The sequence below is a fragment of the Mugil cephalus genome, chromosome 12 (genome assembly GCF_022458985.1).
Source record: "Mugil cephalus isolate CIBA_MC_2020 chromosome 12, CIBA_Mcephalus_1.1, whole genome shotgun sequence".
Lineage (NCBI taxonomy): Eukaryota > Metazoa > Chordata > Actinopteri > Mugiliformes > Mugilidae > Mugil > Mugil cephalus.
In genome coordinates this window covers 2,745,370-2,994,530 of record NC_061781.1, presented here as the reverse complement: position 1 = coordinate 2,994,530, position 249,161 = coordinate 2,745,370, and the positions used below count along the sequence as shown (strand labels likewise).

General features: G+C 39.9%; 8 protein-coding genes across 18 annotated transcripts; 7 read left to right on the top strand and 1 right to left on the bottom strand.

The window, feature by feature from the left end:
• The first annotated feature begins 81,380 nt into the window (after positions 1–81,380).
• esd (esterase D/formylglutathione hydrolase) lies at positions 81,381–88,516 on the top strand. The gene is made up of 9 exons (XM_047600090.1): positions 81,381–81,516; positions 83,125–83,199; positions 83,283–83,371; positions 84,010–84,108; positions 84,221–84,345; positions 84,424–84,543; positions 86,883–86,981; positions 87,452–87,619; positions 88,192–88,516. The coding sequence occupies exons 2-9, from the start codon at positions 83,132–83,134 to the stop codon at positions 88,270–88,272; spliced, it is 849 nt and encodes a 282-aa protein (XP_047456046.1). The 5' UTR covers positions 81,381–81,516; positions 83,125–83,131; the 3' UTR covers positions 88,273–88,516.
• Positions 88,517–89,798: 1,282 nt separating this feature from the next.
• Positions 89,799–171,033, bottom strand: lrch1 (leucine-rich repeats and calponin homology (CH) domain containing 1). 5 transcript variants are annotated; one of them, XM_047600088.1, is made up of 19 exons: positions 170,129–171,027; positions 138,618–138,762; positions 133,293–133,419; positions 131,989–132,094; positions 125,615–125,751; positions 125,168–125,298; positions 120,744–120,831; positions 119,600–119,705; positions 117,833–117,948; positions 115,903–115,973; positions 115,699–115,785; positions 115,470–115,547; positions 114,659–114,695; positions 111,644–111,716; positions 110,530–110,652; positions 101,284–101,393; positions 100,997–101,134; positions 100,834–100,911; positions 89,799–94,479 (listed from the first exon to the last, which is right to left on the bottom strand). In XM_047600088.1, exons 1-19 carry the CDS (start codon positions 170,352–170,354, stop codon positions 94,366–94,368), a joined length of 2,091 nt encoding a protein of 696 aa, XP_047456044.1. In that variant the 5' UTR covers positions 170,355–171,027; the 3' UTR covers positions 89,799–94,365. The 5 variants fall into 5 exon arrangements, with proteins under 5 accessions (XP_047456044.1, XP_047456045.1, XP_047456042.1 ...); XM_047600086.1 differs by lacking the exon at positions 89,799–94,479 and adding an exon at positions 95,039–97,832 and having other exon boundaries at positions 117,833–117,945; positions 170,129–171,033; XM_047600085.1 differs by lacking the exon at positions 89,799–94,479 and adding an exon at positions 95,039–97,832 and having other exon boundaries at positions 170,129–171,032.
• Positions 171,034–174,901: 3,868 nt separating this feature from the next.
• On the top strand, positions 174,902–190,055 carry rubcnl (rubicon like autophagy enhancer). 7 transcript variants are annotated; one of them, XM_047600073.1, is made up of 18 exons: positions 174,902–175,077; positions 175,475–175,557; positions 177,669–177,780; positions 178,055–178,364; positions 179,149–179,360; positions 181,132–181,229; positions 181,908–182,295; positions 183,239–183,278; positions 183,383–183,488; positions 183,885–184,021; positions 184,124–184,188; positions 185,022–185,061; positions 185,367–185,444; positions 185,724–185,844; positions 187,147–187,208; positions 188,047–188,200; positions 188,391–188,481; positions 189,777–190,055. In XM_047600073.1, the coding sequence occupies exons 3-18, from the start codon at positions 177,687–177,689 to the stop codon at positions 189,887–189,889; spliced, it is 2,109 nt and encodes a 702-aa protein (XP_047456029.1). In that variant the 5' UTR covers positions 174,902–175,077; positions 175,475–175,557; positions 177,669–177,686; the 3' UTR covers positions 189,890–190,055. The 7 variants fall into 7 exon arrangements, with proteins under 7 accessions (XP_047456029.1, XP_047456028.1, XP_047456027.1 ...); XM_047600072.1 differs by having other exon boundaries at positions 178,001–178,364; XM_047600071.1 differs by having other exon boundaries at positions 177,998–178,364.
• A 12,930-nt stretch (positions 190,056–202,985) lies between these two features.
• On the top strand, positions 202,986–204,197 carry LOC125017917 (trace amine-associated receptor 13c-like). The gene is made up of 2 exons (XM_047601470.1): positions 202,986–203,158; positions 203,384–204,197. The coding sequence occupies exons 1-2, from the start codon at positions 202,986–202,988 to the stop codon at positions 204,195–204,197; spliced, it is 987 nt and encodes a 328-aa protein (XP_047457426.1).
• Positions 204,198–210,162: 5,965 nt separating this feature from the next.
• On the top strand, positions 210,163–211,384 carry LOC125017934 (trace amine-associated receptor 13c-like). The gene is made up of 2 exons (XM_047601507.1): positions 210,163–210,335; positions 210,568–211,384. The coding sequence occupies exons 1-2, from the start codon at positions 210,163–210,165 to the stop codon at positions 211,382–211,384; spliced, it is 990 nt and encodes a 329-aa protein (XP_047457463.1).
• Positions 211,385–216,369: 4,985 nt separating this feature from the next.
• LOC125018176 (trace amine-associated receptor 13c-like) lies at positions 216,370–217,581 on the top strand. Its single transcript, XM_047601925.1, has 3 exons — positions 216,370–216,542; positions 216,765–217,023; positions 217,249–217,581. Exons 1-3 carry the CDS (start codon positions 216,370–216,372, stop codon positions 217,579–217,581), a joined length of 765 nt encoding a protein of 254 aa, XP_047457881.1.
• A 21,247-nt stretch (positions 217,582–238,828) lies between these two features.
• Positions 238,829–240,040, top strand: LOC125017819 (trace amine-associated receptor 13c-like). Its single transcript, XM_047601329.1, has 2 exons — positions 238,829–239,001; positions 239,204–240,040. The coding sequence occupies exons 1-2, from the start codon at positions 238,829–238,831 to the stop codon at positions 240,018–240,020; spliced, it is 990 nt and encodes a 329-aa protein (XP_047457285.1). The 3' UTR covers positions 240,021–240,040.
• A 3,503-nt stretch (positions 240,041–243,543) lies between these two features.
• Positions 243,544–244,805, top strand: LOC125017886 (trace amine-associated receptor 13c-like). The gene is made up of 2 exons (XM_047601415.1): positions 243,544–243,716; positions 243,995–244,805. Exons 1-2 carry the CDS (start codon positions 243,544–243,546, stop codon positions 244,803–244,805), a joined length of 984 nt encoding a protein of 327 aa, XP_047457371.1.
• Positions 244,806–249,161: the final 4,356 nt, after the last annotated feature.

Genomic DNA, 249,161 nt, shown 5'->3' with positions numbered 1-249,161 from the left:
CTTCAGCTTGGTAACGCCAGAGACAAGCCCCCCATGATTAATGCCCAGAAAAATGGGGCAGAGTAGAGTCAGAAAGAGCGGGTCTGTCCAAATGAAGCACAATTCACATTTATTATGGGTGCGATGAAGGTTCAGTCTTAAAGGTGAGCTGAGGGAGGAATCCGACGCCTAGCGTTAGGATATGACCAGTTCTCTGCATTGTTCCCATGCCAACACGGACTTGTCGTGTCATTGATCCCGAGAGACCATTCAAGTCCACATGGAGGTCAGAGGTCAGACTCCACAATGGCTCTGGCGGTGTGTAGGCTGTTACTCCACAAGACGTTCCTGCTCCGATGGCTGCAAGAACAAATTGACGTGATATTGTTCCTTATTTTCTTGTGTGCATGTCCCGTGTTTGGGTCCTGAACTCCTTGCTACATAACAAGACTTTATTTCTAAAAAGACAGCCAGTATCACAGACACACAATGGTTGGTTGACCTTATTCCCAAAGGATGGTCTGGGGCTACTCCTTCCTGATCGTCGTACAGATTGTGGAAGACGCCAACCTATGTAGCAATGTGTGATGTGTTACACATCTTGGGCGAGTCACAACATGAGGTTGTCTAATTTGAAACACTGAGCATTTTTATGCAGCAATAAATCTCTTGTTGAACCGTCACCTCACTCACATGGTAGCTTATAGCCTGGTGTAGCCGCATGCAGTTTTCATACAAGTGTGAATTTTGAAACGACGTATGTTTCAACTATTAAAGAGAAAAAAATTACCTCTGCACATCACATAATCCTACAACCAGCCAGAGACATTTTGTTTCAAATAAATGCAGTTCCACAGCACTCAGATAATAAGGTTGTCTGCGTGGCCAATCAATGGTTGTTTTGATTTACATGAACTCCCACACACCACCACAAACCTATACCTGTTCATACCTGATTAGCATATACCTGAGTGACTGCTCCGAACTCAGAGGCTTGGACACACAGACTCAGAGTTCAGACAAAAAGTCGGCAAAGGTACCAAAGAACAGAAATCAGGTCTTACACTAGGAAACTCCCAGGGAAAAATGCTGGACCACTACATGAAAGACTACTACATGAGACAATCTGGCACTGAGAGGAAGGGAAACACAGCTTGGTGAAGATGGACAATGAGACACAGGTGGAACACATTAGGGCAACTCAATCACACAGGCAGGAAACTTGATAGGAAGATGAGGATGAGGCCTGACTTCAAAATAAAACAGGAAGCGACAAGGACACAAGGAAGACCCTGGACAGAACAGAAAGTAACGAGTCCTGACATCACATCAGCACTCAGCAAATACTTGTTTGTGGAGCTGAGTTCCGACTCAGTGAGTAAAAAAAGAAAGTGCTAATAGCAAAGAGTCCAACAGTGTGGGCACCAGTAAGAAAATACAGCACAGCAGCTTTAACGCTCTGCCTGCCTATGTTTAAGGGATTGATTCAGCCTGTGGCTGGGAACGAGGCTAAAGCCTATTGCCGCTGCTGTGGTATTTAATTGGTGTTGAACATTACAGTTCTCATAAAACTCATGCCAAAGGAAATAAACACACATGAAACCTAAAGCCTCAGCCGGAATTAAGCTAGAAGGATTTCTGTCTGAACACAGTATTGCCATGCGAGCAGCTGATCATTAGGTGGAAGTAATAAAAGATATTTTCTTTAGACTCTAAAACAGCACAGAGTTTCCATCTTGGACCATTGACTGTCTTTTCAGGCAACGTGGACTTTGTAGGTGGCTGTGTTTACGTCTGACAATGAATAAAGCAGTTGTTTCATTCAAATGGACAAGGCTTATTCCTTAAGTTATTGAAGTTCCATGCACATTGTTTTAAAATCGCTGTGCTACTGTGGAATCTTTTTAAGTTGTTTTGGTACATACAATAGTTTGGGTCAAAATACGCTAATTTTAAAGCAACAGTACATTTTTTTAATTTCCCATCTGACAACTACGTTTGTACTATGACTATGTTGGTTTTAGTTTTCTGTCCATCACCATATAAAGCCCTATCCACACCATTTGATTGGAGCATAATCAGTTCCCAATGGAGTGACTTCAGACTAACCATCTGCTACAGAAATGATGTTGGAGCTGGGGAAATTGTGCACAGAATTTAATCACATTATTTGTATTCTTAGCCACTAATTTGGTATCCCACAGCATGACCTTGTAAAGAAAAATATGAGCAGAAAGCAGGATTGGGAAGTGGCAGTGATCATCTCTTTTTTTCTCTCGTTCTAACCAAAACCACCATCTGTTTTCATAAATAACCTAAAGTGTTTTTGTTACCTAACCAAGCTACTGAAAGCAAGAGGCTAAATGGGTGAACATACAGGAAGATGTTAGCCATTATGTGGAACTGAATGTTCCAAGGGGGTCGATATCAAGTTGAACTGATCTCAACTTTGAGGCGTGGTTAAGACAGAGGTTGATACTACACTACACTATACATTGTTTGGGCTGGTGATCGGGTCAAGAAGCATTATTGTATTGTGTGTCAGCGTTTCTTATCCGTACAGCCTAAGGTTGTTTTAGTTTGGTACAAGAGCCGTGAAGCTGTAACAGACTTATTCTAGGTGTTTTTTCAGGAGGAACTCGTTTTGAAATTCCACTAATAAATCAGAATTAATGTCTCATGTAACCACCTCAACCAGAACACACTGTCCTGATCACTTGGAATTCATATAGTTGGAGCAAACCTCTGATAATTTGTTCAGTAGGGGAAATTCTGGCTCCTAATAGTCATGTAAACTCTTGATGCGCTGGTTTCTCTCTGGTTGGAATAAATTCATTCTCTCTGAACATGTTTGATCCACGTGGGGTAAACATCAGGTGAGGAGTTTCCAGGAGGAACAAAAACATGGAGGTAGAAAAACAACCAGTTGTTGAAACAGGTGTTTGAAACAATGAATCAAGCTGGAATCCATCTGGGGATTATCTTTTGAGGGCAAAACCACTTTGCACATGTCAAAAACGTTCAGTCGTGATTAATATTTTGGAGCATGAGAAATAAACTACCATTGTAGTGTCTCGACTGTGTCCAAGCTACTCCACTCAGCAGTAATCACTGTTATTAGCAGCCCGCCATCATTTGTCCTCATCAGTCGTTATTTGAATACCAGCTATGAGCTCACACTTCATGCTTCTTGTGGCTAACAACAATGAAAGGAACCCGGGCTGATGGGTAATTCATTTTCTGCGTCGTTTCTCCGTGCTGCTGACATTTGCCGCTCGTTTCCCCTTCAGCTAAATTAAAAACAGGTTTACTCTGCAAAGTGGCCGCTGGAATAAGAGGCAGCTGTCAAACTGCAGCAGCAGCTCTTCAAATGAAGCAGAAGCAGCTAAATCACAATGAAGATTTAAAACATTTCCTCTCTGTCTGTTTGCCTCACTTTCTTTCACTCCTTTTTCTGACTCCCAGAATGGATGTGATGCATGTGTTCTCTGATGTAACAGACGTCTCTTGTCCATTGGTGATAATTACGTCTGGAAATGTATTTTAGTTTAACTTTAGACTTTTTAATGTTAGAAAATGTGTCAGGCTAATCTATGTTCCAGTCTGACTATAATGAATTGATGTTGATAATCACTATATTGTGTTCTTCCTGCCCTGCACTATTACTGCTCTTTGTGTGAGAGGACAGATCCATAATGAAAAACAGATAGATAGATACGTTTCATGTCCCACTAGGAAATGACCATATTTCCCTGCTAGTAAGTGTCCAGTGTGACTCAGATCAAGTCTCCTTTTTGCAGTCAGCCTTCACCCCTGCATTTCTCCCTTCCTTCCTTATGCTCCCTCTCAGTCTGAATTGTAATTACTGTCCTACCCCGCTCTCTCACTGGATCTCAGAGTGTCTCTCGCACTCTCCATCATTTACTGTGCTTCCTTTCTCTTTCTAGCTGATTGTCTGTCAGCCTCCCTCAAGCTCTGTCTCCCTGCGTTTTCTCATTTGTTTCCTTCCTGCCTCTGTTTTTGCAGCGACGGCAGGAATTATAGCATCAGAGAGGCCGCTCAAAACAAATTTATTGATGAATCAATCAGCCAAGGCCTTGGCCCTGGGTCTGTTTACGTCATCTGACAGTGTTTGTGCGTGTGTGGCGTTCGGGCTGAACAATGAAGTGAGTTTTCATCTGGTTCTGTTCTCAAAGCTCTGACCTCCAGACTGTTGGTGCTGCCTTCTGCAGACCTTCACCTCACTTTTTTTCCTCTTTATGTCTTTTTGAAATGCAATGTTCAACAGGCCCTGCCCACTGTAGCTAATGTTTAGGTCAAGCTTTCCATCTTTCAGCTCATGCAAAGTTTACACTAACATGTTGCAGTCTGTGATATGTATTTTTGTAAACTTTGGAGATTGCAAAAATGTGTTAAGTAAATTGGTAAAACTCCAATAAAATTAATTTAACCAGCGTACTTGATTGTGCATGTTCATTTTTGTTTTTGAAATGTCAAAACTAATTTAAATGAACCCTTAAATCACTGTCTATTGCCTTTGACAGTCCTGTAAAAAATGAGTCCACGATGCTATATGGTCATCAGATGATAATTGATCTGTTTAGAAATTGTTGCCTTACTGTTGCAACATTTATTTAACTGAAAACTACAGAAAATGGGTTGAATTTTATGATGAAGTAGTATCAGAAAATGCAATATGCACTGTTAATCAAAACTGTATCTATAAAATAGGAGATTCAGTGTGGAATATTTCAAGGGGTCTTAAAGGATCTAGAAGTAGCTGATAGATGAAGAGCTGCAGGCAACACACTACACGGGCAAACAGCTCCGTTCACTGAGCCCTGCTCTTCACAGACTACCCCTGTGTTCAACATAAAATCAGATCACACAATGATGGGGGGCAAAAAACAAAGTTATTGTCTGACTTTTGCTGCTCCCAGAACTCTGGGACCGTAGCATTAAATTCCATTTCTGCTGAGTGTATGCTTTATTCAGATGTCTGCATGAATTCATCTCATTCCTTCTACTACACTCTTTTCTTCACTTCTTGTCTCTACCTGGCCGACCTAAAATAAACAAGCCTCCTCTCATGTTGCTATAGTTTATATTTTTATTGCTGCTAAACTGTATTTTGTTGTTTTTCACCGGAATATGACAATAAAACTTCCGTTCTTCTTATTCTTATACGACATGCCAACGGTTACTCAGCGACTGTGTTGGGGTTTCAAGCTCTGGGTTCTGTAAAGTGTCTTCAGTCGTTGTCATCCAGTTATCTGGGTCTCAGTTGTTGGGGCAGCAGCTTCAGCAGGGAGGTCCAGACGACACTCTCCCCAGCCACTTCTACCAGGCACTCCAAGGCCAGATGAGAGATATAATTCCACTATCGTGTCCTGGGCCAATCTCAGGGCCTCCTTCCAGTGGTACATGCCCGTAACAGGAGGCATCTGGGAGGCATCCTTACCAGATGCCTGCCTGAACCACCTCAACTGACTATTCTCAACGTGGAGGAGTAGTAGTAGTTCTACTCTGAGATCCTCCTGTGTGACCGAACTCCTTAGCCTACAGAATGCCCCTGGGAACATGGTCGTAAGCATTTTCCAAATCCACAAAGCACATGTGGACTGCTTGTGCAAACTCCCATTTCCCTAGCGAGGGTAAAGAATTGGTCCATGGTTCCACACCTGGGGACGAAAACCGCATTGTTCCTCCTCGATCTGAGATTCAACTATCAATTGAACTCTCTTTTCCAGGTTCCTGGTGTGCACTTCCCTAGGGAGGCTGAGGAGCCCCATATAGTTGGAACACACCCACTGGTCCCCTTGGCGGCTATGGCTCAGTAGGTAGAGCGGGTTGTCCATAAACTGAAGGGTTAGTGGTTCGATTCCTGAGTGTGCCATATGCCGAAGTGTCCTTGAGCAAGACACTGAATCCCCAGTTACTCCCAGTAAAAGCGCTTTGAGTACATTTGAGTAGGTAGAAAAGCGCAATAAAAAGCTCCTCAAACTATACCTTCCACCAGACAATAACCCCTTTTATCTGACACTTTATATTGACACTATATAAACAAATACAATTTAATTTCCACCGCCAATCAACTACAGGTGTCACCTGATGAACTAGATCTGAAGCCTGTAAACATCCCACTGCACTGTCTGTATCTGTGGAGGTTCTCATAGTACATCCAAAAAATATTAAAGAAGGGCAACTTGAGTTGGACATTCTTTTTTTGTTTCATCCAAGTCTTCAGTTCCAAGGGCGCATTTCCACCGGACGCGTCTGTAGCGTGTACACGGCTCTGTGGTTGACCACGGCAATTCAAGTAAATGTGAGTGTTTACACCAGGTGCGCTTGGCGCGTTTCAGGAGCGTCCCAGAAGGGTGGTGCCGCTCCACTAAAAATATGCGCCTGTTCTATTTTTCCCACTTGCTGCTTGAAAATACGTCATCTGAGTGGATCGAATCATTCAGACATCATTGGAAAACATAGTGGAGTCGGGTGATTTTCAAAAGAAAATACTATATGCAGTCTTTTACTTTGAAACAACAACATGACGTACTGGCTTGAACACAGTTCAACTTGGGTTACAAATAATAAAGCAAAATTCACTTAAATCTCCTGCAGGCAGTTCCTTTTTTCTCCATCTAAATTTCTTAAACCATCCTATTGCTTTATTGCCCTTCACACTTGCCAGCCAATTAGGTTCCTGTAGAGGGATCATCTTCATGCTCATGTAGTGTTCATACAGGCAAATAAGAGTTTTATTTGATTATTGTACTTTTTAAATACCCGCGGCTCAACATCGATTATCGCACAAAGTTTGAATCTTTGTGTGATCACATCCAGCCACAGCTCTGAATGATCGTTGTGCAATATCCGACCCCACTTTAAACATCTTTCATCTCAAAGTGCACTGAGATTTAAGTTGCAATGTACTATGCCCTCAATTTAATACTTAATTTTTAGTATTTATTTATTCATTTTTGTGTGTGTTCAAAAAACATGTATGGACATCCGTTCAACAATTGTAAAATGTAAAACAAAAAATTGTTACTAAACAGCTGAATGCTGAATTGTTTAATAAAATTAATTCAGTCAATCAATTTTGATTGTGTGCTTATCATCTGCTGGTGGTGATAGTAAGAATCCTCCAAGAATAAAAAGATGCAGCAGATAGCGCTGACGGACAGAAACACACATGCACAGGACAGGCTCACCTCCATTTGTAGCATTAAGAAGAAGCAGCAAACTGGAGATAAGAAGGGGCAGCAGAGATCCATGTTTACAGTCAGCAGAAGGGAGAGATGGGACAAAGAGAGATGAGGAGGAGGTGGCAGTGGTTCATCTGACGTCCCTCAAAAAACAACAAAATCCCCCCGAAGAGAGGTTACACAGAGTGAACACAAACACATGGACAGGGAAAATAGTTTGTACAATACAAGGAAGTGGGGACACATTACAGTCTATGATCTGTATCATCATTTTGACAACTGTTTTTGATTTAGTCTTCATCTATGTTCATGTTCATTAGTCTTTGTCACATTTCAGCCTTTTTTATCTTTCATTGTGCAAATGTGGGACACCATGTAGACTTTATACCCTGCCCAAATGCATATGCGTAACGTGTGGCTGGCTGCATAGAAACAAAAAGTTAGTTTCTGTCAACTTTTAATTGTTACATTTAGTCAAACAAATGGTCATATATTTGTATAAAGTGTTCATATAGTGAACCCCTCAAGTTCCGCCGCCAGGGGGAGTTTCGCCGTTTCCATTCCTGAGACGGAGAAGAGCCTACCGTGAACAACGATTAAAGTCTCCTGTCTCCTCTTTTCCTGCTCCAAAACAGGTTAGTAATGGTTGTTAACTGGAAGCAACTTATGTCCAAGGATGTTTTAAAGCCTCTCTGGTTCGTTCGGCGTAATCAAAGTACAAAAAGGTGTATAATGGAAACTTTGAGAGTGTTAAAAGAATCGCAGTAGCATTGTTCAGTAGCTCCCATTGACAACAATGAGGCAAGATGGCGGCCGTGTTTTAATCGGTAATTTGGTGACTGACATTCACATGGGTTATGTGTAGATGTTCAGAAGGAGAAATGGTTACACTTTCTTAAGGTTCAAGAACAAAATTGTGTTATTTTATGTTGACCAAAGGAAAGTGCAGTAAAACAGAAGCAAAAGAAGGCTAAAAAAACTGCTATGTGTTAAAGCTGGTGAAAGCAGCAGTAAAAACTGATGAGTTTTGGTACACATTAGTGGTTTACAGCAATATTTGTAAAGCTGAGTATAAATGCTAAACTGTTTATTTTGATAGATATGGAAGTTCATTATTGTCTATATGGTTTATGAAAGGATTGTGGAACATTAAGTGTGGAAGATATTGTGTCAGAAAAAGACATAAATTGATAAGAAATTATGTTTTAATAAAGACAAGAGAATATCCTGCTGTTAACAACAAGCAACATCTCGTGTCTCTACTTTTCCTGTTCTAAAACAGAGTCACATTTAAATCTGTTATAGGTAACCTCCTTTCTGAGGGCCATAACATCCGCACCTTGATAGTATCGGTAGTCTACCATCAACTACTTGAGATCAGATAGAGAAATGCCTCTTAAGCTTGTTACATACCTGCAATAAGCAAGACATTTGTCCTTTTAAAAAAGTTGACCAGGTCATTTGTACTTCACGAAAAACTCAAGTGCCAAACTCTGGGGAAGTTCTCATAGGCCCCTCCCACTGCAGCTTTTGGGAGATGCAGGAGATGGACAACAAGAAGCACTTTTACTATTTTCTAGATGTCAGCTTTTGCTTTGACAACAGTGCCTGCTGTTCAATTAGCATGCACCCACACACAGTAAGTCGATCTCTACCCAGATTAGTGGTCACACTGGGGATATTAGTATCTGTGAGATCACAGAGTGACGCTAGCAAGCTTTCCACATTAACCCCCCTCACTTCCAATTTCTCACCAATCACAGAATATTTGCCAAACATGAGAAAAACGTTCTGCCCAGTTGATGTGGTGAGATGAGGCAGTGAGAACTCCCATACAAGGGCTGCAAGAACAAATTTCTCACTTCCTGTGGAATATGTAGCAGCCTTTATTACACGTACGCACATCCATTTTAAATGTTGGCTTCCAGGTTAGAGATTTTGTTTTGCTGAAGTCTAAATATGCACATAAACTTCATATTTTATTTAAATTTTGTAATGACAACAATATTTTTATAATATTTTTAGCTTTTTTTTTTTTTTTTTTTTTTAAATATTTCCATGCATCATTTGATGGTGGCAGCACATCAGTATCAATAAAATGGAGTCTGCTCTGTTTATTGGGATTTTTCTGAGTTTGCTGATTTGTTAAGACTGTTACAATATAAACACTATTAAAGGAACTCAAAAACAGAGCTTCCCATCAAAAGTCACTCCAGTCACACACACACACACACTGACAACATTCATTGCTTGTGTTGTTAATCAGCAGCACCTCTCACTTCATGAAAATACATGAAAGTCATTAAGACTCCGGGTGTGAGAATTTTTCCATTACGAGCTGTTTATTTCTCCACCATCACACCAGCAGCCCGCAGTGGAAAATTGCTTTAGCCATAAAACCTGCTGATTTTATGATGCAATCTGAATCTAAATAATTTTTTTGCAGCGTAAAATGCATCATCAATTAGTGCCGTGTGAAGAGGCTTTTAGACTGTGTCCTTCTCACAGGAAGGCAGGCATGGAAAAAGGTAATTTATGTGTACGTGTTACTCAAAGGCGCTGAAAGCCCTTTCTTTTCTTTTTTCTGTTTTCTTATGATGTGAAATTTAGAGAAAACAAGAAAATTGTTAATGTAGTAATTTATTTAAGACATTTGGGTAACAAGAACATTAACAATTACTAAGAATTTTTTAAAATAGTGTCATCATTAGAAATAAGAAATCAAAAATAAAAAAGCCAGTTATGTCAGCTGAACTATCATGAAGAAAAGATTAACAATTATGCATTTTTAAAAACACAATGGCACTATCAGGTAGTGACGGTGTCACCAAAAATAAATAAAAAATTAATCGAGTGTAGCCCGTCAGGCACTAAAATGAAAGTTAGAATAAAACGGTGTGTTTTCTCTATCATATGAGGAATTACATTTTCCCTGTATATGGAGAGGTATGATATGGGTGGTCTGTCTGATTGTATAATTGTTGATTCATTGATCTATGTGATAACCGGAAAGGTTATATAAGGAGGATGTGTCGTGGCGGAAGGGGGGAGAAGCAGGAGACCGAGAAAAGAACAAAGGATTAAGTGTGGACCTATAGCAGGACGCAAAACAAGTAGGTTGTCTAGTTAGCTGAAACAATTATGAATAACTTTCAAGAAAAGACATTGGCGAGCGTGCTACTGGGATCATACTCTACTGTGGAATCTTCCGGCGGGTCTCTCCCCCCCATACCCGACCGACCCTCGGCAGATGGGAGACCCTTTTCCCGGAGGGATTTATCGCTCTGGACGGATCCGGGTGAGATTGAGGCTTTTGCTTTCTTTTTTGGTGTGGTATACCAGTTGGCGATCGATCGCACATTTTTGTTTTTTCTCCTTTTGTTTGGAACAAATTTATTGCTTATTTTTCATCGGGACACCGGCACGATTGGATTAAACAAGACCTTATTTCTGTTAATTAAATGAGGGACCCCATATATTCATGACGGATTTTGGTGTGTTGTTTTTTTTCTATGGGTTTACGGACAAAGTGTGGGTTAGACTTTCTGTATAGTATTCATTTCACCTAAAGGGAAAAGATTCCTGAAAAGATCCCCCTTGTGTGTAAGTAGCTTCAACCATGTGAGGCTGTTAATGCTGTGGGATCAGACAAGCGTGCACACACTGAAATCAAAAAGAAATGGTCCGATAAGATGTTGGGAGGTGAAGTGGAGGATTTCGGCACACTGCCGAAACGTGACCGCAATGGGCAGGGGGTCAGGAGGAGACGAACTGACCCCCTTTGACCAGAGTGGCCGCCATAATGGGTGACAAAGCTCTGCTTCACTTAATTTTTTATATTGTTTTTTTTTTCTGAAAAGACAGTTTTTGACCGCAGGCTGGTGGCGTTTTTGAATTCTTTATTTGATACATTTGTTTGTTTGCAAATAAATGGATTGATTCGTATCCAAAGAGAAAATATTCATCCACGACTAATATTGTTGTTGTGCACAACTTAATGGACCAAGTTGCAGCCTTTCCAGGGGCCTCATGTGCAAAGACTTGCGTGGATTTCTCCCTGATGGCGTGAGCTAAAATCTAAAAAAAAAAAGAAACTGGCGTCCGCCCAAAAAAAATCAGGTATATCAAAGTGTGTGTTCGCATGGATCCAAGCACCTTTCCTTTGTACGTCCCAATCAACGTGGAATTGAATGCACATGTAGGAGTACCAAAACTTAGAACTTAATGGACCAAGTTGCAGCGAAGAAACTCAGCCGAGGCCAAGAGTGCATAAATCAAGGTGTGTCTCCAATGATCCAGGAGAGGGCACTGGCACCGAACACCCCAGTGTCTCCACCGGTCCCACCAGCTCCACCCTCTCCACCGGCAGCATGCGTCCTGGCAACTCCATGCCAGCTGCTGACATCCGCCTGACTGGCCATGTTCTCACCCAAACAGTGCTGGAGTCCCAAAACAAGATCGTGAGTGCTATCCATGGCATCAATGATCGTCTGGATCAGATAATTACCGCCCTTGGCGATATTAGCAAGGCAATAAATGCACTTGTGAATAAGTAACTAAATTGTGTCCTTGCCTCTTTACATGGTTGAAATGACATGCTGCCGGGCCTGTATCGCTTCCTGGGCCAGGGCGAGATTGACGTGTCCGGCATCCGGTTCCTCTGGTGGGGGGATGTGCTCTGGCAGTGGTATGGCATGAAGGTGTGTTACATTGTGCAGGACACCACAGGCCATTACAATGCGGCACTCCCCCCGACCTGTCCAAGCAGCGCCAGCGTCCCTTCAGCAGGCCGATTGCTCTCTCCACCACTGCCTGAGTTCGGGAATGGAGGTCATTGCACCTCCTCTCTTGGTCGGTGCTGGGGTTGGTGAGAGGGGTCAACAGCCACATTCTTAGGGGTTAGTCACTGTCCCAAATGAAGACAGAAAACATGAAATTTAGTTTCCTTTGTTCATACACCATTTGAATGAATCACACCAACTTTTTTTCCAATTGTTGTAGGTGCTTTAGTGGGAAACGAGCACAAAGGACAAAACAACTTTATTACAAGGACTGACAAGATTGATCACACTTTCACTAATGACTGCAGAAGTGCGCTGCGGCTGATACAATGTGACATTTCCTACTTTACGCACACATTTATTGACACACTACTGAACACAGGAAGGCAATAAAGGGCTTGTTAGAAAGCCCTGCAACTCTAATTTCACCAGGGAAAAACAAATAACCTTATTTGATGCACACATGCCCAAATGGGCATTCTTCTGGTTTTTATTTGGGGCAATTAAACAGATAAATGATTTACTCACCAAGAAGCCACCCACTGCGCACTGTGCCAACCTCCAGCCTGTTCCCAACCATGCTGTTGGTCAGCATGAACGAGTCATGCGTTGAACCAGGGCATCTTGCGGCGATGTTAGTGAGCTGCATTTGCACATCACATATTATTTGAACATTTACGGAATGAAAATGTTGACAAAAACAAATTCATCCTGTGAATATATGTGTGTGCAGTCAATGGCTCCGATTACATTAGGGAAACCGGCTCTTGCTGCAAATTGCGCTTTAATGTTGGCTTGTTCAACAGCATTGTATGGGAATTTATTGTACCCTGATGATATTCTGATGATCCCGTCCCACACAGCTGGCATGGCTTAGGTCAGGGTTGACTGACGCACTCCAAACCAGTCAGCCAGTTCCCCCTGGAAAGCCACTGTTGCCAGGAACCCCAGAGTGGTCAGCACCTGTGTGGTCATCACTTTGTGCATGCTTTTATATCCACCTATGGTTGCAAACACGTGTGTGTTAATTGCGCATTAATGTGTTTCTGATGTGCACATCCCTCTGAGAACTACTTGAATTCACATTATTGACAGTTCCTCAGCATCGCCTCTTATTGTCGCCAAAGGAACAATAGCTGTGGAAACCGCCATAAAGCAGTGATGTTGACGAAGGGCACCGCACAATTTCTACGGTCATTTTACTTTTGATACATCTGAACGTGGATGTGGGCGTACGCCACGTTTCTGGCCGCACGCAACTTTAATACATGAGGCCCCAGGCCCCTTTTTAGTATTCATACTCGAATGTGCAGCGTGAAGGGACTATTCAGTGCTCGAAGCACTGCCTCTGGCGGTCATTCGGGACTCACAGAACTGTAGGTACATTCGTAACTGTATCAATTTAAAGTCGCCTCTGTGGTTTTATATAAGAGCAAAAAGAAGTGAATGAATACAGTACAAAAACAAAAACGTGCAGATAAACACAGTATGTATAAAAAAGAGAGAATGTGGAATGTTAATATAATTCAATCCCTGCAAGCATCCACACATCTACATGCTCAATTACACATAGCCTTTTCTTATTTAGTAGTTTCCCTTGTTAATTCTTGTTTATTTATTTAGTTTAGTCACTGCTACAAGGACAGAATATTTTTAAAAGTTCCCATTACAAATCAACAGAATCACATATTGTGCTTTTGCCTTGGGACTGTGTTGGCAGAGCAGCACTTCACAGCAGCTACTCGTGAACCCAGCTTTGTAGCACCGAATTTGGAGGAAAAAGACAAAGAGGCGTTCTGCTGCTTCTCAGGACACTCACTGCAACTCAAAGCAGCTGCGTGCAGGAGGACTTTTATTAGCCACGCCCATCAGACAGGTGGCTCGTCAATCACAATTAAATCAAATGTTTTCCAATGATGATTAAAATATATAAACATTCAATAATTGAGAGCACTATTCAACAGATTGTCATGGTTTAGGTCTGTCTTTCATTTTGTCATGTTTTGAAGTTCCCTGTTTTATTTTGTCAAGTTATCTAGTTTCCTGTCTGTCCTGTCTACTTGTGGTTTGTCATGTGTGTCTGGGTCATGTCTTGTGTTTCCTGTTTTATTTTGTCAAGTTATCTAGTTTCCTGTCTGTCCTGTCTACTTGTGGTTTGTCATGTGTGTCTGGGTCATGTCTTGTGTTTCCTGTTTTATTTTGTTAAGTTTCTGGGTTTCCTGTTTTGTGCCTCCTTGTCTCGTAATTGTTCATTGGTTTCACCTGTGTTGATTGTCATCATGTGTTCTGAGCCTTCTTGTGTATATATAGCCCTGCTTTCCCTTTGTTCCTTGTCATGTTGTTAATGTCTCTATGCCATGTTCCATGTTTTCTCATCCTTGGTTTTCTTTGCCATGTTCCATTTCCATGCCATGTCATGATTCTTTTTTGATTTTTTGATTTACCTGCCTCGCGCAGCGCCTTTTGTTAATTATTAAATACCCTTTTGTTTGGAGTTCCTGCCTCATCTATTGTCCTGCGTTTGGGTCCTCACCTCTACAACCTCCCCCAACCCTTGACAGAAGGACGCCACCAGTAATGAACCCAGCAGACTTTTTTTTTTGATAAGGAACAAGGAAAAAGGCGAGTGATTTTATATCATCAAGATCTCCTGTTTGAGTTCAAGCCCTGGCTCGTGCCAGATTTCCAGCCCTGTTTTGAGGGCACTCGCCTGGCCAGCAAGGCCCCGACTGGGAGGCATGGCTCTCTTGGCCGCCAGGGGGGCAGACCTGCAGTCAGGCAGCTCCGGACAGGCCGGTCTGCAAGTCACCCAAACGCCTCTCCTACTCCTTTCCCCGCTGTGAAGGAGATCGCTGCTCCTGAACCTGCCCTCACAGTCCAAAAAACACCAAAATGTTCTTTTGGTTTATGTGAACACTGATAAATCACTATAAACTGATACCTGCTCATGCCCAATCAGTTCATAACCTGTCTGGCTCATCCCCGCTGCCAATCACTGATACACCACGGTTCTGCACGCAGTGCGTTATTCCAATGTTTTTATTTAATCGTGTATTCCTTAGATTATTATATATAACAGTTTTTTGTTTTTTTTAAAACATACTGTCCTACGTGTCCACACCTGCGTTTCTGAGCCCGTCGCCGCACCGGCAGTCCACGCCTGCGTTCCTGAGCGGCCAGCCACGTCTTCCCGGCCTCCCATCTCAATGTGTCTTCATATGTGGCCTAGACAATGTCCAAATGTGGTCCTATTTGTTGTAAATGGATCCTCAATGCATCATGGTACTTTAAGCCAGTCGCTGCTAATGACAGTCTGAACATGCTCTTTATTCTCTTTGTTCTTGAATTCTTATGGCTTCCATTTTCTTTTGTTGGCTTTAATACTGCAGGGCACTTTGTTTCTCACTTTCAGTAAGTTTTATTAAATTCATATTTTATTTATCACCCAGCCTCATTCCCTACATGACCTGCATTTGGATCATCCTTTTTAAACTAAAATCATTACACTTCTGTCTCCTGATCATCCAATATAATTTTCAGAAATCATAAGATGAAGGTGATAAGATAATACTTTAAGTTATCCCAGTGGGATAAATTTGATTACACATTTTATTAAATATTACATCAAACTTGGCAAAGGACTAAGCGATATTGAGTTGTAGGGTATAATCCTTTCTCACAGTCTAGCTTAATATCACTTTGATAAGAGCTTCTCTGCATAAACAGCTTTTTTATTGTAGGTTACACTGGCAAAATATACTTTATTGTCAAAAATATTCGCTCACCCATCCAAATAACTGAATTCAGGTGTTACGATCACTTCCATGGCCACAGGTGAATGAAATGAAGCGCTTAGTCATGCAGACTGCTTCTACAAACATTTGTGAAAGAATGGGTGGCTCTCAGGAGCTCAATGAATTCCAGCATGATATTGTGTTAGGACACCACCTGTGCAGCAAGTCAAGTCATGAAATTTCCTCGCTACTAAATATTCCACAGTCAACTGTCAGTTTTATAATAGAGTGGAAGTGATTGGGTATGACAGCAAATGACAAGCTGCGTAAAATGACAGAGCAGAGTCAGCAGATGCTGAGGAGCATAGTGTGCAGAGGTCACCAACTTTCTGGAGAATCAATCACTACAGACCTCCAAACTTCATGTGACCTTCAGAGTAGCTCAAGAACAGTGCTCAGAGAGCTTCATGAAATTAGTTTCCATGGCTGAGCTGCAGCATCCAAGCCATACATCACCAAGTGCAATGCAAAGCTTGGATGCAGTGGTGTAAAGCACCACCACTGGTCTCTAGAGGAGAGGAGACGTTCTCTGGAGTGATGAATCACCTTTCTCCATCTGGCAGTCTGATGAACCAATCTGGGTTTGTTGTTGACAGGAGAACGGTACTTGTCTGACTGCATTGGGACAAGTGTGAAGTTTGGTGGAGGGGGATTATGTTGTGGGGTTGTGTTTCAGGAGCTGGGTTTGGCTCCTTAGTTCTAATGAACCAAACTCTGAATGTTTCAGCATACCAGTACAGTTTGAGGATGGCCCCTTCTGTTCCAATATGACAAAGCAAGGTCCATAAAGACATGGATGAGTGAGTTTGGTGTGGTAGAACTTGACTGGCCCGATAGAACACCTTTGGGATGAATTAGATGAAGACTCTGAGCCAGGCCTTCTCATCCAACATCAGTATCTGACCTCACAAATGCTCTTCTGGAAGAATGGTCAAAAATTCCAATGAACACACTCCTAAACCTTGTGGAAAGCCTTCCCAGAAAAGTTGAAGATGTCATTTAAATTCAGATGTTTGTAAAGGCAGGTGCGTAACATATGTATGTGAATTTTCACATTATTGCATTTACTCATTGGAAAATAATGTTACTCCAATGTTACTGTCATAAGCCAGCGTTATCAGGCTTAATCAAACTTTCAAATAAAACTGATTTTAGTCATGTGTTTACATGCGCTTAGATTGTTTAGTTAAATTCGGATTAAGGCAATAGTTTGCTCTTTTCACATGCATGTAAACATACTGACTGTCTACCGCTATCAGAATCGACAGGCTAAACAACCCAATGCAACCAAATGATGTCATGGGGTACAGTATGGCAAGATGGCGGCACCCATAATAAAAACAGCTGCAGTATTTTCTCCTTATATGCAAACCTTTGTCAATAGTGTTATATTTGGTTGATAAGAGTGGAACCTTATCTATCAAATGCTGTTAACTTGACTGAGTGCTTCATTTCCCTTTTAAGTTAACTGAATAAATAAAAATAAAAATAAAAATGCACGCCTGGCACGTGCATTTGCGAAGTGCTTACACTGTAGGGTGAAGATGTGATGTGGAGTAACATTTGGTCAAACTCTATTGAGTACAAGAGCTTGATAATGAGATCAGAGAGGCCTTTTTTGTAAGATAAGTTTAGGTTTGTATGACTGAGAGCAGATTAGCTGCGCACTAGGGGTTCAACGACTTCCAATTTTTTAAAGTTAATTCATTTCATTAATTAATATGAGGTAAATGTCGAGTTAATGTCGACCAGTCGCAGATGACTTTTCTAATGAAAACGTAGTAAAAAGCAATGCTTTTCTATTTTTGTGATTTGAATAGATATTATAATAGGTTTAGTGATATTTCTCTGAATTATTCTCTGTGCACTGCAGCTAAAGGTTTTCGCCAAACCACAGGGCGTTGGGCAAAGTTGTTAACTCTCTGTTGTCCAGAGGATTTGTACCGTTCCTTTGCTCACGTTAATGGATCTTTTCAGATGAGTGACCATTACAGTAGTACTTTAGTTGTATTTCAGGACTGACATGTCACGGTAGTATAGGCTTCATCTTTAGTGAAGTATTTCCACACATTTGATGAACCACTGCTAGTTTGCTGCAATGACTGACTAGATCCTCACCTGTCTTTTCTGAGGCTGTTTTCTGATGCTGTTGTTGTTGCATAATCATTGACTAGGCGACATCGTGCTCAAAGTGTGTACAGCTCTGAAGTTGACTAATCAGTTGACTATTTTGTTCAACCCCTTATACACACCACCCCCAGTCATATCGTGTTTTGGATTATTAGGTTACTGTCACGTCTCCAGTGGCATGGAGACATAGGATCTCACAACTGGGAGCACCAGAGTCTTCTTTTTCCTTATAATGTAAAATTGGAACATAGAAAAATGGCCAACATTTGCACTTTATTCAGCTTATCATTGCCCGCTCAATGTGATGGAGGGCAAAAAAGTATTTTTTTTTATTTATTTCCACATTATTCACCACTTCTTACACAGTTTCTGTGTCCTCCGTAGATGAAGAAGGGTCTTAAACACCTTATTTAATGAGTTATTTAATGATGCATGCAGTTTTGGAGCTCATCAGTTTAACGGTTTAATAACTGGTGTGTGTGTGTGTGTGTGTGTGTGAGAGAGAGTTTGAGGTAGAAAGAGCCAGATGGGAAAAATGCTCATGTAAATGATCTGGATCCATAAACGGCTTCAGATTACAAATACAAATACACCCAAAGATTAAATATATGAATGATGTTGTTTGCAGCTAATTAAACTGCGGAAATATGGCACCACTGCAATTTATGAGTCATCTGTGTCCTGTATAAAAACATATTTACAAGAACATTTGGCTCTGTGGGATTCAGTATAATCCTGTTGCAAACACATGTAAAAATATTTTATCTTAGAAATGCAGCCAATTGTCCCCCATGGCATTCTTTCGCGTATGTGTCAATTAATCAATATTAACAAAGGGGGGCAAATGTTGAATCAAAAAATCTACATTAATCAGATGAACAGTTTTATTTAATAATTGAATCTTTCATGATACCACACTGTGCTCCAGCACTGTCTTCACTATGTTTTTCTTAAAAAGTTAAATATAACTCCTTTATTTAGTATGAAGGCCAGTCCTGTGAGGGGAAAAACAGGTCATTAACCTTTCCTGTTCTGTCCTGGGTGATTCACCTGTGGTACATTTACCACCTAAATTTTAAAATAATTTTCCGTAGCACCTTAAATTCAAACAGCCTGAAAGCATAGATTAATAGCTGAAAGGCGGCTCAAGCAGGTTCAAGTTAATGACACCAAATGTTGCCTTTGTTGGCTTTGAGTGGACTCAGACACTATAAACAGGTCTTTAATAAGAACTTCGCATAACACAATAAAAGACGAGGGGTCACCTTAGTGGGTTGATGTGCAAATGTGCACTGCCACCAACAGCAAACTATTTAGACAGACAACCTTTGAGGGAACAGAAAATAATTAGTAGGCTACATACATTTATCTTAACCTCTGGCCATTGGGAGAATATTGGGATTCCTCATCTATGTAGGCTCTAAAAGACACTTGCACATTATGGTGCAGAGCCATCCTGAGTGGAGTATTTAGGTTTTAAAGTAGTGATGCATATAGCTGCAGTTAGAAAACGTCATGTAATCAAACTGTTTGTCCATGTTTCCCAGTCTCTGCTTCACTCAGCGTGCCAGCCACTCCCACCTTATTAGCCAGCTCAGCTCACCTGTGCATATGGCTTCACCTCATCCTCTGTAATCAGGCCAGCATATATTTACCAGTTCCACACTCACTTCTCAGCCAAATTATTCCTTGCCATGTGGGACTTTCCAGGACACTACCCGTTTCGGTACAGGGCTTCTTTACACACTCAGACATTCAGTTCCAGCATAAACTAAACTTCTATGCTAATTTAAAGTGGGCAAACATTTCATTGGATGAAAGTAGTGATGTAGAAGCTGAGGACAAACAGATTTTGACCGGAGGGAAATAAATCATGAAGGGACAAATCTTCCTTGTTGGACTTTCACCTAAACTTAACTAAAGCATGTATCACCTCCTTATGTAAGCCTACCAGCATTTTCAGTGATTCTAAATATTCAACCCAGTCTTCTGTAGACATGAGGAGGACAATGGCTACATCCCAAGGAACTCCTGAGCTTGTGGATACATAGGACACATGAAGTCATTCAGTTGTAAGTCATGAGAACACTGCTACTAGGCAACTGTGTCTGCCCAGAAGTTACAGAGGCAAGCTAACAATAAGATAACTTAATGTAGGAAATGTCACAGAACTCTACATGACATAGCATCCACTTCCACCATTTCTGAAAACACCAGCAAATGCGTCACAACTCATAAACTCAGATCTTACATAAGATTCCTACTTTTGAGACTGTGCACCCTATAAGATGGGACTGTTCATGTTGTATTTTTTTGTTGTTGTTTGTGAGGATGTTAAATGACGACGCCATTTCACATTAGCATGTGTGTCTGCTCCCTCTGTTTGCTTCCAGCTCACAAAAATGGCCCAGCAGTAAACAAGAAAACATCATAACTTCTTTCATTCTGTAATAAATGAACCTAAAAGTGAAAAGCAGATATCTGTGTTGCTTTTTATGTGTTTCCTATCAGGTCTCGGTAACAGACATCGCTTAAGCTCGGTAGTGTACTGCAGACATAATGGAAAAGGAAATTCACACAAACACTAGCTCATCTCCTCACGCATGCAGACACAAGTGTGTAAACACACTCCATCACAGTGGGAAGATGAGTCAACCACCTTGCAGCGGGAACTGTTAATACTGAGCTGACACCACCTAAGTCACTACCCGTATGATGGTATTATCTACTCAGCTGTCGACAGATTCCTGAATGCCCTGACAAACAAACCTGAGCACCAACAAAAATTCTGAAAGTTATCTGTATGTTTTGTCTGTAAAATTGCATGCATTGTTTTGGAGTTTTGTTCTTTTGGGACGGAGTGGGGATGTGGCAACAAATCAATTTCAACAAAGACGGGCTCATCAGTAAACACATCTTCAACATGACAAGACACTTCCACCATCATGTTTCCAATCAGAAATCAATCTCTTATTTTTAGCCGTGTAGAGAATTTAACCGAACCAAGTTAAACTACTCCTGATATCCTTCATTGTGTCTTTCTGCTGGAGAGAGAAACTGGTTTTTAGTTTGCTTTTTTCTTTTTGTTTCGCATTTAAGGTCGAACCATTTTTTTTTTTTTTTTATCTCCTCTATTGTGCGTCTCTCTCCCGACACTGCACCCACTGCATGTGCAACTGCCTCCCAGGCCTCCTTTTTGGTTGTGTTAGTGCAGTAAGGCTGCTAAATATAATTTTCCTCCTCCTAGTGATCTCCTGCAGCAGAACTTCTAGTTCTGAACTACTAAAGTTGTTGCTGTTTCCTCTGTGTGATGTCTACACGCACCTCTGCAGTCCCTTTTATGGGCATTAATGGGCGGTTACCCATGCTAATCCTGTGTTAATTAGACTGACCTGGCACGCGCGCTGAATTTAAGAGGAGATGGCGTTCATCAGTCTAAGAACACACCTGCGAACAATTCAGCGGCTTAAGAACACGTTGATGAATCTGATGTAGGGTCTTCTTAGAAATCTTTTAAGAAAGAATCTAAGAAGATTCTTGAGAAGATATTGGTGAATGAGGCCCATTCTTGTTCCCCATCATTTGTCCTTTTCTCCTTTAAAAAACGCCATGTTCATAATTATACCTGTGCCTCGGTGCTTCTTATAGGGTGCTGCCATTAGTCCAACGTCGTATTGATAGGGTGTCTGCGTGAGTGCTGTTAAACTGCAACGAATGCTAAATGAAACAAAATAATAAAATCAATGGGCAAACAAATCAGAGTGTCAGAGATAAGAATGGAAGTCAGTCCAGCCAGTAAAACAAAGGTTGTACTGCACGTAGATAATTAATGTCTTCTAGAGATGGAGACAATGATTCTTTGGGTTATAAAACAAAAGGGTTATGAACTAGTGTGAACTTGATGAAATATAATAAATATGTATGTAAGTTGGCTTAAACATTCATACACTTAAACATTCATATTTCAACCTGTGAGAAAAATATGTGAACTGTTTCTTCATTTCATCATGATAACATTTAATCGTTTTTGTTGTTGTTGTTGTTTGTTTAATCTCCGAGCTGTAAATGTCCCCAGATTTAATTTGAGGACGCATTGTGAACACGTAATTATGCATGGGGGGAAAAAAATACTGTGATATACCTTGATACCATTAGAATTTTGAAAAATACTGTGATATAAATTTTTTGTCATACCGCCCAGCCCTACGATTCCCCCTATGTTCATTTACATGTAGCATATTTCAATTCATTTTGGACACGTAGTGTCAAGGATGGTCTAACTTTATCTCATGCATACAAAACATAAATTGAAATAATTTGTATACCTACTATATGCAGATTTCCTTCTCTCCTACGATTACATCTGAATGAGGAAATATAATGTGAAAATGTACCTACTCTATAAAACTCTTTTTAGATTAAATGTAATAACTCAGAACTCTATGGCTGGACTGCAGAGAATGTCTACATCATTTTAATTTTTAATAATATCCGAATCTCAAATGTATTTCATTGAGGTGGAAAATGTGCCAACATATTTTGTCCCCGAGTCAGTTGCTGCGTTTCCATTGCCCCTAGAAATGTGCAAAACTGAAACATCACAATGAAAAACTGATCATCAAAAACCTCTCACCTTTCAAAGAAAACGCGTACAATGCGCAGTTACTTTATTGAAGGTTCAGAAATAATGCATTTATTTAGTGAAAAACTGTAATGAAAATGCAGCTACTAAAACAAAGATGTAGTCGAACGAGGGGAGTATGAGTTGAACAATTTTGGTCCTTCTGACTGGTTTTCAAAACAACTTTAAAAATAAAAAAAGGTCACTGACCAGATCCTCACACAAGAGCTGCAGAGCTATGGTGCAGAAATCCTTTTTTACAGTGTTGTCTTATGTAAGAAATATCCATGAAAACACTGTACAGATTTTTTTTTTGAAGGAGTCAGCAGCCCTCACTTCCCTGCAGGTTTAATAATAGCTCACAGTTGACATACATCTGTCCCACTCAGTTTTGTACTCTCTTCCACTGAACCAACCCTGATTAAAAATGTGCATCATACTGTATATCTTGTTGTTCAGCTCGACTGCACCTTTGAGAAGTGACCAGCGTCCAGCTGTGTCCAGCTCTTGATGCATAAGATCAAAAACTACTTCTGTAATTGGTTGTGTGTCAACGCCAGGTTCAGGTTTATTTGTCACGTGCAGGATTATGAGTGCAATAAAAAAAATGTTGTGGACAAGAGAACTGCTCATCTCAGACATAAGAAGCACAAACTAGTAAACAACAGTATAATACTAAACTTTAAAGCATGTAAATTACTGAATTGACAGCATATTTACAAAGCTGATGAATATAATTGTAGTGCACCAGCAGACAGGATGCCTGGGTAATAGTTTTTTGTGAGGTAAGGAGTCTGATGACCTAGTGATAGAAACTGTGAAACATTGTGATGATGTGACTCATCCATCAGGTCTTTTATATTTTTCCCTTCCTAAATTTGCTTGTCATGATGTGTTTGAGATTAGCATATTTATGTGAAGCTAAAAAGGCTAATGCCATGTTCAGATTACACAAAAGCAGCCACATCATAGCCTGACTCCACAGGGAGCAATATTAGCCCTCAGACCTAAGGTTGTACTAAAAACCCTACGTATTTATCCCTTATTTATTAATTTTGCCCTCCTTGGTTTACTTTCATGTCTTCTTTTCTCACCTCAGGTGTGTGGAGTGAGCTGCTGATTGCTACGCTGGGGCTGGGCTGCCTTCCCACCTGTTTCACATCTCTCACCATGTTGAACCATACTTAAGGACTCTCCACTCTACCATTCACTGCCAGTTCTTCCAGTTGCCAGTCCTCCAGCTAGCCCTCTGGAATCATAGTATTTTTTTGTATTAGAATTTTTGCTCAAGATCTTTTGTTAAAACTTCTGAGCCTGAACATCTGAGTCCTGCGCTTGGGTTCCTTCTCTCCCATTTCTTCACACAACAGATTTTTTTATTTATCTATTCTGTTTTACTGACTTATTAACATACTTTAGTATCTATATTTAATTTACTTATGGGAAATAATCCAGGACCTGAGAACATAATTTCGTTCCATCTCAAGCTTCTGTGTGGTTGCAAATAATAAATAAAAATCTGTGAATCCTTGAATCCTTTGTGAAGATGTACATGTATGCTAACATCAGAATGCTAACATGTTTACATTAGAAATACTCCTGAGCTGAAACAATATCCAAAGGATTCTCGCAGCGTTTCCTGCACCTACACCTCACTCAAAGCTGCTAATTATGCATTACTTTAATCCGTGATATAGTTTAATCAGGTGAGTTTTATAAATAACAGTACAGTGGTCATAAATGAAGAACTTAACCATAGAACAATGTTTCTTGTACTAGGCTGTAAACATTTTACGTTTTAACTTTCAGCCTATCTTCTTAATCTGTGGAGATTGACTCATATCTGGACCCAGTCTCAATTGGTCATTAGAGAAACTGTGGCTTTGTTTTTAGCTTAGCTTTAGCACATGCCGACATTTGACTGGTTGGTCAGGGGACAGTTTGACACAAAAACCGAGAGCATCACTTACAACCTTACATTGCTGAAAATATTTAACATACCTTACATGGCTTCTATGGCTGTTTTTTTTCCGTGACCACTCTCTCATTATTTACAAAAATGTAGAAATGTTGCAGTCCCTTTGGAAATGGCTGCAGAGATAAGGCTGTCGGTTGATTCATGAAAGAACTCATGGTGAACTCGGTAAGATTATTATCTGGTACTTTTTTGTTCTGCAGGAGTTGACTCTTCATCAGTGGGAATAAGCTGCTGCGTACTGACAATAAATCTCACCACTATCAGTCTTCTGAAATATGACCCAGCGGTTATCAGCGCGAGTTAGAGAGAAACAGAAGAGGGAAAAGCTGGACCAGATACAATCTTCCCTCTGTTTCATCTAGGAAGAGCAGATCAGACTTGGGGAGAAGAGACATCAAAGCAAAGAGGGACCGACATATTTTATCCCTTATGTATTATGCATTACAGCACCAGAAGGTCCCAACACTACACCCTGCTGAAGAACTGGATTAATTGGCTGTGAAAAATCCAGAATAAGTTCATTTCATTAATAATGCCCAATGTTTAGGCACTTGAGCCTTTCCATTTCCTTCCTTTCCACCACATCTGATTTCAGGTTAAGATTCTACACAGGCCATATGATATACTTATACACTGAAGACCACAACATTATGACCACTGACAGGAGAAGTAAATATCATTAACCATCTTGTGACAATTCAGTTTTCTGTTGGAAAACAGACCTGATATTCATTCATTACTCAGACATGTACCACCCACCTAGACCAGACCAGACACTGATAGGACTTTGATTCTGAGCAAACCCAAAGCCACATCCCAATTATAAATGGCTGTGCACATGTATGCAGTTTTTGTTCTCCTCTTTAAACCATCATATGATTTTGGTGTCATACCTTGGTTATGATTTTTAAAAAAACGGTTCAGACATGATTAGTTTTTGAGGGCCAAAACCTACAGGTGTTTTATTGGTTTAGCTTTTAATGCTGCATTGTTGTTGAGCTGAATTGAATAACACTGACTGCCTGTGACAATTCGGAGTTCTGCTAGGAAACATTTGGACCTGGTATTCATTCATTCATGTGGATGTTACTTAGACATGTAGCACCCACCTAGACCAGACCAGACACCCCCACCCCATAACAGTGACACTCCTTGATGGCAGCAGCCATCCCCAGCAGGACACAGACACACACAAAAACACTTTAAGAACAACTAAAAAACATGAAGAACAGCACAAGGTGTTGACCTGGCCTCTAAATTCACTAGATCCCAAACTGATCAAGTATCAGTGGGATGATCCAAAGAGGCCCCTCCCCTTGTAGTTTAATTTGTAATATTTATACTTTATTTTTTAAGGAATGAATGAATGAAACAAGAGGGTGTCAGACATTCTGTGTTAAGTCAAAAAAATTAAAAAAAATGGTTAGAGCCAGCCAACGGTTAAAAAAAGAAAAAAAATCTCGACAGGCAGAGATGCAACGTGAGTCGCATTAATCTGCACCAAGTCCGAACAAACCCACGTTTACCAGAACTCCACTGGTTGATAAGTAAGTACAAACCGGAGTAAAAACAAGCCTGAAGCTGAAAAAGCTCTAAACGTTAACAGAAAAGACCGCAAACCTGAGAGACAGAGAGCTGTTGTGTGTCAGAGTGAGTAGAGCAGGACACAGCAACACGTGTGTATGTGTGTAGGGGAGGGGAGCGCCGCGGCGCGGCGCCTATCACAGAACACAGACACAGTCAGATAACCAATGAGGATTTTTATTCAGTCTGAGCACAGATCCGAGTACTCGTATTACTCGTATAATACTCGGCAAAAGTGCTCGATCCGTACCAGATTCTCGTTTCACCCGAGTATCAGGCTCTAATAACACTGTGATTGTTGAAACCAACGATTTCCTTTCCGATATGATACTAAAATTCAGGCTGGTATCGGCATTCCACTACCGATGCTTTGTGCAAATACACCTGAATGTGTTAGGTAAATATAACAAAACGTAATGTATTTTAAATCATAGCTTCATAAAGAATACAAGCCATCAGAGTTATTTATTTTAAACTCAGAAGTATACTGAGATAGTGGCCTAATTTATTGTATGGAAAAATTCTCTGCAGAAAAAACAGACACAATCATACAAAATATATGAAAATGCTTTTTCAAACACTAAAAAAGAAATGAATAAATAATAGTACTATTAAAAGAAATTAACTATTAAGAACTTCTATAAAATGAAAACTTGCATCTTAATTCTGACACTGTGCTCTACTATTCTGTCCTCATCATAAATGCTTCGTATTCCGTGTTGTGGATTAACCTGTTTGAATGAATGAAAGAGTGAAAGCAGTATTTCAAACATGTACTACAAAAAACAAAACTGAGAAAACAACATTTTAACCATATTTGCCTAACGTGTATCACGAAGCAGTATAACGGGCTTAGCGAAGTAACTACAGGGTTAACCCTGGGTTTCCGGTATCACGAAGCTGGATTCATTCTTATCGAGGTACGTTACCATGGTAACTTACTCTGAACAGCTAACCTGCATCGAGTCGAGGTAACTTTCAGGATTTATCTGAATCCGATAAAAGGCTCCACCTTTTCCAGCCAGTCAGCTGTTCCGAAAAGAATCACATGCCCTTTCATTGAAGACACGATTGAGATTGGAGCCCAAATCGCAAGGAGAGTGTTAGGGCGTGAATGCATCTTCTAGGAGATAACCACATATTTTAGCCATTTGTCCCCGCTAAGCCTAAACACAGCTCAAAATCATTCAACTTTATTGTAGCCCATATAACATTATGGAATTAAGAAATCCAACTCCCCAGATGAAATGATATTTTTGTGCATGGTTTGTCCCACGTTCTTTTTACTCCAGAGGTGTTACATCTGGGGCAATGAGACGAACTAACTGAGCCATTGATGTGTAATTTATGCATTTATGCAATCTGCAATCCTTTGCCATGCCATTTGGCGTCTCTTCAATGCCGCCATGGTGTATGCCTTCTTAAGATTTCGAGTGAGTTTTACTTTTTATCTTCATATTTGAGGAGAATCAGTCTTTGCTCCTTTTTGCTGGTGAATCAGCACTCGTGATTGTGATTTGTCCGCTGCCTTGGAATTCACCCTTTATACGTGCGCATTCACCGATTCACAACAAGAAAAACCTGGATTGAGTTAGCGAGTTGATAACCAGCATCGTGATACTGCTTATACAGATCGTCGTTGCTCTGGATAGGTTCAGCTGGATAAGTTGGAGTAAAACAGGATAAGTGGAACTCGCTTCGTGATACATTCCTCAGGTGAAGGCCATGCGTTTGTACTGCTGCTTAAACTTGCTCATGCTTGGACATTGCTTTAGTTCCCCATCACTCTGTTCCATATTTCACTCCAGGTATAGAAATGCAAAATGTTTTTTAAAATTTGTAAGGGCACAAAGATGTTTTAAAATGAGTTTTCCCCTCAAATCATATCCCCCCTGTCGATTTTAGAGCATAAAGATCTGGTATTGGAGATTCAATCCGCGCATCACTGCCAGCACATCACAGGACACCCTCAGAAGACCCATGTCCATTCCCTGAGGAGACATAACAGTTTTAAGGAGACAATGAAACCCACACAACATTAGGAAGGTGGTCATAATGTTATGCCTGACTGGTGACTATTTTATGTTAACCCCTAACAACACTCTTTGTGCAGTTGTGTCACCTTGTGACATTTCAGACACCTATTAGATACCAAAGAGGCCTTTCTCCTCTGTACTCTCAGCACAGCAGATACTTTAAGTTGTGAGTTGGAGCCTTGTAAGATTGAACTTGTTAAAGCTTATCCCCCAGTTCCTGTTAGAATTCAGATCTGGGATAACTGAGACCCAACAAGTCTTTTCTGTGTTCTTCAGGCTAGTCCTAAACCATGTGTATAGTGTAGCAGGCACGATTATCACACTGAAAGGTGCCGCTGGCGTTTAGGTGGGAGCCACATATCTCTAGTGAGCACTGTAAGGATTCAGCTCTGCTCTGTAACAACCTGTGTGTCTGCGGGCTGTTCAGGGATCTCGGTGCTTTCACATGTGGCTGGTTGACTCATACCTGATGGCTGCATGAGTCAAGAGAGGACGAGGGGAAAAATGCAGAAAGAAATAAAGGGTTGAGCTTTTGTTCCACTGAAAATAATAATCTTGGCCTTGGTCTTGCAGCCACAGTGCACTATTCATAATTTTAGCCAGATTTTATGGCCAAAATTCAGCTAAATCGAGGCTGACTTCTACAGCATGCTTTCAGCAGTGATCACAGTCACACTTTATGACTGCCTGTCTGAAATACAGGCCTAGAAATTCTACCGGGAGTTTGGTTCATGAAAATTAATTGGTATTCGCGCAAACTGTGTTTGTTCAGCACACTGAGGTTTTACACAACTTGGCATGTGACATTTCTAGTTGTTATTTCTTGTAGGAAGTTGGAAATATACGATGATCTGCTGAGGCAGATTTCTCACTACTGACGGCAAACAGGTTTCAAATTTGCAGTATGGCAAAGGATGTTATTCATGGAGATATGTCAATGTAACAGAGGAAATTAGAAATGAGATGGAGTTTAGAAGATATTATTTTCAATTACTAAAAGAAATTGATGATAATTTTGAACCAAATCACAAGCGAAGGTCATCCTGCCATAATTAAACACTCAACCTTCAGGCTTGTTAATTGACTGTTAATTATCTGCTTATGTGCACAGCCAACGACTGCAGATCACAAATGTAACTAAAGACTCCTGAATAGAGTTTTGACCTTTTAAAGGTGCTATAGTTGTTGTTCTACGGGTGAGCCCCTACATATATGAGTTAGAAGCTAAATGTGATTCTACTGTAACTGATCTACAGGCAGCTTTGGCATGGCAACATATACAGCAGCCAGAGAGAAGAAGACTGTAAGATAGTAAACATGTTAAACCACACATAGAGACATGTAGATGACTCATGTCAGGTGTTAGCTTAGCTGCTTAGCTTAATTGCAGCTAAGCTGAGCTATTCCAGCTTGAGCTCAGGGGCAGGACCACATGGAAATACAATTTCCCATGTCGACCCTCAGTGTGTCTCGGTTTGAAATGAAGCAATCCCTCTTTATTCTTTAGTTGGTTTTCCATCCTTCATTATCTGGGCAGGAGGTCAAAGAGCAGATGCCTTAATGAAGCTGTGGCCTAAAAGAATTAAAGCTTTAACAAAGTCAGATCTGTCTTATATCAGAGGTCCATAAATGCAACATAAATGCACACAATGAAACAAAGTAGACTCTCTTTGAGAATAAAACTCATTCTTATTCCACTTTTAAAATTTGCTGATTCTGTTGACTTTGTACTGAATACTTTTCATCCACATAGTTGAAGAGTCTCTGAGAATTGTTAATGGTAACACATGTGGCGTAGGGAGCTGAAAGTCCCTGCAGGGCTCTAGACAGACATGTCTTCTGCTCTTCTCCATCTCAACGTTGTTTTCCAGTCATCTCAGTCTCCTCCCTCCTCTCTCTGTATATCCCTCTTTAAGCTTTAAGCTTGCACCTTTCCTGTTTAATCTCAACATTTCGACTTATTCCTCTCTCCCACTTCTCTCCACACACTCACTGTCTTTACTTTCTAAGCCCATTTGCCAGTTTGTTTCCCTCAGCTGTACGTTGTGATAGATCAAGCAGAATTATCTCTTGCAGACTTGCAGCACTGTCTTCCAGATTCTTCTTCTATCTGTCCCCCCTCCTTGCATTTTCTGCTGTCATCCCTATTTTCCCTCTCTTTGTGCTGCACACTTTACAAAAGCACACATTGACGACTTTTTTGGGAAGAATTATGTAGCAGTCAGTAATGAGCCATGTAAGACAGACGACTTTTTAATGAACAAATGTAACCACAGTCCTCAACAATCTGCTGTAGAGGAGAGTTTAGTAAAGAAATTAGTAGATTTTCAGAAGTTGCTCTCAGAGTGGCCGTCAATGTGTCTCTGAATATGCACTGGCTAGGTGGGTGCTACATGTCTAAGTAACATCTACATGAATACCAGGTCCAACATTTCTCAGCAGAACATTGAATTGTCACAAGATGGTCAATGTTATTCAGTTCTCCTGTCAGTGGTCATAATGTTGTGGCTGATTGGTGTAGTCCAGTCAGTGTAAAGCTATATTCTGTGGAGAACTGCTAGATTTCAATATGGCTGCACGTCGTTTTAATCGTGCTCAAGGACTAATTATTTTAATTGCGGACATGACAGCACTGAGTTCCCAGTACAGTCTTTTTCTAGATCATTCATTCATTGCATCCATTCAGTTCATGATCAAGACATTCCTCTTCAACACAAGTGACTGAGTGCTGAATGAATGCTCTGGCTGTGGTTTCCATGGTGAGCGATCAACTGATAATTTTTGTGATTCGAATGAGAGACAACTGAATTTAATTTAAACTGTGTGAATTATGTGATTGCACCTATTGTGTAATCACATAGATTTTTTTGGGGGGGAAGCTTGTAAATTTACATAAACATATAAAATGATGGTAATAACTGCAAAATTGAAGTCTTAAAGCCAGAACAACGTTTTGAGGCAGAAAGTTGCTCTTTCTGCTGCCTGTTTGGGCGGGGCTTAATGTGTTGATGGACGGAATAATAAAAGTGACATACTTGTGACTAGTTGAATATGCTTACGGAAGCTGACCCTGGTCCAATTTTGTGAGGAGGTTAGGACATATGGATTTGGTACCCCTTAAAAAACTAAGAGTAAAAAACATGATTTACTGAAACAGAAACCAGTAGTGTGTAGCAAACACCAACTGTTCATTGCGAAATAATTATGACCATTGTTGCAGCACTTACCCTCCCTGAGAGATGTGTCAGGACCCAGCAACAATGTTATTAGGATCAGTTGAGTTCCATCAGTGTTAAGTGGGATTTGTGATCTTATCCAGTGATGTTGTGGGGATTGATGTAAGGAGTAAGTGGTTTGCAGAAGTGGGTGCTTGCGGAAGGATGTGTTGCAGATTTTCTAAATGTGTTTTTTTTTTTGAAGCTCTATGCCACAAATGTAATTAGGTTTACGTCCATTGTGCTGCTGCAGTCTGTGAAACTCATAAATCAAATCAGTCTAAATGTCAGGGACCGGAGTGGATTTGATTTGATTTTTATCTTATTTTGATTTACAGTAGTAATTTGATGCTTTCCACTGGGTCTAAAACCTTGGTGCACCTTCAACCAGCCTGTACTCTCTCCAGTTTGTAGCAGAGCCATTGTGTTAGCACAAAGAAAGACTTCCACAGTGAATGTAGGTCAGTGGAATGAGGAGGAGTGCCCAAACTTCCAGCAGCCGCTTAGTCCCCGAGGATTTTCATGGTAGAATCTGTGAATGTGTGCGAGGCAGCTCACCTGAATAAGACTGTAATGGAAGGTTTACATAGATCAGGCATAACATTATGACCACCTTCCTGATATTGTGTAGGTCTCCCTTGTGCCTCAAACAGTTGTAACTCATCAGAGTTAGTAGGGGCCTTTGAGTCCTATGGGTTGAGGGGAGGGGCCAGTTTGGGATCTCGTGGATTTGGAGGCCAGGTTAACACCTTTTGCTGTTTTTTGATCCTAAAGTGTGTTTGTATCTGTGTCAGGCTGCATCGTGCTGGGGATGTGTGCTGCCATCAAGGAGTGTCATTGCTATGGGGTGGGGGTGTCTGGTCTGATCTAGGTGAGTGGTACATGTATAAGTAACATCCACACATATTAATATCTGGTCCAAAAGTTTCCCAACAGAACACTGAGTTGTCACAGCTGGTCAATGTTATCCACTTCTCCTGGCAGTGGTCATAGTGTTGTGGCTGATTTCTGTATATTAGTGTATATGCTATGAAGATGTTCTCTTCCATTGCTTCAGCATAATCAACTCTCTGCTTCTGCAGAGAACCTCAACAAATTAAATGACATAAAGACTGTTTTTTTCCCCTCCCTCTCCATAACAAGGATTTAGGTTACCATAAGATCACAGGGCAACGTCAGATGGCGTAAATAATTAGCGGCTGCTCTGCTACTGCCGTAAACCGTCCATCTTCTCTCATTGTGCAGTCCCATTGCTGCCTTCTCTGTGTGATGCTTCTCTTTAATAATCTGGTCGATTTCACCCTGGTGGGCTCTGGCCCAGTTTTCCGTTCTCACCTTCACCTTCAAACCTGCAGGCAGCGCGGCAGTGTACGTAAGAGGTTTGATTTCACGCCTCTGGACATGGAAAATATTCTGCTTCAGATAATGACTTTCATTTCTCATTTAGTCTTTTCATAAAGGTCCAGTTACCTGGCAGGAAAATTGTGGATGAATGTTTTTCCTTTTCCAAAGGTTTAATTATGTGACACTTAAAATGCAATCTCCATGCTGACCGCCACCTGTTCTCCATGAAGCAGCCCTCAGTATTTTTATACATGAAGGCATACATTATACTGTCACCCTGCAAGCCTGGACTAGCTTTTACCAAACTGCCTACTGCCTACTATTGTAAAATCTTCTCTCTAGTTGCAATAAATCCAACCTCTTGCAGAGCGAGTACGTGGTGGTCATCATCTTCTTTTCAATAAATTCATGAAGTAATACTGGGAGATTTTGCATATTAGTAGGAAAAAGAAAAAAAATCTGGACTTATGAATGTTAACGAACTAATAAAGGAGGGTCACATTAATAAGGCACATCCATTAATCAGTGTCCCGGTGGGTTTGACAAGCAGGAAAAAGATATTTGAGTTTTGCTGTAAACCTGACAGAAATGTCTACACTGCCTGCTATTCCTGAATGATGAACATGATTAAATGGTGTTTCTACACTGTTAAAAAAAAAAAAAGAAAAAAAAATCAAATCCATGCATTTCAACATAAAATCCCGGGATCTGTGGTTGCCAGCACTTTAGCGTTAAAAAAATGTGGTCTCAGCATGACACACCGTAAATTTTAAAGTTAGATAAACACTAAATACTGTAAATTACTATGAAAAATCAACTTAACCATAAACGTATGTATTACTTTATGTGATTTATGTTAAATGTAACAGGGATCATACAGTTGTTTATGGTAATTTCAAGTAAAAAAGCTACAGCTATAATATAAATGTCTTTATATTAAATTAATGATGTACTGTAAAGCTAATTACAGCATATCTCAGTAAATGTGCACCTTTGGTTTTCCAAATGGCTAAAAAGAAAGGGATGCAGCATGGATCAAATTTGGGGTCTTTCATTGTGGCCATATTGCAACAATTTCTTTCTCAATTTTCCAAAAAAGCAGGAAAAACTCAGTTTTGTAGTTGCAAAAATGGTCTTTAACATTAAAACTACAAAACTTTGATACAACAAGTTGTCAGGATATTACATTTTCACCTCTTTTCTATGAATATGTGACACTGTCATGATTTGAAGTTGTGTTCGTTGCCATGTGGTAACTGATACGGAACATGCAATACAGAAGGAAAATATGTGAATCGAATCTAATCTAATAAGTAAAACTGCTAGAGGCTACTCTGCTTTTCTTATCTTCTATTGGATGAACTTCTTCAAGCTAAAGAAACATTGTCCATGTACCACCTCCACTGCAGTGCCTGCAGAGATCCTTATAATAATGAATAAATAATGCTTCATGCACATTTCATCATGTAAATATTCCACACTGACATTCGCATGCAGCTAAGATATCATCTAGCATTTTTTTAAATGAATGGGGGAAAAAAATCGGAGTTAAGTCAGAAACCATAGTCGTCCTTTATTCCTTCCTGTGGCGATGCAGTGTGCAGAGAGTATGTTTGTATGCAGTGTTTGTGTCAATGTGTTCTCGTCCTGAATATTGACTGCTGTGCCTCTCTCCCCTGGCTCCCCCTCCCCAAAATACCATCTGTCACTCAAACTCTGTATTAGCCGCTGCCCTTCAGGTGGCTCAGTGGGAGCCTCTGACTGTGTGTCCATGTTTGTGGAAACATGTGACGGTGAAGGGAGAGTAATTACCCTCTCCTCCTGTCACAGAGGACTCAGACAACATTGCTTGTGATCGTACAGGACAGGAGCAGAGAGACAGCACAGACGTGGACGAGGTCGACCGGTTGACAAGCCGACTTAAAACACACTCCATGGGCACCATGCCAGTCGTCTGGCATTTCACGGAAATGTCAGAGGGGTCATTTTCTGTTCGTTGGGATCATCACTTGGGGGTGGGCTTGACTTATGTTTTTGTTTAAGTTAGCTAGTCAGTCAGATAAAACATCCTCAGCATGTGTAAAAAATATATATTATAGAGCTGTCACATTTGTTCTGATGAAAGAAATAAGGGATGGCAGCACATTTGTAAATGCACCTGGAAAATGATACAATACAGATGCTGCTGTGCGAACTGTGAAGAGATGGCCCAGCATTCCCCACAAACTGAAGTACCAGCTGCATGTGGTAAATGATCTTGTGTTTCTATAGTGCTTTTCTTATTATTGATACCTATTCGTTCACACATGCAACTTGGGATTCAGTGTCCTGCTCAAGGCGACTGTGGTACATGTAGCCTGGATCTAACTACTAATTGTCTGGTTTGTAGACAACTGAGCCACAGCTGCATCAGTCACATTCACACATGCACCTGTGTGATAGGAAATGTCTCTGTATACCTGTGGTTACAGTATAAGCTGTAGATGTGACAAATACTACAGGATGAAATGAACTGCCATCATCCTTAAAGAGTGAGACAAAAACTGAGATTCCTACCACACAGAAAAATAAGAAGTTCAGATCAATCAAAAACATGCTTGACGTAAAATCAGCAGAGATGATAATCACTTTAGTTTTCATTTCTATTACAGTACAGGTGTCACACTGTCGAAAACATGGTGGAAGCAGTAGTTTCATGAATGGATTTCCACATTCGTCCATACAGACCTCTGATGTTTTTGTTTGTTTTGCTTCTCCTAGCCTCAGTAATACACTGCTGTTTTTTGTGACTGCTTATTTCCTCGCATTTCTGCAAAGGGGATGGAGGGAGCAACGCCATGAATCACAGAGCTATGACAGCAGCATCAATGGGAGGATGAAATAAACCAGAATGATTCTTCAACTGCAACATCTGAAGCTGTTTGCCGCATGTTTCACTTACTCCATCGGTCCGCTTAGGATCTGTTTACATGTTAAACATGAACCAGGCAATTTATCCTTAAGTGCGCCACAGATGTAGTAAATGCACCGATCTGCCACAACATTAAAACTACTGACAGGAGAAGTGAATGATATTGACCATCTTGTGACAATTCTGTGTTCTGCTGGGGAAATTTTGTACCTGGCATTAGTGGGGATGTTACTTAGACATGTAGCACATGTAGACCAGACCAGACATCCCCACCCCCTAGTAATGACACTCCTTGATGGCAGCAGGATGCCTCCTGACACACACACACACACACACACACACACACACTTTAGGAACAACTCAAAAAATGTGAAGAACAGCACAAGGTGTTGACCTGGCCTCCAGATTCACTAGATCTGTGGGATGAACCTCAAAGGCCCCTCCTCTCAACCCATAGGACCCAAAGGCCCCCACTAACAACATTCTGTTACCAGACACCACACGACACCCTCAGAAGGTCCATGTCCATTCTGTGATAATTCACAACTGTTTTAGATGCACAAGAGTCCTACACAATATATGAAAGGTGGTTATAATGTTATGCCTGATCTGTGTACATCTGCATGTATGCAATCTGAACTCATTGTTCATCTGCAGCTCAGCTGCTGCTGGACCAACCCATCTGTGTTCCAGTAATAGCGTAGGCATCTCTCGCACATATGAGTTGTTTACTGCAGCCTACATGGAAAACTGTACAATGTACAATGTGAGGAGCCTGAAAGCATCCAGATGAAGAAATGGGAAGAGCAGGAGGTCAATAAGAGAAAACAAGAGAGAAGAGGGGAGGAAGGGTAGCACATCAAAGTGAACAGATGGTTGATGGTAAAATATCAAGCAGATAAATACAGATACCAAACAGTTGCTTAAAGTCTGCATTAAAAACATTTTGTCCATGGGAAATGCAAAATTAATCACAAAACTAAAACTGAATCATTTTCATTTGATCTCTTCTATTGGACTCTGACCCTGAAAGCCTTCACAAGGACCTGTATCACTTTTTGATACCTCACTCTGCTGTGATTAACGTGCAGTGTATTTAGTCATCAGATGATTTATTGAGATTTAACATATTAAATAGCCAATGAAAAAATTGCTGGAATGAATAAATGTTAACGAGCTAATAAAGTAAAGTTAAATTAATAAAGCACAGAAGCTATTTTAATCACTAAAACTGACATCCGTAAATCAGTGTCTCATCTAAGTTCTGACTAGATGGAAAAAGTGTTTGAGTTTAGCTCAAAACTGTCAGGCTCAGAGCGGGCTCAAAGCAGGACTCAGATGCAGAGGAGTAGCAGATAAGGTGACTTTATTTCACAGAATCAACAGGGTGAGGATACTTGAACAGAGTGTAAATAAAAGTGCTATGAAACAAACTCCTGACGTGGCTATGAAATCTTATCAAAGTATGGTCACTCCAGGGAGGAAGCAAAACCTGGTAAGGAAAACCAGGAAAACAAAGAATCACTCCAAAATAACAGGAGGATAAGCAAAGAAAGACCAAACACAAAATCACTCCAGAAGGAGGAAACAAAAACAGCTATCTCTAAACAGAAAACGTAATCACTAGGACTAAGCCAGGAAGTACAAAGAAAAATCACTCTTTCGAGGAAAACTCAAGGCAGCAAGGCAAGGCAGACTGTGGCATGGATCGCAGGCACGGGTAGAAACGGCAAAAATGACGAACACACTGGCACAAGACAAGGGAGATGCAGACAACTTAAACACATGGAGGGAAGGGAGCACCAGGCGGACACAATCAGGAATCAGGGAAGACAATCAGACTGGAGCCACATGAGGAAGGGCAAGTGACCTGAAACGAGAGGAGAGTTACTTTCCAAAATAAGGCAGGAAATGACGAGACAAACACACCAAAATAAGACATGACCTCACTGCGGTGTGACAAAAACGTGACAGAAACTTTATAATCTTAATTCTGTTTTTCAGTGTCTCCTGCTTTTGTCGAGAACGAGATTAAATGCTGTTTTCTAATTATTAGTTTTGAGAAATTCTCTAAGTAAAACCTTTTTCTCATCTGTTATTTCTGTTCTTCTCATGTTATTTGGAGTTTTATTTTTAAAAATTAATGAAAACATTAGTATGTTTAATTATAACATTACACATATTTATTACTTTTATAGTAAAATGACAGTCATGATCATTTTGTATCATTTAAAGTTCCTTAATACATTACTTAAAAGTTCTAAATGATCTTGTAAAACAATGATAATGTCTAATGGTCAATTTATCATTCAGAAATTCAATATTTTCATACATATTCTTATGCATTAAAAATAAAGCATCTTTAACTACATATATGTGTTTTGTGGCATGGTGTAGTTACAACTTTAGTAAATGTAGGAGTGACAAATGAACAATTCACTAATGCTTTGTAATGTGCAGTCTTCACAAAGTGTAACTGAATGGAAATGCGATCTTTTGACAAAGTCCTCCTTTGTATTTGCCACTATTCTTCAGTGAAGCAGCAGGCACACCAGAGGCAGCACTTTAGTTTTGCTAGAGTTTGATTTAAGTCTCCTGTTTGTCACCTGAATAGACTGAGTCACGTATGAGTCATGCACGGATCCCTGCTGAGCTCCTCACACCAAGACAAACCACAGGTCCAAACTGTCGCTGAGGTTTTTTTTTCTTTTTTTTTTCTCACAGATGCTTTCCTTTCTCCGCTGCCCTGAGTGGCACAGACTCGATCTCTGCTTCTTGCACAATACACGGGAACATACCAGCAACTTCCATTACTGTTGGTTTAAACAGATCTAAATGCAGCTGCACATCGGGTTCAAATGCCAGATGATTTTTCTTTCTTTCCAGCTATCTGGGTTAAGAGGTGCACGTTACGTAGTGAGCCAGCCTCACAGATCAGAACCTTCACAGCTACATCTGTCAGCGAGTGGATTCAGGTGATCTGGACCAATAAACTGAATAGTTTATATGCGGGATGCATGAGTAGCACCGTCTTTACTTGGTGTCCACTGCCTCCCATATCACTTTTTTTCTCCATTGGTGAGAGCAAACAGAGATTCAAAGATTTTTATTGACAATTCTCTATATTTTCAGGACACACAGAAGAATCTGAATCCCATTCTATCACCTTAAAATAAACAGGACAGCTATATAGCGATCAGCCATTACATTATTTTTTAGGTGGTAGCGCTGGTGCTAGCAAGTTAAACATTTTAGTAGCACAAAGAAAAAATTAGTAGCACACGCAGGTTATCTTGTTTATTGGAAAAATTTGATACTGATAAGAAATTTAGAAACATCGTTGAACTTATTTAAACATCATGTTTAAATAAGCAGGGTTCTCAAGTACTAAACATAGCTAGGGCGCAAAGGATGAAGGGTGTTTGAAGATAAAGTATTAGAATGTTAAACTAATAAATGACAAATCGTTTTATTTACGACATTCAGGACAAAAAAAAAGACAACTAGAAAAAAGACATTTGGCCAAAAGGGGCATATACATGCATACATATGACATAAACATACCCAACTGCTGTTTGTATATATAATTTTAAACATTGCTAAATGTAGTAGGGACAGTGAATCACCAAGTAGTAGCTGATGGGAAGAGTCAACGTGTAACATGCAGCCTCATGATTGGCCCAGCAGCAATAGGGACGGGGCTTATTATGTACAGGAGGCTGAGATTGACAGGTCTGGAGTGTGGAGCTCTGTATGAAATGGTGTCTCCTGTATCGCTGAATGAGTGAAGTGCTGACTGAAAGATAACGTCTTCTGCCTCCATTTATCCCTTTTCCAAAATATGTTGGATTCATGTTAATCACGATTTAAAGAAATTTAAATTTGTGGGGGAAAAATTAGAACAAATACATATGTAAGATGTCTAATCAACCCATGAGTTTGCGACCCCCCTGCAGTACCTCTGCGGACCCCCTGTTGAAGACCTGTGTTCTAGATGATTCCAGTTTTGTGGTCAAAAATTGTTTGTTTACATTGGTACTCTGGAAGTTTTATTTTACCTAAATGTCTCCCATCGCGGCGCTGGTTCTGGCGCTGGAGAAGGGAGCGTTGTTTGCGATGGTTGGAGTCTATTGCACCATTTTTTATTGCATTAACACAGTAAAAACACAACAACAAAATACAAGTGCAGTGTCGCACAATGTAAACAGACTTTCCAGTTGCCAGTCATCCTTTGAGCCATATTAGTTTTCCCTACTTTTGGATATAATAGCGCAACTCCTTCGCACGTGTACTAGTGGATACATATTTCTAGTCACACAGGATGATTTTTAATAGCAAATGTAACAAAAATTGTCGCACTGTACAGGCCTGCCAATACAGTTTCTCTTGTGTCTCCAGAACTGTCAGAGAATGGACATGGACCTCGTGAGGGGGTCCTGTGGTGTCTTCAACAGAATGTTGTTAGTGGGGGCCTTCTGGTCCTAGACTTGGGACAATGGTCCTCTGTGGATCTTCCCACAGATACTTGACATGCCGTCCAAAGTCACTAGATCCCAAACTGACCAACACCCTGTCCTGTTCTTCATGTTTTTTGAGTTGGTCCTCATGTTTGTCAGGCTGCATCCTGCTGCTGCCATCAAGGAGTGTCATTACTATGGGGTGGGGGTGTCTGGTATGGTCCCGTCTAAGTGGGTGTTACATGTCTAAGTAACAACCGCAGGTCATAATGTCTGGTCCGAAATATTCACCACAGAATATTGGTTTTTCACAAGATGGTTAATGTTCATTTCTCCTGTCAGTGGTCATAATGTTATGCCTGATTGATGTAAAATAAACACTCTAAAATATATAAAATCAACCTATGTACAACAGCTTGTCGAGATGTCCATGGACAGTATACAAATGAGACTGAGCTCATTGTTATGAAGGATTCTGAATGTTGGAGCACCTGCATCAGTATTCACCGCAGACTTGATGGCATTTGTAAGACTCAGCTGTAATTACATTCTTGGCATTTCAAAACTCATTCTTGCGGCTTCAGACAACAGAAGAAAATAAATAAGGGAAACAAAAGCAATCTGAAAACTTAAACCTCATCAATAACATCAATTATCTCGTAACAATGGCAGGTATCAGGTGCTCTGATGGTAAGTGAACAGTGTCATGATCAATGTGTTGGATGTGGGTGATGTGCTGGTGTAAACCTGAGCCAAATAAAGGCTCATCCATAGTGCCAGTTCACAACTTGGGACTAGTATGATCGGCTGTCGACCAAGATGTCGACAGCCGATCTACTACACTGACTCAGATCAGATATTAGAAAGGTGGCCATAATATGTTTGCTCATCAGTGTCAGTGATCAGATGTGCTGGCCTGCAATGCTCACTGTCTCTCAAACCAAAACCAACCCAGAGTCCCATCCTCAAAGTCAATCCACCATCCAAAACTCATCGGTGCATTTGTGTCCAGGCAGAACGTGCAGAAAATGAATCACCACTTATTTCCTGCAGCTTTAATTGTTTCGGTGGTCCCCTCAAACAGCTCTCTGACAATGTCAGCTCATTGAGAAAGCTGCAGGCAGATTCCCCTGATAGACTGAGAGAACTGAAGAAGCAGTAGCTGTTTGTTCTCTGCACGGACTAGTGTGTCAGAACGAGTAGTTTAAAGTGCTTTCGCCAGTCTGTAAAGCTCTAGTAGCCTAGGATCAAAATACATCTGTGACATACCTTTTACGACTTGAACGCTCTGGGGGTCTGCATTCATCAGGTAGAAGACGTCCTTCCACAAGATCCTTTTATACTACCATAAAATCCTGGATAAAACCTTCCTGTCCTGCATCACCTTTGACGTTTTCACGAATCACGCTGTCATTTTCTAATCCTTGCAAAGAGGGAATAATTGCTCACACCACACTATTCAGTTATGGAAATTACATTCTGCATTTCTAAACTGAGGAGGAACCTTTACAAATAAAAGGACAAAAACTGTCACCAGGACAACGTCACCTTTAATTGAGCTTTTGCTTCAAATGACAGCTGGCTCCTGCTATCCACATCTTAAGACTCATTCAGATGGGATTACTATTTGAAATATTCTCCTGTGGCCCAGGGCTTTCAACACAGACATGGTCAATTATAGACAAAGCAGGACAGACCTAAAAGAAATAAATGCATAGAAACATTTATAAATTACAAAAATCATGGAAAAAATAAAAACCCAATAGAATGTAATGTGATGCAACAGTGATCTATATTCTTGGACTGAATACATAGAGACAGCTTGTGTGCTACATACTGTGAGCTGCAGATATGTATAGTTTGTATAAAAAGATGCAGCAACTCAGCACCATCAATAGTATTTAATTGGGTTAAAAATGCAGTATTTCTCTGGACTGCACCTCAAGGTTTAATAACTTTATTATATTCTTGATGTACACCAGCCTTCTCTCTGTTACCACTGGATATTTTGTGAAGTTTTAAATTGACTGTTTTCGGATGTCTTTTCAGATGAGTGTACATTGCAGTAGTACTTCAGTTGTATTTCAGGACTGGCATGTCAGGGTACTACTACTACTAGCCTTCATTTTTAGCGAAGTATTTCCAAACACTTGATGAACCGCTGCTAATTTGCTACAACTCCTCACCTGTCTTCTAGGAGACGTCCGTGTTGTTATTGTCACGTGACTAGTCAACATGATGCTTAAAGCTTCATGTCACAGCCATGACTGTAGTCTGTACAAGACCGTACTGTACATCCTTGGATAGATTTAAAAATTATCTAAAAATGCTAATTGGTTCCAAAACAAGCCTATATTTCTATATATTACACACAGACTGGCAAAATATATTAGACTTGCTTCATTTTCACTCAAAAGTTAAATTGCAGACAGCTAAATATCCCTGAACGAAGTTTTCTTTCATATGCTAGCAAACTGTCAAAAACAGTCAAAAGTGAAATAAATCCTGTCTAAATGAGGCTTTTAACAAGCATAAAAACAATTCCTCTGACTGTGACCAATAAGAATATGTGTGAAATTGAAACACATATTGCCCTAAAAACTACAACTCATAATTAAGAAATTGAAAGTGGTCCAGCTGGTGTAGGATTTATTTACTTGTGGCACAAGACGAAATGTAAAACTGCAAACAGCCAAGAACATCAAACAAGAAGCAGACAAAGACGAGAACCGGCAGTTCTCTCAGGTGTTGGTGAAGGCGTGAAAGATCGCAGGCTTCGCCTGCAGAGTGTGATAAGAACGAGGGATACACCTCTCTCCCTTCCAGACTCCTTCAAGTTCTTTCAGGAGGTCCTGCAAGCCTCAGGGATGTCTTCTTCCCTGCCTGTCACATTTCTAGGACACCACACAAACACTTGCACACTGTTTTAAATGATTATATAACGTGAGGAACACTGTCACAGCTTCACTGCTCCTCTAGTAAATAAAAAAGTCTGTTTTCCGGACAAAACTGCAGAAGGATTCTGATTTATGGCACATGTAAAAGAATTTTTGACATCACTGCAGCAGGATTTTTGCAAGCAGCTTTCTTTTCATTACACTGAGCTCAGTTTAGATGGAGACAGTGTTGCCAGCTAGTTAAAAGTGGTGATTATAGGGCCTCTTTAGCAGATTATCCTGCTTTTGCATGTCTGCCGTATGAAAATACAGAAACATGACAAACATGCAGCAATATAACCCAAAGCCCACAGTTTGTTCTGGTAGGTAGCCAACAATTGATTATGTAGCAGCAGCACATCATTAAGTTCACATCAAGACAAATTTGGAGCCCGGCCACTAGAAACTAACTTAATTATAACGGGGATGTTCTTGCACAGCTCCCAAGACAATTACATTCAGCACTCAAGCGCCACAAATATATATATATTTATTTTCCTGGTATTCTAAATATACAACAAATTATCTGTACCACTTTAAATATACAGCACTCCAAAGACTTATTATATATTATTATATTACTAACTTCCAAACTCACCCCTTGTGAGTAATTTTTTGCCTCCTTCAAGCTCAGGTCCTCTACCAGAGCCCTGGGACCTTGAGGATCATGCTCAGCGTCTTTGTTCTTCCTCATGGTAAATTCTTTTGAACAGAGTTTTCAGATCTGGGTTTGGGCTGTGTGACCCAGTTCTGATGCTCACATGCTCATTGTTGGAGCTTTCAGCAGGGGACAGGAACCTAGGTGGGCTCCACATACAAAACAAACTGTGATGCTGCAGTAGCTCATCTGTTGGACCAGATCACACGGACCAACCTTCACTCCCCATGTGCATCAATGATCCATTTGTCAGCAACCTAGATATTGGTTTGAAGCATATCTGACACTAATGCATGTCTTTTCTGTTAATTAGACGGTAATCTTGACCAAACAACCAGTCCAAATACTCGCTACCTCATCCTGTCATGTGAAAAAACCCAACTACAGTATGATTTACAGGAACTCCAACATGTGTGCACAGCATCTCAGACATTCATTTACAGGATTTTAAATACGTAAACACTTTGTTTTAAGGAGATGTTTTATAAATTCTTGGCGGTGCAGCACATCACACTCAGTTTTAATCATCAGCACAAATTCTAAGACATATATTAACATACTGGACCTCAAGTGATTCCTCTAAATCAACCAGCAACCCAAATGATAATAAAGGACAACCAAGACCTTTACATCAAACATGAGTGCAGACGTTGTATCAGGTATTACAATGTGAAAATGGTTTAATGTGAACGAATGCTTCTAGTTCTTCTTCTGACTAAAGACTATCCCAGGAAGAAATCTCCATCTTTTCCATGCCGCAGTATTGTTAATATTCAGACTGTAACATACGGGCCTGAGAGAATCTGACAGCTGAATGGAGCTCTGTGTGACTGCTCTGGATATAGAATTCAAGGCTGTCATGGTGAAATTTATTCCAGCTCCTTATAAGAACCTAATGTTTTCAGACTGCAGTCTCTGTGTTTTCAGCCGTAAACTCCACCACAGACATTTTTCACTGTGGACATTTCCAAGCCAGCCTAACACTCAGCACAAACACCCCCATTCCACCCCTTACACATACACAGGCACACACAGGCACACACATGCACACACACACTGGATCAGATTGGTATGTCTCCAGGTTTCACAGCACGTCAGGTAACAAGTTGTAAACACAACACTGCCTGCATGTATCGATCAAGCATAACATTATGACCACCTTCCAGGTATTGTGTAGGTCTCCTTTGTGCCTCCAGTTGTGAGTCATCAGAGAATGGACATGGGTCTTCTGAGGATGTGTGTCTGGCAACAGGATGTTGTTAGTTGAGGGGAGGGGCCTCTGCGGATCGTCTCACAGATACTTGATCGGTTCGGGATTTAGTGAATTTGGAGGCATCCTGCTGGGGATGGCTGCTGCCATCAAGGAGTGTCGTTTCTATGGGGTGGGGGTGTCTGGTCTGGTCTGGTCTGGGTTGGTGCTACATGTCTAAGTAACCTCTACATGAATGAATACCAGGTCCAAAAGTTTCCCAGCATAACAATGAATTGTCACAAGATGACCAGTGTCATAATGTTGTGGCTGACAATAATATTACAGAATTACAGCCGTAATACACCAATTACACCTCGAACCACTAACCCTCTGTCCGTGGATAGCCACAGCCGCTATTCTTTTACAAAACATTTTATAAACAACATGAAATTTCTTGTTGTGTCAGCACATTGGAGCATCTACATTTTAGTTCTGGGTCTCTTATGTTTACAATTCTGACTAAAATAGTGCGACCCCTAGTGGAAAAACTAGGAATAGGTGCCAATTTTATTTAACAAACAAAAAAAATAAATAAACTTGTCTGACACACTTGGTCTACAGAGGGTTTATGAGGACCTCAATGCCATGTTTCCACTTCAGTCACTACTAAGCAGACTCTGATAAATGGTAGCTTCAGACACATTGTCGTATTTGTCTTTATATGGTTCAAACTACATCAGGCAGCCCTTCTTCTTAAATGTTGTTGTGTTCAGTAGCTTATGTCTTTTATATTCCCTCCTCTGTGATTTGAAGGTCTGTTTTCCTGCTGACATCTAAGTCCCACTATGTGAAAGACTGACGTGGTTGCGATGAGATGTGCTGGAGCTCAGTGTGTTGTTTGAAGGGCCAGGTATCGTGGAGCTTTGAACGTATAACTCCACATAAGTAGTGCGGAACTCCAGATTTGAAGAAGGAGTGATGAGAACCACACAGCTTTAAATCCCAGCATAATGGAATAGCTTTTTTTATTTTTTTTTATTATTTTTTTTTTTTACTCTCTCCTGCTGCTCTAACAGATGGAACACGCTCAGAGCTGTCAGTCAAACAGATGGAGAAGGTTTAAATGTCCATGTGCATGTGAGTGAGAGCAAATAAGACCATCTGACAGTCTGTATGCATTGACAAAAAAAAAATAGCCTCCATGTAAATCCTTATGCCGTGTGTGGTAGAGAGTGTCTGCAGGTACACTCGCCCGGGTCTGTTCTGTCGTGATGGGCTGTTAGGTTGCTGTGGCGACGGCTGCTGTCGCTCTGCTCCCAGCTGACATTGATTGGCTATGATTGGCCTGTCCGATGAAGCAGGAAGCAGCTGTAATTGGGCGCAATGCAAGAGCTGAGAGAGGCGTGCTGGACTGTGTACTCAGTAACACAAAAGGTCAGCTTCTCACTGGATGTGTGAGGACCAAACTGACTGAGCATACAAGTGTATTTTGAAAGTGAGGATGGTATGTGTGCTTTATTTAGGGTTATACAACAAGTAGTTCTGACCAAGCAATCTGATTGGTCAATAAGACATTTAGAACGTGCTCAAATCAGCATTACAGCACGGCTGACTCATCATAGATATATAAACACTAGATGCCGCATTCTAGCTGCTCAGACCCCCATCTTGGGGAGGGGGAAGCCGTGTCTACTTACAGTATTAGTGAACGGAAGCAGAGGTCTATCAACGATAAAAATCTCCACTCACTGAGTTTTCAACACGATTTTCAGTCCGTTTGGATTCTGACCAAAGCTGGGTTCTGTTTATGTAGCTACAGTTCAGACACAAATCTTACGTTAGCAGTTAACGTTAATGTTATATATGAAACTAATAGATGTTTTAGGAACAACGTTTCCACTTAGTACAATTACATACAGGCTGATTTCTAAATGTTACTTTTATCATATTACTGATGTCTTACTAACAAAAACAAATTTTGTTTTCTTACCCTTGCATAAGCTAGTAACAAGATACAGTAGTTTGATTGTAAGCTTTAGAGATGCATTCAATACGTTCATAACAGTTAAGTAATATAAAACATCTTCTCACTTGTGAAATGGTATTCCCTATTACTTGGTTTTGGTGTTTCTTTCAGGGGAACATCCATAAACAACACAAAAGTGTGTCATTTAGGTCAATCAGATGCACTGACTACAGTCTGACCGCTGGTCAGAACCCCTGCCCAAGATGGTGGCCGCCTTGACGTGTCTGACCTATGTGACTCATCACTAAACATATTGCTCTGCCAAGTCTGTAAAGTGCTCCGTTTTAGCCGAGAGGGTATTCCCTTCGGTGTGAGAGACACGTAAGTTACCTAGACCTATTGTGACCATGATGAACATGATTTTTTTTTTTTTAATATAATAGAAAAGAATCAGCATCTTTGTAATAACTTAGGCAATAAAAGTAAGCATTTTTTGCTCATTTATGTATTATTGATTTAGTTTAGTAAAGTCCGAGACCACATTAAAACATGAATGTCAGCTCAGAGTCCACTCATCTGGGACTAGAAAATAATTTCTGTTGCTAGGTCGTTACTAAGGTTCGGATTATTTGCTGTAGTGGTGAACTAGGTTCCATTACACATAGGAGTCTACTGATGTGACTGATTGTTCCAGTTATTAGTCAGACCCCATTTATTTCCATGGAAACGGGAAGCACACTTGCAAAAAAATAAATTTTGAGAGCAAAATGTCCATCAACATGAATATATATTTAATTATAAGCTTTATTTTTTTGGTAATTGTTGTATAATCGCAATATTACCCGAGTGTGTGACCGCATCACTGTTGTGCTCAAATGACATTCACCTTCGCGGGTAATATTGCTTAATTAGGGTTAAAGACATTTATGAATAGAAGAATCATTGTTGGAACTGGAATCTGTCTGACAGATAGGATTCAAACCTCGAATCTAATGTGGTTCCTTTAATCATCATCACACTTTCAAATCTCTGTTGTGAGATGCTGTGATCATAGAACACTATAATATAACAGTGTTAGCACTAAAGCTTAGGTTCTTGGCTGTTGTGGTGTTCATTTTATGTTGAAACAGCATCAGAAATATGGTAACTGAACTGCATGATCATTTTCGAGGATGTAATTTGTGGTTAGACTGACTCTAATATGGCTGCCACTGTAGAACAATGCAGTTCAATAGTGCAAAAAACTTCAGCCTGCGAAATTAAAACAGCCTTGAATCAACAGCTTTTTCATTTATTTTAAACTAATGCTGAATACCATAACACTCATAAAGATGTATTAGAGTTGTATTATTGTTGTATTAGAGTGCATTCATATTCACTAACGTACCTAATTAAGTGGCAAGTCAGTGTATTATAAACAACACTGAATGCAAAATACGATTATATGTGAGCAATGTCTTAATGAAAAATCTCATTAGATTGCTGATTTGACGAATGCAAGCACACAAAGGAGAGACCAAAACACACAACTCACAAACAATAGTGTTTCCACTATAAGAAGGCAGAGAGCACAAAAAAGGCAAGGCAGAGACAAAATCCCAAAACATCCAATCCAAAGTTAAAAAACTACTGGAAGTCGTTCTGAATATGAACGCTTGACAAAAAACGAACTGGCACAGGGAGCAGGGAGGACACCGACTAAATACTTGGAGGAAAGACAATGAAACACAGGTGCAACACATTAGGGCAGGCAATCACACAGGAGGGAAACTTGACAGGGACTAATCTGTAATGAGGAGACTTAGACAAAATAAAACGAACGGGAAGTGCTGAACAGAAATTGAGAAACACAAATAAGACATGACGTGGATAGATGACGCGTTGTTTTTATCCAGCTGTGGTCGCAGACAAAGACTTTTAGAGTCACCATCAGCTCCTTTCTTTCTCTGTTACCACTGCAGCCGAAATCCAATGTTTTCCAGGAAAGTTTCTAAGATCTTTTGGCTTCTCAATTGGAAATTTGTCCTGGAAAACTCTACTTGTGTTTAAAGCTGCAGGGATCGAGATTCCTTTTCAGGCCATACATCTCTTTGTAATTATTTTGGTCATTTAGGTCCAAAGTAACAGTCAAAGAAAATGCTGCTCTGAAATGAACCTGTAACCGACCGATCTGACTAAACCTAATAACCATGTAAACTCTTGATGTGCTGGTTTCTCTCTGGTTGGAATAAATCCATTCTCTCTAAACATGTTTGCTCCATGTGGGGTAAACATCAGGTGAGGAGTTTCCAGGAGGAACAGAAACATGGAGGTAGAAAAACAACCAGTTGTTGAAACAAATGTTTGAAAAGAGGAACCAAGCTGGAATCCATGAGGACAGGACGTTGGAGACGTGGAGACAGACTTCTGTCATTGAATCAATTTTGTATCGTCGTAAGATGTCATCACCTTATTTGTGTTAATAAACAACCCAAACCATACATAAGTGATTTGCCTACCTAGTGCGTCCTCACTTTATATGAAGCAGTATATAACATATTGTATACTGTCTATTTAAAAAGGTTGTGGTGTAAAAAATGTCATTTGATGCCCCATTTTTACAGTATTTGTCACAATGTGTTGGTTTCACCCTAACTACATTAGAGTTATACCAGCTGGCCAGGACCTAATAAACTAGTCAGGTCGAGCCCACATGGATGGGTCGACTCAGCTACTGAATTACAGCCCTGTCTGTTACTCACCAGTTCAACAGTTAATGTAATCCCTCTTCCTATCACAGACTGTAATCCCTCTTTAAACAAAAGAAGAATGGACCAGACTCACTAAAACATGTCTTTTCCCTTGGAAAGATTCCTTGGTAGTATTATTGATTGCAGAAAGTGATCTTGCAAAAATCAAAAATGTTGGACAGAGCAGGTTGTGGCTCAAGTCAATCTCCTACTAACAGGTAGAGACGTCTTGGAGCCAAAGAGCAAAATATTACCTGTCTGTCACCAACAGCCGTTGGAGATCAGTAATAAGAGCGGTACATCAGCCGGTGAGCCAGCTGTATTTATCTTGGTGAACATCCTGTCCAAATACCTTAAATACAGAAGCAATATTTCTTGGAAAAGCAGTAGAGCATCTTGTCAAAAGTTTCCACCGGATGCCATGGTCTACACAGGTGGCTTATTTTCATGTTACCAAATGTCAATAGCATTTTAGCACGGCTTATTAAGAAAGCAAAAACAAACAATAACAGATTTGAACTTATTCTGTATTATAATGATCCATATTTCATTACAGCATTACATTCCAGCTCCCTATGAAGACTCATAGAATCTGTCCATTTGTTATTTTCTGATGCATTTTGGAACTATTTAAACTATAGTTTAATTAACAACAATATTAAAAAAAACATCAGTTTGCGACGTGGCACAGGTTTCAGTGTCTATAAAGGCACAAAGGTGGCACGCAGAGTCTGTGCTTTGATGATAACATACATTTTAACGGTCTGATTTCTGCACTAGAGTGAGAGTTTCATCAACAGAGCACAAATCCTTTGGGTTTGAAGCCGGTGATTTGTGTCTGAGAAGTCAGTCATTTTAAATCTGCTGCTCAAACAGTGTGTTCCTTCAGTCTGGGATGTCTCAGACTGGTGCTGGAAGAAAAACCTGCGAACGGATGTCAGAGGCAGACTGATGGAAACTTCAGTGAGATCATCCTAGAATTTAACAGGCTTTCCTTTCCAGTCCCACCTTGAAAAGTGAAGCATGGAGCTGACGGGAAGTTCAGTGATTCCCTGGTATTTGCCGTGCTGACAACCAGAACCAACTCTGCCCCTGCAGAAGTCCTATATGTATAGACTGAATGCATACAAGCAGAGAAAAGTCAATGTTTAATGTATTTAACCTGGAGCCTTTTCACTTTTATCTCTGCTCTCACATCTCTTGGAGGTGTTATAGTAAATATTTGCCTTATTGGAGATAGTTGAAGGGTGGCCACACAGGAAAACATAAACAGCAATGTGGCAACAAAAGACAGACACAAACTATACCATGAGTGATATTGGTCAAGTGTTTAAGATATTCTGATATTTTAGAAAATTTATTTGTGAGAAGACATCAGTTATGGCTATGCCTTACCCCTATGCTACAGCTGAACATTTACATTGGCCTGAATGTTGAGTGTAGGCCTTTATCAGGCCTCTGTCAGGTCTGGATGACCAGCAATTCAATACAATTCAAACACATTTTCAGGCCTAGATTTTGGCCTTATTTAGTGGAGTATCTTGTAGTATCTGATTTTGAGAATTGGTAAAACAAATTTGGGAACCTCATGTCAAACAACCAGTAATTAATGGTGCATGTATCAAATGAAATCAAACTTTATTTGTATTGCACCTTTCATACAAATAAAGTGCAATAAAGTGCATACAAAACAAACAAATAGAACACACACACACACACACACACACACACACACACACACACACACACGCACGCACACACGCACACACACACACAGGAGCACAGGGATAGAAAGAGCACTAATAAAATGAGTAACACAGCAGCACAGATGGCCTGAGTGAGAAAAGTGAGGAAACGGCATCACAGAGGAGCAGCATTATGAGATATGAGATTCTCCAGCAGCATCCTTAGTGTATGGAAGAACTTTATCTGACTGAAGGAAGTCTACAATTACTTTTCCTCCTCCATGCACCATAGTAGTGGATGAAGTTGTACCAGACATGCAACTATGTTCTATTTCTAACACTCCCAGTGCACAGCATGCTGTCACACAGCTAAATGCAAGTCTGACATTTGAGACACAGTGGAAGGTCTCAGGAGTGGTTCTTCAGACTATCTACTTGACCTCATTCATCGGCACAGGCCACCTAAAGAGTCCCCATGAATGGCATCAGCTGGAGGTCCTCCAAAGAGAAGGAACTGCTGCTTCAATTTTTCCAGATTTACTTTTAAACATAATTCTGGCTTTTACATGAAGAAAAGCCCTAATTGACCTTTTCTGTAATTCCACAGCTCATTTGCTCACATGTCTTTGAGTCACATATAAGTACTCTCTATGCTTCTGAACACATAATACTACTATTATTCATGTTCCATGTGTGCGGTGTCCTCAGCTCTGGTCATGTAGTCGGACCGACATTGAGCTATATGTCACAGCAAATCCCCCCGGTTTCCTTGAGTGACAGCTGCTCTATAAAAACACCGAAGGTGTATGGAGCCACAAAATGTATTAAAATAGCAACTATTTCCAGTTATGTAACAGCATGGCAGCAGTGAACATGAATTTCATTATGCAGCGTTTCAACCACTCGGGGCAAAGGCTTTTTTCAGGCGACGTGAAGGGGAGCTCAGGCCACTGGAAATAGGATGACTGGAGGTGGAGAGGGTGCCTAGTTTGAAATTTCTGGAGGCCAACATCTGGAAGGACCTTAAATGGACTAAGGCTTAACAGAGACTTTCTCAGAACCTTAAGGAAGGTACATCTTTTTTGTAACTTTAACTTTTAATAGAAAGTATTTTCACTGTCGACTATAACTCACACACAGAGAAAAGAGTGGATTTACATCACGTTCACACATGAATCAAGCTCCATCCTGAATAGTGCTTCACTACAAACCAGGCTCCATGTTGTAGCACTAGCTCACTAGCCTACTAGCCAACAACTGTAAACCACACACATATCAGACACGGCCCTGCTACACCCAATACACACTCAACACCCACACACATATATATAAAAATAATGTGCACATCATGCTACACACAATTACCAACCGTCACCACAGGGGCTTAAATACATAGTCAGTGAATCTATATATTCAATTCAGTTCAGCCCAGCTCATACGGAGAGACCCATCTGCCAAAGGCCAGCTGGGTAGAAACAGAGAGAAAGCTCAGCAGTTAGTAACAGAAAATACATTCTAAGAGATAGAAAATAAATTTATATAATTATAAGATATTAGAGGACAGAAGCCAGAGAAGAAAGAGTAGAGGACATGTCCCCTGAAGCCTAGGCCAATAGCAGGATAACCAAGGGATGGTTAAGTCCAACCCTAACTACAAGCTTTGTCAAAAAGGAAAGTCTTAAGCCTGAATCCAGACTTTGAGCTGGTTCCACATGAGAGGAGCCTGGTAGCTGAAGGCTCTACCTCCTATTCTACTTTTAGAAACTCTAGGAACCACAAGTGGTCCTGCACTTTGAGATCGTAGTGATCAATCAATATGGTACTATGAGGTCTTTTAGATATGATGGGGCTAGGCCTTCTATGTAAAACTGGGGTAACATGATCTATCTTGCTAATTCCTGTCAGTGCTCCTGCTGCAGTGTTTTGAATCAATTGGAGGCTTTTTAAAGAGCTAGTTCACAAATGCATGAATTAGTTTTTCCACATCACTCTGAGAAAGGATGTTCCTAATTTTGACGATATTACGATGGTAAAAGAAAACACTTCTGGTCACCTGCTTTGTATGAGAATTAAAGAACATATCCTGGTCAAATATAACACCAACAGTAGTACTGGAGGCCACAGTAATGCCATTCAATGAAACCAGGTGATTAGATAATGAATCTCTGACATGTTTAGAGTCAAATACAATGACTTCTATTTTGTCTGAGTTTAAAAGTAGAAAATTACATGTCATCAAAGCCTTTATGTCTTTAAGGCATGCTTGGAGTTTTAACCAGCTGATTAGTTTTATCTGGTTTCATGGATAGATATAGCTGGGTATCATCTGCGTGGCAATGGAAGTTTTTGCTTTCTAATAATATTGCCTAAGGGAAGCATGTATAATGTGAATAATACTGGTCCTAACACAGAACCCCAAGGAACTCCTTAGCTTACTTTGATATATATAGGGGAATTGTTTACATGGACAAACTGAAATCTGTCTGACAGATATGATTCCAACCAGTCTAATGCAATTCCTGTAATCTTGATCACACTTTCAAGCCCCTGTAGTACAATACTGTGTTCAGTAGTGTCAAATGCAGCACTAAGATCTAGCAGGACAAGTATAGAGACAAGTCCATTTCTGAAGCCATGAGGAGATCATAGGTAACTTTAATCAGAGCCGTTTCTGTACTATGATGAACTCTCAAACCTGACTGAAATTCTTCTAACAAACCATTCCTGTTTAAATGTTCAACCAACTGATTAGCAACAACCCTTTCTAAAACTTTAGAAATAAATGGAAGGTTGAAAATAGCCTATAGTTGGCTAAAACATCTGGATCAAGAGTGAGTTTTTTAAGTAAAGGTTTAATTACAGCAGTTTTAAAAGACTGGGGCACATATCCTGTTAATAAAGATAAGTTTATCTGATTTAATATGGAAGTATTAATTAATGGAAAAACATCCTGGAGCAATTTAGTTGGGATGGGGTCTAGAAGACAAGTTGATGGTTTAGATGCTGTCATAACTGAAGTGAGCTTAGGAAGATCAATTAGAACAAAAGAATCCAAATACTGTCTGGGTCCTACAGAGGTTTCTAATGCCACTGTACTTACATCTTTGACAGCTGGAAGGGTGCTATGAATTTTATCTCTAATGCCAACAATTTTATCAGTGAAGAAGCTCATGAAGTCATTACTGTTGAGGGCTGAAGGAATAGATGGTTCAACAGAGCTGTGACACTTTGTCAGCCTGGCTACAGTGCTGAAAAGAAATCTGAGGTTGTTCTTGTTTTCTTCTATTAATGAAGAATAATATGCTTTTCTAACCTTAAGGAGAGGTTTTTTGTTTTATAAGTTGTTAAACTTAGAAGGCTATGCAAGCTTCTTCAGAATTAGTGGAATGCCAGTCATCATTAAGTCATCAGCCATTAAATGTGCTGCCGTGATATGTCTTGATGAAGCTGTTCAGGCTGCCAAAGTGCATGTCACTTTACTCTCATTAAAAAGTAGCGGTTGGCTAATTAGCATATGTTCAGTGTTAGCACACAACACCCTTACTGGTCCACAGCCGGAGGTAATGAGAGGTGGTTTCAGGAGTAACACACAAGAAAATGCCAGCTAACAAGCCTAGCCAACAACAGTAGGCAGTAAGCAGTGTGCAGTGTGCGGCACATCATTGGGGTTTTCAAGTGGGCACCCCTTCACCAATGTTTCGTTAAGTTAGCCCCCCGACACCTCAAGAAGGCTTAACAGTGAACTCCAGCATCCCGGAATCACCTCCCCTCGTGCTTCCAAGATGTTTCATAGCATTATACAGTTGCCCTCTGCATTAAGATGCACACCATCCTTATACAAGTGATTCAAGTGGATGTTTTTGTGCCGAATGGACATTATGTGGTTTTCTGTACCAAAACCAGACATTGCTCCATTTACCCATTTCAAGTCCATACCCAGATTGGGCTCCCTGACCCCTCCACTCCCAGCCGGGGAGAATGTCAGAGACTCTCCGTAATCAACACTGCTCAGGGCATCATTGGTATGCCACTGCCACCACTAGAGGACATTTACCAATCCAGATGCAGGGCCTACCACATTCTTAAAGACATCACACATCCTTTCAATCACTTGTTCACTCTGCTATTCTATGGAAGATGATATAGGTTTTAAGTCACGTACTTCCAGAATCAAGAACAGTTTCTATCCAGCAGCCATCATTGCACTGAACTCTGTATCCCCTCTAACCATCCCCAATGCAAAATCATCTTCAAGAGACACTACTGACACACACTTCTGTTGACAGGACATCTGGTAATTGGAGTCTTGTTTTCTGTACTAGTGAAAGTAGTTTGTTAGTTAGTTTAACATTTGAACTCAACTAAAACTGTCTCTAAAACTTTCTCAAACATTCAGATAATTATACAGTTAACAGGAAAGTAAGAAATTTAATTCCTTAACATACTTCAATGCATGTTATTGTTGTGGTGAATATTGAACATGAGAGAATCTGTTGGTCTGCTTCAAATAGTTCAAATGTAATGTACAACTAGTATTTCACACTATAACTGGTACTCTTGTTACAGTCCTGAACCCCTCTGCCTTCCCAGAGCACTTTATTCTCTGTCTCGCCTGTCACAATGTTCCCATTATTTTTCTATAAAAGTAGTTTTAATGGTGTAGAAGTGGCAGAAACCATTAATCACGGGAGCTCAGGTATAGACTAAAATGACTCCTACTGCAGCTGGATGCGTAGGCTATAAGATAAGGAGAGTATGCTGGAATATAACAAGTCCCTTTGGAGACTGGAGTCCACTTTACCTCCGCTATCCAGTTCATTAGGACCCCTGTTAGTATCTTTTAGATGGTCTGAGGCGAATCAGAAGGAAGCGCTCAGAGGAAATGAGAGACAAATTAGGGTAAAGGAGGCAGAGGAGGAAATGGACCTCTTTATTAACAGTTGGTGTCTCCTGTCTAGATTCTTCCATATTTCCCAGAAATTGGTCACACACACACACAACGTGGCTATGGGTCACACGTGTTTTCTCACCCGTGGCTCATAAACCTCAGGAACAATCCATCACAGTGAGCGACAACAAGGAATTTTCACTGAGCCGTCATTCGGAAACAAAATGTAGACGGGAAGCTTTTTATTTCATGAGTGGAAACCACGTCCTGTTGTATATTCATTTTCCAAGCGTCCCCCTGTCTTATAATGTCCCACTAAGCACTTCAACAGCTTACTGAGAATATCTGACACTTTTAAAGTCATGAATCCACACTCAGAGTAGGCAACTGTCAGTTTCTAAATCTACACATTACATCCATTCATCAAAGAAATGACCTGGTGCACATGAGAGGTTTTGGGTTTAGTTTTTTTGTTTTTTGTTTTTTTCAGCATATTTGAAATGGGCTTACATGAGAAGCTGTCTGTTTGTTGACCAGAAAAAACTGATATCCATCTTTTCATTTGGTGTTTTTCTGAATTCTGCAGCTCTGACTCATGGGCTGATTATGTAATCATAAAGACTTACTTATTTAAAGTCTCCACACCCAAATGGAAAGCAGTGGCTTTCTTTGTGGTCCTTTTGTGCATTTGTATTTTCTGTGTTTTGCCTCTTTGTGGTCTTTGTGATTTTCAGTTTCTTTATTGTTGTTTCTTCTTTAATATCCGCTGTGTGTCTCTTTGTGGTCATTTTACTAGAATCACTCCTCCCACTCATCCAGTTACAAAGAAATCCGGTCCATACCTTACTCTGCAACAAGGTTCAGCCCAGATTATTGTTATTTTTGGATCCATATTCCTGTGAGATTCCATGAAGTGTCCTCTGATCCGGATCAATAATCTACACAGATCAGGCATAACATTATGACCACTGACAGAAACAGTGAATAACACTACCATCTTGTAACAATTCAGTGTTCCACTGGGAAACATTTGGACCTAACATTCATTCATGTGGATGTTACTCAGACACCCACCTAGACCAGACCAGACAGCCCCACCCCATAGTAATGACCTACACAACATTAGAAAGGTATTAGAATGTTATGCCTGATTAGTGTAAATCGTATCCTTAAGATTTCTTCAGTGCTCCTTTGATTGGGACACATCTTTCTTGTGTCAAATGCAACTGTAGATGAGCTTTTGCAGGAGTTAAACTAATTGACTGTTTCTATATATATCTATATATAGATATATATTATATAAATAAATAAATAATTGGAGATAAAGTTCCACTTTCCAGTGCTGGGAGGTGAAAAGCTTACTTCAATGCAGTAGAACCAGTGGAATATATAGCCTACTTGATCAAAAGAGTCATAAGTCATTTCAATTTAAAAATCTTTGCAACATATTCTTGGCACCCTTAAAAGTAAAGATCTGAAATGCCATGGGTACGAGAAAGTGTTAAAACCTATAATAAATGAATAAATAATTTTGGTACAGAGTGGGATATATCCGTCAAATTTGGGAAGAGCAGTAAAAGGTACCGTTCTCTTGATGTCATGACTGTGTGTCTGTTCCATGTTTTGAGTGTCCTGTTGTATTTTATTAAGTCTCTTGGTTTCCTGTCCGTTGTGCCATTGGTTTCTCCTGGTGAGATTGCCCTCATTAGTTTCACCTGTGTCTCGTCTTCCCTCTGCCCCATGTGTATATATAGCCCTGCCTTTCCCTTTGTTCCCTGTCATGTCATTTTTTGTCCCTATGTCTTCGTTGCAGTGTTCATGTCTCCACGTTTTGCTCCCCAGCCATGCTTTTTTTTTTTTTTTTTTGCTCCATGACATGATTTTTGATTATCCTGCCTGGTCTGCAGCGCCTTGTATACATCTTGTCTTTGTTAAATACCTTTTGTGTGAACACCGGCCTCACCTTTGTCCTGCCCCTGGATCCGCTATCAAAACCTCTCAACGTGACAACTGAACGTTTGTATGTAGAATTTAAACCGTAGAAAGATCAGGGTTCCAGACTAAAGAAGTAAGAAGTGAAGTCTTTGAAAACAAAAGACAATCATGCAGATCATTTACGAATCAATGAGCTAAACAAACTGCCCAGTCATTATGGTGAGAAATCACACTGTAGTTTGTCAAGGCACCTCTCATGTTTTGATGTCACACTGAGTTTCCACCAGATATTATACATGTTTTTTTTGTTTTGTTTTTTTGAAGGAAATGTTCTTTTGACCTTTCACTTTGCCTCAGTTTGTTTATGAGAAATTTCACATTATGTACACTGAATGAAACAATATCATCTTTCAACTTTAAGTGGACTGACAAAACAAATCAACCTCATCCTGTGACCGTCAGTTTTGTATCCAAAAAGCTGTTGGGAGGGGGGGTTCTCACCAAATAGTTGCAGCTTTGGGATAAGCATTATGTAATGTTTTAAAGTAAGTTGCTAGGTTTCCAGTTAGTGAATGCTATTTCTCTGCTCTCCTTCTCTCTTCTTGAGTTCGACAGTAAATTCTCCTAATTGGAAATAAGTCAGTGGTACCCCTAGAGGGGACTTTTCTGCACATTTGATCCTTACTAGCTCTCTTCACAGACCACTATGGCTTGTTCAAAATGTGAAAGACTGAAGGTGATTTTAGGGGAGAACACTGAAAAACAGACTCTTGCAAAGGGCATCCTAGAGTCACTAGATGACCTTCTCAGCACAGGAAGGTAGTTTACCTTTTGTTTAAAGGGTAACGTCAGATTGCAATACATGGACCAAGATTTTGCCAACGTCTTCAGTTAATCATTCAACTTCAGGATTTCAGGAGAGTCGGGGTGATCGACCAGCAAAAATGTCCATCTCTTCTGCTTCTGTAGCATCAGACATGACACAATTATCCTCTCAACCCAAGTCTGTGTCATCTCCAACACAATAGCGCCCAGTTTTCATATGACACGGAGCTACAGCTAGAGAAGGGGAACACTGAGTACCTTGTAAGTATGGAACTGAAGTGGTCAAAGCTTTAGTGCTTCAGGATTTATTACAGTGAGCTTTCATGAATTGGTCATAATTTGATGAGGTTGAGATTGTATAAAACTGAACTCGGTGACAGATTTTACATGCAATTTCCACATTATACTTTTTGGGGGTATTGACATTTTGTATTCAGGATGGGACCAGTTGCATTTTTTCCCTGCATTATACAGTATCTACCGTCATTTGGGTCTTGTTTTAGATTAATACAGTTCCGGAAGTTCAAGTCAGATGACCAAAGTCATCTGTGTCAAAGGAGGAGCAACAAGTCAAAAGACTGCAGACATCATAGACGCTTTGGACCAGATAAATCTGTAGCATCAAACAAGACCCTTCATAGCTCAAATACATAATATGGGCAGGCCAGTACTGATGATGGCTGAATATTTTAGCGACTTCAAAACTACACTACGCTTATCATGGACAGTAAACATTAGTGTTCGGAAGGAATGTGTGTTGAAAGCCGTCATCATCTTCATGAGAGAAGATGCAGATGACCTGACCAAGGAATAACTTGTGAGTTTCAACAATTGTATGTCAGCACCAAGCAGCAACCTCCAGGTCTGAGCGATGAATTGCAAAGAAATTGCAGTACATCGAGTGGCCACTTGAGGCTGGCTGCAAAAGGGAGCAAATCCCCATAGAACCAAAGAGTACTTTCTCACCATAGCTTCGTTGTATATGAAAGTGAACACAAGAAAGATAAAATAAAAAGATTAAAGTAAAATAAAAATAAAAAGGTGTATGCACTCTTTGCTTATAACTTGTTCTTGTTTCACTTCACTCACCCTAAACTCAAGCAAATCCATGATCACTTGCTGTGATTAATACACTGGGTAACTTGAAGCTGCTGCTCCGACCTGCACACACTTGTTATTTCGGCAGCTTAATGAAGCCTGAACCATGCGTTCACCCCCTGGTGGTCCTGTACCCCTCTATGGTCCCCTGGGGTCTGTTGCACAAAAGTAGGATTCAGGCATCCAGGATAAATAACTAAGCCTAGGCTCAACAAATCCAAAGCAAGAACATCCAGGCTTAATCTGTTGCACATACACCAAGCCAGGATCAGCAGACACAGATTCATTAAGCCAGGTGAAACTGATCTTGGCTCAGTGTGCGCACAAGGCTCCTCAAATATACCCCGTGGTCAATCACAGATTCACCGATTCACCATGGCAACACGAGCAGCATACTCCTCCCCGATGTAGCGGGACATACTTATTAAGAGGTAAAAGATCAAATTAAAACATAACTGCCATAAAACAAAGAGAGAAAACGTGGCAAAGTATTGCAGACCGCCTGAATGCAATTACAATTCACGACTGGCCTGAAACAGTCTTAGTCGCAAGCCAAGATCAAATACAAGAACATCCTGCAGAAAAATAAGATCCCCCTCATGTGGCCATGAGGGAGATTTTGTGAATAAGAAACCTTTCACAGCATTAATGTTCAGGGGACATTTTGATATTTTCAGTCAATGAACACCGTCCATTGCTTGTGATGTGCATTAATTGGTTTAATAGTCTACATCTTATAAAAATGATCTGCAATGCTGACTACCTAATCTGCAATGTTGTGGCATAGTGGCCTGGCTCAGTCCATGACTCCCAAATCTTTCCACCCTCTGCCATCTATCGGTGCCTGTCACAATGTGAGCCACTTGGCCAAGAAGGGGAGGGACTGCAGGTGTCAGGATTTGAAATGTTGTAGGACCCAGGTGCAGACCAGCAGGTGATGAGGCAGGGATTCCAACAAAAAGTGTTTAATGATATGAAAAGCTAACAGAAAGCGCTGCAGGCAGCAGGTAATCCAAAACACAGAGTGAAAAACTACAAGAAGACATGAACACTGACAGATGACAGGATGAAACAATACCAAATATGATGATTAAAACAAGAAGACTAAAACAACACAACAGGGAATAAATGATGAGTCAGGCCTATAAATACACAAGAGGGTGGTGGGGTGAGGAGAGACAGGTGAAACTAATCAAGGTGGAGCACACAAGGAGAAATAAATGAAGCAGTCAAGAGGGGGGAAACACAGGGAGCAAGAGACTGGAAACCAAGGAAGACCTGAACAAAATAAAACAGGAAACTGAAAACATTATCAATGGAAATGTCAGAACACAGACCCAGGGCCCAATTCCAATCCAAGCCCTTACGGACTCACTGTCAAATCGCAGGTATTTAAAGAGAACAATAGTCAAACCAAACTCTTATTTACTTGTATGAGCACTACATGACCATAAAATGATCCCTCTGCAGGACCCTGATTGGCTGGCAAGTGTGAAGGGCAATAAAGCAATAGAATGGTTTAAGTAATTGAGATGGAGAAAAAATGACCTGCCTGTAGGAGCCATTTAGTTCGTTTTAGTTTAAGATTTAAAGTGAATTTTGCTTTATTATTTGAAAGCTAAGTAAAACCGTATTGAAGCCAGTATGTCATATTGATGTTTCCAAGGCTACACATAGTATTTTATTTTGAAAGTAACCCAGATCCACCATGTTTCCACGTTTTCCTGCCTGAACGATTCAATCTACTTGTATTGACGCGATTTCCAGGCGTCAAGTGAAAAATAGAACAGTCACGTATTTTTTAGCAGTGCGACACTACGCTTCTGGGACACGTCTTAAACGCGCCCCAGCGCACCTAATGGAAACACTCACATTGACGTGAATTGCCACAATCTACTGCGTAGAGTCTAGAGTCCGTGTGAGGACGGTTCCATTGTCAGATCATCTAATCAGCCAGTCAGTGAATGACTTAATGCCCCTGTAGATACCAGATCTGCTCAGGGAGTATCTGGCGCTTCCAGATGACGTCACATAGTCATTAGGGGTGGTGACGTCATGTTTTGGTTGGACAAAAAAGGAATATCACTTACAGCACATTACATGCTAATGCTCACTTTTTTCTTCTTTTTTTTTTGTTTGTTTCGTTTATTTTTTCGCGGCCTCTTCAACACGGCTTCAACTTCACACTGAATACATGAATTATTTTGAAATTACCTCTTGTCCATCCTGCAAAGCAAGTGCTTGGATAAAGACTGACTGATCAGGGAGTCTATTCCTCACAGGCCTTGCTGCAAGTAGATTATAAATCAAAACTCCCAGATTATCCAGTGTCGACAGCTAGTCGTTGTCAAGGTAAGGTCACGTGAAAGGGGGTCAGTGCTGTTCCGTTTCTATTTCTAGGACCTGGCGGCCTTTCAGATTCTCACACTCAGTCACTTACAGCTGACGTCACTTAAGTCAGTGAGGGTTCAGGACTTGAGTCTTTAGGGGGCAGATTGAAATTGGGCCCATGACAGCAGGAGCCACCTGAAGACACTGGCATCGTCATTGAGGGCATGGAAGTGATGCGTGAACTGAATTTGGTTGCCTCAGCTTGTGTCCTCTTTGATTTATGCACTCAACATAGCTAATCCAAAACCCTTTCACCTCACTTTTGAAGTACTACAAAAAAATCTTCATGCAGCTTGATCAGCACAAGTTGGCCCCCAACGTCCCTAATCTGTGTAGCAAACTTCAAAGCTTGCAGTAAGAACACCACAATTTAAAATGCTTTTACACAGATTTTGTTTGGCACAGGCTTGGAAGAAGTTTTTTTTACATATTCACGTCTGTTTACAGGGGAAGGTTGCATCAGTTTTGAAGTGTTAGGTTGTACAACAAACTGTTGTGACAGTGCGTAAGAGTGTGATTTAAAACTCTAAAAGGAACGTTCATATTTTTTCATTCACATTGGTCAGCTTCTCTGTTCAGATACATAATATTCATTGCTATTAAAGAAGTTTCTGCATACTCTTGGCGCCTTTTCATAGTTGTGATAGCAACAATATGTGTTGTTTGTTAGTTTTTTTGTGATATTTTGCACTTTTCTGACAAGATAACTTTGTGGTCCTACTACTCACTTGTCCATTTAGTTACATTAACATTAACATACAGTAACATTTATAGAATAAAGTATTCAAAAGTTCCCACTTATGTGTACATACAGACACATTTTAAGGTTACTATAAAAGGCAATTTACACTATAAGGTTAGCAATTATCAAGATTTTAATTTGGGTTATATAAATTATTGTGTTGAAAAAAATGAAAAGTTTAAGCTGACTTGCCTTAATTTTAAATTGGGTTAATGAAAAATGGCAATTTGATAACAATTAAATTATTAAGTACATGTGACTTAATTAAGTTTGTTTGACTATTTTCTTTTGTCAGTGAAGTGTCAGAGAGTAGGAAGGAGTTTATTTTAAGCTGTCGTTCATAGGAAAATATTAAAAATAAAGAAAACCATGTCTAGTATTACAGCTGGCCACTCTATGCCTGAGTACTCTTGGTATTCTCGTCACATTTAACTCTACAGGAGAGCCACTTAGCAATCAGCATTAGAACAAAATGTGAATCAGGCTGGTTGTGAATAACACAATGGTATTCATCCACCTGCCCATATTTTACAAAAGGTATTTAGAAAGTCATTGAAGGTACAGACCTCCCCTGGGGTTTTAGTTCACATATTCTCACTGTATGTGTCCTTGGACAATGGGTCCAAACACAAAACATCCCAATCTCATTCTGTTTCCTGACCCTCAATACCAGGAAGACCAAAGAAATCATCATTGATGTCAGGAGGTTCAGGACAACGCCACACACAAGTGTAAGCATCAACGGTGAGGTGGTGGTGGAGTGGGTCACAGAGTACACATCTCAGAGGACTTGGTCTGGACAGTGAACACCACCCACATTATTAAAAGGGCCCAGATGTGACTCTGTTTTTCTGAGAACGCTGAGGAAGAACAAACTCCCTCCACCTCTACTGAAAAACTCTTGCCACTGCTCCATACAGAGTGTGCTATCCTACAGATGTAAAACCAGCTGCAGAGTCATCAATTTAGAAAGCATAACGAGTCATGAAGCAAACTGTTAATCACTGCTGGGAAACTTCTCACAGAAGAAAGGGGTCAGAGATCCATCCAGACTAACTGATCTGTTAACTGAATTCATCTCATCTTCTACTACTGCTTACCCTCACTAGGGTCGTGGGTATGGAAGTTTTTGGGAGGCACAGCACCATGAAGTTAACACAATACGTCTATATTTACTAGTTAACATTTAAGTCCCGTCCAGGGCCTCATTTATCAACCGTGCATGTATGTGTGCGTAAAGAGAGCATGAGCACATTCCACTGCAAAGTATGGAATTTGTACTGGTGCAGAGAAAAAATGTGTACATTTAAGCTCTGACTGTACATACACACAAAATCTAGTGGTAGAACAGTGGAACTACACATAGAACTCATTAAGGGAATCGCAGTGTTGATCAATCTCAAACTTCACACATTACAACATATTGCCGGTCTCCTATCATAAAAAATGTAAATCAGTAATTTAGCAGACATTTGAATAAATTGCGTGACAAGCTATAAAAGACAGTTGTGATGGGACAACCTGAAAAGAAAAGTTGAAGTACAGGTACCATTATCTTGTGATTTTAAATTCCTCTTGGAGAGAGTCACAAACCACACCAAGAACATCCCAGTACACATCCAGCTCCTGTCCAGCCTGAGATGTTCGGCCACCGGAACTTTTCTGCGAGTTTGGAGACTTATGCGGCATTTCACAGCTGACACTAAGCAGAATCATGCAGCAGTGATAGATGAAATCATATCTTTGGCCTCAGTTTACATCCAGTTCGCACTAGCCACTTCATTAAATTTCCAGTGTAGATACTGTTTAATACTTTCCGTCAATGTTCAACTGATCGAGTAATATCTATTACACAATTTCACGAACACAAACCGTACTCTCTGAAGCTCCATCAGTCGTGTTGGTGGCCATGGCTGATCTGTCCTATGTGCCGGTGTCACCTCATGACCAGTGGAGCGTAACCTGAATAGCTAGACTTTGGATGAATAGAGACGGGGATCGATTGCTTCTCCCTGCTCACTCGGAAGTTATGTCCAGCTTTTTCAGAGGTTGAAAGTTGGAGGTTGAAGCTGAGAGGTTGAACTTTTGAGGTTGATTTTTTTATGTTAAATTTTATTAGGTTGATTTTTATATTTTACAGATTTATATTTAAACTCTGATGGCACAGGAAAACTTCTATACGTGGGGGGTGTTGGAGTTGGAGTTGTTAAGTTGGTATCTCCTCATATAACTCCATTAGAATACAGCTAACACATGTGCTCTCTGTGTTCATTCCATATTTATATGAATATTTGTTTCATATATAATGATTATATAATCATGTTAAAGTTAAAAGGCGGACATGACAGGAAATAGCATCAATTAATAATATCTAGGAAATGAAGAGCACCTTGTGAACACATGTACATCTTGAAAAAATCCAAAAGCTGCACAGTGAGAGAGAAAAACAGATAAGAAAACAAAAAAGGAAAAGAAAACTGAACAGGGTGAATGGAGTCAGGACAACAAGGTCTTGATCATTTCACCCAGTATCACTTTCTTACAAGTGAGAAGGAGAATGTTGTACATATTTATTCTCAAACCCTTTCACACTGTCTGGTCTTAACTCCAGACATAAGACCTCAAACCTTAGTTTCTCCCCAATATTTTGAAATGACTGGGCAGTCCCAGAAGTCCCAGTTTCGTTTCTTTTTCTCTCTCATTCTTGTCTTCAGTGTTATGACTGTTTCACATCTCTTTGCAGCCATAGTGATGACTGTTTCTCATCATTTTGTGTTTCCTTGTTGCTGTTTGTGGTTGTTTTCTATCTCTTTATCGCTCTGTAGTTGTTTTGCATTTGTCTCATTTTATTTACTTTTTCAATTCATTAGTCCTTTTGCATGTCTTTGTTGCCATTTTATGTCTCTTTATAATCATTTAGATTTTTTCCTTATATTTGTAGTCATTTTGTACCATTTTGTTGCCCTTTTGAAACCCAATTTTGCATCTCTTTTTAAATTTTACATTTCTTTTTAGTCATGTCGTTCCCCTTTATAAATATTATAAGTCTCTGCAGTTAATTCGATTGTCATTATCGTTGTTTCACTTGTCTTTGTTGCCATATTGTGTCTTTATAATCTTTTGATCTTGTACTGTGTCGCTGTTTTGCATTGCTTTTTTGCCATTTTGAATCCCTTTGCAGTTATTTTCTGTCTCTTTCTGGTTGTTTTATATCTATTTGTACTCATTTCAAGTAAATTTGTGGCTGTTTGGTTAATATCCAAGTGACACAGTAAACATGTAAACAGAGGCCATGTACAAGGGCCCCACAGACAATCATCCAGTCACAACAAAAAAAGTTGTTTCCTAATCTCATTGAGTTGCAGGAGCAGTTTTGACTGTAAATATGTCTTTGTTTGGATTATTTAGAATTGTTTGGAAAGCAATGCAATTAAAAAGCTTTTGCAAAGTTGCTAAAGATTGCTCCACTGAGAGAACTGACCTCCTTTAACGGGGTCTAACAATCCCATACAAGCATTTAAAAAATCCTTGCACTATCTAGTGCTGCAAGCAATATGCCAAATATCACACAAGGATCATGTCAAAATATTTTGACTGACCAACACTCAAAAATCCAAATATATCTATAATCAATTCAATTATATAAAACAGAAAAAACTGTGAAATGATTAGGCAGTTTAACATCCTTTTGAATGGTTTTCAAGTCGCACTCATTTGCGTCTACATGTGGTGTGCGCTGTGTGAGGTGGCTAAGTCCTGGCAGAATTATTTGTAAACTCATATTCATGTCTGACCTCACAGCAGACTCGTTAGTGTGAGCTCCGCCATACACCACAGCTCATTCAAGTCGGTGTGTTTGTGCATGTACAAGAGTGTGTGTTGTTTCATTGCACTCTTGCAGAAGTGAAGTCAATAAAGATAGGTAAACCTGAATAAGAGACACCATAATTCTATCCTTTGTCTCTCCTTTTGGAATGAGCAGACCCTACAGGCTCCAGTCTATGCAGCCTCACCTTCAGAGAGACAAATCTGTCAATTTTCGTGCTTGACCCTCAATCACCTACTTCTCAACAGACAACACAGCTGGACTCTGCTTTGGCCCATGTCCTTCTCAGCCATCTATGTTTATCTTACTTAGTATTAGTGTTATAGCTTGGCTGTAACATCAACACATTTCCCTACCAAAAGCTTCACAACAGTACAACTGTGTACAGTGGCTGATTGACAACCTGAGCTATTAGTTTGCCAGAGAGTGAAAAAAATCTCAACTAGCAAACTCCTACTGAACAATAATAGTAAACATTAGGACTGTTATTAATGACTGTAATGTATTGGTGCTGAGTGATAAAGTAAATAGATCTTTACGTTTGGTAACTTACAGGAGATGGTACAGTCAAAATGGAGTCAAAATAGAGGGAAGCTTGAACAGTCTTTGATTTTCCGGTTTTAGCCCCCAAAAATAGACCAAGACAACATTTTCGTGGTTGAAAGTGCCAGTGTTTGCCTCAAGATTCCCTGTTTTGCCTCCAGCTGACGTCACATTAATGTAGGCCCTTGAAGACACCTGTGGCTGTTGTGACTCATCAGAGAATGGACATGGGTCTTCTGAGGGTGTCCTGTGGTATTGGGTAACAGAATGTTGTTAGTGGGGGCTTTTGGGTCCTATGGGTTGAGGGGAGGGGCCTCTGTGGATCATCTTACAGATACTTGATCAGTTTGGGATCTAATGAATTTAGAGGCCAGATCAACACATCGTGCTAGTAAGGATGGCCTAATAGCGGTTGGATTCGAACAGGAATCCAGAGAATCAGATGGAGTGCAGACCAGCCGAGTGTTTATTTCACCAGTACAAAGGTAATACAAAAAATGACTAAAAGACAAATAGGAAAAACATATCTGTTGCACTTTGGTGGGCTGAGGTAAGTGTCACCACCAGACAGTCAATCATTATCCTCCTCTATGTGCCCAGGCTCTCTTTTATAGGCTGCCACCAATCACACGTTAAGCCCTACCACTGCACAGGTAAGCTTCCCTTCCCAGATCCACCACACAGTACCTTAACAAATCACATGATCAACTAATTTATAGATTGAAAATACCAGTTCTTTTATTCATCTCCTTTAAAACAGTATACAACCCGCCGTCCCCCATATCACTACTTTAGCATTAACCAACATTTGCTAGCCCCCTTTCCACCTATTCTAATGGCCTCTCCCAGGCCATTTAAAAAGATGTTCAGGCCTGCGGTATACTCTTTCACATTCAACACCTGAGGAGACAACAAAGGAAAAGGTAAGAAACATTATCACACAACATTTCATAATACAAACCACACTGCAACATTCCAATCAATGTCTGTTTTTCCTAGGACCGGAGCTAATCAGTGGCAGCTGAGAAAACAGAGAAACATCCAAACACGGAATAAAATAGTTCCAATCTTCACCTGTCTATGAGTCATTTATTTTGTCACATGTACTTGAATCGATAAAACTCATGTGTCCATGTGAGAAACTGTCAGTGATGAAAAAGGGCCTTCATCACAGTGCTGTTCTTCACGTTTTTTGAGTTGTTCCTAAACATTTTTCTGTATGTGTCTGTTTCAGGCTGCTGCCATCTCTTCTGCCTCGGCTTCTTCCTGTTGTCCAACCAATTATGAAACGTGACATCAACATCCCCTACATCGTGACGTGTTCTGGAAGCACTGGATACTCACCCGAGTAGATCTAGTAGTCCGAGGAGATGTGGTACCCCGATAGACCCCCATGTTAAAAAGTCATTCAAGACTATTCTATCCATGATATTCATGACAACTGTACGAGGGGTGAATTTTTTCTAACTCATTTGTTTATTTTTTATTAAGGTTTAAAATTCAGCATAATTAAGGGCGTTCCTGCTTTGAGTGACTGTTCAGAACATCACCATGGGTTTGTCCATAGTATAAACAGCTTGTATAGCAATATAGCAGACACACCTTTTTTTATTTATCATGGTAGCGCTCCAACATTGTGCTCCAGTCTGCACTCAAGCACGGAGCTGTCGCAACTGGAGGTGAGACCCACCACTACCGACAGTCTGAAAGTCCGTGACATTAGCACCAACCACAAGGCAGGTCGATCTCGGTCAGAAAATCCTGTGGTAACGCACTATTTCCAGTGTGAAAGCAGTATAATATTTTTATGGGCTAAAACTACTGTGTATTAAATAAATAATTCATTTGTCTTTAAAAACTCAACATCCTAAACAATTAATTACACCACAACAGGCTACTCATGTTCCTGCACTGACATCTACTAGCAAAAGCACAACCAGATGGTAAATTTAATCAACATAACATTGTGTCCCATACCGTATCAGTTTCAGGAGGTGAGACTGCAAAGCAAAAGTAGTCTTTGCGTTTCAGAGCCCCATGCAGCTCCTTTTGTTTTTCTTTCAACCTCCTCTCCTTACAAGGCATCTGCAGAATGAAATATGATTGATAAACTAGATGACAACTTGTCTGTAGTACCTGAACTAAGATTAACACATCAAAATCACACAATGAGATGAACTAATTTATATAGACTAGTATCTGCTCTGATATGTGTGGGGATATCACTGTTTTTGACAATGTAGGCTGGTTTAAGAAAAAAAATGTTTGACTAATTAAACTAGGGATGACATTTTAAATATAGAGTTCACTTAAACTGATACTAATTTTATATTTTGCTGGCTAAAATCCATTTTGCTGCTGACCTCATCTGCAGCAGTTCATTAGGGTACTCTCTGCTTCCCCAAACATCTATATACCCCACTCAACAAACCAAACTGTCCCTTTACAATGAACATACTTAATGGTAATGTTTTATATTAACACTTCCCTTACTATATGAAGTCTATGTTTTCTATGCAAATAGTAGGATTCTATGCTAGTACTAGTCATTTTTTATGTCATTTATACATTAGTTTGTTTGATGCAAATATTTCTTCTTGACACATGCAGGTCATTTTTCTCATCATGTGGAGCTTTTTGTAATTGTCCCTGCATGCATCCACAGTTGTTTATAAATGTTAAGAATGTCTTTTTTCTAAGGAAGTACCGCTGAAAATCCGTGACTCAGCCAGTATGTCGGGTCACTGCTGCCTATAGTCTGACTGAGCTGTACATAGAAAAGTCAAGGAATTCAAAAGGCTGCTGATCGTCTCCTGACAGCTCCAACACCAGTGTCACTCACATTAATCTTCTTTGTCAGACAGTTGAAGCTGTAATCACTTCAAATGACTTTCTGAAGATGGCTCTCAGCCTCTGAAACCAGAAGACGCCACACTGATCAATTATCAGTGCTTCAGCATTGATTAGTGACATTAGAGAGATGTCAGATTCTCTTTGGTCCTCTAAGGATTAGCCATCTTTTCTCCATGTGATTTATTCTCAGTCTCCTACTGATAGAAGTAACGAAATACATTAGTTATGATTCTTAACAGTCAGGGTTCAAAGGCAAACATGAATCTACAATAATAACCAGATTCTAGATTTGACTACCATAACAATCCCTACTCATGTGTTCAAATGGAGGTGAAGACTGGTGTTAGCTCATCTGCGCAGTCTTTGAGCACCTGACCATGGACTCCGTCTGGTCCTGCTGTTTTCCTAGCATTGATGTTGCGCGTGCTGAGTCTGACGTCATGAGGGCTCAAGACTGGGGTGGAGTCTTTAGAGAGGAGGGGGGGCCATGGAGGGTCTTTGAGGGATGAAACAGTGCAAATGTAAACAGCAGTGAACTCTCTGGTAGGTGAAACGGTCTGCACTTAAGCAACAAAAACTCCACGTCCGGGCAACAATGTTTCTCGACTACCGTGGTGTTGTGACTAGTGAGATGAGCGTTTTTGACTAGTAGTAAGCTGCAACTGTCTGCTCTCGTATTGATACATTTTTTAAATAATGACTGAAAAAATAATGGAGGTGAGGGCTTTTCTGTCCTTGTTGGGAGAGGAGAGTATACAGTGGGAGTTGGACTCAGAACGACAAGGTTTTCCAGCGGATCGTGGCTGAGATGGCCAAACTTGGCTTTATCAGGACGGTAAAACAAATGACGGAGAAGCTTAAAAAATTGAAGGCCGGTTATTGGGCAGCCAAGGGGCACAACAATACGAGTGGTGCTGACCAAAAGGTCCAGAAATGGTATGAGGAGAAGCCTTTACACCTTTGGCACAGTCCTCCGCTAAGCTTTTAAAAGGAGTGTTTGTATTTAATGACAGCTACAGAGATGATAAAGGAGAGAAGCATGGCTTCCCTTGGCCATGTACCTACATTTATCTTCATTGGTGTGCGTGGTTGTAGATGTGGATGTAAACAGAGCCATGGGAAAGTGTCATGTGGCAATAAAGGCCTTCACTGGAGTGTCCAGTCAGAAGAGTGTAATTTTTGACTTTTAATATCTTAGAATCCACTGTCAAACAATGAGGTCACCAAAAATCAGCTTCTCAACATAGTCTCGTCTAAAAACAACATCATGACACATTTTTTTCAGTGTACACTGAGCAGAGATACACTCTTGACATAATGTTTTCTTCTGTTTAACTGATGTGGTACTGTGTTTTTTGTTAATGAGCTTTGAAAATGCCTATTTCTTTAGTTCTATTCACTATCCCGTGTTTTTGAAAGAGTGTGTCTTTGTCATTGGCCGTGTGATTTGAACATAACAGTCTTTGTGTTTATCCTGGCTTAACCTGAACTTGATATTTAAACTGTCTCCCAGCTACTCATTTCTGTCATGGTTAACTCCCGACCCTGCAACAATCATTCCGCAAACGGTGTGGTTTCCTTTCTTCACGAAGCAACAACAGAGTCAATCTAAGCACAGACAAAGAGGACACTGTATTTTTTTAAGAGAAAATGTGAAACAGATTTTTTCAAGTAAACAACAGTGTTGTGGTTTCGTCTTCTGTTTTCTGATGTGTAGACTTCACTGTAAACACGCCTTCTCTTCACCAGATAAAAAGAAATAATGATAAATCTAAGAAGCTGTCCAGATGACTCTGATGATCAGCCAATGAGTGCATTAAATGTTTTTGATTTACCTAATAAGTGTTTTTTTCCTCATTCACATTGAGGCTCATAGGATTGAAAGCGGTAGCTGTGACGGAATATTTGTCATTTTGGGCCATGAAAATAATCTAAATATCCTCCTCACTTCCGCCTCTATAATCTTTGACAAAAATGATGAAAAGGACATAAACCCAAATGATGACGCAGAGTTTCTGTTCGCTCTCTGTCATTATGTGATCGCCAAACTGCATGCAGTTGAGGGTTGAATTGCCTTCCACTGAAATACGAGCAGCTTTATTGTGATGAGACCAGTTAGAAATAAACAGCCATATTTGTCAAAGTCTCCCTCCAGTCAACCACAGCTTCTCCTGGAAGACAAAGCAACACTGTGGTATGACTGACAGAGGACACAGGGTGAAAAAACAGGAACTTTTTTGTGTTGAAACTTATTTTACCCAGCATCCATCTCACCGTGTCTCTTTGAAGGAATATGTGAGTTCAGTATGTGTCATTTTTGTGAGTGGACTTAACAACCTGTGCATCTGTGTCCATCTCATCCGTGCTTGCTTGCTGTGATCAGGCCATTTTTTGTCGCTCTTTGTCCATCCCTCAAAGGCTGCACCTGAGTATACCTCTAGTCTTCAGTTGCTTTTTCCGGCTACAGATCCATTACATTCCCATAAACACTTTTGAGATGTAGGGAGTGATATCAGAAAATTAGATCAGATACCTTCAGTTCCTTCACTCATCCTGGTTTTCCAGGAAATAGGGAAATCCAAATTAGATGGTGGTCCCTGTTTTACGAGTGTTTAGAACCATTGTGTGCAGTCGGCTATACATGTACATAAAGGAACAGGTACTTAATAATAACTTGATGTCTCAAATAACACTGATCCAGTTTGGGATCTAGTGAATTTTGTAATTTTGTATTAAAAACACAGTTTGGGATGTTTCTTGAGTAGTTTCTAAACCGTTTTTGTGAATGTGCCCTTGCCAGACTGCATCCTGCTGGTGTGGGGGTGTCTGGTCTGGTCTAGGTGGGTGCTACATGTCTAAGTAACATCCACATAAATGAATGTCAGGTCCTAAAGTTTCCAGCAGAACATTGAATTGTCTCATGATGGTCAATGTTATTCAATTCCTCTATCAGGGGTATTAATGTTGTGGCTGATCTGTGTATTTACTGTTATTTGTGCTGTGTATTTATTTATTGTTATTGTTATATTAAAAATAGCGATTATGTGGTTTTGGTTGTAACACATTGGGATGACCTGTCTTCTTCAATCGAGTTGTGCACCTCGAACAAACAGAGTTTGTTCAGATTTATAATCCATTTTAAGGTAATAAAATTATGTTTAGGTTAGTGCAACATTGCACAGATTATTAGCTGTGTAATGTTGTCCAAAAAAATAGCTGTGACAGGGCAGCAGGATCAAATCAAATCCCCCCTCCACGCCCATATATGTACATACATACACACACACACACCCATATACACACTAATAGTTGTTGAGACATGACAGGGCACTGAGGCGGGTGTCTTGACAAAGTTTCGACAAAGTAGTTTGTTGAGTTCTGACAGAGTGGTTGGGGTTACCCATCAGAAACTCACATGACCAAGGCCTGTCAAAGACCAGGAACTTACCAGTAGGTGGAGGAATCTTTTTAAACCTGTTTTCCTTCACTGATGAGTTGCACTCTAACAACACATAACTGGATAACGACTCCAGTTTCAAATTATCATGAAACTTCTGTATAGCAGATTATATCTCAGTCCATCTCACTTCTTCAGTAAAGGATATTCAAATTTGAATTGCGTTGTTATCCTCAAAGGAGTTTCCTTTGTCCTTCAGGTGTAGCTGGCCCCATGAATCCTGACCTGAAACTCTCCTGTGTTGGGGAGTTTGTGTATAGGTTGTTGTGTAGATTCCTCACTGTGCTGAACTGAGCAAACAACACCGATTTGTTCATGTTGGAGTGTTTTGTCTTTGGCCTGACTGAGTTTCTGCCTCAGTGTGTTGCCGTTATGGAAGTGTGCAGGAATGCGGAGTTCCTGCAGGTAAACAGGACAGAAAATATTGGAATGACACTTCCATTACTGTTGCAGTTTAGTTTTATTAAAGGGCAATAAGTTTGTGGCCCAGTCACCACAACCACTACAAGGTGCTGCGTCTCGAATATAAAGTAGTGGTCATTCTGTTGCTAAGCGCCACTTGATAGAATCTGTAAAAAACATTTTTTTGGGGTCATTTTGTGAAGACAGTCTCAGTTGTCCACATCAGGGTGTTTTAGTGTGAAGAACTCTGCAGCCTTCCTCCAGGCCATGCATTCTGAACATTTCCTGCTCCTTCAGATCCTCGCTGCTTTGAGGAGAATCTCAGTACCTTTGGGGGAAAGATGACTGACACTCAGGATTCCCTCCGTTCCACCTCACAGCAGTTGGTCTGTGATAAAGCTTGAAAGCACCGAAAATTTACAGTGACATTTGAGAGCATGGGGCCGACATGAATTGGGATAGAGAGTCTTACATCAGGGCTGAGTAAGTAGTATTTTCACATATAATGAAATGTCAGTTAAAAAGACAGCTGCACAAAGCTTGGTTACACATTCAGTTTATTCCTTCTACAGACCATCTCTGCTACTTGAACTGATATGCACAGAGAGTTCAGTCAAGGTTGGCCCACATGGAGCCGAACCACACAACTGTTTGTTAATTGCTTGTAAAACCCTCAGGACTATTAATAGATGGGACAGGTGAGCATCTATTACCACTGCAAATGTAAACCCCCCACCCCCACCCCTGCCCCCTGTTGGTAAAGTGATAGCGTGTTATTCGGTTAACATGGTGGAACATGTAATTAGCAGGCCGAGCCGAGCGATCAGACAGGAGACTCAATCCATTTACCCTGCGCTCCAATGTGATTAGCTCTACATGCTGCATCAAAGGCTCTGTGTCCTTGATAACGTGCTGACAGAACACATCCTGTTAGAGTAGCCTACAGCCCCCTCCCCGACTAATTTAATTACAGCTTTATCTTATAATACATGTTTTCACTAATGTCTGCTTCATTTTCTCCTCCCTCTGATGACGAGCCTTAAAGGATGCTGTGACTCAGGTCCATATGGTGGAAGGATTTATCAGCAGCAACAGGTGGAAAACATTCAGAACATTCAAATCATTCAATCACGCCCTTTCCCACATCCAGATGTTCAGCCTGGCAGTTCCACCTGTATGATCACCTGATAGTGGAACATGTAAAGGTCCCTATGTCTCCTGAACACCCAGAATGAATGCTGATGTGGCTGTAGTTTCTTTGTTTGTGTGTTTGTAGCCTCAGATTGTCTCTTTGTAGTGTTTTTGAGTTTGTTTGTATCATTCCATGTGACTTTGTCGACTTTCAGTATCCCATTGTAATATTTTAGTGTCTCTTTGTAGTCTGTAGTTCTGTGCCATGCTGTAGTCTTTTTGTGCCTCTTTCTACTTGCTTTGTCTTTCTGATGTCATCTGTTGTCTCTTTGTCATCTTTGTCGTCACTTTGTGTCTCTGTTGTGATTATATTCCACATTGTAGTAATATAGCAGTCTCTCTTTTCCATTTTGTGCTTGTTTTGTGTGTCTTTGTAGTCTCTTGCTGCCTTTTTCTAGTAACTTTGTGTGTCTTTGTAGTCTTTTTGTGTCTCTGTTATCATTACTTCACTGAATGCAATCATTCAGTGTCCCTTTGTGCTTGTTTTGTGTCTATTTGTATTCTCCTAGTGTCTGTTTTCACACTGAAAATAGTTTGTTTTGGCGGGATTTTGTGACCAGGATCGACCCGCCCTGGTTGGTGCTAATGGGCTTTCAGACTGCCAGCAGTCGTGGGTCTGACTTCGCACTGTGAGAGCTGTGTTTTTTTCCCCTCCCTCTCATACGTCATCACATTGATATCCTCGTCATTACACATTTACACTGTGAGGTAAACAATGGACAGCATGGACGTCAGCGAGTCGAATGTTAGCGTTGTTGTTTCGTGCATTGCAAGTTTGTATATAAGTATACAAACTCAGTGCAGACTGGAATTTGTCTGAGCCCTGCCATGATCGATAAACAAGTTGTTCCATATTGCTATACAAGCTGTATTAAAAACATTCACGCATGCGCAGGTCACATCAGGATTGCCTGATCAGTGGGATATCTTCAGCATGATGTAGGGTTAATTCACATATGTGCTTCCATTAAAGATTGATTTGATTGATTGAACAAAAAAATGGAAAAAAATCTCTGGCCTTCAGAGATCAGTGTCAGGGAGATCAACAGGAAGACTGATCTTATGGGAGTTGACAAAAACTTTGCTCTGTTTTGAGATGTGATTGAGCAGCTCTCGCAGCCCTGGAGCTTCCACAACGACAATGACAGGCAGCAGAGTGACAAAATCAGAACGCACAGACAGGTACATCAGCGTCATCGGGCAATGTAGCGGGACGACGGGATGCGTTTCACACTGCAGCCCAGCCAAGCCAAGGTCGCTTGTAAGGTTATTAGACACAGGACGCGATACCACGGCAACTTTTTCACACTGACAAAAAGACGACCACGACCACGACCACGACGACCCAGGACAACATGGGATTTTCATGCAGTGTGAAAGTGTCTCTTTGTAGATATTCTGTTCCACATTGTTGTCACTTTTTCACTCCTTTCTGCCTGTTTTGTGTCTGTTTGTAGTCTTTTTGTGCCTTTTTGTACTTGTGCCTCTTGTGTGATTATGTATTCAGGGTCTCTTTGTTGCCCCTTTGTGCCTCTTTGTTGTCACTTTGTATCTCTTCGCAGTGTTTTTGTGTCTCTTTGTTGCCATTCTTTACCATGTTGTAGTCATCAAGTTTCGCTTGCAGTTTCCTTTGCCCCTTTATACTTGTTTTGTGTCTCTTTGTAGACTTTCTGTGCTATAGTGTTATCACTTTTTGCCCGTTTGTGCTTGTTTTGTGTCTAAATAAACCAGCATGTAGTAGCAAAGGTCAAGTTCAATCTACATAATTCCAAATAAATATACAATAACCTCGCACCTGAAGCTGGTAAACTGCACTTTCATGTAATGATCCTCTCTCACATCACTTAATGTCTAACCACCTGGTCACACAGTCACAACACAACCCTGAAGCATTTACAGTCTCAACTTTGTGTCTCTTTGTGGTCTTTTGCCATCATTATGTGCAAAGTTGTAGTCATTCAGTATCTCTTTGTTGTCACTTTATATCACATTGTAGTCTTTTTGTGTCTTGTTATGGTCATTCTTTGCCACATAATATTCAATAGGTGTCTCTGTTGTAATTTTTGCCCCTTTATGCTTGTTTTGTGTCTCTTTGTAGGCTTTCAGTTTGTCACTCTTTGCCCCTTTGCAAACTTTTTTGTGCCACTTTGTTGTCACTTTACATCTCTTTGTAATCTTTGTAGTCTCCTTCTTGTCACTTTGTAATCTCTTTGCACCTATTTGTTGTTATTTTCTATCTCTTTGTAGTCTTTTTGTGTCTCTTTGTTGTCACTTTTGCCACTTTGTGCTTGTTTCGTTCAAATCTTTGTAGATTTTTGTGTCCGTTTTAAGTCTCCCAGTGTCTCATTGTGGTGTTTTTATGCATCTTTGTAGTCTTTAAGTTCCTCCTTGTCATATTTTTATGTGTCTTTGTAGTCATTCTGTGCCATGCTGTAGTTGTAGTTTGTCACTGTTTGATCTTTTGTGCTTGTTTTGTGTCTATTTGTAGTCTCCTAGTGTCTCTTTGGAGTGTTGTACTCATGGTTGGGTCATTTTCATTTATTTGGGGTTGTTCTCATCTCTACCTCCTCACAGTCTGCTCACTGGAATAATCAAGTCACTTATAATCAATGGATGAAATGGTACATTCTTTTTTAAGACAATTATATCTTGATTAATTCAATTTGCATTTAAATGAACTAATTAAAATGGGTCATATGTCAGATTCTGTTATTTTTCCTTATAGAAAGTCATGGCAGTTCATGTATTTGCTGCCTGCCTTCAGTTGTATCTATAAATATGATATAAATATATATTTAAACCTATGTTTGGGCTTGTTTTGTAGTTATTGTGTATTTTGTTTTGCTTTTCTTTTTTAAGGATATCAGTGTTAGTGATTAATAAACTACATATGACCAAATACCTGCAGTTGCTTTGCTACCTTCTCTCTATCCTCATCTCATGATGTTAGACATATTAATGAAAGCATATCTAAGGGTGTAGGGTCAATTCTTGTTAAATTTGGAGGCTCTGAATCATTTATTCAGTTTGTAAAAGCATAATCTGGACCAGTTCGAGGTCTAGATCAGAAACCATCTTATTATAACACGTCAAATTGAGGCTAGATTAACTGTGTCTACTTGGACTCCAAAAGAAGATTACATAGATTCCAGTGTCATTCATCTTTTGAAACTCTTGTATGAACATGGTTGCTTTGCTACTTACAGTATATCTCTGTCCTCTGTGTTTGCCACCTAACGTTTAACCCTGAAGATGGGCCAAACATTCGAGGAGGAGGAATCGATTTATTCCAACCAGAGAGAAACCATTAAACTAAACACTGCATTAGAAAGCAGCTCCTTCCTGCTTTGTTCATAATTGCTCCTTCTTTCTGTGGTCATTTTGTGTAGTTTTTTGTGTAGTGTCTTTGTGGAGTTTTGGAGTCTTCTTCTTGGAGTCATTAAAGCTGGGGCTCTGTGTGTTATAATATACAAACACACACATACTGTAAGTGATGAATGGGAGAAGCCAGCCAGTGGTCAGGCAGCACATGTCAGGATGTTGTGGTTTTAATCAGACTGAAGCTGAACACAATAAGCTGGTAACAGCCAAGAGTGGGCCTTCTGTGATAACAATGATTGTCTGCATCAGAGAAACCGACAAATATGTCCAATCTGAAGAACCAGTGTGTGTTCATTAAGCTTTTTATGTGAGATACAACAATCTGCAACAGTGCAACATGTTGGACAGGGAAGATGAAAACTGCTTTTACTTTACTCATTACACTGCATAATATTATGACCAACTTCCTAATATTGTGTAGGTCTACCTCATGCCTCCAAAACAGTTGTGACTCATCAGAGGATGGACATGGGTCTTCTTAGGGTGACTTGTGGTGTCTGGTAAGAGAATGTTGTTAGTGGAGGCCTTTGGGTCCTATTGGTTGAGGGGAGGGGCCTCTCTCATCCCACAGATACTTGATCAGTTTGGGATCTGGGGAATTTGGAGGCTTCATGTTTTTTGAGTTTTTCCTAAAGTATCTTTGTATCTGTATCAGGCTGCATCCTGCTGGGGATGACTGCTGCCATCAAGGAGTGTCATTACTATGAGGTGGGGGGTTCTGGTCTGGTCTAGGTGGGTGGTGCTAGTAACATCTACATGAATGCCACGTCCAACAAATTCCCAGGAGAACAGTGAATTGTCAAAAGACAGTCAGTGTCATTTACTTCTCGATCCTCTCAGTGGTTTTAATGTTGTGGCTGACCTTTGTATTTACTGCTGTTTGTACACTGTATTTATTTTTTTTGAACATATAAAAACATATAAACATAGACATAAAAAGGACAGATTAGATGGATTTACGGAACAGCCATAAATAAATACCCTTTGCTCATGGGCACAACAGTCAAAGGCAGTTTAGAACAGGGTCTTTGTGCTTTGAAGGGCTGCTGCTGCCACCTGATGGACTGTGATCATGACGAGGTGCAGTGAAACAGAGATGTGTGACAAATTCTGTTTTAGATGTTTTAGAGTTCTCCAGTGCACATGGTTGCGTCGCTGCAGGCGTAATCATGTTAGGAGCAGGGAGTGTATTTGAGGATGCTGAATGTATTTAATCTGCTTTTTGAGGAGGAGGTGGGTGGATGTGGGGGCGGCGGGTGATTTGAAAATGGTCTAATTTAGGAGGCAGCTGCAGAGACAGACAGGACACACGTACTGGTGTGCTCTGTGGGTATTAATAAAGAACTTACAGTCCAAATTCTGCTCTGGTGACATGTTGAGGGTTGAAGATTGCAGAGGAAACTGATGATATAGAGAGAAAAACAGAGAATATAGAGACTGATGAGATGCAGCAGGGATGCAGGACACAATTACACACACTTAGAAAAACAAAGACAGGCTTTAATGGAGTGAAATGAGTCTTTCTGCAGAGTGGAACCAGGTCACAAGGGGATAGTAATTTAATTTTCAGTACTATTGCTTGCTTTATAAAGTGGGTTTCTTTTTCTTTTTCTTTTGAAAAGTCGTTGCCAATGGTTACAGCTGACCTTTTTTGAGGACAAAATTCAGTCAAAAGCATCCAACATAAACAGTCTGAGAGAACATAAGTCTCCAAAAGCAACACTTTTACTCTGTAAAGTTTAGGTCCACCAATCGCACAGTTGTTGAAAATGTTCACTGCCAAAAACAGGTCCTACATGTTTGTCCATCTAGTTTTAGAACATTTGTTTTAATTTAAGTTTAAAATATTTATTTATTTATTTAAGTCATGAATTTAATATGACTAGTTTGAAAATATATTACAATTTATTTCATACAACAAAATATGTACAAAGTGAGGCAACAAAGTAAAGGTATTGATGACTTTATCTGCACAATGTACAGTAGATATCTATAAATAGTAAATAGTTCTAAAATATATGTTTAGGTCGATGTAAATATAAATTAAAAATATGCTACCACTTTCCAAATATTTCAGTTTCTTTTTTCCTAAATCTTATTTTTGTTCTTTATTCTTAAAATATTAACATATAATTAATATTATGTGGCTGACATCCAGTTTCTTCATTTTTGTCTGTGATTTTTATTATATTTATCTATGTACCTTAAAAAAAATTGAACTTACACAAAGGAAGAAGTACTTTAATAATTAATTTTATCTACTATCACTCACCATCAATAAATCTTGATTTTCATGATTTCATTGTTTTCTTTAACAAATGATTAGTTTATTTCACTGTATGAATTCCTGCCAGCCCTGGAATTTGAATTTCCAATCCCCTTCTCAAACCACAGCCCTCCGAGGTTGTAGGTAGCTAAGGTAGATAACTCAAAAAACGGTCCTTTTCTGTACTCACGCTCATACGTAAGCCAATTTGTTCTACAAGCCAGTGCACTTTATTAACATATACTTATCCGTGGGTCTTTACTTATTTAAGGTTGTTTTTACACGTACATGTGACATATGTGACAGAAAGTTTACTTTTCCTGACAAACAGCAGCGCCATCTAGCGTGTGAGTGCGTACGTTACGTCTCGTGCGTGAACCCTTGAGGGGGGGCGGCTTCCCCGACGTCACCACGTTGGACCGAACGTCGTTGGACTCTGGACGCTCTCTGTGCTTCACCGGCGGGGAAGTTAGCGATCGGTCACATTAGCAAGGAAATATTGTGATTTAATAAGGTACGTCCTGGTATTCATATTGCTAGAATGTGCATTTTCTTTAATATAGATTAAAAAATGTCTCAGCTTTAAGCAGACATCCGCAAACAGCAGTAAACACCAAGTAATGTTCACACGAGCTAACTTTTCTTGCTAGCCCCTGCACACCAAACTCAATTCTAATTCTGACGTGATTTTGAATTCAACGTGTTTGTGTTCTAACAATGAACTTGGTTACGTCTAAAAGACATAGTTTGATGTTGCAAGCTGCTCTTCAGCAGTTCGGCTGACAGAAGGTGCCTCTATCAGGTATTCATTTGGATTAATAGACGTTTTAGTGTATTATCCGTATATAGTGGTATTTTAACCGGACACTGATACGGACTCTGGAAACAGCTTAATGACTGACATGTGTTTGTAGTTTCTGCTTTTGTATGCGGCCACAATTTTGTCTTGTTTGAGTCATTCTTTGTGAGACGCGAAAGTACTTTTGTACTTTAAATAGCGTGTTTGTAAAATTAGTTTTGAATAGGGCTTAGTTAAAATGAATGCATCACTAGTACTCATAAAGTCATGGAAAAAAGTTTATTCAGTTTTAAAAACCGTATCTGGACCTGACTGAGGTCTAGAGCAAAAACCAACTCACTAAAACATGTCATATCAGAACAAGATTAACTGGGAGAATATAAATAAGTTTCAAGTTTCAGTGGACTAGCGAAATCCAAACTAGAAAGTCCAAACGAATGAAACAATGGCAACCTTTTTGTTTACATAGTGCTAAATAAAATGAAAATATGTGTTTACATGCCCCTAAACACCAATCCCTGTAGAACTACATTGAACAATGTGGTTCGACTGTCTAATTGAAGAAGTAATTTTTCCCCCATCTTTACTGACAACTTTGAATTCATTCAGTAGCAAATGTCTGTGATGTCTCCAACGTTTTCAACATCACTGATTCCAGCTTCGTTTTTATTTGAGCAGTTGCTTGTTTTTCTGCCTCCATGTTTCTGTCCCACCTGGGAACTCGTCACCTGATGTTTACCCCACGTGAAGGAAACACACTGAGCCAAGTTTCATTTACTTGGAGAAAGAAAAACAGAAATAGAAAAAGCTCAAATTTGAATCTTGAACTTTAAAAGAAAGTTTGTGTAGGTAAAGTTTATTTCATTTTAAATTTCATTTTTCTTTTATTCGTATTTTGATATTTGAGTTATTTTTTAACATCTAATTCTTTTTACAGCGTTAAATCTTAATTTTTCTTGTTCAGATTGTTATTTCTTTTCCCTCCCAGATAGATAAATTTCAATTTCATTTTATTTTTAATTTTTTTAAGTTGGTGACATTTTGGCCTAGATTCGGATGAATTTGTTCCAGCCACACAAAAACAACCAGATCAAGTGTTTTCATGGATATTAGGAACTGACATTTTACAACTGAATGAATTATTAAAGATTTACAACACCCCTCTCAATATGAGTGTAATAGTCATAGATACGAGACTCCACAGTTCAGCTCTTTGCTTTTGCTACTGCTGTTAACTGATAGGAGTTAACTGCTGTCATTTATCTAACCATTTTACCAGGGTCATGTGTCTGTTGTGTTCACCATGCCGTTGTTTGTCTGCAGATCAGAAATGGCCCTGACACAGGTTTCCTCCAACAAGTGTGCTGGTGGCTTCCAGAAGGTTTTCGAACATGAAAGGTGAGACTCCCGTTTCAGCTCCAGCTCATAGGTCGGAGTGTATGAAAAAAGAGCACTCACGTGTCTGTGTTTCCTCCGTGCAGCACTGAGCTGAAGTGTAAGATGAAGCTGGCCGTCTATCTGCCTCCCAAGGCCGAGACCGAAAAATGTCCCGTCATGTACTGGCTCTCTGGTGAGTCTCCAGCTCATGTCAGGCCTTCAGGATGAACAAGTGAATGAGAGAGAAAAGAGAGAGAAGGGGGTCAACTGATGCATCGACTCAATTCTTATTTTATTTTATTTTTAATAAATCCCAGATCCCACGTCTTAGTCGGTGTCTCTTTGCTTTACTTCCTTTCTCACTGTAGCCCTCAGTACGGCATGTACACCGCAGGCATAACATTATGATAAGTGAAGTAAATCACACTATAGCACCTGTCAGTTGGAGGGATATAATAGACGGCAAACTTCCAGTCAGCTGGATGACATGTGATGTGATGCCACAAATCAAACATAGATCGGGAATGGAACACCATGACTTCATGGTGTTAACTTGGCCTCCAGATTCAGAAGATCTCAACCCAAATGAGCATCTGATGTTTTGGATGAACTACTCTGACCCATGGGACTTTAGGGATCTGCTTCTAAAGTCTTGGTGCCACAGCATACCTTGAAAGGACTAGAGGAGCCAGTGCCTCAGTTTAGGTAGCAAAAAAAAGAGGACCTGTAAGTGGTCATAATGTTATGGTTGATTTGTGTATTCGTCATTTGAGTTCATCTTCCTGAATCAGTGATGTTGCTTTCAGTTGTTGATCTGGTGTCTCTCTGCAGGTCTGACGTGTACGGAGCAGAACTTCATCACCAAAGCCGGCAGCCAGCTCGGTGCTGCAGAGCACGGCCTCATCATCGTGGCTCCAGACACCAGCCCACGTACGTACACACACATACTGAATATTAACATAAGCAGAATTTAAGAATTAAAATTGTAGTAATAGTTGTCAGCATGGTTATTTTGTTAGCCCTTGTGCTGCTTCTGTCTCAGGTGGCTGTAACATCGAGGGTGAGGACGAGAGCTGGGACTTCGGCACAGGAGCTGGTTTCTATGTGGACGCCACCCAGGACCCCTGGAATACCAACTACCGCATGTACTCGTACATCACGGAGGAGGTAGGATGGATCCATGCCACCAAAAACTAAGTTTTTTGTTTTCATTAATTTCTAACTGGTTTCCTTTCTGTGTGTCAGCTCCCGAAACTCATCAACGCTAACTTCCCCACCGACCCAGACAGGATGTCCATCAGCGGTCACTCCATGGGCGGCCACGGGGCGCTCATCTGTGCCCTGAAGAACCCTGGGAAATACAAGGTACTGCAGTAGACAGAGCTGGGCTAGCTGTTTACCTGCCAGATGCTAAGCTGAGTCACTGCTTGATGTTTAGGACAACATCAGTGTAAATCTCAAGTCAATCCCAGACTTTTGAGAAGTTAATGTTTCAGTCATTTGCAACACATCACCTCAGAGTAGTGACTAGAATGAGATGTTAATGGTTCCTGCGTTTGACTTGTAAAAAGCAGAAACTTACTCAGAAATTACTTTCAATTTATCTACACATACCAACTTTTTCTTCATTATTATAGTTATTTGTATTAAGATATGGAGCCTTTTTTGTCGTACACATGATTCAGCCAGATCGCAGTGCTTAAAAACAAGTACGTAACAAAGTGCCTCGTCCCCTCTGCATAAAGATTTTTTTCACTGGTAAAAAGATCAAAACAATAATGTGTTGGTTAAAGGTAGGACTTAATTATTTTCTAAATGTAATAAATAGTGGCTAACAGCAATGAATTTGTTGAACAGTATAATTTGGTAAAGGTTCTTCACTCATAGATACTGTGGTTAAATATTTAATGAAATAATATTGTTGCAGCCCTGTAAATATATATATATATATATATATATATATATATATATATATATATACAGTGGGGGAAATAAGTATTTGATCCCCTGCTGAATTTGTAAGTTTGCCCACTTCCATAGAAATGATCAGACTCTGGTTTTTATGGTTGTTTACTGGTTATGGGTATAGACAGAATATCAATCGAAAATGCATAAAAAACACACAATCTAAAAGTTATAAATTGTTATGTATTTTATTAAGGGAAATAAGTATTTGATCCCCAACAATTCACTTAGAATTCAGGCTCCTACAGATTGGCTGGTGTGCATGTGGCACACAGCTGTGCTCAGTCAACTAATTACCAATACTCCTGATCTTAACTCGTCATGTATATAAAGCACACCTGCTCTAAGAATCAGTTTCTTACATTCCAACTTCTACAGCACCATGGGCAAGACCAAAGAGCTGTCAAAAGATGTCAGGGACAAGATTGTAGACCTGCACAAGGCTGGTATAGGTTACAAAACCATCAGCAAAAGGCTTGGTGAGAAGGTGACAACTATTGGTGCCATTATTCGCAAGTGGAAGACCCATAAAAGGACCATCAACTGTCCTCGGTCTGGAGCTCCCCGCAAAATCTCGCCTCATGGAGTGAGGATGATGATGAGAAAGGTGAGGGAGCAGCCTAAAACAACACGGCAGGAGCTTGTTAATGATCTGGAAGCAGTTGGGACCTCCGTCACCAAGAAAACAGTTGGCAACACACTGCGCCGTTATGGATTGAACTCTTGCAGTGCCCGCAAGGTCCCCCTGCTCAAGAAGGCACATGTACAGGCCCGCCTTAAGTTTGCCAGTGAACATCTAAATGACTCAGAGAAGGCTTGGGAGAAAGTGCTGTGGTCTGACGAAACCAAAGTTGAGCTATTTGGCATTAACTCGACCCGCCGTGTTTGGAGGATGAAAAAACGTGAGTATGACCCAAAGAACACCATACCCACGGTTAAGCATGGAGGTGGAAACATCATGTTTTGGGGCTGTTTTTCAGCAAAGGGTACAGGGCAACTTCACCGCATTATGGGGCCAATGAATGCAGCCATGTACTGTAACATCTTGGACAAAAACCTTCTTTCCTCAGCAAGAACACTGAAGATGCCTCGTGGGTGGGTTTTCCAACATGACAATGACCCAAAACATACTGCCAGGACAACAAAGGAGAAGCATATTAAGGTCATGGAGTGGCCTAGTCAGTCTCCAGACCTTAACCCGATCGAAAACCTGTGGAGGGAGCTGAAGCTCCGAGTTTCCAAGAGGCAGCCAAGAAACTTGAAGGATTTAGAGACTGTCTGTAAAGATGAATGGGCCAAAATCCCTCCTGCGCTGTGTGCAAACCTGGTGACCAACTACAAGAAACGTCTCATCGCTGTGCTTGCCAACAAAGGTTTCTCTACAAAGTACTGACTTGTGTTGTGCTTGGGGATCAAATACTTATTTCCCTTAATAAAATACATAACAATTTATAACTTTTAGATTGTGTGTTTTTTATGCATTTTCGACTGATGTTCTGTCTATACCCATAACCAGTAAACAACCATAAAAACCAGAGTCTGATCATTTCTATGGAAGTGGGCAAACTTACAAATTCAGCAGGGGATCAAATACTTATTTCCCCCACTGTGTGTGTGTGTGTGTGTGTGTGTGTGTGTGTGTGTGTGTATATATATATGGTCTTTGTAGTAGATTCATGTCCAGTAGAAACAGAATGAATGTGTGACTGATGCTGATTGGCCTCATCTGTCTCCTTCAGGCCGTCTCAGCGTTTGCCCCCATCTGTAACCCCGTTCAGTGTCCCTGGGGTCAGAAGGCCTTCTCAGGATACCTGGGCTCTGACAGGTCAACGTGGGAGGTAAGACCACCACAGAATGCTATATAAAGAAAATCAAAACACAGGATGAAACAAGGACAGCTGGACTTGTAGAGTCTCTGGAAGACGTTTGATCCAAGTAGCTCCTTCCCTCTGGATGTGATGGGGCATTAGAGTGTTATTGAATGGAGAAAGAAAACAGAATGGAATCAGATTCCTCCACTTACAGGGAAATACCTGCTCATGTGATTTCCAGGTGGGCAGCACTAAAGACTTGGATGAAACGTCTTCTAGAAACTCTACATCTAGGTCCAGTTGGCCTAGGTTCAGCTTGTTCTTTGGGTCCATCCAATCAAAAAGCTTGAAGAGAATCAGAATCTTTATTTTCTCTATCATTTATTTATTTTCCACTGTGGGACATATGTGCTGTTTAGTGTGTGTTGTAGCTCTAGTTGTCAGGTAGTGGCTGGAGCAGGTGAGAGTCAGTAAAACCCTCCTCTGGTCTCCTCCAGGCCTATGATGCCACCATGTTGGCCGCTTCGTACTCGGGCCCCCAGCTGGACATCCTCATCGATCAGGGCCGAGACGACCAGTTCCTGTCAGCCAGCCAGCTGCTCCCCGACAACCTGATCGCCGTCTGCTCCGAGAAGAAGATCCCCGTCATCTTCAGGCTGCAGCCGGTCAGTCGCCCTCGGCCTTATCACAGCACACGTACAGAAAACTAAACCATGACACCTTTTCAGGAGATGATGGTATCCAGCATGTAACATAGTAATAGTGCAGCTTTCCAGTGGATTTCCAACTTGTCAGCAGTTTGTTTCTGCACATACAGAACTAGAAAATGAAACCACATAGATGTAAATGAGTGTTACATCCTTAACACAATAATTAATGACACAATGGGATAGTCCTACAACCAATCAGATGACAGAAATCGCAAAAAAAAGTTTTTCTCTATATGACATTTAGGGATTAATGCATTATTGACAAATGTGTTCTCAACTGTAAATTTCCACTAAGTTATTTCCTGTCAGTCTAAGTGTGGGGCAGACCTCACAGCAGCAGGTTTGTTGTAAACTATTTCAACTTAGGTGACGTGTATGATGTATCACCCCAGCAATGTTGAATACTAGAAATTTAATCAGTCAAAACTGATTAAATGTCAAATAGGTTTAATGAGGTATGGATCAAACTCAGTAACCTGTCCAGAGACCTCTGCTGCTTCACCTCACTTCTTCATCTCCTCCTGCAGGGCTACGACCACAGCTACTTCTTCATGTACTCCTTCATGAACGACCACATCAAGCACCACGCCAAGTTCCTCAACGCCTGAACCGCACCAGGTTTCCTCCACTCTGCTGTCCACTGGAAAATCAACTCGGCGTTTCAGCGCTGATAGAAATGTGGAAAGCCTCGGTGCCTTCAGTCTGAACAGCTCTTAACCAGACGTCGCACATGAAAACACAAGCTCTTATTTTGTAGTACTTTTGTGTAGCTGTGGTTACTGTCAGTGTTTTGGAAACATCAGCATGTGGCGCCAGCATGTGGAGTTTCTCACAATAAAGTCCTTGATTATTCATGCTGCTGTTTTGTGGTCGTTGAATCTGTGAAATAGTTAAACATCGAATTAAATATAATCTATTTAGTTTCTCACACCTGTTCCAGCTGAAAACTCCGCAACATTTTCAACCCTTTTTTTTTAAAAGGGAAACATTTGAAAATAAAATGTGCTAATTATGTTATCCTTATAAGTATGGCATAAGCAGAGAATATTTTATATATCTTCGAATAGAATGTTTAAAATCTAAACAACAAACTTGCAGAAAAAAAGCTAAATGTGGTTCCAAATCAAGGAACTAAAACATTAAAGCACTCTTGAATGTGTTTGTAATAAAAACAATATAAATTCCACTTTAATCACAGTTAATTCAAAAATGGACAAATATTTGGAGAAGAAGAGGCAGATAGCCTGCCAAGGCCTCAAGGACATTTGAGGAACGTCTTTGTGTCGGCTTGTTTGGAGTATTTCTGCCCCCTAGTGGCCAAACAAGGATTAATACAGCTTTAAACATAAACACTAGTGAAAGTTTCAGCAGGGGACCTTAATGTTTACTGAGGACTAGACAGAAGTCTTTGTTGAGCTTAAAGAATTTCAAGATATTAAATGAGTTGACCCAGTCAGAGGATCCATCTGATCATCTGATGTTCAGTTTTATCCTGAAATAATGTCAAGGCAGTTGTAGTATTGGTAACTAAAGATCAAATATTCAACACTTGCTTCTGGAGAGTGGAAAGAGAGTTGAAAATGGAGAATGTCTACTTAACCTAAAACAATGAATTCTTTCCCACCACCTGATGTTTTTTCAGTCAACACCTTTTACTAAGTGGAAAATAGAAATCACATGTAAATATGTTCAATCAATCAAAAATAAATTACTCCAGGACAAATATAAATATCGTATATAAAAGTCAATTTAAATATATAAAAGTCAATTTAAATTAAATTTGAATGTGCTTTTTTCAGGTTTCTGAATTTGTGTGAATTATAATTAAAAAACATAAGTTATTTTCTTTCCCCTAATTCATGTTCATTCTTTGAGCATGATTTTATATTATTATATAAATATTTGTCAACATCTGGCTATAAAATTAAATATATGACATTTTTATTAAATTTGGTGGAGTTAGTATTTTCATTGCTCTGTGTAGAGGATTTAAAAATATACTGTACATAAATATGACATTTCTGACATCAAATTCAAGAATTTATTTATTCTGAATTTGTGTGAAATCGAAATTTAAATGTTCTATTTAAATCCAGTTGAGTGCAACAGTATAATCCAATAAAGGGTGCGTTTGTTTCATCAGGTGAGGTGTTTACTGATAAAGTGATGAAGTAAAGTACAGTATATACAGTATTCACAGCAGTTAAGGCGACGTTACAGGGACATGCGTGTAGACTTTGAGTTGCTGTACAAGAAATTACACAAAACGTTCACCAAAAGTTACCAGAAAAAAAAATTAAAAAAGAGGGGTATGGTACATCCAAATCTCAACAAACCTGAAAAAGAAGAAACATAAAAATAAATTTGCTCCCAGTCAGAAAAGTACAAAAAATGTGAGTACAGGTGGTTTCTGAAAATGACATTTATACAAAAGAGGAGACATTTAAAAAAAAAAAAAAAAAAGCAAACAAACAAAACTGCTTTATGTTTAGCAGACACACATTTACAGAATTTACACCAGCGTCACATTTCCCTCTGAAACTCTGTTGTATAATTTCAGCTTTAAGGGTGAATTCAGATTTTTTCAGTTGCCAAAACAAAGACATAAATACACGAGTTTAAAGTGCAGATTCTGTCCAGGAAGCAGCCGCTTTTAGGTTTATTGCTTTTTTCCCAGAAAACACTGTGACGATGTGTTCAGAACTGTGTGAAAATTTGCGATCACGTACGAGCAAAGTGAAACCATCATTTTCTCACTTAATTTGTATTATGACGACATTTAGTCAAACTGGTCAGACTAAATGTGAGAAATATCAGAATGAATTAAACTAATGGCACATGGAAGTTATTTCCTCACCATAGTGTTGAAATACATGAACATTAATTATCTAAATCATGTGTATTGATAATAAACTGGCGCTTTGCTGATGAGAGTGTTATGTGGTGAAACGTACAGTACATGAAACTTGTGATAAATAATATGTGCACAGGCTTACAGTCCATTTCAATCAACTCCTTTATCACAAGAGAGAAAAAAAAAAGGTTTGTTTCGGCAACTGTAAAATCCCTCCAGTGGAATCGTTCCTTGATCCATTTCTTGATATTTTTTTTATTTTTTTTTTACTACTCAATCTTTTAAGTAGTAGTAAGCTCAAGCTTTGGATACGAAGCTGCACAAACTAAAAAGACTCTCATTCACACAGGCCTGCTGCTTCATGTGGTCGTGTTGATGTGCAGAAGAAACACAACGTGATCCTGGACCAACTCTTTGATTTTAAAGAGGCAGTAAGATGTCTGGACTTCATTGTGCTGTTCCTTCTTGACAGTGCCTCATTGTTTTTTGCCAATCACAAATTGTTCAACTGCACCTCAGTTATGTAAAAACTTTAAGCCTTGATCTAAATTAAACAGGTGTGTTCTACAATATTTTTCCCCCGGTGCAAGTGTCATGAATGAAGAAATAAGCTTCAGAAAACAAAAGTGACATTAACACGGAGGTCTATAAAGATTTACTCATTTTTGGAGCCTCAAGTGGCCCCCAGTGGAACTGCAGCTTTGGCACATCGTGGAGCTAGCTGCATGGTGGATTTTAGAAAGGTACTGAGATTTATTTATTTTATTTTTATTTATTCTGGAAGTTATGAAAGACTGTAATAAAACTACTGCATTGTACATTGTGCTCAAGTTATGACATAACTTTGCTAATTATCTACTAACCTTGGATGAATCTCTTAACAATTACAGTTTATGAAGACTGGAGGTCAATGGTCTATATTGGTAACTGATTCGCTTTTGGAGCCTCACGTGGCCACTGGAGGAACTGCAGTTTTTGTCACTTCTGTGGTGTTTGCTGCATGGCTGCAAGGTACTGACATTTATTTTTATTCATTTTTGTTTATTTTAGGAGTTATGAAGACAATGTAAAAAAATTAAACAAAACAAAAACTACCAATATTTGACAATTATATTGTGCTAAAGGTGTGACTTAACTTAATATCTTCAAGCCTTGAATCTTGAATTGAATCTTCCATATTTCCTGTTCATCAATACCTCTATAACACACCGTTGTATAACACTACGAGGCTGAATCCTATGAATGCATCTTCAACACTTTATATTTAGGTGATTTTAAAATATTTTATTTGTAGGCTGTTCTTTTAACTGTTTCTGCAGCGCTCCCTGTTGTGTGGCCATGGTGTCTAGTTTTTAATTGTTCATGAGAATCACTCATGTTGGTATCGTACGAAAGCAGCTTTCATCAAACCAATCATAGGCGTCAAAACTCAGACGCCTGATTACTAGTTTAGAGTGAAACTGCTTCCTAGAATTCAGAAGGAGAAAATGGGTGCTTCAATTTAAAGAAGTCTCGACAGCTGAAATCTCTCACATATTTAACATGGACGTTAGAATCTCTGTGAATAAAAATGTCCTGATCCTTTAAAATCATTGTTTGGACCAAGTCTGCAACACCACATGATTCAAAAAGGCCACGTGGCAACAAACATGTACACACACACATATACATACACACACACGCACACATAGAAAGACTGCTGACGTAGCAGGCTGTGGAATGAGGCATCAACAGTGTAGTAAACCCAAAACCTACCCTGAGTCCCACAGTCTGATGTCGCACAGCTACAGGTCCGGCCTCAGAGGTCTGAACCAGCTCAACCACAAACCACTCGAGTGCAGGGCTCATTTCACTACATCAGCTTTCAACTTATTCTGCAGATTGGCAAAAAGAATTACCTTTTTTTTTTTTATACATGTGACTGTTCGATTCAGAGGTGTGACTAAATGAGATCTCATCCTTGCCAACGCCACGCCCACCACATCCTGAAGTACACAAACCAGACACACACATCTGAACCGTCTTCAAGATCTATAATAAACAAGCCCTGGATGGATTACTGGACACTGACCACGCAGGTGAAGAAGCTCCTGGTGTTCCTGTGGTTTGTGTCATACAATTAGAATAATGAATAAAAAGGTAAAAGGTGTGATGTCATTGTGTTTTATGTTCTTATAATGTCATGTTGTCTTGTTTCTGTTTGTCTTTGTAGTTATCTTGTTTCTCTTGCGGTCTCTTTTCATTTGTTTGTAGTCACATTGTTTCTTTTGCATTCTGTTTTGTGTCTTTGTACTTGTGTGGTCTATTTTTTGTCTTTCATGTTGTCTGCTTTTGCAATTTGTGTCCAAGCAGTTGCCTTGTTTCTTTTTGTGGTTTGTTTTGGTGTCTTTGTATTGGCTCTGGCCTCTTGCCTCTGTGCCCTGTAGGCCCCTCCAGTGATCCATCCACGGCCTCAGCTACGTGGAAAGTGTAATTTGCCCTTGAAACTCAATGACCCACGTTTTTCACCCCGTGATTTGGCACACTAGCAAATCAGATTATTACCAACCCCTAAAAACGGCTCCATGTTCCCTCCGTGAACACTGACTGGAAACACGTAACAGGATGAGGGAGAAAAGACCAAACAGTATTTACCTGGACAGACACAGATTAGTGTCCCCACAGACTCAGACCTGCTTCAGGGACATGCACAAAGCTCCACAGATAAAAGTCAAGAGTAAAACCTTACAAAACATACGCAAATATACCTAAAATATATTAGAGAAAAATATTTTTGGGCTATTATCTTTTGACTGTGTACAACAACTCAAATGCCTCATCTCAGCGTCTCTTTATATTATAAATATCTCACTGTTTAAATATAAATTTATGGTGAAGAGCCGCCTCGCTCCGTGTTAAGACTAAAAAAATTTGGTGTTTTTCTCTTGAAGGGAACTGAGAGAAAAAACATCCAAACACTCCCACAGTCTAGAAACACCGCACCAGAAGACTCAGTAGAATAAAATGTCTTGTCTGTAGACAGATAACTGATGGTTTATAGAATCATCGAGCTAACGTGTGCATAGGCATAGGGTGGTGCTAAATGAGTTCAGACTGTATGCTAAACAAAAAAGCTAAACAGCTCCATCAACTAATTGAAGTTAAATCCCAGATTTTTTATATATTATAGATTATTACAGAAAAGAAAACAAAGAGGTTCTGAGAATAAAAATGCAATATTTTTGGAAAAATATAGAATAAAGCTCAGAATTTTGCAAAAGAAATGCTGCAGCATTACAAAAAGGTTTCTTAGAAAATTCTAACTTTGACATTTTCTGGTAAAAATTGCAATTGACTCTTAAAATATTGTTAATTTTCTCATTCTATTCCCGCAAATATTTTCATTTTATTCTCAAAGCCTTATTTCTCTCAATATTTGCCTCAAATGTTTTGGTACCAGCCAGTGTAAGAACGCCCGAATAGAGATAAACTAAGAAATGAGTTGTGTTGATGCCCTTCGGGTTGACAGTATGTGGTTCTTGTGTCTACCTGAATAAACAGGAATCAAAGAGGGTGAAACCGATCTATAGCACATGATTCATGGTGAGAAGTCACCTGCAACCAGCCACAAGCTGGTCTTCCACCAGTCTCTTAATCCACCATGAGGTTCCCCTTATCATGAATTAGTAAATAAATCCACAAGTTTAGTTCCCTTAACCCCATTTTGCATCCTTAAATAAAATAAAATAAAAAAAACACTCTGAGAGTAATGCAGAATGAGCACTGCGGCATAGTTGTAGCGTTTCCATCCAGGCGTGTGTTTGCTGTACGTGTCAGTGGGTGGGAGCTCCGCCAGTCTCCACCCGTCTCACGTCAGGAGGGGGTGTTTGGAGGAGGCCTCGTCCACCAGGGCCTGCACCGTGACGCACACCTTCATCAGGCCCTTCTCCTCCAGGATGTGGTGAGGAAGACACAGTTTGTCCTGGGAGGCCAGAGTCGGAGAGGAAGGAGGAAGAGACAAGAGGAGGACGAAAGAGTGTAGGAGCAGACGTAGAGGCAGAAAAGAGACGACACAGGATTTAGACACAGACCTTTTCAATGTTAAGCTCCTGCAGGGAAAGGTACAGTTACTGAATAGACCTTAAATACCGAGTGGTTTAGTGTTGCTAGGTGCAAACTGCTTCCAGGAGATAGCCACAGCCCAGCACGTAACAAATGAAAGCTTTCCTGACCTTCTTACAAACCTTTTTTTAAAGGTTTGAGTGAGATTTTGCCAAATAAAGAGCTGTTGTGCTGGAAAATTCTACTTTTTAAAACCATTTTTAAATTATCATGCATTATTTGTGTGAACATCGCTGAAATGAACACATAACTCCTGTGTGTGTTAGACTTAAACAAGTCCTACTGTTAACACGTAGTGGTAACGTCACAAGGTTTCAAGATGATTTCAGGCCATTTCCTATTTCAGTTAAATAAAGCTGGCGTAAAGAGCCTGACTTCAGATCTTAAACCTGCCTGAACAATGACAGCGTGGAGCAGGAAACATCCCCAAACTGCATTTATTACCTCAGCCGTTAACAAAGTCAAATATCATACACACGTCATAAAAACACTTCCTCTCTGTGAACAGAATGTGGCATGAAATAAAAACAAAACACATTTACTGTTTGAACCATTTCACAAAATCTGAAGAAACAGGGAATAACGGCTCAAATAAATAGACATTTTCTGTGTCTACAACACATAAAAAAACCTTCATTCGGTTCCTGTGAATGAATCTGACAGCTGACAGGCAGAACTGTGTCTTTTTAAAAAGTTGCAGAGGGAAAGGCAAACATCCACATTCCTTTAGCTTTTAATTCCTCTCGACATCGCGGATAGAGATGTGCTAATTCCCTACATATCAAACCCTCTAACACAAACAGCCCAATAAATATTTAACTTCATAAACATCATCTAATTTCTATAGCCCTTCAAATATTCTCCAAAAAAACTGTCACATTGCATATCAGGGAGCAGTGGATCTGAATGACTTCAGTTCAACTGAAGGAAAAGAAAATCACATTTTTCAAGTTTTGACACATCAACTCAAATACTAGGTTGAAATAAATATTCAGGCAAATGAATAAATAAATAAATAAAATATAGTGAAACTTTGGAAGTATGACTTCCATTCGGTCCTGGTCACTTCCTGATCAAACATTAGAGAAGAACCAGTGGTGTTTGTGCAGCTCTGATGGTGCAGGTTCTTCAGCCGTGTGCTTCTGTTGTCCGCTCACTCTGAGATCAAAAATATTCAAGTAGCTTCAAACGTGCAGGGAGTCACGTGATGCTCAGAGTTAGTCTGTGATTTCTGACTAGACGCATCTTCAGGGATCCTATTTAGGGGCCATGGTGGAGGTCTTCAGGACAAACACTGAGACAAAAGCCTCAGGCGTCAGTGGCTGTGTTTACATGGACACTATTCTTCAAACGGACTAGGAGGATCTGATCAGAGAGATGTTTCTAACAACTGCGGGGAACTGAATCTTTTGGAAATATAACAACAGCAGAAGAATATAATAGTTTCCACAACTTTATCTGAAATTGATGGAATAGATTCACGGTGCCCAAACACACTAAAGGAAGGCAGCTGGACTAGTGGAGGAGCTACCTGGATGAGTCCAGCCGAAAAGATGTGTTTCTGTTCCTCCTGGAAATTCCTCACCTTATGTTTATCCCACATGGAGAATGGATTTATTCCAACCAGAGAGAAACCAGCAGATGATTATAATTATTATATGGTTATTAGAAGATCAGATTATCAAGTGTTTACACCACCCTCCTGAGTCTGATTTAAAACTCTTTCAGGTCAACCTGTTCAGATTGAGGTGGTTACATGACGCATTTTAATCTGACAGGACAATTATTCTGATTGCTGGTTGGATATTAATGTGAGTCAGAGCTGATTCAGGGAAATTACATCTCCCAAAAACATGCATGGCATTGCAGGATTGTGTCACTGATTTTACTTACATCTAATATAAAGTCACTATTCCTCATGTTTCATGATCCATCAGTCTCAAACTAATGTGCTTCCTCTGTACTAGTAACCTTGAATATAAGAGTAGAACCCTCAAAAAGTTTTATTTAACCCTAAATAAAACTTTCTTAATATCTTCCAAGTTAACACAGATGATCTCGATGTGTCAGAGGGAGCCAGCAAACATCTATTAACCTGAACATCTCTGCTTCCATTACTACTGTAAATGTCTCCAGTTCTAGTTGTGTTCTGGCAAACATTTCCCAAACCAGCTGAGGAATTAGTGTCTGTGTTAAGTCAAAGTGAACCACATGACTTGATGCTGTAACATAAAGTACAGGAAGCCTCTTTAGCTGTTAACCAGGTTTGGTTTTTAGCATTTCTCGGATTATTATCCCTGTTAAGAGTAAATGTAAACACAGTTACCGTCACTGACATCTGAATCCAGGTGATGACATTATATTTTATACACATGTTTGCAACCAACTGTCCACCAGACCTCCATGACGGCGCCAAAAGGATGCTGGGAGACTTAAACCAAAGGATGCTGATTAACTCTAATGTGAATCTGTTCTGTGGGGGGAATGTAATGATAAATGATAAATAAACCTGTACACATGTGATTATCCCTGCTGGGTGTGAATGTGTTGGTAAGACATCAGTGACTTAAAGTAACCTGCAGCTCCACATCCGGCTTCTGAGTCTGTGTGGGCTTATTGCAAAGACACGAAAATGTCAAATGAAGATGGGAGGCGAGGGGAGAGGCGTCGGCTCAAGCTGATGCTGCATTTGTGTCACACGGACGGGACAGTGGTGATTAAAAGAAGAAACTGATGTTAAAGTGTGTTGGTGTGTTCCCTTATTTAGTTTGTGTAGCTCCAACACTTAAAAATCAAAGCCGCCTTTTAACCTTTCATTCCTCCCATGTGACAGAAATGCAGCTGAAATAAGGAGGAGAAGCCTAGGCAGGAGGAGGGCGGGGCTGACAGGTGACTGACAGGGGGCTGTTGTCACGGTTACGTCAGCTCGCTCCAGCTATAGGCCACGAAGAGGAGGACGAGGCAGAGGATGTGAACCAGACTCGAGCCAACAATATCCCAGATCTGCCACGCGGGAGGCGGGGTCTGAGTGGTGACAGAAACCAACAAGGGAGTCTCTGACGCCCCCCCTGAGGAGGCGGGGTTCGGAGTCGGGGTCGCCTCCTCCCGCTTCCTGTCCGGAGCGGTCGCATCCAAGGCAACCAGTGCCCGAACTGTGGCGCGTACCGGCTGCAGGCGGCACTGGATGATGTCATAGGGCGAACAGAGGGAAGACTGGTGCCCCCATTGGTAAGGGAGGAGGAATGAGGGAATAGAGGAATGAAGGGGGGTACATGATGAAAGGACAAAACGAGAGAAGAAAGAATGAAAAAAGGTAGGGGAAAGGGAAAGGAGGGCAACGAAGAGAACGTGGAGAACAGATGATCAAGGAAATGATGGATGTGAGGAAAAAGTGGAAATAAAGATGAATTAAAAGATCAGATGGAGGTGAGTGCGGTCAAAAGAAGAAGGGAAGAAAGTTGAGGATGTGCAAGAGAGAACAGGAGGAAAGCAAAAATAAAACAAGACAGAAAAGATGAGAGGAGGTGAAAGAAGAAGATGGTGGCCAGATGGATGGAAAGCCAGAAAAAGTGAGATCCAAAATCCAAAAAGTTATGAGAGAATATGAAATGTGAGGAGAATGAGTAGAAAATAAAAGAGGAAAAGAAAGGAGGAAAAGAAGGAAGACGACGTGGTGCGATCCAGCCGGAAAGTAAAAAAGAGAAAGAAAAAGCGAGAGGTTAACCAAAGGATACAAAGGTCAAAGGTCACAGGCAAGAGCGTGAGCGTGACGGAGAGATGCGGGGAAGAAGGGAGGCAGGCAAAGGGGTTACCATGGCAACGGGCAGGGATGCTTACTGAGAGGATGCTCTTCAGACCTCTGTAGCGTCCTCCTGTCTCTATCCCAGTAAGCAGCCCGTAGCGGGAGGGAGGGGGTGGGGGGAAGCAGCTTTGCCAGTGCAGCAGGACAGCACGTTAGCACAGAAGCTGTTAGCGCATTAGCTTGCAGAAGCGTCGTCAGTAAAGCATTCAGGCTGCAGCTAGGTGGCTAGCTAGCAACGTCCACACAGAGGCTGGAGGCAGTCAGCAAAGCAGGGATGGAGGTCAAAGGTCAAGCAGATAGGCAACAAAGGCTTTGACCATTTCTTTCTTTTCTTATAGGAAAAAAGGAACACAATAAGTTTTTATAAAAAAGGAAAGCAAAAAAAAAAAAAAAAACTAAAACAAACAGTGCACAGGAAAAAAAAACTAACAAAATGATCACATTTAAATAAAAGAAGTACAAAACAATCCCAGTGATGTGACAGTTTAAGCTTTCTGACATTTACCATCACTCAGGCTTTTAAATGACGTGGATATACACCAGTCAGGCATAACATTATGACCACTGTCAGGGGAAGTAATAACACTGATCATCTTGTGACAGTTCAGTGTTCTGCTGGGAAACTGTACCACACACTTAGATCAGACACCCCCACCCCATAACAATGACACTCCTTGATGCAGCCTCACACACACACACAGACACACACACACACACACACACACACACACACACACACACACACACACACACACACACACACACACTCTTTAGGAACAAGTAAAAAAAAACAAAAAAACATGAAGAACAGCACAAGGTGTTGACCTGGCCTAACCCCTAACTGATCAAGTATCTGTGGGATGATCCACAGAGGCCCCTCCCCTCAACCTAACAACATTGTTTTACCAGACACAAAAGGACACCCTCAGAAGACCTATGTTCATTCTCTGATAAGTCAACTGTTTTGGAAAGACAAGGGAGACCTAGACAATATTAGGAAGGTGGTCATAATGTTACGCCTGATCGGTGTATTATTATTATGGGTTGAACAAGCAGCAGTTTCCTGTTTATTAATGTCACTTCCTTCCTTCTTTTAACGGCATGAATACAAGCGGAGCCTGACACAGACTCTCACTCCTCCCACTGTTGCCCACTTCCATCGTAAACTCTTAAACTGATGTTACTGTATTGTTGTACTTTTATGTTCTGGGGCAGATTTAAAGGAACTGTTTGGTGGGAAATGAATAAACTGATGAGAGTTTGATGAATTTACCGCTCACTAATATGATCCTAAAGCCAGCAGGCAGCATGTTTTGAGCATTCTTAAGGCTGAGCTAATCGGCTGCTCACTTTGACTTCAGTATCAATCTGAACATCTAAGTACGGCCATGAAGCAGATAAGCGTGCTCCCTCAACACGTTCAACTTTCAACGCTGGTTGTTTTTTGTTAGAAAAAGTCACATCTCAGTCACAAACTGAACCCAGGTAGCTCTGCTTCAGACTGAAGCTGGCACTCTGATGGAGGAAGCTGGGAGCTGCAGGCAGCGATGACAGTGATAATGAATCAGCGTTAAACGTTAACGTTAAAAAGCAAAACAAAACAACAAAATATAAAGTAGGTAGGCAGATGGGAAATGAAACCAGACCAGAGAAAAGGCTGAGTGATTCTCAGGTCTTATGTTAGACACCTGATTTCAGATGGAAACACTCATATTTAAGTTCAAATAAGTCAATTTATTCTGGTTGAGGAGGATGGTTTAACCAAAATGCTGTCAGAGAGACCATCAGCCTTCAGCCCATGTCTGGTTTCCAGTTAGTGGTTTTCCAGCAGAGAGCCTCGGTCACAGTTCCTTCTACATCTCATGTCAACAGGGAGTTACCTGGAACTGAAACCATGTTGACAACAGATGTTTACTTCAGAATGAGTCTCTGAGAAACTGGAGGTGTTTTCAGGTTGAAGGTTACTTGGAATTCCCTGCACCAACTAACAGAAAGTCCTTCAGCAGCAGTTATGTTAATGAGCTATGCTATATAAGCCACATTCTCTGAGTATGATGCCTTGGAGGTGTAGTATAACAGAGTTGTGCTACTTTTTTGATTTGTTCCAGTGGGTCCCATTAAAAGCAGCTTTACTTTCATGCTAAGTTAAACTTAAAAATGTCACAATGCTTAAGCAAGTACTGCATTTTTAAGAAGGATTTTTCTTTCATTTCTAAGAAGATTTGAGGTTGAAAATTTAGAAGAAATTATCTCAGTCTTTTATCCTTCGTGTCTGAAATCATCCTTCCAGTTGGACAGAAACCATCTGAAGTCTCCAGTGTTTGATCTCCGATCAAAATGTTCATTTGTTGTAAAGGAACTTAAATTGACCCTCCGTTCCAGTTCAGGTAACAGGTGTGTTGCTGCTCTTACCTCTGGTACGCCGATCTTTCTGCAGGCGTCCAGGAAGTTCTCCACATTTCTCCGACACTTGGCCATGCTCAGTTTGGGCTAGAATCACGAGCGAAATGTAAATTTACACAAATATCATATATCTATTCCCAGAAAAGGTTATGACTGTCAGCCTGGGACGTACCACTGCAGGTGAAGGGACGTGGATGCTGGCGACAGAGCGCGGGCGAATGTGATTGGCCAGGTGGCAGAGCACGACACCGTCCATCAGGGACGAGCCGAGGTCTTCAGGAAGGTCTACCTTCAGTCTGCTCTCGATGCTCTACGGGAGGACGACGAGGGAAACAACACAATGAACTGGTATGTTTGAGTCAATCTGTGCCATGTGCATCGACAGGAAAAGGAAATAAATATCTACTATTCTTGTTTATATCTTAAAATAAAGTTTGAAAACAGATGAGTTTGTCTCACGTCTCTCAGCTGCTCCATGAGCTCCAACTCCTCTCGCAGTTGCTCCATCTTTCTTCTCATGGTGAACTGAGGATCCACAGACTCCAGACTCTTGTGGCTCCGCAGGAACACTGCAGCAACATAAGAAAAAGAAGACGAGTAACATTAGACTGAGAGCAGCACCTAAATGTTTTTTTTTTTTTTTTTTTTTCTCAGATTAATACAGATCAACCACAACATTATACAAATCACCACAGACACACACAAAAACGCTTCAGGAACAACAATTAAAAAAACATGAACAGCACAAGGTGTTGACCTGGCCTCCACATTCACTAGATCCCAAACCGTGTTTCCATAAAAGATGCAGAAAGCTTACGCAAGTGAATCTTCAAGGTGCACTCACGCGTCAAAGCTCGGGGCACTTTAAGCTCCTGCTCCATCATGTGATGAGAGTCCATTAAAACGGCCTTCAGATAAACGGCTTAAAAACGGCATTTTACACATTGAAACCTGTGTCTCTCATCTAACATCAACAGATATTCATTTAATGAGTTTTAACACCTGTGTGGACTAAAACTTGCACTTGAATGCAACACAAAGATACCCAGTTGGCACAAACAGTAATGCTGCACCTGCATGTGATGGAATAATGGTTTATACCAGCAGGTGGCAGTAGACCATATTAGTAATGCACAATGTCTAAACCCTAAGAATAACAAAGTATCCAGAGCTGGCCTCTCCTGAATCATACTGATCGGTTGGTCAACACCATTGGTTCTAGACGATCACGTCATTGTGAAAATATGTGGAAGTGCTGGTAGGTGAATTTGCTCCAATCTGACAGTTAGTTAGTAAAACTCCTTTTTAAGTTAAAGGTCTAATATACTAAATAAACATATATTCCAAAAAGTCAAAATGGATCAATTTATGCAGGGGGTCAATTTGTCAAATATTTGCTTATGAGATTTCAAAAATAGTTTGAAAACAAACAAGTAAATAAATAAAAGTTAGCAATCAAACAGCTTATCAAAAAGACAAGTTAGAATACCCACAGGTTTGAAGGATAAAAAAGGAACAAAAATACATTAAACAAACATTCAGATCATGCACATCTCCAGACTGGATGTTTAAGTCTCACCCCGATCACACCTCCAGACTGAAGACTCTGACCTACACTGGGTTATTGAAGTAACATTCACTGGGGAAGAATAATAGAACCAAACCGATTAGTCTTATTGCAGGTAAATATCTAGTCGTAACAGAACAGTTCATCCGCTGAACGTCCACATCCACAGATGTTTCTATTAAAACCTTTATAACCCTGTTTCTGGATGCCAGAGAATCCAACAACCAGATCAGGAGTTGATCATAAAGAAGCCTCTTCTGACAGTGTGTAGGAAGGACAGAGAGCGTGAAACATGCTTAGCCTCTTCACACACACTGAGCAGAAACACACACTCCCACACACTGCTGGAGGATGAGCTACTCACCTCCTCACTGTCCTCATTTCCACAAGCATAAATCTGCCTTTTAAGGCTCAATGAAGCTCAGCTGTGTCTGTTTAGTTCCTCTGAGCAACACAGGAGGGAGCTAGAGGATCTCTGTGCCCGGTATGAGAACTGAAGAAGTGAGGGCTGCAGGATGTGGATGTTTTTTAACGCTTCAACCTGCATCTCATCACAGTGTTCTCCTCAGAGTAAGTGAAGGGAGCTACTTACTAAGTTCATGCATCACCAGGCTGCTGCACAGCGCAATTTAATTTAAAAGTCAGTGATAAGATGGAGCTCAGGTTCAGGTAAGATGCTCACAGGAGTGTTTTCAGGGCAGAAGTCCAGGTTTGAACTGAGGCCATGTTTCCAAAAAGATCCTGGAAAATAGTTTCACTAATGCAGGAGATGTTTTAAAGGAACTAAAGGTTTGTGCAGAGCTTGAACATCACTACTTCCACTCTGGTTTTTAATGTTATCTTTTGTGTCTGATAACAGGAAACAGAGATGAAATATTAAAGTAGACGTTCTCAAATTCTTCCTCTGCATGAATACTTAACGAGGTCTGGACTTTGTCACGAATTCCATTCTTTTTGCCGTCTCCTTGATTTCAGTTGCAGGTTTTAAAAGGTTGCAAAATTCATTCACGCATGGGTCTGAAGTTTCCTGTATTACCTACAAAAAAAGGACCTTTACAGAAGGCTAAACAGTCTCCATGGCGTTACCTGCATGTACACAACAGACAATTCGGCATGTGAAACTGAGAACTCAGAGGTTCTTGGTTTCTGCAGAAAGTTCCTTTGATGGAAACGTTGCTATATTCACAGGAACAACGGAATAAGACTCAGCACTGAGATGTCTGTTTGACTCTCGGGATAATCCTGACTGGCATACGTGTAGAGGTTAGTGTCAGCCAGGGGGCATCGTACAAAAGAGTTTGCAAAAACAAACAAACAACAACAACAACAACAAAAAAACACTCAGAAATGAGAAAGAAAAAAACAATCATATAATATAATAATATATAAACTGCAATGTTCTGATAATGAATGACAAAAACATCTTTTTTAAGGTGTTGTATTCATCATGAAAGGTGCAGGTTTCTGAGCAGTGTTTGCGACTGGATGAGCAGCATGACATGTGCATCGATGCATAGTCTCTCCATTTGCCTTTCATTCCTGCTGCAGCTTGCTGGGACACATTCAAGTAATCAACTGGTCAGCTTTTCAGATTCTTAGTTCAATGCTAACTGAAAACCCTTGTAAACAGCGTGTTGGAGAGCTAGACGTGGGCATGTGGAGGGACTCCCTGTCCCTTCAGACAGGCACCAGTCTGCTGCTTGCACCGTGGAGAACACATGTCACATTCGGCCGAGAATATTAATGATGGACTGAATAATGAATGAATCAAGAGGGGACGCTGACATTCACATTTCCTCTTAGTATGAAGCCATGCAATGAGTTCATTTTTTCCTGTACTAAACTGAAGCAAGAGTCTGTCTCAGGGCTGGGCAATTAATTTCTACAGGGGGCCGCATGAAAAACCTGAACTGTGTTGGAGGGCCAAACCAAACGATAACTTGAACGTTATTCTGCTCAATATTAATTTTCTCCCATTGTAAAAAGCAGTAAATTATTTATTTTGATAAGCTGCTACTGGTAATCAGAAACATAAGAATATTCTGTAAATATTTATTTAAATGTATGAGTTTTGGTGTAGGTCAAAGAGGAAAATAAAACACAATTGATCTGTAGTTTTGGATATAATGCATTGGAATGTTAGAAACTTTGTCTGGACCATGTAGCTACAAGAGTTCTCTTCTGTATCTCAATCAATCTCAAAAAATTTTTTAACCCTTTAAGACTTGAATGTCCGTCTGCCCACAAAGAGAAGCTTGCGGTATTTGAATTACCATTGCGCTTTCTGGAAAAAAACACTGCCATTACAGTAATGACGAAGCACCGCTGTTGGAGGTTGGGGAACAACAATCGCAAAGCCCAAGCAAGAGAGAGATGTTTGGAGAAATTTGTTGGTAAAAACTAAGTTACTTATACCTTTGAGATATCACGAAGGTCTTCCAGGCAAAAGCACAACTTCCCAGTGTTTAGCCACACTTTGAATATTGTCAATAGCGCAAACCACTGTGAGTTACGGTAATTCAAAATCGTCCGCTTTGACAGATGCCAGCAATCCGTTCAGGCTTTTAAGGGTTAATATAAGGAAAGAAGCTGTTTTAATCATCCTTCTTGAAGAATTTACGAAAGCAGATTCTAACAGTGCCATGACATAAATAATACATATGGCTCAAAATAAAAGCAACACAGTCGTTTTGCATGCACAACATCTGTGCTTATGACTGACATACCGCGGGCCAGACAGGGATGCCCAAAGGGCCGTATGTGCCTGGGTCTGGTCTATCTGTTGGAAACGGATTATGCTCCTGCAAAAGATCTGCTGGGCCAATCAGATCACAGCTACTGCATCCATTGATTTTGACAAACTTGACAGCGAAATAACTTCAGGTTGGGTAATCCAACATCTAATAACCTAAACTATATGCATACATATTCAGAGTTTATTCCTATAGATATTTATTCCAATATATCATAATGTGTGTATACATTTATCATTTTGAAGTTATCTGATTTATTTCCTAACTCTCTAACCAGTTTATTGTGCAGCTGCAACATAAATCAAGTCTTAAAATATACCCGTTGCCTGCACTGACAGTTTTAACCTACTTTAACGCAGTGGCACACACACAACTACACACATATATGCACTTTACATGTAAGCGAAACTAACGCACACCCACTCAAGTGATCACATGCTTAAAAATACAGGCAGAATCATTCAAGCACCGATCACATGGACGATCCTCGTCTACACACCCTCACCCTCTCAGGGTGATGATTGGTTGCTAATGAGGTCAGCGGTGGTGATGATGGGAGCGTGATTTCACCCTCCCCGAGGCCTGAACCCATTATAGACCATTAGTCATAATCGTATCACACATAAGCTGCTCATGTAGAAACACATAGCCCTGCATAGCGGGGAGCGTTGCAGCGGCAAACATGAGATCACCTCAGGCAGAACAAAGACTGGCTGACGTCCTGACGTATGACGAGAATCTGTCACTGCTGCAATTCAAAGAGATGCGCATTGAAAGTGTAGTTATTAAATCACTGATTGGCATCTCTTGAAATGTTTCATCATGAAAATATAAAAGCTAATGAGCTGCTTCAACACACAGGTAGATTTACTTTAAGTCAGTCGGGGCAAGTCCAGACAATTCTTAAAAGATTGGATCAGATCGGTATTGGTCTTCAGTTAAACCTGAAATTTTTTCAGTTATTCATCTTAGGTCTGCCATTAAACAAAAACCACATCACTGTAGTGTCAAAATATCTTTGTTATCTTCTGTTTTCATGGTGGTTGGCTTGTGTCAAAGCTAGCAAAAATATAATAATAATAAGAAGAAGAAGAAGAGGAAGAACCAAAGTCACGTGACTAAACATGTATGCTGTGTGGAACTGGTAAACTATCTGTGGGATGATCCACAGAGGCCCCCCCCCCTCAACCCATAGGACCTAAAGACTCCCACTAACAGCTCCCACTCAGAAGATCCATGTCCATTTTCTGATGAGTAACAACTGTTTTGGAGGCACAAAGGAGACCTAGACAATATTAGGAAGTTGGTCATAATGTTATGTCTGATCAATGTAATTTAGACAGGTGTGTTATATAAAAAGTCTCCTCCGTACAGTTGGAGAAATGAATCAAAAAGATTGAAAGATGTTTATTTCTGCTGCATTTCCATTTGAACATGGAGGTCTATTGCAGCTTTTGACACGCCTGATTTAGAGGGGCTGGAAGTAAAAGGAAATACAGCAATGTGAAAATGAAGTAACTGTGAGACAGTGGTGAGACTGTCAAGTCAAAAGTCTTGTGCCAGATTTGCTAATATTCACAGTTTATTACAATGAGCGTGTGAACAGCTGAGAGCTTAAGTATCAGAGCCTTTTATGAATCTAGTCACTGAAACACAGCTCGCCTCAGGAAGAACACACACAGTTCCTTCTTTGTAAGGGTCTCAGTAACAATACAATCCCTCCACTTAGTGTAACCTTAACCAAAAAAGCAAACTGGTCCTCACAAATTTACATTTGCAAGTACAAACACGCACACGGCTGTGATCCATCTAAAATCTTGGACTCCATTCTTCTGGAAGTAGGATAGTCCTCTAGGGACCATTATCCAGCACTTAAAATATAAGTACTAAAAATAGACACACACATACACGAGCTCAGTCTCATTCACGGTGAAGATATTACACACAAACACTAAACCCACACGCAGGACCGGAGACGATACAGACTTTCCTAATATGGCCTCTGATGTCTTACACTGTCTGTTAGATTTAAGGCTTTCTAAATGTCTAACACATGTAGGCCATGTCGTGACAGTGCAGTAGCGGCACATAATAAAAATGTTGCTTTGTGGTGAGCTGACACGAGCAGATGAGTAGAATAACTGAATTCAACAAGAGTAAAGTGTTGTTTATGTCTCTACGGGACAGAGATGGTGTAACCAACGCACAAATCTACGCTGGTGTGAGCCATTTACAGTTGTGCACTCGTCAGTCTGGCTCGTTCTGTAACAACACCATCCAAACAATAGTCAGTGTCTTTTTTGCCAGTTGGGTTAATGTTTGTTTCTACTTCCTGCTTCACTTTCAACAATGGCAGCTGAAGCTTTGGTTAGAATTTTAAAGTCACACAAATGTTTGTATCTCTGAACCTCCTCATTTAGGCTTTCCTTGATGTGTTACATCTTTAATGATCCCAAACAATCATTTTGAAAACTGCGGAGATGGAGAAGCAGCCGCAAATAGTAAAGCAGAAACATGGTACTACCAGCTGGACCAACACAACTCTTGTGGTCTGTGTTGCCATAGCTACAGCATCCAATTGACACTTGTCATATCTTGCTTATTTTAAAGAAAAAAACAAAAGAATATGCACTTAAAATTAACAAATTATGTTCTGTCATATTGAAATTGTTTAAACCAATGTATCAGAGGCTAGTTCAGCTAAAACTCCCAGCAGCCATTGATCATGTGATTGGTTGGTTGTGACTCAAGTTTCCAACAGTAAATTGCTGACGATGATGGGAGAAAGCATCAGAGCTAAAATAAAAAAAGTCAGAAGTCAGGGGCTTTCTCAATATCAAGTCATGGAAACTGACGGTTTCTAAAAAATCCAGTGCTGCCAGATGCAGTTGATGTTTTCCAGACAAAAAGCACAGAAAACTATTAGATTGTCATTTTTTTGGTACTTTGACCACCCAGTTTGATCACATTTGTGTAGCCTTTCATAAAAAAGCAATTCAGTCAAAGAACAGGAGTCATCCAGCAGCAGCCCACCACCACCGCTAATCACATCTGGCCACTACAAAGCCATCTGATGACGTTATATGATTCCACTGATCTTTAGGGAGCAGCATAACCAGCGCACATCATGGATGGACACACACACGGTCTTGGGAGGAGCTATGTCCACATTGGTTTAATTTCAAATGAGCATTTGCGCAAATTTACTTCGCCCCATTTTCAACTTTATTTTTAGCTGGCGGGGTGTGTAATTGATTTTTCGGGTTATTTTGTCCACATTCAAGTGTTATGAGAGAACTACTGACTTCTGTGGCTCCTCCTGATTGTATTTACAGACAGTATTTTTCCACCAATCGCAGGCCATTTTACAGAATGCTGCTGTTTTCAATTTCCATTGCTCCCTAGCAAATTGAAGCCTTTTTCCCCAGTTAGCCTCACTGATTAGTGGTTTTCTTAAGGCTACATAGCTGTTCAGTCCCAATCCCTTGAGTTCTCTTCACATTGTACATGTGGAAATGCTCTCACTTTCACTATTAAACATAGCCCTGAGTTCTACTGTTGTTTTTCTTTGATTTGATTTCACCATCGGTTTAAGTGATAGCCCATCACAATCAGTCAGGATTTTTTCAATCACATTTCTTCCTGGAAGATGATGGTTCCCCGCTATCCTTCCAGTTTTTTTAACAAAGTGTTGGACAGTTTTCTCAAACAGACTAACATCTTTTCCACGAAAACTGGATGCGTCTTTAACACAGTTGTTTAAGAAATGAGAAGCTACTCATCGCATTAGCTGAGGTTAAATAACTTGTTTGCAGCTGAAAGATTGTCCCACGCAGTAATTATCCAATAAGAGGCTCACACCTATTTGCTGAGTTAAATCCTTGCTTAGACCTTTTTCGGCCAGGCAATGTATTTACATCAAAGAATGTAAATTTCAGACTTTTCAGGATTTTTACAAACCCTTTATTTACTCCTTTTCAAAATCTTTAAATTACACATGTGTGTTTGACTACTCTGTAATAACACACACATTGTATCTAACTGCTACCACGTACGCCTACTCCTCTACAGCCACCACACACTTGTGAACAGCTGGAGATGAAAGCAGAGCATGGTGAAGCTCCTGTTTGATCAGAGTCTGCAGCTACCACATACACACAGAGAGAGATCTGAAACACCCTGACGTGGTCTGAGGCATTGAAAGCTTTCAGTAACAACTTTGAATTAGGACTCGACAGAAAAGTTCCTCAATACAAGACGATGGCTGTGGTTATGCTTTTGAGCATGCAGCTCCTCAACACTGGATATCCATCCCACTGAGCTTAAGATCTATGTAACGGCCCAAAAGTTTCTTTTAACATCTTGTTTGATTTTTGATCCGTGAAGTTGGCATATAAATAAATCAGTAATGGTTTCTGGTTTCTTGAAGCAGATTTACCGTCTACACTTCAGTGGTCACTAGGTTGGACTATAATACTGGTTTGGTGAATTTAAATTATAAAATTAAAACAGACAATATAGACAATAATCAGTAAAATTAAAAGTGATGCTACCTTCTATGTGCATATAGAAACATTAAATAGGGATTAAAACTTCATGTTAAAACAAACTAAACGTTTGTGGATTACTCTTTGCACAGAGTCAGGTTAGCATTTTATCCTTGTTTCCAGTCTTACACACTATTCTAAGCTAACTGGCTCTTGGCTGTAGCTCCCGATTTAGCATTAAGACATAGCCTACTGTATGTGTGGGGTCAGCTTCCACATCTCAGACTGAAAGCCAGCCCCAAATTCCAGAATCACAAACTTTTTTGGTAGAAAGTTAGTTTGAAGTCTCTCTTTTGGGGAACTGAGTATGCTCTGGTCAAGATCTGAGCACCATGGATTTGAATCTGTTTATAATTAAATGCCTCTGATTGGTTGGAGGACCACGCAGAGGTATATTTTTCTCTGTGAGAGGAAATGTTATAAAAATGTTATCACAGTCAAGGCCATGCCAGGCTATTCTCATCATCAAGAAAACCCAGAATGCCAAATTATTCCCTAAAACACAGAATGCCCAATTCACCTAGTTTAAAGGATGATAGAAAGTTGCAATGGGCAAAATAAACTCTACTTAATTTCATCACCTTTCCAGCTGGATTTAGCTGTAAAAAGACTAAGTGGTGTGGACCACAAAACAGACCAAAGAAAAGATAAACAGCAGGAAAGAGACTACAAGAAGTTAAATTTAAGACCTTTTAACACCTTTAAAGGCAAAAACAAATAAACCTAGAGAGAAAGATCCCAGAATTTCTTATGCACTGAAGAGAAACACTTGGTGGAGAAGTTGGAAAGGTCCAGATGTGTGCGATCTAGCCGGTTAGCGGAAAACGGCGGGACCTACCGCGGCTGTGCATGCCTCCGTCGTCATGGCTACGAGATGTATCTCTACGGAGGGGCGAGGCCTGTGGGAGGAGGGAGGAGTCGAGACAGGAAGGAGGGGGCGAGCAGGGGAGCGAGGGCGGGGCTACAACCAGGTGAGGGGAGTGGTCAGAAACGCAGGAAGTGAGGGCCGAGTGTAGTGCAGGAAGGTGGTGTTGGAGGGGAAGGAGGAAGAGGAGGAGGGTGGTGGTGGTGGTATCCAAGGTGAACCCAGTACAGCAAGGCAAAGTTCATTCCACGAAAAAACAAATCCCAGCCCCCATCCCCAAAAGAAAAACACCAAAATCACCAGGAGAAAGATCCGGAAATATTGGTTTATAAAGAATCAATGAAGAAGGCATTGATTCAAATAGGCAGGCAGTCAGATCAGATGGGTTTGTGATTTTAACAGTCATGCGGGATAAATGAAAACAAAGAAATAAATAAACCAAAAAAAGTGGCAAATAAAAAAAACAGGTAAATCAGAAAATTTTGAAAGGAGGAATACAATGAAATGACAACACACAAACACAAAACAAAATAAAGATTAGTGGCATTTCACATTACACCTCGACATGCTGTTAGCATCAAGTTAGCATCATTCGGTTAGCAATGCTCTGCACACTGGTAACAGCTAGCAAACCCAAGCTGGATGGTTGCTGACTAAAAAAGGCCAAAAAAAAAAAAAAGAAGAAAAAAGCATGGGGTTGCATTTGACTAAGTGCACAGGCAGTGGCAACGAAGTTGTATTTAACATGACGTTCAGCTAATTATCAAGCCAATAGTTTGCCCGGATGCTATACGCGAACTGTGACTGAATCTATATTTTTAGCCAATATAAGTTTTGCAAATATAGGATGGTGCAAAATGTCTGCTTTCTCATCAATGTGGTTGGATTTTATGCTAAACTCTCACTTCAAGTGAGAGTCAGGTCGTTTCGTCAGGAAAGCAACATTGTGATCGGTGTATAGATTCCTACCAGAGTTACCTCATCACCATACTCTACTGATACTGAACAACCAGCATATTGAGAAGAACACAGTTTTTCCCACTTTTAGCCTGGAGACCTGGTAGTCCAGGTATCTGACCCAACTCACCAGATCGGGGCTTCAGTCCAAAGGGTGGGCTTGAGAAGGATGGAGGTCCGCCGGCTGAACATCTGTCATCTCGCTGCAGCAACAGAAAGAGACACGAGAATATGCGTTTTTATTTGATTCACTCAACAAATGCTGGAAAATCTCCAGTCCTGTGCTTCATGTACATTATTTTGTTAACACACAAAAACTCACAAATGACTCCAGAGAGATACAGACAGAAACTAGGGCTGTCAAATGAACACGCTGATAACTCAACTTAATTTGAATGTCACAATTTCTTTTGTAGTAGTCTGAGAAATCAATGAGCAGGAAGCAGCAGTAATGTTGTAGAAAGTAGCAGAAATCATTTTACTCTGCAGAAGGCAGTTGCATGTAAAATCAAAACTGCCAAGTATTGCAAAAAGAAACAGAAAAGTAAGCAGGAAGAACAATGGAAGACAACAATACTCCACAAAGTTCTTGTTTCTGTGTTTTGTCCTTTTATTTTCAATTATATTTAATCCTGTGATTCTCATGAATCTCATATCTCACGTTGGTAATACTAATACTATATTCATTCAAGTTACGTTTAGAAAAAAAAGTGAAGACAAAATTTAATTGTGAATTAACTTTGGATATCATGAGATTAATCGTGATTAAATACTTTTAATCTATTGACAGCCCTAATTGCATTTGCAAATATAGGTGAAAAATTAACATTAAAGCAGTTTGATAGCAGAAGCACTCTCTTCCGTGTGTCTTATGTTTCTGTGCTTTAAGACATTTAGTTAGCATATGGTATAGTATTTTTTTTTTTTTTTTTGCAAAGACGGTGGAATTAATCTAAAACAAATCTTGCAGGGCGAAGGTTTATAACATTGCAACTCTCAGACAGTACTGACTCTAAAACAATCAACACATAAAGACCCCAAATCACACATCAGCGGGTTCTGTAGATGAGACTTTCCACACTAACATGCAACACAGGCACCTGTCAATTTATTCAAACTGGTTGCAAAGAATGACGATTCGCACTGACACATAAACACATGTTCCCACTCTGTTCACATGTGCAACCAGCTGCCATATGAAATGAGACACATGTGAAAAGCTCAGGGTGGTTTGTCTGCCGGGTAACACAGTAAACTCACTGCAAACAGACACACAAGTAAGAGATGTTGTGTTGACGGCAGAAGCTCACTCTGAGGGGCTGGGGGCAGAGCCTACAACCAGTGGTCTGCTGCCACCTTTTTACCTGGATTGACATATGCCATTCATACTCCCGGCATGCAAGCTGGGCCTCAAACCTGGCCTTCTCTAGAATCATCTGTCTCTTCTTCTGGAACTCATAGCCACCTTCCTCCATGTGCTGCTATAGAACGCATCAAACGTTTAGGCTGTAAGTATTCTCTATCACTTACATACTTACAGACTTTAACATTTCTAGACAGAATACGTCAGGATCTACTTGAACTCTATCATGTTAGCAAGTATTCATTTACTAGAAAATGGTGTCTATCTGTAGACTCGAGGCACCTCAAAGTGGGCAGATCCAATAGCTAAATTAAAACACCGCTAATTATGAGATTGCGATAGTGTAATCATGTGAATATGAGAATAACATGTGGTGCTTAGCAATTTTCTCAAAGAAGACATTACAGTTATGGTGATTATGTTAATAGGCTTCATTTTCTCCTTCGTTTGAGATTAGCGCAGGGTATTTCACTAGGACCGTAATCTAACAGCTTTCACTACGCCGGCTTCTGTGAAATACCCCCCACAACAAAATTACACATTTATCTCCTTGTGATGTTTAGAAGTTAAGCAAGTATGTGAACTCCTGCCACAGGAAAATATATGCACTGAACAAAAATAATTATAAAAAATGTTGTGAAATGTTGAGATTTTGTTAACAGTGGACAGTGTCCTTCTGCCACATGACTGCTAGTCCCCTCCTTAAGCGTACCTGGTGGTGTCAGCGGGATCCTAAAGGCCGTTATACACTCCACGAGAAGCAAGAAGTTTGCTCTAGCTCCTCATTTGGGAGTTCTTGCAGCTAGTTCTTGACACATCAACAGGGCAGAATTTTTATCTCGTGTGGTCTCCAGCAACTATTTCGTCATTGGCCAGTTAATGTGAAAAAGCAGCCACTAGCAGGTCCCACATGCGAATATTCACAGTGTGACTGCTAATCTCTCCTGGGTAGAGATCATTGTGTGTACACACTGTGTGTAGGTTTACGCTGAATAAACAGCGTGATCCGACCGACCGCCTCTTCTCGTCTATCTCCCACATCTCCCACAATAATTAGTGCGTGTGACTAGTAAGCTGCAATGGGAGAGCCCTATAAGGATTTCCCCGGAGTCGGCACTCTGGAGTTTCTCGTGAAGTATAGATGACCTGGCCAGAACAAACTTGTTTCCTGTTCATGAGCCTCGGAAGCGAGACCAATTTCTTGCTTCTTGCGGAGCATCTAACAAGCTTCGGGGAGGTTTTCTTGCTTCTGCAGCACAACCTGGAACCTGTGGTTTCATTTCTATTATTGCAACATTACTAACATTATCTTTTTTTTTTGTCTCTGCATCATTTTGCAGATCCCTCCAGTTGGCTGTTTTCTAGCCTGTCCCAACTGGAGGTGGTTCCAAGCTGCAGAGATTCATTCTTGGATTTTAAGTCACAATGTGTAGGATTTCAAAATATTCTACTACAGAGCCCCAATACTATCAAAAGAAGAAAGTGACTACTCAACAGAAATGACTGCTCTTCCTGTGTAGTATTTTAAAGTGCAAGTGTTCAACAATCTATTTGACAATTGTCGGTTTTTCCAATAATTATACACTTTGCTAAACCAAGGTTTACCTCAAACATGCAATAAACATGCATCAAAATGCATAAGGAGCAAGTTTAATGCAACTTAATACTTGTTTTTCACAGTTTCAGTTCAATTCCAACTATAATCATCATATGCAGATGACAACCTGCTGTTTTGTGCTGTGTGTGCTAACTCTAAGCAAGAAATGATGCGCATCACTGTACCTTTGGTGTTGTGGAGCCATCATCACTGTCCTGCCAACTGGGAAGAAAGAGAAAGAGTTAAATAGAGGTCAAAATCAACTCTGCAGTGAATATGAATCACACTTATAATTACAACACTTGCAACTCAATTGTACCTCAACCAGAAATAAGTAAAATATACATAGAATAGAATATTTTTAGAGGTAGAGGACTATGAGTTAGTCCAGATTTCTGCAGCATGCATTATTTTCACCAGTAAGTGAACTTGTAATACAGTATAAAGTTTTAGTTTTGAATATTACCTACTGTTTGGATGTGAGATTTTAACCTGCAAGCCAACCAGACAAACACATATGCCTCTAACAGCATATGCATACTAAGAAAATGTCATTGAGCGCCCGTTATATGTTGCACTCCTCTGAGCAGGTTGTACATTTAACGTCACTGGGCTAGCACTAAACATGTTTGGTTAGCCCAATTTAACCTGCAGGTGTTTCTGAAGGTGGAGCACATAAATCCAAAGAAATTCATTCATGAAAATAGGTGTTTTTACTACTGATAGTCAGGTCAATGACAGCTAGCACTAATGAGCTCAAAGGAAAAGTCTGGAAACTTTCAGAGAAAAGACTGTTTGGCTTTAAGTGTTAGACAGCAGTAAATGAGACAACACTAACCAGGGGTTTTATTTATTTTTGTATTTCACTCCTACCAGAGAAAGTTCTCTCTTCTCCTTGGATTAATTCATGTGCTCGAAGTTGGGTCAAAAATGTATATTTTATATACTTGTATTTACAGGTAACAGGTGGTAAAGCACACATAAATGGTATCTTACCTGAGTGACTCATCCACTGTGACCAATTCCACTGGATAGAGCTGGACTCCAGACAGATCTTCATGCTCCGTGTTCACTCTGATCCACAGAAGATTGGGTTAAGCAGTTTTAACATGTTGCCAATGTTTCAGTTCATATTAACAGACTTTGCTTACTGAACACTGATGTCTGAAATGTGATGTTTGGTATCTTACTGGGAGTTTTTCAAAACTAACTAAACCTTTCTGACCTGCTGGGGTCCTGCAGCAGCTCCACGGCCTCTTTCAGCTGATTGATCATATCAATGTGGAGCTCTGTGCTCCTTGTGACCTTTGACCTGCAACCACAAAGACAATTATGATCAGTAAATATCCAAAAATGACAGCAAATCATAGTGGAAGTTACAAATGACAATAATACAATAAAAATAAACAATAAAAGCTGATGAACTTACTTTTGCTCAGCGGGCCAGTGTGAGTCTTCCTCTATCCTGAGGGGCTCGTCGAAGTCTGCCGGCGTCCGACCCTGAACACACAAACAAACACAAATGCACTTCAGCACCAGCTGCAGCTGTCACATGATCCACGGACCTCGCTCAGCCATTGGCCTAAGTGCAGAGACGTTACCACCGTCTCCCGCATACAATAACAACAGTGTAACATCAAGTCTTTTTCTCCTTTATCCGTTCCTTCAATCCTCCATTCTTCACTAGATTCTTCCAGAGGCTCAAACAAATAGAGGAAACATCACTATTTGGTGTTTATCTCTATGATTTTGTTGCATTTACTAGGGGTAACTCAGTGCATTTTTGGTTTTATTGGATTTATTGAGGTTATTTTTTAGGGTCTATATTTATTTTTGATGTATTTCATTCAATTGTATAATATTCTTATGTTTAAGGTTAAATGTAACCCATTGGTTAATAATAAATGGGTCAGTTTTTGTCATACCTACTGTTGCTGAGTACTGTTCTCTGTGTGAGTGATATCACTTGATCAAGCCTTTTCTAACATTCCACATCAAAAAATAAGTAATAAAAGTACATATGATTCGTGCTGATATTATATCATATCGATATCGGCCAAAATTCAAGGCTGCAATATCGATATTGTATCGGAAGTGAAAAAGTTGTACCAGGACAACCCTCACATTTACTTAATAAGAAAAGTTGTATGTGTGTAATGACAAAGAAAATATTCCAAGAAAACAAAACTCTGACGCTAAGAAACCCAAAAACAAAATGTTGTAGGTATTTACTTGAATTAAGTACCAGCAACTTGCACTATTGCTGTAATTGTCAAAAGAAAATGCACATAATTAAAAACATCTAAACCACTTTAAGTGGAGGTCAACCCGAAAGCCTGACAAAAACTGGGTGCATGCAACCACAGACAATACGGTTGGTGAAACTCAACATTTTAATTATTTTTGTGTTTTTGTGTTTCCAAATCGATCGAATGAATTAGAACGAGTTAGAAAAAGATTCATCCCCCGTACAGTTGTCATGAATCATGAAGGAGACTGTTGAAACCAAAACCATTTTTTGTACCAGGCTGGAAACCTGTTAAATAATGCTGTAATGTTGGGCTTTTTAACACAGGAGTCTATAGGGATTTGCTCCCTTTTGCAGCCAGCCTCAAGCAGCCACTCCATTAACAGCAGTTTTTTGCATTTCTGCATGGGCTTCATCGTTCAGACCCGGAGGTTGCTGCTTGGTCACAATACAAGAACTGGTACTGATAACAAATCGACTGACAGTCCAGTTTATCACTCTGTAGTCATGAACCAACATCATCAGGCTGCTCAGCTCTTTGTTTTGTGTCCAGTCCTTATTTGGTCACAGCTGAGACTCCACAGGCTCAGAGTGACGTAACCGTCTATATCAGGACACTCTCTGTACACTGTAAAACTGGAATAATAAGCTGTTAGGCCCCAACTTTGACTCTGTCCCAATCTACTACCAACACACGTTTGAAGGCATCTCAATAAAAATTAGAGACTGTATGAAACACGTGAGAGTCTGTGTACACTACACATATACAAAATTATTTATATAACATAAGACTATTTAGTTTGTTTAATAAAAGACCTTTGGTTGGGATTTGGCACTTTATCAAGGGGGCGGGGCTTGTTGTTGGGAAAGACTGAAATAAAACTAAATAAAAGTTGCATTAAATAATGTAAAGTGACAGTTTAGATTCCAGGAGCCCAAAATGACAAACAGTGCAATAAAGAAGCACAGAGAACATAACAGATTAACATAACTTCACTCTGAGTGTGCCATTATTCATTCATAAGAAGAGCATTTACTACATCAATCTTTGATTAGCACCGACTGCAGCCCTCAGAGAGGAGGTGGAGGAGCTCTGGCTGGGAGGACTTGCCTTGATGTAGCTGAGGAAGCACGGGCTGAGAGCAGAGTCTCGGAAATTGAGCTGGTCCTTCAGGGCTTCCGTAGGGCTCTCCTCAATCAGACGCACTGAGTCAGAGGTCGGGTCTGCTGAAATGGGGGAACAGTAAACTGTGACAGTCTTATACAGATGTTCATTATGTTTATGTAGAATATTTTCTGGTACAAAGTCAATTTGCATCTGTATGTGTAAAACTTGAGTTGACTACACAACTGTTGAGTAAGCCGAGTACCCGCCTGTGTATTACTACTAAAATGTTAAACGAGTTATCTGCACATTAAAGTTGAAGTGTAGAGAATATAAACATCAAAGGAGACGCAATATTGCAAATATTGCTCATTGCTGATTATTTGCTTTATTTAATCTCATGGTCACCATAACATGGCAGGTTAACTTCTGTCTGAAGTGTGGTTCATAAAATCACAGCATTTGTGGAGCGTCTATGACGTAAACCAGACTTCCAACCTGCTCAGGTTCACTCATGCAGGTTACTGTAATAATAACTTTATTTTCATATGATTGGTCAACCTGAGTCCCAATGCTCCTATAGAATCCAGAAGAATAATGTTGCTCTCATGTCTTAGAAACACTGGATTGTGTAGCCAGAAAGTTAGCCTCAATGGCTTTGTGTTGTGTATCTCCACTAGGGGTAAGTATGTAAGTATGCTCACATTTTTTAGATCTTATTTGTAATTTGCCCTACTTGTAATATATCTTTCATATTTAGTTTTATTTTTTTCCATTCACAGTCCAGCTATATGTGCACTGTTTGAATGTTGAATGTTTCTCTACTGCTGCTGCTAACAACGTGAATTTCCCCATTGTGGGATAAATAAAAGCTTATCTCATCTCATCTGATCAACCTAAACCACGTCCCTACAGCGTCATAACTTCTGTTTTAATGCTGGCTAGCAACGAAGCTGTCATACAGGAAGAAGAACAAACCAAACTCCCATGACTTAATGTCTGCTGTGAAGAACAACTTCAACCTGGAAAGTTAATTATTGTTATTGAAACAGATATTTCTAAATCATGCAGTGTGGATGTTAGGTGAGGTAAAAGTAGATCGGCATTCGCTACCATCAACCTACAAAAAGGAAGTCACAACTACCAGCACCTTGTGACACCAGTAAGAAGCAGCTGATCCCAGCGCTGCATTCAGAGATGAATGAATATAAAAAACAGATCAGACATAAGGTATTAGTCTAATCCAGAGAATAATGTTGAGTGTGAGAATCCAGATGCATCATCAGACACTTATATGACCTCATTCTCATGAGCGGGCACCTCCCTGCTGAGTGGATGTGCGGGACAAACTTTAAGCTTTCTAACCAAATGGATGGATGCATCACTGTGACTGCACAGCGCTTTAAGTACCAATAGGTAGGAAAGCATCATATAAATACTTCAGCATTTGTCACTCTTTTCACTCAGCTCTATGAATGTGACCCCTCATCTGTGCTAACCTAATTAAGGCTGATTGAAGTCTATTTAAACTGTGCGTCTGGGGAGCTGCTGCTGTTCTTTAATAGAGTTCAACAGCCCAGATTCCCTCAGACACATTCAGACACAGCCAGCGGGTTCCCTACAGAACCTCATCAGGCCACAGGTAGAGGAACGTGAGCCAGGCTTGAGAGGTTTGCCTGTGTGTCAGCAGACAGAACAGTGTTCGTCTACCACCACTACATCCTGCCCGCTGCTTGTATATGAGTGAGTGAGTGTGTGCGTTTGTTTGCGTACCTGTCAGGGAGCTGATGTGTTCACTGGAGTCGTCTTTGCTGATTCCCTCCTCCTCCGTGATGTGGCTCATCGGTACGTTGAGACTCAGGCTGTCTTCATCTGATGGCTGAAAACAAACAAGGATAAAAACCAACTGACTGACGAGCTCACCAACAAATTTATTAACTTAACAAATATTCACAATGCACATTTGTTGTTTTCTTTGTTCTATTATTATAACATGAATACAATTATTGTTTAAAGAGCCAGTGAGCAAAAGAAAAAAAATGATTGCATTTTTGTCATCTTCTTTTTAAGCAGCCATCATGTTAATTAAAAATAAATACATTTAAACATGCCCTCACGTACAGTCTACATTCTCATTTTTTTATACTTCGACTTTAGGCTTATTTTCATACAGTTTATACAGTGAAGGTTATGCTGAGCACTCAAATTAAGTTCCCTTCACACAACTGAAATAAACTTTATTCTAAGCAAAGAAAATAAATAAATGAAATAGTGAGTAAAAGTAAGAGGTGAATTTTTTGCTTGTTGCTGAAATGATACTAACGTGTGATGAATTTTGTCTGTAAAACATTCATTTATCTGTCTGAGAAATTTCAATTATAAAATTATTATCCATTTCGCAATAAAAATATATAATTATTAATCATCAATCTAAATTGTTACCAATTAACTTTCAGTCTGACCTGCTCTTTTGAAATAACAGCTGTAATACAAACAAGACATTTTTCAGTAGTTGCATTTATGAATAGAATTATAGTGTCTTCTTCAAACATGCTTTCTAGTCATTTCTATAATTAGAATGAAGAGGTCAGACAACACAGAAGACCATCAGGGAATGAAACGATTAAAACATCTGAGTTTTCCTTTGCAGATCCAGCAGCAAGCGAGCGACTCCTAAAATAATCCATCTTTTAATGTCACTACACTCAGAGAGCGACACTGAAGAGACGTCTGGCTGCAAAAGTAACTGTAGTAGGAAAAAGAGCTCAATCCATAACATAACACCATTGTTTACGGGTCAAACCAGAGGCTGATATTAATTATGAGAAATACATGCATACCTGCACATAAACACACAGCTATTTGAACATGAACAATACAGGGAAAGTACACACAAACACACACACTGTCTCAGTACCTCAGTGGCAGACAGTCTCTTGTCTCCGTTGTCGCTGCCGACGCCCGAGTCGCTGTCCTGCTTCTTCTGCTGCTCCATGTCCTCCACACTGCAGACACACGACACAGGTCACACACCTGACACACACACAGGAGGTGCATGCATGTGTGTGTGTGTGCGGGGCGAGAGATCCGCAGAGGAAAAGAGAATGAGCCTGCCTATCTCCCTCTCCCTCACTACCTCCCTCAGGCTGCGTTCACACTGCTGAGTAAATCAGAATTTCCTGCACGCCTGATTTCTGATTCTTTCTCACGAGTTTGACTGTGGACGATGTCGCTCTGAACGAGACGCCTTCCTGCACCCTCTGAAGGAGACAGGTTTCTGTGGGGCTCACTAATTTATTTACCATATTTATCTACCTTTACACTAGGGCTGGGAAATGTATCCTCAGATCAAATAAAAAAAAACCTTCAGATTCAGAAAACTTTGACTGTATTGAGTAGCAATACACCATATAAATCCATCAGGCATAACATTATGACCACCTTCCTCATATTGTCTAGGTCTCCCTCGTGCCTCCAAAACAGTTGTGACTCATCAGAGAATGGATGAATCTGAGGGTGTCCTGTGGTGTCTGGTAACACAATGTTATTAGGTTGAGGGGAGGGGTCTCTGAGCATCATCCCACAGATACTTGATCAGGTTGGGATCTAGTGAGTTTGGAGGCCAGGTCAACACCTTGTGCTGATCTTCACGTTTTCTGAGTTGTTCCTAAACCGCTTTTGTGTTTGTCTGTGTCAGGCTGTATCCTGCTTCATCCCAGGACTAGTCTCTCAAGAGACTATAATGGAGATGGATGGATAGATAGATGGATGGATGCTTTATTAATCTTAAACTGGGAAATTTCACAAAGATCTAAAACGTGGTGCATGTGGAAAGAGGATCACTGAATTGAATTGAATAAGTAGTGAAACCCAGCAAATTACAAAAAGATTCATGGGGGCTAAAAATACACAGCCCTCATTGTTTTATTCTGGTGGGGCACCTGCAGAGAAACACTTCCTCCTGCTGGACGGGAAACCAAGCCTCACTGCGCTCCAACTGTTACCTGGTTTTTCTTTCAGGTCGTTGTGCTAATGGAGTTTTAAAAATAGCATCAATCTGTTCTCGGCCTCCTCTGAAGTGAGACACGCAACAACATCCAGAGACATTCATCTTCAGAGAGTGGTGTAAATTAAAACAGCAGTTCCCTGGCATCGCATGTCTGGGCTCTTAGTGACAAAGAGGACCAAAGTGAGAGGAAGAGAGATGAGCAGAGAGGTGGGAAAATGAACTGATGGATGGATGTCTTGTTCTTGTAAGAAGGTTTTAGAGAAAGAGAAAAGATAAATCAGATGAAGTTAAACCTCTGAGGAGACGTGAAGAAGAGACAGAAAGGAATACGTAAAGGCATTGAAAGAATGTAGACAAAGGAGAAATCGTAAAAAAAATATCCTAGTTAGCTTCTCTGTGAAGCTGCAAACTTGGTGTGTCGTTTGGTTTCCATCAGATAAATGTCTATAACGGCTGGAGTAAAATGGTCTTGTTCAAATCATTTTTAAATATTTATTTTACATCTTCGGAGAGAATGGACATTATACTGGCCAGAATATGGGACTTAAAGGTAAAATCTAGTAATGAAAATGTAGTAGGTCTGGATAATTCCAGATTCATCACATGTAGGATTGCTGTTTTCATATTCAATCCAAATCCAGCTGGTTAACCATGAAAGAAAAAACTGAACTTCCCAAAGAAAACATTTATTCCAACTCTTTCTCATAATAACGCATTTAACACATTTCTTAATGTGTGTTTGGTCTGGTGTAGCAAGAGTTCATTCTCGTCAGAACAGAAATCTGGTAACCTGCCATTTGGATTTCATTATGAGACTATTTAAACTGATAGAGAGGGAAAAAATAACCTCTACACGCAACGGGACAATCCTCCAACCAATCAGAGCTATTTCTTTGGTAAACAAATTCAACTCCAGTGTGCTCAGATGATGTGTATGCCTACAGTCGCTCTTCTGTCCATCACCACTAAAGTCCCGTCCAAGTGAATTGATTGGCTCATTAGATCTTTGCCAGAGTATAATCAGTTCCCAGACTTCAGGCCAAATTTCTGCTGCTCAATGATCCATTTCAAATGTTATGGTTTACCTAGTCGACAAAGTAATCGACTAAAGATTTAAGCAGTGTGGACCTAAATACGAAAGATACTGTCTACTATATTTTGCCAATAATTAGCATACATAGAGTATGATTTAACTTTAGTGGCTTGTGTCAATTATAATTGGAAATGCAATTGCTTCCACTCACTTAATGAACAATGCTCCAACCTGGCTACCTGTTATATTCTCATACAGTCATCATCAACTACATCTTGCGTCTGTATCTATGACAGAAGTTTATTTATCTGTTTCTCCTGTTCTTCTTCTCTCTCTATCTTCTCTGTTTCTACCCTGCTGGCCTTCAGCAGATGGTTCCTCCATATGAGCTGGGTTCCTCTCAAAGTTTCTTCCTCTTAAAAGGGAGTTTTTCCTGCCACTGTCGCCCTCAGGCTGCTCTGGAGCTTTCAGTTCAGGTTTTGTAAAGTATCTTGGCACCATTTGGATTTTAACGGTATAATATTGACGGTATAAATTGACCTGAACCATTTTTCTGTTCAAAGAATTTGCACAATTTTGATGACTGGTTTTGTATAATGGAAACAATGGGGTAAAAAGCTGAGGAAAATAAAATAATGACCGTTCAAATATAGGATGATAAAGGATGTGTAGGTACTATAGGGAACGTGAGTGTTTTCTACTAGAGAACAGAAACCTGCCCACACGTCGGGAGTGTTTTACGTGGGCGGACACTACAGGGATCAACTTTCTTTCTTTGCTGACTCTCAGCTGAGCGACAGAAACAAAAAGCCTACTGCATCAGATTCTCTAACACTCCATCCTTAATTAATCATTTACCGTTTTATTCCTCCATTTTCAACATATGTGGATGTCTCATCTGACACACTGATTGACTGGATTTTGCTGAACTTCTCAGTGAACTCCGGTGATAGCAGACAGGCCGTCAGCGTGACCCAGCAGGGCGCCGGAGGACGGATCGGTTTCAGCCGACTAATGGAGCGCTTGGCTCCTAACTGAGAAACTGAGGAAGCTCAGATCACAGGCTGCACTTCTGTTCCAGCTAATAGTTTATATCCCTGCACAGAGTGGGATGTACAGAACAAAATAAACTACTCTGAGGTGACGTAATGTGCTTCTGGCAGCTATGCTGGAGGTCCTCAGCTCTGAACAAGTAACAGCATTTATAAATAATACAGTGAACTTGTGATTATTTCCCCCCCAAACTTGATATTGTTAGAGGTCAATAGTAGTTTTGATTGTATACTGTGTTGTAGACTGTGTACTTGGTTGTATTCAAGTTGACAAATGAACGGTCAAATAATTTAAAATATCATTCATTTATTCTAAATAAGGCTATGTTTTGAGACTGTCATCCAAAAGAACTCCACTTTTAGGTGATGACCAAAAGCAGCCGCTGATTGACTGGTTGTTTGACATATGAAGCAAACCCAGAGCTCCCCAGACGTTTACCACAAGTAAACGCTGTCACCAAATTTGCCAAGCTGATAGCTCAAAGCGTTGGCTGAGCCCAGAGAAGAAGAGGTTCCTCTAGCCTGAATTAGCCAAACTCATGAGTTATCAAAACATTTGGATTTTATTATGAGGTATATTTTAACCAATGCAAAGACAAAGTAGCGTTGAACGGAACTGGATAATTTACGAACAATTACATTTGGTTGTAAATAAATGCAACTCCACGGCACACAGCTGACATTATAGGCTACGTCTTAATTCAGTCCATTGCTAACTAAAGCCCCGCCCCCAAACATCTTCCTGGCCTGTAAGCGTTCGGGCAGCTCCAGACCGACTTCACCGCCACAAACAAATGTTCGACACTATGTTCCATGCAATAGCAACAATCTTTATATTATTATCGTTTAATTCAGAAACATTTAGGGTGGGGAATTTACTAGAGGGTTACTGCAGCAACTACATTCTCACAAATCCCTTAGTAAGCAACATTCAACTACAAAAAATATGTTAATGTTAAAAATTAGCCAGACAGTTTTGCACCAATGTGCCTCAGTTTCGGGGTTGTATTAGAGAAACAATACTGTCACCATTAATTCAGAGTTGAAATTGAAACACTATCCTCTACCATATTAACTTTGCATGCTAACAAAAGACACCATTCACACCAGATCTTTTTTTAACAGAAGAATATTAGAAAGGCAAATACTGTGACGGTAACAAGGAGGGAATGGAAAGGTGGTTGCAGCAGTAGAAGCAGAACACATGGAGGAGACGACGCAGGAGTGAAGTTACTTAAGTGACTGACCTGCCAGTGGTGGGCCGTGATAGGCTGAGGCGCTCGATGACAGGCAGGTAGAGAGAGTCGGGCATCTTCTCACTGCGACACGCCTCAATGCTCAGGTACTTGAATATGTGAACTTTACCCTTTAAACAAATCTGAAACAAGAGAAACAAAATATTCATATCAGGAAGCGAAAGATCTGCTCTGTGTTGGTATTCACACAGGCATCAACCTGACCGCTCAGTCACTGAAATACTTTGGAGATTTTTCAGTTCTGTCGAGGCATTCTGTGGGATACATTAAAGATTATCTCACAACTTTTTAATAGCTAAGAGTTTTTTTTAGTGAGTAAAGATTGCAAAAAGGGTAGGATTAGGCACTTTGGTGAGATGGTTGGGATAAAGGGTTATCAAGTTCCTCAGTGAAAGGAGACACAAGTCTGTGTGTGTGTGTGTGTGTTTGTGTATATACCTGCGCAGGTGGGCTCTGCAGAGGGTTGTTTTCTAACTGGAGTGACTGGAGCTGTTTCATTTTCCGGTAACACACCGGGATGGTGGAGACTTTGTTGCAGGAGAAATCAAACTTTACCAGAGGAAGGTCAGCCAGGTCTGCAGAGAAACACAGAAACACAGAGTTTAGAGAGAGAGACAATCATTTCTAAGAAATAAAGTGAGGATTGTGTTTAGTTTGGCTACTAAACACTATATGGAAGAGACTTTAATTAAATGGAGAGAATGGATTATCTGTAGATTTAATGTCGCAAGACTAAAGAGTTTTACCGTTTAAAAAAAATAAAAAAAATCAAAGATCCTCCAATGTCCTAAAAGCAGAAATAGACCAGGAACAGACTGAATAATTTGCCCTTCCTGCAAAAAATGTCCAATTTCAGTTAACTTCCTAACGACCACAACATTAGGACCACTGACAGAACAAGTACATAACACTGACCATCTTCGACAAAACAATGTTCTGCTGGGAAACTTTTCCCCATCATCTGGCATTTGTGTGGTTGTTACTTAGACATGTACCACCCACCCAGACCAGTTATGCCTGACTGGTGTATATACTGTGTAGAAACCACTAAAGACCAAGGTTCTAAATTGTTAGCATAATTGCCCAAGTCATTTTTTGACTTACTGTTACAGTATCCATGAAAAATACCAATGTTGTTTCCCAAATACACTAAAATATGACTTAGGCAATTATGCTATCGGGTTAACGAAATACTGTAACATGATGGAGTTAATGGATGCGCAGACACCTTGTCGTGCAGTGACGTTTTATAATCATCACACACTATACTGACAAGACTAGTTCACATAATTTTTAAAACATGGCAGCCATAAAACAGACTCATACTGAGAACATCCAGTGAGAGTTCAAGTCTACTGAGTAATTTCTAGTGAATTGCACAGACACAAACACACATTCACATGGCTCAAACCGCCAAAATGTTTCCCATCAGATAGAACAATGTAGCCATTCTTGTTATTTTCAGGCAAGGTTTGTAATTGTTCACAGACTGACTGTTTCTGACTGAACTTCATCCAACATTAAATCTAAAATACCTGGAAAACCTGCAACGCCTTTTTTAATCATGCTCAATTGGAGGCTAGTTTAATAACTAGCTATAGTTACGGTCAGTGAAGAACCCTTCAGGCACAAGACTGATCAGACACTGAAGGTGAACAATAAAAATATTTATAAAATAAAAAAATTTATACAGTGAAACTTCTTTCAGACAAATAACAACAGTGAAACACATTTTTGTATTTATTTGTTATTTACTAGAGAACAGACAGCCTGAATTTAGCTAAAGCCTTTTTACACGTCTAAAGCAGTCCTGGCATTTTTTGCACATTGCCTAGAGAAGCTGTGCTTGAGAACCCAAATATCTGAGTGAGTCAGACCGGACATTAAACAGACTTTACCCTGCCAAAAATAAATAAAAAGTCTGTGTGTGATTAGAGCAGCTAATTGTCTGGAGGATTTGGAAGAGAGTGGGAAAGTTGATGATCTCGATGACATTGTCCAGAGCGGAGCTGCTTTGTACTGCTTTCCTGAATAATTCTTTTTATTCTTCACTGATTTTGACACACTGCTAAACACAAGTCGTCATTATTGTTGACTCTTTGTTCACCTTCTGAACACTCAACCAAATGGTTAGTGAGTAGTATCTGCAGTGAAAAAGTCAGGAAAACGTCCAGAACTAGAACAGTTTCCAGACCAAGTTTCACTAAAATTTTTTAAATTCCATTCGCATTGTTCACATTGGCTAGCAGGCTGTTACATACTCTACTGGTAGTGAGAAGTTTGTTCCTGCTCCTAGTTTGGGAGTTCTTGCTGCTTATTCTCGACACACCAGCCAGGCAGAACTTTTTGACTCTTATGTTGTCCGGCATCTATTCTGTGTTTGGTCAGATATTGGAAGTGGCTATGGTCAATACGAAAAAGTGGAAATGTTAGCAGCCACCCTGTGAGTTCTCAGATGCTAATATTCACAGTGTGACTACTAACCTCTCCTGGGTAGAGATGATGGATACTGTCGTCAAAACGACTGGAAGGCATCTGAAAGTGTGTCCCTTCGTCCATCTCCCACAATGCCTAGCGCGTGTGACTAGTAAGCTGCAGCAGGAGAGACCTAGAGTTCAGAACTCCAGAGTTTTTCATGGAGGATAAATGACCTGGCCAGAACAAACTTTGTTCTTGTTCTCGTAGCTCTAGGAACAATAATCTGTTGGTTACATAAATAACCCTAGCTCTGTGCTTTTTAACAAAGACTAACAATGAACTGAAATTTATTCCTCTTGAATGCACCATTAACACCAATTAAAAAGGCAGCTTTGGATTTCTCTCAGATTAATACATTTATCTGTTAGTTTCAGCAGTGAGAACTTGTGATCAACACTTTTAGCATTTTAAGACATTATAAAGGTGAAAAACATTACCCAGCAGTAGTATTCCTTTCAGTACTTTAATGTCAGTTAGTTCAACGATGCAAAACAGTGTGATTTTCATTCCTGACTTTTATAGATGCATGATTCTTTCAGCCTTGAGCTTCTCAGACTGATGTGTGGTGGACCCCAACAGTGGGTTTGTGGATTGAAACCATTTAGAGAATCATATCTTGCAGACTGCTAATGATGCATTGCTGAGTTGCCCATCAATTCCTACAAAAGTGATCATTACCGACACTTTTTGACAGTTTCTTATAATTGGAACCACTTGTAGGCGGAAATAACATCGCCCAAGCAGCCACGATGGAGAGAGAGCGGTGACACCAGAAAGCATTCCTCTGGTTACTGGATAAAAAAAATTAAAAAAAAATCATAAAAAACTGTATCCAATCAAGTGTTTAGAGTTACGCTGCATTAAAGACACAAAAAGAACATTTATTTTGAAGCAGGCTGACAGTAAAAGGCTGCATCACTGTGTTAACATGCTAACAAGGACAACAATAAGCACGATTCCTCTGATTTCCTTGCAGGAATATTTACATATTTTCAACTAAGATTTCAAATTTTCATCCAACCGGTGCTCAGTGTTGGCAGAAGACCTGAATTGAGTTGAATTATTAGTGATTAGTTTTGTTCTAGGTCAGAAGGAAAAAAAAAAAACTTTTAACGTAAAACACTTTTACATTAAAAAAACAGTGGTTTTTGAAACATATACAGAACCCAGAGTTGGAGCCCAATATCTTCAAGGAGTTAATTCAGATATGCACTACAGAACAATGAAAACAAACTGTTTAAATCTTTTGTAAACATCTGAGGACTGGACTGATATGGTCTACTTACTTTTGTTAATTGTTCCTCTTATTCTTTGTATTTTGTTTTAAAGTCAATGTTCAAATTTATGGCCAAGTGTTGGATGAATATACCAAGATATAAGGCAGGACTGACCTGAGGTCTTTTAAGATTCAAAACTACACCACTTATTTTTCTTTTTACATAATTCAAACAAACGTAAATGTTTTTCTTTTAGGAATCGTCCATCCATCTGTTATCGATTACTACTCATCACCTCTGGAGAAATGATTCTCGACTGGTGGGTTGCGACCCAAGAGTGGGTCGCAGATGTGTTTTCAGTGGGAAATCAACTGTGTCATCGATTCACACTCCTTAACAGTAGGTGGCAGTAGGTGGTGGGTGATACCTGCCATTTTGTTTACATTTTGCTAATGCTAATTTAGCATGTATGACACAGATTATATGAAATATGGATTTTCATGACAACTCCAGATTTTTTGCATTTGTTTTAGAGCAAAGGAGAACAAGTAGATTAATGAATTTACATTCATTAAAGATTTCAAAACTACACCACTTATTTCTCTTTTTACATATTACCTCTCTTTTCTACCTATTACCATTCAACCTCTATAGCAACGGCTGTCTTGTTTTAGTTCAGAGGGAATGTAGAGCCCAATTTGAAGCAGCACATGATGACAACTAAATGTTTCCCTTTGTTATACAATTACAAGTACATAATGAAGTTTCCTTTTTAAGATAAATAAGGGCTATTTTAGTGCACTGCCATCCACAGTTCAGTTCTGGGTCGCAATGCCGTGTCATGTCCACAGATCTTACTAAAACAATCTGATCCTAGTGGACAAATTATGAATAGCAGTCAGTATTACTGAAATAATTTGGGCCTGATTAACCCAACAGAAGCATGTCAGTGAAATATGGAGATTAACAACCATTTTTGGAAAAGCTCCATTAACAATAATCAGCTGATTATCAAGTGATTCTGAACGCTGTCAGATGTTAAGGTGATTTCTGCAGTCTCACAGGATAGCTGCAAAATGATCTGGTTTGTGTTTAACGTGAACTGCATTTAGGAGTGAAGAGAGCAGCCTGGAATTAAATCAACGCTTCTGATTTTGCCACCCGGAGCTTGGACCTCTTAAGAAACCCTCAAACAGTCACGGTGGTCTTATCTCTGAGCGGCGATGAAGTCTGCACAAGCTCCACAGATATTAAATCAAAAACAACATCCCTCCCTTTGTTGGGGCTGCCGTCCAGTCTGCCTGGTCCAAGCCTCCCTGTTGCTGTGGCATTAAGCTGCTGAGCCAGTTGAAAGCCCATAAATCAATCCAGTAGACCAGATCCAGGAGTCATAACAGTGAGGGACAAGCATATGCCAAGACAGGAAAATAAAGCTGTAAATCCAGACTTAGTGGATGAGCTGAGGTGCAGGGGTAAAGCTGAATGATCCAGAAAACAGCGTGGATCATTTTGATTGACTACCCACAGGCCTGACTCTGTGTCTTAACAGTCTGTTCATCAAAGACCTACCACCATGTTGGACCACTGACAGCAGACAAGCGTTTTAATGCTCCAACTTCACTTATAGACATCAATAACGTCTACATTTCTGTGTAGTTTTTCCATCTTGTCCTAAAATAGAAACAAGTAATTCCACCGCAGTCTAATGCCTCCAACAACCCGTCACATTACTTCCTTGTTTGTCCAGACTGAAGGAATTTTTTGTGGAAAATTATGATCTCACAGTGACTTTTAAGCACTACACTAAAACGATCAGCCATAACATTATGACCACTGACAGGAGAAGTAAATAACATCGACCATCTTGTGGCAATTCAGTGTTCTGCTGGGAAACCTTTGGACTTGGTATTCTGAGACACACAAAAACACTTTAGGAACAACAAGTATCTGTGGGATGATCCACAGAGGCCCCTCCCCTCAACACATAGGACCCAAAGGCCCCCACTAACAACATCCTGTTACCAGACACCACAGGACACCCTCAGAAGACCCATGTCCATTCTCTGATGGACCTGACCTACACAATAGTACGAAGGTGGTCCTAATGTTATGCTTCAGTTCTTATTCCTTTTCCTTTACGTTTGATTTGATTGACTATAGCAAACCAGCTTGCAGCTGCACTGTTGCCACGTATCAGACTTTGTTTTCATCCGCTTCCATGTGAGTTCATATTAAGGCGAAACATTCAATCCTCCATGATCTGACTTCCATGACCTGGTGCGCAATGCTAATATTTTCAAATCCTGTAGTAGTGTGTGCATGTGTGAGATTAGAGAACAATAGCTAGCGTAGCCAAGCTCAATTCTTATCAGGATATGAGTCTGGTAACACACTATTTGGATTTCACTAGGGTTATGTTTTCAGTAACTTCAGTAACAAATTCTAATCTCAACTGAACATTTGTGCCAAATTTTACAGAAACTCCCTCAATTTGTTTCTGAGATTTCAAGTTGATTAATCAATAATCAAAATAGTTTCTAGTAGCAGCCAAATATAATCAACTCCTCATCAGGTTTTGGAATCACATTCTACACAGAGAACTCTCTTATTAATTCTAAAAAGCCCTTTCTTTCCAGTTGCCCTGGTGATTTTAACTGGCCTCCCTCCAGCCTCAGCCTATCAGCAGTCAGTCAGTCAGACTGGGCGGTGTCTCTCCAGACTCTTGTGGTTGTCACTCATTTCTGTGTCACCGTTCGTCTTTTCAGACCTTCAGGGACTGGAGGTCGCCCTTCGGTCACACTGAGGGTTAAGTATATTTTGGGATGGGTGTGGCAGTGCATACGGAGGGCTCTGTGGCCTCAGATGAACCTTGAAAGTCATGCTTTACAATAACACTCAACAGAAATAGCAGGACGGTCTAAAATGAAATTCTTGCCGACACAGTGCAGACGTATGAAAGAGAATAATGATCAGGAAGGTTAAATCGAGGCTTAAGAGAACATAGGTGTCAGTTTGATCTAGATTACAAACTTAAAGCTAACTAATAATATCCACACAAAATCTCCAAAAAGAAATAAAAATTGGAGAACAAAGGTCCGTTTTTTAACATGAACTCACCCTCTGGCAGGACACAGAGAAGATTTCGGCGTACGTTGAGTTCACGCAGGGCTTTGAGTTTGCCGATGTGACGAGGAAGAGCCGTGATCTCGTTGCAGCTGATGTCCTGCAGAAGGCAAAACAGGAAACAGTAATACGTTAGAAAATGACATGCAAATTGAAAAGAGAGAACAATTATGACAAAATATGTTGTCACATTTTAAATATTTCCTGAGGAATCTGATCTGATTTAGGGGAGGATTATGTTCCCTTTGGTAAACTAACCCTGGCCTCAGGCTACAGGATTTATCCCCAAATCCTCTCAAGAAAACCGATGGACAAATCCAGTCCACGCTCTGCTTGGTACCAAGGTTTGGCCCAAATTATCTGGTAACGAGAGGCATTTTTAAATCTCTCAAGCTCTATATATTTACATATGTCCTGTCAATAGTAATAATGTTACGCCTGATCAGTGTAGATTAACATAACATTGCATGCTATAATTGACAGAGTATAAAACTAAAAAGTTACAATGTTTCTAACTACATCCCCAAAAATGAAAGCTTTTACAAAGTTATAGCAATTTCTTCTGCTGCTGCTTATTTATTTTTTCCCGTTAGTTTTGGCTGGGAAGCAAGCTTGCAGGTGCATTACCGCCACCTACTGGACTGGAGTAGTAGATTTAGAACAAGGTTATGGACTGCTTCTTAATGAACCTGAGGTGGTGAATTCAATGAGCCCTGACTTGGCACAATAATCCAAATATTATCCTGTCTATCTGAGGTTTGAGATTAGAGAGAAGAACGTGACAGAACAAGCAGGATTTGAACGCTACTGTAGTTTGCAGCTTTACACATTCTTTCGAACTTATGCTTCTCTTGATCAGATCAGCAGGATCTGATTTTCTCTGCACACAAAATTCAGTTTTCACATCAAACTAAAATGTAAAGTACAGTATCAAACAGTATTCCTTAGAATGTGTAACATATGTTTTTGGGCACGAGTTCGGTTCGGGTCTGTGGGTGACAAAAAAGCCTGTGAGCCACAGAACACAAAGATGCCTTTAAATTACTGGAGGGGCAGTCTGTTTGTACATCAACAGTCAGTAATTGTGGAGGTAATTACTACAGACGGGGTTAAAAAAGAACCCACACGTGCTCTCCAGACTGCATGGAATCAGCGACCGGTGCAGTGGGGCTAAAGACATTAACACACAGATGTACTGTACAAACACAAAGTAGAGTTGTTAAGTTGTTGCGCACTCCAGAGCGCAACACACAAGCAGCTACCTAACAAAGTGACGCATACAGAGTAAACACACTTACCAGCTCCATGAGGCTGTGCAGCTGTCCGATGGTCTCGGGCAGGCTGACCAGCTTGTTGTTGCTGGCGTTCAGGACCCTCAGAGGTAAACCACAGAGGCAGGCCGGCAGAGAGCCCAACTGGTTACGACTGGAAAACAGACAATCATAGAGAGGAGATACATTATTGTTGTTAAGGTTAAGGTTAAGGTTTGAACATCAAAAATGGACGCAAACATCATCACACGTGCATTATTTAGAACATGCAGTGTGATTTACCAAAGCTGAAACTGACTGCGGTGACTTTTTTGCGTTTGAACGAATGGCTGAAGTTATTGTTGTGGGGAGGAGGCACAATGAAAGGCAACAGAGAGAACGAATCTTATCTGCTCATTTTTGGACAGGCAGAGACATAGCTCCCATCCAACAATGCTATTTTGGAGACACCCGTTTTATTTGCTGAGGTTTTATTATGAGCCATTTTTTCCTTCGTTCTTCTTATGTCTTGTCATCTCTACTTAATTTGATCAGACGTTCTTGTTTTCCCCACAGCATCGACTGTCAATATTATTGCATTTCTTATGGTTATCTTAATATTTCTTTGCTGTAACTTCAAAATATGTTTATTTGCCTCTTGCACTAACACCTCCAATTCCATGGCATCAAGTCTCTGGCGACAGCAGGCACAAAAACCTCATTTAAATAGGGCGGTCTCTACCACTATTGCACCTCATCTGCAACATCAACAACACATGCAATCTATAAGCGTGCTCACTCAGTTTAGTGCATCTTATTTGGATGTTAGTAAATCAGGAGCTAAGTTAAACAGCACTTCTCTCCACAATATTTCCTGTCAAAGTAACCGTGGCAAAACTACAACATTGTTCCTGAACCATTACTACTGATAAATGTGCACATGTACTCTTGAGCAATAAGCCCTGAAGAACGTATAAATATTTTACCACCACATCATTAAAATTAAATATGGAGGTGAACAGTGAATGCATTCGAGATGACAGAAAGGCCCACGCAAAGAAAGAAACCCTAAGTCACGCCACCACTTCCCTTTTAGGCCTCACACATGTTCCTGTGTGTACATACAGTAGGTGTTAACATGCAAACAGAAAAATAAAACAACTTGACATCCAACATGCCTAAAACTTTGAATATGTTAGTTTTATACAACAAAGGCAAAACAAAGGAACCACTCATGTGCAGGAGCTGCTATCAAAGATGTGAAGTAATACAGTAAAGTTAAATGTTTTAAAATTGTTCACTTGGAAAAGACTGTGTCAAATAACGTGATGGAAACCATTTTTTAATTGTTAAAAATCTATGACGATAATAATAGGGCTGTCAAAGTTACCAAGTTATCAACTAATTAAAACTGATTTTTCCGGCATGTATTTTTTTTCACACTTTTTTTGCACGATCTGTTACTATGAAGAAAAACTGTGGATAGTAAGTAAAATCTCAAGTTCAGCTGTAGTAAGTATTATATCCTGTGGAGGGCACTAATACGCAGAGTCAAAACACCCAAAAAACAAAAGACGGAAAAAGAAAGGAAATGGATAATGAATCTGGATTTAATGTCCATTCATACTGGATGAGTCTATGCATATGCTGAGTTTTGCTAAATTCGTCATTAGGCAGCCAGTGAGAAGAGTGAGACAATGCACTTCCTCTTGGGTGAAATATCACTTTGTCTATTTTTTTTTAATTATTATTATGTTTTATCTATGCAATTTTGTGCCTGTGAATCACTTTGGCCATTTTGCATAAATAAGCCTGTCTGAATAAAAGCAAACCAAACACCTCTGATCTTTAATCTCCGACCCAGAAAACACACTTATATGCTTACACCTACAAACACATTTTCTACCACAAAGCCTCTGAAACCCCCCTTTGACTCAGCTCTGAAAATAACATTCAGGAAACACTGATGTGAGTCGATCCAGCTGTTCACACACACACGCTCAGACAATGAAAAAGTAGTGACACATATTAGTTCCTTCATGGTAGAAAAGCTCCAGAGCTCACACATTGATAGGACTGGGTATCAATGATATCCTGAAAACATTTGTTTAAAGATATTTCAATTTTGAAAGAATCTCTATTGTGGTTCTTTTTCTTTTTTTTTTACTGATGTGTTGAGAAACACTGAATGCAGAAGCTTAGTGCATGAGACAATCAGCTAGACAACATGCACACACCATAAGTTATCATAATGTGGATCCTGATCTCCACATTAGCTTGCTGTGTTAGTATGCTAACATTTGATTTATAGGGCGTAACTGACGTGCAGCTCCCAGACATGAAACTACGCGTCATGGCAACGAAGAGCTGTGATTGGTCAACTTGGTAGTAGCGTGTTTCTGCTTTAGTATTTCCGGTTGCTTCTCCATCCACACAACTTTCTAAATGATTGTTTTGAATCAAAATAGATGGAACACATCGAGGGCAGTTTGAAAATACAAGTTAAGTTTCAGCTGCAATTGTTGAGTGAAGCAGGAAACAAAAATTAACCCAACTGGTAGAAAAGACACAGCACCAACTAGTGTTTGGGAGGTGTTGTTGCAGAGCAAGCCAGACTGACGAGTATAAATCACTTACCCTGGCGTCGGCTACGTGCATAGCTTACAGCATTATGTCACTCAGCATCTTAAACAAGCCTTAAGGGATGGCTGATGTTACCAAAAGTGAATGTGATCAGTGATAATTTTTTTCAGTTTTCTATTCCCACATCTAATCACCTAAGCAGACTTCTCGAAATGAAAAGGCAACGACACAACATTCTGTAATCACACTTTAAAACTCTTAAATATCATCGGTCCACACACGCAGGACGCCTTTGTCTCTCGCTCTGAAAGATTTTGTTTATCAATCGTGCTTCACGTTTTGTTTTTCTATATTTCGACCAAATAAAAACTATTTTCACACGGGAAATTTGCTTTTGGAAATGGCAGTTATTGCCCTCTGGCGTGTGGAGTTTAGAAGTCAGAGTTTGTAAAATAACAACTGAGTCAACTCGAAAAAACACACATTCAGCAATCTTTGCCTTCAGCTTATCAAGTCAAAAGTTACTAGTGTTGCAAAAAAGTACAGATGAGTGTTTCAGGCGTGACAGTGAGCTGTTTTGACTTTAAAGAAACTAAAAATAAAGCTTCTTTATTCCTTGAGAGGAAGGCAGCGCGTCCTTCCTGTTCTGACATGATAGACTGTGTGTGTGTGTGTGTGCATGTGTGTGTGTGTATGTGCTCGTGTGCTCGTGTGCTCGTGTACAGCTCACTTTCTGAGGACCAGTTTTTAGTTTGACATCATCAGAGTGAGGACATTTGTGCAAAGTAAGGACGGTTTGGCCAGTCCTCCTTTCTTTCTAAAGATGTTTGACGGTCTGAGACTTGGGTTTAGGGTAAAGGTTACAAGCAGGTTATGGCTCTCTGGATTTATTCAAAGGTTGCACTAGTGCTACTGCAAAATAAAAATATTGGTGAAAAAGAAAAATCTGTTGTCTAATTTTAATATACAATAAGTGTACCATCATTGGGTAGAGAGTGTATGGAGGAGAGCAAGCAGGCAACTGAGGCCAAACTGTGTCTGCAGTGCTCTCATAGCAAAGTGTGCCTTGTACTAGAGGCTGCTAACTGTAATGAAACACGCCATGTTCCAAGCACATCTAAAAGTGCTACCTCAGGCCGATGAAACAGAAAGCAAAGCTGAAACAAGAACTACTGTATGCGGTCAGCCGAATCTTGGATAAGAACACATAAAGAGAAGAATTTCAACTGTACAAACTGTGCAACAGCTTTAACAAACTTGAAAAAAGTGCAAACTGCAGAATTAAAAAAAAAAAAAAAAAAAAAAAACCTGAATAGGCAGGTTGATTTATTCTAACATCAGCAGCCTTTTGAAAGAACGGAGGTTTGACCAGTCCACTCTTCAGGTCATCAACAAAGTGAAAGCGTTAAAAAAAAAGACCTCCGGATAAACGAAAGGACGGGCAGGAGGCATGGGATGCACCATGCTGTCCATTGTTTACCTCGCAGTGCACTTAAATATTCAATGGTGACGTTGTCAACACAATGACGTATGAGAGGGAGGAAAAAACAGGCACACAGCTCTCGCAGTGGGAGGTTGGATCCAGGACTGCTGGCAGTGTGAAAGCACACAAAGCCGCGTCAACCTGGGTCTGTAAATCCCGCGTTGACCTGCTATTTTCTATGTGAAGGCGGTATAACGCTGCACTGAACACCAGCTCTGTGTGTGTGTGCACTGAACACAGACGTGACCTCTACCATCAAAACAGCACAGTAAGAAATACACACAGACACACACAGACACAAACACAGGGACGCACCTGCAGTGACTCAACAGGGGCAGTTCTGCGACCTGAGGCGAGTTACAATATCAAATCTGCTCACATTAAAAGGATAACAATGAGTGATGCTGCGTTCAGGAGAAACAAACCCAACAGAAGATTCTCACTCATGTGTCTTTCTGTCTTGCCACAACATTATGACCACTGACAGGAGAAGTAAATAACATTAACCATCTTTTGACAATTCAGTGTTCTAATGGGAAATGTCTGGACCTGGTATTCATTCATGATCTTACTTAGACGTGTAGCACCCTCCTAGACCAGACCAGACACCCCCACCTCATAGTAATGACACTCCTTGATGGCAGCAGCCATCCCCAAGAATCAAGGTGTTGACCTGGCCTCCAAATTCACTAGATCCCAAACTAATTAAGTATCTGTGTGATGATCCACAGAGGCCTCTCCTCTCAACCCACAGGACCCAAAGACCCCACTAACAACATTCTGTTTCCAGACACCCTCAGAAGGCCCATGTCCATTCTGTGATGAGTCACAACTGTCTTGGAGGCACAAGAAAGACCTAGTATTAATATCTGCAAGGCGGTCATAATGTTATGCCTGATCAGTGTACATTCTGTATTTTGCGAACAGAAACTGGAAGCACTTAGATCAGCTGAGAAGCTGAAGAAAAGAAGAGCTGTCTTCTGCTGAATCATACTGGTGGTGATAATGTTATGCCTGATCGGTGCATCATCTTCCAAGTGGCAGCAGTTAAAAGTCAAACCCTACGGGGCAAGTTCTGGTTCTTAAGACATGCTGTACAAAAGGGCTGGGTTTAAAAGCACAATCTGATCTGACAAAACTGATACTGATTCTTAAAATCTTTGTATTCAAAAATAGGTGCACATATTTTCAGACATACACGTGAGAAGGTCCACTAATAACGCAACAAACAAAAAAACACAACAGTACAGAAGATCCAGAGTGAAGGTGATCTCATGGCGACAGCAAGTGTGTGAATGTGTGTGTACCTGAGATTTAGGGAGGTGAGCGACTGCAGACTGATGACGCTGTCTGGAATGGTCCTGATGCAGTTGTGATAGAGGTTTAGCGTTTCCAAGGCGACCAGGTGGCAGATCTCTGAGGGGACGTCTGCCAGACGGTTCTTTGACAGGTCTGTAAGGGAAAACAAAAAAAAAAAAAACAAGAAGAATTTAAGATGAGATCAAACGAAACAGATTTTGTGTTTCTATTTTCACGTTGCCAATTCAGAACAAAGAAGATCCACCAGGATCAGTGAGGTTTGTCTGATTGTTGGTTGGAGGTCGTTGTGCATCTTCAGAGTAGTCAGCCCTCTTCCTCTGACCAATGTGAAACCCTTTGCTGCTGCCATTGTTGGTTACATCATGGTTATGTTTTGCGTATCGTGTACTTAGCAGTGCTTGTGTGCATGTGTGACAAAGTGAAACGAGCCAAATCCACCTCCTCCAACCATACCACGCCAGTGTACTGTACTCAGGTACAGTACTGTTGCACTCACACTAGCATACAGAATCCAGAATTTAGAGGGAAAGCATGCTTGGGTATGGAACGGTTGCCCAGTGTGAGGTCCTCAATGGTAGAATATAGTAAACACCAACTTAGCACTGAAATTAATTTAGTGAAAAACAACTTTTGATGAATTAAAGGATGCACAATAATTATCAGCCCAATATCAGGAACTTATGACATCATTCCTATAAGTCCGATAACATATGATATATATTTTTGTCACCACTGCGGTGTGAGTCATCATTTTAATCAGGCGCTCTCTCTCCTACATGAGACCTGCACAGCCTGCAGTGAATGATGCGTTCAGGTGGTGTCAGTATAATCAGAAAAAACAACCTTCTGCCTGAAAAAATGCATTACTCCCTCATGTTGGAAAACTACTCGTCAACAGTGCATTGTTTATTTTTTAGAACTTGTGGAATGCACTTTTTCACTTTATTTACTTTTAAACCTGATGCAAAGTATTTCAGGTCTAGAGGCCTTTATTATTTGGTGATGTTCATTTGAAATATGAAACAGTTTTGTTTGACCCTGATCTTTTAGCAAATGTTTGCTTGCTAATAGTTTTTCATCTGAAAAAATGAATATCCTCATTTTAAGAGTCAAAACGGTTTGTTCTTTAGTCTTTCTTATCTCCAGGTATGTTATCGGTTATCAGTATCAGTATCGACCTTTGGAAGCAGACAGTTAGCGGTTATGGTATCGGTTTCAAAAAAAGTTACTGTGCATCCCTAATGAACAGTATCATGAGGCAAAACATAAAACTTTGTGTTAAATTCATGTTAAATCACTTAAGAGTAACTGGAAATCAGGAAACTGCTTCTCATTTTTGAAGAAATGCTCTTATGTTCATTTAGTGGCATTAAGTGTCCACAGAGGGAGCAGAAGAGGAACTTCAGTCTGAGGTAAGACGTCAGACTCAAGGAAGACAATACTGGAGGACAGAGTTTGGAGTGGGGGCAGAGGTCAGCAGCTCGAGGCCAGGACTGATGACGTTACATCCTGCTGTAGCTCGGCAACAACAATATCAGCTCCAGTTATCAGCGGCAGCCAAATAAGGCCGAGAAATGTCAGGCCGATTATTCCACATTGTTCTGCCGAGGCTGAAACACTTCTTAAAGTGCCTCTTAAAAAAAACAAAACAAAACAAAAAAAAACACTCACACACACACACACTTTGTTTTCTTAATGGAGCAAGAACAGGACAAGAGGTCACTTCCTCCGGGCACAACAATCACGGAAAAGGTGTGTTGTACTTTTATTTTTTCAGTGTTTTGAGTCAAAGCAAAGTCTTAAGAGAAAACCACGACTCAGATGAACCTTGTTTACTGTTCATCTGTCTCCTGAGACATGAGGAGACATAAGAACTGGATCACCTGAGGGTATGGACACTATTACCTGGATCGATTTGATTCACAACATCCAGATTCCATTAAATATCACTGCAATTACCAAAATTTCAGAGTTTCCCATCTTTCATGTGTCTTTGCCTTTTAGTGCAGCTCGTCTCTGTCTTCATAGGCATGTCTTCAAATACAGTATATTGTTTCAAAATCCAATCAGCTTTCAGGGCTGATGGTGCTCTCAGAGTTGAATCTTCTGTCACACTTCCTTGGAGACCGCACAGCGTTCAGTGTTTGCTACTGCTGCTGTGTAGCTATTACCTGAGTGTACTGAGTGTATTCTATCTTTATTTTTCATTTTTGGTGGCAAATCAAGGTGGTAGTATGGAATGATGATCCTCTCTGCCACTTGGGCAAACATTCAAATTACCCTGGCCTGACAGACTGTATCATTGTAGAAGCTTCAGCTCATAAACAAGTGTTGGTCTACTCCCATAAAGACCGATCTCTGAAGGGCAGAGATTTTTGTTCATTTTTTTCAATCAAACAAATCAAATGTGTTGTTACACGATCGTTAATGGAAGCGCATACGTGAATTATCCATGCGTCATGTTTGGGAAATTGCACCGATCAGGACTGTGTTTATATACAGTTTGTATAACAACATCCCACTGTTTTTTAACGATCATGGCAGCGCACTGGCAAGACCATGCCGCCGATTGTTTATCTGCAATGTACGCAATGACGTATGAGGTAGGAAAAAACATTCACGCAGCTCTCACAGAGGGAGGTCCGACCCAGTACTTCTGCCGATGTGGAAGCACACCAAAGGCGAGTCCACCCGGATATAAAAATGCTGGGTCTACCTGGGATTTCCAATGGGAAGGAGGTATTATACTGGTCAGGATATTTCAGAAACACATATAAGACCATCTTGACTGTGACATTTGCCTCCTGAACAGCCAATCAGAGTGACACACTTTAAGGCTGACCTGGCTTAAGAGCACCTTAAGGGTCCAACTAGTGGCAACAACGTGGAACGCTCTTCAAAAACTATCATCATCACGACTCAGCTTCCTGACACTAATACGTTTCTGTTGTCAGGTTTGTCAACGACCTGACAACAGAATGAGAAATGACAAAGAAAAAGCTTATCTCTATTCTCTCTGTATTTGTTCAGTAAAGCAGAGACCAGACAGTGACACTGCACAGCTTCAGATCTGACTGTACAGTCATTCCTGGGCCAGAAAAGCAGCACTGTTCCCGTCAGTGAAAATCACAGACCCATCTGAGCATCAACAGCACGGGCAGTGTTGCATCATGGGCCGCGCGGTCACAGGAAGTGCTATTTAAAACAAAGTGACTAGAAAACAAAGGGCCAGTCAGTCCTGCTTTCATCCTCCATGCAAACAGCAGCAGTCTGACTCAACTACACACAGCTAATACTCGCACAGCGTGTGTTCTCTTAAACCACTAAAATAAAATTAAAAAAGCAGAAAGCAGTGACCTTAATGACATTAAACACATCTCCATCTCACTGACACACATCTGTCAGGTAACATTTAAACGTTTCTGCACATGTCGCCATGTGAGGTGACACAAGCTTCAGGTCATTTACCCCATGACACACACTCTTTCTTCTCTCTCCTACGACCAGGGCTACAGCTCCCTGAACATGGATGTGGTCAAGATCACATTTTTATGAAATGTTTTCCGTTTCTGTTTTTGTGTCTGTGCATGTTCACTTCATCACATCCTAATCTCTGAATGAGATGTGAAAGATAGTGGTGGTTGAGGTTTGCAGGATATCCAGGTTTCTGAATGCTGCTGACTAGGTGGCTTTTCTTTTTTTTTTTGGTTCAAACCAGTCTTCATTTAAAAGAGCCAATATTAGTTGGTAAAATATGTGCCCTTTTTCTATTTCCTATTGTTGGAAATCAAAATAAAAGCTTCAATTCTCAGAGCACCGTCAAGCTCTGTAAGTTGATGCGCGTCAGCATTTTAGCTTTAAAAACTGTCGACGACTGAGAAGAGCTGCAACGAGATGTGAAACCCAGGCTAAGATATTGTGGAAATACGACAAATCTCTGGATGACAACATTAGTGTTGTGAAATATCTCTGAATGGATCGATAGTCAATCGAATCGGGACCTTGTGAACGGCAACTGAATCAGTTGTGGAAAGTAGTAGCACTCAGCCATAAACTCTGCTAGCATTAGTCTGCTAGTGGTAGTTGTATTTCAGGACTGACATGTCATGACAGCGTGGGCTTCATCTTTAGTGAAGTATTTCCACACACTTCACCAACTACTGCTAGTTTGCTGCAACGACCCACTGGACTTCTCACCTGTCTTCTAGGAGGTGTCCATGTTGTTATTGTCACGTGATCAGAAGTCGACATGATGATTAAAGCGTCATGGCACAGCAGTCAAGTCGACTAGTCGGTACACGCCCTGACAGGAGTTTTACTATTTGAGATTTGAGACACTTGAAACACCTACTACACTGACTTAAGACAGGAAATATGACATGAAAATGCAACACATCTAAATATGTCTTTTGGGGAGTCTAGCCACAAACCAATCAGCTCCTCTGGCCTCTGGGATTCTGCTACTTACTCATGTCTAAACCTCAAAGCTCTCAGAGTTAGAGTTGGAGGCCAAATATCCAGTTAACGTGTTTGAACTTGCGGTATATCTGATGGCAGCCGAGACAAACATCCAGAGCAGGCAGTTGTTTGAATCTCAGCAGCTCACGAGGACGTTTAACCAGCAGCATCTCGTGTTTTAGACAGAAAAACTTCAACCTCACAGTCCTGTGAACACAACGCACAACTCATTTATTCTGAAGCTGCAAACACACGAGACTGTCTCCAGTACAAGTATGTGAATCAGCTTGCGCCCTCTTTTCAGTTAGTTACTCTCTTCTAAAGCCATTGTGCTGCATTTAGCAAAGTAAATCTTCTTAGTTTTTGGAGTTTAGTTTAGCAGCTGGTTTGTATTTTGAAATCTAATCTTCCTAAAGTTCTTTGACAGCCTCTTGTATATATGATGACACTTCAATATATCCACTGTTTTAACGCCTTTAAAGCAACACTTTAAGGCAATGACACTGAAGAAGCTGCAAAAAATATCAGATTTCCGTACAACTCAGTCAGTCAGATGAAGTGATAAAACAGAAAGCTACAAAGTCCTGCTGCTGTAAATACAAACAGCGCAAACACCACACCCTGTGAAGGAGACGCAAGGCTTCCTGTGATAATAGCAACCCTTTGCTTCTTTTATGAATCAGGAAATGGCCTCATCACGGTGATGGTGACGGATCATGACGTTGCAGAGGTGCGACCTTTGATCAGTTGAAAGGAGGTGAACGATGCCTTTTTACTTCAACTACTTCAACCTGAATCAGAAAAAGTTGTTGCAGTAACTGCACAGCAGAAATACATTTTTTTGGACCCTAGTTGAAGGATTATGATGTAAATGACCTCAAAGGGGGCAGAGACCATGCTCTTTATAGTCCTTTATGTATAAATATGTGTTTTTATTTACTAGAAGCCTTTTTTTATTGGACCACTTCAGGGTAAAGTGCATCCTCACAAGTTACATTGTGTTTTTATTCACTCATTATTTCCACCATTGATGCACGTTTCAAACTAAAAGCCTCTCAGCTGCTGAGAGAATACAGTCCTTCCTGTTCCTGGCAGCTGTTTAGTCCTGAAAAATTCTTGAGGAAGTGTTGAGTTTCACTGACAGCGGTTTAACACCACAATAGAAGCAACTGGATATAAATGTTGCAGGATGGAGATTATTACATGACTGTGGTTGCATCATTATGCATTATTCCTATTTTAACAAACCAAGCAGCAGCAGCAGAGAAGGAAAAATTAAGCAATTGTGGAAGTTATTAAAAACTTGCAATTCCTCTTATGACCACCTAAAGTTGGTTAATCTTGTTAAAATGTTGAAATAAATGTTACAGGGTAGCATAAGCAACTGCTTTGGCTTTGATGTCAATTTCTCTGTCATGAAAACTCTACAGGGGAGATGTTTTATATAATTCAGGTGTTTAAATCATATCAAGGCTTGATGTTATGCATAATTGAAGACAGAACCAATGAGTGACATTTCGGTGTCCTCAGGTCATTAGACTTTTTTCTTTTCACCCTGCACCACTTTGACCTCATTTGAATTTGAACCGCAGTGCCAAGATGGCAGCAACCACAGACACCACACTGAACTTTAAACTCAGGTCAGAGTAATCCCAAGTTGCCAATTGTTGGGGTTAATTCTATGGGGATCTTCCTTCCTATCCCCTCACGACCAACATTTAAATGTTGGCATGAAATTACAAAACTGTATAAGCTGTTTATTGTGGTTCTAGTTGACTTGTTGAGATGCATGTGACCATGATGTGAACTGTGGGACATCAGATCCTGGTACAAAGACCTGTACTATACAAACAGTCAAGACACTGCAGGAATGTGGAGGCTGAGCGGCTGAGACAAAAGAATGTTTTCTTGCCCACTGATTTACACAGAGCTCTGTTATTTAACTACACTACAGAAGGAGAGGGAAGGAAGAGAGAGGAGATGAAAGAGATAAAGAACAGAAGTTGGGGATGGCACCGTTAAATTCATTAAAGAAGATGAGGATGAATAAGATGGGTTAAAATTTATGTGAGGATAAAAACTATGATGAAATCTTAACGAGACAAAACAAGACTAGTATGTTCTTATGATAAAATCTTATTTAAATATCGAATATTCAAAATACATTATCTCTTGGTATGAGCTGTCTTTCTAAATGTACGTCCCAGTCATATGACAGGATAAGGGCCGTTTGCCTACCTGATCGCAGGCAGTTGACGGTAGCCTACAAAAACTAGCAAGCTGCAATGAGCCTTGTGCCTGCAAATTAGGTGGAAGATAGTACTTGAAGTAGGGATGTCCCAATCGGTTATCGGGCCAGATGCAGAAATTTTTAAAATGATAGGATGGGACCTGTATTGGGCTTCAACCATGCTTGATCTATTTTTAATTTTTAAACTTCGGTCTGATATAAACCAAAACTTCCTGTGGTGTCAAAACTGTAACATTTCTGGAGGACAGAACACAGATTTGTTGAAGCTCCTGGAGCCAGAAAGAGTTACCTTCTCCTCGCTACATTAGCTCTGACAGCACAATTCTAGACAGATATTCTAATCCCCATCCATGGTGCACATGTGATAACCGAGAATAGAAGTAAGATAAGTCTTGATGAATCTCCAGTGGAAGATATTTTGTTTATATATGTTTATATATGATTGCATGATTATATCAGGACTCAGATCATCCGATACTGAATATTAAAAGATCAGGGAGACGAAAAACTTGATTTGTATGTCTCTCATCACCCTGCTTATTATGCAGTATCCACTGTGGTAAGTAAGCATACTATGAAGTGAGAATTCAAATTTCTGCAGTACATATATATTTATTTATATTTAATTAAACTGGTCAAAAGAGACAAGATATCTGAAAACAACATTATCACAACTTTAAGTATTCTTTTTTGAGAATGAGGACTTCATTTTGTATGTAACTGCTTTGACCTGTGACCTATGTTTCACATAAAGGGTTATTAACAAGAGATTTAACCCACTCAACCACAGCACCAGAGCATGTTCTAAGGCAGAGTGGGAATGAAAAAGCAGCCATTATCCATTTCACAAGTCAGTATACTATGAAAATTATTTAGAAGCTGATATTTTAAGGCTATCATGACGTTGCTTCAACTTTATAAACATGTCCCTAGGGTTAGGATTAGGGATATGTCCCATTATTCTGTCATCTGGATTTAACATACTTCATTGCTGTCGTTTACAGAGGTGACAACCTAGCTAAATTATTTCAGTTGAAAACTTTTGTTTAAGGCTTAATGTGTTTTTTCATTGGCTCAGTTGGAATCTGTAGAAGTTTGCTAATAGTCATAAACTTTTTGGGGCCACTATACACATAAAAATGTCTGAGGTGAAATTACGCATGCCTCTTATTCATGTCAGCAATTTGTTGTGTTTTTATTGGCTGAAGATGCCTGAGGATGTTTCTCATGTTACCGGAGTCCCTCTGCCAACTGATGTTTTAAATCTAAATTCTGCAGAGTCAGGTTGTGTCTGCCTGTAAACCTCTAAAGTAAGTATACACTCTGAGTGAGCATGTGTTGCAGCTGCATCCTCTGGTCGTACAGGAAAAGTTAAGACTCCTCCCTGCAGTACGGTAATGACAGGCTAAGTCTTTACACCACACACACAAACACACACATTAGAACAAGAATAGCACAGAGCTACACTGACAAACCAGAGAGCGCTGTCTCAGAACAAAACCTGTAGTGTTCAAATCCTTAATGGTGACATCTGGAACAAACAGTGAAGAGTGGCGGGAGATTAGGAGGGCTGAAAGAGAAAGAAAGAATCAAAAGAATAATAAGGAGATAAACTGAAGGGTCAGGGATTATAGAGCTCAGCAAAAGCCAGAGCTAACGCTGCGGTGGATCTGTGGTTACTGCTACACACACATAACTACTCACACATGTAAATGAAACTCCACTTTTCTGACTCCTACAATTGCTAACAGTGCTATGCAGATAGAACAAATACAGAAGCTTTACCTAAACAATATAATGTAATGCACTGATCTTGTATATGAATGGCCACTGGGCCCAATGGACTTACATTATCACAGCAATCCCATAAAATATAATAAGTACATTTTAGATTTTAAACAACTTTGACACTTCTTTTAGTCATGTCTAGTCATCATTGTCCAAAATACATGGCTGAATATTGATTTGATTAATAATGAGATCAAGATTAGGGCTAATATTTAAGTGAATTGTTTTTATTATTATTATATTAATTAAAGCTGTCCTGGATGTATTTCCACCACTAGAGGGCAAAAAACACCACAGTGATACAATGTTTCCCGTTTTTAATGTTTATTTTTCTGATATATGCAAGGCCAAAATTTACTACACTTTCAGTCTGCATTGGTCTCCATCATCTCCTGAGAAAATGTTTTCTGTATGCTCTCGCTGTCTGTGTGTACTGTAAACCTTGCATTGACATATTGTATGGCAGCGGCTGAAATCAGCAGCCTTGCAAGAACAATGACAGGGCTGTGTTTGTAATAATAGGGATATTTTCCATTGTCACATGATAGCAATAACAAACCACGTCCTTTTCTTGCGAGTGAAGACATTCTGACTGATCATCACTTCGGGAAATACCATGAGAGAGCTGGTAGGGTGTTAAGACTCCGTTTTAGGGTCAAGGAGGGCCCTCACAGACACAGGAGTGCATGTGGTATTCTTGTCCTCACCACTTGCTGACTACAAAGGAAACAGCTGGATCTCAGACGGGTGGAGTGGGTCGGGGATGCTGTGGGTGCTCTTGGGAGGAAAACTTGCTGCCTCAAACTAACTTTGTGCTGATGAGGACAATGATGATGATAAGAATCTGCTTTGTTTTGGCAGCTGCTGGCTTCCAGCATTGATATGATACAACAAGAGTAGAGTCTTGGCAGTGATGTCTGACAACCGCCAATTAAGTTATTAATACCACTTGACACTTATTAATAGCGATGTCCCAATGAAGTTTCTTTGCCTCCTGATCCTAATATAATCTAATCTGCGTGACTGGATTAATTCCAATAAATAGGGCTGTCAAAAATAATGCAGCTGAGCTAAGTTAAGGTTCCTCCAGAATCTGCAATAGACAGTAAAACCTTGTGTTCTCCACTCCAGAAATGTTCTGGTCATCAAATGCTGCCATAAACTCCCCAACCCTCTAGTGATGATTTTTCACATTGATGCTGTCTCCAGGAAACTTTTCTCTTTTTTTAAATTCATCACTCAGTGTTTGTTGCAGCCTTTGTGTAAGTGTACACTACGTATTGTAAATCAAGTTGGTAGTACTGAACGAACACCTACTAACACCTCACTAAACATCAACGTTGCATAATTTACAAATTGCTGACTGACTGGCTTCATTGTCTAGAGTGAAGTACTCGCACACATGTTTAGTCACATGATTTTGCTTCTTCTTCAATTTGTGACAGCTCTGATGCTAGCCAACTGACACCAAAACAGAAGAAGAGGTAGTCGTCTTGTTTTGTTTTTTTGGCAGCTTTGACGCTAACATTTTTAAGTTACAAGGATGTGGTTTTGGTTTATGGCAGACCTAAAATAAATAACTATAAAAGATCAGACTTGGCTGAAGCCCCATAATGATCCGATCCTTTTTGAAAAGCCTGTTTCGGCCCAGATGCCAATTGGGATATCCCTGATAATAAGTCAAGGCTAAAAGTTATTTCAACTTTTAAAAAGTTCAAATTTACAGGTAAGGTTACAAATGTCTCTTTATCTTTACATGGTTTATTCTGTCCATGTGTTGATTAGTTCTTTCTCCAATATTAACAAGTCATTTCTAACGGTCACTTGTATGTACAGGTTGGCCAGTGTCAAAATCGTCAGGAAAATATTTCTTAATATAATCAACTAATCCAACCAGCTAAGTGCAAAGACACAGAAGAGCACGACAAAGTCAAAAGTGAAGAAAAAAATGATATAAAAACAGAACAAAGCTGGATGATGATGATGGTAGTAGAAGTCACCATGACAACCATGTGAGACCTTCAGCATGGATGCATGTCGTTCAAACCTGTGTGTGGGTGATGCTGTACGCATCAGCGGCTGCACAAATATGTGTGCGCACACATTTTTATCTTGGGGCAAAAAAAAAGTGAATATTTGCGGGCGGCCCAAGCATTTCCAGCTCTAAACATAGATGAACTGTGTGTGTGTGTGTGTGTGAGAATGGCTGGTCCTCCCACAGGAATCGTACATGACCCACTTCTCGACCCACGTCCATCTGCCCCCATCTCGCTCTACACATTCATGAAAAGGCTCGTTAAAAGACATGAGATTGGCTTTATAAGGTCGGTTTGTGGCAGGAAATACACCAACACACACACATACCAAAGTGTTTTCCTGCACTAGTGGAACATTCCTCATAAAACACAGCTGAGATTTCTATTGATAGAAGAAGTGATTCTGAGATTTACAAATCATCCACAGTGACTTAACAGCGAAGCGTAGCCCTGAGGCTGATCATTTCCACACGTTACTAAGAAACCGCGTTTTCTGCTTCTCTGATCTATTCCTGATCACTAGTGTGTGTCGGGAAAAATAAAGACTCCTACACGATTTTCCTCCCAACACTTGGCTTGAACACTAAATGACCTATATAATGAGGGAAACTAAATATGAATAATAAATAAATAAGATTAATAGAATAAAATGTTCTTGTGTACCATCTTCTTAACATTATTCAACATTATCAAAGCAGGTCATGGTGCTGCTGGTTTGCGCGGTCGTAGGTGTTTCCGCAAAATTCTTGGGTGGACGTGATATGATGAATGTGGCAAAAATATGCTAATTCACTGGATTTGGTACCACATGTTCATGATGTGAACATGTGGTCTGGAAGCCAAACCAACTACCCGCAAATTCTTTTTGGTGGAGAGTTGTGCTGGAGTCTCTCCGTTCAGAACTAATGTACTAATTTCTATGTCATAAACACATTATTTTATCAAACTGATCTGAAAGAAATCTCCCACTTCAATCTGTCTTGTGGACCCACATTTCAAACACCAAACGACTCCTTGTCTGCTATAGCTAACAGAAATGTGTTGCCTGCTCACTCACAGTTTTGTTGGTTGGTCTGGAGTCTCTCCACTGGGAACTGAATATATTGTGGCAAAGATTTGCCGGGCCAATCAAATCATTTGGGCAGGGTTTTATGTGGTGATGTACAGAAGAGTAAAGCTCGCTACTCTGTGAGAAGTGACAAATTTTTTCTCTGTGGACTGCGGGAACAAGAAAAATGTTCATTCAGACCAGGTCACCAACTCTGGGAAAATCCTCATAAGGCCCTCCCACTGCAGCATACATCACACAAGGTTAGCATTGATGTATGATTGACAACAAGATTCACCTTGTTGTCTGCCTGCCAGTCGTTTTGACGACCTGTCTGTCAGATCACCTCGTTCATTCTGCATGCACCACAGCATACAGCATGGCGATCTCAGCCGGGGAGAGGTTAGCGGTCACACTATGAATATTAGCATCTGGGACCTCACAGAGTGGCCGTTATCATTTCTGCTTTTCTGTATTAACCACACCAATTACTGACCAATCACAGAATAGTTGCAGGACACCACACAGGAAAAACGTTCTGCCCCGCTGATACGTCGACAACAAGCTGAGAAAAGCCCTCAATGAGATGTCATTTAGTTCTGAACAATTTTCTCGCTTCTCGTGGAGTATGTAACAGCCTTACAGCACACGCTTCATCTGAGCTACTTGGGATTAAATTTGATTACAGCAAATTCGGCTGTGATCGGGTGTACGACTGTCCGATTGTGCGCAGAGGCATTTTTTTCCTTTGTATTTATTGAAACACGCCTCATAATGCAAGAATTCCAAGAAGAGGTCAGAATAGGTTTTCAGTCTCTTTCTACCAAACTACACGTTTCTCCTGTTATAATGGAACTTGTGCTTCATTGTAGATAATTTATGTGGTTAGGGACTTCCCTCACAATAATGAGCAGGATAATTCTGTCAATTTGCGCACTGACCAAAGATCAACCTTTCTGCCCAAATGTTTGGCTCATAATTTGACTCGCTGGAACAGAATTTGAGGCTGAGGAGAGACGTGAGTCATGCAGCAAGTTTAACAGTGGTCACACGGACTCATAAAGCTCACCAAGGCATAACTCAGCTCAAATCTGACCACACAAGGGTACACTCTTATTTGCGCAGCCCGTTGTGAATAAACAGCCATAAATCTGCATGGAAAACAGTTTTAGTATTCTAGGGGTTAGCCGAGTTTTCTTAAGAATTACATTAATCCATTCATATATGAATATGTTCATGGACAGATTACAAACAGGAGTTTTAAATGGGGGGGGAAAAAAATAAATAAATAAATAAAAACTGAGCTCCAGTTGAAGCCAAAAGGAAAACTGACTGAATTGTGCAATACTTCCTGTTTAAATTCCTCAAGGCATTATGGGAACCGGGTAAAAAATGCAAATATATTTCTTTTTGCGCAAATTAAAAAGAGCCTATTAAAGGGCATGCCAAAGATACATGCAATGTTCATAAGAAGATGATCTGTCATGTTCCTAAAGACTCTTCTTGAGTTTTGCTGTAACTCACGCCAATGTGAGCCTTTTATGGTTATGCGCTCGTCAGTCTAGCTCGCTCTGTAATAACACCACCCAGACACTAGTCGGGGCTGTATCTTTTTTTTTGCCAGTGGGGTTCATTTTTGTTTCTACTTCCTGCTTCGCTTCCCACTTTCCACAAACTTTGCCTGAGACGAGTCATACAAATCATTAGCCTGCATCACTGCCCAACATTTTCAGAAATCAAGAAAAAACAACTTTTAGCAAGCACATTGGTGTCTTTATTGATATCGTAACAGTAAGTCAAAAAAAAGAATTTATGCTCTGCAATTATGCCATTAGGCTAATGAAATGTTTGTATCTCTGAACCTCCTCAGTTAGCCTTCCCAAAACAATCAATTTGAAAATTGTAGAGATGGAGAAGCTGAAGGAAGAAGTCTAAACCACCTATAATTCTCTTTAAAGAATATATTTTGACCAATACTGACCAAAAGAAAAATGGCCATGGAATTTGTTGATGCATAAAAATAAAAGATAGCAGATGAGAGTTTGTTTCCCTCGCTCCATTTGTCTCTGAATCTCTCAGAGATTCTTCTCTCCAGAAGAACCAACATGAACTGTTACATAAGACAAGTTCAAGTGAACATCCACCCACGTCTACTCACTCTGCCTCACTCAGAGAACGGCAGAGATCCTCGAGCACAACGGCTCATCAAAGGTTTCATTTCCCTTTCTGGATTTAACAAACCTAAAGAAAACAATGTTTGTGTTTGTTTTGTTGTTCCATAATTTACTCATGACGACATGACATGTCGGAAACGATGTTTCACATTCCTGCTGCTTGGCTACTCGTCCCACTTTTGTGCCTCCTAGAAAGGGAAAGTAGGATGAGAGGAGAACACCCAGAAAGATCAGTCTACATCATGTACCGTGAACAGAAAAACACAGACACGACAGCACAGCTCCGCAGCTCTGTTAGATAATTTAGATGTTACAGGGATGACGCCATACTGTACATGTAGTTGTTTTAAAGCATGGAAAGATAAGATTTTTTCAATTTTTTTATAACATAAACACATTATTCCGTCTTTTATTTTTGACTGGACTGATCTAAAAAGAAAACTCCCACTTCATGTTGTCTTGTAGTTCCACATTTCTATCACCAAAACACTGCTCGTCTGCTACAGCTAACAGAAATCCGTATTGATGGGTAGTGTAGATGGATAGATAGATGGCCTAGAAGTTAGACAAACCTTCCCACCAACAATGGCGGAAAATTGGTCTCACCATGGGGAACTGATCACCTTCCAGACCAATCAAATTGTTTATGCAATGTTGGAGAGATGAGTAACAGCAACACGTAATCTGAGCACTTTGGATGAGATGAAAAGATCATACACACACAACAACTGTCCTGAGAATAAATATAGGGGGTAATGGAAACTTGTTTAATAACATCCTGATTACAGTGAATTCTGACCCCATGGAACTCACCTGAACTAAGACAGATGGGATACACAGATGTTGTGTCTGCATGTATTTGTGTGTAACACGCAGTACTGTACAGCCTTTCAGCTGTAATCCATCTGGCAGTCACAAACAAACAAACAAAATCTGCAGAGCGTGTATGTTAGTAGTGTGTGTCAGTAGTGTGTGTTTATAGAAGACTGGGGGGATCTCTGTCTGTCTGACCCAGTGACCAGCAGACAGCCATGGATTAGTAGTACAATGGATTTACGTGGTTGGGGTGATTATTATGGGACGGGATGGGTAGGAGGAAGGGTGCAGGGTGGAGGTTTCCACAAATAAATATCGATTATCAAACAGCAACAATAATATTTTAATTTCAGATGGACAATTAATGGTTGTCTAGAGAAGGGATTTGACCTGTAGCAGGCCAGACCAGTAACATAATAGCATAGTAGCCTACAAATAGCAACAGCTACAGATTATCAGTTTAGTGCAAAGAAGTACATTATGATACATTTAATGAAGTAAAAATTTCTGAAGAAAATTTAGTTTTGGGTCTCAGGTTTGTGTTATTTCCACAACTTATTTCCTGACAACACTGTGTCCCTAGTGGACAGATGTGGAACAGGTTCCAATTTTTAATTTAATTTACACACTCTGCAAATAACAAAGCAACAACATAATTATAGTCTGTTTTAAAGTTTGAGAAGATGTGTTTGAAGAATGTCTGTTTTAGCTGGATAACATTAGAGTTAGCAAGAGATGGGAATATGTTTTATGGCAACTGCGACAAACTGTGCATGTTTCCCTGTACCACCACCACTACTACTACCACTACTACCACTACTACTACTACTACCACTACTACTACTACTACTACTACCACCACCGTGTAGAGACATTTCTGCTTTAACCTTACCAGATTCAACATTCTCCTATAATAAAAGTTTCAACAGTTTTTTTCAGCGGTTCTTGTACTGAGTCATTAATAAATTTTAAAAATACTAAAAAGTCAATCAATATATAAATACAAACCATTAATTGGAATAAGAACGTGGATTAAACTGGCTCAACTTTAACACAAAAAGCGAGTGAAAGTTTTCCTTTTGATTTAGAAAATTTTGAAGTAAAGGCCTGATGATGAATTAAACACAGAAGGAGAAAAAGCAGCGTGAGAGACCAGAGACAACGTTTAAAAATAGAAGCAGAGAAAAAACAAAAACTGAGGGAAAAGGGGAAGAGCGCTGGCAGGCGGAGATGCTAACAGGATTAGAGAGGGGGAGTTTCCTCAAACTGGCAACCCACCAGACACACTGTCAACACACACACAATCATCATCATCGAATGCAACAACAAACCCCCCACCACTGACCCACATCTTTCTCTGCTGTCAGCATATCGCTAAACTGTCTGTGGGTTCGGAGGACAGGGAGGTGGGTGGTTGCCTGTGTGTGGCCACTGGCATTGCTGCAGGGGGTGGCACGCTAACACAACGCCCCCCCACTACCATCAAACACACAGACACACAAACAAGAATCCTGGCACCGCCTTATATTGTGTGCAATATAATCCTATAAAAGTCAAAATATTACTACAGGCTTCCATAGGAATTCAAGATCCCACATAAATACAGGACCAGACTCAAAAGTCTGGACAAATCCCCTCATTTAGAGTTTATTCTTTTTTTTCTTCTACATTGCAGTTTAATATTGAAGACATCATAATTGGCAGTTTAGGCTTCAGCGTCAATTTGATGCCATAGCTATAGCGACAGTCCAGACCCTACACAGTCCCTAACGCTGTGACTGACATGCACCTCCCCAGAAATGTAACTACATGTTGTGCGATGCAGACCACAAGAGCTGTGATTGGTCCGCTTGGTAGTAGCATGTTTTCACTTCAGTATTTCCGGCTGCTTCTCCATCTCTGCAATTTTCGATTCAATTGGTTTGGATCACTAAAGGCGGAACACATCCAGGAAATGTTAACTGAGGAGGTTCAGAGATACGAACATTTGTACGACTCGCTTCTGTGAAATTTCAGGGAAACCTTCATTCAACATTGTTGAAAGTGAAGCAGGAAGTAGGAAAAAAAAGAGCCCAACTGGTAAAAAAGACACAGCACCTACTAGTGTTTGGGTGTCGTCGTTTCAGAGCGAGGCAGACTGACGGCAGCACAAGTGTTACTCCACTTAACTGTGAAGAAACACGAAAATAATGCAGTACACTAAAAAGAAGTAAACAAACCAGTTGTTTTGTATTGATTTCGTACGTATTTTTTTTCCACTCCAGTCTGATACCAATCTTTTAATATTCAGTATCGTAATCCTGTAGATTCCTGAAGTCTTTTCTTGTCTTCCTTGTCTCCTCCTAGAGTCGACTGGATTCGGTCCAATAAATCTTTCTGTTAAAGTCAGTTCTTGTACCTTGTGTTCTCTACTCCAGAAATGTTCTTATTATTCTTATTAAAGAATGAAGGTGGCACCAAGGATGATTTCTAGAGGGTGTGGGCTAGTGTTGTTTGTTAAAAATGTATATGTACATTTTTCAATTAAGAAAAACGACACAACTCCACGTGCACTGTAAAAACAAGAAAACACAATTACATTTTGACTCTAATTAGACAGTGCCATACACTTGAGGTCTACAAAACATGTTTTGCATTTCAAAAGCAGATTTTTTGTTTAAAGACTATTTTAATTCCCGCTGTTGTTTAAATCAGTGTTTGCTCTCTAGCGCTTCTTCCTTCACTGTCTCTGTTTGCTGAGGGCAGCATTTATTGGTGCCACTAAATCACCAAAGCAGCAGGAAAACAGTGTCACCTGCCGAGGACCCACTCTTAAATATACTGCGGTGGTTTTAACTGCTCCCAGCCAACACTTGCCAAGCCTTTGTGTTGCCTGAAAACATTACAACTCATTGTAAAAACACAAAAAAACGACAGCTGTAAACGTGGAAGTCTGCAGAGAAGAAAAAGTGACGAATAGTGGAAGGCTTCTAAATGAAACTGATTCTAATGTCTGACTACATTGAGAAAGGAGAAGCTAACCTCTAACAGAGAAGACAGTTTTAAAATATCTACTGAAGGTTCATTAATATGCATGGAATATTCTACCACACACAAAACACCGACCACAGAAGTGTGATTTGAAGTCAGCCGTGGGCAGGTGAGGCAGCCGAACGGTGCAGATTGAGTTTACGTCTGAGCAGATTTCACTTCAGGAGACTTAATGCCACAGCTTCCATCAGTCTGGATGTGGATTTATTTATGTATGGCGGCATGTGCTTCATGGTGAATCAAGATAAGCCTCGAGGAGAGCAGTATGGAAAGTGTGTGTGTGTGTGTGTGTTTGTCTAGATGCCAGTATAATACCAGGAGGATTTAAGTGGCAGACATTGATGTGTAGGTTTGTGTGTATGTGTGTGGGGGGTTTGGGTTGAATTTGGCCTACATTTAGAAAAGATGAGAGAATGCTCCTGATTATTTATTCAAAGGGATTCAGAGTCTGCCAAGACCGACCGAATGACGGTTCAACCCAGATTCAGTAAAACATGATCTCATTTTGTTTTCCTAGCTGAAGTGCACGTGTTGTACATTTATTACACAACAAGCAACAATAATTAGTTTAATTGCATGTGCACGTGCATTAGTCACGGTTTTATTGTGTTTATTCATTTAAATGTAATAAGAACTGTTGAACTACACACACACACTTGCCATTTCATTAGGTACACTAGTGAAAACAAACATATTCTAATCTAACCGTCCTGCACTAAATCTTAGCTTCATGAAGTTTGTGGTGTACAGCATTAGTTCAAAATAACTGAGGAAGCTGATGTTTATGGTACTGTTTATTTGCATTGTGTGCTGCTGTTGCTACTAATGTTTCTATTATATTGGCAACACTACTTAATTCAATCCAGTTTAACAGCACAACAAACGCCAACCTCCAAAATGAGCATCCAGATGAATCAACACCTTTCTGAAGCTGCTACAGTCAAAAAGGGGAAATTAGTGCAGAAGTAAAATATTAGAAGCCTTTTCACTAGTCACCCAATGAATTGGTAAGTGAGTGTATATGACAACACAACAATGAGTCTTCAGGCAATGCAGGTCCAATCAAACATTACTAATCAAATGGGATTATAGGCAGAAAAGCCAAAGAAGATTTCTTGTTGTAACCGATCTGATCTCAGGAGGCGTGAGGCCGGAAGAGTTTGTCATTGTCAGGTTAAAAAACAGACTCCAGTGAATGAGATGGTTTGTTGTGTCCAAACACATATAATCAAAGAGGTGTACACACAGGAAGAGACTGGCAGTGATGTGGTGAAGGGACATAAATTGGACGACTTACATGGGGAGCTTATCTCAACTTTGATGCGACGCGACGGAGGCAACAACCAATAAGAGCGACTGATACAATTTTCTGACACGAGACAAACACAACATTCCCCAAACATTCACTGCAAGGAAACCACGTCGACATAATTGATATTTTGCAAAACTCCGCCCCTAAATGGTCATTCTCCAATCATATATCCAAACAACCGTTACTATGGTCCGTCAAGCCACTGTCCTCCGAAAGCCAAATGGTGATGGGGCGTGCCTATGGTATATAATAAACAAACCAGCATTTTCAGTTTAATGTGCTACTATAAAATTAACACTTAGCAGTCGTAGGCCTCCACAAGTCAAGCAACAGTTAGCGATCTATTCTTGACTCTTAACTCTTTCCCCTTTTGAAATTCGGCTATATGAGGAGGAGTCAGGCACCGCCAAGATGGCGACAACCAGAGACATCACACTGAGCTTCACAACCCCTCCACAGGAAATCTATGGTGTCTGAAGAATCCATGTGACGAAGGAGGACATGAAGGTTTACATGACTACATTGGAGTCTGTTCTGTGGTCTGTAATGTTTTTGTACAGCTTCAATTTCAAAGCAATGATGTGATCTGTGCAGCGGCAGATCAGAAAGTCACCATAGCAAAAAACAACAACAAAAGTCCTCATTTGGAAACATCAACTCAATCGCTGCAGCGCCACAGTGAAAAACACACAAAGTTGAATGTGAAAGTGGAGACCTGCTGAGAGAAGAGAGCTCAACAACATGATGCAAGGTTTGACATCACTGTCATGGTCTGAGGGTGTAAAGTGATGAGGCGGCCTGCAGTCTCAGTCTGACTCACTGGTGTCTCATATCAGGAGCAAAGACCACTTCCTGCTGAGCTCAGTGATCATGTGTCCCATGGCAAAGTCATGACCTCGTGTGATCTACAGATCTTTAATCAACATTTTTTTTTTTGTGTTGTAAATCACATAGTTGTTTCGTCTTGGCTGATGTCTTTTATGTCATGGGATCATTAGCTTGATGAATCAATCTTACATCAACATCCAATTAATAGCATTAAACTGCAGTATACAAAGCTTCATCAGCAGATGGGAGTTAGCTCAGTTGTTATCCAGCAGATACTTGGAGTGATAATATTTTCCCATGTATGTTTTTGGTGGCTGCTTTTTGGGAACTCACCTCCATTAGTGACAGAAATAAAAATGGGATGTAAGGGATGCATTTTGTTCTCCTCTCCAACCACTTTGTTTTAGAGTCAGATCTGAATGCTGGCTGCTTCTGAGTTTGGTTCTCTGTGGTTTAGGAGACAATTTTACCAAAACCACGTGTGGTATGTTACCGTGAAATGTGGTTCATATGTTCATATTACCCTGAACTTTCAGAATTTTCTTTGAGCATCATTTCCCCACAATGGAATAAATGAAGGATTGTCTTATCTCATGTGTCCAATACTTGTTTCTGACCAAATGCATACAAAATCAACACCAACCGCAGCTTTTTCCCATGAATTAGAAAATATTTAAGGCTAATTTCTGCTTTTTTGCGCCAAACGGTTCCTTGTGACATTAATTTTTCAAATCAGGCATTAGCAGAAAACATGCAGATGTGCATGTGTCAAAAAAGTAAAAACATTTATAATGATATTTGCACTGTACTGAATCAGGTGCAAAGTTGTTCTTGGAAGCTGTTTGGAGCGGCAGTATTCAAACAAACACTTGGCAGGGTATTGGCCAAACCTACAAAACTACAATAAACTGTCTACCCTGAGAGGCTTGGTAGCATGGCTGTTCTGGTCTTGTGCAAAATGTGATGCAGAGTGCACTTCAGGCTTCTACTACTGCGTAAAAACTGTCTACTGTTTGGTAGCCACGAGGCAGCGACGCCTGCTGTTGGTCAGTTCAGCTGTAGCTCTGGTTCTTGTAGAGGGGAGGGCAGATCCTTGGTTTCCCTGACAGGAAGAGATCCGAGCTTTGGACTCCAGAAAACAATGAGGCGGGGAGCGGTCACTTCCTGTCTCTGTGCTGGTCAGAGCACGGCCATCTTGGCCTTTATAGTGAGACATTTCAGTGTCTATAGAGGCAGTCACAAGCCCTTCAGGTTGTCTTCTGCTCACTGTAGTCTCTTACTTACTGATGAAATGAATTCAAAAGCTTTGATTTGGCCCAAGCTAGTGGACAGAGGCCATTTTAACAGACTCTGAAACACGGATTTATGACTCTTCACAACTTCAGGAAAACCTTACATGGACCGTAGGGTTATCATTTTCGGACTTATTTTTGTTGTAACACAATAAATCTGGTAATGTGAATCATTTGCGGCGTTTCCTTTACCCGAAATGGGCAAAACCCAAATATTGCAATAAAAAACTGATAATAGAAACACCTACATTTAAAAAAAAAACTCGCAAATATCACTAAAACACTGTTACGCTCTTATGAGGTGGTTTTCGTTTATTGATTTTGTTTGTTTGTTTTTTTGTTTTTTGTTTGATTATTGAATAAACAGGTTTATGGTTTCGAGAGTCAAAAACCTAAAGATCAATGGTTTGATTTCACAAAAGACAAAAGAAGCAAAGACGAATCTGGTGCTAAAAATCGGACGAACAGACGTCAACTGATTAACAGATTTATATTTTTCATGACTACTGCAATGACCGATCAGAATACTATGTGGGTTTTGTTCTATACTGCACATGACATCACAATAAAGCAGGTCTCTGTACTAATCCAGGCAGACGGGAGTCGACCTTCACCTTGTCCCATTTGATTCTATTCACTGTGCTCTGCCTCTGTCTGGCTGGCGTCTCTGTAACTGTTCGTTCCTCTGAGAGAAAAAACCATTAACCGCTCCATTAACTGCTTCTTTAACTGCTTCATCCACTATGCATGAGGTGCTGGCCCTCCCCTTTACAGCCCTCTGCGAGCTAATCAATAGAGAGAGGTTTAAGGTGAAGATCAAGGTGAGGGCTGATGTTAAAGCAAGAATTCATGAAGTCAAAGGTCATGAGGGTTAGATGAGTTCAATAGGTGCCAATGAAAGTGTGCACTAATTATGGGTCCTGCTGTCATCTAAGATTTACACCAGTCAGGCATAACATTATGACCACCTTGTGCCTCCAAAACAGTTGTGACTCATCAGAGAATGGATGAATCTGAGGGTGTCCTGTGGTGTCTGGTAACACAATGTTGTTGGTGGGGGCCTCTGGGTCCTATGGGCCTCTGTGGATCCAGATACTTGATCAGTTTGGGATCCAGTGAATTTGGAGGTCAACACCTTGTGCTGTTCTTCATGTTTTTTTGAGTTGCTCATTGTGCGTGTGTGTGTGTGTGTGTGTGTGTGTGTGGGCGTGTGTCAGGCTGCATCCTCCTGGGGATGACTGTCATGGCCAAGGCAAGGAGTGGGGTTGTCTGGTCTGGTCTAGGTGGGTGCTACATGTCTAAACAGTAGTCCCAACAGAAGATTGAATTGTCACAAGATGGTCAATGTTGTTTACATTTACTACCTCATAATGTTGTGGCTGGTTGGTGTATATAAGAAGGTTGGTGTGTGTGAGGTGTGAGAGAGAGGGTGTGTATTTCTGTGTCAGCTGTCATTATGTTCAGGTGTGGCGGGAACATTGAGCGGATAGACCCTCCTCTCACCCAACACATTCCTGGAAATCCACAGCTTCCTCTGTGTGTGTGTGTGTGTGTGTGTGTGTGTGTGTGTGTGTGTGTGTATAAATGTAGAGGAAGGAAGAGCAGTGAGGTAGAGGAAGTGAGGCTAGGAGGTAAATCATGCTTGAGCGCACATTATGTATCCATCCACACACATTAAAAACGCATTCTGTTCAGGTCTTAATTCATCTTCCAAATATGTCTTGCTCCCTTCCTCTGCTGCACTGTAAATTATTTCTGGCAAGAAAGAAAAGAAGAAGTCTCATTCTGACCTCCTACAGCATCACTTTGAGGCTGAAATGACCCTGTCTATATGCGCCATAAATTACCAGATAATCTTTATGTAATCCCAGACTGACTCCCTGATGCTGGGATCAGGACTTTTGTGTTCAGTATATCTGCTGCAGGACTCCTTGTTCTCCTTGTAGCTGATGATGACTTTCCTATATTTATTTCTCTATGCTTCTGCTCCAGATTTATGCCGTAGCCATCTCCCTTCACATGTAAGTATTGGTTGCGGCAACGCAGACCGCAACCACTCTAATATGCATTTCCTTGTCTCTCCTAGCGACTGGACAAGCACAGAAAACTCTCACCATCTACTCAGTCATCTTCTCTCTTCCAGGGATTTCAGGAAAAGTAAAGTTCAACATTTATTAGCTCTAACTCCAACATGATCAAACCCAGTTAAAAGTACAAAGAGAAACATCTGACCCAACTAGTATTTCAGTGGAATAATAACAAAACAACCCCAGTGTACAAGTATAAACGCAACAAACTACGAACACCTCATCAAAAACATGTTTGTACTGAAGATGCTCGGTATGCATGGAAAAAGAAATACATAATAATTACAGAAGTACAACTTGAAGAAGTAGTAACAAAGTAATCTAGTAACAGAAGAAGTAATAACTTCATTTAGTGAGTTGTTGTTGAGTTGCTGAGTTTGGAAGTATGTTACTGAACAGGAGGCCAACACCATAATATCCAAATAAGAGTCCTCAGATCAACTGGGATGTTCCACTTCATTAATCTGAGCAGTGACCTCTATACGGGCAGATCAGAAAAGACGTTCGCATGAAGCAAGAATCATGAGATCATTTCCAGATGCATACCTAGAGAGAGACGTTACCCTGCCCAAGATACATAGTCTGCTTTGTGACGTCCTGGATTGTGGACCTCAGCAGTAGCAGTAGCTCTGGGTCCCCAGAGAAAGTACCACCACCTGGCTCCTTGCATGTTGTGTATGCTTGTGTTTTATTTTTGTTTACTTGTTTTATATCTTTTTATGAATACCAAATTTAACAAATTTATTTAATAGCTAAAGGAAATCAGGGGTTATATTTGTTCTGCTGTTACAAATGTGAACACACTGACTGACGTGGGGCATAAAAATCACATTACAATGATTTGTGTCCCTGTTGGAAAGACTCCTTCCATATAAATGAGTCAAAGTCAAAATAAGTAGTTTTTTGAAGCAGCTTCAGCGAGATGCTGTGATCTGTACCAGGCAACAGCTTTTCCTGCAATCGGTCATCATGAGTGGTTGGCTGCAGAAATGCTCATCAGAGAACTCCTAATAGCAACTGCGATTAGATTAATCATGAAGCACTAATGGAGAACATTTAAAGATTCAAATAAATGTTGTCTCTGTTAAAAAAAAAAACTGTCCGGACAGGAATGGGCGGTAACTTATCGTACACGATATGCCACCAAAAACAATCCCCATGATGAGAATTTGTCATCTCGTGATAAATGTGATAAATGCAAGTTGATGATGTAGGCGCGTATGACGCACTTGCAGCCGTAGTTCACCTTTCTCGCTAATGTGCAGAGCAGAAAAACAAGTCAGGTGGAAGGTCGTGAGGAAGGCAAAGATCTCTGAGGCTCCTCATCAATAGTATGGAACGGGCTCAGATATCAAAAGGTGGCCAAACTTGTTGTATATGCAAGATTTGAAAAGAAAAAAAATGATAATGGCTAAGGTTAGCAACACAACAAATGTATTCCAACACCTGATGGTACCCCCACAGTGAAATGCACACAAGCAGAGAGGATCATTAATCAGCAGTTATCTTGAAAATGTTTAATCAGAGACAAAAACACTGAAACTTCATTCGATTCTCTGATGGTTTCCTTGCATATTATAATAAATATCTGCTTTGCAAAATCTGAATACAGCAAAAAATGGTGGGAAACTGGTGTGTATGCAAAATCCATGACAGATGAATTGATAAATGTCCTACATAGGAAATAATCATCAGTTTGAGCTTCCGTCTCTTCCTGGACTCATCTGTAAGTCCAGCCTTTCTCAAGAGAATCATTATTAATACCAGGCACCACGTTTAAAGTCTATAAGATACAAGATCTCCATGAAACAAAGAATATTCTTTTAAACTAGGCTACCATTAAAACCTCACAGCTTGGCAGCTAAAGGACAAAACCAAACACGCGGCCATGGTTTAACACCAACAGTCTGTTGATACCACAATATATGAAAGCAAGACTGACCGGTTTGGAAATCACCTTCTCTCACATTTCTGTTTCTTGAGGCAAGTGATACCATCAGCCCTGAAAACAGAAAGTCCCAAACAACTCAAAGTGTTTAACGCCTACCTCGTCTGTCCTGGTCCATCACTAAATCTGTCCATTATTAGGACATAACCCCATTCATACCTGGTATTTACAAATCTTCTCTGGCTTCTTCTGCTTCTCAAATACCACCGGCTTGACCGTTTACAACAAGCAGCAGCATTACTACCTTTCTGTTTACAACCACTATCAACTTTACCAAAGCACTCCAGGAGTCTGTTAATGTGCTCCATTATCCAAATGTTTAATCTCTCTCTGCTGAGCATACCGGGGTGTGGACGCCAGCATCTACAGCTCGCTGACATTCAAAACATCAGCACAGAATAAGATATCACATTAAGCCGTCACGGAGAGATTTTTTTAAAAGGTCAGTTTCATTTCCACAGGTTAAAAAATGTAAAGAGAGGCTGCAACAACACGCCCATGAGTCACAAAGTTTATGTTCTCCCCCAGTAATGGAGGTTCTTGTTGGGTTTGTGTTCTACATAAGAATTTAAGAAAGACTCCTTGGACTGAATTGGAAGAAGCCCGTTTCTGTACATACAGTCTATAAAACTAAACTATGGAGACTCCAGTGGAGAGTTTTAAGTAGATCAAGTCTTCACATGCATCCCCCAGTCAGCCCTCGTAAACATAGTGCATTTGATTTATCCAAATAAACACTGACATTCTAATGGCTGTTGACTCTGGATGACTCATGGGTTGCTACTTACTGGGAGTTGCATGACTTACGATTTATTAGAGTTAACTAATCTGTGATAAAAGTCAACGTCAACTAGTTGATGATGTCACACATAAAATCACAGTAGAAAGTAATGCTTGCAACAATGAAATCTACATTCTTTTACCATCTTACACAAAAGAAGCTATGGAGGCCTTTCTGCAAAGTAACCAAAGCTTGAACATGAGCCACTGTCGTCCGTGGACCACGTCAACACCATAAATACCATCAGTCTGACACTTCTAATATGTGGCTCTTGCTTGGAAATCTCTCAGCTCTACCTTAACTCCTTTCTCTCGCATGGTGCATTAACTGACATCAAGGACAAAAAACATGCTCTACAACCACAGCAACAATGTCATTTAATAGAAAACAACAGAACTCAACATGACCTTATTAACTGAGCTCTGCAGATATGTATAGACTATATACAACGGCACCATCAATAAGGTTTAATAGTACTTCAGACAGGATAATGTAGCGCGATAAAAGAAACTACCTACCTACTTACCTACTAGGGGTGTCATGATCCGATACGGATATCGGACCGACAGAAAGGCACATAGTTCACCCATGTTCAATAATTTTATTTTAATAATATTTTATTCTATTTATTCTATTTATTATTCAGTTAGTTAACAGCTACAAGGACAGAATATTTTAAAAGGCTCTGATTACCAATGAAAAGACATCACTCAAGGAACCTTTTTCCTTTTCAGATGATCACTTATAACAGTGGTTGTGTGTTTTTTTTTTTTTCTGAATGAATGAGGTCAGACATTTTCCACCGGTCAGTTAATAAATGATTAATGATTAATAGCGATCAAACTTTATTTATATAGCATTTTCCTTACATAAAAGAAGCAACCCAAAGTGCTTTACATTAAAATCAAACACCCCTAACCCTCCCATAGCCAAGACCCTCATTCATGCACACACACACACACACACACACACAACACTCAGCATACTACTCACATGCATATTCCCCAAGCACACCCCCCATCTCACCCTAATCCACTCCTAAGATAAAATAGATAAAATATAAATGTTCATTTCCGAGCAAAAGCCAGTATTACTCTGTTGTGCTGGCTTGAGAATTTATGAAGTATTAAATAAAGTAATCTGAAACCCAGCAATGACAGAAAGGGGTTAAACTTTTCCCTCTTTCTAAATAGTTGTCTTTGCCTTTCAGTTTCGCCCATCAGAACAACTATGAACATTACAAACACTGGTTCTTTTCCAACAAAAACCCACCTCTTGGTTACAAGAATGCGTCAGTGGGAGGACGGTTTGAGGAAACCAGCTCCAGTGGTGTTTCACTACAAGTCTGGGCTTGTGTGGCTGCTGATATGAAACCAGGCAGGGTGAGCTGCCACTGTGCACATTTGAGCTGATTTTTATGCAGCATGAGTGCGTCCACCTCATCCATCACGGTGACTCACTCCGCTCTTTCTCAGCTAATTTCACTTCATGGGGATTAATCGAAGTCGCCGCGTGATCAGAAACGACTCCATCACCCCTCGGCCGACTGTGAGAGAGTTTCATTCCAATGCGTTCTTAGCAGGTTTATCATATTTCTTTAGTTCTTTTGTCCGGTGCCATCTGAACATGCAACAACAAGCCTGTAAGCTCATCGTCAGCATAGAATGATTTCATCTGACATCTCTTGTTTGTTCAGACTTGATGCTCAGCTGGTTAAGAGGCACCTTGTGATTGTGTGGAAATCCAACCAAATAAATACAATTCAGAAGAACATTCATTCACGTGACAAAGGAACAGTAGCAACATGTTTGCTATCAGTGCCACAAGAAGCTCGGTAAATGAAAGACTATTCCTGTGATTTGCTGATGACAAAGTTAAATTCAGATTCATAGTAAGGCTGAACAAACAGCAACATCACGCAAACTCTCAACACCTGACCTTATATAAAGTAAAGAACACATGAAATAAATAAATAAATCTGAACCAATCAAATACTCCATCAGAAACTGATGAACCTGGATGACAATCCAAGCTGGACCATTTCCATTATTGTGAATTTTGTGCCTCAATGAGTCATGCTAATGTTGCAAGATCCATAAATACGCACCAAACAAAGAACTTCTGGCAATGAAGACCAACAGTGGTGTAGTCTGTGTTTCAGCCCAAAAGTGGAACTTCTGCAAAGACTAGAACCAAAAGCTAAATTCCATGTGCATTAAAGGAAATAATTCATATCAGCAAATGGCAGTAACCTTTATTCATTCAATATTCAAAAAGAAAAAGTTGAGAGTTAGCATTAGCTTGGGGGCTAGGAAGCTAGGAAGATTAACAAACAGATTAGCTGGTCTTCATTTTACTCATTTGGAATGACCTTACCTTTGTAAAAATATTTGTGTACGCGAAAGTTCAGATGAGATGATGATTAAAAATAAAACGAGAAGAGCCTTCTGTTTGCTAAATCCCTATTGATTTAGAGATATTTCTGCCTTTTTCCACTTAAAACTAATGCTGTCACCAGACTTTGAGATTAGTGGTATTCCCACAATATTTAATCCAATTCTACTTTCCGCTCTTTTGACTTTGTCATTTTCTGACTTTCACCGCTTCCGTGTCTCTTCCTCCAAACTGGTTTGCTAGACTGACGAGAGTGATCTGAGAATCAGAGTGCTCTCTACACACCTGTACATCCCGCCATCTATACAACATGCTACATCCATGTAAGATCATGAAGCAATCAGCTCGGCGCATTACAGTCCTCGACAATTCAGGGATAACGAGTCGCACAGAATAGCATATCTAAAAAAATAAATAAATAAATAAAAAATTGCTATAAAGACACATACAATGCTGGATGCAATTAGTAGTGACAATCAAGATGATGCTGTAGTCCTGATTAGCATCTCTTATGATCTCTCAGCAATCTGTGCTACTCTGGATTACAGACAAAATCTTAGCACATAGATCAGTAATTAAGATGAGCTCTGACCCACATTACAGATCCTGGGACTAACGCACATATAGCACCATAGCTAAACAACTAGGATGAATCCAAATATGTGTTGTGATGGGGCCTGAGCAAAGCTAAAAGAAGCACAAACCACAAAATGAGGGGGAAAGGCATTAGCAATCATCCTAAATCCAGCAGCTCTGATAAATGACAACTGGTAAACCTGTCATTACTTGACTTTTACTTAATACTGCCATGTGTCCTTCTGTAAACGTGATCAACTGTGGTTACGTAAGCCACATTCTTTTTTGGCAAGCATAAACGAAGTAAAAGAGTGAGGTGCAACGATGCAGCGTCACCGATTTGAGACCAACTGTAACCCACAACAAGTTGTTTACGCTGCTCTGATGAGGAATGACTTCATCCACAGAGGCAGAATTTCAGCCTGTGCTGCTAACAGATTTGGAAAAGAACATATAAACCACATCTATTTTTAGAAGCAGTGTCTCTCTTACTTCGGATAAACCAATGAAATCTCTGGAGATGGATTTTGCTTGGACTACTTTGTACCTTCTCCTGTTTCTCAGGAGCGGGACATGTAAAACCTAAGACTTTCCGCATGGAGTGGAAAATATGTGAAAGTACTGAGCCTGTTAAAGGGTGATACTGGTGCTAACATGACGTGACCAGCCTGTGGCTTAGTCACTTCCTGCACATTAAAGCAAATCAGCTTAAACCTCTAAATCTGTACTTATGGATCCATAACATGCGGGAGGACACACTGAAGAGGACTCTGTGCATATGAGGACTTCCAGTTCAACCTTTAACATAGGAGGATCACAAAATATCAGCCAGAACAGACACTTTTGGTCATGTGCAAAGTGCTCTTCTCAGCTGTGGAAGGTCAAATCTGGTTGGACATATAACAGAAGAAGTTTCTCAGACGGCACTAAATACATTCTGTTGAAGGAGGCGATCAAGATGTTTCCTACACTGAAGAACACATGTATTCAACAGTTGGTCTAATCACATCAATCCGGTCTGATTGAGGTGGGTACATGAGACATTCTTGGGAGAACTCCAGTGCCCATGTAAATGCAGCAACTGCAAAGATGAACCTGCACATAATAGGTTCAAAATACAGGAATGAAACAGACGCCTCAGTACTGACGAAAGCTGCCAGCTGTTGAATATCAAATCTGACAGAAGTATAACAGAAGGAGAAGTAGTTTCTCCAACTTGACTGAAAATCCTGAGTTGATTCAATAGAAAAAGATGACCACGATGCTGACTGGTCTTCAGTGTCTACATGGATTCCAGCTTGGTTTATCTTTTCAAATACCCCAGGTGGAGCAAACATGCTCAGAGAGAATGGATTGATCCCAACCAGAGAGAAACCAGCACATTGAGAGTTTACATGGTTATTAGGAGATCAGATCCCATTGAAGGGATTTTTAAAGGTTTACACCACCCCTCCCAATCTGATCAGACCAGTCTGTTCTGACTAGGGGGGTTCCATGAGATGTTTTTGATGGAAAATTAGTGTCCATGTAAATGCAGCAACCGTTGCAAGATGAAAAGCACAACTAAGATCTGCACATAGGCAACCTAGGCTAAATATACTATAAAAAGGACACTTAGTATTGAGCAAAGCAACCAGCTGTGGATCCCAACTTTACTGACAACTCTGGACTGATTCAGTATTAGAAGATCACCATGACATTTCCACAATCCAATTTTCGTTACACTTTTTGAACAACCAGCTGTTTCGCTAACTCCACATTTCTGTCCCACATGGAAACTGGTCATGATAAAAGGTCTCAGGTGGACCCATGAGACATTTTTCATGGAACATTCTATTAGTGTGAATGCAGCAACCGTTCCGAGATGAAAACAACAAGAACCTGCACATATTCCACATCTGACTCTAAACTATGTTCAAAATATAGTAAAAATAAATAAATTAATAAATAAATAAAATGCTTCAGCATTAACGAAAGCTCCCACTGCAGAGCATCAAATCTGACGTAAGTGTGATAGAAGAAGAGAATAAGCTTCCCCTGACTCAGAATTGATTCAATAAAAGTAGACGACCAAGATGTTTCCATAGCTGCTTTTATTTTTCTCATTGTTTTTCTACCTCCATGTTTCTGTCTCTCCCGGAAACTTGGATGGTTCAGGTGTATTTCTTGACACCTTGACTGTGTTTTTTTCCAAAACACACCTTTCACCATTAATTGTGATGTAAAGTCAATATCAGCATTAGAACAGCACACTGAGTGTGTTTTTGTGACTTCAGCAGCACTAAGTAAGTGAGCTGCGTGGGTACTCCTTGATCCCCGTGCATGTTTACAGCTGCGCGTGGATTAAAAGGAAGTGGTGGGGATTTCCACAGAGGGCCCACTGAACTCTCAGATCCAGTGCCCACTTTCACTGCAGGACAACAAATCACTGATCAGTGAGGACATGCAAACAACGCTTTCACACACACACGCTTAACGTTACACGTGAATACAGCTGGAGACAAGCACCGGGTAACGGAAATGCCAGCGTTGTAAAGTGAGTGCAGGAGAGGATCCACGCCGCTGTAACGCGTCAAAGCGTGGGAGGGGAGGGGGTCGTTACCGCCCAGCACCGGCGTCCCTTTCCCCGGGTTTTATCCTCACAAGTGTGCCGAAGAGGTGAACGAGAGAGCCGCCTACCTGCTTCCACCGTGTCGCTGAGGTCGTGGTTGACGGCTGTCCGTGGGAACTCCTTGAGCTTTCGGGAGCTGAGGCTGAGGACGCCGCTGGCCGCCGCCTCCTCCAGCGCCCGCTCCAAGCCCCGGTTGGGGGGCAGGTTGGCGCCGCCGATGTGAGCCTGGATCGACGGAGAGGAACTGAGCTGGGAAGGAGGGCGAGCCGACTCCGGTCCCAACGTCGCCATCATGTTGCGCCTCTCCACTCCGTGTGTGTGCGTGTGTGTCGGCTATATCCGAGCGAAAGACAGAGAGAGCGAGAGGTTATTAGCGTTCAGGCAAACAGCGGGACACCGACTTCCCACAGGCGAGCCGAGCCGTGCCGTGCCGCGCGTTCACATCACTCCTTGATTGTCGCCGCCGCGTCTGGCTTGACCGTCTGCGCGGAGCGTCAAGTGTCAAAGGGGCGAGAGTGGCGCTGCATCCGGCGTGAAACTTTCAAAACAAAAGGTCATTGCAGAACAATAAAGTGGTGGAAGTTTTTTTTTTTTTTTAATTTGTATTGTATTGATTCAGTATCTATCTATCTATCTATCTATCTATCTATCTATCTATCTATCTATCTATCTATCTATCATCACAAGTCAAGGTCAAAATCTAGGTTCTTGGGGGCTCCATTCTAGGATGTAATTCAAAACCAGAGAAATATGTTATAGGGTAGATAGACTGTCAAGGGCCCCAGACAGTTGCTTGCTTTGTCTGTCCTGACAGTGTTCATTTTGCATTCCTGAATTGTCTTTTCCACAATTACTGGAATTAAATTATTAAGGCATTGATTTATTGGTTTTATCTAACGTTTATGCAATATGTCTGCATATACATGGAATATATGCTTTTGGTTATATTTACAGTTTTACATCAAATAAACCCAATATACTATCAGAACACTCAACAGGACAATGGTAATGAATATAAATTGAACGTTGAAAAAAAAATCTTAAGTTGTATGGTCATGATCAACTACATTGTGGGTTTTATTTTGAAGACAATATCACCCATACATCCGATCTAACTCACTGCATTTCTTGTGAGTCAATGCAGCTCACTCACTGCGGCTGCGCACTGGATATTGCAGTTCTGAAACGGCAGGGAAGTGCCTGCGGAAACTTGGCGAACAGCGACATCTGCTGGAAAACATAAATAAACTTAAGTCGGCTGACCCATAAACTGACAATAACTGGTATAAACTTTATATAATATGCTATAAAAGCAACAACAATTAACTAGAAAATACCTAAAGTGAATGTAAACACAAATACAGTGTATATCACTTTAATATTCAGTCTGTAAAGATGGTGCTAATTTAACAGCTCTGTTTAGTGTTGGTTTATGACTTCTTCCCTCTTTGAATAACATTATATTTTTATTAATAATAAATAATGATAAAATTAGCTTTTCTAGAGGCTAACTAGCCAGGATTAGCATAGTAGGAAAGAGTAACGGTCACCAGTGCCTATTAACTTTGGGAAATATTCTGTCACTTTATTTGCTCCCAAATGCCTTCAGTTCATATATCCGAGTGTTTCTAGGACTCATTTATTAAATTTCAATTCAAATAGATAAAAAAATATTCAAGCTAAATATGTTGATACTGTGTTTTTTATCTGTCTAATTTATCAATGTTGAAATGTTTTATTATCCCATGTTATATACAATTATAGATATTTTTAAAATTACAGTTACAGTTATGTAAGCATTAAGTTAAGTCACTCAAATCATTATTTGGGTAACGGACTCGAAAGTATTATGTCAGTGGTGGTCCTCACAATGACAGAAATAAGAGTGCGTGTGTGTGATAATGAAAGCACTCCACCGGAGAGCGCTGAGTCAGCTGATTACATAACAAGCTTGTATCAGCACATATACAGTGCTGATCAGTGATTACTGTAGTGTGAGGTACCAACACACATTTGTGAGGACTTTGATTGTTACTTAACACACAACACATTCCACCTACCAAGGCCTTGGACAGTCACACCTGGTATTAAAATGTGTTTCCATATACAGCCCCAGTTAGCACTTGAGATCTGATTAATTATTTATTTACTGACCTCTGTCCTGACGGCCTCACAACTCACCATAATTTTACCGTTGTGCTGTTTGAAGAAGTGTCAGAAAGATCTTCAGCGATAAAGGTAAAAATGAATGATTATTTTTTATGATAATTTTTGTTTGGATTTATTTATTTATTTATTTAGTTAGTTAGTTAGTTAGTTAGTTAGTTAGTTAGTTAGTTAGTTAGTTAACAGAATATTTTAAAAGGCTGTCATTACTAACACACATCATTTTCAGCTGATCATTTATAATAACAGTCTTTGTTGTTTTTTTGAACGGAGCGTTAAGAGCTAGGTGGTCTTAGTTGGTTGGATGGTGACCAAGGACTCATTGTGTGTTCACACAACCAAAAGAATGTCATCAAATGAGTCTCAGTCGACCTCCAACTGTGGTCTGAGATCAGAATATTAAATATGTCCATATTTCAAGGAGCGCTGGATGTGTTGATACCTGCAATGCAAGATCTAAATGGGGCCTTCATCTGATGTTGACCTTTTTAACCAACTGTTTGTTGGTCTTCTACTTTGATCTGTTGACCAATAACCGGATGACTCCTACCACCTGTCAAAACGTCCTATGTTATTGGAGGTTAACAGGTTAGACAAACTGCTGCTAAGCCCATTCATATAGGCTATGGGTTCTGGTTGAAATATGGAAGTTGTTGTCCTCAAAGGTGTGTCCTGTGTCCTTTAGGCATAGGTGGATAGCTGAATCCTGAACATTCCTCTAAGGTGGGCAACACTGACAGATGTTCCTAATTAAACCCAATTCACCACCAGTCTTTTAGAACTGGCAACTACTTTGGTGAAACATCTTCAAGGAAACCTAACATTAGCAACTGTGCTAATAATGTTGGTAGAAGGAAAATTACTCATTTGGTTTTCAGTTTTTGAAAATAGTTACTTTCTCTGCTTTACCCCACACGGGTTGAAGGTACATTTTCATGTTTTTGAAGAATCACAATTATGTATTTCAATGCTAGTTAAATCCAAAGTCCCAGTACAGAGGCAAAAAATATCCGACATAATCAGCAACGAAGTATGTGACATTAGGTTATTAAGGCATTCTGGACAAAAGCCTCAATCACTATTAATTGTTCATCCTTTAAAGTTATTTGGGTGTCACTTTACAACAGACACAATAGTGGACCCTAAACAACTTGCTTCTCCTATGGCAGTGTATAACAATGTTGGTGTTTCTCTGCTGTCCATCACCATAAACCACAGACCACTTGCACTGACGTCTGTGGTCATGAAATCCTTTGAGCGACTGGTGTTGGCCCACCTGAAGACCATCAATGACCCGCTGCTAGGCCCCTTGCAGTTTGACTATAGGTCAAACAGATCAGTGGATGACTCTACACTACATCCTGCACCACCTCGACTCTGCAGGGACGTACGCACAGCATTCAACACATTGTCCCGGAGCTTCTCCACCACAAACTGTCCCAGCTCACTGCGCACCCCTCCACCTGTCAGAGGATCTCGAGTTTCCCGACTTACAGGAGGCAGCAGGTGAGACTGGGAAGCTTCTCATCCAGCACCCAGACTCTCAGCACTGGCACCCCCCAGGGGTGCTCAAGACTGTGGAGATGACAGGGGACTTCAGAAAGAATCGCGTCAATCCCTCCTCTTACTATCCTTAACAGTACCTACTGTGGACTCATTCAGGTTCCTAGGGTCAACAATCTCAGAAACTGAAGTGAACCCCCCACATAGACTCTGTGAGAAAGAAGGCCAAGCAGTGGCTTCATACTTCAGCTCAGGAAGTTCAACCTGCCCCAGGAGCTGATGATCATTTTCTACACAGCAATAATCCAGTCTGCCCTGACCACATCCATCACTGTCTGGTTTGGATCTGCCAGCAGACATCACAGGAACTGTCATGATTATCGGCACTGACCTTCCCTCCATCCAGAACCTGTACTGGTTCAGGGGGAAGAAGTGAGCTAGTAAAATTTCCACGGACCCCTCACACCCCCAACACTATCTGTTCTGACTGCTCCCCTCAGACCAGTGTTACAGAGCATTGTACGCCAAAGCCACACGGGACAAAAACTATTTCTGTTGCTTTAATGAACTGTGAGCGGACACAGAGTGCATGACCATTCTCAAAATAGCTCTCACTGATTGTATACTTACTGTTCAAATTCATTGTAAATATCTGTTTCAACCCTTTATTTCTTTCTCCAACTTCATTCATTCTGAAAGTCTAATTAATGTTGTCCAGTTTTTCTATTTTGTTTTTAATGCTTTATGCTTTGTTTTGTACTACTGAGCACAGTGTCCTTGTATGTGCACACATACTTGGTCAATAAAGCTAATTCTGATTCTGATAAAGCCCTGCCCAAATGATTTGACTGGCCCGGCAGCTCTTTGCTTGAGCATAATTAGTTTTCAATTGTGAGACTCGTGGTAAATATTTGACAAAGGGTTGGTTGAGATTTAGAAGGTCAACAAACTCTCAAACACAGTTTTCCTGCAATAGTCCTTGCACCCCCCAAAATTAAAGAAAGTAAGTAAGTAAAAAGTAAGAATTAAACCATGTGTACATGTTTCTGATTGCAAGACATGTTTCCTCTCGAAAAGATCCAATCTGAGACACTTCAGCTTTTCTCTCCTGTAAACATGAAGGTGGATCAAAGCCATTGATATTTGACTCTGACTAAAACTTCCTCTTTTGGCTCCACCAGCTGCCATTAGCCCGCCGAGCGCTGAGACGCTTCGTGCCACGCATTTCTGCTGAAGCCTTGCTTTCAATTTGTATCTGTGTATTTGTATCTAAAATGGGGAACATCATAAATAAGATGTGAATATGAAACTGCTGCTGTGGATTTATCTGCGACGATGAAGGTTTCAGGTAAAATTCCTTATTTCCAACACAATTCTTTTCTTCTAGTACACTTAATATATCATTGTGTACTCTTATGTTTTGTAAGAACTTTGGCAGGAGGAAATATTCACTTTTGTGGCGACCACAAAGAGCACAAATTGCAGAATGTATCAACTTCCTGTCATTAGTAATAGTTCAGATTTTAAAACCGTAGTGTCTTGTTCTTTCCACTGCAATGACTTGCTTCAATATTTAGCATTTCTTGAACCACGCTTTCCATAAGAAGGTTGTTATGTTGTTCGCCGCAAGCCTTTTCTGCTCTCAGGAAAAAACACTGCTGCCTACTCAGCCACAAACGTACAGACCACTGTTAAATACAGGAAGTGCTGTTAATCAACTCTCTTCCTTTTAACTGCTGCTACAGTGCTTGCTGGATGAAGACTCTGTGACCGGAAAACTGACAGGTTCCATCGCTGCTTCAGTTTGGACCTACACAAGAATCAAACGGTGAGTTCCTCAATGTGTGTGTTCTAATGTGTTCTAAAGTATTAAATATTCAAGACACTATCAGACACAATCAGAGTCGCACGCACACAGGAAGCTCTGTTTAGTTTCTAAAGTGAACATGAAGTGAGAACAGTGAGACTAAATTGGTGATATAGTATTTGTTTCTTCATATTAATGCTTAATTAATGCTAAATATTCAATAAACAATAAAATTATTATATTGCGCTGCTTCTTGGTAAAGGACCACTCAAAATGAGAGTAATAAAGCAGATTTGAATGCTTTCAAGAAATTTGATGCAATAGCAATACAGCAATTTGCATTAAGAGGGGAAGACTCCATATTTATATTTAATTGAATTGTTTCTTTAATGTTAATGTATAGTTTTGTCTTACATTTGGTTTAGGAAACTACAATCAAACAAACTCTTACTAGATAAAAGCATGACATCTTGGTCTGACCATCTCTACACAGTGTTTTAATAGGAATTTTACTTTGAATGTTAAAACATGCAGCCTGAAATCACTAGCTGGTCTTTGTCGGTTGTCTCCTGGTTGAGGTTAAAGAATGAAAAACAAATAGATTTATGGATGTAATAAAAAAGGATGACTTTTTTATGATGACTAGTTCTCTCATTTTGTGTTCACACATTCTCATCTTACACATAGTTTCCAGAGACTTCTCATAGCCTGACACCTATCTAACTCAAATCAGATAGCACGGAGATCGCTAATCACAGTTACATGTTCTTGTGGTTATTGTATCCTGTGTACAAAGCTGCACTGCTCCACTGTGGTCATCACTTTAATTTTAGTTTATTTTTAAAAACTTAACTCTTAGAACCTCAATTGGCTTTTAGACATCGTTGTCACTTATTCATTTTCTAGAGCCGTGACCATAGTACCTGAATTACAATGTTTAAGAGAGTTTGTGAGATCCTCTAGCTTCACTGGCTAATCTAATCGTGTGAGATCCTTTCATCAGGCCCATAGCTACTGAGCTATGGGCCTGATGACCCCTCAAAATCCCCAAATATCAAAGATTAACCTGAATGAAACCTGTAGCCAGCAGCAGCCTTTAAACTGCTGACATAATTAAGACACAAAATTAAGTGAATTGGTGTGTACTAAAATTACTTTATTCCTCCATCATTCTTTATAGTGTTCAATCATCTTAAATTATGTAATTGTATTAGTTTTGGTGTTAGCCTACAGAAACGTCAGATTTTTATGTCATTAACCTATTTTTAAATATTTTTCTACGAAAACTATTATGTAAAATCCAAATGAAAGGACTCAGTTCTGTAGCAAAACTTGTTAGTCCTTAAGAAAGGACCTGTAGGAAGTAAAAAAAACAGACTGATCCAGTTAATACTGGATTACTGGATTATTCTGCATAATCCTTAGAAGGTGCTACATTCACTTGGCCATATTTGTCTGAACCCTCAACTCTTAAAAAAAGTCATTAAGATTTGTGTCAGTGATTGTAATAAGACATTGACTTTTCCCTTTGAATATTTTTTTGACACTGTGTCATGTGTTTTCATGAAAGGCTGCAGCAGCTTCTGGACTGACAAATAAGGACTTTTTGATAATATATGCATCCCAAAAAGCTCTTAATATGTGAATTGTCTGCATGTCCTGCATCAAATCATTTTATGGCGCATGCGAAAAGATGGACTTCCAGACCTTATGACATCAGGGGATGCTTAAAGCTACAATTACAGAATTGTTAAACTACCATTCAAATTCTGACTTTCACAAGTGCAGGTCATGTCTCTCGTTCCACTGCAAATGACTGTGACAGTTGTGTTGCTCCACACTGAGTGTTCCGGTAATGCATTTGGAAATGCATTTTTGCAAACCAATATACTCTCAAAAACAATGCTATGTCTTGGATACCCTTGCTGATTACCTCAAGACTTTGACTTTTAATTTCCTTTCAGTTGTTTTATTTTCCCAACAGAGAAATTAGAAGTTTAAATCTCATCCCGTCTCATTTTGTATTTTCTGAGGCTGTGCAGTCATTACTTATTACTTCACCACTTGGAAACCCCTGTTGCATGACGAGGCTTTTATTGGGAAACTGTCTCTGCCCTCTGGTGTGTGTGCAGTTGAGAAGCTGCAGCAGCATGGACTCCTCTCTCTACAGATCCAGGTATGTGAGCTGGACTGTGGACTCTACAGAGTCAGAAACACCTTCAACTGCAGCTCAGACAGCCACAGGTAAGATCTACCACCACCACCCCATCCACCTCTAAATAAGTTGACTTTGAACATCTTCAGGGCTCAGTCAAAGAGGAAATGTTAACGCAGCCCATATCACATTTTTCACCTGCTTGTAGCTTAAACTGCAAAATCAATTCTGTTTCTGGTAATTTTTTTTTTTTTTTACTTTTGGTTTGTGGTGCTTCTCTTCTCTGTCTCCCTCCCTCAATTAAAGCAGATGAACAGCCGGCCACGTCAGGCTCAATCCCACTTCTCCTTATATCACCACCAGAAACTGACAGAGGTGAAACGAACTCGACATATTCCCATCAACGCTCACAGTCGGGAAAGAGGAAACACAACAAAGACTGTATGAACCAATGCTCCAGTTCTACTTTGCCGACAAACACTGACAAAATATGCAGTGGTGATGATGAGGAGAGTGACGAAAGCAGCCAGCAGAACTTGACAAGTCCAGAGGATGAGTACAAAGAGGATCCGTCTCTTCTCTTCCACCTCCCCAGGAGCAGCCCGGTCATCTCCAGACGCCCCAGGCCTCTCTCCTGGCATGGAGGGAGAAATCATCTCTCTGGTCCACCCAGGTATCCAATACACATACTGCACAGTGTATTCAAACAAATAACACTTAACCAAAAAACTCCATATGATACATAACAAAAGAAGAGAAAACAGGTAGCCAGGAAACCAGGAAAAAGAATCATTATGGAAAATTTACAAATTGGTATTTTTTTAAATTACCACTGGATGGTGCCACAGGAAGAACATTTCAAATGTTCCATAGAGTGTGTGAGGAGATTGAACAGGGATTCAAATGTAGATTTCTTTGCCATTTAACAATAATTTTTAGCAGGAAACAGGAACTGAGAGGATAAATAAATACTCTTTGTAACAATTCTATTTCTAATGAAGGAGGAACGGGGATTTAAGCAGAAATCCAAAAGGTCAAACCGCTTTTAGTGTCACAGCAAGCAGTTTAACTGTACTAGTAAACATGTTTTTTATTAGTTGTATTGTTTCTGTCTCTCTTGTACGCTGATCAGCCACAACATTATGACCACAGACAAAAGAAGTAAATAACATTGGCCATCATGTGACAATTCAGTGTTCTTCTGGGAAATCAGGCTTCCTCATCTCCAGCAGGATGCAGCCTGACACAGACACATAAACACTTTAAGATTTTGACAGTTTGATCAGTCACAACTGTTTTGGAGGCATGAGGGAGACGTAGACAGTATTAGGAAGGTGGTCATAATGTTATGCTTGATCAGTGTAAATCTATCTATCTATCTATCTATCTATCTATCTATCTATCTATCTATCTATCTATCTATCTATCTATCTAAAGTGACACATTGCTCCTCCTAGCTCCAACTCCCCGTCGCCTGACTCCAAACAGAGCTCCTCTCAACAATCGCCTGCAATCCAGAAGGAGAAGCCACGCAGCATCACGGTCTCATCAAATCTGATCCGTCTACTGGGTGGCCTGACGGGACACTATCCCAACACTGGACAGCAGGGATTGGCTCAGGAGCAAAAGGGGTGGGGCTTAAGTACCAGCGATGCTCCTTGCACACCAGGTAAAACATTTTTCATTGTTACTGGAGGGTCCACCATAGACAAACTGCCCTCAGCTCTGATTCAGATTTGATTTAAGTCATGCTAATAGTTTCACTTCAATCAAATGTTTCGTCAAATGCTCCTAAGTCTGTGGAGCATAAAGTAGAAGAAAAACAAATTGAAAGTAGAAATGTGGTGCTGCAACAAATCGCGAATAATCCATGAATGATGAGAGTAAAAATTACCAATTACCGGAAAATGTATCAAAAAAGTTCTATAGTGACTGAGAATTTGATGCATGTCAACGCATACTGTATATCACATAATTTTTACTCAGCGTCAGTGTAAACTCTCTCAGATATAACCAGACCTCAAATTGACTGTATAGTCTGACTCAGACTCAGACCAACATTGTACTGGAGTCACCTCACACAGACTTCTCTAAACCAACATTCATAATTCTGGATAAGCTGCCTCACAAAGCCAAATACAGAACAGCATTAAACTGAGTGTACTGATGGGAAAGGTAGTGGAGGATGGTAGTTGAGGAGATTCGTAGGCAAGAGGAAGCAGTAAGATATACTAAGGCAGTGTCGCAGGCTAAGCAAGGACAGTGGGTTAACTGGGACAGTGTACAGAAAAGGAAGTTGAAGTGTAGAGAGCTATGGAGCATGCTAGCAGGATTAGATTCATGACAGGGGCTATTTACGATGTGTTCCCCATCTGCCCAGAACTTAAACCAGTGGTTAGGGGAGGATGCTGCCTATACACTGTGTTCTAGTGTATGTACACTTAGACACAATCTGACAGGTTGCAGGGTGAGTTTCTCCCAAGGGTGATATACCTGGCAACCAGGTGCTGAGATACTTGGCTGCAATTGAAGAAAAATGGTTAGAAGTAAATTTCTTATCTGCTAGAAAGGAGAATATGCATATTATGTTTGTATGGCAGGGAGAAAAGGCCAGACCGGCGAGGATCAGGCATAGGGCAGGGCAGCTAAGGGTAGGTGCAGCCTGGGAGCTGAGAGCCCACATAAAAGAACAGCTGATTGTCCCAGTGTAGATAGTGAGTACCTGACTGAGGCCGGACCTGCTGTTGTGGTTGGAAGTAGAGAATGTTGTGTATTTTGCTCACTTTCAAGCTTTCTTGAGGTGTGGTGGGCCTAACTTAATGGAACATCGGTGAAGGGAGGCACCCACTTGAAAACCCCAATGATGTGCCGCATGCTGCCTAGGGGGAGAAGTGCTGGTTGACATGTAGTGCATATCTCATCATGTCGTACCTACTGCTGGTGTCTTCTTGTTGATTGCTAATTGGTAGTTGACTCCTAGCCTGCTGTTCGGTTTTACAGTTAGACTGGGCTTCTAAATGTGTTTTGCCTCGGATCATGGGACAAGTGATTGTAACATCTCATCCTGTGTAATAATGACTGATGTATAGTGGAAGTATTTCAAATGAATTAAATTTTACTGAATTTTAGTTGCATTATTCATCCCCAAGACAATTTAAATGAGCATAAAGTAGCCAAAAATATACACTATCAATACACACTAATAGACACAAAAACAACACACAAAGCACAACATACAACATCCCTAAATAATGAATAAAATGGCTCAATCATAATTTGCATTTTCTAACATTAACAAGTATAATGATATTAATCAGAATTGTGAAGGTTATGATAGTGCAATCACAGTAAAAAAAAAAAAAAAAAAAAAAAAACATAAATGTTTTTGAAATTTTATTCAACTGTGGTTCTGCACACATGTGTGTTTGTGTTTTTGTCAGGAGTTTCTACCTCAGCTCAACTCAGTAAAGAGAGAAGGAGCAGCAATACACCGGATTTCTCTGGAAATATCTTCAAGACCAGCTGTGAACTGGAAAAGGTGTGTTACTAACTTTCATTGCAACTTCCACATCAGTCTTTATGATTGCAGATATAAAAATCTGACATTATATTGAGCTGTAATTATGATGCTTTATGATTGACGCTTTTAAAACATTGTTTACAACCAAAAGTAATGTTTAAATCATTTAAGTACAAATTAAATGAGTGAAATTAGAAGTTCTAATGCTGTGGTCAATACAAACAACCTCAAAAAGCACCATTATAGTTTTATTACACCTGAGCATTGTGTGTACATTAACAGTCATTAAAAGGCTTTAAAACGATAAAATAATTAAAGTTTCGTCTCCACTTTATGTTTGTAACTGTGGTCGTCCATGAAGGTTCTCAGCCATCCAGGTTATGGTAAACCAAAAAGCAACTGGACTTGTAGAGTTTTTTGAGAAGGCATTTCACCCCTAATATGAGTTGTTTTCTTCAAGTTGGTGGGAATTTAAGGTTTAAATAGGAAACTGGTCCAACTAGCGTCCATTATACTTACCTGTAGTTGATGGGGTGACTGATGTCCCTGTCCTTTCCTCAATGAATGGTGCTCCAAGAACCATTATCAGTCCGTTTCCCAGTCGCTTCTGTGATGTCGACACGATAAGGTATAAAGTCTTCAATAGAGCGAATGTAGAATGCTTCATAGTGTGTGTCTGTGTGTCCGTGTATGCAGGAAAATGCTCATTTCATTGTGGTGGACATGGTGCTGGAGGTGCTGGAAGGCGTGAAGTGTACTCTGAGCTCGGACCGAGATACGTCCACAGACACACGCTACAGGACGCGTGCACAAACGCACACAGGCTCTTCACAGGACACCCCGCCACAAACCAGGGTATGGAAAAGAGCAGACGGACACCAACGGGCGTGCGGCATGGTTGATCCCAAACCAAAGAGTTACAAGCGCAGGCATTCAGATGAAGACAGGAAGACCTCACACAAAGAAACAAACTCCAACACACAATGCACATGGAGTAAAGAAGAGGTGGAGGAGGCAGGGAACGGAGAGGCTCAACATCAAGGAAAGACTTTCTCTATCCTCTCCACTGACAGCGGATTTGAAGGTAAAACACACATTCCTCCTCAAATAAGAAAAAGAAATATTGCCCCAAAATCCTGTATTTGCCCCACAGCATTTTATAAGTCACCAAAATATTAAAGAAACTAGAGCTGTGACTTGAAGTTGAAGTGAGCAACAGCAATGCATCTAAAAGCAGTAGAGCTCATTTCAGACTTGACTGGTTGTTCAACTGGTTGTACTGAACTTTTTAATTTCATGTTTTGCCTGATTTCTGAATAAGCAGAACTTATGTGTAGTTTGATTTTCTTCTAAAAGATATGCTACAAGAATAACCATATGTCCAACATGCCCGATCACGCGATCACTTTAAATTGAACTTGTTCTCTTATTAATCTTGAGCTTGTTGATTGTATAATTTTTACGCTACCCTGCTTTTTGATGAAAATGAAAAAAGGGATCTAAGAAAGGGATCTAATAAACTGATAAAACACAATATATAAAACACTATATATAGTGTTTAATACATCTAATAAATCTAACAAAGATTAATGAAAACTAAAACATCTATAAAGCAAGCAAGGATAAAAGCAACATATATGATAAATACATCCTGTATATACTGTAAATATTCGGCTGTTGCACATTAAACATTTTATACAGAGTTGGGAAAGAAGCTGAAGGATTATTCCTTGAAGTGTTATTTCTACTTCATTACAAACTGACCTTCTTCTAGAATTTATGTTGCACACAATGAAACTCCACATAAAAACAGATGAAATGAAACTAAAATTGCATGTCTACATCGTGTCATGGAAGACACATCGCCTTGTCACCTGGAACTAACTGATAAATATGTTACTGTGCCACTGTTGTCATATATTTTTGTAAAGCATCTTGAGACAGTCTGTATTGTTACTGATGCTATATAACTAAAATTTTATTTAAGTGAATATAATCACGTGTGAGTGGCGCATTGTGTGTTTCAGACTGTGGAGTCGACAGTTCGCCCAGAGATTCTCTCCAAGAGTAAGAAAAACTTCATTCATAGCTTTGTTGAACACGTGTCTCTAATCTGTGCATTTGTCCTGAGCTGTGACGTCTGCGCCTGTCTGCGGTTTCCCATGATGCAGTGCGGAGTGGCTGGCCCAGCAGCTGGTGCTGGAGTTCAAGAAGAAGTGGTTTCCTTCCCATGAGCCTCGGCGTGGGCGCCAAAGTCTCCGTAGCTCTCTTCAGGAGGTGAGAAGACAAACTGAAAATTAAAGTTTTGTAGAGGAAGGAAGACCTATATTGATAATTTCAATATGGAATCTTGGGATACGCCTAAAGGTTTACTCACTACTTGGTTTGAATTTGTGTTGTCTTAAACATGGAAAGAGATTTTTAGACTTTTCATTTAAAAAAATGCATAATGCGACAGTCCTAAAAGAACTTTTGTAGTAGTTGCAGGTGCCCCAGCAACAGCTTTTGTCTCTTCTATAACAGTGGCCTGTAGGAGCATTTCTAGCAGCGGGGAGAATGCATTTAGACAAATAAAACTCATCTGCTGCTTCTGAGTGGTGCATACTATTTTCATGACTCTGAGGCCACCGTCTGTCTGTGCCTCTCAACCACAAAACGTTGTCTCTGTCGTAGTTACCAGGTCACGGCTGCATGGCGGTGAGCGGAGGCAGCCTGACGGACGAGATCAGACTGAGGACCAGGATGAGAGGATCCCTGACCTGGGCCCCACCGCGCTTCCAGATCATCTTCAACGTGCAGCCGACACACAGGTTTTCATCACAGTCAGACCAGAAACAAGCAAACACACATACACACATATTTATACCAGCGTGGCAGAGGTGCTGCTAAAAACAATTTATCTCCTCCTTCAGACGCAGTGAAGTTGTGGCTTTGCAACACTTCCTCTGTGCAGGGTGTGGGACAGAGGTGGAGCCCAGTGAGTACTAGATCATACAGCTGATATTGAGAATCTGCAAAAGTTACAGTTGTTTCATGAGTTTAAAGTACAGAGCAGCTTTAATTTAAGGATGACATGCATGTGTGAGGTCCCCTAATTACAGGTGAACAAGAAGTGCTAATTACAAAGTGAACATAATCATAAATAAATGTTAGTTTTTCAGTACTTTGTCCAGGATCCTTTGCAAAAAAGTACATATAATGAAATATCTTTTTACAAAACATTTTTTTAACAACCTGAGGTTTCTTAAGAAAATAAGTGCAATTTCAGCACATTGCTGCCCCCTGCTGCTTATTTCCACTCCTGTTACCAGAGCTGTATATGAATATTGGTGTTTAATGGGACAAACTTACAACGGGTAACAGGTGTTTTTTTATTTAATGAAAATACATAAAATATTAATATATCTTACAAGCAAAAGATACTTTTCAGTAAAATAAGGAATTTGTCCATTAAGTTACTAGATCACAATTGAACTCAACATTATGAGGGATTTATATCCAAAACCTGGCCCAGGGACAAAGGAAACCTAGCAAAACAGAGTCATACAAAACAATAATAAAATTAAAAACAATAATCGATCCATTGTCTAATTTTGGTATGTTCCTCTTGGTGTCGAGTAAAAAAAAAAAAAAAAAAGCCTTTTCTTATTCCTGGCCTTCAGAAATTGAAGATATTGATCATTTAACTCCAGTAACCAGGGTTGAAGGCTGTGGATACGAATAGGTTTCACTGTGACAAACCTGACCAGAAGTAAAAAATAAATAAATAAATAAATAAAATAAAATGTTTGCTTCTCTTTCTGTTGTCAGAGTACATCAAGAAACTACGGTACTGTGACTACCTTGGCAGGTACGTGGAACAATGTGTCCTTATATCAAACATGAATGAATGAATAAATCCAATAAAAGGACAGTGAACTGCCTTATTGACTATGGCCAGTTTACTGCCATCAAGGAGTGTCATTGCCATGGGGGGGGGGGGGGGGGGGGGGGGGTCTGGTCTGGTCTAGGTGGGTGGTACATGTCCAAGTAACATCCACATGAATGAATGTCAGGTTCAGAAGTTCAGTGCGTTATTCACTCCTCCTGTCAGTGATTTTAATGTTTTGGCTGATTGTTGTATATTCTACTCTAATATTCAATCTGCTGTTGCAGGTATTTCTGTGACTGCTGCCACAGCGGCTCTGAGGCCGTGATTCCTGGTCGAGTTCTGTCCAGCTGGGACTTTGGAAGGTATGTAAACTCAGCAATAAAACATAGATTTTAATCAACAAATGCTCATATTCAGATGTATACAATTAAATGGATTATTAAACTAAAACTGGAGGATTATTGTTAGGAAATACATTAATCAAGCAACAGAAATGCACAAATACTCCGATTTCAGATCATTAAGTAGGCATATTTTGTCCTCTGTCATGGCAAACAAATATCCTGATGATTATCTAATATTTTAACAGATTAATCTGATTAAAACGTATTAATAAAGTCATGATAATGTGAATGCTGCAGGTACTCTGTGAGTGACTTCTCCAAACAACTGCTGGACTCAGTGTGGCATCAGCCCCTGTTTGACCTGACATGTGTCGGTAAGACGCTGTACAGCCGAGTGAAGGAGCTCGACAGGTTCAGGGTGAGTTAAACGTTCACAGTCAGATTATTTGGATCATCCCATGTGAATTAAAAGGATAAAATGGGAGCCCAAAAACTTCCTCCTGAGGAAATAGCTCTGACTTTTTTATATAGCCGACCTGTCCAGTTTGTGATCCAGCTGTAGACCCAGGTACTAGGTCTGAACTGCCTCTGCACACCCCTCAATGATGGTTACAGCCTATAGGTGGAGCCTGGACCTCCAGAAATCCACCACCATCTCTTTGGTTTTAGCTGTGCTGATCTGGTACTGGTGGCTCACTCAGCACAGAGAGTGAGACAAGGATAGTAGAACAATAACGTTTTGGCATATAAACAGTATCTGAGTCCTGTCAGGGGTGTTTTTGCAGCCCTGTTAACATCTGCCAGAGGGTAACAGTTACCACGGTGACTTGACTTCTTAATCACGATTTTAACTCTACTAGCGTGACATACTGAGGTCTTCCAGTGGTGGTAGCAGGCAGCCAGAGATAATTTGCTGTTTTTAGCCTACAACAGAGCAGCCCGCATACACAACATGGCAATGCAGTAGCTGCACCAGCAGCTTCCTATCCACGCCTTTAGTCATTAAAAAACAAAACTGTTCAAAGACATGGATAAGAGGAAATGTCTGAGGTCTTCTAGCAGGTCATTCATTAGTGAGGGCTCTAAGCTCCAAACACTCCAGAGTTACTAGCAGACGTCTGCAATGAGTCTTGTAAGGGATTAGAGGATATCTAATCAGACAACTGCAGTAATCATGCATCGTGCAGGGACTGGCATAAGCCACTGGATACAGATGGAAAGGGAATGTGCAGCTATTTTCAAACCACTGTTTAGACTTCAAACCTGGGAAAGTACATCAGTGGAAAATGAAATATTTTAAAGTCTTTTAAACGTGCTGAAGAAAGAAGAAGGAACACTGATATAAAATCATATCTGCAGAGATCTGAATTTAAAACACGTTGCAAGCTTTAAAAAAAAGTAGGTTTCACGTTTGCAAAACTGCTGTTCAGTATCTTCATGCAATCCAGAATGACTGTTTGATGAGAACATCTGTCGCTAGCACTCCCTGTTACCTCCCTGCGTCGACACATTTCTCTGTCTTTGTTTCAATGCATTTACATATCTCTACCAAACACAAAGAGTGAATAAATATTATCTACAAAAAAGTGGAGAAAAAATACAGGACTATGAGTTTAAAAAATATAGACTGTGAAGTCATGCACAAAATGTTTACACTCATTTTATTAATTTAGTTCCTTTTTATTCTTCCATTTCCCTCTTTTCTTCATCTCTTCATCAGGAGCTGCAGGAGCAGCTGCTGGGCATCAAGAGGCTGCTGACGGCCTGCAGATTATCAGGAGGGTATGTTTTACTTTCTCTTATATGTCAAAGAAATCTGATCAATACCTGATGAAAAAAAATGTAAATGTCAGGTTCATATTTATTAGCTGATGAAACTACTGTGTTGGACCGACAGGGATGTCGCCACCTAGTGGCAGAGTTAAGGACAACACAATGGAGGATAGAGATGCACTGTATCAAACAGAAGCATTAACAAGATAAAACATTATTTTAGTGGTTGATAATGGAAAGTTTATAACTTTAAGTTTAAATTAAATAGTTTTCTGAGATGTATCTGCTGCTGTGACAAAGACTGAGACAGAAAAAATAGATCAGAAAAAATTAACAATTAGGAAACCATAAGGAGAGATACTTGGGCTATAAAAGAGAGTAACATTTTTTGCTGTCCTGACTGTTATTTCACACAGCACAGTAAAAGCACAGAGGAATTAGTTCACATGCACCTGACCACTGTGTTTCTAAAATGACTTTGAACATTTGTGGTTGTGAAGTCAATAAAGTTTATTGCATATGATCACAGAAAAATAGCCGGTGAATGTTTGAAAAATGGGACATATAATACCCTGAAAGTCTCAAAACCTCTACAAAAGAGAAGGCACAGCCAGAAATGTGCAGAATGGCCAAGTGATGCAAACACACAGAAAGACATAACTGACTAAGCACAAAACAACAACTATCAGAATTAAATAGCCTGAGCAAGCACTCAACCACTTATAATTTTGTGGTTCAGTTTAGTTGTTTTCCTTAGGATGGAGGGGCTTTCACATGTTTGATGAAAAACAGAGGACCAGTTTGTGAATGGCTGCTGACTGACAGTTTTCATGTGCTTGTGTCCCAGGGTGGTGTCTGAGTTTGAGCAGCTTCCTGCTCACCTGATGCAGCAGCCACACCTTTTCTCCATGGACGACCTCATGAGGGTGAAGAAGGGTCAGCTGATGGCCCAGGCCAGAGCGGTGATGCACGCTTCCATCGATCATGTTGAACACTGCGAGGTCAGTCTGGAGCACTGCTGGTTACTCATGAGATTGGTGTCATTTTTACCAACACCATGGAATGAAAGGCTGAATGTCTGCACGACGACGTTCTTTAAGATAAAATTTATGAACTTCATAAATACAGAAGCCACAGTGATACTGAGGTGCTCACATTTTGACCTTTTTTTTTCTCATGTGTTTCTCACAGTTGTGTCTGGCTCGAGGTTTTATTTGCGAGTTCTGCAGAGAAAAAGACATCATCTTCCCTTTCCAGAGTGACATATGCAAACGATGTACAGGTAGGTGCAGACCAATGCTTTGTGGATTCTTTCATTGCACTTAACTGTGTTAAAATTGTATTAAATGTCTCTATATGCCTCCTTATACAGTAAGACAACCATACTTATACTTTAAAAAGTGACAAAGACGAAAATATTTTTTTTCCATGATCTAAATGCACTAGATGAGAACAGATCACAACACTGCTTAGAGTTCTGTTATAGTCACAGTGTCAGGAGCAGGATATGAAAACTAATATAATAGTGCAGGGGTTTTCAAAGTGTGGGATAGTGAGCCTCCCCACCACCACCATCACACCATTATTATTACTATTATTACTGTTACTGCTTTGTATGTGTTGGTCAATATGTGTTGGTTGAATTTACATGGTCACATACTGTCATTAACTAACACCTCCTTGCAAATAACATCAGAAAGACAACACGTGTGCGCTAGCTCCACAACCACTTTTTAATCATCCATCATAATTTGTAAAGTAATTATAACTGTCTCTGAAATGCAGTGGAGTGAGGCGGAAAGTAACAGAACATGAATTGAGTAAACACAAAGTTTGTTTATACCGTGTGAATGAACCACATGAAACACACACGTACAAGATAATATTTGAACCACAGGACGGAGGTTAAACTAAACCCGCGTGAATAGGGCTAAGGACCACATTCAGAAAGTCAAATTTTGAGCATAGCTGTACATGCATCGCCAGGACCAATACATGAAAAGTCAAACTTTAAATAATCAGGCTCAAACTTCCGCCGTTTACTGCTCACCTCAGACTCTGTGTCCCGTCCCACTTTCACTCGAGGTAGCCTGGTAAAACTTGATCCATTTTGCCTCTCGCATGTACCGTAGTTAGCTAGCCAGATGTTTACACTTTTTTTTTCAGGTTTATTTGTTTTCAAGCTGTGCCTCCCCTGAAGAGGCGCGCACACTTTGAAAACCGCTGTCATAGTGTATTTAATGGCATCTGTACCCTTTAGAATTTTCAACATTTCTGCATAAAAATGACACAAAACATCAGCGGATTTTCTGACGGTACAAATGAATATTCAAACAAACCATTTGTTCATACTTGTGAGCTGCAAAAGTAATTGAATCCCTGTTTTCAGTATCTGCTGTGACATCCCCCTACTGCAGTTACACAAACTAAATGTTTCCGATAACAGCTGATCAGTCATCTACAGCAGCAGAATTTTACAAAAGCATAATATTTCTGCTTCATTTGTTGTCTTTGTCTACTTTCAGGACTAGTAACAAAAATACGTTAACTCTGCTAATGTTGTTGCCTCACTCACAGTGTGTAAGGCCTGCTTTCACAAACACTGCTTCGAAGAGAAGAGGTGTCCGAAATGCGCACGGATCCAGTCACGGCAGAAACGCTCCGATGGACTCAAGACGTCTGACACTTGATCAGCTGCAGCTCAGCAGCTCGTTTGGCTAAAGCTTCTCACAAATGCACGTTTGAAATATAAATGCATTTCTGTTCTAATCCCATTAATCATCCTTCCTTTCATTCCTGTCCTTTCAAATATTCAAATATCCATGTTTCCTGTGGAAATAAAGTTGGTATGAGAGACCTCATGTCTCCAGTTACAGAACAAATTGTACACCTGTGCAAAGCCATTTCAGATTGTCTTTTTATTTTCATGCATGCTGTTCCTACATGTGAGCAACAATGATATTATATTTACATGGGCAACACACTCCTCAACAACATGGTGCATTATCCTGCTGGAAGTAGCTGTCAGAAAATGGGTACACTGTGGTCATAAAGGGATGGACATGGTCAGCAACAATACTCAGGTAGACTGTGACCATGCTCAATTTGTACTAAGGGGCCCAAAGTGTGCCAAGAATATATCCTCCACACCATTACACCACCACCACCACCACCACCACCAGCCTGAACAGTTGATACAAGGCAGGATGGATCCATGCTTTCATGTTATTTACTGTAATCTGAGACGTCAGAACTGGAAGTTCTGACGTCACACCTTCTAGTATCACACCTTCCAGTTTACAGCTGGTCTTCAAGATGCTTGCAGAGAATTATGGGATACTGCTGCATCTTCTCTCTGTACTACGCTTGAGTTCTATTTTTCAATTCACAGCTCAAACACCCGTGCTACATATCAGTATAATCACTTGAATCCAGATGAAGCCAGATGAACCTCCTCGACAACAACAATGGTGTAATGTCATTTCAGGTTACATTATATCTCACACATTGGGGGCCTTCAAACATTTAAACTGGCCTCGATATTCTTGAAACGTCTGTATCACAGACGCACTTACATTGACAATACATCTGCAGTTAGTCTGTAGGCATAAATGTTTCTGTGGATCCAGAAGACTAGCTTTACATGTAACACTGGCTAAATAGGTAAAATGCATAGTGGTTTAATCATACGGTAACATAGTGGGCAGAGGTCACAAACTGGGTAAGAGCGTAGCCTGAAGGCCGGTCTGTGATTTATGTGTTTGTTTGTGTGAAGTGAAGAAGCTGAGGTATCACCAGTGGTGTCGATTGCGAAATGTTTGACTTGAACAGGAAATTCAACAATGAAAGCAGAGTTCACTATGGGCAATTAAGAGACTTCAATTCACTACATTACAAAGAAGTTCTGTGTTCAGTCTTTTATTTTGCAGAGGCAAACCTAACAAAGAGAAAATGTGAGAAAGACTATCTATAGACTATCTATAGTCTATAGATATAGACTATAGTCTATAGATATAGATTTCCCAGTTTGTGTAGTAATAATACATAGCAAGCTGCTGATATTTAATAATATTAAAATAGTATTTCAAATGAGACATAGTTAATGTGAATTCTGTGTCAACTTAATGAGCACATACACAAACTCATCTCTCCATAGATCTGATTACCTTTTTACTGTGTATCACTGTGAGCCAGTGCCCTGTGGCCGCTAATGACGGTGCTGAACCCCTCCAGACAGGAAGGTTGTTCACACCTGCACGGATGAGTGTGAGGTGATGACATCTCAACCTCTCAGGTGTCACTCGCAATCAAAGGTGTTAGAAAAACAACAAGCTTCAGCACAAACACATGACGAAGCCTCAGCGTACCAACATCTGATGCAACCACTAGAAAGGGGATGTTTTGTTTTCACTGGAGAAAGTTTTCACCTTTTAGTAGTCTTTTGTTCAGAGTCAAATATCTAATATATATTTTATGTACACTCCAGTCAACGTTTGGACACACCTTTTCATTGAATTGAATGGGAAGGTTTGACTGGTAGTGTAACTGAAAGGGATTAAAATAAGATGGATCTCACACTTCCTCATCTTCCACCTGACTCAGCTGTTCCCTTAGTCTCTGTGCATTTCATTGTGTTTTAACTCACTGTTTTGTTTTGTTTGTGTTTTTTCAGGCTATACCTTCCCTGCCAGTTGTGTATTTTTGCCTGCAGCCACATGTTTTTACAGAAAAGGGGCCAAAAGTCTGCAGTTTATTAAATGTCAATGACAAAACAGGAGAAAGATATTGTAGATATTGCAGAACTGAAAGAAAGTATAATAGACTCACATTCATCAGATGTCCAGAACCTGGATTCACAATTAGCTTTATTGTTTCTGTCCTCTGATGATTAACTACAGAAAGCCTTTGCCTTGTCACTTGCCATGAAAGCCTTAGGGAAGGTTTGTGCAGACTTCAACACTCAAAAACAAAAAATCATCTCTCCATAGATCACATTAACTTTTGCTATACTACCTCTGAAAATTTCATGTGTTTTGAGGCCATTAGTAGATCAATAACACACAAACACACACAGATAAGTCCCTCAAGAATGAACTTGCTTTTTGTGTCCTGTTGCCCATTAGCTGCTAATGACAGTGTTGAACCCCTCTAGATAGGAAGGTTGTTCACACTTGCATGAATTAGTCAAATGATGACATCTCAACCTCTCAGGTGGCATTGCAATCAGAGGTCACAACTTTCTTTGCCCAACTTTTACTATTTGTTTGATTGGAGATCTAATGTTTTATAGAACAGTCAAGGTTAAAGTTAATATTAACAACTTGTACATCTTCCTCCAGCTCTTCAATTCCCCTCAGCTCTATACAAATCTACTTCAAATCTTCAGGTTAGATTAGGTCTTTTTAATGCAACATGCAATGGCCATACATTTTGATGGTGGGGCAGCTCAACATGTGTTGAACCTGTTTCACTAACTTGTGCGGTCCGCTAGGGTTAGGGTCAGCCTCAGTACATATTGCAAAGGCAGGACAGTAAAAGGAATAATAATGATAATACATCGTATTTGTGAGGGCCTTTCAGAACACTCAAGGTCACCTTATAAAAAGTACAATGCATTAAACATAATAAGAATAAAACATTTCAATAAAAAAAGATGTAAAAGTATATGAAAAAGAGGTCAAAGGTACCAGTAGGTTAAATGGAGTAAGCTATTTTTTTTAAAAAAAGATGTGTTTTGAGCAGTATAAATATGGACGGCGGAACTGCTCCTCAAAAGTGTTACTCCCCTTGGTGACTGAATTCAGTACTGACACTTACAGTACAGATGTATCACAATTATCACATGACAAGGGAGACAGCGCCATGATGGATGGCAGAAAGTGATAGTTGTACAGGAAATTCTGAAGCCAAAAACAAATAAAATGTTGCGACTGATGAGTAGCTATTCTATTTTAAATGTAAACAATGGCTACCAATGGACAGAATAATGTCGTGGAGTTGTCATGTGAAGTGGGTGACCTTGTAGGATGGCACAAAGAGCAATATTTGGAGAAGATAGCGATAGCAGGGTTAGCTACCAAGTAATACCTTCTTCCAACGGACTTGTTCACGGACCTGACCAATTATCCAGTCTGCCCGAGTTCAGTCCTCACGATCTGTTCCACTATGTCCCCATACAGGTTCTGTTCTAAAAGTATATAAAAGTGTGGATGCTGATCAGTTCTTTTTAGCAGGTTGGGTTGCCGAATGCTAATGGCAGGGGGGTGCACCTCATAATGTAGAGTGACCAGATGTCCCCAATTTTACAGCAGGGTCGGTCTCTAGGCAACCGTGACAGCGCCACACGCACAACAGAGTACTACCTCAACATAGTATTTCCTGTTTTATTTTGTTTATTATTGTTAGATTTATTGTTTTTATGTGTGAGACAGACACGTGTATTGGACGTTTATGAAAATACGGAACAAATCGCGTCCTGTATGTATCAGTTCAATATGGGACAACATTTAATTGCAAAATAAAGGACGATTCTGTATTTTACGAGATGGGTGGCAACCCTACTTACAACTGTGTCCCCAGGGGTATCATGTGGGGGGTGTTCCGGGAGTATGGGGTGCATGGACATTGGACTCGTTGTTGGTGAGGGTTGGACTCCACCAGGGCTCCCCTTTGTCACCAGTTCTGTTCGTAACTTTTAAGAACACAATTTCTAGGCAGCCGGGTGGTGGAGGGTGTTGAGTTTGGATGATCGGAGAATCTCATCCCTGATTTTTGTGGATGATGTGGTTCTCTTAGCTTCAGCAAACTATGACCTCTAGCTCTTACTTGGGTGGTTCGCAGCTGGTTCAAGTGTCATGTGGCTGGGATGAAGATCAGCACCTCCAAGTCTGAGGCCATGGTCCTGCCTCAAGTGGAGGAGTTCAAGTATCTCGGTATCTTGTTCTGTGAGGGAAGGATAGAGTGGGAGATTGACAGACAGATTGGAGTGGCATCTGGAGTTATGCGGGCAATCTGTCATGATGAAGAGAGAGCTAACCTGAAAGGCAATGCTCTCTATTTACTGGTCAATCTACATTCCAAGTAATTTTTATTGAAAAAATCAAGATTAATGGCAGGTTACTAGGCAGCACCAAGGCTGTACACAAAGGGGAGGGAAGCACAGAGGGATAACAGCTAAGCTAATGAAGAGGTACAGCACCTGGCCACATGGTTTGCTGATAATAACCTGCTCCTTTACACCAGCAAAACCAAGGAGCTCATTGTGGACTTCATGTAAGAGATAAAAGCATACATAACCCCATTCATGTCAATGGGATGGCTGTCGAGCACGTCTCACAGGGGGAAATCCTATGAGCTTTCTGAAGCACTCCTCCCACCTGCCCTCAGGCAGGTGCTTCAGAAGCCTCTAGACAAGCAGACTGAGGAATAGCTTTTTTTCCCCAGAGCTGTAACCTTTCTTTTTTTGTGATCAAATGGTTATTTAACAAGAATACAAGTTACAACCAAAAAACATGACTCATTAATTGACAATAATAGATAGTACAAAATTGACTGTAACAACTGAATTGCAAGCAAAACCAAACCAAAAGTGCATATACATTAATACACAGGATGAGATGTTACGATCCCTTGTGCCATGATCTGAGGCAAAACTCCTTTAGAAGCCCAGTCCAACTGGAGAACCAACCAGCAGACCAGTGGTTAGCTACTAACTAGCCTAGCCACCAGCAGTAGGTAAGAAATGATGGGAATGTGACCACACTCCAACCAAACATTTCTTCCTTCTGCCTATATCCAAAATAAGATACAACCAGACACCAGCTACATAGCCTAGCCACGGAAGTACACCACTGGAAAACACCAGCTAATTAGCCTAGCCACCAGAGAGAAGGAAAACAATGGCCTTTTTGCTTAAGCATCAAAATATAAAAATAATTAGGACCAAAAGAATTATAAATTAACAGCTGATGCAAGCCAGGCTAGAGATGTCACATCTCGCTGATCATGAAAAGAAAGGAAAAGAGGAAAATGTGTCGCACTGATTAACAAACCATCCTGTGACAGAAGCTCAGCACTTTAATCCAGGCACCGTGTAGGATGATTCAGTTCCGACATGGTTAGCCCGCAGCTTCGTCTGGTTGTCCAGGCACCGAGTCATCATTCTCAGCCACAGGTGGGACTCGCAGTGCTGGGAGGGAGCTGATAAAATCCTCGGCCTCCTCCGCAGACTGAAAAGTCTCCGTTTTGCCGTCCGCTTTGACTTTTATTGTGGCAGGGTAGAGTAGGAAGAACTCCACTCATTTGGCTCGGTTTCACTCAGTTTGCTTGTCGCCGTTTGACAGTGTAGCCACTGTAGTCGGGTGACAAGCGAACCGGTCTACCATTCATCGAGCGGGGAATTCTTTGCGGCACGAAGGATAAGTTGTTGTGTTGTGTACAGGAGCGTATTAAAGATTAGGGTACGGGTGTGAGGAACTGTTGGACTGTGTTGGACACTTTGATTCCTTCTAGTAGCCCAATGGCACGGACGTTGGAGCGCCTGCTCTGATCCTCCATTATAGCTTAAGTTGCATGGTCTCAAATGGGACCTCGTGGCTGGTTAGCTTCCCACAGTTGCGTTCAACATCCAACCGTATCTTGTCCAATTTCACATTGATGGAGTTGATACTCTCACTTAGAGAAAATACAGCTTGAATGGGTCCCAATTTTGAAGTTGTTGAAGCGTGTTGTCAAAACGGTGAAAATCAATAAAAAAAATAGCAATGCTGGGTTCTGCGAATTCGACCTAAGCTGCCATCTTGTCCAGTAGATCATGTGACTAAGCCCATTCAAGTTGTAACCTTTCTAAACTTTCTAAACCCTCTGCTGGCCCCAGCACACCAACCCACTCACAATTCTACTCCTCATTCCATCTCTGACTAAAGACTGTTACATCATCAACACTCCGCTACTGGACTGTTCTGTACACGCACACTTTAAACAATCTGTTTGCAGAGTACTATGTACCAAATATAGTTTAGTAAGATTAGATACTCCTAATGATTGATTCATTGTTTAATGCTCATTCTGTCTGTATTTTGTATCGCATAATTTATCATTTGCCCACTTCATCTAGCGTAAATGATGTTATAGTTCCTGTTTACAGTCTACTTACATTTAATGCACAAATCAAGATTTTATGACTAAATGGGGTTCTAATGGGGTTTCAGACTGCCAGCAGTCGTGGGTCTGACCTCCCACTGTGAGAGAGCTGCATGTTTGTTTTTTTCCCCTCATATGTCATCACGTTTACAATGTCATTACACATTTCAGTGCACCGGTACATTGCGAGGTAAACAATGGACAGCATTGTAGTGTTGGGTCGTTCACGAATGATTCGTTCGACTTACTGACCGACTCCATGAACGAATTGAACGAATCATTTTAATGAACTGATTCGAGTGATTCGGTACAGTAAAAAGAACAATGGTTCCCATCACTACAGCATTGCAGACACTCCTACGTCTCACTTCTACGTTCGTCACGTGAGTAAGCGTATTGCTTACGTCACTTAAGTTGTTGTACATCACTTCCCGATTCTGCACCGCTGCTGTGTGTGCTTGCACTGTTTTAGCTCCGTTAAAATCACGTAAATGTTTTCTGTATAAGTGGTGAAACTTGTGTTTCGAGCCTTCCCAACAACCTGTCCTCTGTAGCACCTTGTTATTCTCACGTTTCTTCTCAGGAGCTTTGGTGTATTTAGCGGTTAACTATGGCCACTTTCTCCCCCTCTGATTCTCCTTCTCTCTCTTGCTCGTCATGCCACATGTTTAGCTACTCCTCTGCCTCCTTTAGTGGTAATGGTACCTGTAACAAATGTAGTGTATTTGTAGCTTTGGAGGCGAGGCTCTCTGAATTGGAAGCACAGATCCGCACCATGCAAAACCCAATAGCTAGCCAGTGCCCTGTAGCCGGTGCAGGCCGACCAAACGCAGCTCCCGTTAGCATAGCTCCTGATAGCTGTCCCGCTGCAGCTCCCGAGCAGCCGGGACACCAAGGCGGCTGGGTGACGCTACGATGGAAGCATAGTCTTAGCCAGCCCGAGGAACACCAACAACCGCTTCATGTTTCTAACAGATTTTCCCCACTCAGCGACACACCCGCTGAGAAACCAACTCTGGTAATTGGCGACTCTATTTTGCGGAACGTGAAGTTAGAGAAACCAGCGACCATAGTTAGATGCATTCCAGGGGCCAGAGTGGGCGACACCAAATCTTATCTGAAACTGCTGGCTAAGACTAAAGCTAAGTATGGTACAATTGTTATTCACGTCGGCAGCAATGACCAAGCAGTGTTAAGCCAATCAGAGGTCACTAAACTTAATGTTGAATCGGTGTGTAAGTTTGCTAAAACTATGTCGGACTCCATAGTTTTCTCTGGTCCCCTGCCTAATGTGCCCAGTGACGATATGTATAGTCGCTTGTCATCATTCCACCGCTGGTTATCTAGGTGGTGTCCAATCAACGGCGTGGCCTACGTTGATAATTGGAACTCTTTCTGGGGAAAGCCTGATCTGATTAGATAGACGAGATGGAGTTCACCCCACCTTTGGCCGATTTTATTAACCCCCCAAAACCATGACAACCCAGAGTTCAGCCCAGGAGGCAGAGTTGCTGTCTTACACGCCTCTCTGCTGTTTCTCTAGTACACACCCATTACTCCCCAATTGGCTTTTCTCAGAATGTAAATGGTTCATCTCACTGTTTCAATCACACCTTAGATCTTGTACTAACTTATGGCATAGAAACTGAATATATTCTCATAAACCTCTATTGTCCGATCATTTCCTTGTAACATTTGAATTTACTATAAGAGATAACACAGATATTGGAAAACCATTTCGTTATGGTAGACACTTACCTGATGATGCTGTAACTAGATATAAGGAATAAATTCCTTCAGTATTTACCTCAGTGCCTTATGTCAGTGATGTGGATGTCAGCAACCACAATCTAAATCCATCACAAATAGATTATTTTGTTGACAGCACGATAGCATCATTTAGCACAACTCTAAATCTAGTTGCTCCTCTGAAAAAGAAGGTGATAAATCGAAGGAGGGTAGCTCTATGGTATAATTCACAGTTGCATAGTTCAAAGCAGGCAGTTCAAAAGCTGGAAAGAATTTGGAATTCCACTAGTTCTGAAGAAGCTCACATAGCCTGAAAAGATAGTTGAACAACTTATAAAAAAACAACCACCGTAAGATTAGAACAGCATATTATTCTTCATTAATAGAAGAAAACAAGTACAACCCCAGATTTCTTTTCAGCACTGTAGCCAGGCTGACAAAGAGTCACAGCTTTGTTGGGCCATCTATTCCTTCAGCCCTCAGCAGTAATGACTTCATGAGCTTCTTTACTAATAGAATTGTTGGCATTAGAGATAAAATTCATAGCACCCTCCCAGCTGTCAAAGATGTAAGTACAGTGGCATTAGAAACCTCTGTAGGACCCAGTCAATATTTGGATTCTTTTGTTCTAATTGAGCTCACTTCAGTTATTACAGCATCTAAACCATCACCTTGTCTTCTAGACCCCATCCCGATGAAGTTGCTCAAGGAGGTTTTTCCATTAATTAATACCTCCACATTAAATCAGATAAACATATCTTTATTAACAGGATATGTGCCCCAGTCTTTTAAAACTGCTGTAATTAAACCATTACTTAAAAAACCCACTCTTGACCCAAATGTTTTAGCCAACTATAGGCCAATTTTCAACCTTCCTTTTATCTCTAAAGTTTCAGAAAGGGTTGTTGCCAATCAGTTGGTTGATCATTTAAACAAGAATGGTTTGTTTGAAGAGTTTCAGTCAGGTTTTAGAGCTCATCATAGTACAGAAACGGCTCTGGTTAAAATTACCAATGATCTCCTCATGGCTTCAGATGATGGACTTGTCTCTATACTTGTCCCGCTAGATCTCAGTGCTGCATTTGACACTATTGATCACAGTATTCTACAACAGAGACTTGAAAGTGTGATCAAGATTACAGGAACTGCATTAGACTGGTTGGAATCATGTCTGTCAGACAGATTCTAGTTTGTCCATGTAAACAACACTTCTTCTATATATACCAAAGTAAGCTATGGAGTTCCACAGGTGCTCTGTGCTCTGTTCTGTGCTAAGACCAATATTATTCACATTATACATGCTTCCCTTAGGCAATATTATTAGAGAGCACGGCATAAACTTCCATTGCCACGCAGATAATACCCAGCTATATTTATCCATGAAACCAGATGAAACTATTCCGCTGGTTAGACTCCAAGCATGCCTTAAAGACATATAGGCTTGGATGACCTTTAAGTTTCTACTTTTAAACTCAGACAAAACCGTTATCGTATTTAGCTCTAAACATGTCAGAGATTCATTATCTAATCACCTGCTTTTGTTGGATGGCATTACCTTGGCCTCCAGTACTACTGTGAAAAACCTTGGTGTTATATTTGACCAGGATATATCCTTTAATTTTCACATAAAGCAGGTGACTAGGACTGCTTTCTTTCACCTTCATAATATCATCAAAATTAGGAACATCCTTTCTCAGAGTGATGCGGAAAAACTAGCTCATGCATTTGTGTCTTCCAGGCTGGATTGTTGTAACTCATCACTGTCTGGCTGTCCAAGCAGCTCTTTAAAAAGCCTCCAATTGATTCAAAATGCTGCAGCAAGAGCACTGACAGGAGTTAGCAGAGAGATCATATTACTCCAGTATTAGCTTTGCTTCATTGGCTCCCTTTAAAATCTAGAATTGAATTTAAAATCCTCCTCCTTACATATAAGGCTTTGAAAGGCCTAGTCCATCATATGTGAAAGACCTCATAGAACCATATTGTCCCAACAGATCACTACGATCTCAAAGTGCAGGTCCACTTGTGGTTCCTAGAGTTTCTCTAGTAGAAGTAGAATGGGAGGTAGAGCCTTCAGCTATCAGGCTCCTCTCCTGTGGAACCAGCTCCCAGTTTGGGTTCGGAAGGCAGACACAGTCTCTACGTTTAAGGTCAGGCTTAAGACTTTCCTTTTTGAAAAAGCTTATAGCTAGGGCTGGACTTAACCATCCCTTAGTTATGCTACTATAGGCCTAGGCTGCAGGGGGACGATGCACTGAGGACATGTCCTCTCCTCTTTTTTCTCTGGCTCCTGTCCTCTAATATCTTATCATTTTATTTTCTATCTCTTATAATTTACTAACCAATGTGTCTTACTCTCTCCCCTCCGCTCCCCTCCGCTCCCCTCCCTCTCCATCTTCTTATGAGGGTCTCTGGTCCAGAGTGCTGAATATCTGACCTGTGGAGCTGTAAACTACATCTGCTGCTGTTGCCTCATCCACCAGCCCAGTCTTCATGGTCTGGAGTGCTGTGTATCAGACCTGTGGAACTCCATAAACTACATCTGCCCCAATCTTCATGGCCTCCTCCAGTTGTCCACTCCTACCTAGATGAACAATTCACCAACCTGCCCATGATTCCTGTTATACTCACCAACTGTCACATAAGATCATCAGTTATGTGCTATATTACTAGATCCTACATGTTTCCTTCAGCTTGATGTATGTATCTATGACAGAAGTTTGTTTATCTGTTTCTCCTGTTGTTCTTTTCTCTATATATTCTCTGCTTCTACCCAACTGGCCTTCGGCAGGGCCTTGGAGAGGATCTTGTAGTCCGTGCAAAGAAGGGACACGGGGTGCCAGTTCTTTAAGTCCTACAGGTTTCCTTTCTTCAGCATGCACTCATGCACACACACATGCCCGTACACATGCACACACAAAGGGACATTTTCAGCTATCAGGGCACCTCGACCCAGGGGACAATACGAGGGATATACAATAAAGCGGCTCTGTGAACACACATAAAGGGACGTTTTCGGCTATTAGGTCACCTCGACCCAGAGGACAACGCGAGGGCTACAATAAAGTGGTTGCTCTGTGATATGAAGTGTTTGTGTCATATTTTTCCTTTATTCTTTTTTTTCTGACTTTCTTCCTGTTATTCAAAAACAAAAGATAACCACTTCAAAAATCACAAATGTGATGCAAAATGACATATCGTACTGCATGCATGCACACACAAAGGAACATTTTCGGCCACCGGGTTAGCGGTTCGATTCCCAGAATGTGCCACATGCTGAAGTGTGAGCAAGACACTGAACCCCCAGTTACTCGCAGTGCATGACACTGGTGTGTGAATGTGTGTGTACTTGTGAGAGTGAATGGGTAGATGTGTCTGTGACTGTAAGCACTTTGAGCACCAGTAGGTAGAAAAGCAAATTAGTTGTTGTTGCTGTTAAGGGTGGCCCAACCAATATTAGTACACTACTATGCAAAAGTTTCAGGCTGGTGTGGAAAAAATGCGGTAAACTAAGAATGCTTTCAAAAAATAATAGTTTATTTTCATCAGTTTAAATAATGATTGTTTATTTTTATCAGTTTACAAAATGCAAAGAAAACGAGCAAAGGAAAAATCTAAGGCACCCCAGTATTTGCCTTCAAACCAGCATCAATCCTTATAGGTACACTTACACAAAGTCAAGGAGTTGTAGAATCGTAGACTTGTCGGCCAAGGAAACTTAGTACAGCAGATGAAAAACACATCAAGATTATTTCCATTAGAAATCAGAAGACGTCCAGCAGTGCCATCAGCTCAGAACTGTCAGAAACCAGTGGGACCCAGGTGCACCCATCTTCTGTCTGGAGAAGTCTGGCTAGAAGTGGTCTTCATGGAAGAGTTGCAGCCAAAACTCCATCCCTCTGACGTGGAAATAAGGCCATGTTACTCAACTTAAACATAGGAACTGGGCTGCAGAAAAACAGCAGCTGGTGCTCTGGACAGGTGAGTCAAAATTTTAAATATTTGGCTGTAGCAGAAGGCAGTTAGTTCACTGAAGGGCTGAAGAGTGGTACAATAATGAGTGTCTGCAGGCAAGAGCGAGGCAAGGTTCCTTGCAAGTTTGAGGCTGCATTTCTATAAATGGAGTTGGGGATTTAAGTTATTAAGAACTCTCTTCAGCGTAACGAAGAACGAGAAGTCCTGGAAGTGATGGCATGGCCCCCACTGAGCCCTGATCTCAACATCATGGAGTGTGCCTGGGATTACATGAAGAGACAGAAGGATTTGATAGAAGCCTACATCCACAGAAGATCTGTGGTTAGTTGTCCATGTTTGGAACAACCTACTAGCCGAGTACCTTCAAACACTGTGTGCAAGTGTACCTAGAAGAATTGATGCTGTGTTGAAGGTAAAGGGTGGTCACACCAAATATTGATTACATTTAGATTTCTCTTCTGTTCATTCACTTATTTTGAAAGCATTCTTGGTTTACAGCAGTACTGTACGTTTAGGTGGCAATCATTTTTCACACAGGGCCATGTAGGTTTGGAATTTGTTACATCATATAACAATAAATATAACAATAACCTTAATTTTTGTATTTACTTGTGTTATCTTTGACTAATATTTAAATTTGTATGATGATCTGAAACATTAAGTGTGACAAACATGCAAAACAAATAAGAAATCAGGTAGGGGGCTAACACTTTTTCACACCACTGTAGATAGGCCAACTTTGCAGACAGTTCCATCTAACTTTAACTTATGACGGACAAAGGGGCAGAGCACAAAGGAAGCTGTGTAGAGAGAAAGAAGATGGACGGAATTCCACAGAGACTAAAAGAGATGAGGGGAGGCATGGCAGAACTAGATAAAGAGTTCTGGTCAAAGAGCTGTGGGTACTGTAACTGTCTGATGATGGAGATCCAGGACCAAGTGGAGCTCTGTTTTCCACATCTCCTCAACACATCCTGCAGGAAGCCCACACTTCACTGGTCTGAAGCTGGAGTCTTGAACATTCTGCTGTCGTCCATCTCTGTGATCACAGTGGCTCTCAACCTGCTAGTCATCATCTCAGTCTCCCACTTCAGGCAGAGATTTGCTCCTCAACAAAACCTAGAGTTTACGTTTCAGAAATGTGCACACTTTGTTATATATTATATGCATTATTCATGAATGTCTGCATGAATTAAATGATTGGGCACACTTAGCAACAATAGTTTATAGAACCTAAGCAAAAATACACTATTATAACTTTAACTGAAAATGTTTTGACATGATTAATGTGTAATTGATGCTTTTCTGTCTCCTTCCAGACAGCTTCATACACCCACTAACATCCTCCTCCTCTCTCTGGCTGTGTCAGACTTTCTTGTGGGCCTGCTGTCGATGCCGGTAGAAATCTTTAGGAAAACAACCTGCTGGGTGTTTGGGGATGCTCTCTGTTCTCTTTGTGGATTTCTAACTTGCAACATTGTCTCTGCCTCCATAGGAAACATTCTGCTCATATCAGTTGACCGTTATGTGGCCATTTGTTACCCTTTGCATTACCCCACCAGAGTCACTGTGACAAAAGTGAAAATTGGCGTTTGTCTGTGCTGGGTTTGTTCTTCTTTCTACACTGGTTTTTATGTGAAGGATGTCCTGACTGAACCAAACAAGACTAAATCCTGCTATGGAGAGTGTGTGCTGGTTGTTGACTACATCACAGGAAGTGTTGATGTTGTTATATCCTTCATTGTTCCCATTACTGTCATCGTAGTTCTGTATCTGAGAATATTTGTGGTGGCTGTGTCTCAGGCTCGTGCCATGCGCTTTCATGTTACAGCTGTCAAAGTCCAGGTTTCACTGACTGTGACAAGAAAGAAATCTGAGTTGAAAGCAGCCAGGACTCTTGGTGTTCTTGTAGTTGTATATCTCATATGTTACTGCCCTTATTATTGCTATATTGTGTCTGAGGCTGTGCTCAGTACTACATCTGGAACTTTTGTAGCCTTCCTGGCTTATTTCAATTCTTGTCTAAACCCTGTGATTTATGCACTGTTTTATCCCTGGTTTAGAGGTGCTGTTAAACTCATCGTCACTCTGCAGATACTGAAGCCTGGCTCCTGTGGGGCCAGCATAATGTAGAGATCGTGAAACTGGTATTTGTACTATTACAGGCCTTTTATTTTCAACTGAGGGTTTTCTCTGAGTACTCAAAGACATGTTCATTAGACTAATTGGTGACCCTAAACTGACCCTACGTGTGAGTCTGAGTGTGAATAGTTGTTTGTCTATGTGTTAGCCTCAAGCCCGGTGACAGCTGGGATAGGCTCCAGCAACCCCTGCAGTATGAGATGAGATAAGATGATCCACAGTGTGTGCAAACAGTGATCAGACATAACATTATGACCATACTTGATCAGTTTAGGATGCAGGGACTTTGGCAACCAGGTGTTTTTTTCCATTCTCATTTACATCATTGTGTGTGTCTGTGTCTGGCTGCATCCTGCTGGGGATGGCTGCTGCCATCGAGGAGTGTCATTACTATTGGGTGGGGGTGTCTGGTCTAGTCTAGGTGGGTGCTTCATGTCTAAGTAACATCTACATGAATGTCAGGTCCAAAAGTTTCCCAGCGGAACACTGAACTGTTACTTATATCAGTTTTTAGTGTAGATTTTGTATAGGCGTGAATGTGCTACTACTGTTTAACATGTGTAGCATGTAGCGTGTGTGTCCCTCTCCTCAGCCAGGTTTTGTAAATTATCTGGTTACAATTTGTTTTGTTGTTGATGCTATATAAATGATTGAATAGGACATTTTTCCGTCCCCTTCTTCCTTCTCTACAACTCCCCACAGATGACTATTCACCTCTCATTTCCTTCAAAATAGTATGTAAAACAAGATTGCGTGCAACTTGTAATAACATATGTATGGGCATAGAAATTTGAGAAAACACTGAAAGGAAATGAACCAAAGGATCAGGAAGGGATATTTGAGAAAGTGAAGGGAAAGACTTTGACCGATTGAGATTCAATTCAATTCAATTCAATTTTATTTATATAGCATCAATAACAATACAAATTGTCTCAAGACAAAAAAAAACAACCTAAAACCTCTGAGCCTGAAGTTGACAGCAGGAAGGGAAAAGCTCCCTTTTAACAGGAAGAAACTTGAGCAGAACTCAACTCATATGGAAAAACACATCTGCCGAAGGCCAGCCCGGTAGAAACAGAAAAGATAGAGAGAAAAGAAGAGCATGAGAAACAAGATAAACAAACTTCTCTCATAGATATGTACATTGGACTAAAGAATCTAATAATACAAGATAGCTGATGATCTTTTGCGACAGTTTGAGAAAATAAAAGAAAACATGGGCAGGTTGGAGAACTGTTCATCCCATTAAGAGTGGACAACTCCAAGAGGCCATGAAGACTGGGGAGGTTGATGAGACCACAACACCAGATGTAGCTTCGAATTTCGAGACCCTCACAAGAAGATGGGGGGAGGGGACACAGGGAGACACAGCAGTTAGTAACAGAAAAGAAAATAGAGGGAAAATAGAGAGATTAGAGGACAAGAGCTTGGTGCCAAACAAGAGAAAATAGAGTACATTTCCTCGTTGCATTGTCCCCCTGCAGCCTAGGCCTATATCAGCATAACTAAGGGATGGTTAAGTCCAGCCCTAGCTATAAGCTTTTTCAAAAAGGAAAGTCTTAAGCCTGACCTTAAAAGTACAGAGGATGTCTGCCTCCCGAATCCAAACTGGGAGCTGATTCCACAGGAGAGGAGCCTGATAGCTGAAGGCTCTACCTCCCATTCTACCTTTAGAAACTCTAGGAACCACAAGTAGACCTGCACTTTGAGATCGTAGTGATCTGTTGGGACAATATGGTACTATGAGGTCTTTCACATATGATGGAGCAAGGCCTGTGAGAACCTTGTATGTAAGGAGGAGATTTTTAAATTCAATTCCAGATTTTAAAGGGAGCCAATGAAGCGAAGCTAATACTGGAGTAATATGATCTCTCTTGCTAATTCCTGTCACTGTTCTTGCTGCAGCATTTTGAATCAATTGGAGGCTTTTAAAGAGCTATTTGGACAGCCAGACAGTAATGAGTTACAATAATCCAGCCTGGAAGTCACAAATGCATGAACTAGTTTTTCAGAGCTAAGACTAGCACTGCCAACATCAACATGGATTTTAAAGTCACCTACTATAATGACTTTCTCTGTTCTAAGCACTAAATCACATAAAAACTCAGAGAATTCGACTATAAATTCAGAGTAAGGAGGAGGTGGATGATAAACCAAAGCAAAAAGATTTTTTTTTTTGTGTTTTCCAGTCTGAATGAACAAGACTAAATGAATTAAAGCTTTGGGAGTTGCAAGGGGACAGCTAGCAGGAGCTATGTTAATGGAAGCTGCGCTGGCTAGCTGCTGGTTTTTCCATGGTGCCACAGAGCCGTGCTTCCAGTTCAGAGAGCCTCACCTTCAAAACTACAAATGAACTACATTTATTACAAGCATCATTATCGCTAAAGGAAGCAGAGGAGTAACTAATCATGTGACAAGATGAACAGAAGAGAGAAGGAGAAGCGAAACTAACTATTAAACACACCAAAGTTGATTAAGTGAAGATGAGATGTAAGATTCACAAGGAAGACAAGCGGTTGAGTAGACTGAAAACAAGAGTTCACCGCTTACAGACAATGTTTTTGTAATTTTAAACAAGCTAAAACAGTCCGCAAGCAAACACAGCTGCGCCCCAGAAACAGGAAGTGAGGCGATATGGTTACTCACATGACGAACGTAGGAATGTCTGAGCTGTTGTGGAGAGCGAAAGAGGATGGACATAATTCTACAGAGATTAAATCAGAGGAGGATAGCACAACAAGATAAATCAGTGATACACTGGAGAGTTCTGGTCGAAAAGCTGCTGGTACTGCAGCTGTCTGATGATGGAGATCCAGGACCAAGTGGAGCTCTGTTTTCCACATCTCCTCAAAACATCCTGCAGGAAGCCCACACTTCACTGGTTTGAAGCTGGAGTCTTGAACATTCTGCTATTGTCCATCTCTGTGATCACAGTGGCTCTCAACCTGCTGGTCATCATCACAGTCTCCCACTTCAGGTAGATATTCGCTCCTCAACGAAACCTAGAGTTTTATAAATGTGAACACTTGATACATAAAAGAGAGGTTTTGGACTTCCCCTGCCTCAAGAGGTCAATCCATCTAATGTTACTGTTTCATCTGACGAGTCCCCAGCATGTGGAAAGGCACCAGATAATCCTATGAGACCTGAAATGATTGAGGTAAAGCACAGTGGAGAGTGGTGTGTCGTTAATTACGACACTGAAGCATACCCAGATGTCATCATCGATGCTGAAGGGCACAGTGTGAAAGTTGCACTGCCATGGCATAAATCATTCTATAGTAAATAATGTTCCATTGGCCAAGTCTCCGGGACACAACATCTGTTGGTAGCATGACTGGCAGACACTTTGCCATATACCAGAACTGCAAGCTCTGAACAAGTGCTCTGTACAGATTTATTTTATGTCTGTCTGGAATGGCATGCTGCACTACTTGAGATGGAAGATGGAAGGGTGGTCCACCAAAATTTGCTCACCCAGTGCATGTTCCTCCCCCTGGAGCCACAGCAGGGGTTGTGTATGACAAGGGAGCCCGACATTGAGGCTGGCACTGGTTGCAGTGATACAGAAGCTATGGAAGATGTTCGGTTGGTGGACCCAAGTAAAACACAGCCACAGGAGAGGTACACCAGAGGGAATCAAAGCGAACTGGAGGATGAGGGGGAGAACGAGTGTCCGGGACAGACTTCAGGGGTTGGAACTCAGCCAGGGGGGACAGGAAAATGGAAGGTGGCTTCCAAAGAACCTGCGCAAACCAGGAGAAACCCACCCACAGTCAGACACCCTCCCAAGAAGTTGTCCTACTATTCAGTACTGGTGGAACCTGTTTCAGATCAACAGAAGATAGAAATAGGATGCAGACTGTGGCAGGAGGCCAAAGACAAGAAGATGGGGGCTGGTAAAGACTGACCATGATACATTGCACATATGTTTCACTTCACGCCTTACATCAGGAACACAATGTGTCTTGTTGTCAGTGGGGTGTTCGGGAGGGCGGTGTATGGAAAATCTCTCCACTAGAGATGGGGGGGGGGGAAAGTTATTGTTTGTCACTATACAGGTGATTGGTTTGACAAATATGAATATTAGGAGTCATATTAATGTGGGGTTGCTGTTATTGGTGTAAGAGACGTCTGAGGGATTTGTTAAGTTTATTATGCAAGAGAAATGTGATGGTTCTTTTCATATTATAATGCTGTCATGTGTGCATGCATGCACACACACACACACACACAGAGTCTCACTCATTCACTCATTTACAACTGCACATACTCTTTCAATCTTCCTGGCACACACGTGTTACCTGTTTGGTTCGGTTATGCTGGTTACTGGAAGGGATTATGCTACAGGTTTTATCGCAGTGTGACATGTTCTTGTTTTGTAAAGTGACAACCTGATGTATTGTGCTAAGGTGAAGCCCTGTGATAAAGACAGAGCAGTCCAGATCCTGTCTCCTCGCCTAGTTATTCTCTCCGTCTTCCACCAAGGAATAAAAATACACAACACAGAAATTTATTAGGTAGACCAAGGGCCTAATCTGATCCAGGCCAGAGTGAGCCGACCTCAAGGGTTACATATATATAGTATATTGTGTTGTTATATTGCTAACAAACAAACATCTCAGTTTAGCCTGTTAGCATGCTTCTATTTGCTTCTTAACGGAAGATATAACTGGTCCAGGTCCACTTAAAATCAGCTTAGATGTTTTTTTATGTCCATAAAAAAACATCCATGTAACATGGACTGACAAAAGCTTACAGCCTTGGTCTTACTTGATCTTGGTGTTGCCTTTGTCACAGTTGACCATAACATTTTATTAAAGACTCAGTAACCTGGTCTGTATCGCTGGTACTGTTTTTAACTGGTTTAGTTCTTGTCTCACAGATTGACTTTTCTTTTTAAGTATGGAAGCATGTCCCTCCAGAACACATACAATTAAGTGTGGTGTGCCCCAAGGGTCAATTTTAGGTCCATAACTTTTTAATCTTTATATGCTTCCACTTGGGGACAGGAGGCATGGCATCAGCTTCCACAGTTATGCAGAAGACACAAAGCTGTACATCGCCATGTCTCCTGTTAACACAGGGCCAATTAATGCCCCTTATAACTGCATTTTAGATATCCAGTCATGGATGGCAGATAACTTGCTACAGCTCAACCAGGAGAAACCAGAGGTTTTAGTCCCTGGTCCTGGACACCAGATCGAGAATTTTTTTTCCAAAACTACAGGATTTTTACCCTTCACAACACATAAAGAACCTCTGTGTCATTTTGACCAGCTCAGGAAGAGATGATAGCCGTGCCTTCAGTCTAGCCATTTGTTTATGTCCTCAAGCTGAAGAGAACGTGGGTTCTGCAGCAGGACCATGACCCAAAAAACACCAGCAAGTTCACCTCTGAATGGCTGAAGAAAAAAAAAAAAAAGTAGGACTTTGGAGTGATCTAGTCCAAGTCCTGACCTGAATCCTATTGAGATGCTGTGGCATTCCCTTAAAAAGGTGGTTCATGCTGCTCAGGGTGGTCCAACCAGTTATTAGGATTAGGGAGCAATCACTTTTTCACACATTGTCATGTTTGGATTTGTTTTCTCTTACTGATGAAAACCTAATTCAAAAATTAGATTTTGTGTTTTTTTCTTGTGTAATCGTTGACTAATATTTAAATTTATGTGATGATCTGAAACATTAAGTGTGTCAAACATGCAAAAAAAATAGAAATCAGAAAGGGGGCTAATACTTTTTCTCATACCACTGTAGATAGGCCAGCTTCGCAGACAGTTCCATCTAACTTTAACTTATGACGGACAAATGGGCAGGGCACAAAGTAAGCATGACTTGTGTAGAGAGAAAGAAGATGGACAGAATTCCACAGAGACTAAAATAGATGAGGGGAGGGATGGCAGAACTTGATAAAGAGTTCTGGTCAAAGAGCTGCTGGTACTGTAGCTGTCTGATGATGGAGATCCAGGACCAAGTGGATCTCTGTTTTCCACATCTCCTCAACACATCCTGCAGGAAGCCCACACTTCACTGGTCTGAAGCTGTGCTCCTGAACATTCTGCTGTCGTCCATCTCTGTGATTACGGTGGTTCTCAACCTGCTGGTCATCATCTCAGTCTCCCACTTCAGGCAGAGATTCTCTCCTCAACAAAACCTAGAGTTTACGTTTCAGAAATGTGCACACTTTGTTATTTAATATATAAGATATGTATTATTCATGAATGTCTGCATGAATTAAATGATTGGGCACACTTCGCAACAATAGTTTATAGAACCTAAGCAAAAACACACTATTATAACTTTAACTGAAAATGTTTTGACATGATTAATGTGTAATTGATGCTTTTCTGTCTCCTTCCAGGCAGCTTCATACACCCACTAACATCCTCCTCCTCTCTCTGGCTGTGTCAGACTTTCTTGTGGGCCTGCTGTTGATGCCGGTAGAAATCTTTAGGAAAACAGCCTGCTGGGTGTTTGGGGATGCTCTCTGTTCTCTTTATGGATTTCTGACTTGCAACATTGTCTCTGCCTCGATAGGAAACATTCTGCTCATATCAATTGACCGTTATGTGGCTATTTGTTACCCTTTGCATTACCCCACCAGAGTCACTGTGACAAAAGTGAAAATCGGCGTTTGTCTGTGCTGGGTTTGTTCTTCTTTCTACAGCAGTTTTTATGTGAAGGATGTCCTGACTGAACCAAACAAGACTAAATCCTGCTATGGAGAGTGTATGCTGGTTGTGGACTACATTACAGGAAGTGTTGATGTTGTTTTATCCTTCATTGTTCCCATTACTGTCATCATAATTCTGTATCTGAGAGTATTTGTGGTGGCTGTGTCTCAGGCTCGTGCCATGCGCTTTCATGTTACAGCTGTCAAAGTCCAGGTTTCACTGACTGTGACAAGAAAGAAATCAGAGTTGAAAGCAGCCAGGACTCTTGGTGTTCTGGTAGTTGTATATCTCATATGTTACTGTCCTTATTACTGTTACGCTGTTTTTGAGGACAATGTGCTTAATACTACATATGCCTCTTTTCTGATTCTAATGTTTTATTTCAATTCTTGTCTAAACCCTGTGATTTATGCACTGTTTTATCCCTGGTTTAGAGGTGCTGTTAAACTCATCGTCACTCTGCAGATACTGAAGCCTGGCTCCTGTGGGGCCAGCATAATGTAGAGATAGTGAAACTGAGGGTTTTCTCTGAGTACTCCGGTTTCCTCCCAAAGACATGCTCGTTAGACTAATTGGTGACCCTAAACTGACCCTCCGTGTGAGTCTGAGTGTAAATAGTTGTTTGTCTATGTGTTAGCCTCAAGTCTGGTGACAGCTGGGATAGGCTCCAGCAATCCCTGCAGTATGAGATGAGATAAGATGATCTACAGTGTGTGCAAACAGTGATCAGACATAACATTATGACCATACTTGATCAGTTTAGGATGTAGGGACTTTAGCAACCAGGTGTTTTTTTCCATTCTCATTTACATCATTGTGTGTGTCTGTGTCAGGCTGTCTCTGCTGGGGATGGCTGCTGCCATCAAGGAGTGTCATTACTATGGGGTGGGGGTGTCTGGTCTAGTCTAGGTGGATGCTTCATGTCTAAGTAACATCTACATGAATGTCAGGTCCAAAAGTTTCCCAGCAGAACACTGAACTGTTACAAGATGGTTAATGTTATTTAGTCCTCCCATCAGTGGTTTTAACGTTGTGGCTGATTCATATATGCATTGCATATAGATTTTTGTTAGATTTATTATGTATTCTTATTATGTATTCTCTTGTTTTTCTAATGTGCAGTGATTATATCTTCATGTACCATGATTTGGAATGACGATGAAAACCATGAATCCCTGAACAAACATGGAAACAGCATCAATAATAGACTTATATCAGTTTTTAGTGTAGATTTTGTATGGGCCTGAATGTGCTACTATTGTTTAACATGTGTAGCTGTAGTGTGTGTGTCCCTCTCCTCAGCCAGGTTTTGTAAATTATCTGGTGACAATTTGTTTTGTTGTTGATGCTATATAAATGATTGAATAGGACATTTTTCTGTCCCCTTCTTCCTTCTCTACCACTCCCCCCAGATGACTATTCAGCTCTCATTTCCTTCAAAATAGTATATAGTACATATTGACAGAGTGATGCGGAAAAACTAGTTCATGCATTTGTGTCTTCCAGGCTGGATTATTGTAACTCGTTACTGTCTGGCTGTCCAAGTAGCTCTTTAAAAAGCCTCCAATTGATTCAAAATGCTGCAGCAAGAGCACTGACAGGAGTTAGCAGAGAGATCATATTACTCCAGCATTAGCTTTGCTTCACTGGCTCCCTTTAAAATCTAGAATTGAATTTAAAATCCTCCTCCTTACATACAAGGCCCTACAAGGCCTTGCTCCATCATATGTGAAAGACCTCATAGTACCATACTGTCCCAACAGATCACTACGATGTCTAAGTGCAGGGCTGCTTGTAGTTCTCAGAGTTTCTAAAAGTAGAATGGGAGGTAGAGCTATCAGGCTCCTCTCCTATGGAACCAGCTCCCAGTTTGGGTTCGGGAGGCAGACACAGTCTCTACGTTTAAGGTCAGGCTTAAGACTTTCCTTTTTGAAAAAGCTTATAGCCAGGGCTGGACTTAACCATCCCTTAGTTATGCTGCTATAGGCCTAGGCTGCAGGGGGACGATGCACTGAGGACATGTCCTCTCCTCTTTCTTCTCTGGCTCCTGTCCTCTAATATCTTATCATTTTATTTTCTATCTCTTATAATTTACTAACCACTGTGTCTTACTCTCTCCCCTCCGCTCCCCTCCCCCTCCATCATCTTGTGAGGGTCTCTGGTCCGGAGTGCTGAATATCTGACCTGTGGAGATCTAAGCTACATCTGCTGCTGTTGCCTCATCCACCAGCCCAGTCTTCATGGTCTGGAGTGCTGTGTATCAGACCTGTGGAGCTCCATAAACTGCATCTGCCCCAGTCATCATGGCCTCCTCCACTTGTCCACTCCTACCTAGATGAACAATTCACCAACCTGCCCATGATTCCTGTTATACTCACAAACTGTCTCACAGATCATCAGCTATGTGTTATATTACTAGACCCTACATGTTTCCTTCAGCTTGATGTATGTATCTATGACAGAAGTTTGTTTATCTTGTTTCTCCTGCTCTTCTTTTCTCTATATATTCTCTGTTTCTACCCAGCTGGCCTTTGGCAGATGGGTCCCTCCATATGAGCTAGGTTCTGCTCAAGGTTTCTTCCTGTTAAAAGGGAGTTTTTCCTTGCCACCGTCGCCCTCAGGCTTGCTGACAAGCAAGCAATACAAATCGTCTTGAGACGATTTGTATTGTTATTGGCGCTATATAAATGAAACTGAATTGAATTGAATTAAAAACAAGATTGTGTGCAACTTGTAATAACATATGTATGGGTGTAGAAATTTGAGTAAACACTGAAAGTAAATGAACCAAAGGATTAGGGAAGGGTATCTGAGAAAGTGAAGGGGAAGATTTTGAGAGGCTGAGATTCAATTCAATTAAATTTTGTTTATATAGCATCAATGACAGTGCAAATTGTTTCAAGATGGTTTACAAACCTAAAACAACCCAAAACTCCCTTTTGACAGGAAGAAACTTGAGCAGAACCCAGCTCATATGGAGGGACCCATCTGCTGAAGGCCAGTTGGGTATGAGCAGGATAGGTTGGGCAGGTTGGAGAATTGTTCATCCAGGTAGGAGTGGACAACTGCAGGAGGCCATAAAGACTGGACAGGGTGATGAGACCACAACAACAGATGTAGCTTGGAACTCCGCAGATCAGATATACAGCCCTCCAGGCCAGAGACCCTTACAAGAAGGCTGAGAGGGGGAGGTGATAGAGAGAGACACAGTGGTTAGTATCAGAAAAGAAAATAGAGATTAGAGGACAGGTGCTAAACAAGAGAAAATAGAGGACATGTCCTCAGTGCATCGTCCCCCAACAGCCTAGGCTTTTAGCAGCGTAACTAAGGGAAGTCCAGCCCTAACTATAAGCTTTGTCAAAAAGAAAAGTTTTAAGCCTGAGCTTAAAATTAGAGATAGTGTCTGCCTCCCAAACCCAGATTGGAAGCTGGTTCCACAGGAGAAGAGCCTGATAGCTGAAGGCTCTACGTCCCATTCTAGTTTTTGAAACTCTAGGAACCACAAGTAGACCTGCACTTTGAGATCGTAGTGATCTGTTGGGACAATATGGTACTATGAGGTCTCTCAGATATGATGGGGCTAGGCTTTTGAGAGCCTTGTATGTAAGGAGGAGGATTTTAAATTCAATTCTAGATTTTAAAGGGAGCCAATGAAGAGAAGCTAAAACTGGGGTAACATGATCTCTCTAATAATTCCTGTCAGTGCTCTTGCTGCAGCGTTTTGAATCAATTGGAGGCTTTTTAAAGAGCTGCTTGGACAGCCAGACAGTAATGAGTTACAATAATCCAGCCTGGAAGACACAAATGTATGAACTAGTTTTTCCACCTCACTCTGAGAAAGGATGTTCCTAATTTTGACGATATTACGAAGGTGAAAGAAAGCAGTCCTGGTCACCTGCTTTATGTGAGAATTAAAGGACATATCCTGGTCAAATATAACACAAGGGTTTTTCACAGTAGTACTGGAGGCCAAGGTAATGCCATCCAACAAAACCATTAGATAGTGATTAGATAATGAATCTCTGACATGTTTAGGACTAAATACAATGACTTCTGTTTTGTCTGAGTTTTAAGAGTAGAAAATAACAGGTCATCTAAGCCTTTATGTCTTTAAGGCATGCTTGGACTAGTTTCATCTGGGTCATGGATGAAGATAGCTGGGTATCATCTGCATAGCAATGGAAGTTTATGCTTTCTAATAATATTGCCTAAGGGAAGCATGTATAATGTGAATAATTGGTCCTAGCACAGAAACCTAAGGAACTCCATAGCTTACTTTGGTATATATTGAAGAATCATTGTTTACATGAACAAACTGGAATCTGTCTGACATATAGGATTCAAACCAGTCTAATGCAGTTCCTGTAATCTTGATCACACTTTCAAGTCTGTGTAGCAGAATACTATTGTCAGCAGTGTCAAATTCAAATCAATGCAATGCTAAGATCTAGCAGGACAAGTATAGAGGCAAGTCCATTGTCTGAAGCCATGAGGAGCCATCTCTGTGCTAGGATGAAGTCTAAAAACTTAAATTGTAGTTACTGTTGTCCACATCATCGGATAAATGTCTATCATAACAAAATGTCTGTCCAATTTCAGTGCGATTTATTACTGTACATTCAAATGTTTTGAGAAAATAATAAGACAAAGGAGGGTTATGAGTAAATACTGTCAAACCTTCAGTTTCTATGCCACATGTTAGGATGCGATCTAAGGTGTGACGGTGAATTGATCCATTTACATTCTGAGAATTCGGCTGAAAATTCAGAGTAAGAGCAGGTGGACGATACACCACAACAAAAAGAATTGTTTTTTGTGTTTCCCCAGTCTGGATGAACAAGACTAAGACTAAGGCTTTCAAACGAATTAAAGCTTTGGGAGCTGCAAGTGGACAGCTAGCAGGAACTACGCTAACAGGAGCTGCGCTTGGTCGGCCCAAACCAGGGCCACTGGCTAGCTGCTGGTTTTTCCATGGTGCCACAGAGCCGTGCTTCCAGATCCTCACCTTCAAAACTACAAATAAACATTTATTACAAGTACCATTACCACTAAAGGAGGCAGAGGAGTAACTAATCATGTGACAAGATGAGCAATAAAGAGAAGGATAAGCAAAGGGAGACAGAGTAGCCTTAGCTAATTATTAAACAGACCAAAGTTGATCAAGTGGATACGAGATGTAAGATTCACAAGGAATTATAGAACAAGTGAGACTGAAAACAAGAGTTCACCGCTTACAGACAAGGTTTTCGTGATTTTAAAGAAGCTAAAACAATCTGCAGGCAAACACAGCAGTGCCCCAGAAACAGGAAGTGATGCAATATGGTTACTCACGTGACGAATGTATGAACGTCTGAGATGTTGTGGAGAGCGAAAGAGGATGGACATAATTCTACAGAGAGTAAATCAGAGGAGGATAGTACAACAAGATAAATCAGTGATACATTGGAGAGTTCTGGTCAAAGAGCTGCTGGTACTGTAGCTGTCTGATGATGGAGATCCAGGACCAAGTGGAGCTCTGTTTTCCACATCTCCTCAACACATCCTGCAGGAAGCCCACACTTCACTGGTTTGAAGCTGGAGTCTTGAACATTCTGCTGTCGTCCATCTCTGTGATCACCGTAGCTCTCAACCTGCTGGTCATCATCGCAGTCTCCCACTTCAGGCAGATATTCACTCCTCAACAAAACCTAGAGTTTTAGAAATGTAACCACTTGATACATAGGATGCACATTATCCATTAATGTTGGAGTGGATGAATTGATTTGGCACACTTTACCTGTGAATGTATGTGTATCAAAGCTAAGATTGTCTCAATTTCCTAAGTTAAACTGAAGACATTTTGACATGATTATTGTGTAACTGATGCTTTTCTGTCTCCTTCCAGGCAGCTTCATACACCCACTAACATTCTCCTCCTCTCTCTGGCTGTGTCAGACTTTCTTGTGGGCCTGCTGCTGATGCCGGTAGAAATCTTTAGAAAATCAGCTTGCTGGGTATTTGGGGATGCCGTATGTGTTTTTTATAGTTTATTGTCCTCAACCATTGTCTGTTCTTCAATAGGACAAGTAGTTCTCATATCGATTGACCGTTATGTGGCTATTTGTTATCCTATGCATTACCCCACCAGAGTCACTGTGTCAAGAGTCAGACTCAGTGTCTGTTTGTGTTGGCTTGGTGCTGCTTTGTACAGCAGTTATTATTTAAAGGATGTCCTGACTCAACCAGGCAACACTAAATTCTGCCACGGAGAATGTGTGCTTGTTGTCGACTACATAACAGCAACTGTTGATATTGTGTTAAATTTGATTATTACAGTTACTGTCATCGTAGTTCTATATCTGAGAATATTTGTGGTGGCTGTGTCTCAGGCTTGTGCCATGCGCTCTCAGGTTACAGCTGTCACAGTCCAGGTTTCTCTGAAGAAATTTGAGTTGAAAGCAGCCAGGACTCTTGGTATTCTGGTAGTTGTATATCTGATATGTTACTGCCCTTTATACTGTTACGCTCTAATTGGGGACAATGTGATCAGTTTTACATTTGTCACTTTTGTCATCTTCTTTTTTTATTTAAATTCTTGTTTAAACCCTGTCATCTATGCACTGTTCTATCCTTGGTTTAGAAGGAGTGTTAAACACATTGTCACTCTGCAGATACTGAAGCCTGGGCTCTGTGAGGTCAACACACTGGAGAGAGACTGTTAAAGATCTGAAATAACACAAGCATTACAAAACTGATGTACTGCTACTTCAGTTATTTTATTTAAGCTAAGGATTAGAGAGAAAAATAGCCCTGATATAAGCTTATATATATATATAGTAATTATGGCATGCCATTCAGGAAATTAATCTTTGAATTGAATGAAATATATTGAATGAAACTTTGAATATATGAAATGAAACTTTGAATATATTGAATTTATACATATTTATTAATACTTACTGTACTTTAATTGCACCCTATTTATATCCTTTTTGATCTACAGTTTTAGTTTTATTTAGTTTTTATTGATTTATGTTAGATTTACTATGTATTCTCTTGTTTTCGAATGAGCAATGATTGTATCTTCATGTATCATGTCTTGGAATGACAATGAAAAACCTTGAAACCTTCAAATACCCTGAAATAGCATCATAAATAGCATCTTAATTCACATGTCATTTTGTGGTTGAATGTGCCTTTAAAAAAAAGGTTAGTTTGGCAGCACTAAGATGACAATGGAATCAAAAATTCCTTTTTAACATGACATCTTGAGCAGAACCTGCCTCGTATTGGGGGAACCATCTGCTTGAGGCTGGTGAGAAAAGAGAAAAAAATAGTGCAGCAGATTGATAATGAATAAAAAAAGAATGGGTCTAGTTGGAAGGCCTAATGGTTATACAAAGTGCTCATAAATTTATCACTGCGATAAAACAGAGAATGGTGACATGAAACTGTCAATGACAACAGTAGGTCTATTACAGGTAAATTAGTTGGTATAAATATTCATGTAAGAGGTGTTAAAAACAGGTTCAAAAAATATGCATTGAGAGAAATGGATAAATATAAACCCTCTGCACTTTTCTTTTCTGAGAGCTGAGTCTTTTGCCATTGCTCCTAAAGAAGAGCCATCTCATTCAACTAACCTAATCGCTCATTATTTAGTACAGTTCATAGCCTAGTATTTTAGCCGAACACAGCAAATACATATCGTTTGTGTGTTGATAAGCCCTTTTGCATTCAGTGTTTTCAAGAGAAGCCTAATACGCCTAATGTCTCATTTTGTGCAGTTACTCTGTGACGAAAGAAGTATTACTTTTAATATTTCAATAAAACTTTAATTAAGCAAACAAAGCAGTGACGGGCAAAAGAAAAAAAGAAGTAGGGAATAGGAATCGGCTTATTCAATTCAATTCAATTTTATTTATATCGTGCCAATAACAATACAAATTGTCTCAAGACACTTCACAAAAACCAGCCTGCAGCCCTTTGTGCAGCACTTTGTGTTGCATGTCTATGCATGAAAGGTGCTCTATAAATAAAGTTTGATTTGATTTGATTTGATGATGATGAATTGGATTTGAAGCTGGATTCCACAAAGTTCTATACTGATAGCAAAGTGGTCCATGGCTATATCTATAATGAATCCAGACAATTCTATATCTACGTTTATAATAAATTCAGTGCATTCGCCAAACCACAAAACCTGAGCAATGGCACTATGTGCGCTGCACCAAGGTCTATTCCTGCCTCACTAGGAGACGTGAAGGCGGAGTCAAGGAGACGTGAAGGTGGTGGTGGGGGAAGTCGGGACTGCCACTGCTACTTCTTAGTCAGACTGAATCGGGTAACGTTTAACGCCTTTATCATTAAAAGTGCTAAAGAAAAAACACATCAACATAAAGTCTGATGTGCTTAAATCCAATTTGTAATTTCCTAATATGGACACAATTGACTGATTACCTTTAAAAACTATATTAGATCGATGTATGTCGTCCGGAAGGCCAACTTGCCAAGCACAGAGTGCTGCAGTTGGATTGTAGGAAAATGTAGTGAGTGGATGAATCGTTACACCCCTAATTATTATTATAATATATTTTGAATTTATGCAAGGTTTTTATATTGATTGATATTTGAATATGACAGAGTGGACAACATCCAACAGGCTTGACAACATCCAACTACATACTACAGTACTACAGTACTTTGAAACGTTTCACTGTTTCAGCCTCCATGGAAGAAAGACATTGGTAGTAATGTCACTAACAACATCAGAGGTTTCTTCATTATTTATATTTCTGAAAACATTCTTAGTTTACAGCACACCCCCACACACACACCTGCATAGAACTTTTGCACAGTGCTGTACATGTTCAAAATTACTAGTTTTGTGAAATAACTTGTTGTGAACAATAAAAAATGTAATTTATTATTACTTAATCACTTATTACGCACACTGTAGTTCATCTAGTGACGATGAAAAAATGTCGAACGTGACTCTGGTAATCCATTATCTGTCTCTCGACCATGATATTCGATAAGCATAAACAGTTACAAAACTCATAATAATTTCCAATTAATTTATTTATTAATAAACTTTGTAATCCATGAGGACTGATTGTTTCAACATCATCAGATATGTCAAATCTTTTATTAGATTCATTATCTTCAGATAATTGTCACAATTATCAGAATGCTTATTAAAGATATTTCATTAGGTTGATGAGTTCTGTAGGAATTCTAAAAAATTTTTTTACATTATGAAATTTTAATTATGTTCTCCTGAAGATTGTTTTTTATCATGTAAAAGTGTTTCTAATTTCATTACAAAATTTTTTGACAAATAATACCATAATCTGGGTTAATTCTGTCTTCTTTTAGCAATGATTTTGTTATTTAACTTTAAATGAATTTTTTTGGAACAAAGTTCATTTAAGAGAGTTTTTTTTTATTTAAATGTGCTCATTGAAGTAAACTATTAGTGCTTTAATGAAGTATTGTACGAGAGCACTGCATAAGATTAGATATTCAAATTCAACACTTTTCAATCCTAAATATTTTGGATTAATTTGATGAATTGGCCACTATAAGATCATCTATGAAAAAGGTTTACTGTAAATTATGACTGGGTTTAGCTCATACGTCTTCAATAACTAGTTTACTTCTAAAAGTGTATGTTATTATAAGTGTTAAATTGCAATTTTCGACTAAATTCATACCTCCCTTATTGAAATTTTCTCTAATGAACAGTTTCATTTTTTAAAACTTTGTTACTATAAATGTATTCTTTTCAGTTTTCATTCGCAAATATTTTCTGCTTTTTTTTCTGAATTACTTGATGTTCGACTTTTTTTACGGATAACGTGTACATATTGTTGTTTAGAAACCTGATTTTAATCATTACTTGTTTTCTTACTACATATACTATTATGCGAAAAGTTGGGCTTTATATATGCATTGTGACAGAGGTTGAAATTTTTAATTTTCATTATGGTTTTTAAATTTAAGAGTGTATTTAAGATCTACAACGAACTGTGATAATTTAAGAAGGAATTTAAATGTACAATTTGTTCGTATGCTCATTATTATAATGTGAACATTTTCATTTATTTTAGTAGTTGATCACTCAATTTCTCTCTTTTTCTACTTCCATCATTTCTTTACGCAGAAAATTTTTAATTTTCAATAATATGAATGTTCCTGTGATAGTTTTCATACTTAGACTTTAAACTTTCCTTTAATTAAGTTTGATTCACTCTTTTATATTTAATCTAATTTGTTTGTGCTTGTTGAATGATGATTTTCATTCCTGTTTAGAATTATGTATTGTCTTTCACTAGATAACTGATTAGCGGCGAACTAAATGAAATTTGATGATCGTTAGTTTCTGATTGTCATGGAGTTTAATAACTTAAATTATGGCTGGGAACTCACTTATTGATAGATGATAAGAATAAGAATTATCACTATGTATAGAAAACTTGTACATCTTGTATCGTTAATGAGTTCTATTTGAGGTCAGTCTGTTCTATCGATTAATTGCAATGTATGTTTTGTAAAAGTCACCATTATTATAAATTTAAATTATTCTTAATATGATTATTTTTTATATTAGTAATGTCTTAAATTGGCCAAGTTTATGTTGGTATGTTTTACGCTGTTAAGTTCAGGTTTTTAATCTTATTAAACTTTAGTTAAGCGAGTGAGATCTTGTTTGTTATTTAATAGCTAGATCTTTTATTACATAATTTTAATGCCATGTTTGATTTTTATAATAATTTGTTTAAAGACACGTATACAGTATCTCTTTATGTAAGAATTTAGCTATGTTTAGTTAATTGCCTTGTAGTCATAGTATTAACGAATGTTATATGATTGTTGCACATTAGTCTTCTCAAACTTGTATAATTCCTCAATAATCACCGAATGAACTTATTAGAATACATGTGTGGAAGTAGTTTAAGGACAAATTGTTGATCATTATTGGCCAATATGTAAGTTGTAAGTAATATATAACTTACTCAGAAAGATACTTGTTAATTATGTTCAATGTAATTAAGTAAGTGCGAATATTTTAGAATTGAGAAAATTTTTCTTTTTAATTTCTAAATTTATAATTATATTTCAGATTTAATTATATTAATATTTTTACTGATCAGTTACATAAACTATTTAATGGAAGTCTAAACTGTTTGTGAACTTCTCTCATGTTAACTAGAGTTAAAGTTTTTTGTTTTTTTTTTATTTCTGATCTATTTATATAGTTACTATAATTATTTTGTAAAATATATGAATTGCTGATTCTCAAGTTGAAGGAATAATGACAGCAATGTGATTGAAAGTAAAATTTGAGTTTTGAGAGAACTTAGAAGTATTGATTTAAATTAAAACTGTCTGTTATTCCTTTATTGAAGTTGAGTTTCATTAATATATTTACTTCTATTATTTCAGATTTAATTTCATATCATATTCATTAAGTCTAATGTATTAGAATTAAATATGTTTAGTTACATTAGTAATATTGAACATTTCTTAATTCATATATTTTCTATTAAATTAATCTTTTTTTTTACCATGCATAATTATTTACTACTTCATATAATACTTTTCTTATAATGACTGATAACATCTTATCTTTCTAATTATTTTCAGTCTTTTTAGTAATTTGACCGAGTTTTTATAATTTTTCTTATAAGATATGTTCAAATTAGATTTGACTATTGTTGATATGATAAGTCTTTATCATTTGTACATCAAGTAATAACATATTAATAAAGTTTTACATCTAGACCTACAAGAATGTGTTAAAAATTTATTTAACTACATGATTCCAAATTTTAGTAAAATATCAGCTTTCGATATTCTAGTTTTCAATTGAAATTATAATGTTAATTGATTAACATATTTTTTTGAAATTTTTCCCAATTTTGTAATTTTTCTTAAATTTCCAATTATCAGTTAGATTAATTTAGTTTATATTTTCTATTAATTAAATCATTAGTGTATTCTCTTAAAATTATTTCCATTTACTTTGCTAAACTAATATTTAAGCTATTATGCTAGATGCTTCTGCTAATATTGGATTTAACATATATTTTTTTAAATAATAGAATTTGGAATCCAATTATTGATTCAATTACTTGATTATTAATTATAAAATTAGTTATTTAAAAAGACAAGACCCTTTACTATGTTGCATTCAATAGTTCTAATTAAAGTAAATTAGTTTGATTTGATTGATGATGATGATTGGTTGAGCTGTCACAAGTTCATACTGATAGAAGTGCAGGCTATACTAATATCAACATTTATATCTACGTTAAATAATTCAGTCATTCACCATCCTGCATACATATGTCGTACAAGTATTGATTAAGCAATTTAATTCAGTACTTTAGTAGACTATGTACGTACCCTTCAAAATGCTAGTACTAGTATGTTAATCAATTATTTAAGAAATCTAAACCAGTGATCATATAAAAATAGTTAATGTTCTATTATTTATGATCATTAATGATGAATTTCGGGCATCAGCTGCTATATAGATCACTCACGCACTAAAACTATGCAATAGATTCAAATCTGAATTGTGCACAGTAGACTTAGGTAGTCAATAGTGGATACTATGTATTTAACTTCATCTCTACACTCTTCATTAAATTTAGGGTCAAAGCGCAGAAACCAAAATAAAATAATACTTCAAGCAAGCATCAGAATCTGAATAAGTCTGACCTGATACTAGTAAAACTTTCCAACTGGAATGATGATCTAAAAGATTGCTTTGAAGATTGCAAAATGTGACTTCGCTAGGTACATTGGATGAGATTAAATTCAGTACAATTCATAGAACAGTTTCACTTAACATAAATTTAACGAAGGATGTTCGAGAAGTCAGTCAGTCATTAGATTCATGAAGCTAGGTACAGCAACTACTGCTCATCATTAAAATTATTCTAAACATTATGCTTGGGTCTTCATGTCATTCCTTATTATCTTGTATTTATTAACTTGAGTTTTGATGATCAGGTATCTATAACTTACATGTGTCTTCAAGCTACTAGATCAGATTCGAAATTGTACATCATGACAAAAAATTGTATGAATTTATCAGACTAGGCGAGATCGAATAAATTCTGACGTGTTTATGTAGTAACTCAGATATAAGTGATCAATTATCTGCTTCTATCAGTAATCACCAGTGTCGACTTCATTTGTCCAGTGTAGTGAAGATCCACTATCCAATAATGAACTATGGTGACTGACATACAACTAAGTTATTTTAGATGAAAGTCATATTGGCTAATTTGACTCATGTCAACATGTAGATACTAACCTGCGTTTAATTTCTATGTTTATTGTTTTCAGCTTGGTCCAGATTAAACAATAGAAACATATTTGAATTTGGTCTTCTCAAGAACTGATAACTAGGAGGAAGATATGTTTCATAATGTTGCTTCTTATACATATCAGGATTTTAAGATTATACAGGAAAGCTGTTGCATGTTAAGTAAATGTCAAAATTAGTAAGGATTATAATTAAGCTAGTATTCTTCCTGTCGATAGGTTGCTGAAGAGTAGGAAGCTATTGTCAATTAGTTCAGATGAAGACCTGATAATTGACTTACTGAAGTGTTTCATCATTTTATAATAGGGTAAGTGAATGCAACAAGTATCTATGCCTAAGTTCGCAACTGGGGTCAGTGCCTAGAGAAAAAGCAGGTATACCCAAAATGCAGCCAATAGATCATAAATACAGTAGTGATCCTGCGAGGAATGATTGTTATATGGTTATTGGAAGCTAAGTTTCAATGCTCATATCCGTAAGGAACAGCTGAAAGCTAGAAAGAGCTGCTATGGTTGGTGACACGGGTCAATTTCACATCTTCCACAGTGCCTGCACCATTTATTTTATCAATTTTAATTTTCCATAAGGAACCATAACAAGATGATCAAAGAAGACAGGACATAACTATTTTTGGCAGGAATTCTTGGTCTGTCTCGTTCTAATTAATGCTTCTAGATATCTGGTGCACATTACTCTAAATAAATTGCTTATGCAGAACCACCTCACTCAATTCCTCCGTATGGTGTTTAGCAGCAACTTAGTCCAGGTAAAACACTCACATTCCTTATTGGAAATTCACGTTATTTCGATTAACCTTTTGCTTGTCCTAACATGATTACTCTATTACACTATACTTTTACTGAAGGTTCATAATGAACATTGTTCAACTATTTCTGTATGTTAATCCTCAGTACTCATAGAGCAACATCATCATCTTTTGTGAAAAGTTGTAAAAGTTTTAAAGTAGAACGTGTCCAATTCCAGCTGTATAATTAGAACTCAGCGAAGTTAATATAAAACATCATCAAGGTAGTCTGTATTTGGTACGAATGACTTAGTCTGTAAAGTCTTGGCATTAGAGAATATAGATCCCACTTTTAAAATTTGGCCAATCTGGATTTTGTCAATATAGACTCTTCATTAACAGATCTAACTCAATGTTTTAGCCATACTAAGGCCAGTGTCCAAATTTCTCTTTCATAAAGTTTTAAAAGGTATGTGCCAGTTTAAATTGGTGTCCTTTAAACAGACAGTGTTTGATGATTAGCTTTTTAAGTTAGAAAGGTTTTCCAATCAGTTGTACATTAACAGACTTGTTAGAATTTCAGCGTTCAGCATATGTACGAACACTTGATTAAAGTCCTAGATCCTCATGGCTTCAACGATGGACTTGTCTATATTCCAGCTAGATTGTCTGATTTGCATATGAAGTGTGACAATCGATGTCTGTTACATATCTGTCAGACAGATTTCAGTTTGTCCATGTAAACACAATTCTTCTATATTATCAAGTAAGTATGAGTTCCTCGGGTTCTGTGTAGGACCAATATTATTACATTATAATGCTCCTAGGCAATTATTAAAAGCATAAACTCCATTGTATGCAGATGATACCAGCTATATTTATCTGAACCAGATGAACTAGTCCAAGCATGCCTTAAAGACATAAGGCTTAGATGACTGTAATTTTCTACTCTTAAACTCAGACAAAACAGAAGTCATTGTATTTAGTCCTAAATATGTCAGAGATTCATATCTAATCACTGGGATGACATTACCTGGCCTCCAGTACTACTGTGAAAAACCTTGGTGTTATATTGACTAGGATAGTCCTTTAATTCTCACATAAGCAGTGACCAGGACTGCTTCTTTCACTTTGTAATATCGCCAAAATTAGGAATCCTTTCTCAGAGTGATGCGGAAAAACTATTCATGCATTGTGTGTCTTCCAGGCTGGATTATTGTAACTCATTACTGTCTGGTTGTGCAAATAGCTCTTTAAAAAGCCTCCAATTGATTCAAACGCTGCAGCAAGAGCACTGACAGGAATTAGCAGAGAGATCATGTTACCCCAGTTTTACATAGAAGGCCTTGAAAGGCCTACCCCCATCATATCTGAAAGACTTCATGGTACCATATTGTCCCAACAGATCACTATAATCTCAAAAGTGCAGGTATACTTGTGGTTCCTTGAGTTTCAAAAACTAAAATGGGAGGTCGAGCCTTCAGCCATCAGGCTCCCCTCCTGTGGAACCAGCTCCCAGTTTGGATTCAGGAGGCAGACACCATATGTAAGACTTTCCTTTTTGACAAAGCTTATAGTTAGGGCTGCCTAAACCATCCCTTAGTTATGCTGCTATAGGTCTAGGCTGCTGTGAGACGATGCTCTCTCTTCTCTGGCTCCTGTCCTCTAATATGTTATAATTTATTTTCTATTACTAACTGCTGTGTCTCACTCACTCAACATGGGAACTGGGGTGCAGGAAAATGGCAGCAGGTGCTCTGGACTGATGAGTCAAACTTTGAAAATCTGGCTGTAGCAGAAGGCAGTTTGTTCACTGAAGGGCTGGAGAGTGGTACAATAATGAGTGCCGACAGGCAACAGTCAAGCATGGTTCCTTGCATGTTTGGGGCTGCATTTACGCAAATAGGGTTGGGTATTTGGTCAAGATTAATGGTGTCCTCATTGCTGAGAAATACAGGGAGATGCTTATCAATCATCAATGCTATCAGGGAGGCGTTTGACTGGCCCCAAATTTATTCTGTGGCATAACACAGAGCCCTGATCTCAACATCACGGAGTGTGTCTGGAATTACATGAAGAGACAGAAGAATTTGAGAAAGCCTACATCCACAGACTATCTGTGGTTAGTTCTCCAATACGTTTGGAACAACCTAACAACTGAGTTCCTTTAATTCTGTGTACAAGTGAACCTAGAAGAATTGATGCTGTCTTGACGGCAAAGGGTGGTCACACCAAATATTGATATGATTTAGATTCCCCTACTGTTAATTAACTGCAATTGTTAATTGATGAAAATAAAATATTACACTTCTATTTTTGAAAACATTCTTTTTGTTTCTAGTATTTGTTTAAACCATTGTACAGTACTGTATCTAGTTAACTGGTAAATATTCTATTTTGAGTTGTCTATTTTACTGAAAAGGTCCAAATAGGTCCTAACATGTCAGAATGTAGACTATGACTTGTATCGAAACGCAACTCAGACGCAGAGAGAGATATGGCTAAAGCCAAACTAGGAAGAAAGACCAACTAGGCAAAAGTCAAACAAAAATACACTCAGGCACAGGACAGACTATGCAGTCACTTGCCACTTTATTAGGTACACCTGTTAAATTGCTTGTTAGCACAAATAGCTAATCTTGCTGCAGTTCAAACCGAGCATCAGAATGGGGAAGAAAGGGGATATAAGTGAGTTTGAACATGGTATGGTTGTTGGTGCCAGGCGGGCTGTTTTTTTTTATTTCAGAAATCTTGTTTCAAGCTAGCTCTTGTTTTTCAAGAGCTTGCCTGTGACGCGAGACTGTGTCACTGTCACTGTTCTTTGCAGGTCCTCATTGTTTGCTTGTAGCTGAATGAGTTGGATCCCCTGTCTTCAAGGGTTTGCTGGCTGTATGGGTCATCCCCAAAAATGTTTTCCACTGCTGTTGTCTCCTGTTCCCTATTAGCCAACATTTCTTCTATCCACTTTTGTGTTGGCGTGTTGTTGTTTGCTGATTTGCTGAAATTGGTTGTCCAAGCACTTTTGAATATGTCAAGTCTATTATGAATTTCTTCCTTATAAACAATTTGTAGAGCCAATTTGTGTTTGACGTCCTCAGGGTTTAGTATTTGTTCATCTTCAAATGAATAGAACAGTGTATAGAAATAGTACACCACCTGTGGAAAGACATCTCTCCGAAGACAATACCTTGATTGTGAATAGAACTGCCTTGCCATGTGTCCTGCAAAAGGTTCATTAATCGAGCTATCAGAGTGTTCTCTCCTCTATGGCTGGAAAACTATACATTATGGAGGTCCCAACAAAACAGGTCAGCACTGTCAGGGCAGTATTGTCTGTGTTGCATTCCATGTATGTGATGAGTCTGAAGTGCCCATCAATCCCTGCATGTGTCACAAACTCCTACCTGTACAATATTGAAAATACAATATTTTATCAATAAACTAGAGATATAAAAATGCAAAATACTCCCATCGTTAGCAAAAGCGGATTCAGAACTTACAGTATTGTTGAAAACAATTATAGAAATTAAACTATGGTGGCAATCCATATTGCTTTTCATTTTACTTTCCATTAGTTCTTGGATGCGTGAAACTGAGATGATGAAACATTCTGCATTTGCCATTCAATATGGCTTTTGGTTTACTTACATTTGGTTTACTTACTTTGCACTGATGCCTCCCAGCAAGGATGTTGGGGTCTTTCTGGGCAGAGTTTGCATGTTCTTCTTGTATCCATGTGGGTTTTCTCTGGGTACCCCGGTTTCCTCGCACCTCTAAAGACATGCTTGTTAGGGTGATTGGTGACTCTAAATTGACCCTAGGTTTGTGAATGGTTGTTTGTCTCCGTGTCACTGACAGCTATTTCTAAGCTATGTCATATTTTTAAGATTTACAAAACACTTTGATTGGTTTAAATTTAAAACATTCTAATAATTGTGTCAGTCTGACTTAAATAACGTATTACATTCAAAAATGTTGGGATATAAACTGAATAGAACAGTAATCATCATTTTCACTTTGTACCTGAGGACACCTGAGGAGCCTCACACTATTTCACTGATGAGATGTGTACAGTGGCGAATGAAACTCAGATCACAATAAATAAAAACCTCAGCACATGATTAGCTGTGTCTACCTGTCTCTATCTCACTTCCCACCCCATCAACACCAGGATTTTTGATGAAGTCAGGAGCACAGGTGAGTCAGACATTGAGCCCTTTGAATTAAATCATTTGATCCATCATCTGTTCCAAAGACCTTGAGGGTTCACTAATATTTTCATGGCTTTGATAAAGCCTAGAGTTGTGAGTTGTGAGAGTTGTCAGAGGTGACACTGAATTATCTATCAGGTCTATATATATATGTACTATAGGTTTAGGTGGCAAGAGGGTGATGCGCTGAGCACTGAGCTGCATACTACTCATTTGCGACCCTGGCCTCATCAACCTGCCCAGTCTTAATGGCCTGCAGTTTTCCACTCTCACCTGAATGCATCATTATCTAATCATTATCTAATATTCATTATCAATCATTGTTACCTGTTATATTCAAGCATTATAGCCACTATCTCATCTGTGATAAAACTACTAATGTCAATAGCAGTTCCATCCCCCATACTCATGTTTATATTTATTTATTTTCAATCTCTCATGTTACGTCATCACCTATATCACCTATATCTGATACTGTAAGTTTGCATTGTTCCTGCTGCTCTTCTTTGTAACAGTATACAGTTGACAAAACGAGATTGTGTGCAGTTTGTAATAGCATTTGAGAATGGGCATAGAAAGTTGAGTAAACACCAAAGGATTAGGGAAGGATGTTTGAAAGGTGAAGGGGAAGATTTTGAGAGATTGAAATGTTGTGAGAGAGAAAAGAGGATGGACATAATTCTACAGAGACTAAATCAGATGAGGATAGTACAAGTGAAACTTAGTGATACAACAGAGAGTTCTGGTGAGAGAGCTGCTGGTACTGTTTTTTTTTTTTTTTCCCACAGGTAGACTGTAAAGTTTGGGAATATGTGATCTGCATAAATACGACCAAAATAGTTCTTGAGTCCTAAAACTGCAAGACAAACATTTACGTTTCTTTTTTCCACTGTTCCACTTTTTCCTGTTCTGTGCACAGAACATTTGCCTGCGCTTCATCAGTTGAGGAAAATTCAAACCAATTCTATGTAATAGAAATGAATTTTTTTTTTAGTGACCAACTCCGTTTGGCTTTCAGCCATGGCTCTCCATGCGGCTAACGCCACACACATAAATAAGGGGGCGGGTAATAAAGCGCGTCACTGCCCGTAATTCGCTATGATTGGTCGGTCAGGTTGACGACGTAATACGTCTGGTGCGACGGCGCATCAGCATAGAACTGCAATTTATAGAATGTGTCCTAGACGATCCCACGAACTCTGCAGTTTGACAGATCGTCTTCATGTTGTAATCGTTAACGATTTCATATCGTCATATCGCCCACCCCTACCTCAGCTTCTTAGTTTCTTTTCTATTTTACTGTAATAGTATCATTAATAGACTCCTTAGACCCTATAGGTGTCATTATACTTCAGACCATTATGTTCACGCACTATGATTTTTGTATAAAGTTTTGATGTTGTCAGTACCTGAATTGTTTTTACAATGGTCAAGACTCCAGCAGCACTTGAAGTATATGAAACAACTTTTATACACCACCACGCTTTGACTCATGGACTATATCAGGGTCATCTGAAGGCCATGAATTGAAACGTGTCGGCCCATTAAAGTGGTTTCTCCATAGTGCACCTTAGTATCAGGTAGATTCGCATCAGAAACACAATGTTTTCTACAGCACCCTGTATTGTTTTTCATCAGTGTGCTTTGTGTTTTATGGGCTAGAATGTGACTTTAAGAAATGATTATTAATATTATTTCGATCTCTGTTGCTGTTAAAAATAAGAATAAAAACATTTTAAAGCTACAAGGTGTCTGAAAAAAATGTGCTCTGTTCAACATCAGCATTCACTGTGATGCATATTCTTCATTCAGACAAGGGATAAATAAGACTAATAACAGTGTTTACAATTTTAACAATTTTAATTGGGTAGTGAACTAATACATTGACAGAAAAACATCAGCATAATAATTTGTAACTTTGTTTGATCTATAAACCTAGGACATGTATTTGGAAGAACTGAAAATGTATGTATGTACAAGTAACCCAAACAATAAAAAATACAATCCAAATGCAGTACATTTAATAGTATACAAATATTCACAGTTTTCAATAGTATTCAAATATTCATGACTTATAGAGGCTAGAACATCCTTTTATTCAATTAATTAAAAAAAAAATAATAATTAATTATTCAATTAAATTTTTATCAAACTGTTCTAACCCTGTTTCATTTCAAGTTTTAGACTCTTATTTCCCTCTCACACAAATAAGCACTGTGCTTTACACAGCAGTAGACGCATCTCTAATTATTTCAGCACTTACCTGTTTCATTGTTATGGTTTATTAGAAATCATTTTACACATGAAATCAACTATGTACAACCTCAACACTATCTCACTAAGAGTCTGCGACACAGTTGCTTTTAGAGTCACCAATTAAGTCAAAACACGTACAAAAACTCTGCACATCCATCAATATTCCTAGTGGATGAATATATAGTAACAGTATTCTACGTTTTTTGTGTTGTTTAGCAAATCTATCTACAAAATCTGGCAAATGACAACAGGGCAGTTTCTTTTAGAAAAGCATCACTTTTGGGGTTCAATGCTTGAATGCTATTCATTAAGTCACAGTTTGTCCTTGAAAACCGCCTGTCAAGCGCACTGAGCATTTCATCAATAACAGGGTAGAAAAAGCTTGTACGTAAGTGGTCTTTATCTGGTTCTGACACACTCGGACCAACAGAATTCAATACACAGTACTGGCTGAGCTTCAAGTTTAGCCTTTTTTGACATTTAGCAGCTAGCTGTACTGAAGCATCACATTGTTCACAAATGCTCAACACCTCATCCCACTAGTTATCACAACATGGCTCTGCCTGAAGTCCTTCAGGGTCTGAACTAAAGTGTTAACTAAATCAATAGCTTTTGAAAGTTGTCAAGTGTCAAGTGTCAACTTTTGTCAAGTGATGGAGACTGTAGCATTTCACAGAGAAATTTTGCTTCTCTGAACACTTTACAGAGTGTAACAAGATGCACAATGAAATCAAGGTCTATCTGTGCCAGCAGACCTCGAGCCTCAACAGTTTTGTCACCTCTGTGTTCTTGGGCTATCTCCTGCAGTACTCGTTTAAGGGCAGGCAATCTATCCATAACATTACGCAAAGCAATAAATCGGCAAGCCCAACGAGTGTCACTTAATCGCTGGAGTTCTCTTGGTAGACCTTAGACCTTAGACCTTTGTATGGCCAGCCATTTAGGATGGACATATGACCCAGATGTGAATATGTATAGTTTCTCAAGTAATGAGAAAAACTCCTCTGCCTCTGGGACAGCTTTTACTGTGTCAACTAAAACTAAATTAAGACAGTGAGGATTGCAGACGGCATATTTTGCTTGCTCTCTGATCCTGGCTTGCACCCCAGAGTGTTTACCACTCATGATTGGCCCACAAGATTGTTTTTGTATTCCAGACCATGACTTTCCAAAATGTGAATTATTTTTTCAGTTTGCCCTGCTGCGTCAAGACTTTCAGCGGATTCAAAATGGAGAAAACTCTCCTGGACAGCTCCATTGAAATAGTACCTGAGCACTGGAGAAATCTGTTTATTTTTCTTTACATCTTGTGTTTCATCTACCATGATACTGAAGACTTTTTTTCACTTTGTCTGTAATTTCATTTCTAACCATATCTGCTAAAGAACTCAGAATCTCATTCTGAATTGTTTTGCTTGTGTACTTCACATTATGAATGGAAGTCAACCTTTTGTTAACATATTTATCATGGTTAGCAACTGTCTCCAGAATAGCCATAAAGTTACCTTTATTAAGGGAGTCTGCAGACTCATCATGTCCTCTTTGAGCAATGTTCTGTGTGGCAGTTAAGAGTAGCACTTCCCCTATTGTTTTTATATACTCTGTGTTTCCTGCAATTAGTTCGTTATGTTCCTTGTTTAGGACATTTTCCAGTGTTGAATTTTTTTTTTTTACTGATTCCTGTTATACTCACAAACTGTCACAGATCATCAGCTATGTGTTATATTACTAGACCCTACATGTTTCCTTCAGCTTGATGTATGTATCTATGACAGAAGTTTGTTTATCTTGTTTCTCCTGCTCTTCTTTTCTCTTTATCTTCTCTGTTTCTACCCTGCTGGCCTTCAGCAGATGGGTCCCTCCATATGTGCTGGGTTCTGCTCGAGGTTTCTTCCTGTTTAAAGGGAGTTTTTTCTTGCCACCGTCGCCCTCAGGCTTGCTATGAAGTTTCAGGCTGTTTTTTGAGAAGCGTCTTGAGACGATTTGTATTGTTATTGGCGCTATATAAATAAAACTGAATTGAATTGAATTGCTCTCTCATTGTCCCTCCATGCAATCATTGCCTGTCTGTGCCGCTCAGAAATAAGACATAATGTCCGCCTTCTCTTCATTTTGATGACTGAAGAGCAAAAATGATAGGACAGTCATGCAAAAACACAACACTAAATTAAATATTAACTCAATACTGTTGCTGTCAGCTTGCTTGAATTAATAAATTAATATTATAATGTACTAGCGATTCTTTTAAAATTATATGTCGAAAATAAGGAGGCTGAAATCATTTCACTCTTGTAACATGTACCACCAACTCGGACTAAACATTCAGGTTAAAAAGTCTTCAATCACTATGAAGTTGTATGAGAGTGACATGTCTGACACTTTCTTGTTGTATTTCATTAAAACATAAAGGTAGCAGTGGTATAAATGTTACAAATATTTATTTATTTATTTGTAGTTTATGGTAGACTACTGGGCAACTTAATTACCTTCCTGGAAAGAATGCTTTGGAAAGAATGCTGTAATCTTTTTCATATTCTGTAAATAAAAACATGAACGATTCATTTTATGATTGTTATTATTGCTCAACAATTAAAGCTGGTATATTTTCAAATGACAAATTCCATATCTTAACTATGTGGTTTTAAACTGATTTAAGGACACATGGAATAACTATTTATGGCCCTTTCCAACAATGAAATCAAATGCTTGAAATGAAAACATCTTGCAAGGTCATATTTCATCTTTAAAATAAAAGTTACCCAAAAAGTACAAAATAGCCTTCATCTCTTAGAAATAAATTCTTAAATACTGCCATGTGAACAGTAAAAAATATATACTGACTCTTCTATTTGCCAGAGATTTTATCTTTTATTATTTTAAATATGAAAAGTAAATAAACCATTTTTAAACTGCTAATTCCTTTTGACCAGGAAAAAGAAAAACGTTTGTATGTAAATTCATTTAAATTCAATTATTATTCCAATTAGAATAATCATTAATTCTTTGGTAGATTATTTTTACTTGGTATATTTGTATTGCACTTTACACGTGGTCAATTAAACCAAAGGCTGCACTGTAATTGAGTAGTACTGCTCCCACCATATTTTTCTATGGTGGTCTATCTCTCTCAACCAAGTCATCACTTGTGTAAGTGCTGTAGTAGTTGAGTAGCCCTGTATCTAAGCATGTTGATATTTACTTAGCAAGTTGTTCTCAGACAAATAGTCTTGTATTTGATAGTATACTATTTTTATCAAGAACTGGTGTCAAGCTAATTGGTTGGCTGTGAACCAGTGAAGGCACTCTTGGTATTCTTTGGAAGAGGTATCACCCTAGCTTCTTTCCATCTTCACAGCTAGATTTTTGCATCCCATGCCTCAATTTTTCAACTTTACCTGTAAAGTAATAATTGAAATAACTTGGTGGTGTTGAAGTATTCCTTTGGCTCATTATGTTGTTCGGGGTACTCCATAGCTTTTTCCCATTATGGTTCACTCTTTATTGTAGCCTCATAATATAATTTCTTCTTTTTCCTATTCAGTTTAGTTACATCATTTCTTAGTTAACATTATAACTGCCAATCAAAACAAACGGCAGATTTCAATGCAGCCCTTTTTGCTCTGTCTCTGTCAGCCATGCTTTTCTTTAACTCCTCATCAATCCAGGATGCATTAACAGTTCATACAGTTCATTTTTTTTTTAAAGGTGCATGTTTGTCCATTACTGGAATTATCAGTTCCATAAAAATCTGAAGTGCAATATCTGGATCAGTCTCCTTGAAAACATCAAACCAACATATATTTTCAACATCCTCCACACACAAATCACAACAGAATAGCTTATATGATCTTTTAAATACTATTTTTGGTCCCATTTTTGGAATTTTAGCCTTTCTGCATATTGCTATTGCATAATGATTGCTGAAACCAATAGGTACCAATATTGCTTTTGTGCACTGTATATATGTGATCAATGCAGGATAATCTTCATTAAGATATTAGTACCTTTCAGCTTGTGCCGTTTACCATCACAGCCATCTTGTCCTTAAAGCACAGGAACTTCCATGATCTGTCAAGCTCTGTCTGCATTTCTACTGTTTCCCATTCGATGGGCCCTCTCCACCTCAATTCTCTTTTCATCCATCTGTAGTTACAGCATGAGCAGGTCCCAGACCTTACTTTCCACCTCTTCCCAGTTCTCTTGTGGAGACTCTGGGATGCCATCAATAACTATATTATTTCGTTTTGATTGACCCGCTAGGTACTCTGATTTGCCATTCATAGTCATGACAGATTCACACACCGTGCTAATGTCAGTGCATGCTTCTTTGCACTTGCACCTTGCACTTTGCACCTTGAAATGCTTCTTACGAAGCCACTCCTTTGTTGCCCAGGCGCTGTGTTTGGGATCATTGTCATGCTGAAAGACCCAGCCATGTTTCATCTTCAATGCCCTTGCTGATGGAAGGAGGTTTTCACTCAAAATCTTATGATACATGGACCCATTCATTCTTTCCTTTATACAGATCAGTTGTCCTGATCACTTTTCAGGAAAACAGCCCCAAAGCATGATGTTTCCACCCCCATGCTTCATAGTATGTATGGTGTTCTTTGGATGCAACTCAGCATTCTTTCTTCTCCAAACACAACAAGTTGAGTTTTTACCAAAAAGTTCTATTTTGGTTTCATCTGACCATATGGCATTCTCCCAATTCCCCAGTCCTCTTCTGGATCATCCAAATGCTCTCTAGCAAACTTCAGACAGGCCTGGACATGTACACGTCTGGCACTGCAGGTTACTGATGGTAGCCTTTGTTACTTTGGTCCCAGCTCTCTGCAGGTCATTCACTAGGTCCCTTTGTGTGTTTCTGGGATTTTTGCTCACTGTTCTTGTGATCATTTTGATCCCACAGGGTGAGATCTTGCATGGAGCTCCAGATAGAGGGAGATTATCAGTGGTCTTGTATGTCTTCCATTTTCTAATAATTGCTCCCACAGTTGATTTCTTCACACCAAGCTGCTTACCTATTGCAGATTCAGTCTTCCCAGCCTGGTGCAGGTCTACAGTTTTGTTTCTGGTGTCCTTAGACAGCTCTTTGGTCTTGGCTATAGTGGAGTTTGGAGTGTGACTGCTTGAGGTTGTGGACAGGTGTCTTTTATACTGATAGCAAGTTCCTACAGGTGCCATTAATACAGGTAACGAGTGGAGGACAAAGGAGCCTCTTAAAGAAGAAGTTACAGGTCTGTGAGAGCCAGAAATCTTGCTTGTTTGTAGGTGACCAAATACTTATTTTACCAAGGAATTTACCAATTAATTCATTAAGAATCCTACAATGTAATTTCCTGAATTCTTTACCCCCATTCTGTCTCTCATAGTTGGAGTGTACCTATGATGAAAACTACAGGCCTCTCTCATCTTTTTACAACATCTTTTTACTTTTTACATCTTTGCACAATTGGTAGCTGACTAAATACTTGTTTGCCCCACTGTAAATATGTCACTTACCGTGCCGTACGAGTAGACTTATTAATTACTTATTAATTTGGACATATTAATTCTGAGCCCTAATTTTTCAAGAAGCTTAAGCAACTACAGTCTTATTCTGATATGATGCACCAAGGACCACAATAAAATGAGTTGAAATGTCACGTAAAATGTTTTTATTTAAAATTGTTGCTGCTAAATGTAAACTGTAATTGGTCTTATGGGGGCATCTGTCTGTGAATAGCACCTTTTAACAACAAGGTAATTCAGTGCTTTATATAAAACATAAAAATCTTCATATAATAACACAATAAACACAAAATGCAGTTGTTAAATGAAGGTTGTTATTATTAAAGGAAAACAAACCACCCTTAGCAGCAACAGCTACAATCAAGCGATAACTTGCAATGAGATAACTTTTCCAGCGCTGTGGTTCACTTTTTTTTTTTGGTTCACTCATCTTTGTAGAATTGTTGAAATAGAGCCACATTGGAGGGTTTTCCAGCATGAACCACTTTTTTAAGGTCATGCAACAGCAGCTCAATGGGATTTAGGTCAAGATTTGACTAGGTCAAAGTCTTCATTTTGTTTTCCTTCAGTCATTCAGAGGTGGATTTGCTGGTGTGTTTTGGATCATTGTCCTGATGCAGAACCCCAGTTCACCTCAGCTTGAGGTCACCAACAGATGCCCAGACAGTCTCCTTCAGGATTTTTTGGTAGACAACAGAATTGATGGCTCCACTTATCACAGCAAGTCTTCCAGGTCTTAAAGCAGCAAAACAGCACCAGACCATCACACCATCACCACCAGATTTTACTGTCGGTGTGATTTCTGCAAGGCTGTGATACTTTTATACTAGATGTAATGGGACATACACCTTCCAAAAAGTTCAACTTTTATTTGTCAGTCCATAGAGTATTTTCCCAAAAGTCATCATCAAAATGTTTTCTGGCTAAACTGAGATGAGTCTTTATGTTTTTTGTTTTTTTTGCTCAGAAGTGGTTTTGGTCTCGGCACTCGTCCAAGACTCATGGTGGAGTCATGAATACTGACCTTAACTGAGGAAAGTGAGGATGTTGTTGTGGAGTCTTTTGTGACCTCTTGGATGAGTCCCAAACCTTTCCAGACTGATAGACTGATATGTTGCATTCTCACATGGTGATGTGTCAACCAATCACAGTTATTTGCTTCATTTAATTCAGTGTTGTCAATGGCCAATGAATGCTTGACTGACTTTCCAATGCGACAACATTCGCTTGCAATGCTGACCAAATTTCTATGAGTTAGCTTTTGTCATTGTTGGTGTGAAAGTACGTCGTTTTTGAAGCTTCTCTGCAAAAACGACGAGTCTAGCAGGTCAATAAAACCTAAAGTCCAGAGCTTAAAGCATTGATTTTCTCTGATTATCAAGCCTTTGCTCTTTGACAGTAAACTAAAAACATACGTTTATGCATACTACAACTAGGGGTAAACATACATTTGTTTTTAACAGCGCGAAAAAGCCCAAGAGAAAAGAAAAAATAGACGATGCACCCACTGAACAAGAACAATAATCTGACCAAGGATGCAGAGTTCAATACTAAATCGCATACAGAACAGAAAGTAAGGGTCCATTGACCATTGCTCCATTTTTTTGCCAGTTGCGTGGCACCAGTCTTACATTTTAGTTTACATGTGGACATTCTTTGAGGATTGCCTTGGACCCCTGTGTTGAAATATTAAGAATATCTTTTAACTTACTGTAAAGTTCTAACAGTAACGTTTATTTCATCACTTGTTGTGGTGTGGTTAGCTGAGTATGGGAAAGAGGACTGTCTTTTGTGTCCAATAGATGGCGAAAGAAAGGAGGGGAGTGGTTAAAGTGAGAGAGTTCCAAGTTATATGGATTATTTTATGTTCAGAAAACTGACAGAGCTGCAGGTCTCTGAAGATGGAGACACGTGACAAAGCTGAGCTCTGCTTTCCACAACTCCTCAACACCTCCTGCACGAAGCCTGCTTCTCCACCGTCTGTACTTGTGTTTCTTTACATCATGCTGTCATGCATCTCTGTGATCACTGTGGCTCTCAACCTGCTTGTCATCATCTCAGTCTCCCATTTCAGGTAATGGTACATTGCTCTTGTTTCTTTTTACAGCTATTTTTGGGTTTGAGCCGGTAATTAATGACTTCGTACTTGGACCCACTGTTTTTGCAGAAAAAAAAAAAGGTCAAATGATTGGCACCAGAGACCACTGATCATTTTGTCATTGAGATGTGAGGGTTCCCTGGTTTATTGATTTGTCTTCTTTATTTTATCTATGCAGGACGCTGCACACTCCCACGAACATCCTCCTCCTCTCCCTGGCTGTCTCAGATTTCCTTGTCGGTGTCCTGTTGATGCCAGGAGAAATCCTCCAACAAACAGCTTGCTGGTTTCTTGGTGATATGATGTGTTCTCTGTATAATTATGTGTCCTATATCATTACTTCTGCCTCAGTAGGAGATATGGTGCTCATATCAGTTGACCGCTATGTGGCTATTTGTGACCCTTTGCATTACCCCACTAGAGTCACTGAGAAGAGAGTTCAACTATGTGTTTGTCTTTGTTGGCTCTGTTCTGTTTTCTACACAACTTTCATTTTAAAGGATGATTTGATTCAACCAGGCAAGCACAATTCCTGCTATGGAGAATGTGCTATTGTAATCAGCTACACTGCAGGAATTATTGACCTGATTTTCACCTTTATTGTTCCCATCTCTCTCATCATAGTTGTATACATGAGAGTTTTTGTGGTGGCTGTGTCTCAGGCTCGTGCCATGCGCTCTCACATTGCAGCCGTCACCGTTGAGGTTTCATTGACTCTAGCAACAAAGAAATCTGAGTTGAAGGCTGGCAGGACTCTTGGTGTTCTAATAGTTGTATTTCTAATGTGTTTCTGCCCATATTATTGTGTTGCACTTGTTGGGAACAACTCAATCAGTAGCTCTTCTTTGACTTTTGTCCTGTATCTGTTCTATTTTAACTCCTGTATAAACCCTCTAATCTATGCACTATTTTACCCCTGGTTTAGAAAAGCTATGAAACCCATTGTCACTCTACAGATTCTGCAGCCTGGCTCCCGTGACACCAACATACAGTAGCAAGTCTTTAAAATGAGATGTGCTTTATAGACTTAGACTTAGACAGACTTTAATGATCCACGAGGGAAATTACTTTGTCACCATATATTTATTGCAATAAAAGTAAACACTCAAAACCACAAGAAAGATAAATAAAATAAAAATAAAATGACTTTAAATTAAAATAAAATAAAAATGAGCAGTGTAATCAAAAAATGCCGGGCACAGACATACTGTGGTCCTATGAACCAGGTCTCCAAAGTACTTCTCACGACACACTCCATCTGGGTCCCATCAGTACACATAGACATACCGTACATTTTGCTAAAAGCTGATGAGGTAATGTTGTTGTGTGAAAGAATGACAAGTTTGGACTCCATCTCATGTAGAGACCCTGTGGTGCATTCAGGTACCACCGGCTTGATGCCACGGACCACAACATCTGCCTGAATGTAGCACATTTTGGTATGAGATGGATGGATCACAGTTGTCCGTTCTTTTCTGTCCACATACTGTCCCACTCCTGTTCAGTCCAGAGGACAACATCTCTGTTGATGAGCAGCTGGTACCAGTATGTCCCCAACAAGCAAAGTACGGGTTAGAAATCAGTTTAATCTTAAATACACACATGTACGTCATATATCACATTTAGCCTTTGTTTTCAGGTCATATGTTTGTGTTATGTTGTGTTCTTTTTTGTTGTTGTTTTAAATAATTGTTACTATTACATCGATGAATCAGATGTTGATTTAAAAGTTATTTCACCATAAAATTTCATGCAAGACTCAAGAAAAATGTCAATCAAAATGCTCTTTATCAATGATGAAATGAGCAGTTCATGCTAAACACTGTCTCTCTTTCCATGCAAACAAACCCATACATACACACACATACAATCTGATGGTGTAAAACTTAAACTGGTCCTCAGAAAGATAGCTGTACAAGTACACACACGCATCGATGCACAATGAGAAAATGAGAAATACAAATGTCCAATATTACTACATTTCATCTAAATGAAATGCTAATATTACAGAATACATGGTTTTACAGCTAGATTAAAAAGTTAAAATGAAATTATAATTGAAGTCTATGGGGCATTTTTGGCCACAAAGGTGTCTAGAGGGAGTATCTGACACTACATAAAAAATACTAATGCAATCAAATCAATTTTAATTGCTAATCTTTCACATATCCAAGACTCGATATACCACCAACGTCTCATCCACATACTGCTTATGTTATGAAAAATAATTCATTTTTTTCTTTTTTGTGAAAAAACATTTAACTTTGTATTTTCAGACTGGTATTTATAGGGTTAAAATCCTGAAAACTATTGAAACAAGCTGAAAGTGGGTGCAAAAATTTAAATCTGCCACTACATAAAAAATAATGATGCAATCAAATCCATTTTACTGCAAATCTTTAATATATCCAAGACTCCATTTACCACCAAAGCCTCATCATCCTACTGCTTATTTTTGATATAGAATATAGAACTTATTACTGGCTGATGTTGATATGTATTTCAGTCTGGTTAAGACACAGAGAGAGATGGAGAGTCCTATGTGAAATACAGTCAGGTCCATAAATATTGGGACATCAATACAATTCTAACCTTTTTGTCTCTATACACCACCACAATGGATTTGAAATGAAACAAACAAGATGTGCTTTAACTGCAGACTTTCAGCTTTAATTTGAGGGTATTTACATCCAAATCAGGTGAACGCTGTAGAGGAATTACAACAGTTTGTATATGTGCCTCCCACTTTTTAAGGGACCAAAAGTATTAGGACAATTGGCTGCTCAGCTTTTCCATGGCCAGGTGTGTGTTATTCCCTTATTACCCCATTTAGAAGTAGCAGATAAAAGGTCTAGAGTTCATTTCAATTGTGCTATTTGCATTTGGAATCTGTTGCTGTCCACTGTAAATATGAGATCCAAAGAGCTGTCACTATCAGTGAAGCAAGCCATCATTAGGCTGAAAAACCAAAACAAACCCATCAGAGAGATAGCAAAAACATTAGGTGTGGCCACATTAACTGTTTGGAACATTCTTAAAAAGAAAGAACGCATTGGTGAGCTCAGCAACACCAACAGACCTGGAAGACCAAGGAAAACAACTGTGGTGGATGACGGAAGAATTCTTTCCCTGGTGAAAAAAAAAAAAAACCTTCACAACAGTTGGCCAGATCAAGAACATTCTACAGGAGGTAGGTGTATGTGTGTCAAAGTCAACAATCAAGAGAAGACTTCACCAGAGTGAATACAAAGGGTTCACAACAAGATGTAAACCATTGGTGAGCCTCAAAAACAGGAAGGCCAGATTAGAGTTTGCCAAAAAACATCTAAAAAAAAGCCTTCACAGTTCTGAAACAACATCCTATGGACAGATGAGACAAAGATCAACTTGTACCAGAGTGATGGGAAGAGAAGAGTATGGAGAAGTAAAGGAACTGCTCATGATCCAAAGCATACCACCTCATCAGTGAAGCATGGTGGTGGTAGTGCCACGGCGTGGGCATGTATGGCTGCCAATGGAACTGGTTCCTTTGTATTTATTGATGATATGAATGCTGACAAAAGCAGCAGGATGGATTCTGAAGTGTTTCAGGCAATATTATCTGCTCATATTCAGCCAAATGCTTCAGAACTCATTGGACGGCACTTCACAGTGCAGATTGACCATGACCAGAAGCATACTGTGGAAGCAACCAAAGAGTTTGTTAAGGCAAAGAAGTGGAATGTTATGCAATGGCCAAGTCAATCACCTGACCTGAGTCCGATTGAGCATGCATTTCACTTGCTAAAGGCAAAACTGAAGGGAAAATGCCCCAAGAACAAGCAGGAGCTGAAGACATTTGCAGTAGAGTCCTGGCAGAGCATCACCAGGGATGAAACCCAGCATCTGGTGATGTCTATGTGTTCCAGACTTCAGGCTGTAATTAACTGCAAAGGATTTACAACCAAGTATTAAAAAGTGAGAGTTTGATTTATGATATTTTAATTTGTCCCATTACTTTTTAGTCCCTTAAAAAGTGGGAGGCACATATACAAACTGTTGTAATTCCTACACCTTTCACCTGATTTAAATGTAAATACCCTCAAATTAAAGCAGAAAGTCTGCAGTTAAAGCACATTTTGTTTGTTTCATTTCAGATCCAGTGTGGTGGTGTATAGAGCCAAAAAGATTGGAATTGTGTCGATGTCCAAATATTTATGGACCTGACTGTATGACCATGAATGTGCAGGGGAGAATCAAATATTCTGCTCCACAAATGTAATTGTTCTGACATGTTTTCATGTCCTGCACCCATACAAACAGAGTCAGAAACATCTTACTGGTGTGCACCCAACACACACATTCACACACACTCTATGGCTTTAGTTTTTAATTTCATAATTTAGCACAGACATTGCAAATATTGGGTCAGACCCTTTTCCCTTGGCAGAGTGAGTGAGGGAGTGAAGTGTGTAATGACCAAGGAGAAAGAGGAGGGTTAAAGTGTGTCATCTGTTACCTAACGTTTTTGTACTGAAGATGGAGACCAAGGATGAAGCAGACCTCTGCTTTCCACAGCTCTTCAACAGCTCCTGCAAAAAGCCAGCGTCTCCTCACTCTGAACTTGTGCTCCTTCACATCGTGCTGTCCTCCATCTCTGTGCTGACCGTGGTTCTCAATCTGCTCGTCATCATCTCAGTCTCTCACTTCAGGCACAGAGTGTTTTGTTTTACAGCTAATGGTGGTGGTTTTAATGTGAAGTGTCTTTGAGCTAGCAGTGATCGACATGGAGGAATTAGACTTTTACCGAAAACTGAAATCATGTTTTACAACAATGAACTTAATTTTCCGTCTATTGTGACCTCACTAGCTTTATGTGTCTGCATTTCATATGGTACAGGTGTGAAATATCAGTAAACATTCAAAGTCATTTATTTTGGAAATGTCATGAGGATTTACTGGTTTATTTCTTTTTCGTATGTCCCTGCAGGAGGCTCCACACTCCGACTAACATCCTCCTCCTCTCTCTGGCCATCTCAGACTTTCTTGTCGGCCTCTTGTTGATGCCGGTAGAAATCCTCAACACAACCTGCTGGTTTCTTGGTGATCTCGCATGTACTCTGTATAATTATGTCTCTTACGTGATTACCAGTGCCTCAATAGGAGCCATGGTGCTCATATCAGTCGACCGCTATGTTGCAATTTGTGACCCCATGCACTACTCCTCCAGAATCACTGAGAAGAGAGTTAAACTCTGCGTTTGTCTGTGTTGGCTCTGTTCTGTTTTCTACACCTCTCTCATTTCAAAGGATGATTTTACTCAACTAGGTAAGAATAAAACCTGCTACGGAGAATGTGACGTTTCGATGACCTACACTGAAGGTCTTACTGATGTTATTTTAATGTTTATTGTTCCCATCACTGTCATCGTAGTTCTATACATGAGAGTCTTTGTGGTAGCTGTGTCTCAGGCTCATGCCATGCGCTCCCACATTGCAGCCGTCACAGTCCAGGTTTCATTGACTCTGACAAAGAAATCTGAGTTGAAAGCAGCCAGGACTCTTGGTGTTCTTGTAGTTGTCTTCCTAATATGCTTCTCTCCATATTATTGTGTTGCTCTTCCCGGTAATGACTCAGTCAGTAGCTCATATATAACTTTTGTCTTGTATCTGTTGTATTTCAACTCTTGTCTAAACCCTTTAATCTATGCACTGTTTTACCCCTGGTTTAGAAAAGCTATTAAACTCATTGTCACTCTGCAGATACTGAAGCCTGGCTCCAGTGACACCAACATAATGTAGAGAATGTGGAACTTGATCAACTGAATGTATAGATACTGACATGTTCTTATGATCATGTTGTTCGGTGAGACAATGATCACATTCAAATGTTTCAGTTTAATCTGTTGTGTGTAAGTGAGCGCTTTTTTCCCCCTCTCTAGCAGTCTTTCATAGTTTCATTTCATTTGTGTCCAGCAGTGTTGTTTTAAGGACGATTTGCCTCAACCAGGTGAACATAATTTCTGCTACAGAGATTTTTTTTTTCATATATTATATGAATAAATATATACATTTTTCATTGATTCTATACAGCAATGTTCCATCAACATTTTACATATACTATTTTCCAAAAATATGAAACATACACATACTCCACCACTGAAGAGCAGAGACAGACATGTAAAATGTATGAATAAAAATTCTCCTATCCTTATTTTCACACCTCCCTTTGCAGAGTTCATTTTCTCCTGTTGGAGGGTAAACACAACAAATAAAGCATATGAATGAATAAATCAATGATTAAATCTGTACCCTGAACCAAGGGGATCAATAATCTACAATACACAATATAATTACTACACAAAGTCTGCCCTCACTGGAAAAACAAAATCAATCAAGTTTTTCTAGTAATTCTTAAATGTATCTGTTTTTAGTCTAGTTGAGAACATCAGCTTCTTTGAAGCATTAACTCTACCTCCATTTTAGGTGCATTTCCTGGTCCTCACTCAAATTATTCAATATCCCTGTCATTTCATTTTCATGTTATAACTTGACAAATACAAACTTTTGAACAAATTATTTTGAAATTCTTTTCATTTGAATCCACTGAATTTAAAAAAAAAATATATATATAACGTCTGTACGAGAATGACATGATATAGTTAACATGACAATTCTGCAGTTTCATCACTTTGGTATGACTTCACCATTGTTTACACTTAAGCATCTGTGTCTCTATGATTTAATGCTGCAACAGTGACCTACTGCACTATAGTAACCTGAGGATCATTGGACCTGTAACAAGTGTAAGCACACATTAAAATGCCAAACATCAACTGATGAAAGGACATTTATTTTAGTATGACCACTCTAAACAAGAGAATACAACACGTTACATGCTGAGCAGAAAGAAAAACACAAAAATTGAAAACAAAATGTTGATATAAAAAGATATTACTTAAAATTGAAACCAGACAAACGAAACAGAGTTAAACGAGATAAAATGTACAGTGCAAAGAAATTCAATGAGAATTATAAATGATCTGAATAGTTGTGATGTAATTCTGAGAAACACTGACATTGGACAGATTCATCCTTTCACGATCCAGGCTTATAAATGCATATCCAGTTCTAAACGGACAATCTCCCAGTGTGTGTGTCTGGAGCACTCTGACTCAAACCAGAACATTCGGAGACAGTTTACCCATAAGCCATTAGGCTACTGAACGGCTAAAATACCTGACATACACAGACACGCGCTATTCTGCCTTTATTCTGATTTTGTTCCATTTCTATTCTATATATTTTATTTTATTTTATTATACACATTTATCCTGTTATTCTACTTTTCCTCTGTGAAGTTAATTTATTACTGTTTCTTCGTTGGCTTACCTGACTCTATCAGTAATTGTTTTGCATTCTTTGTCCTCAATCCTTCTTATCTGCTGTTTCAAAAAATAATTTGTAACTTGTTCAGATTAGACAATATCAATATCAAGTCGTGTCACTTCCACAATGTGTTCATAAAAGCATAGAGGTGTGAAATACCGTTTCTCCCAGTCCAACCGTGCTAGATATTTATTGACTCTACTTTCACTCTGTTTTTACCACAATATATTACAACACTGAGAACAAAAGAAATATATGAACAGAAGATATACAGGGGGACTCTATGAATGGAACTTTAACTGTACAGTGAAAGTTCACTGTTATTGATACAAATGACTGTACTCTGTAATTGATCTCTACAAATACACAGTTTAAGTGTAGATGCAAAAGTTAACTAACAATGCATATTGGTGATTGTTACAGAATAGATACATATTCTTTTTGAGAATGCAACTTTATTGTGAACTGTAGGTCCAAGATTTAATTTTATAGTGAATGAACATTGTTATTGACATATATACAGAGTACAGAGAACATTGCTGCGAGTAGAAGATAGTATTTGTTGTATTTGCATATAGTTGTTTCATAAACCAAGATGGTGTAGTTCAGACACATCCTCAATGATGAGGCAATGGTCATAGGGTTTTTCTGGACTCAGACTATCAGACACCTTCACCTTAATGACCTCTGTGGCCTCACTGATGGTTCTGATGGCATCTCCCACAACCCTCTGATTCTGAGGAATCTGAATGATCGGTGCAGAGATTGCCCCAAGAAACCCCTGCAGCCCACCTCAAAGACTTACAACAGGCCCTCCAGTCATTCTCCCGACATGCCGCCATCAGCTCCAGGTATTTGACCTTCTTTTGCTCTTAAACCTTGTCCATCCATTCTTCCCAGGGGACTGTAAGTTCCATCAGCATGACTTGCTTCGTAGAGTCTGATGTTAAAACCAGATCTGGCCTAAGTGATAACCTCCCCAGGTCCACCTTCATTTTCCAATTGTGAGCTGAGGCTAGCAACCTGGTTGAGACCTTGCACTCTGCTTGAGGTTTCTCTCCTGCCCCGATAGAGATGATGATGTGCTGTAACCCTCAAACATGATTGAGGGAGCCAAATGCTGAACACAGTGGACATGTTTCTTGGTTTGAAAGACTGGCTAACGGCAAGTGTAGCCAAGAATACAACATGGATGCAGCGCAAGTCACATCGAAAACAGCGTTAAGCTATTCATGTTATGAAAATACTGATTCAGTATAGACTCCTTCATGGCCTATGTCACTGTGACGTCACAATGTTAGCTGGAGGCAAAGCAGAGGGAAGCTTAAGGGGAATACTGTCACTGTCAACCACGAAAATGTCGCCTTGCTGTATTTTTTGATTTCAAAACCGAAAAATTAAAAAACACTACTTTTATCACATACCAGCCACTGACAGTCTTTAGACAACTTTGGTTTGGCTTGGCGATCGAGTACTTGAGACTTCCTGATTCTACAGTTCTGTCCAGGTAATCTTTCAGGTAGATGCATGGTCCCATTTCATCCAAGCACCTTGCTGCAGCATGGCCACTGTCCTGTTGTGGTGTTCCTCTTCTGCGCAGACCTCATCCTGCACCCACTGCCGTCTCTCTTTCCCCTGTTGTCTGTCAAACTTTGGTCTTGTGTGGCTATCAAGACCTGCTCAACCCACTGCCACAGTGCCTAATAAGACACCATACGTCAGCCTTGATTTTGCCTCAACGACTGCCTCCTGAGGATGGCACTTACTTCCCATTTTCACCAAAATGCCTGCAGAGGAGACTCTCTGTCTTGTGAGTCTCCTTAGACTAGCAACTCTCTGGCTGTTGTGACACAAATCACATATTCATGTGTGTATTGATATTGGGGTTTGGTGGGTGTTTGGAACAGGGACAGTAGGCAATAGTTCTGACTTAGGGCTCGTTTAGTCCACGTGAAACAGACCTTTTGGGTATGTGTGAATACAAAGCAGCTCTGGTGCGGACCAAACAAGTAACCGAGACCACCTGCAGAACCTTTTCCGAATCAAATGCAACATCTGAGCACCTTTTAGGATTAAATGGGCTTCTGTCTGTAACGATTCACCATACACACAAATGGGATCTTTTCAGAACAACAGTAATTTTAAATGTTTTAGTTAAATGTAATTAATATCTTACGGAAAAACTGACCCCGTAACTCCAGGCATCAGTCGGGCAGTGGGGAAGAGACACGCCAGGACAATTCATAATGATATTCAAGTAGTCCGTTTGCCTGTATATTCTTGAAGGCTATTTATGTTTATTTTTCCAGAGTAACTAAGTAGCCACGTTTTTTTCAGGTCCTATGTTAAAGGTCCACACGTCATCCATTGTTCTTTCCTGGTCTCCTGCTTCTCCACCCCTTCCCTAAGACACATCCTCCCTATATCACCTTCTTTTGTAGTGATAAAATGAAGCAATAAACAATAAATCAACAATCCCACTGACAGAAAGACCACACATACCACACCCCTTCATATACAGGGAACAATTTCCTCCTCACATGGCAAAGAAAACATGCCGTTTTCCTATATCTTTAATTTTGCGTTAAGGGCTACTTTCCATTATTTATTTATTTTTTTCTTTTTTCTTTTGGTGACACCATCACACGTTGTTATTGTTAAATGCGAGGATTTTCTGAAGACAATTGCAGAAGTCATCAGTCGTTTCACGTTTCTATTTTATACCAAGAATGAGCCATAGGTCAACGTGAGGCACAGAAGAGACACACT

What these genes read in the sequence shown, in the direction of transcription:
- esd (XM_047600090.1), top strand. Translation starts at nt 83,132, where the DNA reads ATGGCCCTGACACAGGTTTCCTCCAACAAGTGTGCTGGTGGCTTCCAG. An exon ending in CGTCATGTACTGGCTCTCTG is followed by an intron (nt 83,372 to 84,009) that starts GTGAGTCTCCAG and finishes GTCTCTCTGCAG; the next exon opens with GTCTGACGTGTACGGAGCAG. An exon ending in TCATCTTCAGGCTGCAGCCG is followed by an intron (nt 87,620 to 88,191) that starts GTCAGTCGCCCT and finishes CTCCTCCTGCAG; the next exon opens with GGCTACGACCACAGCTACTT.
- lrch1 (XM_047600085.1), bottom strand. Translation starts at nt 170,354, where the DNA reads ATGATGGCGACGTTGGGACCGGAGTCGGCTCGCCCTCCTTCCCAGCTC. An exon ending in TGGACTGAAGCCCCGATCTG is followed by an intron (nt 110,653 to 111,643) that starts GTGAGTTGGGTC and finishes ACCTGGTTGTAG; the next exon opens with CCCCGCCCTCGCTCCCCTGC. An exon ending in ACGTCCCTTCACCTGCAGTG is followed by an intron (nt 100,912 to 100,996) that starts GTACGTCCCAGG and finishes TCGTGATTCTAG; the next exon opens with CCCAAACTGAGCATGGCCAA.
- rubcnl (XM_047600067.1), top strand. Translation starts at nt 177,618, where the DNA reads ATGACGAGGCTTTTATTGGGAAACTGTCTCTGCCCTCTGGTGTGTGTG. An exon ending in GCCTGCAGATTATCAGGAGG is followed by an intron (nt 187,209 to 188,046) that starts GTATGTTTTACT and finishes CTTGTGTCCCAG; the next exon opens with GGTGGTGTCTGAGTTTGAGC. An exon ending in CATATGCAAACGATGTACAG is followed by an intron (nt 188,482 to 189,776) that starts GTAGGTGCAGAC and finishes CCTCACTCACAG; the next exon opens with TGTGTAAGGCCTGCTTTCAC.
- LOC125017917 (XM_047601470.1), top strand. Translation starts at nt 202,986, where the DNA reads ATGGAGATCCAGGACCAAGTGGAGCTCTGTTTTCCACATCTCCTCAAC. An exon ending in ATCTCAGTCTCCCACTTCAG is followed by an intron (nt 203,159 to 203,383) that starts GCAGAGATTTGC and finishes GTCTCCTTCCAG; the next exon opens with ACAGCTTCATACACCCACTA.
- LOC125017934 (XM_047601507.1), top strand. Translation starts at nt 210,163, where the DNA reads ATGGAGATCCAGGACCAAGTGGATCTCTGTTTTCCACATCTCCTCAAC. An exon ending in ATCTCAGTCTCCCACTTCAG is followed by an intron (nt 210,336 to 210,567) that starts GCAGAGATTCTC and finishes GTCTCCTTCCAG; the next exon opens with GCAGCTTCATACACCCACTA.
- LOC125018176 (XM_047601925.1), top strand. Translation starts at nt 216,370, where the DNA reads ATGGAGATCCAGGACCAAGTGGAGCTCTGTTTTCCACATCTCCTCAAC. An exon ending in ATCGCAGTCTCCCACTTCAG is followed by an intron (nt 216,543 to 216,764) that starts GCAGATATTCAC and finishes GTCTCCTTCCAG; the next exon opens with GCAGCTTCATACACCCACTA. An exon ending in CCAGAGTCACTGTGTCAAGA is followed by an intron (nt 217,024 to 217,248) that starts GTCAGACTCAGT and finishes GCTGTGTCTCAG; the next exon opens with GCTTGTGCCATGCGCTCTCA.
- LOC125017819 (XM_047601329.1), top strand. Translation starts at nt 238,829, where the DNA reads ATGGAGACACGTGACAAAGCTGAGCTCTGCTTTCCACAACTCCTCAAC. An exon ending in ATCTCAGTCTCCCATTTCAG is followed by an intron (nt 239,002 to 239,203) that starts GTAATGGTACAT and finishes TTATCTATGCAG; the next exon opens with GACGCTGCACACTCCCACGA.
- LOC125017886 (XM_047601415.1), top strand. Translation starts at nt 243,544, where the DNA reads ATGGAGACCAAGGATGAAGCAGACCTCTGCTTTCCACAGCTCTTCAAC. An exon ending in ATCTCAGTCTCTCACTTCAG is followed by an intron (nt 243,717 to 243,994) that starts GCACAGAGTGTT and finishes ATGTCCCTGCAG; the next exon opens with GAGGCTCCACACTCCGACTA.